Source organism: Tenrec ecaudatus, chromosome X (assembly GCF_050624435.1).
Source record: "Tenrec ecaudatus isolate mTenEca1 chromosome X, mTenEca1.hap1, whole genome shotgun sequence".
Taxonomy (NCBI): domain Eukaryota; kingdom Metazoa; phylum Chordata; class Mammalia; order Afrosoricida; family Tenrecidae; genus Tenrec; species Tenrec ecaudatus.
This window is the reverse complement of record NC_134548.1, coordinates 136,005,706-136,271,746: the sequence shown is the minus strand read 5'-3', so window position 1 is coordinate 136,271,746 and position 266,041 is coordinate 136,005,706. Positions and strand designations below refer to the sequence as shown.

The 266,041-nt window shown below is 41.2% G+C and overlaps 2 protein-coding genes, 1 long non-coding RNA gene, 4 other non-coding genes and 6 pseudogenes across 15 annotated transcripts; 6 read left to right on the top strand and 7 right to left on the bottom strand.

The window, feature by feature from the left end:
* Positions 1-13,247: 13,247 nt before the first annotated feature.
* Positions 13,248-13,354, top strand: LOC142435255 (U6 spliceosomal RNA). The gene has a single exon (XR_012781351.1). It is a non-coding gene; the product is annotated as a U6 spliceosomal RNA (small nuclear RNA).
* Positions 13,355-35,938: 22,584 nt separating this feature from the next.
* LOC142433741 (eukaryotic translation initiation factor 3 subunit E pseudogene) lies at positions 35,939-39,086 on the bottom strand (annotated as a pseudogene).
* A 6,335-nt stretch (positions 39,087-45,421) lies between these two features.
* On the top strand, positions 45,422-45,482 carry LOC142435273 (U7 small nuclear RNA). Its single transcript, XR_012781365.1, has one exon. It is a non-coding gene; the product is annotated as a U7 small nuclear RNA (small nuclear RNA).
* Positions 45,483-70,158: 24,676 nt separating this feature from the next.
* Positions 70,159-70,590, bottom strand: LOC142434341 (small ribosomal subunit protein uS10-like). The gene has a single exon (XM_075539056.1). The coding sequence runs from the start codon at positions 70,531-70,533 to the stop codon at positions 70,174-70,176; it is 360 nt and encodes a 119-aa protein (XP_075395171.1). The 5' UTR covers positions 70,534-70,590; the 3' UTR covers positions 70,159-70,173.
* A 1,659-nt stretch (positions 70,591-72,249) lies between these two features.
* On the bottom strand, positions 72,250-76,555 carry LOC142434524 (alpha-enolase pseudogene; annotated as a pseudogene).
* Positions 76,556-77,031: 476 nt separating this feature from the next.
* On the bottom strand, positions 77,032-95,484 carry LOC142433991 (uncharacterized). The gene is made up of 3 exons (XR_012781105.1): positions 95,032-95,484; positions 94,193-94,345; positions 77,032-80,358 (listed from the first exon to the last, which is right to left on the bottom strand). It is a non-coding gene; the product is annotated as an uncharacterized LOC142433991 (long non-coding RNA).
* Positions 94,185-94,348, top strand: LOC142435191 (U1 spliceosomal RNA). The gene has a single exon (XR_012781296.1). It is a non-coding gene; the product is annotated as a U1 spliceosomal RNA (small nuclear RNA).
* A 38,687-nt stretch (positions 95,485-134,171) lies between the features above and the next one.
* On the top strand, positions 134,172-244,916 carry THOC2 (THO complex subunit 2). Of its 9 annotated transcripts, none has more exons than XM_075539317.1 (40): positions 134,172-134,310; positions 147,495-147,553; positions 150,631-150,722; positions 152,880-152,931; positions 159,198-159,268; positions 160,298-160,419; positions 160,940-161,073; positions 177,216-177,382; positions 183,943-184,035; positions 187,816-187,971; positions 188,485-188,657; positions 188,996-189,191; positions 203,993-204,034; positions 205,007-205,137; positions 205,239-205,340; positions 207,723-207,807; positions 208,943-209,036; positions 209,697-209,777; positions 211,435-211,531; positions 213,952-214,069; positions 217,244-217,423; positions 218,200-218,364; positions 221,466-221,741; positions 222,435-222,576; positions 223,027-223,184; positions 224,059-224,187; positions 224,544-224,675; positions 224,767-224,951; positions 225,462-225,682; positions 225,924-226,026; positions 226,715-227,142; positions 227,539-227,597; positions 229,086-229,121; positions 231,919-231,957; positions 233,397-233,534; positions 233,866-233,935; positions 234,018-234,175; positions 236,270-236,346; positions 236,787-236,832; positions 242,216-244,916. In XM_075539317.1, exons 1-39 carry the CDS (start codon positions 134,240-134,242, stop codon positions 236,812-236,814), a joined length of 4,860 nt encoding a protein of 1,619 aa, XP_075395432.1. In that variant the 5' UTR covers positions 134,172-134,239; the 3' UTR covers positions 236,815-236,832; positions 242,216-244,916. The 9 variants fall into 9 exon arrangements, with proteins under 9 accessions (XP_075395432.1, XP_075395428.1, XP_075395425.1 ...); XM_075539313.1 differs by having other exon boundaries at positions 229,005-229,121; positions 236,793-236,832; XM_075539310.1 differs by having other exon boundaries at positions 229,005-229,121.
* Positions 153,794-153,934, top strand: LOC142435127 (U1 spliceosomal RNA; annotated as a pseudogene).
* Positions 186,572-186,713, bottom strand: LOC142435365 (small nucleolar RNA SNORA4). The gene has a single exon (XR_012781433.1). It is a non-coding gene; the product is annotated as a small nucleolar RNA SNORA4 (small nucleolar RNA).
* On the top strand, positions 212,759-213,309 carry LOC142434835 (transcription initiation factor IIA subunit 2 pseudogene; annotated as a pseudogene).
* LOC142433740 (tyrosine-protein kinase Fer pseudogene) lies at positions 242,065-247,340 on the bottom strand (annotated as a pseudogene).
* A 10,774-nt stretch (positions 247,341-258,114) lies between these two features.
* LOC142434056 (mitochondrial import inner membrane translocase subunit Tim17-A pseudogene) lies at positions 258,115-258,588 on the bottom strand (annotated as a pseudogene).
* Between the last annotated feature and the right edge of the window lie 7,453 nt (positions 258,589-266,041).

Genomic DNA, 266,041 nt, shown 5'->3' with positions numbered 1-266,041 from the left:
AAGAAAAGAAAAAGAAAGCTGGAAGGGGAACAAAGGAAGCGTGACTATGGAATACACTGACCACACCCCAGTTTCAATTCAAACATACTGTGGGATTGTCAGACCAACTTGTGACGTTTTGTTTCAGGAACTTAGACTCTCTGACAGGCTGGCGTACTGAGACGGCCATCAGTTCTGAAGGAGACAATTTCATTTCAAGGGAAAGACCCTAAGTATCATCAGCATCCTCAGATGCCTTAATGAAAAGGGAACTTGGAGGGAGAGAAGGAATGCCTGTCCTTTTCGGTTCTTTGGCTTTGGCTGCAGTTGGGTTTTACGCAGGGTTTTTCACCCACTGTCGCAGCTCGGGCAACCTCATATCAGATTAATTGCAACCACAGTCATTGTGAGCAAATGTTGCTCATTATAATCTGATGACATATTTAGCTAACAATCTTTCTTCCCATTTTACAGATGATAAAACTGGGGAGAAATACAGTGTGAGCAGAAGACGGAGCAGTGATTTCAACCTAGATCTAATTACAGGTGTGTCTGACAATTAGCAGTCTCCTAATTGACTGCTTTGTCCATACACAGAGTGCCCCCGTCCAGCCTGTGCAAAGCTGTGTAGGTTAAGATCTTCAGTACTTCTCTCCCTACGATAATGATGAAACTCCTCAGCCTCCTGTTCGCTCTCCCAGTCGAAAGCCTGCCTGCCGTATGTTGCAACAAAGCCGAATCGCTGTGCCCTGCCCATCCCCACCTCTCCTGCCTTCCATGACTTTGTCCTAACTGCTCACTCTGCCTAGTTGAAAACCTTGTCCTCTCACAAAGGCTTCTCTGATTCCTTGTTGAGCTGAAGATCATCTCTGGTTTTCCCCCTATATTCTCCTAGCACTTGAATTTGTGCCTCTATTCTGGAGCATAACGCTTCGTGCCATGTGGTATAGTTACTTGTATGCAGGACTACTCTCTCCTTCAGAATAAGCTCATTCATGGCAAGATCTATGCCTGACTTGTTTTCGTAAGTTCCCCCCAAATCCTTGGAGTCATCTCCAATTCCTCTTTCTCATGTTCCAACATCTAGTCCAGAAGATCACCAGTTTTCATCAACTCTACCAAGATGGCCCTCTTCATCTGGTTTTTGGATGACTAATAGTCTTCTCACAGGTCTCCCAGCTTACCCTCTTGCCGCTCTCCAGTCTGTTACCCAGCTGCCAGTTAATCAAACAAGTCAGATGGCTGTCATTTCTGTGCTTGAAGCCTTTCAATGAGTCTCCGTTTCACTCAACATAAAAGTCACAGGTTGTTAAGGCTTTTAAAAAAGCTGTAAGGAACCCTGGTGGTATACTAGGTTAAGCTTTGGGCTGCTAACTTCAAGGTTGGCAGTTCAAATTTACCAGCTGCTCTGGAAAAGAAAGATAAAGTTGCCTGCTTCCTTAAAGATTTAGTCTCCCCAGAACAAAAAAAAAGATCATACCAATGGAAATGAGAGGCAGTGCGGACTGAAGACCCATAGTCCATCTGTAGACAATTGGACATCCCCTCACAGGGAAGAGACAAACCAGTCAGGGTGCAGTTTAGCACGATGAAGCATACAACTTTACTCTAGTTCTTTATTTTATTCTACTCTAGTTCTTTAATGCCTCCCCTGCCCCACTATCATGATCCCAATTCTACCTTACAAATCCGGTTAGACCAGAGCATGTACGCAGGTACAGATAAGAGCTGGAAACACAGGGAATCTAGGACAGATAAACCCGTCAGGACCAATAATGAGAGTAGCAATACCAGGAGGGTAAGGGGGACGGTGAGGGTAGAAAAGGGGAACTGATCACAATGATCTACATATAACCCCCTCCCAGGGGGATGGACAACACAAAAATGGGTGAAGGGAGACATCGGTCAGTATAAGGCATGAAAACTCATAATTTTTAAGTTTTCAAGGGCTCGTGCGGGAGGGAGGGAAAAATGAGCTGATGCCAAGGGCTCAGGTAAAAAATGTTTGGAAAATGATGATGTCAACAAATGTACAAATGCGCTTCACACAATGGATGGATGGATTGTGATGAGCCCCCCCATAAAATGATTTTTTAAAAACAGTCTCAATAAACCAATTGGGCATTTCGTTCTACTCTATCATATAAGGTGGCTATGAGTCAGAGACCACTCAGTGGCAGTGGGTTATAAAGGTTGTAGTAGCCAGTCATCAAGATGAAGCCAAGTGATTTTCACTCTTTCTTCTTACCCCCTAGGGTAGGTGTCTTCCATGTTGAACCAAGGCTGCCCTTTGTGACCAATAGAACAAAGTGGAAGTGATGGTGTGTGACTTACAATGCTAAGTCATAAAACGCCATTGTTCCTACTGCCTTGCTTTCTAGGAGTGCTTGCTTTGGAGGAAATCCTTGTTAAGTCAGGAGGATACTCAAAAAGTGAGTGACGAGGCCCACCCAAGGAGAAAAAGAGCCCTCTCCTCTCTTCCCTCCCCCACTGACTCTAAGTTGCCGACTAGGTGACTGAAAAGAAGATCCTATAACTTCAGGCTTCAGACGACTACAAACTGGATAGCCTATGTCAGAACCACTCAGCGAAGGCATGCTTGACGTCCTGTGTATTTGTCACCAACTTTTAGGTCACTTTGTTACACAGTAGTATATAACTCCGACAAAGGCCCTATACTATTGGGTTCCTATTGCCACTGTGCTCTCGGCTCCTTCCTTCCTCTAGTGTTCCTAACTTGGGCCTTTTGCATTTGCTATTCTCATTGAAACGTTCCTGCCCAAATTTCTCCATGACTTCTTCAACAAGGAGTCCTGTTGACGCCGTGGGTTACAAGTTAGGCTGCTAACTCCTGCGGGGTTCTTCTGTAATGATTCAAAACCTTGGGACCCCAAAGGGGCAGTTCTACTCTGCCCTGTAGGGTCACTCTGAGTCAGAATTGACTCGATGGCAGTGAGTTGGGTTTGGTTTGTCCTTAATATCACCTTCCAGGCTGTATTCAAATCTCATCTTCTCAATAAGGCCACTTTCCACCCTTATTTAAAATGACACTATCCCTTCCCAGCATTTCCAATCACTAGAGGTGTCTGTTTCCATAGCATCTCTCACTGTCTAACATACCAGATGATTAACTATTTATTTGTTTCTTGGTTGCCTGTATCCTCCATCCCATCCTTGTTCGACTATAAACTCCACTGATCTAGGACAAGTGCTCAGAACAGTGTCGTACGTAGAGACTTGTTGAAAGAATGAATAAAAATTTCAAAGCTATGCCAGATCACTGATAAATGCTTGTTGGGGACTTGTCAATTGGGAGATAGGGATAATAACAAAGGCAGATATATCCGGGAAGGGTGTAAATAAGTGTCACATGCAGGGGCATATACAGGCAAACACCATCTATGGAGAATTTATTGTTTGTTTGCTTTGTGTAAGTGTGTTTTGTAAATCTTTTGGGTTGAGGAGAGGGAACATTTAGACAGGGAAATAATGAAGATATATAAGATTGAACCTTAGTAAACTGTCAGTGTTCTAAGCAGCAGTTTCATATAGCTCATCTTAATAGGAGAAAGAAAAAATTAATGGCATAAAGACTCAGCGGAAATGAGAAAGCGATGGAAACAAACCTAAGTAGAGGCATTAGCATTGAACAGGCAAGAGGAAACATCCTCCCAGACTACAGGACACATGAACTGTAGATTAAGTAGAGGGGAATTTCGAGGGGGGCAGCTGCAAAGTAAGATATGGAAGGGAAGAAGGGAAAACAACAGTAATAAACCCAGAAAGATCTGCTAAGGGAAACAGCAAAGATTTTAAAATAATCGGTTTCAAGCATTTCCTCAAGAACCAGAAAACATCTTTGCAAAAGCAGGATTAAGTTAAACCTCAAGTAAATAAAATAGATTAAAAAGCAAAACAAAACAACTGCTTTGAATGAAGGAGGTGGGGTGAGCTCCCTTCTCTCCAGGCCTTGCCCTTGGAACCATCAGGCTCAAGTCCCCTTCTTCCGGCAGGAAAGGGGGCACACCACCGCATTACACTGGACTCCCTTGTCAGCCAAAGCACAGCCTTTGATCATTCACTTCTGTCCAAGACGAGACTATCAGACTATCGGGACCACCTGCCCTCAGGCTTGTGCTCTGGCATCTTGATCTCAAACTTTTCCTTTGGTGCTAGAAGGATTGCAACTGTAATTTCCTCTCTTGGAGCACTCACAGCGATGTGTGCCTTATCTTGGCTAGGTAAGACCAGCATTTCCTGCCAGCCGCCTATTCCCCTCTCTACCTCTATCCTCCAGAAACCTAGCCATACGACAGGGGCTCCCTACTTGAGTGGTGTGGGACAGAGGCTCGAGTACACTGTCATCTCAAGCACAGTGGAAAATTCCACCTCACCTACCAAGAGGCGAAGCTATTCCTATGGCTCTGCCCAATCTATTCCCTCTGCAGAAATCCACCTATAATGGTCCAACAATGTCCAAATGTATCTGTGGTAGGATAGAGGTGAAAGCTACTGGGATTGAGGTTCAAAAGAGAGGTGAGCATGTTGGAGAGGCTGTCACCCAGGCTGGAGTGACAGGTGTTTTTACACGTGGGATATAAAGAAATGTCCAGAATATTGATAATAATCGTTATCATTTATTGCATGTTTCCCACATGCTAGGCATTGTCTTAAGTGCTTTGTACATCTTGTGTCTTGCAACCCTCTTAGTAACCCTATGAGGCAATGTGAAGTAAAAGTGCGCGGCATGGCAGACCTATCCCTTTTTGACTGTCACTCAATGACTGGATGGGAACATGCAAATGAGGTGTAAGTAGAGGACTCTTTCTTTGGGATTGGTCCATTTTGCCATTCCTCGGGGCAGAAGAGAAACATTTCAGAAGTATGAACAGAGAATTCCATGGTCATCACAAAAGGAGAGCCGCCAGGGGTACATGTGAGACCCGTGTCTGACGTGGTAAAGGAAGCAGAGGTCCTGCTATGCTGAGACCATGACACAGAGCACAGGAGCCACACTGAAAGCATGATGCTGAACAGAGGTACAGCACCGAGACTGAAGCAGAACAGCCAACACCACAGAACAACACAGAGGCCAAAGAACTGTAGCCAAGAAGCTGAGAACCAGAAAGAGATGTAGCTGCTGAACTGAGAAGGGATGCTGTTTCTGATCTGGACATAGGGTAGCCTACTCACTACTGTAATAAACCCCTATAATTATGGGTATTGTCTGTGAATTCCGTGTAGTCATTGCAATGAATTATTAAACCCATCAGAGAAGTAGAGTGAGTGTCATGGGAAGACTGGTTGGTGTCAGAGGAGGATACAGGTGGAGGCCTGCCTGACCTCTGCCTTATGACAGTTGGCCTTGGGCTGGTGTGGAGTTGGACTCTCCTTCTCTCTACTGAAGTCAGAGGAGGTCAGATGTGACTCCTGTGCCATTTCCCCAGGTAAACATCCATTTTATTTTGTTTTGCTCCAGAATGTAGAACAGTGCCTGTCACATAAGGTACTCATGCCAGATCAGATTCCTCCTCCACCGAAACCCCTGTTATGACTTCTCACTTGCTAGAGATTAGCACAGGATGCTGCAGAATTAGAGATGAGGGTCCCAGGATCCATAATACTGTGGAACGAGTGGATCAGAGAAGGCTCCACCAGGACTTCAATCTTGAAGGACAACAAGAATTACTTAGCTAAAGCAATGGGAGAAAGACATTGTAAGTAGACATTAATATGGGTCAAGACATGGACATGTCAAACAATATCATGCATTTGATGAACAATTGATATTGTTACTATAAACATGCATTCAATGTTTTTTACGTTCACACACTGTTAAATGCGTTACGTAATTATAGATCGTCATATTTGAACCTTGTGCAACCTTCTAAGGGAGGTATTATGATCCTTATTTCACAGAAAAGAAAACTAGAAAATAACGATGTATAAATTACCAAGGGCATATGAGGGAGGGGGGAATGGGGAGGGAGGGGGAAAAAAAAGAGGACCTGATGCAAGGGGCTTAAGTGGAGAGCAAATGCCTTGAGAATGATTGGGGCAGGGAATGTATGGATGTGCTTTATACAATTGATGTATGTATATGTATGGATTGTGGTAAGAGTTGTATGAGTCCCTAATAAAATGTAAAAGAAGAAAAGAGAAAAAAATGATTAGGGCAAAGACTGTACAGATGTGCATTATACAATTGATGTATGTATATGTATGAACTGTGAAAAGAATTGTATGAGCCCCAATAAATTGTAAAAAAATAAATAAAAATAAATTAAAAAAAATAATGATAATAATAAAAAAGAAAACTAGATGACAGAAAAGAAAAGGAAAAGACAAAAATGGATCTCAGAAGAGACTCTGAAACTTGTTCTTCAGTGCAGACGTGTTAAAGCAAGAGGAGCAATGCGGACGAGAGCTGAACAGGTTGTTAAGGGTGGCGCGAGGAGAAAAAGGGAAGAATCACACCGACTCTGCAAAGGCCTGGAGTCGGGAAGTCAAAGGGACGATATACTCAGCATTTCTCGATCTGAGTTAACTGAAGCAAGGAAACCCATTTTTTTGAAACCTTGAGCTGCAATATTGAAGTAGCCCATGGGCAAAAGACCACAGAAGAATCTATGCATTTGAATTATTTGAATTATGCAAAGAAATATTGAAAGTACCTTGGACTGCCAGATAAAAGAAATCTGTCTTAGAAGAAGTACAGCTAGAAGACTCTCGATGAGATGGCTGACTTTACACAGTGGCCTCATATATAACCCTTCTGAGGTTGGCCCAGGACTGGCAGGCTTTCGTTCTGTTGTGCACAGGGTCCCGATGAGTCGGATCTGACTTGAGCTTACATAACAACAAACCCCAAACAACCAAACGCACTGCCATGGAGTCATTGGTGACTCATAGGGATCCCCTGGAGGTTTTTGAGACTCTAGCTGTTTGTGGGAGTAGAAAGCCCCGTCTTTCTCCTTTGGAGTTGCTGGTGGTTTCAAACTGACGACCATGAGGATTGCAGCCCAATGCAAAACCACTACACTACCAGGTCTCCTAACCCAACAACATGGGCAACATATTGAGCGATGTGGGAAATATCAAAAGAAAATGAAGGTCCCGGCGTGGAGTAGGGAACCAGTGGAGAGGTCTGGGAGGCTGGCCCCAGCACCAAAAATTAAGTGGATTCCTGCCCCTCCCCCAAAAAGAATTTGTTTCAAAGGACAACATTGATTCTGCAGCTCCAGGAGATGGACATATCTGATCAGAGCACACGGGAGCAGATGAAGAGGCAGGAGGAGACAGTGGAACACAGCCTGGCCCACCAGGGCGTGGTGCCCCAACAGACTGGACTGGAAAACGCTCCTAAGGGCCAACAAACGATCCTTGAACGAACTACAAGCTTTTCTTTTGTGAAAAAAAAAAAAGAAAGAAAATGGAAGGAATACGCAGAGCCACTGTTCTCAGACTGGTTGGTTGGCTGAGCTACTTTAGGAAGTAGCACGTGATTGGGAACTGATGGGACTGAAAGAAGAAGGCCAAGCTGCAGTGAAGGCATTAGCTGAAAAGCAGGTCTCCAGGAACTGATGGAACACCAACTAGCAAATTGATGCCATGCTGGACATGCTAACTTGTTGATGTCAAGAACTTTAGAAGGCAGCTACCTGACCAAACAACTGGGGATTCTGGGAATTCCAGAATGCTAAATTGTGGTCATGAACCTAATATTGTTGCTTGAAGAGGTAGTCATCTGAATAGAACAAAACCATGCGACAGGAACAGGCAGGGTTCTGTTCTATTTTTAGGGCTGCTATGAGACAGCATCAGGGCCAGGGCAAGGTGGCAGCCAACAACAACAACACTTACTCTGTCCTACAAGATCACTATGAGTCGGGATTGACTTGACAGCAGTGGAGTTTAATAAGCTGTTCCACACAACAATATTCGTGGATAGGAAAACTCGGTATCATAAATATTTCCAACAAATAAATAACTAATAATAAATACACCTGTGCAATTTCAATTACAATCTCAGCAGTGAATTTAATAGAATTTGGCATGCTAGCTACAAAATTCGCATGTACGATCAGTCAAGAATAATCAAGGTTATTCAAAGAAGATTTAAGAAAAAAAGACTTGCCCCTCTGAATATCAGTACTCACTATAAAGGTTATAGTGATTAAGACAATGTGATGTGGTTGGTAATAGACAAATAGGATAGGGAAACAGAGCAACCCCAAATATGATGCACATATATATGGAAAATTGACATATGACTGAGGTGACTGCCCTACTTACATAATGCTGCTATGCATAACAAAAGTATCACAAATGGAAAGCAAAGAGAAATTTACTTTCTCGTGGTTTAAGAGGCTAGAAGTTCAAATTCAGAACTCTGGCTGTAGGAGAAAGTTTTCTTTCTCTGTCAGGAGGAAGGCCCTTGTCAATTCACCTTCTGCTTCTGCTTCCTCATTTCCTAGTGATCTCCACATGCCTGGCATATATCTTACCCCATTTACCTCTCTGCTCCTTCGCTTCATCTTGTTTTATATCTCAAAAGAGATGGACTCAAATACATTCTACACCGTTGTTGCTAGGTGCCATTGAGTTGGTTCTGACTCACAGTGACCCGATATATAACAGAACAAAACATCACCCGGTTCAGTATCATCCTCACAGTTGTTCTGGTGTTTGAGCCCATTGTTGCAGCCACTGTGTGAATCCATCTTGTCAAGGGCCTTCCTCTTTTTCACTGCCCTTCCACTTAACCAAGCAGGATGTTCTTCTCCAGGGACTGATCTCTCCTGATGACATGGTCAAAGCACGTGAGGCGAAGCCTTACCATCTCTGTCTCTATTTTTTCCAAGACATATTTGTTTGTTCTTTTGGCAGCCAATGGAACTTTCAATGTTCTTCATCAATACCACAGTTTATATGCGTTGATTTTTCTTCGGTCTTCCTTATTCAATATTGAACTTTTGCATGCATATGAGGCAATTGAAAATAACATGGCTTGGGTCAGGCGTACCTTGATCCTCAGAGTAGTATCCTTGCTCTTCAACACTTTAAAAAGAGCTTGTGCGTCAGATTTACTGAATGCAATGAGTCTTTTGATCTCGACTGCTTGCTTTCATGATCATTGATTGTGGATCCAAGCAAGACCAAATCCTTGACAACTTCTATCTCTTCTCAGTTTGTCATGATGTTACCTATTGGTCCAGTTGTGAGGATCGGAGTTTTCATTACAATGAGTTGTAATTCAGACTGAAGGCTGCAATCCTATCTTCATCAGCAAGTGCTTCAACAAGCAGAGTGGTGTCATAGAAGAGGTTGTTAATAAGCCTTCCTCCAATCTGGATGCCACACTCTTCTTCATATAATCCAGCTTCTCTGATGACTTGCTCAGCATACAGATTGAATACAGTATGGTGAGAGAATCCCACCCTGATGCACAACTTTCCTGATTTTAAACGATGCACTATTTCCTTGTTCTGTTCGCACAACTGCTTCTTGATCCAAGTACACGTTCTGTGTGAGCACAACGAAGTGTTCCAGAATTCCCATTTTTATCAAGGTGATCCACAGTTTATTATGATCCACACAGTTGAATGTCTTTGCATAGTCAATGAAATACAAGTAAACATCTTTCTGATGTTCTCTGATGTCAGCAACGAGGTAAGGACGATTTATGCTTGTAGGAAAATCTCTTCTCTTACTCCCCCCATCCCTCTTTCAGCATGGCAGAAAGACGGCTTCTGTGGAGCTGTAGCCCCCACTCCAGCTGACCTACAGCTCACTTCTGCATTAAGAAAGTTCCGGACCTCTGGCTGTGAAGGAAATGGCACCTGTCTTCCTGGCAGAGTCTACAGGGTGTATGTTCTGAACAGTTTGGGTAACGCCTGAAGGGCTAGGACCTCAGTCTGGCCTGAATCAGAGCCTCACAGAATGGAGAAGGGAGAGGTGAACAAGGGCAGAAGGTTGTGACTAGCTCAGGACATGTTGATCAGTGTGTGTTTTCTACTCAGTGTGGGAGCTGCTGAAGGACTGAACCCTGAATCAGCTTTCAGCAGAGAGCCAAAGGGCTGAGGGAGAGAACAATGGGCAATATCTGAAGAATGTCCTCACCTAGGAATTTGTTGCAGGAATTAGCACTTTCCAAAGTGTCTTGTATACAGGGGATTGAGAAAGAAAATGCACTGTAATATTTAAATGCCCTGGGTTTCAATTTTTAAAATAACAAAGCACACAAAGGAACTGGAAATGATAGCCCATTTAAAAGAACAAGGCGGAGGGAGAGAATTTGTCTCTATGGAAACCTGGATACTGAACAGATTGGAAGACTGTAGTACAATATTAAAGGAGCTCAAAGAACTGAAGGAAATCAGGAAAAATGAAGCATGAATAAAATGAGAATATAAAGAGATAGACACTATACAAATAAACCAAACAGACATACTGGAATCAAAAGATATAATGGAAACAAAAAAACTCATCGAGAGGAATTCACAGCAGATTTGAGTTATCTGAAGAAGAAAATCCACAAACTAGTGGAAAAGGTCATTGAAATTATGGAATCTTTTTAAATTTTAATCATTTTATTGGGGGCCCCATACATCTCTTACCACAGTCCATCCACCCATCAATTGCGTCAGGCACTTTGGTGCATTTGTTGCCATCATCATTCTCAAAACATTTTTTTCCACCTGAGACCTTGGTATCAGCTCATTTTATCTCCTCCCTCCCTCATGAACCCTTGATAATTTATAAATGATTATTATTTTTTCAGGTCTTACACTGTCCGATGTCTCCCTTCACCTACTTCTCTTTTGCCTGTCCCCCTAGGAGGGGGTTATATGTAGATCATTGTGATCAGTTCTCCCTTTGTCCCCCACCTCCCCCTCCCCCTCCTGATATCACTAATCTCATTATTGGTCCTGAGGGGTTTATCTGTCCTGGATTCCCTGTGTTTCTAGCTCTTATCTGTACCTGTGTACATGCTCTGGTATAGCCATATTTGGAAGGCAGAATCAGGATCGTGAGAGTAGGGGTTGGGGGAAAAATCATTTAAGAACTAGAGGAAAGTGCTTCTTCCATGTGGGCTTTGTTGCTTCTCACACCTCCTCATTCACAATGAGGAAATTATGAAATCTTAAGAGCACCAAGAGAGAAGGCTGAAGAGTGCTTAGTATAGCTTAATAGGAACGTGGAAAGCATCAAACGAGTCAACACGCTCATCATGAGACTCTCAGAAGAAGATGGGAAAGAGAAGGGGACAAAAACTATATTTAAAGAATGGCAGGAGACTTTCCCAATCTGAGAAATGATATGAATCAGTAAATTGAAGAAGTTCAGCAAACTGCAAGGAGGATAACCCCCAACGATCCACACCACAGACCTATCAAGCTCTCCAAAATTGAAAATCAAAAGAAAACCCTAAGTGCTGCAGGAGAGAAGCAAATGTCTTCTCAGAAACCTTGGCAGAAACTGGCATTCTATGATGCCAACCTTCCCGACACAACCGCTGAGACAAAGCAGGTGCATAAGCAAATGTGGTGACGAGAACTGATGGTCCCCGGCTATCAAAAGATATAGCGTCTGGGGTCTTAAAGGTTTGAAGGTAAACAAGTGGCCATCTAGCTGGGAAGCAACAAAACCCACTTGGAAGAAACACACCAGCCTGTGCGATCACAAGGTGTTGAAGGGATCAGGTATCAATCATCATCAGAACAAAAATATCTTACCATAGTGAATGAGAGGGGGGAGTGCAGAGTGGAGACCCAAAGCCCATTTGTAGGCCATTTACAGAAGGGTATTGGGGAAGAGATGAGCCAGTCAGGGTGCAGTGTAGCAACGATGAAACATACAACCTTCCTCTAGTTCCTAAATGCTTTCTCCCTCCACCCCCACTATCATGATCCCAATTCTACCTTACAAATCTGGCCAGACCAGAGGATGTACACTGGTACAGATAGGAACTGGAAACACAGGGAATACAAATAGACTAAATGCTCCAACCAAAAGATAGAGTGACAGAATAAAAATTTTAAAAGGTGATTCAATTGTATGGGTTTCTTATAGACTCATTTTAGATCCAAATGTCCAAATTGGTTGGAAGTGAAAGGATAAGAAATTATTCCTCACAAATTGTAGCCAGAACAGGACGAGGGTGGTGAGTTGAATATCATCCAAAATGAACTTTAAGTCAAATCAGTTATAAGAGACAAGGATCAATCGATTAAGACGCTATAACAGTTTGAACCCACTACCTGCTCCGAGGGAGCAAGGCGAGAGTTTCTACTCTCATGAAGAGTTTCAGTCTCGGACACCCACAGGGGCAGCTCCACCTTGTCCTGCAGGGTCACCACGAGTCGGGACGGACTCATGGCAGTGACTTCTGGCATCAGATTTCCAAATTGTAGAAAACAAACAGCGACAGAATTAATCAGAGGAGTAGATCGTTCTACAATTAGACTTGGAGACTTCAACACACCACTTTCTTTTTTTTCCCTCTTCCCCACACCACTTTCAATAATGGCTAGGGCATGTACAAAGAAGTTCAGTAAAGAAATGGAAAGTTTTAATAATGCCATAATCCAACTAGATCTAATAGACTTGCATATGAGAGAGTTCACTTCAAGAGTTCACCAAAAAGTCTATTATCTTTCTCTTCCATTTTTCACAAATGATTAGTACACTCAACTCAGTGACAGCACAACATAAACTCTTCTCTGGGTACATAGATCATTCCCCAGGATAAACCACAGGTTATGCAAAATGCAAATACCAATATCTATTAAAACATTAAAATAATGCCAAGTGTGTGGAAATGAAACAGCACACTGCTGAACAACGGGTGGGCGAAGAAAATAGCATAAGGGCCATGTCTGACCTCCTCCGACTTCAGGAGAGGGAAGGAAAATGCAACTCCACACCAGCCCAAGGCCAAGTGAAACAAGGCTGACGTTCGACATGTCTTTCGACTCCATCCAACTGCATGCTAACACCAAACGTCCCTCTAATGCAGCGGTTCTCAACCTGTGGGTTGCGACCCCTTTGAGGGTTGAACGACCCTTTCACAGGGCTCGCCCGATTCATAACAGTAGCAAATGACAGTGATGAAGGAGCAACGAAAATAATTTTATGGTTGGGGGTCACCACAACATGAGGAATTGTATGAAAGGGTCATGGCATTAGGGTTCAATATCAGAAAGAAAAGTAAGGATATTACAACTGACCTTACAGAAATGAAGCAGTAGCATAAACAATTACTATGGTTCTCACTTTAGCCACCTATATACTAAAAATTGGAACGATACAGAGATTGGTGTGGCCCCTGCATAAAATTGTCATGCAAATTTGTGAACAATTTCATAGTTTTGAATACGTAATCAATTTGCCAGTTTTGGACACAATTACATAATAATATTTTATTTTATTGCTAATAAAAAGAAAATGTGATGAACAATAAATGAGATAACCTAGATAAAATGGGCAAATACCTAGAAACACATAAATTCAAGGGGAAATAGAAAAATCTCTGCAGTCCTATAACAAAGGAAGAGATTGAATCAGTACTCAAATATGATAAGTGAATTTATGAAAAATTCACAGCTAACATACTCAAAGGAAAACTAAAATGAAGACTAAGACTAAGATGTACTGAAAGTCCTAAACCGAGCAATTAAGAAAAGAAAAAGGGAAGGAAAGGTAGAGTGTCTAAATTAGGAAGGAAGAAGTAAAACTATCTTTTTGCAGATGATATAAGCCTATATAGAGAGAACCCTACAGAATCTACAAGAAAGCTCACCTAGAGTTAATAAATGAATTCAGCAAAGTGACAGGGTATAAGGTCAACGCACGAAAATCAATTGGGAGAACAACAAGAGCAGTCCCTGGAAAAGAACGCCCTCTTAAGCATAAGAAGACTCTCAATGAGACGGATTGAATGGGAAATACGTCATTCTGTGTGTACAACAACACACTGTTCTTTTTTTTCTCATTTTATTAGGGGCTCATACAACTCTTATCACAATCCATACATATACATACATCAATTGTATAAAGCACATCCGTACATTCTTTGCCCGAATCATTTTCAAAGCATTTGCTCTCCACTTAAGCCCTTTCCTCTTTTTTCCCCTCCCTCCCCGCTCCCCACTCCCTCATGAGCCCTTGATAATTTATAGATTGTTATTTTGTCATATCTTGCCCTATCCGGAGTCTCCCTTCCCCCCCTTCTCTGCCGTCCATCTCCGAGGGAGGAGGTCACATGTGGATCCTTGTAATCAGTTCCCCCTTTCCAACCCACTCACCCTCCACTCTCCCAGCATCGTCCCTCACACCCCTGGCCCTGAAGGTATCATCCACCCTGGATTCCCTGTGCCTCCAGCTCCCATATGCACCAGTGTACAACCTCTGCCCTATCCAGTCCTGCAAGGTAGAATTTGGATCATGGTAGTTGGGGGGAGGAAGCATCCAGGATCTGGGGGAAAGCTGTGTTCTTCATCGGTACTACCTCGCACCCTGACTGACCCATCTCCTCTCCTATACCCCTCTGTGAGGGGATCTCCAGTGGCCGACAAATGGGCCTTGGGTCTCCACTCTGCACTTCCCCCTTCATTCACTATGGTGTGTGTGTGTGTGTGTATATATATATATATATATATAATTTTTTTTGCATTTTTGCATGATGCCTTATACCTGGTCCCTTTGGCACCTCATGATCGCACAGGTTGGTGTGCTTCTTCCATGTGGGCTTTATTGCTTCTAAGCTAGATGGCCTCTTGTTCACCTTCAAGCCTTTAAGACCCCAGACACTATCTCTTTCGATAGCCGGGCACCATGAGCTTTCTTCACCACATTTGCTTATGTACCCGTTTGTCTTTGGCGATCGTATCATGGAGGTATGCAGCCAATGATATGATTTTTTTGTTCTTTGATGCCTGATAACTGATCCCTTCGGGACCACGTGATCACATAGGCTAGTGTGTTCTTCCATGTGGGCATTGTTGCTTCTGAGCTAGATGGCCGCTTGTTTATCTTCAAGCCTTTACGACCCCAGTCACTATTTCTTTTGATAGGCGGGCACCATCAGCTTTCTTCTCCACATTTACTTGTTCACCCGCTTTGGCTTCAGCAGTTGTGTTGGGAGGGTGAGCATCGTAGAGTGCCAATTTAATAGAAGAAAGTATTCATGCATTGAGGGAGTGCTTGAGTAGAGGCGCAAGGTCCTTCCGCCACCTTAATACTAATCCTATAAATATAGACACATAGATCTATTTCCCCATCCATATATATATATATATATATATATATATATATATATATATATATATATATTTGCATGTACATGTCTTTGTCTAGACCTCCATAAATGCCCCTTGACTCTTAGCTCTTTCCTCCATATCCCTTGACTTTCCTCCTGCCCCACTACCATACTCCGTCCCCACCTGGGCTACAGCTATACCTCTTCTCTACGCAAACTTACCCTTGATCATTCCCCACCAGGCCTGCCACTCCCCCCTCACTACCATTTTGGGTCCCCTGTTTTCCCTTGTCCCTGTGTTTGTTAACACCACTTCCTTACCTCCCTACCTCCCCCCACCCCAAGTCCCCCTGGAACTGTCGGTCCCATTCTTTTTCCTCCAGATAGTTCATGCAGACTGTCTATTCAGACAGACCTGTGGAGACACTAACATGCACGAAAACAAGACAGAGGAAAACAAAGCAACAGTATACAACCAGACAACAAAACAACAAAAACAAACCACTGACAAAGAACAAAACAAAACACTTCACGAAAGGATAGCTTGTAGTTAGTTCAAGGATCGTTTGCTGGCCCTTAGGAGTGTTTTCCAGTCCAGTCTGTTGGGGCACCCCGCCTTGGCCCCAAAGTCCACTTTCAGCATTCCCTGGGGACCTTGCCACTCCATTCCCTTGCTGTTCCACTGCACTCCCCCAGTGCTTTGCCTCGGTGTGGTGGGATCAGGTCAGGTGCAATTCCCACACAGTGTCTCCGGTGCTGTCCCCTGTATCGCCCTTAGTCACTGAGGGGCATCCTGTCTCATAGTGGGGCCAGCCATGTTGTTATCTCTGTGGACTGGCTGCTCTACTTAGGAACATCATTCTCAAGGCCTGGTGGGCCAGGCTGCAACACACTGTTCTTAAAAGAGCTTAATGTGCAAGACAGAGGTTTTACTTACTGATTTTAAGATAGATAAATTAAGAGGATAGCTTTGGTTTAAGGTTTCAAGATCATCTCAATATAGTAGTTACAGAAAGCCTAGGATTCTTCTGTAGAATCTTTGATCAAAATGTTCAGTGATGGTACTTGGGCACCATTCAATTCTCCTGGTCTCATGGCAAGAGGAAATTAGCCAGCCACATATCCTCCTTCAATTACTGATTCATTTATCTATGTATTTTAATGGCTGATCCTTTACACCTTCATATCTAAGCATAACAAATGTAGATATACTCCTAAATTTCTGGAATCAAGTAATTATTTACAGAACATTATACTGGCTGATGAGGAAGAACTAACTGGAAAAGAGAAACCTGTAATTCTTTTTTTTGAAACCTCTTACTCTTGATGTTTTGGAATCCAATGAGAAAGTCTTTCCATCATTTTTTACATATGTCATCATCTTAGAGAATTAGAGGGGAAGGTAAGAGTTCTAATCAACTAACACTACTAAATCTACATTGGTTCACCAGAAGGGTGGAGGGAAGTTGAGGGAGAAAGGGGGAACAGATTTCAAGGATCTACATACATTTAACCTCCTCCCTGGGGGATGGGTGAAGGGAGACATTGGATGGTATAAGATATGACAAAATAATAATAATTTATAAATTATCAAGGGTTCATGGGGAAGGGGAGAGGGGAAGGGAGGGGAAAAATGAGGAGCTGATACCAAAGACTCAAGTAGAAATCAAATGCTTTCAGAATGATGAAGGAAACAAATGTACAAAAGTGCTTGACACAATGGATGGATGGATGGATTGTGATAAGAGTTGTATGAGCCCCCAATAAAATGACTTTTAAAAATCATTTGGATTTCTATGTCAATAGTGACTATTTTAAAAGGGGAATTAAGGAAGCATTTCCACAAATAGTAACATCTAAAAGAAGAAAATACGTAGTATTTTGGACTGGGTTCTCTAGAGAACTGAAGCCATAATTTCCAATTCTCTAAGTCGATAGAGAAAGAAATTTATATCAAGAAAATAGCTCATGCAGTTGTCAGATTGGTCAAGTCCAAGCCTGGGCAGGTGCCAAGTCCATGGATCAGATGTTAGACTGAAGACTTCTCCTTAGTCACATAAGTGTGGGAGTTGATGAATCCAAGAGTGGTAGGAAGCCAATAGGCTGGTGACTGCAGAGGCGAATGAATCCGAGGTCAGCAGATCAGACAAATGAAGATTCCCAGGGTGGGCAGGCAAGATGGGAGGCTGTTGGCTCAAGTCCTAAGAACTAGAGGATGATGAGCTGATTCCAGATCCAGATCCAGCAAGAACTAAACAAGCTTTTTCCGCAGTGTCTTCTATTGTTATAGGAAACAGACTATACCAGTAAGTAAAACTTTTGATCGCAGCAGGCTTGTGACATAGGAGGTTGCACTCCGCTCTAATCTTACAGCTGCTTGACTGCTCACTGCACATCCTATCATGGAGTTGCTTACGTTGTATTGGGTCACATCATGGGAGCTTGTTGTGGTCGGGACCGTGAGTCAGTTCTGACTCATAGCAACCCGAGGCCCACCAGGAGGAACCCTTGCAGTTAGCAGCCCAACAGGCAACCACTGCTCTCCTTCCTGCAAACCTAGTGCCCAGACTTGAAGCTTGAAGTGCATACCCAATCCCTTGTTTCAAGTCGATTCCAACTGCTGGGTGACCCTGTGGTACAGAGTAGAACTGCCTCCAATGAGCTTCCAACACTGCATTTTTATTAAAGCACACTACCACATCTTTCTCCCACAGAGGAGTGGGTAGGTTTGAAAGGGACACCTTTTGGCTAGGAGCCAAGTGCTTAGCCATTGCACTACCAGGGTTAGGATTTACAATATATTTTGGGGGTTAGGGTATACAGTTCATATTTTGTAAGTAACAAATATCTATAAAAAGTTTATAATAATGTGCTTTATACAATTGATGTATGTATATGTATGAACTGTGATAAGAATTGTATGAGTCCCTAATAAATTGTTAAAATTAAAAAAAAAAGTTTATAATGTGCTACATTGTAATATATTGTTTCTGTATCTTCATGTAGAAAATGTTGATGCATACATAAAAATGATACAACCAGTGTATGAGGGTTTGGGGTGAGGGAAAGAGAGAAATGGGGTGAGGGGGGAAAATGAGGAGCTGATGCCAGGGGCTTAGGTGGATAGCAAATGTTTTGAGAATGATGAGGGCAATGAATGTACAAATGGGCTTTACACAATTGATGTATGTATGGATTGTGATAAGAGTTGTATGAGCCCCTAATAAAATGATTAAACAAACAAATTAAAAAAACCCTCGTGTTTCTAAAAAAGAAAAAGAAAGAAAGAGGGAAATGTGGTGGAGAAGAGATGTCACATGACTAAAAAAAAAACTATAATGTTCAGGGCACTAAGCCACCCAAGGGGAGGGTTTTGTTTATATCTCCACAGGGAAAGAGGGACCAGACTGCAAGCCAGTGCTCCACGATGTAAACACAATATGCTGCCATGGAGTAGGGAACCAGTGGAGAGGTCTGAGGGGCCAGCCCCAATCCCAACTACATGGACACCTGCCCCTCTCCCAAGAAGAATTTATTTCAGAGGACAGCACTGAATCTGCAGCTCACGGAGAGGGACATGTCTGATCAGAGCACATGGGAGCAAATGAAGGGTGAGGAAGAGAGAGTGGAGCACATGCTGGCCCACCAAATCTTGAGGACGATATTCCCACTCAGACCAGCCAATCCTCAGAGAAGACCATATGGCCGGCCCCAGTACGAGACACGACATCCCTCACTGACCCATAGCCCTACAGGGGACAACACTGGAGACACAGTGTGGGAATTCCACCTGATTTGATCCCACTACACCAAGGCAAAACACTAAGGACGTGGAACAGAACAGCAAGGGGAACAGAGCAACAAAGTCCCCAGGGAGTACCAAAAATAGACTTTGGGGCCAGGGCTTGGCACCCCATCAAACTCGACCAGAAAACACTCCTACAGGCCAACAAACACTCCTTGAACTAACTACAGGCTTTTCTTTGTTGTTGTTTTGTCATTGACTTTTGTTGTTGGTATTTTTTCTTTTGTTGCTTGGTTTTGCTCTGTCTTGTTTTTGTGCATGTTATTAACTCCGCAGGTCTGTCTAAATAAGATAGGCTGGATGAACAATCTGGAGGAGAAAACAACCAGAGGGACAGATCTGGGGGATATGGTAGAGGAGGAGGTGGGGGCAAAGGAAGTGGTATCAACAAACCCAGGAACAAGGGAACCACAAGTGATCCAAAATCAGTGGCAAGGAGGGTGTAAAAGACCTGGTAGGCATTGATCAAGGGCAATGTAACTGAGAGGAATAACTAAAACCCAAATGAAGGCTGAGCATGATAGTGGTACAAGAGGAAAGTCAAAGAAAATAGAGGAAAGAGCTAGGAGGCAAAGAGCATTTGTAGAGGTCTAAATAAAGGCATGTACTTAGGTAAATATATTTACATATGAGGATGAGGAAGTAGATCTATGTGCATATATTTGTAGGTTTAGTATTAAGGTAGCAGATGAACATTGGGCCTCCACTCAAGTACCCCCTCAATGCAAGAATACTTTGTTTTATTAAACTGGCATTCCATGATGCTCACCTTCCCGACACAATCGCTGAAGACAAAGCAGGTGTATAAGCAAACACAGTGAAGAAAGCTGATGGTGCCCAGCTATCAAAAGATATAGCGTCTAGGGTCTTAAAAACTTGAAGGTAAACAAGCAGCCATCTACCTCAGAAGCAATAAAGCCCACATGGAAGAAGCACACCAGCCTGTGACCACGAGGTGCCGAAGGGATCAGTTAGCAGGCATCAAAGAACAAAAAATCATGGCATTGTGAATGAGGGGGAGTGTGGAGTGGAAACCCAAAGGCCATTTGTAGGCCACTGGACATCCCCTTACAGAAGGGTCCCAGGGAGGAGATGAGCCAGTCAGCATGCAGGGTAGCAACGATGAAACATACAACGTTCCTCTAGTTCCTAAATGCTTCCTCCCCACCCCACTATCATGATCCCAGTTCTACCTTACAAATCTGGCTAGACCAGAGAATGTACACTGGTGCAGATAGGAACTGGAGACACAGGGAATCCAGGACAGATGATCCCTTCAGTGCTGACAGTGGCGATGCCGGAGGGTGGAGGGAAGGTGGGATGGAAAGGGGGAACTGATTACAAGGATGTACATATCACCTCCTCCCTGGGGCATCGACAACAGAAAAGTGGGTGAAGGGAGACTTCGGACAGTGTAAGATATGACAAAATAATAATAATTTTTAAATTATCAAGGGTTCATGAGGGAGCGGAGAGGGAGGGAAAAATGAGGTGCTGATACCAAGGGTTCAAGCAGAAAGCTAATGTTTTGAGAATGATGATGGCAACAAATGTACAAATGTGCGTGGCACAATGGATGGATGGATGGATTGTGATAAGAGTTGTACGAGCCCCCAATAAAATTATTTTAAAAAGAAAGAAAACAGTCAAACAGACATATTTTTAGGATTCAAAGCAATGTTAGACTGCATGCAAATGTCCATAGCAACCCTCTCTCTCCCTCCTTCCCTCCCTCCCTCTTATCAAGTCAATTCAGTCTCATAGAGACCCTACAGGCAGGGTAGAATTGCTCCTGTGTTTCTGAGACTATGACTCATTATGGGGATAGACAGCCCTGTCTTTCTCCCATGCAAAGGCTGGTGGTTCGGAACTGTTCACCTTGAGGATTGCAGTCCACTGTGTCACCACTACACCACCAGGGCTCCTCAGCAACTTTATAAATGATAGCAAAACTCTAGAAACAGCCCAACTATCGTCAGGGGAATGGACAAAGTGTGGCACAAGCATTTAATGGAATGTCGACTCACCTGGGCAAGCCGAGCTGCATGAGTCTTACAAGCTGAATGGTGAGCAAAACAAGGCGTACACTGAAGGCTATGAATTATCATGGCCTTTATATGAGGTATTTGAAAATGGGAATATTTTTTAAAGTGGTTGCTTCTCTGGAGGGATGTACTTTTTGGGAGTGATGGAAAATAGTTTTTGTCTTGATGGGGATGGGGATTCCCTGGGTGAATATACAAGAGGGGTTCAAAAAGCTTGTGGGAAAATTCCATTCTTTTAATTCCATTATCCATGAACGATTATTTTCCGTGAACTCTTCTATTTGTGAAAAAAATCATCAAGTGGTACACTTGAAATCTGTACTTTTAATTTTATGTAAATTGGACTTCAATTTACATAATTTCAGGGAAAAATGCTGGAAATAACTTATTGCATCTCAAAGTTAATTGTAGCTAAGTGTGCAGAAGAGGAACACAATCATTTCTAGGCCCCTCCCCTGACCCCTTCCTGAGAGTTGGACACAGCAATAATCTCCAGTGTATGGAGGGACTCAGACCTTGGTCAATGGCATTAGCTGTGACCTCAATTGATCATGCTTTGGACGTAATCATAGCTTGGTTGTGTGGAATGGGTCACATAAAATAACGCAATGACTGATATAGCTGATAAAGAAAGATACAATGAGCCACTTTTAGATTTAGATTCTTGATTACTTACATAGTCAGCAAAGAGATGATCCTTGTCCCGTCCTCGTGGCTGCCCCCTTTCCCTCCCCCCCCCCTAATAAGATGCTATGGAAATAGACCTTGGGAGGCCATGAGAAACTGTTTCAGGACAGCCTCCTCCTGGAGATAGGGGTAGCCTTGTAGTGGCTCTAGACAGGCCTCTCACGTGTCTCAGGAGAATCACGAGGCATTCTGCCAAGCTATAGACAGGCTGAAGTTCAAGCCTTCGCCTACGTGGATAGGGGCAAGGTCGCCATGGCTGTTTCTCTTCTGACAATGGGTAAAACCACTCGCAGCCACAGCTTTAGATTTACGGAAGGACTTAGGTCCCTCTTGATTGATTTGGCAATGACCTGAATTGCGTATGATTTGGAGGAAATCTCATGTTCAGATTGTTCAAGGAAAAGCGTCCTAAGATTCTTCCTGTGGCCCTACAAATGGATTCCCTTCCCTTTGTCATGCCTTGTTGAGGGAAAAGAGGAATTAGTGGTAGTTCATGCGTGGCAATAGGCTTTAAATTTTTATATTTTTCCTTCCAGTGTATAGGTTGGGATTTCCACCCCCCCCCCTCCAACGACTCCTGGTTCTCTTTAGAAAATCCTGACTAAAGATCTCTTTCTGTGTTAAGGAAAGAGCTTTGAAAGGGTGGTCGGGCCTCACAGTTCCTGCCTGGGTCAGCTGAGAACAAGCCACCTAAATCAACACTCCTGTTCAGCCTTCAGCGTGGCGTCTGAACAAGACCGCCTCCTATTCGGGGATGCCACATGGCACACGGCATTAGGAAAAACTAAGTCCATAACCCACAGGAAGCCTGTGGACTGTTTTAAAAATACCTTATTGGAAGCCTGAGAAAATGTATGCCAACGATGAAAATACTAGGCTCTAGGGAAATAAAATACGCCGCTTCAGTTAACTGGCAAAGTCAAAGGGGCTATTGTAAGGGAGAAAAGGGCTTCTTTCCAAAAATTGGAAATATGGTTACTAACGAGGAGAACAGGGAAGTCTGGAAAATATGGGAACTCAGATCCAAAGTAGAAATTACATGGGCTAAAAAAGAATGATGCGGTCTTTGCCAGGGACGCTAAAGCTCCTCTCTGAAATATATCCGAGAGAAAGCCAGCTAGAGAATCAATGGGATTACAAGGATTAAAAGGAGATTTGACCTGTGGCGGTAGCCTGGGAGGTGGGGGTTTCAGGTTGCTGGTGGCTTAAATGAGAGGGCTTTGGCAAAGCTGTGAGCGAGGCCCTAGAGAGGTGGCCCAGTAGAAATTTTATCTTTCCATCCATCAGTCTTTTCTTGCCACTCCCTAGTTCATGATCTCCCTGTTCTTTTCCCGAATGGTCCGTGCCCTGTTCCTCTTTCTGTGGAATGCCTTCTTTCGGTTTATCTTGTTTATTTCCAAACTGGACTTCCTTGAGAGACATCATAGCAAGCTTTGAACTGGGTTTACTCTGTAGGCAAGCAAGTTCCCAGTTTTTGCAGCTACTCGGCTCTGACCAGAAGGGTTGCTCTTGGGTGTTGTCCAGGCACTTCTGCCCACTAGCAACTCGATGTAGGATGGAATGAAACACCGCCTGGCCTTCCTCCATCCTTATAATCCATGCTATGCTTGAGCCCATTCTTGCTGCCACTGTGTCATTCCCGATGTTCTTTTGATTCACTGGCCCCTCCAGATAACATGTCAAAAACAGAGAACCCCACCACCTTCGAGTCCATTCCAATTCTGGGTGGGTTTCTGAGACTGTCGATCATCTTTCCTGAAGTAGAACGCCTCACCTTTTTTACTGATAACATGTTCAAAGTATGTGAAACAAAAGTCTTGCCATCGTCCTCCTGACACGAATTCTGGTTATAATTCTCTCGAGACAGATTTGTTCATTTCTTTTGTCAGTCCATGGAATATTTAGTGTGCTTTGCCAGCACTGTAATTCAAATGCATCAATCCTCTGATCTTCCTTATTCATTATCCAGCTTTCACCATAGGAGGCAATTGAAAATATTAAGGCTTGGGTCAGGTACATCTTAGATTTCAAAGGAGCATCATTGCTATTTTAACACTTGAATGAGGTCTTTTGTAGCAGATTTACTCAATGCAATACAGTGTTTGACTTCTTGGCTTACTGCTTCCATTGATGGTGGTTGTGGATTCAAATAAAATGAAGACCCTCGATAACTTCAAGCTCACTGCCTTTTAGCATGATATTGCTTATTGGCCCAGTTCGTAAGATTTTGTTTTCTTTATGCTGAGGTGTAATCCGTACTGAGGAGGCTGTAGTCTTTGATTTTCTTCAGGAAGGCCTTCAGGTCCTCTTCACTTTCAGCAAACAAGGGAGTGTCAGCTGCACATTGTATGTTTTTAATTGACTTTCCTCCAATCTGGATGCTACATAGTCCAGCTTCTCCAATGATTTGCTCAGTGGGCATACTTAATACGTAAAGTGGAAGGCTATGACGTCGATGTACACCCTTCCTGATTTTAAACCATGCAGTATCCACTGGTTCTGTTTGGACGACTGCCACTTGGTCTATGTACAGGTTCCTCATAAGAACAATGATGTGTTCTGGGATCTCCATTTTTCACAATGTTGAATGTCTTTGCATAGTCAGGAGCAGAGAAGGGCAAATAGTAGCAGTAATGTCCTTGGCTCCTTCCAGTGTTGGAAAGCAGATGGCAAAGCAAAGGGGGATAGACAACCTTTGGCCTAGTAGGAGTTAGCGAGTTGAGGCTGACACCTGGTGGTCACACTGGGGAGGTGCACAAGTATTCATAACCACGTCGTCACCATTTTTGCATGAATTATCTCATTTAACTCACGATTAACTACTAAAGGGAACATTATTATTTACTTTTACAGAGAAATTATTTGTATTATATATTATATATATAAACTGATTTAAGCAATAGGATAAGAGCTTTCTTAAAAAAGATCATTTTATTGGGGGCTCTTATAACAAGCCCACACATCAGTTATATCAAGCATATTTGTACATATGTTGCCATCATCATTTTCTAAATATTTACCTTCTACTTCAGCCCTTGGGACCAGCTCCTTTTTCATCCTCCAGAGATAAGAGCTTTTGGGAGCTACCTGAACCTACCGTAATATGTTCGTAGGTGCCTAATAAGTAGATATTGAAGTAATGAATATAGACTGCCAGAAGAAAGCATAAATTTTCCTTGACGTACAAGTATAGCCAGCATGCTGCTTAGGAGCAAGGATAGTGATAGTTTGTTTCATGTACTTGAACGTGTTAGAAGGTGGCAGAGCGGATTACATTTGGGGCTGCTAACTGCAAGGTCATCAGTCGGAAACCACCAGCTGCTCCACAGGAGTTTGGCTTGGCTTTGGTTTATAAGGAAACATGAAAAGAACTACATGCTTGGTAAAATAAGGTCAATAAAGAAAAGGGAGTCCCTCAATGAGATAGACTGACACGGCACCTGCAACAAGTGTGCTCAAATAGAGCAATGATTGGGAAGATGATGCCGGACTGGGCAGTATTCATTCTGGGGTCTATGGGGTTGCTCTCAGGTAGAACCAACCTGCTGACACCCAGCATGGTTTTTCCTTACTTTCATGGAGTCTGCATACAGAACGTATTCACTTGTCATCCCTTTGAAATATACCTGATTTAAATCAAGTGCTACCAACCGGATCAACCTAGATCTAGCTTATTGCAACTGGTCCTTATTTCTCAAACAATCTCTCCTCCATCTCAGATACTTGGAAACTACATCTGCTTCGAAAATGAATCAAATCTACTGAAATTCTACCAACTGTAACCATCCAAAACCATTTATCCTGGACACCACAAAGTCTGAGTCTTTGTTCAAATACAGTCATTTCGTGTTGAGAAATCACCAGGAAAACACAAGATTGTTCATAGGCTTCTATCTCAGACTCTCCTATCTGGAAATGAGGTGTTCAAGATGGATGGCTAGTTGACAAGAACACTGGAGTCACCTGAGATGATAGCTAACTTCTAGAGGAAGACTCTTGGGTTAGGTAACAACATACTGTATTCACTGGATGAACAAGAGAAGCTGGATGCCATGAGTCTCTCAGAAGCAAAATAAAAAGCATTCTAGCTTGGAAGACATGGTGAGGTTGTAGATGACTGTCCATCCCACAGCTGGCTCCTCTCATGTGTAGAACGTGAACAGATGATCAGACACCATTGAAGGGAAATCGCAGGGGGGTGGTGAGGTTTTGAGAGGAACTCCTTTCTTGGAAATGCAGAAAGGTGGGTGTTTTCATGGAGGAATACCAAATGAAAGAGACTCTGTCTAGTTTTGAATGAGAACTGCCTGGGGCCCAAGCAGAAATGTCTGCGGAGAGCCTCCTGAGCTGCTCAGGATAACCAATGGGCAACTTGAGCCAATCACTGGCAGCAGACCTGGTGAGAGGCAGCCTCCTCGCTTTCTGAGGGGCAGCCCAATGTATCTGGGAGGTGTGGCCCTCAGCCTGCCCCCAAGCTCCAGAAAACCAGGAGGCCACTAGCAAAAGGGAACAAATAATTTATATGATTGCACCCCACGAATCACAGCCTTCGGATCACAGCCTGAGCCCACGTTAAACTGAAACAGCAAACTCACAGCCCTCGAGTCCGCCCCGATTCCTGGCGACCCTAGAAGATGGAGTAAAACTGTCCCTGTGGATTTCTGACACTGGGAATTGTTACAGGAGTAGACAGCCTCATTTTTTTTCACGAGGAGCACCTAGTGATTTCGAACTACTGACCTGACAGCCGGTTAGCAGCCCAAGGCATAGCCCACTTGAGCTTTCATTACCGCCAGCAGCGTGCGGATAGCATGCCCAATTGGGAAAGTTCCAAACGGAGCAGCTCCCCCTGGTTCAAAAGCTGTCCAGGTGTACCTGGGTGACAACGCTCCCATGCATACCCACCATGAGATCTGGGCGAGGGACTTCCATAGCACAGGAAAAGGGCCTGCAAGTCCCCTGTGGCTTCTGGGAGCTGTCCTGGTGGATACAGAGGACCCTTCTATGCAAGCCTTCCTCTGGCCATCGTGGATGAGGCACAACATGGAAGCCGACTATTTTCTAGTCTCCCCTGGCCAGGCAGGGCCAGGTAGAAGGCTGTAAGTTTAATGCTATGTATGGCCCCCTAGCACAGTGGCCAAGGAGACAGAGGAAAATCCTGACACTGGTACTCCCAGCCTGTGACCCAGCGATCCTTTGTATGAACCTTCCTTCCTGACTATGCGGGAAGGGGCGAGGTAGGGTGGGGGTAGATTGCTCAATCTACGTGCCTAACCTGGAATTGTATCGCTTATGACTCTGCTGACTTTGTGATGGACCATTAGGCTTTAGGTCAGTGGTTGTCAACCTTCCTAATGCCGCGACCTTTTAATACAGTTCCTCATGTTGTGGTGACCCCCAACCAGAAAATTATTTTCGTTGCTACTGCATCACTGTCATTTTGCTACTGTTATGAATTGTCATATACATATCTGATATGCAGGATATATTTTCTTTTCTTTTTTTAATCATTTTATTAGGGGCTCATACAACTCTTATCACAATCCATAAGTACATCAATTGTGTAAAACACATTTGTACATTCATTGCCCTCATCATTTACTCATCAAAATATTTGCTCTCCACTTAAACCCCTGGCATCAGATCCTCATTTTTCTCCTCCTTCCCCGCTCTCCTCTCCCTCATGAACCCTTGATAATTTATAAATGATTATTTTTGTCATATCTTACACTGTCCAACTTCTCCCTTCACCCACTTTTCTGTTGTCTGTCCCCAAGGGAGGAGGTTATATGTAGATCCTTGTAATCAGTTCCTCCTTTCCACCCCACCCTCTATATTTTCATTGTTACAAATTGAACATAATTAAACATAATTAAGCATAGTGATTAATCCCAAAACAATATGTAATTATGTCTTGTGAAATATTTACGTGTTTTCCCATGGTCTTAGGCAACCCCTGTGAAAAGGTCGTTCAATCCCCAAAGGGGCCGCAACCCCACAGGTTGAGAAGTGCTGCTGCTTTAGGGGAAGGAAGTTGTGATGGTTTGTTCCTGAAACTCAAAGATGCTTAGTGGGAAGGAATCAGGGACCACCAGGCTTGTCCCAAGGCCTGCCCCATCGTGCTGGAGTCAGTACTGACTTGAACCCTTTCTCTTCATTGACTCCTTTTCTACCAATTCTGTCCCTAACACCCTCCTTATAACCTGCGCCACCATTTTCATCCTAAAAACAAACTCAATGCTGGACCCTGAATATATAGGGATACCTCGATAGTCAAATTCAAATCATTCCAAATTTGTGTTCAAGAACTGAATATATTTTTCCTCATGAGAAATGGAAAACCAAATAATTAGTCCTTTTTTTTCTAAAAATAATCATTTCATTGGGAGTTTTTACAGATAACATAACATTCCATAGTTCCATCACATCAAGCAGTACTTTATGATTGCTACCAAAATCAGTTTCAAACTATTATCTTCCTTCTTGCACTCCTTCGTATAAGTTCCCCTTTATCCCCTCTCTCCCCTCCCCTCCCCCAGGAACTATTGTTATTATTATTTTGCCATACCTTACACCATGCAATACATCCATTCATATATAATCCTGTTGTTTGTTCCCCTTAAGTGGGGTTATGCAGTCAGCGATGCTCTCAGCTCTCTATTCCAGCCCTCTCTTCCTGTATCCCCCTCAAACAATTGGTTCTGAGGTCACCAAATTACACTTAAAATTTAATTTTTCCAGGACTTTAAATCACTATGGAGGCATTTGGCCTTCTCCCACATCACTGCCTGGGAAATGCCATCACCATTAAATTGTTTCTGATTTATCCAAAAGCACAGTCACTTTTCATGGCCTGGGGTCTTTGTTTTGTGGTTAACGATTTCACACCTTTGGCTACAGTGGCTGCTTTAATCACTTTTTCCCCTTCTAAAAATGGTTGATAATATCAACTTAGCCATTTTGTATTCAGCCACGAAATCAGACAAATGGCAACCTGATTCAAATCGCACAATGATTTCTTTCTTTTACTCTATCATGGTTCTTACAGTTTTCCTCTTAGCTTTACTGCTAGTATCTGTTTGGGCTGGTCTGGACCATGCAGCCACTCTACCCAGCTCTCCTGGAAGATGGCCTGCTGCACTGTGCCCCCCCCCCCCCACCTCTCAAGGTCAGAGCTGGACTGTGCAGTCCCTGCCTCCAACATTCCAAGGAGCTTATCTCTCCGGGCCGGGTCTGTACAACCCCTTCCCTCAGTGTTCCGGGATGATTTACTCACAGACCACATCCTGACTCAGACCCTGCAACTGCAGCGCCAGAAGGCCTTCCTTCCCCTTATCAGAACATCCGTCCTTGGTCCCATTGCCTCAATGCCAGGCACGATTTTCCTGACATAACTCATTGGGTCAAGATGCCCCCGTCCTTCTCTGCTCTCCCATTCCCTCCCCCGAGTTCTTTCCCTGCCTCAATAAAATCTTTCCCAACTTCACATTCCTGGCTGAATTCTATCTCTTTTCCACACCTCTTTCTCCAACCTCTCATCTTGGTACCGAAAGACCCGGGACCGACAGGAGGGGCTTCTGTGCTGCCCCAGCCTTCCTCTGGCCGGTGTGCAGCCCCAGCCTCCGTCTTCAACCTCTCGGTATCACTAACTTCCTTTGGAGCCATGGTGACTGTATTTTACTCAAATAAAGAGCACCCCCCCCCCCGCAAGAAACCCCAACATAATCACGAAAGTTTCAATGCACTCTGTTGTCTGAGCAAGCGCAGTGCTTGGACTGAAGCATCACCGTTTGGTGTCCGTGAAGAGACACGGCCCGTGACTCCCTCTAGACCTGTACAGGCTTGTTCAAGTCCGTTCCTGGGATTGGATTCTCATGCAAAGTTATGAACACCAAGCAGCTTTTTATTTTTTGAACTTAGCTGTTCGGGTTGTGGAAAGCTTGGAGATATCACTGTATTCATTTCGATTCATGTCAGAGTCATGTTGCTGAAGAGCAGTCTGTAGCGGCCTTCAACCTCTTCACTTCCAGCTCTCCTCTGTCCCTTGTAGGCTGGCCTTTGCTCTGGTGGCTTGACTGTGACACTCTTCTAGAGTCCGGATCACAAGTTGCCGCATCAAAGGGCGCTTTCCCAGTCCTCACACTCTGGACCTGGTAGAGACATCGGACATAGGAGTCCTATCGTCCTCCTTGAAATGCAGTCCTCCTTCAGGTCCGCCGACTCTGCTCTTGCCTTGTGGGACACAGAACCTGGAATAGAGTGTGTGCGGACAAACGCTCCATATTCTTATGTTAAGGAATCTGGGAGGCTGAAACTCCCACGAAGGGAACCTTCATGTTCATGGGTTGGAGTTGCGTCCCACTCACATTCTCCCAAGTACAAGTTATTCCCCACCATGTCCCCCATAATGGTGCCAATTGTAAGGTGCTGCTTGCCAGCACGTGGCTGCTACTATGCTTGAAGGTCAACTTCTGGAAGACTGTCTGCCTTGAGGTTGTCTGCCATCAAAAGCAATCAGACCCTATTGTCTAAGGAGGGCCCACTCCCTTCCAGTAGGGTCATAGATTGTTTCTCCTGGAGAACAGCTCAGACACCTAAGGTCAAGGCCACTCAGGGACAAGTGAGGTTAGCCTGCCATCTTGACTCTAGAGCCCCCCCCCCCATCTTGTTATGGGTGTACCTTCCTGTCACAAAGTTACATGTATACCTCTAGTTGCAACCCCTTCCTATTGTGTGCATACCCCTAACTTGTCCCCCTCATGTTACATGTATGCCTCTAATACAACTTCTTCCTGTTCCCTATGTGACTTTCATGCCCCACTTATAAGCTCCCGAAAGAACACATTACTCCGCTCAGACCTGGTTCCTGAAGCTATGGCGGGGTGGTGAGCCCGTGCAGGCTCCAGCTTGTCTGAGTCTCTTCCATTTACCCCTCAATTACACAACCGCCCTCTTGGACCCATTGGACCCATTTGATTGTAGAGGCTGGTTTGATCGCCTCGGCCTACCTGTCTGCACACTCCTCCAGTGATCGCAGACCCCAGTGGATGCTGTTTCCTGGGCCCTGGCAGGCCTCCCCCAAAGCCTCCGGCTTCACACAGCGCCCAGCTGACCTGCACGCTCCACTCAGGACTTCCCTCCCCAAAACCTTTGCTGAACGCACCCCCACCCCTGGCCTTGCCTCCCTCACAGGGGAGGCTGTGCCCTCTCCCCGCCCCCTTATAGGCAGGGCGCCCCTGCCCTCAACAAGCAATGCCAGTGGCCCTGGAGCTCCAGAGCTGGGCAGGTGGCAGCCAGGGGTGGCCAGGGCCGCCCACTGCCCGCCCCTGGGATTCCCCACGCCCTGAGCAGCAGGAGACAGGAGGCTGCAGGCTGCTGGCTGCTTTGGGAGTAGCTGCCCCAGAAGGCCTGAGAGGCTCTGAGCAAGTGGCAGTGAGGGCCACCTTTAATAGGCCCCCGCAAGGGTTCCGTCACCGCGTTGTGCTGGCTCAGCCGAGAGGCGTCTGCGCAGCCTTAGCCATCCTGAGCGGCATGAAGGGCCCTCGAAGTCCTGCTCTTAGTAAAGATAATTCGTGGAGCAGAAGCCAGGGAGGTTGCACCAGAGGCTTCCAGGGAAAAGCGTCCAGCGGCAGCACAATGGGAGGTGGAGGGGCACAATGATGATGTCAGGCCAAGGGCTGGGCCAGGGTGGCTTCTGGGCACCCAGGGGCACCAGGCACCCATCTACCCCCAGCCCTCCTTCCTCGGGCTCCCTGCTCAAGCCAGCTGTCATGAGACTGGGTGGCTTCAGGGTGACCAACTGTCCTGGTTTGCCCGAGATGGAGGCATTTCCTGTTGCAAACCCAAAGAAACCAGGACAGTTGACCAGCCCAGGTGGTGTGGGAGGGGACCCGTCAGTCTCAAATGGAGCTCCCTTCTGCTGTTTAGAACAGAGGAAGGTGGGGGGAGGGCTCTGGTCTGTCTGGCAGCCCTGTCTGGGTGCTCCCAGCATCCAATTCTGAGTGCAGGAGGCCCGCTGGGGTCCCTCTTTCTAGAGGCGTTGCCCTGAGGCATGCCCAGCAGGAGTTTGGTCTCAACGATACTTTGGGGACACTGGCACCGTACTTCGTATTTGGCAGGTGAGCTGTGCAGAGCAATTCCAGTATGTCTGCAATTAGCCTGAGTTAATTTGCCACAATTCTAGACTGGCACTGGTCCCTGGCTAAAGCAGGAAACATTATTAGTGTGGGCCCAAGGAGTTTCAGGGTAGTATATATTTGAATGTCCCTTTTTAAAAAAATAGTATTTGATGTTGTTTTAAACCGGGAATAAATTCACATAAGATTAAGATGAACTTCACTGTTGTAAAAATTTAATATAAATTCATGGGGTTGTGTCACCAATACCACCATCAAATTCCAGGATATTTACATCACTTCAACCAGAAAATAGCACCCCTCTCCCCAAGCAGCTGTCAACCACTAATCTACTTTCTGTCTGTCAGGAGTTGCCTCTTTGGAACATTGCATGTAAATGGAAGAAGAACCAAGCCTCGCTCTCACATACTTTGGGCATATTATCAGGAGGGACAGTTCTTCCCTGAGGAAGAATATCTTTATTTTATGTGTAAGAGAGAACTGTATATCAAGAAGTAATTATACATCAATAAAATAGGCCCATCCATGCGTTCTGATACTGGCCCATAAGTCCAATATTAGGCCTGTGAATTCCTCTTCAGACTCACTAAGCACATGCAATGATGCCAAATGTAGGATGATCAAAGGCTGGTGAGTGGAAAGTCCTGTGGATACAATGGTGGTGGACGAATCTCCAGTGATCTGGCTGCCATCCACGTGGCTCCCTGTGGCTCTTCAATAGGAACGAGTAGCAGAGAGAGAAACAGTGTGGTGGCAGAATCCAGAGAGAGTCAAGGAAGAACATCTTGTTGGGTCAAGAAGATGGTGAAGAAAAAGACGTAGACCCTCTACTTGATCAATCAACACAATAGCTGCCACCCGGGGCTCAAACAGCCAGGGTTGTGAGGACGGTGGGTGCAGGACAGGGCAGTGTTTGGTTCAGTCGGAATCAGAGTCACCTTGATGGCACCCAACAACCATGCGAAGTGCGTGAGAGGATCCCTAGCGGGGTCTTGCGTAAGCATGCAGATGCTACTCAAAAGGTCAGATGTTCAAACCTACCAGTTGCTAATCAATGGTTCTCAACCTTTCATAGAGTTCCTCATATTGTGGTGACCCCCTACCATAACATTATTTTTTTCCAACCATACCAGTATTGTTGTTGCTACTTCATAGCTGTAATTTTGCTACTGTTATGAATCGTCATGGACATATTTGATATGCAGGATGTATTTTCATTGTTACAAATTGAACATAATTAAAACATAGTGATTAATCAGAAAAACAATGTCATTATATATTGCAAAATATTTATTTCTAATGGAAAATAAATGAAATTTTGTCTTGAAGCATGGTGTAGCATGGGTAACAGTCTTAAAATAACCAAAGTAAACGACATTGCTACATTTTCCAACAGTCTTGTGGGAAGGTTGAGATAGCTCCTTTTTCACCAGATCAGCATATCTGCATGTGCGCAGATCCACCAGAGACAGATAGAGGAGCGGTGTCTCGGTTCCTAAGACCATCAGGACCCACAGGTTGAGAGGTTGAGAACCACTGTGCTATATGGAAGAAAAGGCACAGTGAGCTATCTTGCTCCTGTAAAGTTTACAGGCCAGGAAACCTGGAGGGGGGGGCAGTTCTATTCTATCCTTTAGAGTCACTATTAGTCAAAACCAACTCCAGGAAATAAAACAACCACAGTGGAGATGAAGTAGTCACTCGATTTGATTTTTATTTGCATTTTTCTCAGGACTAGTTATGCTGAGCATTTGGGGGGGGCGGTTTGACTCGTGATTTTTGGTCATTTGTATAGGAGGATAAGCGAAAATGTGTATTGCTACAATGTCCTAGAACTTTTGATCAAAATCTGAAACTATTGTTTTGGGACATATCCTCCCCTTAGGTTTGTCCACTTCTGAGGACGATGTTTCCAGCTCTTGAACTCTTCCCCAGGGAATCATATACTCGTCAATGAACACCACGTTGAAGCAGCTTGGACATCCTTGCGCCACTCCCATCATGCCCTTCTTCGCTGTTCTTTGGGTTTTGTGAATAAAAAGAATCCTGACGGAGTAAGATTAGGGCTGTGGGGTGGATGGTGCAAGGCTTCCCACACACTTCTTGGAGGGCAGCCCTTGCCACTCCGTAAGAGCGGACAAGTGTGGGGTGGTGGGAAGAAACTCCACAGGGCAACTTTTCCTGGATGTTTTTGGTGTTTCTCCTCAGCAATGCAGTCTTTTATATTCTTAACACTTCTTCTTAATAAGCTCCTGTGGCTATCCTGTGTCCTTTGAGAAAGATCTCCCAAGATTATCCTTTTGGATAACAAAACAACAGCTGACCTTGAATTTCACCAGTCGAGCAGATTCCCTCAGAAGCCACCCTTTTTTTTTTATTAAAAAACATTTTATTAGGGGCTCATACAACTCTTATCACAATTCATACATATACATACATCAATTGTATAAAACACATCTATACATTCTTTGCCCTAATCATTTTCTTTTTTTTTTAATCTTTTTTTTTAATTTTTAAAAAATTTTAACAATTTATTAGGGGCTCATACAATTCTTATCACAGTTCATACATATACATACATCAATTGTATAAAGCACATCTGTACAGTCCCTGCCCTAATCATTTTTTTCTCCTCTTTTCTTTTTTTACATTTTATTAGGGACCCATACAACTCTTATCACCATCCATACATATACATACATCAATTGTATAAAGCACATCCATACATTCCCTGCCCCAATCATTCTCAAAGCATTTGCTCTCCACTTAAGCCCCTTGCATCAGGTCCTCTTTTTTTTTCCCCTCCCTCCCCTTTTCCCCCTCCCTCATGTGCCCTTGGTAATTTATACCTCGTTATTTTGTCGTATCTTGCCCTATCCGGAGTCTCCCTTCCCCCCTTCTCTGCTGTCCCTCTCCCAGGGAAGAGGTCACATGTGGATCCTTGTAATCAGTTCCCCCCTTCCAACCCACTCACCCTCCACTCTCCCAGCATCGCCCCTCACACCCTTGGTCCTGAAGGTATCATCCACCCTGGATTCCCTGTACCTCCAGCCCTCATATGTACCAGTGTACAGCCTCTGCCCTATCCAGTCCTGCAAGGTAGAATTCGGATCATGGTAGTTTTGGGGGGAGGAAGCATCCAGGATCTGGGGGAAAGCTGTGTTCTTCATCGGTATTACCTCGCACCCTAATTAACCCATCTCCTCTCCTAAATCCCTCTATGAGGGGATCTCCATTGGCCGACACTTGGGCCTTGGGTCTCCACTCTGCACTTCCCCCTTCATTTAATATGGTATATATATACATATACATATACACATATATACACACACTTATATCGTTGTTGTTTTTTTTTGCATGATGCCTTATACCTGGTCCCTTGGCACCTCGTGATCGCACTGGCCGGTGTGCTTCTTCCATGTGGGCTTATTTGCTTCTGAGCTAGATGGCCGCTTGTTCACCTTCAAGCCTTTAAGACCCCAGACACTATCTCTTTTGATAGCCGGGCACCATCAGCTTTCTTCACCACATTTGCTTATGCACCCATTTGTCTTCAGCGATCCTATCATGGAGGTGTGCAGTCAATGATATGATTTTTTGTTCTTTGATACCTGGTAACTGATCCCTTTGGGACCACTCGATCACACAGGCTGGTGTGTTCTTCCATGTGGACTTTGTTGAGAAGCCACTCTTTTGATTGGAGCTTTGCTTTGAAGGAACCCCGAGATGAAGACAAGTGTATTTTGAAAGAATTTGTCTGCCACCATCTACTGATCACAGAGACATGGTTAAACATGTTGTGTGTGGAATAAACATGTACATGTATGAGAACACTCCTGAAACCGGGAGCAGGACCATACCAGGCCCCTCGAGCCTGGAGTTCTGTTCCCCGCCAAGTGTTGAGGTATTTGGTGGAGCCAAAGACACAGGTCTTAAGAAAACAGGCAAATCGAAATCTTAAGGAGGGCTGTAAGAGATATTTATTTTTTCCTTAAAAAAAAGACACATGGGATCAGGTATCAAGCATCACAGAACAAAAATCACATCATTGTGAATTAGGGGGAGTGTAGAGTGGAGACACAAAGGCCATTTGTGGGCAACTGAACATCCCTTTACAGAAGGGTCACAGGGAGGAAATGAGCTGGTCAAGGTGCAGTATAGCACCAATGAAACATACAACTTTACTCTAGTTTTTAAATGCTTCCTCCACAAACTATCATGATCCCAATTCTACCTTACAAATCCCGCTGGACTGGAAGATGTACACTGATACAGATGGGAACTGGAAACACAGGGAATTGAGGACAGATGAATCTCTCAGGCCCAGTGGTGAGAGTGGTGATACCGGGAGGATGGAGGGAAGGTGGGGTAGAAAGGGAGAACTGATTACAAGGAAGTACATTTAACCTCCTCACTGGGGGACAGACAACAGAAAAGTGGGTGAAGGGAGATGTTGGACAGTGCAAAATAAGACAAAATAATAATGACTTGTAAATTATCAAGGGTTCATAAGGGAGGGGGAAATGGGGAGGGAGAGGAAAAATTGAGGAGCTCGAGTGGAAAGCAAATGCTTTGAGAATGATGATGGCAACAAATGTGCTTGACACAATGGATGGACGTATGCATTGTGATAACCGTTGTACGAGCCCCCAATAAAATGATTTTTTTCTTTTTAGAAATCATTTTATTGGGACCTAATCCAAACATCATATATATCAGTAAGTGTTGTCTATCACTACCCCGATACATTTTATAACCTATTCTTCCTTCTTGTACTCCTTGTTATTAGCTCGCTACTCCCCCCAATCTCCCTGCCTGAGGAACTCTTTTTTTTAAATTAATAAATCTTTTTATTGGGGCTCATACAACTCTTACCACAATCCATACATACATCAGTTGAGTAAAGCACCCTTATACATTCGTAGCACTCGTCCCCCGCTCCCTGCTTAAAATGATTAAAAAAAAAAGACACAGCCCATTTTATTAAAATTCTCCAAAATGTATACTTCATTTTGTCGTTTCCAAAATGCCTGTCTCAGTTTAAATACTGGCTTTGTTGTTGCATCTGTATTTTCTCATCCTTTTAAGAACAGCCCTCAGTAGAAGCCAGAGTCCCATCCTGAACTGCCCAGTTAAGGGCCTCTGATGTCCTTTTCTGATGAACTTTCTTCTCAATATTCATGCCCAATGGCTGCCTTCTAAATGAAAGACTCTCGGACTTTAAAATCACTGGTTTTGCATTTTTAATCATAACCTCAATCCACCATTCAGTGTCTTCTGGGGCCCGGTTCACTTTATCTGCCAGTGTTAGGCAGATACACTGACGGATGCAACACAAAGTCTCAACTACGAAGAGATAGGCATTTACAATGAGATCCTCAAGACAAACCACCAGGAAGGACTCGTTCATAAACACTGATTCACATGGTCTCAGTCTTTTCTGTGCCCCATCAAAGTCCAAGTTTGCATCCACGTAGTCAGCCAACTCTCTAAATGGGTCCTTGTATGTGTAAGATGCCTGGCGAATAACCTTGACGCGGTCTGCTAGCACCTGTCGATGCTTTCGAACACCTTTGTTTGGTATGACTGCGGTAGTCAAGGAGGGGAGACTACATGGGCCCGCTGTCTGAATTGCATTAAGATAGTGGGATTGAAAAAAAAAAAAGAGGACCTGATGCAAAGGGCTTAAGTGGAGAGCAAATGCTTTGAGAATGACTGGGGCAGGGAATGTATGGATGTGCTTTATACAATTGATGTATGTATATGTATGGATTGTGATAAGAGTTGTATGAGTCCCTAATAAAATGTAAAAAAAGAAAAGAAAATGATTAGGGCAAAGAATGTACAGATGTGCTTTATACAATTGATGTATGTATATGTATGGATTGTGATAAGAGTTGTATGAGCCCCTAATAAAACATTTAAAAAAAAAGAAAAGTAGTGTTCCTGCAATTTTAAGGCATGCAAGTTTAAAATTCCTTGTCAAGCCGTATGAGCCCGATAAAAAGATTAAAAAAAAAAAAGAAACAACAGTAATAAATTAAATAATATATTATTGCATTCGGTAAATCTGCTGTAGAAGCCATCTTGAGAAGAAAATGTTCTAAAATTGATTGTGGTGATGATTGTACAACTCTGTTTAATATGGCTGAACTATTGAATTGTATGATATGCAAACTATATGCCAATAAACTTGTTTAAAAAAAAAAAGATAGTGGGATTGGTAAAGGAAGAGATGGATGAACACAGTGAAGGCGTCGTGTTGGCTGGTGAAGAGACTGGAGGGGAGAACTCGCAGGTCTATGACGTGTGGGCGCTTTCCACCTTGTCGTGGCTGCATCCCATTGCTGCGTTAAGATTCCAGAGGCCCGTTTTCCCCAAAGGGAACTCCCGAGCATTCCTGTCCGTTGCTGGAACCAGCACCCTTAAAAATCCCTAAGGCCTTCTGCTGCTCCTGAGTCCCGCATTCACATCGGAATGTGGCATATCTGCAGAGCGCGTTTCAAGAAGCCTCCCCACACCATGCTTTTCTGGCAGAGAGCCAGACCCTCCGCCCCATGCTTAGTGGACTGCGGTTGCCTGGGAGTTTCGGGAGCTTCAGCCCCCTTCCCAGTTGGTTCTGTTTCTGCTCGGAGTGGTTTTAGTAGTGCAAGCCAGGTGGTTCTTCTTTCCCGCACAGCCTGGGAGCGATCTTCGGAATGCAGGTTGTCGTCTACATCCACGGCAAAGGCTACCATGTTGGCATCACTAAGAAGATCCAATTCCCATTGCAATCATTCTTTCTCGTTATTTATCTCTTGGGCAGAGAGAAACTCCAGCAGTGGAAAGAGTAGATGCCTCTCCCCAAAAATCTGCCATGTGGAAAAAACAAACAAACATGATGTGAGTAGTCAAGTTGTCCTCTACCATCTGCTCAAGGAAAAGGGAGTCCATGCTGTTCTTTCCTCCAAGACTGGAACTTCGGGGGAAACCAGGGAGATGGCCAAAATAGTACAGAATTGCTCTCCACTGACTAGTTGTATCTCAGGGGGACACCGGCAGTCTGAATCCCGATCTCACAGGCATGCACCATTGTACCGGAGTCCCAGATAATAATGTCAAGATGTCAATTTAGCCTTTACTCCGGCGGTGTGAGCTTTGAGTGTTGCCTTTGGGCCTGGCAATGGCCCCATATTGTTCCCAAGCCAGCTGTATGGCATCCTATGTGACCTTGTGGAATGACAGCAATCATCTAAGAAGATAACGATTGCGGGCCTCCTGGTTTTTGTTCATTGTTCCCACGGCTGGAATTCAGCCGTGTCTGAGCAGGTCTAATGAGTTGGAGGGGCAGGCAACTCAAAGACATTTATCTGCCTGAGTGTCACATTGTACATGGCACCTGTGTAAAGGAACTTGGCGTGGCCATCTAGAGAGAGATGAAAATGAAGACGGTGGCACCTTATTTTTCCTGAGCATTGATTTCCCTGCCCAGCCTCGGAGACAGCTGATGGGGAACTGTCAAAAATTCAAGCCAGATTTTGAAGATGCCAGTGAACAAGGAATATAATTTCGGAAATCAGAAAGATCTTGGCTGAAAGCAGAGACTACCAGAAAGATGTTTACCTGTGTTTTATGAACTATGCAAAGGCATTTACTGTGTGGATCATAACAATTTGTGGTTAACATTGGGAATAATGGGAATTCCAAAACATTTATTTTATTGTGCTCATCCAGAGCCTGTACATAGACCAGAAGCAGTCCTTTGACCAGAACAAGGGTGCTACTGCATGGCTTAAAATCTGAAAAGGTGTACTTCAGTTACATAGCCTTTCTTCATCCTCCAGCTGTGGGCTGGACTACATGAAGAACATGCATCAGGACTGGAGAAAGGGTCATTAACTACTTGTGATATGTAGATGACACAACCTTGCTTGCTGAAAGTGAAGAAGAGTTGAAGCACTTATTGTTGAAGATGAAAGCCTTCAGGCTTCAATACAGATTATTGCTCAACATAAAGAAAATAAAACACAAACACCTCCTTACAATTGATCCAATAAGCAACATCACAATAAACAGAGAAATGATCGAAGTTGTCAAAATTTTAATTTTACTTGGCTCCACAGTCAACACTCATGGAAGCAGCAAAGAAGTCAAGAAATCAAAGGACACAATGCATTGAGCAAATCTGCTGCAAAATACCTTAGAATGTTCAAAAGCAAAGATGTCACATTGAAGATTAAGGTGCATTTGACCCAAGCCAATCATCTCATAAGCATGTGGGAGCTGGACAATGAATAAGGAAGACCAAAGAAGCATTGAGGGTATTCATAAAGAATACTAACGATATCACGGAGTTCTACAAGAATAAACAAATCTGTGTTAGAAGAAGTATAGCCAGAATGTTCCTTAGAGGCAAGGATGGTGAGAATTTGTCTCAAGTACTCTGGATGTCATCAGGAAGGATCAGTTCCTGGAGAAATACATCATGCTTTGTAAAGTAGAGGGTTAATAGAAAACAGGAAGGCCCTCATCGAGACAGACCGACACAGTGACTGCAACAACGGGCTCAAGTATAGCAAAGATTGTGAGAATGGGGCAGGACCAGGCCATATTTCATTCTGCTGTACGTACTGTCACTATGAGTCAGAAAAAACTAGCTAAACCTCAAACCATGCCAATTCCACGGAAAAGAGGCTAACAGCAGAAGCCGGTGGATCTGGCTCCCAGCTGTACTGTGTTAGTACAAAGGGGAGCACTCCTCTGACATCTCAAGAATTTGCAAGGTCAGCAATCTCTGAAGGCCATGCCCTTCACACAAGTGTTTTTTGGTAAGGAAAAAATATTTAAAGTTTGAAAATGTGTCATATTGGAGGACTATCTATTTGTACACATATGGCTTCTTATATGAATCCCAGGGATTATTTCATTCTCTATGGAAATGCCTTTCATTTGCCTTACTATTTACTAAGGCCTAGTCTCTATGAAGTTACATGTTAACTTGCAGACTTGTGTATATAGAGAGGCAAATGATTTCATTCAAGTAGAAAGATAGGCTCCAGTCTAAATACAGGCATGTACATATGTAAACATATTTGTATATGACAATGGGGAAATAGATCTATGTGCACATATTTATAGGTTGTGCTAGTCTGGGTACTTTAGAGAAACAGATCCACAGAAACTCATGTATAAAGAGAATTCTACATAAAGGTTAAGTACACATCAAGGAAACATCCCAACCCAATGCTGTCCAAGCCCACAAGTCCAACATTAACCCATTAACCCATATGTCCAACACAAATGCACAAAGTCCTCCATCTCACAAAACAGATGTAATGATACCAACTGCAGGAGGAAAGCCGAGTCAGTGAATGTGTAAGCATCTCAGCGCTGGCAGGGGTCTCCATACGGGTGTTCCAGCACCTAGGGCTGCACCAGGGTTGGTCCATGTGGCTTCTCCTCACGGACATCTTGCAGAAAGTGAGCCTTGCCAGCTAAAGTAGGGAACTGGCTATGACAGCTGCACTCTGGTCCGACCATCAGAAAGCAAGAGACACAAAAACTAGAAAGACGAGGCTCGTCAAGCCATTTATCTCCCCGCCTTTCAATTACCCCCACATGTGTTCAACAGCTAGGTTGCCACAGTAAGCAAACTACCTCATAGGTTTAGGATTAAGGTAGCAGATGGACTTTGGGCCTCCACTCAAGTACTCCCTCAAAGCAAGAACACTTTGTTTTATTAAACTGGCATTCCATGATTCTCACCTTCCTGACATGATCACCAAAGACAAAGGGGGTGCATAAGCAAATGTGGTGAAAAAAATTGATGGTGCCCGGCTATCAAAATATATAGTGCCTATCAAAAGATATAGAGTCTTAAAGACTTGAAGATAAACAAGCAGCCATCTAGCTGAGAAGCAACAAAGCCCACATGGAAGAAGCACACCAGCCTGTGTGATCACGAGGTGTGGATAGGATCAGGTATTAGGCATCAAAGAACAAAAAAAATCATATTGTGAGGGGGAGAGCGGAGTGGAGACCCAAAGTCCACCTCTAGGCAACTGGACATCCCCTTACAGAAGGGTCATGGAGAGGAGATGAGCCAGTCAGGGTGCAGTATAGCATTGATGAAACACACAACTTTCTTCTACTTCTGTAATGCTTCCCCCCGCCACTATCATGATCTCAATTCTACCTTACAAATCTGGTTAGACCAGAGGTTGTACACAGGTACAGATAAGAACTGGAAACACAGGGAATCCAGGACAGATAAACCCCTCAGGACCAATAATGAGAGTAGCCATACCAGGAGGGAAAGGGAAAGGTGGGCGGGGGGAGAAAAGGGGAACCAATCACAATGACTACATATAACTCCCTCCCTGGGGGACGGGCAACAGAAAAGTGGATGAAGGGAGACATTGGCCAGCATAAAACATGAGAAAATAACAACAATTTATACATTGTCAAGGGTTCATGAGAGAGGGAGAGCAGAGTTGGGGGTATGAGGAGCTGATACTAAGGGCTCAAATAGAAACAAAATGATTTGAAACTGAGGGCAACAAATGTTCAAATATGCTTGACACAATGGATGCATGTATGGATTGTGAAAGAGCTGTATGAGCCCCCAACAAAATGATTAAAATTAAAGAAAGATAGCCTCCAAAATAAGTCTTATTTCTCTATACAATAGTAGCTAGTTTTGTATTTAATTTGATTCTAGAATTCTTTATTTTAGTGCCCGTATGCATTGTCTTTTTGAATCACCTTTGAGCCAACTTGCCAGACTGCTGTTTCCTCAAATGGGTTAAGTGATTTTTGATAGGTGCTTACTTTATATTTTGTCTGGGTCCTATTTTAAACACTCTAGAGAGTACACAATGACAGTGGACCCTAGCGGCTGTAGCAAGGGAAAGGCACTCTCAAGTCTTTTATGAAGCAATGAACATCAATAAGGAAAACGACAGAGCTGACAGGTTCGTGAAGACATCAGAAACATGCAAGGACTCCCAAATAAACTTTAATGAAACACATATTTTACCCAAAGTTCTTGGGTTTGTCTTGGTTGTGATGGCTAAAGAAAGGAGACGGCCTATGTTTCACTACATCAATTTTTCCAAAACCTTATCACAACTCCTTCCAATTTGGATGTGTATGTTTGCCAATCTTAATTCCACATGTCCAAATCGGATCATTTTATTTTCCTCTTCAAATTTATTCCTTCCATGCCCAGTCTCCCAAGCCAGAAACCTGAAGCCATCTTGGGCTCCTTCCTCTTCTCCATTCTCTGCGTAGTATCAGTACCCAAGTCTTAATCATTCCATCTCATAAAAATGTGTACCCTCCTGCTCAACCTGCTAGGTGCTATCTTCTAAATTTCTGTCTTTATTAGAGCCCAATTTCCTTACCTACTTCTGGTGTTGCCATTTCCATCACCCCGTCCAACTACTCTGATTTAGATGTTGCCAGTTTCCCCTCATTCAGACAAAACTCTAATCATGTTACTTTGACTGAGTAAAGCGCTGCAAGGGAGTCATGGGGGGAATGGAATTAGTGGAATGAGATGATGGAGTGGAAAAAGCAATCAGGAGTGTGAGGACAGTCATCTAAGGTGCAACTATTGATCTCTCCCTGTCCAGAGGAAAAAAGAGAGATGCAAATCGAGGACATCCACATATAAACAGTTACTCCAATGGACTGATGGACCACAGGCACATCGTCTTTACAAAACTGCCCCCGGGAGGACTAGAGCAGCGTTTCCAACGTGGTGATGCCGCGCCCTCGAGGACACCGGGGCAGGTACTTACACTTTATCCTGGGTTATGGGCTAGCGTACCAAAGTTTTAAATTGCCTCGTGGGGTATGGAGTAAATGTTTTTATTTCTGAAAAGGAGGCAGTGTGCCAAGTATGTTTGGAAAACTCTGGCCTAGATAGTGCCTGGCTACCAGTCCTTACCACTCTGAAAAGGATCCCATTAGAAGACTCCGGATGTGGTGGTTTTCTTGGTATGTTTTCCTGTGTATGAAATCCAGGCTAGGTGACGCTATAGGACAGTGGCTGCACTAACGGCTTCTTGGCTGGTCCTGAAGGAGAGGTTGGGTGGCAATGGGGAGCGAACGACAATGAGTACAAGAAAGAAGAAACCGTTCTAACACATTGTGGTGATGGTTGTACAGCTCTTTTAATACGATAGAATTATCGAATTTATGATATGTGAATTACATGGCAATAAAATTATATGAAAATAAAACTGTTTAAAAAATAAAACAAAGAAATCCTTCATAGAGTGGGAGAAAAACATTGAACACAGCTCAAACCAAAGAGGAAACGTGTATAGGAGGAACAATAACACTGGAGAGTTACCCATCTTAGACTACTGAATCATTTGGAATCAAAAGGGCAGCATTTGCCCAAGGATAAAGTCGAGAAGTCAAGGGTTGGAAGAGGAAGAATGGAAACAGCAAACAGGATGGGAAAGTGAGATGACTGGTGCTATATTATGGCAGTTGCAATGAATGCCACGCAATGAAATGTGTATGAATTGTTAAGAACAACTGATCTGCTCTGTAATTCTTCACCCAATTCACAATAGAAAGTAAAGAAATATATGTGTGGCATTATGGAAAAGGCAAAATGACAGTTACAGTGAATGCATGTGTGATTATCAGGGATTTGAAGGGGAGAGATGCAATTGGTAAAGCACCAAGGACGTTAGCAGGGGTCAGACCTATTCTGTGCCATCAGCATGGCAGAAGCACTGCGTTCAGCAGTTCATTACTCAAGTGCATAGAACTCCCCAGTGCAGAGTGCACATTAGGACTGCAGGTGCAAAAACACATGCTAGCAATATAATAGATTAAGGGTCTCAGGATGGGAGGCAGACTGTAGAGAAATGAATGACCAGTGAATGAACCGACTCATGGAAAAGGGGTGTGAGGACAGGGCCAACCTAAGAAAAGCTGAAAATGCAGAGAGTCTGTACAACTAAAGGCAAAAGAAACTCATTGCACACGAGCACTGTCCCTTAGGTGGTAAAGTGACTCCCCATGCGTATGTGGGCTAATAATTATGAGTCCACTTACTGTACATAAGTACTGGGAATAAACAGTTGAGTAAATAGATGAACGGCATATGGTGCGAGCCCATCTGAAAAACACTCTCAGTGGCTAAAGAAGCTGGAAAATTTTGTACACCAAATAAAGAGCAGAGTACTGGATTATAACACAAATTATAAAATCAATACCCATGTGTTTACACTGTGGTTATATAAATGATGGAGTTAAAACTTCCTCTCAAACGTGAGGGGGGTCGACATACCGTATAGAAGAATTCCAAATGATGTGTGTAGATATGCCCAACATCAAAAGTATGAAGATTAACTCCTCACCCGTTCTTTGCATGTGCTCTGCACTTAGCAGAAATATTCTGCATCACTATGAATTTGATGATGAGTGTTTTTTATTTAACACTGAAAATAAGCATTACCAACACACAACTTATCGATCAATTAGATTCCATGAAAATAATTATCAGTGTTACAGCTCTTTTAGAATTTGTCTAGCAGGTTTTCTGGTTTTCCCGGAACTCCCCCCCACAAAAAAGAAAAGAATTCTCTTTTCTCCTGTCAAAAATATTGTTAATGGCACACACACACAATTAAACAAACAAAGAGTGAGGGAAAATCTTCAAGGGTTTCTAAATTCCTAGAGAATAAAGTTTTGGCTCTTGGTACATAAGACAATTTAGGGAAAAGAGGAGGAGGAGGAGGAGGGGAAAAAGAGCATTTGGAACCTGGTCTCAGCCTGCTTTCCCAGCTTCATCGCCAGGCCCTCCCCAACAAGCGTCTCATAACTTTCGTTGCACTAATACATCTCACCACATTTTTTTTCATTGCTTCGTGCCTTTGTACATGTTGTTCCTTTTGTTAGGAATCACTTTCTCTTCTCTCCACATCTGTCAACTCCTCCAGGAAAGACTCACTAGAGTCTCCTTAAACGAGTCACCCGAGGTCCCTCCCTCACCTCACCCTAGTCCTGGTCCCGAGAGCACTTTCAACTACTCCCAGTGTGGTGCTGTGCGTATTCACAACAGCAGCAGCAACAACAATTATAAAATAAAATATCCTCAACAGGTAGCATTAAATGAAAAAGGAAAAGTGTGTGTGTGTGTGTGTGTGTGTGTGTGTGTGTGTAGAGTAAATATAGTAGGCTGTCGTTTGTTCAGAAAAGAAAGCAAAGTAAGAAAACACATATCCATGCTTATTTTTACAAATTGAAACATTTGACAAATGAAACTGAAAAACCGACATTGATTACCTACAAGGGGCTGGAGGGGGAAAGAGAGAGGACACCGAAAGGCGCTGGAAAGGTGATACTTCTGAGTGTGCGCTACTGTATAGCTTTGACGGTGGTGCACATGTTATTAATATTCTACCTAGTCAGAAATAAAACTAAACATGGCAAGAGGAAAAAATTAAATGGAAACCAATGAACCCATTGTATTGCAAATTAGCCCAGGGTCTCACTTGATAGGAGAGGAAGGAAGAATTTATGACTAGCTAATCTTCGGGGGAGGAAGTTGTGAGGAAGAACTGCAAGCAAATCCTGATCTCTTTTTAGTTGGTGGGTTCCTTGGTTTAGTTTAGTTGGTCTTTGCGAATGGTATGGCAAACCAATTCTGAGACGACTGGAGGGGTACTTTATAGGCATGAGCAAATATGTTGATGTAGTTTAGAGTGCAAGTTTTCACTCTGGGAGAAAGGGCATGCAATTGGGAGGTCGTGGGGGCAAGCAATTCCTCTGGGAATTCATTGGAAATGGAAGTATTAGCGTGAATGTGAATGTGGGGTTTCTGATTATACATGCAGACTAGCGTACATACCTGTTTTAAGGGCTTGGATGGAGCAATGGTTAAGTATCCCGCTGCTGAACGAAAGGTCAGCTTTTCAAACCTGCCAGTCACTCTGAGTAAACACTTGGCAATCTGCTCCCGCCAAAAGATCCGCCCTAGGAAACCCTATTGGGCAGTTCTACTCTGCTCTAAACCAATAGGGATGGGAAGGGGTTGGTATTAGGCAAATTCGACTTAACACACACACAACCACAAGGTCTGCCTGTTTCTCATAACAATGCATGCATATTTATGTGGTTGTATAGATATGTGTGTGTCCATGCATACAGATATGTCCTAGCTATGTCTGCTGAGGGGCTAAAAGTCAAAGACGCCGCAGGAACAGTGAGCACAAACATCTAGGCCCTAGATTGTGGTCTTCAATGTAGTTTCCCCATTAAAAACCATCAAAAGGGGTTCCACAGGGTGCTAGAACTCAGGCAGGGGAGGGGCAAAATAAACCTGGAACATCTTGGTATTTCAGTAAGGAAGCGTGCTTTCAAAAAAAGGGGGGACGGATCTTAAGTATACAAGAGCAAAATTAAAGGTGTTCTCATTAACCAAGTTCCGGAATATTTGAGCACCAAAATAATTAAATATGGTCATTACCACATTTAATTATTTCAATGAATGAGGAATGAATGCTTGAAAAATGAATGACTGAAACCACACCCAAGAGTTCCATTGAAAACCGACAAACACAGCGGGAGGAGCGATGTGGTTTGAGGCCGGTTGTCCATGGAGTAGCGTGAACGCTGCAGCAGGAAGACCGGTGTTTAGCCACTTTCTTAGTGAAGATTGCATCCGGCAAGAATCTGAAAAAGAAAGTCCATCCTGGGGGATCTAAAGAAAATGATGTGATGATTTTATTTTCGGTTTTCAGTTTAGATTTGGAACTCACTCCCTTGGCCCCCCTTTACACTTAGAATGAAAAGTTCCACGTGTCCACTAAACATGTGCAAGGGAGCACTTGATTTTACAAAATTCTTTTTTTTCCGCTTTTTTAAAAAGTCATTTATTGGGGGCTCTTACAGCTCTTATAACATTCCATACATTAATTGTATCAAGGATACTTGTACATACGTTGCCATAATCATTTCCAAAACATTTTCTACTTGAGCTCTTGGTATCAGCTCCTCTTTTTCCCCCTCCCTCCCCCATCCTCCCACCTTCATGACTCCTTGATCAATTACATATTGGTATTATTACTTCGTATCTTACACTGTCCATTGTTTCCCTTCACCCACATTTCTGGTTTTTGTCCCTTTGAAGGTGGGGGCGCTATATATGCAACCTTGTGATGGGTTTGCCCTCTCTCCCCCTTCCCTCTCTTCAATCATGCCCCTACCCTCATGATATCACTATTCCCACTACTGTTCCTGAGGGGTTTATCTTTCCTGAATTCCATGTGTGTCAAGAGCTCTTATCTTCATCAATGTGTTCTCTGGTCTAGCCAGATTTATAAGGTAGAACTGGGTCACGGTAGTGGGGGAGGAGGAAGTGTTCAGAAACAAGAGGAATGATGCGTGTTTTGTCGATGCTATACTACACCTTGGTTAAATCATCCCTTCCTTATAACCCTTCTGTGGGGGCATAGCCTACAGATGCAAAATTCTTTAGGGTGGGTGGTTCATGAGTAAGACATTTTAAGGCCACTGGTTTTAGAGTTTACACTAATATTTTCTAAGAATGTTTCCACAAATGTTAACTGAAGAATTAAACTAATTATATCTGGGATTAATTAAAATTTCCCCACACCATTTTTTGGGGGAATGGGTTTGCAGTATGGGGTACAACTAAAGGAAAAAAACTATACATCTGTTATGTATCTGAGTAATTGTGTTATATTTTTACATATGGAGATACTTACATAGTTTCTATGTAAATTATGGACACAGGAAAGTTCTTCTTGCTTTCATCCAACAAATGACTTACGTCCATCCTTGTGGTTTCCATTACTCCAGTCTCATATGCTTTTTTTAAAAAAAATCATTTTATTGGGGGCTCTTACAACATTCCATACATCAATTGTATCAACCATATTCATACATATGTTGCCGTCATCAGTTTGTAAACATTTACTTTGTATTGGAGCCTTTGGTATCAGCTCCTCTTTTTTCCCTCCTTGATAAATTATCATGTCTCATTGATCAATTATAAATTATTATTGTTTTCATATCTTACATTGACCGTTGTCTCCCTTCACTCACGTTTCTGTTGTTCGTCCCCCTGAATGTGGTGGTGGTGGTGGTGGTGGGGTTATGGTATCGGTACTCCCATTAATGTTCCTGAGGGGTTTATCTGACTTAGCTTCTGTGTGTCCTGAGTGCTTATCTGTTCCAGTGTGCTTGCCCCAGTCTAGTCCTCAGTGAAAGGCAGGATTGGGGTCATGATAGTGAGGGGTGAGAAAATCTCAAGGATCCAGAGAAATATTGTGTGTTTCATTGGTACTATACTGAGCCCTGACTGACTCATCCCTTCCTTGTGACCCTTCTGTGAAGGGATGTCCTATTGTCTACAGTTGGGTTTTGGGTCTCAGCTCTGACCCCTCTTGTTCTCAACAATATGTTTTGTTTGTTTGTTTTGTTTTGGGTCTTCTAATATGCTTGTTGCATATTGCTTCAGACAAAAAAGTTTATAAGGAAGAAAGAAAATTGGGCAATATAGGAAAACATAATCTGTTTATAAAATGAATTGAAATGCATCTTCCCTCTCATCAATACATTCCAAGATGTCTAATTTTTGCAAAGGAATTGAACATGAAAATGCGTTATCAAAGGTCTCTGTAATCCCCAGGGTCTTTATTTTATAGGTTTCTCTTACTTTCCACCATTATGCTATAGCTGTTAACATTATTACATCTATGGACATGAACAACCTCACTAATGTAATAGCTTTGGCTTTCAAGAACCATACATATTTTAAAGAAATTAAGGTATAAAGCAATCTCTCCTATGTTCCCAGATAATTATCATTTCTGTTGTTCTTCCTTTATTCCTACAGTATCCCTCTGTTATTTCTCCACAGCCAGAAGAATTTCCTTTAACACTTCTTTTTGAGCAAGTCCGCTGGTGACAAAGTCTATTTTTTCCTTCATGTGTGAATGACTTTATTTCACTGTCATTCCTGCTAGCTCCTTTCACTAGACAGAGTTTGGAGTTGACAATTCTTTTTCTTTTAGTTCCTTAAAGATGGCACTGCACTGTCTGTAGGTCTTCATGGTTTTTGACCAAAACAAAATCAGCACTCAAATGGTTGTAGCCCTGTCTGTGAAGTGTCATGATTTTTCCTAGTGCTATTTTTGAGATCTTCACCCCACCTATCTTCGATGTTCATTAGTTTAATGTGTCTGGGTATGTTTCTCCTTGCATTTATCCTATTTGGGGTCCTCTGAGCTTCTTGAATTTGTGAATTTATGGTTTTCATCAACTGGCCCATTATTTCATATAGTCTTTCTTCACCAACTTATTGCTCCTCTTTGATGACATGAATGTTACATTATTTTTTCATATCTTTTCATTCCCCTTCTCTCTGTTTTCAGATTGCATGATTTCGACAAGTCTATCTTCAATTTCATGGACATGAAGCAGCCTCCCACTAGGAGGCATCGTGGCGGCATACTGGCTATTGGGCTGTTATACAAGAGGTTAGCAGTGCTTTCACCGGAGAAAGACAAGGCTTGCTACTTCTGTAAACAGTTACCGTCTTCAAAACTCAGAGGGGTACTTCTTTCTTGTCCTATAGAATCATTATAAGTCGGCATCAACTTGATGGCAGTGAGAAAGAACGGAGCCCATGAGGAACTCTGGTGGTGTAATGATTATGTGTTGGGCTACTAACCAAAAGGTCAGCAGTTCAAAACCACCAGCTGCTCCACTGGAGACAGAGGGAGTTTTCTAGTCCAGTAAGGAGTGACAGTCTTGAAAACTCACAGGGACAGCTCTATCCAGCCCTATAGGGTCACTCTGAGTCAGCATAGACTTGATGGCAGTGAGATTGACCTTAGACTATAATAGCTGCTTTGTTGTTCAATGTCTTTTAATGAATTCCAATTCCCAGACACCCTTATGCTTAGGGTTCCTGGGCTGTAATCTTTATAGGAGCAGGTCACCAGGTCTTTTCCTCTATGGATGTGAACCCCGGCCTCTTTGCTAACAACCAGTTCTCTCACCACTGTGTCACATGGGCTCCCTATAGCTGCTTTAGTCTTGGATATTTTTAACATCAGACACATCTCAGAGTTGGTATCCTTTGGTTTTCTTTTCCTTTGAGAACTGGTCATAGTTTTTGTATGTCATATCCTGGACACTTTGAGTATTATGATGTGAATCTCTTGGTTACTTGTTACAATTCTTGGGAAGATCTTGGGCTTTTGTGTTGCTTTGTTTGTCTTTTTTGTCTTCGCTAGCAATCAACTTCCCTAGATGTAGCCTGTAAGTTCTCGGCTTCCTTATATCTTCATTCCATTTTCAAAGCCTTTCAATGTTGCTCTCAAGTCAGTTCCATGCATGTGTGGACAGGGCTTGGTTGAAGAAGGGGACAGTTCACACTTGTGGCACCCAGAGAGCTCTTTTCCCAGTCTTCAGGACAAAAGGATGAGTCCCATCCCCTTTGGAGGGGTTTGCAGCTTGTCCTGGGGAAATTTTTATAAGAAGCGGGGGATCTTTTCTGTGTCATAAAGTATCAACTGAGACAATTTTTCATGGTTTCTATGCAAAGGGATAAAGAGGGGGGCGCTGCCCAAATGAATGAACACAGTGGCTGCTACAATGGGCTCCCACATAAGAAGCATGGAGGGGGTTGGCACCGCACCGGGCAGGCTTTTGTTTGGCTGTATGCCGGGTGGCTATGAGATGCCAGGAGGCTATGAGACTAGAGGCTCGAGGCCCCTTAGCAGCACGCACAGGGACCGACAAATAGTCAACACGCAGCAACAAAACCTGACAATTCCTTGACCAGGTGATCAAAAGGAACCGCACCAATGAAGGACAGAAGAACATTGTATGCTTCAGTGTTACCCAGAGAAGGACACATCACTTATGGGAGATTCTTGTCAACAATTCATAACCGGAGGGAGGGAAAAAAAAAAAGAGGACCTGATGCAAAGGGCTTAAGTGGAGAGCAAATGCTTTGAGAATGATTGGGGCAGAGAATGTATGGATGTGCTTTATACAATTGATGTATGTATATGTATGGATTGTGATAAGAGTTGTATGAGTCCCTAATAAAATGTAAAAAAAGAAAAGAGGAGAAAAAACATGATTAGGGCAAAGAATGTACAGATGTCCTTTATACAATTGATGTATATATATGTATGGACTGTGATAAGAGTTGTATGAACCCCTAATAAATTGTTTTAAAAATTCATAACCTCAGTCTCATCATGATGAAATATTAGAAAAACACAACGAAACTTTTTATTTTTAAGGAAGAAATGAGGCCTTCAAATATGTCAGTGTCCTAAAACTCAGGGAAAGCCTGTGGAAATGTCCTGATCCATGGGAACTAGAGAGACATGGGGAAACTCTGCTGGCATGGGCATATTGGTTGGGCTACTAATGGCAAAGAGGTCAACAATTGGAAACCATCAGCAGCTCTAGGGAAGAAAGATGAGGCTTTCTACCTCTGTAAAGACGTACAGGTCCTGAAACCCACAGGAGCGGTTGTGCTCTGTCCTAAAGAGTCGCTATGGACACATGGCCCTGCAGTGGACAGCACCGGAGACACAGCGAGGGAATTGCATCCGACCTGATTCCACCACACCGAGGCATAGCACTGGGGGAGTGCAGCGGAACAGCAAGGGAATGGAGTGGCAAGGTCCCCAGGGAATGCTGAAAGTAGACTTTGGGGCCAGGGCGGGGTGCCCCAACAGACTAGACTGGAAAACACTCCTAAAGGCCAACAAACGATCCCTGAACTAAATACAAGCTTTTCTTTCTTTTTTTTTTCTTCTTTTACATTTTATTAGGGACTCATACAACTCTTACCACAATCCATACATATACATAGATCAATTGTATAAAGCACATCCATACATTCCCTGCCCCAATCATTCTCAAGGCATTTGCTCTCCACTTAAGCCCCTTGCATCAGGTCCTCTTTTTTTCCCCCCTCCCTCCCCAGTACCCCCTCCCTCATATGCCCTTGGTAATTTATACATCGTTATTTTGTCATATCTTGCCCTATCCGGAGTCTCCCTTCCCCCCTTCTCTGCTGTCCCTCTCCCAGGGAAGAGGTCACATGTGGATCCTTGTAATCAGTTCCCCCTTTCCAACCCACTCACCCTCCACTCTCCCAGCATCGTCCCTCACACCCTTGGTCCTGAAGGTATCATCCACCCTGGATTCCCTGTACCTCCAACCCTCATATGCACCAGTGTACAGCCTCTGTCCTATCCAGCCCTGCAAGGTAGAATTCGGATCATGGTAGTTGGGGGGAGGAAGCATCCAGGATCTGGGGGAAAGCTGTGTTTTTCATCGATACTACCTCACACCCTAATTAACCCATCTCCTCTCCTAAACCCCTCTGTGAGGGGATCTCCATTGGTCGACACTTGGGCCTTGGGTCTCCACTCTGCACTTCCCCCTTCATTTAATATGATATATATATATACATATATACACATACATATACACATACATACACACACTTATATCTTTTTTTTTTGTTTTTGCATGATGCCTTATACCTGGTCCCTTTGGCACCTCGTGATCGCACTGGCCGGTGTGCTTCTTCCATGTGGGCTTATTTGCTTCTGAGCTAGATGGCCGCTTGTTCACCTTCAAGCCTTTAAGACCCCAGACACTATCTCTTTTGATAGCCAGGCACCATCAGCTTTCTTCACCACATTTGCTTATGCACCCATTTGTTTTCAGCGATCCTATCATGGAGGCGTGCAGTCAATGATATGATTTTTTGTTCTTTGATGTCTGTTAACTGATCCCTTTGGGACCACTCGATCACACAAGCTTTTCTTTTTTGATGTGTTTTGTTCTTTGTCAGTGGTTTGTTGTTGTTGTTTTGTTGTATGCTGTTGATTTGTTTTCCTCTGTCTTGTTTTTGTGCATGTTATTATCCCCACAGGTCTGTCTAAATAAGATAGGCTGGATGAACTACCTGGAGGAAAAACAACGGGACCAACAGTTCCGGGGGGACTTGGGATAGGGGGAGGTGGAGGGGGGGTAAGGAAATGGTGTTAACAAACCCAGGGACAAGGGAACAGCAAGGTACCCAAATTGGTGGTGAGGTGGGAGTGGCAGGCCTGGTAGGGAATGATCAAGGGTAAGGTAACGAAGAGGTATAGCTGTAAACCAGGTGGGGACGGAGCATGATAGTGGCGCAGGAGGAAAGTCAAGGGAAATAGAGCAAAGAGCTAGGAGGCAAAGGCCACTTATAGAGGTCTAGACAAAGACATGTACATATGCAAATATATATATGAGGATGGGGAAATAGATGTATGTGCCTATATTTATAGGTTTAGTATTAAGCTGGCAGAAGGACCTTGGGCTAAAATTTTTTAGCATTTTATTAGGGGCTCATACAACTCTTATCACAATCCATACACCCTCCACTCTCCCAGTATTGCCCTCACACCCCTGGTCCTGAAGGTATCATCCACCCTGGATTCCCTGTGCCTCCAGCTCCCATATGCACCAGTGTAAAACCTCTGCTCTATCCAGCCCTGCAAGGTAGACTTCAGATCACAGTAGTGGGGGCGGGGAGGAAGCATTTAGGAACTGGAGGAAAGCTGTATTCTTTATCGGAGCTATGTCGTACCCTGACTGACTCATCTCCTCCCCTAGACCCCTCTGTGAGGGGATCTCCAGTGGCCGACAAATGGGCTTTGGGCCTCCACTCTGCACTTCCCTGTTCATTTACTATGGTAAGATTTTTTTGTTCTGATGATGCCTTATACCTGATCCCTTTGACACCTCGTGATCACAGAGGCTGGTGTGCTTCTTCCATGTGGGCTTTGTTGCTTCTGAGCTAGATGACCACTTGTTCACCTTCAAGCCTTTAAGACCCCAGACACTATCTCTTTTGATAGCTGGGCACCATCAGCTTTCTTCGCCACATTTGCTTATGCACCATTTGTCCTCAGCGATCGTATCATGGAGGTGTGCACCCAATGATATGATTTTTTGTTCTTTGATGCCTGATAACTGATCCCTTCGGAACCATGTGATCACAGAGGCTGGTGTGTTCTTCTGAGCTAGATGGCCGCTTGTTTATCTTCAAGCCTTTAAGACCCCAGACGCTATCTCTTTTGATAGCCGGGCACCATCAGCTTTCTTCACCACATTTACTTGTTCACCTGCTTTGGCTTCAGCAGTTGTGTTGGGAGAGTCAGCATCATAGAATGCCAATTTAATAGAAGAAAGTATTCATGCGTTGAGGGAGTGCTTGAGTAGAGGCGCAAGGTCCTTCCGCCACCTTAATACTAAACCTATAAATATAGGCACATAGATCTATTTCCCCATCCTCATATATATATTTGCATGTACATGTGTTTGTCTAGACCTCTATAAATACCCTTTGCCTCCTAGCTCTTTCCTCCGGTTCCCTTGACTTTGCTCCTGCCCCACTACCATGCTCCGTCCCCACCTGGGTTCCAGCTATACCTCTTCGTTACGTTACCTTACCCTTGATTATTCCCCACCAGGCCTGCCACTCCCACCTCACCACCAATTTGGATCCCATGTTGTTCCCTTGTCCCTGGGTTAGTTAACACCACTTCCTTACCCCCCACCTCCCCGTGTCCCAAGTCCCCTGGAACTGTCAGTCCTGTTGTTTTTCCTCCAGATAGTTCACCCAGCCTATCTTATTAAACAGACCTGTGGAGATAATAACATGCACAAAAACAAGACCGAGGAAAACAAAGCAACAGCATACTATAAAACAACAACAACAAACCACTGACAAAGAGCAAAACAAAACACATCAAGAAAGAAAAGCTTGTATTTTGTTCAAGGATCGTTTGTTGGCCTTTAGGAGTGTTTTCCAGTCCAGTCTGTTGGGGCACCACGCCCTGGCTCCAAAGTCCACTTTCAGAATTCACTGGGGACCTTGCCACTCCATTCCCTTGCTGTTCCGCTGCACTCCCCCAGGGCTTTGCCTCGGTGTGGTGGGATCAGGTCAGGTGCAATTCCCTCACTGTGTCTCCGGTGCTGTCCCCTGTAGTGCCTTTGGTCACTGAGGGCATCATGTCTCATAGTGGGGCCAGCCATGTTGTCCTCTCTGTGGACTGGCTGCTCTGTATATTGATTTTTAAAAAGGAAAAAAGACTCCTCCTAGAGTAGAAAGATAATGTACAGAATGGGAAATGTTTTTGGCAATGACTCATCTGACAAGGGATTAATATCTGAAATTTACAGAAAACTTCAATACCTCAACAGCAAAAAGACAAACAATCCAAATTTAAGATGGATAAAGAACATGAATAGACATTTTTCTGAAGAGGACAGGCAGCCAGCAAATTCACGAAGCGATGCTCACCACCACTAGCCATTAGAGATAAAAAATCAAAGCAATGAGATATTATCTCACCCTGGCAAATAATGGTAACGATTTTTAAAACTACAACAATAAATGCTGATAAGAGTGTGAGGAAATTGCAACTCGCGCACACTGCTGGATTGTAAAATGTTACAATTACTGTAACCAAAAATGGGATGATGTTTCCTTAAAAAGTTAGAAATGGAGCTACCATTATGATCTAGTAATCTCGCTGCTAAAGAAAGCAGAGCCATAACATGAAGAAATACATGCACATCCACGTTCACAGCACCTTTATTCATAACAGCAAGACAATGAAAACAACAGATGAATGGATAAAACCCCTATGTCAATGTACACAATGGAATCCTATGCAACGTTACAGAGTAACACTGAGTCAAGAAATCAGCATGGATGAACCTGGGGGACATTATGCTGAGTCGCACCAAAGGACACATATTGATTGTATTAGACCAATATTATACAAGGTAAAGTAAGGTGTATGCACAGAAAAACAAAATTCTTTGATGGTTACCAGTAATGGGAGTGGAGCAAAGAAAATTCACTAACTAGATAGTAGGTTTGCATTAACTTGGGGAAGGGAAAGGGAATACAGAAAAAGGGGAAGGTCAGCACCATGCGACTAAGGCAAAGGAAGACACCAAGAGGCACACAAGATTAAAAGGCAACAACAGTATACACTGTTACATATGCAATGATGCAATTATAGTAAGAACCAGCACTAAATTACAAGTGATTACATAGCTGAACAGATATGGGATGGCACACGGGAGTATATCCACAAACATTTATAGAGTTGACAGAGGATATTTTTATGTACATATTTGTTTGTGCTACAAATATATCCAGGTATGTTGTAGAGCATATAGGAGGCAAATTAGGCAAATGTCCCAGCCATAACCAAACACTTCGAGGGACTGAGTCTTGAGGACTTAGTGCCATAGTCTCGGGGGCCATCTAAGTCAATTGGCATAACGTAGTCCCTAAAGACCATCTAAGGTCCAATTACTTGTCTCTTACCATCTGGAGCACAGACAAGTGAAGAAACAATTCGTCCCAAGGACTGACGGACTAAACAGATCACACCACTACCAACTGCTCTCAGTGGGATCACAATGGAGGGGAGAAAATGTACAACACAATCCCTATTTGTCAAAAGGGCCAAACTTGCTGGCCTGACAGACAGACACTGGTGGGACCCTCAAGACTATGGCCTTTGACATCCTTCAAGAATGAAGTTCAGAAGCCAGCGTTGTGTAAGGGGAAGTGAATTTGCTCAGTAACCAGTCACCCAAACCGCAATGGCAGTGTGAAGAAACAGAATGTCTTGGGTACAGTAGTCATTATACTGTGATTGTGGCTCCACTAATCTGTGAGCATCACAAATATGGACTCTGTCTTTTAAATATTCCCAAATGAATGCCCTTCAAAGAGTGTACTTCTGATAGTTATTTCCTGGATAAAGGTGCTAGTCAGAGGTTCAAGCAAGTTACAGAACCTCTGCTGATGTTATCTTCAATGGCCTCTTCTCTTCAGGGACTGGTTTGATTTTATAGACACCTCCGCAAAGTGCGTGCAATGAATTCCTGAGCTCTGAATATGGGTAAGGCTTTCCTAAAGTAAAGCCCAAACAATTTTGCGCAGGCTATGTTGAAATTTACCATCTCCTTTTATCTCTATAATTGAGTAGACACCCTGAAAATTTTGTCAACACTCCCACACCTCCTTCACAGAAAGATATGATTGTAAGTCACAAAGAGGTCATATGATTCACAGAGAAAAATATCCAAGCACGTGTCTGCCTCTAATTAAGAGAATGATTCATCAGGAACCCATGACAATTAATTTTTTCACTATTGCATTTGACTTTTTTCAAGGGACCATTATTCACTTATTCATTAAATTAAACAAATTTCTATCTACTCTTTGAGGTTTGGTCATGGAAGATGCCACAGTGAGCAAAGCAGGTTTGGCCTTGTGCTCGTGGAATTTGTAGCTTAGTAGGTGAGTCAGACATTAGACAAGCATCGTAGAGCTTACCTTTGAAAATTCAATATTTCAAAAAATATACAATATTTTTGAGCTTAAGACTCAGTAGTCCTGAATATCATTTCCTTAGGATGTTTGGGTGTACGCATTTTGTGGTTTTACAAAATTATTCATTAGAGAGGCTTTCTATAAATTTTATCTTTAGATGGGAACTTAATGCTATTGGCTTATCCTTAATAGAAGTGCGCCTTCAGGAACTTTCTCAGTGATTTGTAATACAAGAATGAGCCCGAATCAATTAATGTCCAGTAGGAACAGATGGTACACTTCAGTTTTTTAATGGAGCATTTAATAAAGCAACTACATTCAAAATGTGGGTCGGAGTAGAGAATCCACAGCAGTATCGCAGAACCCAGGGTGAGTAACCCTTGGCTTGACACAGCAAAGGGAGAGAGTTGGGGGAGGGGGCAAGTGCTGTATGGGAAGGGCTCCCTAAAAGAAAGAACTGGGACTTCAGCTGAGGGCAAAGATCTTCGAGACACCCCTCAAGGGTAAAACAAAAACAGAGAAACAACCACTGAAATTCTTCTATCACTCCAGTATCTTTTCAGTTCTTCCAAGTGGCCAAACCCAACTGGATGCCCAAGGCTCAGATCAGCCTCCCAAAGTAGAGAATGTACTGGAAGCTACATCTAAACCCAACTCCTAGCTCCCCTCTCTGGGCTTTCTGAGACGGCAAGTCATTGCAGGAGCAGAAACAGCAGTCTTCTCATCACACTCTGTGTCTCCAGTCCTTTGACTCATGCTATCTTTTTGTTGCTGTTTATTCCCTGACAAGTTTCTGACCTTACTCCCCCTTAATTACGCACCCATTTTAAAAAATGTAAAACAGAAAATGATCCTGGGAAAATAATGGCTGTCATTGCTGCGCAACCCTTATTAAGCTACTGTTGAAATGATGGTTGTTACCTGTTGTTCAGCTGGCCCTGACATGGTGAAGCCATGCAAAACAGGGAAAGACTGCCTGGTCCTCAACCACCTCTATCCTCAGTTTCACATCAGAGTATTGGCACCCTCTGGCGAATTTTTAGAAGTAAATCATCAGGCCTTTCTTCCTAGTCCATTTTGGTTTGGAAGCTCCATCGAAACCTGCCATTGGTTCTTACTTATTATGACTTTTGTCTTCATTCTTCTTCCCTCATTCCTGTGACCATGATGTTTTTATGTTTTCTCTTCTTTCTGACCATGATGTTTTTCATCTGCTCTACCTAACCTTGTCTGGTTCAGGATGTACTCTGGAACACTATTTTCACAAAGACCTTCGTACCAAGTGTCCTTGCTATAATTGGTTTGGCCCTGTGAGCTAATGCGACAAAGTGAGCTGGAAAGCACTTGTGTGTGGCAGGCCAACAACGCAGTCATCACTCCAGTTCTGTTTACCTCCACTCCTTCCCTTGCCTGACAACCGTGCCCAGATTAGCATCACTGGACTTCTAACAACCAGGTTCAAAGAACACCTCCTCAGAAGAGAGATGAACATAATGGGGAAGCTTTATGAGCCTGAAGAACTAGTAGTTCTTGCTCATGCTGGTTGATGAAATAAAACAAAACAATAGTACTGGTATGTGTGGAACAGAGAAAATGCAGTAGTTATCTCTGGAGCTGGAAGGAAAGGAGAAACCAGAGAGGTACAAAGAGGACTAGAACTGGGTTGCTATTTTATTTAGTAACCAAAGAAATGTTGAAGCAAATATAAGGAAATGCCAGAGGTAACATAGCGAGTGGTAGGGTGTTACTGAAGAACCGTGGGAGTGAAATGATTTGAGCGCATGACTGCTAGCTCAGAGGTTGGCAGTTTGAGCTTAGCAGACAGCCAGGCAGTTTGCGTCTGCTCCTGTAAAGATTACAACCTAGAAAATTTTATGGGGCAGTTCTACTGGGTCACATGGTGTTGAAATGAGTCAAAGTTGGCTAGAAGGCACACAAGAATAACAAACCGGATATAACGTATGCAATTCCTTGTACTTTCCACATACGCAGAGCATAGATGATGACAGGAGACTGGAGAGGTGACCATTACACCTGTGACCAAGGGAAAGAGACAGGAGGTAGAGGGCAGTGATCTGTCTTCAAGGATCCAGGTGGTGCTTCAGGAGAATGTTGCTTCAGTCCAGCCTCAGGCTGAGAGCTCAAGGGCTCTGGATTCAGCACGATATCAGCAGCTTGGAGGTCCTACAGGATTTGCGTTCCTCCTCTGCTCTCCAAAGGAGGCAGGCTCTGTGGTACTTAAGAGCCAATCTGTCGAGCTGGCCTGTCTGGGGTCCAATCTTGCTTTGTGTGATTACTTGGCTGTGTGACCTGTCCCAAGTTACTGCATTTCTCTGTGTCTTCATCTGAAAAATGTGAATGACACCAAGAGTATTCGTGCCAAGGATTGTTTTGAGGCCACCAACTACTGTACAGAGAAATTAACCATAAAAAACCCAACTGCCATTTACTTTATTCCAACTCCATAGTATTCTTGAAGGACAAAATAGAATTGTCTTTGTGGGTTCCCAAGGCTGGGAATCTTTATGGGGGGAGAAAGCATTCACTTTCTTCCTCGGAGTAGCTGGTGGAATGGAGTAGCCGACCTCGCGGTGAGCAGCCCAACGTGTAACACACTATGCCACCAGGGCTCCTTGTAGTTAGCCATGGACAATGCATACACCCATGTGGCTGTTTCCCAATAACTTTGATGTGTATTTCTTTATTTTAAAATGAACAGCTTTATTGCCACATAATTCGCATATCACACAAGTCAATAGTTGGATCGTGTTAAGAAGAGTTGTGCAATCATCACCACAACATTTTAGAACATTTTCTTTTCTGTAGCCCTTGCTAGTAGCTCCCTATTTCCCCCCAGCTCCCCTGTCACATCTGTAAGAAACCATGACTCCAGTTCCTGTCTTTATAAATTTATCTATCCTGGATTACATACACAGAAACACCCCCAAACCCCCAAACACAGCAACCACCAAGAAAAACCGAGAACCACCTCAATCTAAAAGAAAGCAGAAAATATTAAAAAGTAGAACAAATTTAAAAATGGGTCCAAAGAGAGATCAAATGATAAAGTGTTAAATTTTGACCTAATTGCATCAGCGATACTCCACTTTCTGTTGCACTCTGCGTGCTAGCCAGCCTATTCACACCCCTGGCCTATGAGTAGAGGCCAATAAAAATGTATTACTAAAGAGTGGCAACAGACCCATAGACTGTAGTGTGCCCACTTTTGCTCTAGTATTCCAGATGTTTGGACACTCCTCGTACCTCTCCGAACCGAAGTGATTTGGGGTATGTGGCACACTTCCCTAGACCCTGTGCCTCTCTTGAAAGAAAGAGAAATTTTGAGTCCTTAGCACAAGCTGGGGATCACATACCCTGCCCATCCATTGCTATTCGCCCTAAACCACAGGCAGACTCCTGTGACCATCCAAGTGCATTACCCCAAGCAGAATTTCAGACTTGGGACTTGCTCCACAGTCTGTGCTTAAAACAGTCTCTCTTATCCAAACCATTGCTGCTTAAGAAAAGCCACCATCCATGTTGAGGAAGCACAGGCAATCTGTAACCTGGGTACTCAGAACCTGCCCAGATTTCAGGGTGCATAGCGCACACAAATTCTACCATAGGTAGCATCATGAGTCAGCCACTAGCTAGGGAAAGGCCAGCCTTGCACTATTAGGAGGTTCAGTTCAGCATACTTTGCCTAGGGGACAGCCACATTTTCTATCATTAGCATCTACTTCAGAAGACGCATCACTGCAGTGGACTTCGGCATGCAGCACCTCCCAAAGCAGCCAGTGCCCAGGCCAGGCTGAATGATTAACCTGGACACGTTGTTCATGCTTCAACAAATGGGGTAGCCTTTGCTGAGTGTGGACACCATCTCACGAAACCCAAGGGATTGTGGCTCCACACAGGCAGGAGCACACACCCATGCATACGTCAGCTCACAGGGATTGGTACTCCTCAAGAGAGATTCGGGCCACGCATGGATCCCAGCTCAAAATAGTCTTAGCCTAGTCTAAGGACCAGGTCTACACCACCAAAAAAAAAAAAAGTGTCCCCACCGGGCTGGGCATCTCATTAGACTTGATCAGAAAACATACATAAGGGTCAGTAGACAGACCTGGAACTATCTATAAGTGTGTGTGGTATTTTTTCTTGTTCTGTTTGTTTTATTCGTTTTCTTTTTCTTTTTTCTTATGTCTAGCTATATAAGATAGGCAGGATGAACAATCCTGAGGAGAAATAATGGGACCAGTGGGTCTGGGGGGACATGGGAGAAGAAGGGATGGGGAGGAGGAGTGGGGAGCCAACGAACTCAGATAAGGGAACAACAAGAGATCTAAAATGGATGGTGAGGAGGGCGTATAGTGCCGGGTGGAGCTTGATCAAGAGCAGTGTATCCGAGAGGAAATACTGAGAGCCAAATGGAGGGTGAGCGTGATGGTGGGATAGGAAGAAGATGAAAGGAAACAGAGGAAAGTAATATAAGGCAAAAGCTATTTCTCGAGGTATAGCTATAGACATGTATATATGTAAATATGTTAATTTATAATGAAAGGGATAGAGGTCAACGAACATATGTTAAGTATTAAGATAGCAGATGGACTTTGGGCCTCTACTCAAGGACTCCCTTAACTCAAGAACACTTTGTACTGATAGCCTGACACTCTTTGATGCTCACTTTCCCAACATGGTCACTGAAGAAAAGATGGGTGCATAAACAAATGTGATGAAGAGAGAGGATGGTGCCTGGTTATCAAAAGATATAGCATCTGGGGTCTTAAAGGCTTGAAGTCAAACAAGCAGCCACCTAGCAGGGAAGCAAATAAGCCACATGGAAGAAGCACACCAGCCTGTGTGATCATGAAGTGTCACCGGGATCAGGTATCAAAAGATCCAAAACAAACAAAGCCCATCTGTGGATAATTGGATATCCACCCAGAGAAGTGGTATAAGGAAGGGATGATTCAACCAAGGTGTAGTATAGCACCGACAAATCACACATCATTCCTCTAGTTCCTGAATACTTCCTCCCCACACAACCATGACCCAGTTCTAACTTACAAATCTGGCTAGACCGGAGAATACATATTGGTAGATAAGAGCTCTGGACAAGTGGAATTCAGGACAGATAAAGCCCTCAGAAACAGTAGTGGGACTATCAGTATCATGAGGGTAGGCTGAGGGTCAGGGAGGGGAAGGGTGACACAGGAGGAACCCATCACAAGATTGGATATATAGCCACCCCTGCCCCAAAGAGGACCAATGATCGAAATGTGGGTGAAGGGAGACAATGGACACTGTAAGATATGAATAGCAATCACAATATATAGTTGATCAAGGATACACGAGGGTGGGAGGGTAGGGCAGGGAGGGGGAAAAAGAGGACCTGATACCAAGGGCTCAAGTAGAAAATGTTTTGGAAACGATAATGGTAATATATGTACAAATATGTGTGATACAGCATATCAACATATGGATGTATGGAATGTTATAAGAGTCATAAAAGCCCCCAATAAAATGCTTTAAAATTGTCCCCAAAGCATAGTTGAGACTAACCTGCTGGGTGTGTCTGAGGGCAACTCCTCCAGAAAGCAGGCACCCCCCAGGCCTCTTCTAGCAGAACTGGATACAGCCCCACGCCTCATGGGGAGCACCCAGACAGGGCTGCCAGACAGACCAGAGCCCTCCCCCCACCTTCCTCTGTTCTAAACAGCAGAAGGGAGCTCCATTTGAGACTGACGGGTCCCCTCCCACACCACCTGGGCTGGTCAACTGTCCTGGTTTCTTTGGGTTTGCAACGGGAAATGCCTCCTTCTCGGGCAAACCAGGACAGTTGGCCACCCTGAAGCCACCCAGTCTCATGACAGCTGGCTTGAGCAGGGAGCCCAAGGAAGGAGGGCTGGGGGTAGATGGGTGCCTGGTGCCCCTGGGTGCCCAGAAGCCACCCTGGCCCAGCCCTTGGCCTGACATCATCATTGTGCCCCTCCACCTCCCATTGTGCTGCCGCTGGACGCTTTTCCCTGGAAGCCTCTGGTGCAACCTCCCTGGCTTCTGCTCCACGAATTATCTTTACTAAGAGCAGGACTTCGAGGGCCCTTCATGCCGCTCAGGATGGCTAAGGCTGCGCAGACGCCTCTCGGCTGAGCCAGCACAACACGGTGACGGAGCCCTTGCGGGGGCCTATTAGAGGTGGCCCTCACTGCCACTTGCTCAGAGCCTCTCAGGCCTTCTGGGGCAGCTACTCCCAAAGCAGCCTGCAGCCTCCTGTCTCCTGCTGCTCAGGGCGTGGGGAATCCCAGGGGTGGGCAGTGGGCGGCCCTGGCCACCCCTGGCTGCCACCTGCCCAGCTCTGGAGCTCCAGGGCCATTGGCATTGCTTGTTAAGGGCAGGGGTGCCCTGCCTATAAGGACCTAAGACCTGGGGTCGGGGTGCATTCAGCAAAGGTTTTGGGGAGGGAAGTCCTGAGTGGAACGTGCAGGTCAGCTGGGCGCTGTGTGAAGCCGGAGGCTTTGGGGGAGGCCTGCCAGGGCCCAGGAAACAGCATCCACTGGGGTCTGCGACTGGAGGAGTGTGCAGACAGGTAGGCCGAGGCAGGAGCAGAGTCAAGGGAGGTAGGGGAGGCCTGCATTTCAAGGAGGATGATGTCTCTACCAGGTCCAGAGTGTGAGGACTGCGAAAGCGCCCTTTGGTGTTAATAGTGGGTGTTACCAAGGCCCTGATCAGCCTGCGGACTTCGTACATGATCATGAAGGCTTGGAGTGGGAGCCTCTGTCAACATGGGTGTGACCTTGTTTTCTACTTATCCTGGGCCTGCACTGGGCCTGTTTTCTAGCAGGTGCTGCATTTGGGCATGCTGTGCAATGTGTTGCGTACACATGTCTCTTCTCCACAGGTCATCATGTGGTTTGCATGTGCGAGCAAAGGGGTGGGTTCAAGTCTCAGGCCGGACTCTGCTACAGCACGCTATCATTTACAAAGGCATGGCCCAGCAGGTGTAGGCACTGTCTGTCTCCTGAAGTTGCTTCTTGTGCTGGCCCTGATGTTGCTTGTGCCTGGATCTTCTGTACTGAGCTATGAGGTGTATATAGGAGCTGGGGATTCGGCATTGGGCTGTTTGACCGTAAGATCGGTGGTTGAAAGCCACCAATCACTCCATGGGAGAAAATTGAGCTGCCTGCTCTGGTAACGAGTTAGAGTCTTGGGAACCCTCCATTGGCCCCTTCTATGTGAGAATCAACTCAGCAGCAGTGGGTTTCAGTTTTGCTGTGAGTCTGGGCTTTAGCCTTGTGTTCTGAGCAATTCTGTGGATATAGGCTCAGGCCCGCATGGGAACTGGCTCCTGACTCACGGAGCGATGTGTGTGCAAACCTACTGTAGGCATAATTGGCATGTTAGTTGGCTGTAGAGGTATCAAGCCTCATTTGAGAGTTCCCCTCTAGTTTGTTGAATGCTTGTATATCATAAAGGCTCTCTGGGAAGCAGGAGCGAGATGTGTTTGACTTTTAGGTGCTTTGGGGTGGGACAAAAAGAACAGATTTTAAATAGGGCTAGAAGTATGGTATTATTTCTCCATATTCGACAACGGGACAAAACCCACACTTCCCACCTTGTATTTCCCAGGAAAAACTGGGACTGGGAGCAATCCATGGACAAGCAGTGGAAGCCTGAAAGGCTGATATTCTAGAACTTAAGAAGGGATTGAGGAAGCAGACATTCATCATTCTGTGGGGACAGTGTGCAGGGCTGAAGGTGTGTGAGGGGAGCTGGAAGGGGAACGAAGGAGAAAGTTTGGGAAGAACTTCCCAAATTGGTTGTCACTTACAGCGTGGCTCCTGGGTAATAGAGGGCCTCCATCCTCAGGTCTTGGCACGGTAGTGTCCCAGGAACGATCGTCTCTGGCTATGAGCAGCCTGGCCATTTCCCACAGTGTGCCCTAAAAGGGCCATTTTCTTTTTTTTGCTATTGAAATCATTTTATTGGGGGCTCGCACAATTCTTATCACAATCCATACATCCATCCATTGTGGCAAGAACATATGTACATTTGTTCCCATCATCATTTTCAAAACATTTGCCTTCTACTTGAGCCCTTAATATCTGCTGCTCATTTTCCCCCCTCCCTCCCCACTCCCCCCATCCCATGAACCCTTCATCATTCATATATTATTATTTTGTCATATATTACACTGCGTGACGTCTCCCCCTGCCCTCTTCTCTGCTGTAATCTCTGATAAAAGGGTCATTTTCAATTCGTACCATGGAGAGCAAAGAGATGGACACACCAAACTAGAGACTCCGGGCCCAAGGCGCCACTGTGGATCCTCCCACCAGTGTGACTTTGTCCACCTTCGAAACACGTGCCTGAACCCTAAAATCAAAAACTGCTCAAGGCACCTGTTAGGTTAGAATTGTGCCCTGCCCCCTCCCAAATATGTGTTGTGAAGCCTAACCCATCTAACCCTGAGGTTATAATCTATTTAAGAATGGATTATATTTATTTTGTTCATGAGAGAGTTTTATGAAAGGGTGTGCTTTATATAAAATTCCTTTGAAATATAAAAAAGATGAACCAAGTCAGCAAACAATCAGACGCCACATCATGTGAAGATCACCAAGGAGCCCAAGAAGACAACATGAAGAGACATGGACCTTCCCGAGAGCTGATAGAGCCAGGAAGTCTTCTCCTACAGCTGGCGTCCTGAATTCCGATTGCTGGCCCCCGAAAGTGTAAGAAGAGAAGTGCCGGTTTGTTAAAGCCACACCCACGTGGGGTAGTTTTGTTACAGCAGCACAGGATTACTAAGACAATCTTTCATCACGTAAAGGCAGACCAAGCCGTTCAGATCAACTATACTTTTAAAGACATGTTTTAAAAAATGTAGAAAATGCATATGAAAAAGTGCTTCTTATATCCATCAAAGAACGACTAACATCATGAGCGATTTGTTGGAGATCATCAGATATAAGGGGATATTCTAGTCAACTATGTTAAACATTATTCACATTTAAATAAAAGGAATACATTCCTTAAAAACAAACCTGAAACTGACACAGGAAAAGCAATAGAAAACAGATCATATTAAAGCTTTGGGCCCAGATGGCTTAACAGTTAAATTCCACTAAACTTATGAAGAAAAACTAGCTCTGCTTTCTTCCAGAAACTAGAAATTGATGGGATAGTCCCTAATTCATTGTTAGAGGCTCCTAAAACCTTGGTAACAGAATCCAAGAAAGATACTCTGAAAAAGGCAAGTGACAGATGAATCTCATTCATGAGTATAGACGCAAAAATCTTCAACCACATTTCAGCGTGCCAAATCCAGCAATATATGCAAAGGAAAACATGCCCTGAGCAAGCTGGACTTATCTCCAGGAATGCCAAGATGTTTTAACATTAGAGAATCCATTTTAATTGGTCATATTAACTGGCTTAGGCTGGGTCCTCTAGAGAAGCAAAACCAGTTATGTTTGTGTCTGTGTGCATGTGAGTATACTAATAACAAGAAAACGGCTCATACAGTAACAGAAGTAGGCCAGCCCAAATCCAGGCAGGTTCCAAATTCTTGACTCTGATGTGAAGCTGGAGGTTCCTCCTGGCTCAAACAGCTTTGAGGGCCGTTTAACCCAAGATTGGTAGGAAGACCACAGGCTGATGGCTGCTGAGGTGGATCAATCCAAAATTAGCAAACCAGGATTGTGACTGGAGAGGCAAATGAATCTAAGGTTGACAAGTCACAGAGCAGGCTCCTGAAGTCATCAGGCAATATGGTAGGTAGTTGGCCAGAGTCTAAAGAACCAGAGGTCGATGAACCAGATGCAGGATTCAGACCCAGAAAAAAGCAACCTTTCCCACAGCATTCATTTGTAGAAGTTGGCCATACCCCCAAGGGACCTTTCTTTCAATTGTACCAGAGCTGTGACCTGAGTGCGAGGATTCCATTCTACTGTAATCTTCTTGGCTGATCACAGCAGATCATGTTATGGAACTGATTACATTGTGTTGTCACATCATGTGGGATTGCTAGGCCTTGACTGTCAAACCACTGAGAAACCTGGACATGTCAAATCGAAACAAAACCTATAATATTAACATACAGAAAAACATGTGGCAATCTCAGGCGATGCAAGAAATTAAAAAAAATAAATTCAATGTCCATTCTTGATTAAAATGCCTAGCAAAAAAAGAGATAGTAAAAACTGCTCTTAATTTGATAAAAATATTGAAAAAAGCTCACAGTCATCATCATATTTAATGATAAATATTTGAAAACTTTTCCCCCAACGGTTTTATTGGCAAACAATTTATATATCATGCAATTCTATAATTTAATTGTTCAATCATATGAAGAATAATTGTACAATCATTACCATAAAAATTTTGTAACATTACTCCCCATGGTTAAATTGCCTTTAAAGTGAGTTGTGCACTCACAATCAGTTCTAGTGTTCCCTCCCCCACTCCCACCTTCATTATTTACTCCCCAAATCCTCTTTCCTTCCCTATCCCCCTACCCCCACTTCTACATCCCCTCTAAGCCCTTGTGTCAGTTATTATCACTAAGCATCTACTCCTGTGCTTCACAAACTGGAAAACCAAAATAAACAATAAAAAACAAAATAAAAATAAGGTGGTAAGGATAAAATAAAAATACTATAAATTTAAAAATGCAAATAATGAGTAAGAAAGAAAAAAATACCCATCAATATTTTAAAAGACAGGGAAGACATTTTTATGTCATGGAACAAGTAAGAGATACTTGTACCTAGAACAAATTCAGGTTAGGTCTTGAGGGAGGTCAACCAGCCAAGTATCAAGTTTGATCCAGCAAGATAAGATTACTGTGGTCTCTGCTAGATAATAAAGGCTGTTGGAGACCCTTGACTGTGGCTAGAGGAGATCTGCCAGTGGCTTAGTCTGACTAGATATTCTGCAGATGGATTTTGGGCTCCCACTGTCCTCAATAGCCTTCTACAAGTTGGGTGCTCATAATTGTAGCTCTGATACTTTTTCCTTCGCCATATTTGCATTTTATAATTATCATCACACAAACTGGTTTGCTTCTTCCATGTGGACTTAATTGATTCCTCACTTAGATGCCTGCTTGTTTGAATACAAGCTTTTAAGACCCCAGCCACTATTTTGATTGATAGCCGGGCACCATCTGCTTTCTTCACCACACTCTGCTGTAGCACTCTTCTCTTCAGTGATCATTCTATGAAGGTGAGCATCAAGTAAGGGCCATGTTATCAGAACTAACTGATCTTGAAGAAAATTTTTCCTATCCAGTGTACCATGGCAAAAAGTAAAATTTGATAAAATAATCCTGAATTGTTATTATTCACATATGACATGACTATATATGTAAACATTCCAAAAGTATATACAGATCAATGATTAGAATTAATAAGACTCTTCAATAAGGATGCTGGATAGAAGATCTATATTCAAAATTTAACTTTATTTCTACATACCAGCAACTACTAGAAAGATGGATCTATTTATTTTAAAAGATACCACATATTAGTGTTGGTGCTTAGATGCTGTTGAATCAGTTGCAGCTCATGGTGGTCCTATGTACAACCTAATGAAACACTGCCTGATCCTACATCATCCTCAAATGCATTGCCGGTTTGAGTCCATTTTTACAGCCACTGTCTCAATCCATCTTGCTGAAGGTCTTCCTCTTTTTCCATGACTATCTACCAAACATGGTGTCCTTTTTTCCAGGAATGGTCACACCTGATAACATGTCCACAGTATGTGAGAGGAAATCTCCCCATCGTCACTTTTTTTTTTACCAACAGATAAATCAATTTATTAAAATAGTTGATTTAAGCATCTGCAATAGTGACTTCAACCTCCACTCCAGGCTCAATACTGATGGAAGTGATCTGCTTCACTATCTCAGATGGACTGTGCAAGTCAATGAGACGCTTGTGGATCCTCATCTGGAATCGATCCCAGGTCTTAGAGCCTTCCCCACAGGGAGTTTTCCTGGTCGTGATTCTCAGAGTCTTGGTAGGCATCCTAACTGGTCCCTTCACTTTCAGGTTCTTCTCCTTAGCCCCTCTGATCAAGTCAGCACACACTTTCTCCAAGGATTTCACGTTGCGGCTGGTCAGAGTAATTCTAATTCGGTGAATGGCCACCTCTGGTTCCACAGATGTCTTTCCGGTGTCCTTAAATGCCATGGCGGCGGGGCGCTTCCTGACCGACTTGTTCCTCGGCGAGAGCAAACAGCGGTGAGTCAGAACGGGGACGGAGCATGGCGGGACGACAGCCGCGTCTTCCTCAAAGAGCCCCATCGTCACTTTTAAGGAACATTCTGATTGTTCTTCTGGCGGTCCCAGGTACTTTCAATAGTTTTGTCAAAATTCAAATTCATCAATTATTCTATGGTCTTCCTTATCTTATTCAGTGTCCAACTTTCACATGTTTCATATGGTCGCTTGAGAATATCATGACGGGTCAGGTGCATCTTAGTTTTCAAAGTGACATCCTTGCTTTTCAACAATTCTTTTTGGTTGGTATTTATTTATTTATAACAGTTTTGTTGGCATATAATTCACATATCATGCAATTCAATAGTTCAATCACATCAATAGGAGTTTTACATGGGGCATTCGGAAGGGAGAGGATGTGGTCGCCCTGGCACTGTGGAAGTGATGGTCATTGGAACTTGGGGAGAACCCCCGGCTCCAGGAGTATACAATGGAAAGGGACCCAGAATTACTATATATTTATTTAGTATCTCGATGCCCCTCTCACAGAGACATGATAGGTTTTGACCTGTTGGGTAGGGATCTGTACTTGGAAGGACTGATCCAGGAAGTTTGCCCTGGCAATAAGTCCCACACTTAGGGTAACCAGCTCAGCAGAATGGGAGATAGAGCTGTGTAGGGCAACAGCACATGGGCTGCTGCAGCTCAGTGTGGATATGTACTCGCACAGACCAATGGTGTCCAGAGTGCTGTGTCATTGGAAAAATTTATGATATCATCAGTGCGATCACCTTATTCCCCAGGGGGGATGATGGACAATGCTGTACTTTTCTGTTTATATTGGCTGTTTTCCTGCCTTTAGCTCCTCCCCCCTTGGTTGTTTTTTTTTTTATTGTTTTGTTGTTGGCTGGTTGGTTTGTTCCTGGTATTGGTGTTGTTGGCCCTATGGGGGTTTGATTTTTTTCTTTTTAAAATCATTTTATTGGGGGCTTGTACAACTCTTATCACAATCCATCCATGCATCCATTGTGTCAAGCACATTTGTACATTTGTTGCCATCATCATTCTCAAAGCATTTGCTTTCTACTGGAGCCCTTGGTATCAGCTCCTCATTCCCCCCTCCCTACCTGCTCCCCTTTCCCTCATGAACCTTTGATCATTTATAAATTATTATTATTTTGTCATATCTTACACTGTCCGACGTCTCCCTCATGTGAAGGTAATTTAGAGATTAGATTTTTCGTACAGCTTTATTGATGTACCAATTACCATTTAATACACTGCACACAAAGTGAATCATTTATTAAGCTCAGGCATATGCATACACCTGTGAAACGAACACCACCCTCCAGGAATGAATACCCTCCTGATGCCCCTGTGATTGCCCCCTCACGCCCTCTCTGTGACCGCCCCCATTCTAACGTGAACACTCAGCTGGCTCTCTCCTAGGAGTGAACTTTTGTCATTTTGTGGAGTCTTTTTAAAATCATTTTATTAGGGGTTCATACAACTCTTTTCATAGTCCATACATACATCAGTTGTATAAAGCACCTTTGTACATTCGTTACGTTCATCATTCTCAAAACATTTGCTTTCTACTTGAGCCCTTGGTATCAGCTCCTCATTTTCCCCCTCCCTCCCTGCTCCCCCTTCTCTCATGGGTTTGATTTCTTCTTCATATGACGACTGCCAAAGTAAACCTTAGTCGTGCATATTCCATGGACAACCAGATGGATTCTGGCCTCCTATATAACTTACCTTCATGAAGTGATCACTGAACGTAAGGGAGCTACAGCAAAGTGTGGTGAAGAGAGCAGATGATACCCAGCTATCAATCGGAATAGTGTCTGGGATCTTAAAGACTGTACTCAAACAAGCAGCCATTTAAACGAGGAGTCAAGTAAGTCCACAGGGACGAAGCACACCAGCTTGTGTGACACAAAGATGACAATAACAAAATTCAAATAGGACGAAGGGAAAAGTATCAGAATTACAATTATGGACTTGTGGATGGCTGTGGAGGACAGTGGGAGCCCCAAACCCACCTGTAGAGTATCCAGTCAGATTAAGCCACTGGCAGAACTCCTTAGCCACAGGCAAAGGTCTGGAACAGTCTTACTATCAAACATGGATCATTGCAATCCTGCTTTTGTTGAACCCAGCTTCATAGTGGGTCTGTTGGCCTCCCTCTGGACCCAACCTGAATTTGGTCTAGGTGCAAGTATCCCTTGCTAGTTCCATGACAAAAATGTCTTCCCTGGCTTTTAAAATATTGATGGATGCCTTTTCTTTCTTTCTTCTTTTAAAAGCATTTTATTAGGGATTCATAACAACTCTTATCACAATCCATACATACATCAATTGTGTAAAGCACATCTGTACATTCTTTGCCCTCATTATTTTCAAAGCATTTGCTCTCCACTAAGCCCTTTGCATCAGGTCCTCTTTTTTCCCCTCCCTCCTCTCTCCTCCCTCCCTCATGAGCCCTTGATAATTTATAAATTATTATTTTGTCATATCTTGCCCTGTCCGACGTCTCCCTGCACCCCCTTTTCTGTTGTCCATCCCCCAGGGAGGAGGTCACATGTCGATCCTTGTAATCGGTTCCCATCTTTTCTTTCTTTCTTTCTTTCTTTCTTTCCAGGGGTCACTGATGTTTATTTTGCAAACAAAACCACTGGGGATGTTGCCTGTTGACACCTCGGGATGACACTGGGACACTGAGAAGGGCGAGGAGTTGGGCTGTCACGGGATCACAAAGCTGGGGTTCCAGCTGGTGTTCAGCTGGTCTGGCTTGGCTGCGGGGGCAGCTCTAAGGAAGCGGTGAGAACGCCAACAGGCTCGGGGAGGGGCTACTAGAGGTCTGTCTGCCTAGCTTATTTGGCGAGGGGATTTCTGAACTTCCGGCCAGCACACTTGGCCTTGCCACCCAGCTCCTCTTCAATTCTGAGGATCTGGTTGTACTTGGCCAGGCGCTCAGATCGGCATGACGCCCCAGTCTTGATCTGTCCAGGGCAGAGTCCCACCACCAGGTCAGCCATGAAAATATCCTCGGTCTCCCCAGAACGAGGAGACACCAGGACGTCCCACCCATTGGGCTGGGCCAGCTTGCATGCCTGCAAAGACTCGGTCACAGAGCCGATCTGGTTCACTTTGAGCAGGAGGCAGTTGCACGACTTCTCGACCACGGCCTTGGCAATTCGCTTCGGGTTGGTCACTGTGAGATCATCCCCTACCACCTGGATCCCTGTACTAGCAGTGAACTTTGCCCAAGCATCCCAGTCATCCTGGTTTAAGGGGTCTTTGATGGACACCATTGGATAGTTCATTAGGCACCATTGGGTAGGACTTGTACAGGTCTGCCAGTTGGTCAGGTGAGATGTACCTGCTGGGGCCATCAGGAGACTTGAAGTCAAGGTCGTATTTCCCAGACCTGAAGAACTCGGAGGTAGCTATGTCCATGCCAATCACCACCTTGTTGGTGTAACCAGCTTTCCCAATAGCATTCATCAGCAGCTCCAGGGCTTCTTAGTTCTCCAACATGTTGGGGGCAAATCCGCCTTCATCCCTGACATGGGTGGCATCCTCGCCGTACTTCTATTTGATGACGTTCTTCAGGTTGTGGTACACCTCGGCCCCGATGCGCATGGCCTCCTTGAAGTAGGCTGCTCCGACGGGGAGGATCATGAACTCCTGCATGGCCAGCTTGTTGCCGGCGTGGGAGCCGCCGTTGATCACACTGAGAGCAGGAACGGGCAGTATAGCTTCGGAATTGCCAGCCAAGTCAGCAATGTGACGGTATAGGTATATGGGGACTCCCTTCTCAACAGCTCCGGCCTTGCACACAGCGAGGGACACACCCAGAATGGCATTTGCACCAAATTTTGATGTATTCTCAGTTCCCTCCACCTCAATCATCCGCTTGTCGATCTTTTCCTGTTCAGTAACGTTCAGCTTCTTGCTAACCGGGGCAGGTGCAATTGTTTTATTGATGTGCTCAACAGCCTCTGAGACACCTTTGCCCAGATACCGGGTCTTATCATTGTCCCGGAGCTCCAGGGCCCCATAGATCCCAGTCAGTCGAGGTACCACTGGGCACGGCAGCTCTGAAGAGCCCTTTGGCGGTGTACAGATCAACCTCAAAGGTGGGATTTCCACGGGAGTCGAAGCTCTCTCTGGCGTGAATCTTGAGGATAGACATGGTGGATTTCTGGCTGCTGGTTCTCGTCGCCCAGGAAGGAAGTGGAGGAGGCTGAAGACACGGAGACAGGTGTTGGGTCAGCGAAGCGAGGATGCTGCGACTCACCGAGAAACTCCTGTCTTTTCTTTCTTGCTTGTTGTATTTTTATCATTATATTACTATTGTTTTATTCTTACCACATTATTTCATTTTTGTTCTTTATATTTTTGGTTGTGTTTACCAGTTTGGGAGCACAGCAAGAGTGGATGTATAGAGATAATTACTGATGCAAGGGTTTGTAGTGGATGTAGGGGGTGTGTGTGGGGGTAAATGGGAGGGTGAGGTGATTTGGGGAGTAAACAATGAAGTTGGGAAGGGGAGGCAGCAACAGAACCGAATGTCATTACACAACTCATTTTAAAGGTGATTTAATGATGGAGGAAAAAACAAAAGAAAATATTCTAAAATTGATTGTGGTAATGATTGTACAATACTTAATAATTTGATTGAACAATTGAATTGCACGATATGTGGATTATGTGTCAATAAAGCTGTAAAGAAGAAGAGTTGTACAATCATTACCACACTCAGTTTCAGAACATTTTCTTGTACTTGCCGCTCTTAGCTCCCCATTGCCCTCCAACTTCCCCCGCCATACAGATTTGTCCAGTGCAATACAATGTTTGGTTTCTTAGCTACTGCTTTGTGGGAAACTGAAAACCGGGAAGAGAGTGTATGAGGACCAATTCTCTAAGCTCCTATTTTAAGGAGCCTGGGAAACTGAGACTCCCATGGAGGGAGGAGGCCTTCATGTTCGTGGGTGAAGATGCATCCCAGTCGTATTCTCCTAACTAAAGTGTTTCCCCACGATACCTCCTCTTAATCATGCCCATTTTAAGCACACAGTTGCTTCCTATACTCTTGAAGGTTAACTGTTGGAAGGCAATCTGCCTAAAGGGTATCTGCCATCAAAAGCAGTCAGAATATCTAACCCTAAATACAGCCCACTCCCTTCTGATAAGGATCATAAATGTTTAAGGTCAAGCCATCTCAGAAACGACCAAGGTTAAATGTTACATATGTGCCTTCCTGTCACAGATATGCCCTTAATACCTCCTTTTCCTGTCACATTATACCTTTGCTATGTTCCCTTCCTGTTACGTGTATGCCTCTAATCCAACCCCTTCCTGTTATATATATGAATGGCGTGGCTTGCATGCCCGAAATTTGATAAGCCTGTGAGAGAATACATTCGTCCATTCTCTCCGGTTCTGGTCTTCATGGGAGAGGTGAGCCCTTGCATGCCTTGTCTGATGTTTCTTTAATTTACCTTTCAATTACACAACTGCCCTTTAGGACCCCACACTGCTTTCATGAGCATTGATTGAGAATCCAAGCAAAACGAAATTCTTGACAATTTCAATCTTTTCTCTGTTCATCATGATGTTGTCTAAGGATTTGCAAGGTATGTGCTACCATATATTAGGAGCATCACTAAATCAAGCCCAACATCCTAGCATAGCATGCTGAAAAATTTAGGAGTGAGTGTCCCGCTGTCTGTAATTTACTTTGAATATATAAAAATATACCCCAAATAAAATGGACTAATGGATGAATAGAGAGATGGACGCAACTACTACTCACTGTTGTCCAGTTGATTCTGACTCATAACTGCCCCTGTGAGTTTGCAAGATTGTATCGCTTTATGGGAGTAGACAGTCCCGTCTTTCCCCATGGAGTGGCTAGTGGTTTCAAACTACTCACCTTGTGGATCACAGCTCAAATGTGTAACCACTATGCCACCAGGGCCCTAGAGAGATGAATGGATATGTGATAATGTAAGTATAGTAAATAGTTAATGGCAAAATCTATGTGAAACTTTTGCATCTTTTCTGTATGTTTGAGAATTACATAATAAGTTATTGGAAAAATCTTGAAACACATTGTACACTATGGTTAAAAATAAAAAATTCATTGAGAGACTAAAGATGTAATTGAGAGAAACACTGTGTTCATTAATTGGGAAAATCAAATTACTTTCCAAAGGTAAAAAAGAAAAGTTATATCCTCCCCCCTAATATGCAGATTTAGGTTAATTATAATTAGAAGCTGAAAAGGTTTTCTTTGTGGAACTTTGCAAACTGATTACAAATATATTTATGAAAATTCATAGGGTAAAGGCTAACCAAGACACTTTTGAAGAACAAGATGAGAGGAATTGCTCTACCAGATAGCAAGCCTATTGTAAAGCAATAGTGATAAATTCAGTATGCTGCTAATGCCAGGAAAGAGAAATAATCCAGTGGGAGAGAATAGAAGGGCCAGAAATGAACTGTAATAAATATGGACAATTTATAATAAGGATGGCAATAGAAAGCAGTGAGGGAAAAGATGATCTTTTACAAACTGATGCTGGTGGTCATCTAGATGAGAATCAACAAAGCCCACATGGAAGAAGCATACCAGCCTGTGTGATCATGAGGTATTGATGGGATCAGGTTTCAGGCATCAAAGACTCAGAACAAAAAATCTTATCAATGTGAATGAGGGGGAGTTCAGAGTGGAGACACTAAGCCTATCTGCAGACAATTTGGACATCCCCTTACAGAAGGGCCACAAGGAAAATACGAGTCAGTCAGGTGCAGTGTAGCGCTGATGAAACACACAACTTTCCTCTAGTTCTTTAATGCCCCCTACGCCCACTATCTCAACCCCAATTCTACCTTACAAATCTGACTATATCAGAGGATGTACAGTGGTACAGATAAGAGCTAGCAACCTAGGGAATCCAGCTCAGGTAAATCCCTCAGGACCAACAATGAGAGCAGCAATACCAGGAGGTAAGGGGAAGGTGGAGGGAGAACGGGGGAACCAATCACAGTGGTCTACATATAATCCCCTCCCAGGGGGATGGGCAACAGAGAAGACATCAATCTGTGTAAGACATGAAAAAAATTTATAAATTATCAATGGTTTATGAGGGAGGGATGGAAAATGAGGAGCTGATATCAAGGGCTCAAGTAGAAAGAAATTGTTTTGAAAATGAAAAAAAAAAGAAAATTATGATGGCAACATATGTACAAATGTGCTTGGCATGATGGATGGATGTATGGATTGTGATAAGAGCTACACGAGCCCCCGCAAAATTTTAATATATATATATATATACATATACATATACACACACACACACAATCCTGCAAAGTTGTGCATTAATTATGACCAGGCAGAATACATTCCAGAAATGTGAAGGTGATTTCATTTGGTAAAATATATTAATATCAAATATATATTAACATTCATTATATTAATAGTGAAAACTGAAAGACTATATGACCCTTTGGATGTATGTCACAAAGACATCTGAGATAATTTTTAAAATAATTTTGTTGGGGGCTTGTACAATTCTTATCACAATCCATACATACATCCATTGTGTCAAGGACATTTGTACATCTGTTGCCCTCATTTTCAAAATATTTGCTCTCCACTTGATCTGAGACAATTTTACATTTATGATAAACATTTTTAAAAACCTTAGTAGAACAGGGAAAAATAGTACTGCCTTAACATGAATATCTATATTTATATATTTTTTCCTTCTGATATACCTCTTAGCTGCTCTTCTTTGGCTTGAACACAAGCAATTGAGTCAGCCACAAAACAAACTGTTATGGCCTAGAGTATAAAAACCAATGAACAAAAACTAGCAAACAGGTAATCTTTACATTTCAGCAATCTTCTAACGTGGAGAAGAACCTTTCCATTTCTAGTTCTGGCTGAAGACAGGGAGGCCACCCCAGCATCAAATGTGGTGTATATTTCTGGTCTTGGAAGCCCTTTGGTGGGTTGAAGAAGAACAGGGTTCCTTGCATAGAGTTGGGGCAGCTGGTGCAGTAAGAAGATAAAGTAGTCCTTGACTGTGGGCTGAGAATGTGGGAAGTTTGCCATAAGATTATAAAACATTGAGTGGAAAAGGTGTTGTGTAATGGTCACTGCTGGCAACAGTGTGTGTGTGTGTGTGTGTGTGTGTGTGTGTGTGTGTGTGAGAGAGAGAGAGGGAGGGAGGGAGAGAGAGAGAGAGAGAGAGAAAGAGGAGCTGTCTCATAGACGTATCACATAAGTATGGGGATTATATAATACTCATGTGTGAAATATTCAAAAGATAACTGAACAACTGATACAACGCATCAAGGATGGAGTGGTGATAATGGATTAGATAAGGAATTTAGCTTTTAGTCTTAATTTTTCCTACTTGGCTTCCTAAAATTTGGTGTACTAATTTAAACATTTCTTTCTTTCCTTTCTCTTCTTTTTTTTGGGAGGGGGCGTGATTTGGGTGAGAGTTTACAGACTGAAGTGTTTTTCTATTCAACAGTTCATACACATTTTGATTCGTGACACTGATTTCAGTCCCCACTCTGTAATAGCACTCTTCCCTCTCCCTCCCTGCGTTTCCCACTTCCGAGCCTCCTCCTTTTTATCTCTTCCTGCTTTCAGGGGTGCTTTCCCTGAGCAAATGAAGTAAGCTTGGTTGTTCTACGGAGTGCAGATCTCCCAGATGTTATTGTTCAGCGTAGAGACCTCTCTGTTGTTGTCTAACCTTGGAGCCATAGCTGAGAGCTCCCTTCCAGACTGGAGTGCTTAAGGGCCATAGTCTTGGGGTTCAATAGTACTCCTCGACTACCACCTGTGACTTATGCATTGAGCTTATTCTGTTTCCTTCCCTTTTCCTCCCATTATCTAGTTATTTCTACTTTGTTGGATAATACATAGATGGCTCTCCTACTATCTTTTGCATTTCCATCCCCCTCCCTTTTCTTCATTGTGTTTCCAATCATATCCGTCCTCTCTTGGGTCCCGTATAGTCCTTATCTCCTGAGAGGATTTTGTCAGCCCTCATTTCACATTCTAGTATTTGGTTTCTATTTTGAGTTGCTGGCTTTGACTCATTGTACCTTTCCATATCTGTAATTGCATGTATAATTATATTTAATTCGTGTGTTTTTCCCCTCTGATTCATATGTATGCTGTGTTCTTTCTTCTAGCCATTAGAAATTGTGTTGGATTTTCCTAGTTCAAAAGTGATTCTATATAAATGGGTTTGGAGGCTTTATTTGGCTTCTTGGTTCAAGAGCACCCTCTTCTGTTGATACAATGAAATACAGCTTTGCATTAGTCTTGGTAGGCTAGAGAAACAAATCCATGCACACACATATTTGCATAAGAAAGGGATTGATATACAAGAGCAATTCATCCCAGCCCAGTCCAGATCAAGTCCACAAGTCTGATATTAGTCCATATGTTCGATACCAATCTATAAAATCCTCTTCAGACTCACGAAACACATGCAATGATGCTGAATGTAGAAGATCATAGGCCAGTGGGTAGGAAGTCTTTGGATCCAGTGACATTGGAAACATTTCAGCGCTGGCAGGAGTTTCTGCATGTCTTCTCCAGCACCCAGGGCTGCATCAGGATGGGTCCATGTTAGCTGCCATGTCTCCCAGGGTGTGAGCAGAGAGCTCCTCTAGAGCTCATGTGGAGTTGGCTTTGCAGAAACCCAAGGGAGCAAGAGTGGGGATGGGGGCTTCATAAGGAGCATCAGGGGGGTCCTGGGTCACAAGAAAGATGTGTCAGTTAACCCACCTGCTATAACAGCAGTCGTGGTGGCATAGTGGATTATAAGATGGGCTGCTAACCATAAAACCAGCAGTTCAAAGCGACCAGCTGCTCTGTGGGAGAAAGATGAGGCTTTTTCCTCCCATAACTATTTACACTCTTGGAAATCCACAGGGATAATTTTCTATCCCATAGGGTCTTTATGAGTTGGAATTGACATGATGGCAGTGATTTTTGTTTTATACCTGCTGTATAAACCCAAACATGCCAGTGGCTTATTTTTCACCCCCCTTGATGGCATCTTTTGACTTTCTTGATGCTGACCTTTGCTGCACAAAAACCATAGATGTTGATAAACTCTGACTTATTTTTTAAGGGCTACTTTAGATTTAAGTGTCCTATCTAAGAAACCATTCTCTAATCAGAGGTCACAAAGATTTACTTATATAGAGGGGAGTGCCAACAAACCAAGGGACAAGGGAACAACAAGTGATCTAAAATTGAGGATGATGAGGGTATAGGACACCTGGTAGGGCTTGATCAAATGCAATGTAGCCAAGAGGAATTAATGGAAGTCAAAGGAAGGAAGGCTGAACATGATAGCAGGACAAGAGGAAAGTTAAAGGAAATAGAGGAAAGAACTTGGGGGCAAACGGCATTTATAGAGGCATGTACATATGTATATAACATATACATATAATATATAACAATAGGGAAATAAATCAATGTACATTTTTATATGTTAAATATGAAGGTAGCAGGTGGACTTTGGGCCTCTATTCAAGTACTCCCTCAACGCAAGAACACTTTGGTCTAATAATCTGGCATTCTGTGATGCTCACCTTCCCGACATGATTGCTGAAGACAAAATGGTTGCATAAGCAAATATGGTGAAGAAAGCTGATGAGGCCTGGTTATCAAAAGATATAGGGTGTGGGTTCTTAAAGGCTTAAAGATAAACAAGTGACCATCTAGCTGAGAAGTAACAAAGCCCACATTGTAGCCTGTGTGATCATGAGGTGTCGATGGGATCAGGTGTCAGACATCAAAGACCTAAAACAAAAAATCATATCAATGTGAATGAGTGGGAGAGCAGAGTGGAGAGCCAAAGCCCATCTGTAGACAATTGGATATCTCCTCACAGAAAGGTTACAAGGAATCGATGAGACAGGCAGGGTGCGGTATAACACTGATGAAACAAACAACTCTCCTCTAGTTCTTTAATGCTTGCTCTGCTTCCACTATCATAACTCCACTTTGACCTTACCAATCCGGCTAGACCAGAGCATGTATACTGGTACAGATAAGAGCTTGTAACACAAGGAATCCAGGACAGATAAATCCCTCAGGAACAATAATGAGAGTAGCGATACCAGGAGGGGAAGGGGAAGGTGGTGGGGAGAAAGAGGAAACTGATCATAATGATTGACATATAACCCCCTCCCAGGGGGACCAACAACAGAGAAGTGGGTGAATGGAGACAGTGGTCAGTGTAAGACATGAAAAAAAATTAATTATCAAGGGTTCATGAGGTATGGAGGAGGAGGGGGGGAAATGAGCTGATACCAAGGCCTCAAGTAGTAATAAAATGTTTTGAAAATGATGATGGCAACATATGTACAAACGTACTTGACACAATAAATCTGTGTGTGGATTGTGATCAAAGCTGTAAGAGCCCCAATAAAATGATTTAAAAACAGGATTTACTTCCATAATAATTGTATATCTTATTTTTCAATAATAATTAGTACATAGAAACCTTACTAAATTCTTTTAAGAATTCTAATAACTTTCTTTTACTTTATATATACATGAATATATCATTGATAAATAATAAAAGTTTTCATTTTTTTGTTCCAGTCTTTAAATCCTTTGTTTCTTTTTATTTTTCTATCCTTTGTTTCTTATTTTTGCTTTCTGTCCAATATACTACTGAAAAGCATTAGTGGATATAATTGTTTAATAACTGTTCTGTAAAGGAAAACTTTCAATATTTATTTTATTCTCCTTTAGGTTTGAAACTATAGGGTTTTTTTTACAGATATACTTCATAGATTACAGAAGTCCCATTTCCTTATTATTTTGCTCACAATTTTTAAATTCATGAGTGATTTTTTAATTTTAAATTTGTCAATGGTTATTTCTGCACCTACAGCCATGGTCATGTAATTATCCTCCTTTCAATAGTTTGTGACAAATTACACAGGTGATTAAATTTCTATTGTAGTAAATATGAATAAGACACTTGTCATTTTATGACCATTTTCAAGTGTATAGTTGGCTCAGTGGCATTAATTGCATTGATAATGTTGTACAACCATCACTACTATATTCATTTGCAATGTTTTGTATTACTCTTAAAAGAAGTTCAGTGACCTCTAAGCTATTTCTTCTTCTCTTCTGCTCCCTCCTATCTCCAGTAATCAGGAACACATTTTGCTTTTCTTTGCATTAGTCTATATTTTAAATTTAATCATCTTATTGGGGCTCGTACAACTCTTATCACAATCCATACATACATTTTTTGTGTGTGTCAAACACCTTTGTACATATGTTGCCATCATCATTTTCAAAGCATTTTATCTCTGCTTAAGCCCTTGGTATCAGCTCCTCATTTTCCCCCTCCCTCCCGCTCTCCCCTCCCTCATGAACCCTTGATAACTTATATTCTTATTTATTCATATCTTACACTGTCTGATGTCTCCCTTCACCCAATTTTCTGTTGTGCATCCCCCAGGGAGGAGGTTATATGTAGATCCTTGTAATCAGTTTCCCCTTCCCACCCCACCCTCCCTCCACCCTCCCGACATAGCCACTCTCATCACTGGTCCTGAAGGGATCCTCTGTCCTGGATTCCCTGTGTTTCCAGTTCCTATCTGTGCCAATGTACATCCTCTGGTCTAGCCAGATTTGTAAGGTAGAATTGGGATCATGATAGTGGGCATGGGTGGGGGGGTGGAGGCATTTAGGAACTAGAGGAAAGCTGTATATTTCATCGTTGCTACACTGCACCCTGCATTGGTCTATTTTAGATATAACATGTAAGGGAATAAAAATTGATTGATTTTTAATGTTAATTCAGATTTATAATCTTGGGATAATTCCAGCTTGTTGTTGCTAGGTGCTTTTAGTCAGTTCCTACTCATAATGATTCTATTTCCAAGAGAATGAATCCTCAAAATTTCAGCTTAATCTCTCTCTATATATATAAATAGATATAGCTATATGTGATATAGATAAATAGAAATGATGTGTCTTAGAAGAAATATGGCCAGAGGACTTAGAGGCAAGGATGGCAAGACTTCATTCTACACACTTGGGAAATATTATCAGGAGAGACAAGTTCCTGGAGAAGGGCATCATGTTTGTTAAAGTGAAGGGGGTAGTTGAAAAGACGAAGGCCCTTGGGGAGATGGATGGACACAGTGGCTGCAGCATGGATGCCAGAGGACCAGGCAGTGTTGCATTCTGTTGTCATAGGGTCCTTTGGGTTGGAACTGACTCAACGGCACCTAACAAGGGCAACAATGGAGGGTATACTTGATTCATAAAATGAATTAGGGAGGATACCTTTTTTGGGTATTCTCTGGAAGACTACACAAATTAGAAGGGTTTATTCATTGAACGTTTGGTAGAACTTACCTGTGAGGCTATCTGGGCTTGAAGCTTCCTTATACAGTTTTTTTAAAAAACTGATTTCACTGGTTTAATAAGTATTTGGAGCCTTAGAAGGTCTGGTTCTGTGGCTTGTGATCTTGTTCATTCTTGCTTATGCTGTGCTCTCTCTCACTGTGTGCATTTTTCATCCATTGTTTTCTGGGACATTATATTTGAAAATGTATTTATAAAGGAATTTGAAAGCTGGAACGAAATTGTTTGTCTTCCACAAAGGATTTGTTTGCTCCTCACCAGGTGCTTGGATACGCTAAGAAGTGGTGATTGCCTTAATCCAACTTTATTTAAACCCTGATATTTTATAGACATTCCAAATGGCAAAGCTGAACAATAGACTTCATAATGACTGATTGACTTTGGGTTCTTCTTTATTCCTAGGGTGTAGCTCTCTAGTTTCTTAGCCCAAAGCAGGGGGTAGTTATGATAGATTCCAATTTTTGTCCCTCTAGCCCCATGAGGCCAGCCAGTAAAAAGAGCAACTCAGCCTTTCAGCTAGATCTTTGAAATGGGCATGCATCCTTAGATCTGGGTACCTTAAGATAAAAGTGTCTCTTCGTGTTCTACTAAGCTTTCTGGGTTTTTAGACTCTCAACCATAAACTCAGTAATGGTTTATCTAAAGACATTATTGGTCTTGGAGCAAAAAGTGAGGATTTTATTGGCTCCCCCTACCATTCCCAGAAGAGGATGTATGTTGTCCTATGCATGCCCTTTTGGCTGATACTCATCTCCAACTGTTCTCTTTCAGATTCTGGTGCTCACCACACCTTTTTATTTACTAGCTGCTTCCTGGGGTGGGCATCCTGGTACAAGGCTATAGCAGAATCATGGTGGGGTGTGTGGTGCTTCACTTCTCAGCTGATGAGTATAGCTGTGCCAAATGCCTCCAGTTTACTTCTTTATGTTCTGACCACTTTAAAAAATGGTCAGAGGGTGGATGGCATGTGACCTCCTCTTGAGTTCACAAGGGGAAAGAAGAATCACACTCAACATCAATCCAAGGCCAATCTCTATGACATCAACCATCCCTCTCAAAGAACAATATTTCTCTGTGGAGTTTGATCATATGTTGTAATGGCCATACAGAACTCATAGACATTATTAATGATTATGGGTGTATTAACGAAGTTAATTAGTTACAACTGAGGATCAGAAATGCTCAGGATACAGTTCTTTAGTTGGGACCCCTCTCCCATAAAGAATATTGCAGGTGAGGTGCTTGGTAGAACTGCCAAAGATGGAAAGGTGAGGATAGAAGGCAGAAATAGGTCAGCTTGTATTCCCATTGTCAAATATAGAAAAGGTGCTCGTGTTTCCAAGGTAACCATAGCCTTGGGACTCCACTTTCTTTCTTTGACCCTCTAGTCAAGGGGTCGTAGTAGCTACTGCTTTAGTTAATCTCTGGGCTGCTCCTGTTAAGCCTGGGTCATACATTTCCTATATTATCATATTCCTTCTATTGTAAATACCAAGAGAATGTTTTGTTCTTCTGGTTGGACTCTGACTGATACAGTTACAAAGGAAAGTAAGTTAAACTAGAATTAGACTTTTCACTTGCAAATCAGAAAGCTCCAAAAGTGTAGGGTATCATCTACTGGAAGAAAAATACTATGAGTTAAAGGTTCTATACTCTAATGATTTATAAATTATCAAGAGTTCATGAGGTAAGAGAGAGCGGGGAGGGTGGGGGGAAAAGTGAGGAGCTGATGCCAGGGGCTTACGTGGAGAGCAAATGTTTTGAGAATGATGAGGGTAACAAATGTACAAATGTGCTTTATACAATTGATGTATGTATAGATTTGATAAGAGTTGTATGAGCCCCCAATAAAATGATTTTTAAAAACATTCTACACTAAACTGTGGGAGGCTGTTTTTAAAATGACTCCCAATGAGACTCATCTCCTGGGATTGACTAACTTGAATAATCCTCTCCCCTTACATGAGTGTGTGTTGGACTTGGTACCTTGACGCTAACAAATGGATTATGGCAAAAAAAAGTGATATGTCCCCAGTTAATTGATTTAATAATGTGTTTAATGCTTCTGTTCTACCTCGTAGTCCATTGTGTGATGGACTATGGTCTTTTTAAAAATTTGTTTTATTGGGGGCTCATACAACTCTCATCACAATCCATACACACATCAATTGTGCAAAGCACATCTGTACATTCATTGCCCTCATCATGCTCAAAACATTTGCTCTCCACTTAAGCCCTTGGCATCAGGTCCTCACTTTTTCACCTCCCTCCCAACTCCCTCTCCCTCATGATCCCTTGATAATTTATAAGTTATTATTTTGTCATATCTTGCCCTGTCCGACGTCTCCTTTCACCCACTTTTCTGTGGTCCGCCTCCCAGGGAGGAGGTCACATGTAGATCCTTTTAATCAGTTCCCTCTTTCCAACCCACTCTCCCTCTACCCTCCCAGTATCGCCACTGACATTGTTGGTCCTGAAGGTATCAACCGCCCTGGATTCCCTGTGTTTCCAGTTGCTATCTGTACCAGTGTACATCCTCTGGTCTAGCCTGACTTGAAAGGTAGAATTCGGATCATGATAGTGGGGAGGGGAGGAAGCATTTAGGAACTAGAGGAAAGTTGTATTTTTCATTGGTTCTACATCTCACCTTGACTGGCTCGTCTCTTCCCCTAGAGCCCTCTGCAAAGGGATCTCCAGTGGCCTACAAATGGGCTTTCGGTCTCCACTTTGCACTCCCCACCTCATTCACTTTGGTAAATTTTTTTTTGTTCTGATGATGCCTTATACCTGATCCCTTAGACATCTCGTGATCACACAGGCTGGTGTGCTTCTTCCATGTGGGCTTTGTTGCTTCTGAGCTAGATGGCCGCTTGTTTACCTTCAAGCTGTTAAGACCCAGATGCTATACTTTTTGATAGCTGGGCACCATCATCTTTCATCGCCACATTTGCTTATGTACCCATTTGTGCTCAGCAATCGTTTCATGGAGGTGTGCACCCAATCAGATGATTTTTTTTTCTTTGATGCCTGGTAACTGATCCCTTTGGCATCTCGTGATCACACAGGCTAGTGTGTTCTTCCATGTGGGCTTTGTTGCTTCTGAGCTAGATGGCCGCTTGTTTACTCTCAAGCTTTTAAGACCCCAGACGCTATATCTTTTTTTCCCCAGATGCTATATCTTTTGATAGCCGGGCACCATCAGCTCTCTTCACCATATTTGCTTATTCACTCACTTTGTCTTCAGCGGTTGTGTAGGGAAGGTGAGCATCATAGATTGCCAATTGAATAGAAGAAAGTATTCTTGCATTGAGGGAGTACTTGAGTGGAGGCCCAATGTCCTGCTGCTGCTTTAATACTAAACCTATAAAGATAGACACATAGATCGAGTTCCCCATCCTCATATATAAACATATTTGCATATGTACACATCTTTATCTAGACCTCTATAAATGCCCTTTGTCTCCCAGCTCTTTCCTCTATTTCCCTTGACTTTCCTCCTGTCCCACTATCATGCTCAGTCCCCACCAGGGTTTCAGCTATATCTCCTGGTTACATTACCCTTGATCATGCCCTACCAGGCCTCCCACACCCACCTCACCACCAATTTGAATCACTTGTGGTTCCCTTGTCCCTGGGTTTGTTAACACCACTTCCTTTACCACCACCTCCCCCTATCCCCTGTCCCCCAGAACTGTCGGTTCCATTGTTTTCTCCTCCAGATTGTTGATCCAGCCTATCTTATTTAGACAGACCTGCAGAGATAACAACATGCACAAAAACAAGACAGAGCAAAACCAAGCAACAATGTACAACAAAACAACAACAAACCACTGGCAAAGAACAAAACAAAACACAACAAGAAAAAAAAGCTTGTGGTTAGTTCAAGGATCGTTTGTTGGACTACGATCTTAACAGCTTGCAAGCAACCATCCAAGCCACAACAAATGGAACAACAGAGGAAGGCTCATCAGATCTATGAGACGGATGGAGGACATGTGGCCGATTGCCTCCACTGACAACTCTCTCCATGGTCTCGAGACAAGAAAACCCGGATGGTGCATGGCTACCATGACTAAACATTTTCATAAAAGAGTCTATCGAAGAATTCTGCTTAAAAAAGAGAAACATGAAAAACAGAATTTCAAATTTCAACGGACTCTAGACTTTCTGGAGTCATGGAGGTTGAAGGAATCCCTGAAACTATTGTCCTGAGATAATCTTTAAACCTTATACCAAAAAAAATTTTTTTAAATGTCTGCCTTGAGTATTACCCTCTTAAAAGAATTATTTTGTGTCAAACTGACAATAATAACTCTAAAGATTAGATAGGAACCTAACCACGAAAAGAAAGAAAGAAACCAAACTTGACCAATGGTTACCGTAGGTGAAGGAGAAAGAATTGTTGCATAGGGGACATTGAGTTTATGTCAATGGTGATAGAATAATTTGTAAAAGGATATAAATCATGGCAGTACAGCATGAAGAGTATAATGGATGACACTGGATTACACAAGTGGAATTGGAGAATGTTCTGTTGCTTATATTTTTGCCACAGTGATTAACAATGACTACAAAGAAAAGGTTCTAGAATTGAATATGATGACAATTACAGAACTCTTCTTGATAAGATTGAATTACTGAATTGAATGACACATGAATAAAGTGTTAATAATCTGTTTAAAATAAAAGGGCCTTTATAGAGGTCTAAATACAGGTATGTACATATGTAAATATATTTATATATGATAATGGGGAAATAGATCTACGTGCATATATTTATAGGTTTAGAATTAAGGCAGCAGATGGACATTGGGTCTCCACTCAAGTACTTCATCAATGCAAGAAGACTTTCTTCTATTGAATTGGCATTCCATGGTGCACATCTTCCCGACACTCACTGAAGACAAAAGTGTGCATAAGCAAATGTGTTGAAGAAAACTGATGGTGCCTGGCTATCAAAAGACATAGCATCTGGGGTCTTATAGACTTGAAGGTCACCACCACCACCACCACCACCACCACCAAAAAATAAAAATAAATTAAAAAAAGACTTGAAGGTAAACAAGTGGCCATCTAGCTCAGAAGCAACAAAGCCCACATGGAAGAAGCACACCAGCCTGTGAGATCACGAGGTGTTGATGGGGTCAGGTATCAGGCATCAAAGAACAAAAACTCATATTGTAAATGGGGGGAATGCAGATTGGGGACCCAAAGCCCATATGTAGGTAATGGGACATCCCCTTACAGAAGGGTTGCAGGGAGGAGATGAGCCAGTCAGGGTACGATGTAGCAACGATGAAACATAAAACTTTCCTCTAGTTCCTAAATGCTTCCTCCCCCGCCCCACTATCATGATCCCACAAATCTGGCTAGACCAGAGGATGTACACTGATACAGGTAGGAACCAGAAACACAGGGAATCCAGGGCAGATGATCCCTTCAGGACCAGTGGTGAGAGTGGTGATACCAGAGGGTCCAGGGAAGGTGGGGTAAAAAGGGGGAACCAATTACAAGGATCTACATATAACCTCCTCCCTGAGGAATGGACAACAAAAAAGTGGGTGAAGGGAGACAACAAAAAAGTGGGTGAAGGGACAGTGTAAGACATGACAAAATAATAATAATTTATAAGTTATCAAGGGTTCATGAGGAAGGGAAGAATGGGGAGGGAGGGAGAAATGAGGAGCTGATACTAAAGGCTTACATGGAGAGAAAATGTTTTGAGAATGATCAGGGAAATGAATGTACAAATGTGTGTGACACAATGGATGGATGTATGGATTGTGATAAGAGTTGTATGAGCCCCCAATAAACTGATTTTTAAACGTTTAAAATAGATTAAATAGGAGACTTAGGAGATGGTGAATTTATATTAATGCTATGAAAGTATAATATATGCACAAGTCTGCACAGATTGATTATTTAGGATGTGTTAAAGGATATATGAAGGAACAATAAGTAGCATTCAAAGGACTGTCTGTTTTAAACTTGTTTTCAAAACCATTTTATTGGGAGTTAATACAGATATCCTGTCATTCCATAGTTCGACCACATCAAGCAGGATTGTACAATTGTTACCACAATCAGTTTGCAAATATTCTCTTTCTTCTTGATCTCCTTGACATCAGCTCTCCTTTATTCCCCACCCTTTCTCACTGTACCTTTCAGGAACACATATTCTATTTGCTGTCTCTATAGGTTCCTCAATCCTGGGTTTCATATAACAAAAGCCAGAAAAACATATAAAAAACATTCAAGAGGCTACTCCCAATGACAAAATATATCAGAGTTAAATTGCTATATGAAACACACACACATGTTGAAAACCAGATCAGGCCCAACATGTATCAGACAGGGGATCAACTCAAGGTTTTAACGGTTCAAGTCAGGTTTATCATTTTGACCTTCTATAGGCATCTCTCCATGTACTCTGCTTGATTATCTGCTTCTTCCTATCCCTCCATTATAGATAGAGGGAAATCAGTGGAGGCTTATTTCCTGTGTAGATCTCACAAATGCATCTTGGGTTTCCATTGTCACCCACAGACTTCTGCATAGCAGAATCTCATAATTTAAGCTCTGATACTATTCTCTCCTTCAGCTTTGGATTATACAATTTACAATCCTGTGTGTTAGGCAGGGTTCTCTAGAGACACAAAACCAGCACACTTATGATTTTATATATATAGAGACAGATTTATACAACAAGAAGGAATATAATGTCTAATTAGTCCACACAGCAGTACAGAGGGCTCAGTTCAACTCACTTTCTCAGAACAGTTAATATAGTGAAAGTCCTTCAATTCAAGGGGCTGCCAGTCCAAGGTCAATGAAGCAGAAAGCAAAGTTTGCCTTCAGGAAAGACAGGCAAAATCAGCCCACAGGCAGCAGACAGCAGGGTGGACAGCAACACTCAGTAGTTCTGGAGCTTAACTATAGGGATATAGGTCTTGAGACATACGCACAGCAACACAATATATCAGCCTCTGGTTCAAGTGATGTACGCACCAGCAGCATGGCAAAATAGGTCTCAATGGACACAGCAAGGCAAGGCGATAAGATCCACAGATTGGTTCGGCCCATAGTAGCACAGCACATGGTTGAGGCAAAGAACTAGCTCAGGCAGCAGCGATCATCAGGGAGAAAGAGAGAAGACCTTGGAAAGTCATTGATCTCGTCGCCCTCCAATCAAGCTGAAACCTGATCAAACTCTGCCCACATGTTCCTAATGAAGGGCTAGCTGGCACAATAAGCCTAAGTATAACATTCTATCACTGGCATTGGTGTGCTTCTTCCAAGTGACTTAGTTGACATCTCACTTAGACAGTTGCTTCTTGGAAACAAGCCTTTAAGACCCCAGACACTATTTGATCTGATAGTTGGGCACCATCTAATTGCTTCACCACACTTTGCTATAGCATCCATATAATCTATGTTCCCTTCCTGAGGGTGAGTAACGAGCAGGGCCATGATGTAAAAACTAATTGTCCTTAAACTGGAGCTAGGATTTAGTGCAAGCCTAAAACCCATTTCTGGATTTTTTTACCTGCCTTTAGTCCCTTTAGTGACTTCCTTGTTAATTTATGGTAGAGTCTTATTGATCATCTCCCTGGAAAATAAAAATCTTCCGTCCCGCCAGAGTCACCAAAAAATAAATAAATAAATAAATAAAAATCTTCCATAAATATTGTCATTGATTAGCCCCTGGTACGAATTTTTAAAACACTGTTCAGAGAGGGACATTGGGCCAATGTAGGCCGAGTACACATCACCATACCTGAATTATTCACATTGTACAAAATAAATCCTTTCGTGGCTGGATGCTCTTTACACAAACAATGGGAGTTGGTTGTCAGGGAAATTTACAACAATATTCACTGACAATGCCAGTCACAGGATTGCTGAACATATATATATATATATATATATATATATATATATATATATATCTTAATACAGCATATAGGTATTGATGTAGTAAATCAATGATTCCCTGCCTACCAACAGTTCAATACTTTTGTTACAGATGCTTTATGCTTCTTCAAACATCAAGAATTTTCAGTCTTCAGTCCTCAGGTTACAAATGTGTCTGAGGTAGAGTTCAGTTCGCCCAGTGGAGTTTCTGAATCGGATCTCTCTCGTGCAGCCTTTTGAGAATGTTGTGCACCTTGAAAATCCAGGATTCAATGCCCCAGTGTTCTATGGCACTTGCTCTGGATCCTTCCAGGGTGTGTGTCATAGACTTTTATATCCCTCATCTTTCCTGATCAAAATATTTTTAGGCCAGCCTTTTCCCACTGCTCTAAATGAAGAAGCAATTTTCAATGACTTAACATTAAAAAAGTGTTACTTCTCTTAGAAAACAAAATAATATGCTGTTTGAGGGGGTTGTGTCACCCAAGATCAGGTGGGGAATCTGTGAGTGGACACATATTTAAATGCTGAACCATCAATCAAAAGGCTGCTGGTTCAAACCCAGCCAGAGGCACTTCAGAATCAAGGCCTAGTGGTTTGTGTACAAAAGGCCACAGCCTTGAAAACTCGATGGGACCTGTGTATATTTGGAGTCACCACGAGTGAGTTCAAATCAACTAAGTGGCAAACAACAACAACAAAATCAATGAGAGTATCGGGCTGGGGCCAGGGTGGGACCTGAGATACAGAAACATCTCGTAAGGTCCAGAGGTCTATTGGAACCAAGAATTTCCAGCTGCCAACTCATTGAACTTCTCCGACAACTTGTATACGATTTGACTGGGCATGGGCCAAAAAAGGGAAAAAACTCACATCCATCCCAACCTTCTGCACCTCTTTGATAAGCATTCAACAACACCCAGTGGGGTATAGTCCATATTTTGCATCAGGGTATTTCTTTAAGTAACTGCTAAAAATATATGGAGTCCTATTATTTCTAGGTTAGATTCTAGGTAAGTCAATAGATATAGAGATTTCTGCCAGATTAATCAGACTGTTTGGAATCTTTGATCTTGTTATAGATTGAATTGACACCCCCTCTCCTCCAAATATGTGTTGTAAATGTTACTCCATATGCTTGTAGATATAATCCCATTTGGGGAAAAACATGTTTTCTTTTTTTTTTACGTTAATGAGGCCATATTAAAGTACCAAACTCACTGCCATTGAGCCAATTCCGATTCGTAGTGACCCTAAAGGACAGAGAAGAACTGCCCTGTGAGTTGCAGAGACTGCATATATGTGAGAAACTAGCTCATATGTTACAAAAGAGATCTGTTTAAATATGGCTCACTATTAGTTTTCCTACTTTTATAACCACTCAGACCACTGTGTAGCTCTGATAGGTAAGGAATCTGGAAGGCTTTTAAGGCTGTGGGCCTTAAAGACATTTAGAAATATTTTAAGTCTATTATTTCCCCACTTTTATTTGTGGAATACAACACATACAAAGAAAACCCTACTATATGTAGCTGCACAGCCCACAGCACCAGAAGAGTGACAGTATCCCAGTAACATGCCCTCCTCCTGTGTCTACGGCTCTTTCTTGTATGTATGCATGTACGTATTTTCCTACCCAACCTTCCTCCCCTCTTCCTTGACATCTTCACAGTCTTTTTCTTTTGTCTGTTCCTTTACAATAATGGTGTTGTGAAATATTTAACCTTTGAGATTGTATAACTTTGCTGAGAGATTGTAAACCTTAATGGGAGTAAGAACACCTCATCTTTCTCCTGAGAAGCCACTGGTGGTTTCAAACTGCTGACCTTGCAGTTAGCAGCCCAACAGGTAACCACTTACACCACCAGGGCACCTTATTATTAAAGTGGGGTGTGTTTTAAACCAATCACTTTGGAGACGTAAAAGAGCATACAAGGCACATCAGCAAGGTATCACAGATGGGGAAAACCCAATGCCACACCACAAGAAGATCACCAAGGAACTGAGAAACTGAAGCTGACAGGAGACAAGGACTTTCTCCCAGAGCCAATAAAAAGAAAAAGCCTTTCCCTTCAGCTGGCTCCCTGACTTTTATTTCTAGGCAGGAATCTGCAGAAACTATGCTGTCCAATGTGGTGGCTACTAGCACCTGCGGCTATTGAGCACTTGAAATATGACTCATGGTACTGAAATGTGCCTGAAGTGTAAATACACACAAGATTACAAAGATGTAACACGGGAAAATATAATGTACATACTTACCTGGCAGGGGAGATACCATGATCACGAAGGTGGTTTTCCCAGGGCGAGGCTTATCCATTGCACTCCGGATGTGCTGACCCCTGCGATTTCCCCAAATGTGGGAAACTCGACTGCATAATTTGTGGTAGTGGGGGTCTGCGTTCGCGCTCTCCCCTGGAAAAAAAAAAGAAAAAGAAAATATAATGTACAGTATTAATAATTTTTATATTGATTATATGCTGAATTGTATGCACTGTATGGGAATAAATGTAATAAGATGAATTTCTCTTCCTTCTCTGGCCATTTTGAATGTGGCTAACATTTGAAATTATGCAGGCAGTAACAGTAGCTGGGCACCATCCAGTTCTTCTGGTCTCAGGGCAAGGGAGGCTGTTGTTCTCTAGAGGAATTCTGATCAAAAGGGGAGATACGCAGAACAGAATTTCAGATTCTCTTAGATTCCAGATTTTCTGGAGCTATGGAAGTTGCATGAGTCCCTGAAACTATTGCCTGGAGATCATCTTCCAAACTTAAACCAAAAAATATCCTCTGCAGTCTTCTTAAATCTGAACAACAGAGTTTCACTTAACAAGTAAAGAAAATCGGCCCTGAGCATTATGCTCTTTTAAGAAGTAACTGTATGGGATCAAACTGAGGACAGCGCCTAGATAGATTCGAAGGGGACCTTAGGGGTTCATGAATGTCTGTTGACCCAAGAGGAGCAACATAACATCCATCGGCACATAGGAAGGTGCCAATGGTAACGTAACTCAGAGAACGCAGTCAGAATCACTGAATTATCCGTGTAGAAAGCGCTGACTTGGAGTGTGTTCTGGATAACACAAAATTTTAAATGTCACCTAGTACACGCGCAGCTCGCATTTGTGGCGCCTGGTTTCCACCGCACCACACATTCACAAGCACACTTGCTGTAAGGCCGTGGTTCCAACCACGACACGGTGGCACAGGAAAGCCACTCTGGCTTGCCATGGCTTTCACAGTCCAAGGCCAAGGCATTTGCGCAGGTCCACCTGCCTTCGGCGTCCGTGGATTGTACAGAGGCGTCCCCGCTGGAGCCACAGTGGCATCCGCTGATGGGCAGGCCACCGCAAGGGCACGACAAAACCCACAGACAGCCGTCCACCCTGCCTGGGGCGCCACCCTGGCCCAGGCGAGTCTCCCGCCGGCCTTCTCGGGGCAAGCCCACCTCCCAGCCGGGAGCCCTTGGGTGCCGCCGGAGCGCTCGCGGGCCCCCTGGTGCTCGGAGGAAGCGCGCGCGCGGCGGTGGCAGCCGCGGCTCCCGGAGGAAGCCGGCTCCGCGAGCTCAGCGGGGAGAAGGAAGAGGCGGGGACAAAAGAGAAGGAAGTGGCATCCGGGGCGGCCACCCCGGAAATGAGGGCCCCGGTCGTTCCCGTAGACCCGAAAATCTCGGGTTCTGGCTCCCGGAGCTGCGGCGGGTCCGGCTGGGAAGCGCCCCCGACCGCCGCTCTCCGCTCGGGTGGCTGCCCGTGAGCCCCGGGTATCCGACCCCCCCCCCCCTCCCCGCACACACACAACACAACGTCCCCTCCTTTCCCCCGCCCCCTCACCACTAAAGGACCAATGAAAGAAATCAGCTCCTGGCGTTCGCAAGGTCCAAAGGGGAGCCGTCCTAGAGGAAGAGAGCGCGGAAGGAGGAGAACTGGTGAAGAGCGAGAGACGGACAGACACGCAGAGAGAACAGCCTGGCGAGCGGCTCGAAAACGAGGAGGCCGCTCTCCTCTTGCTTGGGGTCGCCACGAAGTGGAACCATCTCCATAGCAACGAATTGGCCTTTGTTTTTGTCCGGTGCATCAAACTGGACTCTAGAGGAGTTGGTTGTTTCCTGGTAACGGATGTTGTTTTTGAGTGCCATCCGTGGATTCTTACTCATAGCGACCCCATGCGACAGGGTAGACCTGCTACCGAGGGTTTTCTGGGCTGTCTTTATGGAAGCCCAGGGTCCCGGCTTTCTCCTACTGAGATGCTGGAGGGATTCGAACACCAACCTAACCATCAGCAGCTGAGTGCTTCACCATTGACATAACTGATCCAGATTGGCCCCCAAAAGCAGAAACCCGAAGAAAGCAACAACCAGAGGTGAAAATGGAAAATGACTAGAGCCAGTTGGTTTTACAGCTAAGTTTTCATTCACTCACTCAGATTCCGGCTTAGTGACAGACCATCTGGAACAGAGTAGAACTGCTCTGTGTATTGCTCATGGTGTAACTCCATAGGAGCAGACAGCCTTAACTTTCCCTCTCCGCGTGGCTGGCGACTTCAAACTACTGACTTTGTGGTTAGCAGCCTATTGCATATCCACCTCGCCACCAGGGCCCCTGGTTAGCTAAGCTATCGTTAATGTAAAACAAAACAAAACAAGGACTTTCTGAACGAGCATTTTTCAAAGGATCTGTAGTGAACGCACAAGTTTTATTTTGTGGATGTCCGCAGTCATGATGGACATATGCTTTTGGAACATTCAGTAAAAATTACCAGGAAAAAATAAAACCATTGACATAAAATGCAATCTAGTTGCATTCAATTGAATGAATAGAATTTTTAGGTTCATCAGCATTAGAATTGTAATTCATGAAATGCAATCAAAACAAATTTGACAGCCGGGCAAAATAATTACAAAAGCAGATTACATTATTTTTTGATGACTCCATTGCTCACTACTTGGATGTCATACCCATGTAAAATTTCTATAAAGGTTTCTAAATGCTTTCAATTTCTGGATCTCACTGTGGATTGGTAATGGACATGTCAGAGGCTGCCACCAATCCTCAGTTCACACTTTACATGACAAACCATAGAAAAAGATGGAAAGATCCCAAATTACTTTTTTTTGTAAGGAGCAGTTTTTTAATAGCAATTTTCAGAGGGCAAGTGAACAAAGTACAGCAGAGAAATACAGTTCAAACATGCAGATTGCACTATGTATGTATTTGTGGGGTGAGGCAGAGAGAATAGAAGGACAATTTATGGTCATACATGAATTAATTAATTGAATGACCAGATATTTCTTGACTGTTGAATTTTAATCACACTATAGAGGACATTTCCCTAGCGTTATGAAAAGAGAATGTTTTTCAAAGAAACAACCAATAAACTACTTAATGGCCTCATGACTCAAGCCCTGCATTTAATTCTGAGCACCAGGTCTGTTGAAGGGTAAAAGTGAAAGCCTAAAGTCCACTTGGAGAGCCCCCATTTGGGTTAAACCTTCATGGAATTCCTTCCAGCCAGTAACCAGAAATGTGAACAGTCTAGTTCTCAAGCCAGTGCATTAGACAGTGCATTACCACCATTCTCCTCACAAGCCCAGGGAGGGGCAGTCTCTCTTAGGAGCTTGCCTGGGTATGTTCTTAATGGATATTGGGGTGCTCGGGTTCCATAGTTATGTATCATGCTTTATTGCCTTCATGGGAAATCCCCAGGCCAATATTGTAAGCTCTTATAAGCTCATATCCCAACCATGGTCTCATCCCACTTCTGTCGTCCCATCTATAACTGTGATGTATTGATCTGCTGCCAATTATGCTTTGTGAAAGTTTCCTTTGCCTGCCCATGTCCTTTCCCCCCAATTTCTTATTTTACTTTAATATTCTCTTTCCAAATATTTCTCTTTTCTTCTTAAAATTTTTGTATATTTTATTTGGGGCTCTTACAGCTCTTATAACAATCTATACATCAATTGCACCAAATACATTTGGACATATATTTTTATATAATAATCTTTATGGTGTTTTAATTTTTATGTATTTTTTTAAATTTTATTTTTATTAGGGACTCATACACCTCCGATCCCAATCCATACATACATCAATTGTGTAAAACAAATTTGTACATTCGTTGCCCTCATCATTCGCAAAACATTTGCTCTCCACCCAAGCCCCTGGCATCAGGTCCTCATTTTTCCCCCTCCCTCATGAACCCCTGATAATTTATAAATTATTATTTTGGCATATTTTGCTCCGTCCCACGTCTCCCTTCCCCCACTTTTCTTTTGTATGTCCCCCAGGAAGGAGGTCACATGCAGATCCTTGAAATAGGTTCCCCCTTTCCAACCCACCTTCCCTATACCCTCCCAGTATTGCCACTCACACCACTGGTCCTGAGGGGATCATCCACCCTGGATTCCCTGTGTTTCTAGTTCCCATCTGTACCAGTGTACTTACTTCCTCTGGTCTAGTCAGGCTTGCAAGGTAGGATTCAGATCATGGCAGTGGGAGAGGGGGAAAGGAAGCATTTAGGAACTAGAGGAAAGTTGTATTTTTGATCGTAACTAGGTCGCACCCTGACTGTCTCGTCTCCTCCCCAAGACCCTTGTAAGGGGATGTCCAGTGGCCTACAAATGGGCTTTGGGTTTCCACTCTGCACTCCCCCGCTTATTCGCTATGGTAAGATTTTTGTTCTGATGATGCCTAATACCTGATCCCTTGACACCGCTTATTCACTATGGTAAGATTTTTGTTCTGATGATGCCTAATACCTGATCCCTTGACACCTTGTGATCTCACAGGCTGGTGTGCTTCTTCCATGTGGGCTTTGTTGCTTCTGAGCTAGATGGACGCTTGTTTACCGTCAAGCCTTTAAGACCCCAGACCCTATCTCTTTTGATAGCCAGGCACCATCAGCTTTCTTCACCACATTTGCTTATGCACCCATTTGTCTTCAGAGATCATATCAGGAGGTGAGCACAATATGATATGATTTTTTTGTTCTTTGATGCCTGATAACTGATCCCTTCAGCACCTCGTGGTCACACAGGCTGGTGTGCTTCTTCCATGTGAGCTTTATTGCTTCTGAGCCAGATGGCCGCTTGTTTACCTTCAAGCCTTTAAGACCCCCAGATGCTATCTCTTTTGATAACCAGGCACCATCAGCTTTCTTCACCACATTTAGTTGTTCACCCACTTTGTCTTCAGCTGTTGTGTCGGGAAGGTGAGCATCATAGAATGCCAATTTAATAGAAGAAAGTATTCTTGCATTGAGGGAGTACTTGAGTGGAGGCCCAATGTCCCTCTGCTACATTAATACTAACCTTACAAATATATGCACACAGATATATTCCCCCATCCTCATGTATAAATATATTTGCATATGTACATGTCTTTATCTAGACCTCTATAAGTGCTCTCTGCCTCCCCTCTCTTTCCTCTATTTCCTTTGACTTCCCTCCTGTCCCACTATCATGCTCAGTCCCCACCAGGGTTTCAGCAATTCCTCTTAGTTACATTGCCCTTGATCATGCCCAACCAGACCTCCCACACCCCTCTCACCACCAATTTGGATCGTTTGTTGTTCCCTTGTCCCTGAGTTTATTATCACCACTACTTTCCCCGCCACCCCCACCTCCCCATCTCCCATGTCCCCACGGAACTATCGGTCCTGTTGTTTTCATCTCCAATTGTTCATCCAGCCTGTCTTATTTAGACAGACCTGCGAAGATAGTAACATGCACAGAAACAAGACAGAGCACAACCAAGCAACAATATACAACAAAACAACAACAAACCAATGATAAAAACAAAACACAACAAGAAAGAAAAGCTTGTAGTTAGTTCAAGGATTGTTTGTTGGCCTTTAGGAGTGTTTTCCAGTCCAGTCTGTTGGGGCACCATGCCCTGGACCCAAAGTCCACCTTCAGCTTTCCCTGGGGACCTCACCACTCCATTCTCTTGCTGTTCTGTTGTACCCCCTTGATGTTCTGCCTCGGTGTGGCGGATCTGAATGGGTGCAATTCCCTCACTGTGTCTCTGGTGTTGTCGCCTGTAGGGCTATGGGTCGGTCTGTGAGGGACGTCATGTCTCATAGTGGGCCTGGCCATGTGGTCCTCTCTGTCAACTGGCTGCTCTAATTGGGAACATGAACCTCCTGGCCTGGTGGGCTATGATGTGCTCCACTCTCTCCTCCTCCCCCTTCATCTGCTCCCGTGTGCTCAGATCAGATATGTCCTTCTTCCGGAGCTGTAGATTCAATGCTGTCCTTTGAAATAAATTTTTCTGAGGGGAGGGGCAGGTATCCACTTAGTAGTTGGGGTTGGGGCCGGCCCCCCAGACCTCTCCACTGGTTTCCTACTCCACGCTGACATGTTGCATTCACATCTTGAAGCATCGAGTTGAAGTCTGGTCCCTCTTTCCCTGTGGAGACACAAACAGTACCCTCCCCTTGGGTGTTTTAGTGCCCTGTGCCCCCTCTACTGTTTTCTTTATTATTATTATTTTCCTTTCCCCACCTCCTTTTTTAGTTGCATACCGTGTGTGTCCCTGTATTTGGTCTGGTCCCCACCACACCACCTGGTCCTTACCCCAGGAATATTTATATACTGTAGCTTTTTCCTTATGCCCCATTTGCTTTTTTTTTTTTTAAAGCTTACCTCAGCAGCCTTTGAAGTCTTTCTATATGTACGTCAATGCTATCTTTAGGTCTGTTTTCTCTTTTTCGCCCTCTGGGTGAGGTTGTTCTATGTGGTGGTTTCTTATTTATGCTTAGTGAGTGTTGTTCTTCTGACCATACTGGGTCAGGAAGGATCTTTTGTAGGACTGGGTTTCTTCTAATGTATTCTTTGAGTTTTTCCTTGTCTGGGAAGACTCTTACTTCTCCATCTATCTTGATTGATAATTTGGCTGGGTAGAGTATTCTTGGGTTTGCATTGTTTTCCTTCAATTTTTTGAATATGTTACTCCACTCTGACCTCTTCTTCATAGTTTCTGCTGATAGGTCTGAGCATATTCTTATTTGGGAACCTTTATATGTGATTGCTTGTTTTACCCTAGCTGCTCTCATGATTTTCTCCTTTTCCACAAAGTTGGATAATTTAACTATTATGTGCCTTGGTGACTTCTTCTTGGGGTCCTGTTTTACTGGGGTTCTTTCAGCCTCCTGAATGGTTGCCTGGTTTTCATTCACTAAGCTGGGGAAGCTTCCCTCCAAGAATTCTCTCACTATTGTTGCAGATGACTTGTTGTATCTTCCTCCGGTAAGCCTATAATTCTAATGTTGTTCCGCTTCATAGCATCAGACATAGCTCTTAAGTTTTCTTCAGCTTCTCTGATGATCGTATTAGATTTTTGTTCACGTTTCTTAAAGTCTGCTTGGCTGCCCTCCAAGTCACTGATGCGGTTCTCTGATTCCTAAGTCGCTTCTCGAGCTCCATGAGTGTGCTACTGGTTTTTGTTATCTCCTCCCTAAGCCCCTGTATTTCTCTTTGATTTATGGCTTTTACGTCTTCTATCATTTCATCTTTTTTTTTTTCTGTATTGTTTCCCTCATATCCTCTATGACTCCAAAGTAGCATTCTGACAATTTCTTTCTGTGGCAGCTCAATGTCTGCTTCCTCTATGCATGTCATTATGTTCAGGACATCTTCTGGCATTGCCTTCTGTTTCTCCCGTTTTTTTCGTTGAGGTCGTTGGGGCTGATGGCTGTTTGCGTTGTGTTGTTTTAGAGGAGCCAGGTGCCATTTTCCTGGGAGCCGAAGAGCACTGGCTCTCTCTGGGAGACTTGTAGGAGTGCTTCTTTGAACTGCGTATAGCTTATTTCACTATGGAATTAACCTATCACTTTATCCTCCTGTGGCTTCCCTCTCAGGGGAGTGACCCAGAAGGGTTGCCTGCTTTGGTGTTGCGGAGGTTGGACAGAGGTTGGACAGAGGTTCCTGCAGGAGTGTTGGCTGGCTGAGCTGCCTTATGCCCCCAGGCACACAGGCAGGAATTGCCCAGTAAGAAGTTGAGCAGAGTATCCCCTGGGGGGAGCCAGCAGGGCTGTTCCTAGCCTATCTAGCTACACAGGGTGGAGCTCACCTAGCTGGGTGTGGCGCAGGTGTAAATGTCCTAGGCAAAGGGGAGTGGTCTGGAGGTTAGCAGTAGAATGTGAGAGACCAAGAAAGGGGCAAAGAGGAGACAAAAAAGTTAAAAATCAAGCCCGTAGAGCCTGAGGATTTTATTTTTTTTATCTCCCTGGCCAGCTAGAGTATACTCAAATGTAATTGTCTCTCACAGTCACTGGGCTGCAGCTCCCTGCTGTTTAAAGCTGACTCTTGCTACAGCGGGTCTTTGTTATGCTAAAAGCCGCCAGGCCCCGTAGTGGAGTTCTGGCATTCCTTAGCTAGGTTGTTTCTTATGCTGATTTATGTTAAGGGACTCCGCCTATGTGCTTCTAGGAGCTGAGCAACCAGACTTGGGTTTAAGTTTTAAACCAATAATATATATTTCACCCCCTTTGCTTTGCCTGTGATGTGCTCTGATTTGGGGGCTGTTAGGCTGGCCCCCAGAGGGGGAAATCCAGCTTATTATGGGGGTTATTTCCTTCTCGTCCAACTGGAACAACATTTGCTCCATGGACTCCCAACTTTCCGCTTATATTCTCCCACACCGCGATCTTCCTAAGGTAATACAATATTTTTTTTAACTCTAAATTATGGCTACCCGCCACCACTCCCCTGCCCGTGGGCTCAAGGCAGCCAACCACGCAGAGAGCTCCGGAGAGAGGTTCCCCTGGTGTCTGGGATTCTGTCCCCTCTCCGCGTCTGCCTGCAGAGATCCCTGCTCCTGGCAAGGGCACAGCAGGCGCCTGCGGTCTCGCCAAAGCTAGGGCGCTTCAAAGCATTCTTGGTTTGCTTTGTTAGTGGAAATGCCACACAAAAAGGGGTTCAGGAGAAACCCTGGTACCCTAGTTCTAATTTCAGGACTCCACCTCCCCATTTCTTTCGCCTTACTTCACGATTTTCTAGTCTGGCAGCAGGAGCTCCAGAGGGATGAGCCCTATCTGGTCGCCATTTTCTCCCTTTTCCTCCCCCAAATTACTTTTCTAAAGCTAGATAATGACAATATAATAGGCTACTAAGTATTAAGCTTCAAATATGAGAATGTTTGTATGAAATACAGAAATTCAAAACCAAATCCACTATCATTGGGTTGGTTCTGACTCAGAGTGCTCTTGTATAAGGTTTCCCAAATTGTAAAATTTACAGGCTAGCTGTTCAAAGAGGTTGACAGTTCAAACCCACTAGTGGCTCTGCCAGGAGAAAGCTGAGGTTGCCTGCTTCAGTAAAGCTTTATGGCCCCGGAAACCTAGTAGCGTTAATATGAGGCGGAACGGACTTGATGGCAGTGGGTTAAAAGCTTTATGAGGTGCAGCTAGCCTAGCCTCGTTTTCTCTCACACAGCAACTGGTGCGTTTAAACTCCCAGCCTTGGGATTAACTGCCAACAGTGCCACCAGGACGCCATGTATGAAATATGCATGCAGAAATTCTTTTAAGAAAATCATTTTATTGGGGGCTTGTACAACTCTTATCACAATCCATACATCCATCTATTGTGTCAAGCACATTTGTACATTTGTTACCATCATCATTCTCAAAACATTTGCTTTCTAATTGAGCCCTTGGTATCAGCTCATTTCCCCCTCCCTCCCAGTCCCCCCTCCCTCATGAACCCTTGATAGTTTATAAATTATTATTTTGTCATGTCTTACACTGTCTGATATCTCCCTTCACCCACTTTTCTGTGGTCCATCCCCCAGGGAGGAGGTTATATGTAGATCCTTGTAATCAGTATGTAGATCCTTTCTACCCCACTTTTCCTACACCTTCCCAGTATAGCCACTCTCACCATTGGACCTGAGGGGTTCATCTGTCTTGGATTCCCTGTGTTTCCAGTTCCTATCTGTACCAGTGTACATCCTCTGGTCTAGCCGGATTTGCAAGATAGAATTGGGATCATAATAATTGGGGGGGAGGAAGCATTTAGGAACTGGAGCAAAGTTGTATGTTTGATCGTTGCTGCACTGCATCCAGACTGGCTCGTCTCCTCCCTGGGACTCTTCCATAAGGGGATGTCCAGTTGCCTACAAATGATCTTTGGGTCTCCATGCTGCACTCCCCCTCATTCACAATGATATAATTTTTTTTCTTTGATGCATGATACCTGATTCCTTCGACATCTCGTGATCACACAGGCTGGTGTGCTTCTTCCATATGGGCTTTGTTGCTTCTGAGCTAGATGGCCACTTGTTTATCTTCAAGCCTTTAAGACCCCAGATGCTATGCCTTTTGATAGCTGGGTACCATCAGCTTTCTTCACCACATTTTTTTTAACAATTTATTGGGGCTGATACAATTCTTTTCACAGTTCATACATATACATACATCAATTGTATAAAGCACATCTGTACAGTCTTTGCCCTAATCATTTTTTTCTCTTTTCTTCTTTTACATTTTATTAGGGACTCAAACAACTCTTACCACAATCCATACATATACATACATCAATTGTATAAAGCACATCTTCACCACATTTTTTTATGCATCCATTTGTCTTCAGTGATCACATCAGGGAGGTCAGCACACAATGATATTATTTTTCATTCTTTCACACCTGATACCTCGTCCCTTTGACACCTTGTGATCACACAGGTTGGTGTGCTTCTCCGGTGTGGGCTTTGTTGCTTCTGAGTTAGATGGCCACTTGTTTACTTTCAAGTGCCTTTAAGACCCCTGACATATCTTTTGAAAGCCGGGCATCATCAGTTTTCCTCATCACATTTGCTTATGCAGCTGCTTTGTCTTCAGCGATCGTGTCAGGAAGGTGAGAATCATTGCAATGCCAGTTTAATACAACAACGTGTTCTTATATTGAGAGAGTACTTGAGTGGAAGCCCAATGTCCATCTGCATGCAGAAATTCTAAATAAATTCCTAATAGACGATGGCGACCAGGTAGAGTGATCTGCCCAATTCTCCTGTTTTTAGACCAGAAAATTAAGAGGCATGGTCGCAAACCCGAGGAGAAAGTAAAAGGGACTTGGGGGGAGGAGGAGGTCGGGGAAGATAACAGTAAGCAAAAACCCCACCATAGACAGGGGCACAACTAGGAAATCAACAACTAAGAGGATGTAGAGGTCCCATTGCTGTTGGAGCAACAGCAAGCTAACTGAGAGGAATTACTAAGAGGCAGAAGAAGGGCAAGCGTGATGGTCGGGGAGGAAGAAGTTAAAAGGAAACAAAGGAAAGATTGAGGAAGCAAAGCTATGGACAGAGGTATAAACATAGGTGTGCACTTACGTAAATATATTACTTCATTAAAATGGAGATATTGGCCTATGTACATATATTTATATGACAATACATTCAGGAAGTGGACAGAGTTTGGGCCTCTGCTCAAGCCCTCTCTCAACGCAAGAACACTTAGTTCTAACAACCTGGCATTCTGTGTGCCTGGTTTTCAAAAGATATAGCGTCCGGGCGTCTTAAAGACTTGAGGCTAAACAAGTGGCCATCTAGCAGAGAAGCAACAAACTCACTTGGAAGAAGCACAGCTGCCTGTGTGGTCATGAGGTGTCAACAGGATCAGGTAACAGGTATCAGAAGACTGCAAACAAACAAACAAAAAATATTATTGAGAATGAGGGCACTTGGAGCAGAGACCCCAAACTCATCTGTAGACAATAGGACATTCCCTTACAGAATGGTCACAAGGGAGGGATGAGTCAACCAGGGCGCAGTAGAGCACCTATGCAACACACAATATTCCTCTGGTTCTTTGAGGCTTCCTGACTGCCTTTCAGCTCTGGCTAGATCAGAGCACGCACATGGATACAGATAAGAGTCCACGCCACACGGAACCCAGGTCCACATAAACCTGTCAGGAGCAGAAATGGCAGTAGTGATACCCGGAGGATAGGGGTAAGGTGGGGTGAGCAGGGGAGGAAGGGGGTACTGATTGCAATGATCGGCAGATAACCCCCTCCCGCAGGGGGATGAACAACAGAAACGTGGGTGCAGGCAGACAGCAGTCAATGTAAGATATGAAAATAATAATAATTGATAATTTATCAAGGGGTCACCAGGGTGGGAGAGTGGGGGAAGGAGGGGAAAAAGATGAGCTGATACCAAGGGCTCAAATAGAATGAAAATGTTTTGAAAATGATGATGGCAACATATGTACAAATATGCTTGTTGCAATCAATGTATGGATTGTTATAAGAGCGGTAAGGGCCCCAATAAAATGATCTTTAAACAAAGTGACAGTCTTGGAAACCCACAGGATCAATTCTACCCTGTTCAGTAGGGTCCCTATGAGTCAGAATGGACTGGATTGCAGTGAGTTGTTTGGTGGTTTTTTTGGGGGGACGGGGGAGTTATTCAAAACCCAAAACCACACACCTTGACAAAGTAAAGTTTAAGAACACAAATGAATAAATCACCATTCTAAAGTCTATCAGCATAATTCATGATGTGAAGTAATTATAATGGGTTTGTTGTTTTGATTTATTAATCAGCTAATGTTCCCAGAGCTTAAAAAACGACTTACATATGATAAACATTGCTTACTAAACCTTCAGAGAAAACATTGTACAATATTATAAAATACTATCATCAACTCTAGCCCTTAGAAAAAGTCATCAGAGAGCCAATCAACAATGCCTTAGCAAAAGACATGTTCTCTGAGGCCTCTCAGAGGCCTAGTTAGCTTGTGTATTTTGTGGTCTTATGTAAGAAAATCATTCTAAGTTTTCCACCTCTCTGTGCCTTTTGCTTTTTACCTCTATACTCTCTCAAGGCAGTTCCAATAACTCCATTTTATTTACTGTCTGAAACATTGTTTCCAAGCTTTAAGGAGCCATTCCAACCGCCTATTAGAGCTGGCTCCAAGTGTCTTTGCCAGATCTTAAAATCTTGAGTCATGGGAGAATGTTCCAATATCAATAAATTCTCCAATACCCAACTTTATATTAATTTTTCACCGGCTCAGTGCCCTTTAATTCTTACCAATACATATTAGTCAAGTCCTACAACTACTTCAAGAGCCCTGACTTTCTACTCCCACAAAGATTTACAGCCTTGGAAACCCACAAGGATAGCTCTACTCTGTCCTATAGGGTCATTATGAGTAAGAATAGACCTTATGGCAATGAGTTTGGTTTTGGGTTTGTGTGATGCAGTAGGAGTCCTGGTAGTATCGTGGTTAAAGTGCTTGGATACTAACTAAGAGCTTGGATCTTTGAACACGGCAGCAGTTCTGCTTCCGTAAAGATTATGGTCTCGGAAACCCTATGGGTCGGTTACACGCTGTCATATAGGGTCATTGTGAGTTAGGATGGACTCAACGGCAATGGGTTGCATCTATTTCAGTGAATCATCTCTTTTCTCTTGCAGTAGGAGGACAACTTCTCTGCTTGGATCATCCTAATAATTACCTCTGGTTATTTGCCTCTAGAGCTTGAGGAAGACAAGCATCCTCCTATTGTAAGTTGACCACTCTCACAGTTAAATTGGGGACCTGCTTTTCAGGTGCCACCTCTTTTATTATTTTTTTTAAGAGATGGCAATTCCTATGAAGGTCCCCAACTTCTGCATTGTTTCTGGAGTTAATGGTTGGCTGACCAAACCACTTCAGCTCTTCCTCCAGGGTTTCCATGGCCATTGATAACAGGAAACCAAACCCGTTACCTCCTATATTTCTTGTGCTAGAATGATTTTATAAAATGCATCTCCTTCCATTTGTACTCAACCAGTTAGAGGTGAGATGCTACAACATGCCAGGGATTAACCCCACCTCATTTAATGAGCGAAGAGGCTTCTGTCATATGGTATACAGCTGGTCTCGTTCCTGTCCTGAGGGTCTTTCTCAAAGGATCATTTATTTCCTGTACAACCTTTCTCTAAGTAAAACAACCATGAGATTAATATTTCTTAGGAAGCAAGGCAGGAAATATGGACATGGGTATGGAAGGGATGAAAAACAATGCAAGGTCTGCTAATGAGAAAGTTAGTCCTGTGAGCACCTGGACCCCGGTGAGAAGATGAGGTAGAACATGCCTCAGAGTCTTCCCACCCAGGAAATTAAGGAACTGGGGCATTTCCATCATAATGGAGCATTGCTTTTATGGGTGTTAACTTCCTGTCACTTTGGGCCTGCTTTGCTCAGGGGCTGTTGTTAGAAAGTGCTCAGAGGCACAGGGGGTTACTAAGAAGTAATTGACCTCTACAGAAATGATAAGGGCCTAGAGGATATTGGGAGGAATATCAACAGAGTCGGATGGAAAGGGTGAGGGGAAATTATTAATTTATCCTCTTTCTCCACCCTCTGCTATTTTGTCCAACTGTGGTGGCTAGCATGGTGTCATGATGCTGCAAGCTCTGTCACTGGTCTTTCAAATGGCAACAGGGTCACCCATGATGAACAAGTTTGAGTAGAGCTTCTAGGAAGAACTATCTGATAATCTGTGTGCCCAAATTAGCCAATGTAAGCCCTATGGATCACAGAATGTCCTGTGATGTCATGTCAGTGGGGACATGCCAGGAGTTTGGAGGATGGCACCAGACTGGGAAACACTTCACTGGGTTATACAGGGGGTGTTGCCATGTTGGGTGCTTTTGTGCCTATGCTTTGGACACCAAGGGATGAGAGACGATGTTCCTTTAGGGCCTAAAGTAACATTTCAAATGATAGGGTTGTTCAGCTAACTACTGACTGGGGAATACAGACTGAGAAATTTGTCCTGAAGGAAAAATGAAATTGTATGTTGGACAGAAAAAAGTCCACCACATAAAACTTTCTTTTTTTTTTTCCACATAAAACTTTCATACCCAGATCAGATATACTTTCCTAGCTCCGGTAGTGTTGTGGGTTATATGTTGGTCAGCAGTTCAACTCTATCAGCTGTTCTTTGGGTGAAAGATGAGGCTCTCTTCCCCTGTCAAAATGTACAGCCATGGAAATCCTAGGGAGCAGTTCTACTCTGCTCTCGAGATGATTATGAATCAGAATTGTCTCAATAGGAGTTGGTTTAAGCTTTTACTTAAAAAAAAATTAAGATCATTGTATTGGGGGCTCTGACAGCTCTTAAAACAATCCACACATCAATTGTATCAATCACATTTGTACATATGTTGCCATAATTACTTTCTAAACACTTACATTCTATTTGAGCCCTTGGTATCAGCTCCTCTTTTTACCCTCCCTCCCTCCCTCCCCTTTTGTGAGCCACAATAAATTATTATTATAAATTATAAATTATTATTATTTTCATGACTGCTGTCTCCCCCTTCATCTGAAGTTTCTTCCCCACTCCTATCCCCACCTTCTCCCTGACCTCCTGATATCACCACTCCCATTTCTGTTGCTGAGGAGCTGATGTGACCTGAATTCCATGTGTCCTGAGCTATTTTTTTAAAATCATTTTATTGGGGGCTCAGACAGCTCTTATCACAATCCATACAAACATCCATTGTGTCCAGCCCATTTGTACATTTGTGTCTATTACCATTTTCAAAATATTTTCTTTCTACTTGAGCCCTTGGTATCGGCTCCTCATTTTTCCCCTCTTTCCCCCACCCTCCCTCCTTCACGAACCCTTGATAATTAATAGATTGTTATTATTTTTTTCATGTCTTATACTGACCGATATCTTCCATCACCCACTTTTCTATTGTCCATGCCCCAGGGAGGGGATTATATGTAGATCATTGTGATCAGTTCTCCCTTTCTACCCCACCTTCCCCTTCCCCTCCTGGTATCACTACTCTCATTATTGGTCCTGAGGAGTTTATCTGTCCTGGATTCCCTGTGTTGCATGCTGTTATCTGTACCCATGCACATGCCCTGGCCTAACAGGATTTGTAAGGTAGAATTGGGGTCATGATAGTGGGGGTTGGGAGGGAAGAAGGAAGCATTCAAGAACTAGAGGAAAGATGTAGCTTCCATTAGTGCTATACTCCACCCTGACTGGCTTGTCTGTTCCTTGTGACCCTTCTGTAAGGGGATGTCTAATTGTCTACAGATAGGTTTTGGGTCTCCACTCTGTACTACCCCTCAGTCACATTGAAATGATTTTTTGTTCCGGGTCTTTGATGTCTCATACCTGATCCCATTGACACCTCATGATCACACAAGCTGGTGTGCTTCTTCCATGTGGAGTTTACTGCTTCTCAGCTAGAAAGCCACTTGTTTATCTTCAAACATTTAAGACCCCAGATGCTATATCTTTTGATAGCCGAGCACGATCAGCTTTCTTCACCATATTTACTTATGTACCCACTTTGTCTTCAGCAAACACACCAGGAAGGTGAGCATCATGGAATGCCAGGTTACTAGAACAAAGCATTTTTGAGTACTTGAGTAGCAGCCCACTGTCTGTCTGCTACCTTGATAAGTAACATATAAATATATGAACATATATCTATTTCCCTATCTCTATATATAATATATTTACATAAGTACATGCCTGTATTTAGACATGTATAAATGCCCCTTGCCTCCTAGTTCTTTCCTCTATTTCCTTTTACATTCCTCTTGTTCCACTATTATGTTTGGCCTTCATTCGGGTTTCAGTAATTCCTCTCAGTTACACTGCCCTTGACCAAGCCCTATCAGGCATCCTACACCCTCCTCGCCATCAATTTTAGATCACTTGTGCCCTTGTCCCTTGGTTTGTTAACACCCACTTCCTTTCCCCACCTTCCCTCTCCCATGTCCCCCCTTAACTGTTGGTCCCGTGTTCTCTCCTCTGGATTGTTTATCCCACCTGTTTCTGGTTTTAGCTTCTCAAGGAGCCCTGGTGGTGATGTTGAGTATGCAATGGACTGTTAACTCTAAGACTGGCAGTTCAAACCCACCAACCTCTCTAAAGAAGAAAGTTGAGACTAGCTGCCTCTGTAAAAACCTACAGCCTCAGAAATCCTATGTAGCATCTCTTTGAGTTGGAATCAACTGGATCACAGTAGGATTTTTGTTTTGCTCCTTATATTATATCTTCTTATCACCTAGAATGCTTTTATCTGCAAGTAACAGGCTCTTCAACTGTCCAAACTGTCAAATGTGGGTTTAGAGACTTATTTTTATTGCAGAACCAGAAGGTTGTTGATGAGGGCCTGCTGTCATAGGTAAAACAACTCAACAGTAGCAGGTTTGATGGCTTTGTAGTTCTCTTAGCCTTGCCTTCATTGTCAGTTGATGACATCTATAATTCCACATTCAAGGCAAGAGTAATGAAGAAAGGACACAAAACGTTTTCATGAAAGACCCATATGTTTGTTTCTTATGGCATTTGTAACAAATTACCTCAAACACTGTGGTCTGAAACCTTATAAATCTATGATCTTGTAGTTCTAGAGGGCAGATGTCTGAAAAGGATGTCAATAAGCTAACGACAGTGTCAGCAGGGCTGTGTTCCCTGTGGAGACTGTAGGGAGGAATCTGCCTTTTCAGCTCCTGGAGGCTGTCTGGCTTCCTTGGCTGGTGGTCCCCTATCATCTTCCCAGCAAGCAACCACAGCAGTCTGCCCTCCGCTTCCATTGGCATATTTCCTTTTCTGGCTTGGATTCTTCAGCTTTTTTCTTTTCTTTTTTAAAAAATCGTTTTTATTAGGGGCTCATACAACTCTTATCACAATCCATACATACATCAATTGTGCAAAGCACATCTGTACATTCTTTGCCCTCATCATTCTCAAAACATTTGCTCTCCACTTAAGCCCTTGGCATCAGGTCCTCATTTTCCCCCCTCCCTTCCTACTCCCCACTCCCTCATGAACCCTTGATAATTGATAAATTATTATTTTGTCATATCTTGCCCTGTCCGGTCTCCCTTCACCCACTTTTGGATAAATTCCCCAAACCAAACACGCTGCCATGGAGTCGATGGCAAGTCATAGCAACCCTAGAGGACGGGGGAGAACTGTCCCTTTAGAGGAACAGAAAACCTCATCTTTGTTCTGCAGAGAGTCTTGTGGGTTCTAGCCTTTGCCCTTGTTGTTAGCAGCCCAATGCATACCACACTGTGCTGCCAGGGCTTCTTGTGTGATAGAACTAATGGATGCTTACTACACATAAGAAGGAAGAGCACAAGGAAGCAGAAAGAACAAAGAGTCGAATTACTGGCTTTGAGTTATTCCACATCAAACACATTCCTGTCTCGTGGCTGTTTTCCTGATGGTTCTTTCTGCCTGGAGTACTCTTCCTTCAGAGACTCACCTGTTCTCTTTTCTTTCTCTGCCACCTGGTCTCCTTAGATTGTCACCAATTCCAATTGTAGTTACAACCGAAGTGCAATAATTATTTATGAACGATGTGGCGAGGGTTAACTGCCATCCACAGAAAACAGGACAAATGGAAAGCCTTGCATGCACGCCTTATGCCAGCATTGGACCTGATCCTCCTGGAACTAAAGGTCAGTCGTGCCTGGCGATTACACTCAGGGACTGACTATACATGTTGTTGAAGTGAAGCATCAATGGACACTTATAGCCTTGCCAAGACCCTTATCCGAAGTTAAGAATACTCCTGGGGACCCCACTACCAGAACCCCAATTCCATCTTACAAATCTGGCTAGACCACAACATGTACACTAGTACAGATAACAGTTAGCAACACAGGGAATCCAGAACAGATAAACCCCTCAGGACCAATAAGGGGAGCAGCGATACTAGGAGGGTAAGGGTGAGGGGGAACCAATCACAATGATCAACACATGGCCCCCATCCCAGGGGGACAAACAGCAGAAAACTGAGTGAAGTGAGACAGCAGTTGGTGTAAGACATGAAAAAAGAAATAATTTATAAGTTATCAAGAGTTCATGAGGGCAGGAGTGATGGGGAAGGAGGGGAAAAATGAGAAGCTGAATCCAAGGGCTCAAGTAGAAAGAAAATGTTTTGAAAATGATGATGGCAACAAGTGTGCAAATGTGCTTGACACAATGGATGGATGGTGATAAGAGTTATATGAGCCCCCAATTAAATGAATTTTTAAAAGGGTTTTAAGATAGGAATTAAAAATTAAATCATACTTGTATGGATTGTGGTAAGAGTTGTATGAGCCCCTAATAAAATGCTTTAAAAACTTACATCATCCTTGACAAAAAAAGAAACTCTTTTGAAAAAGATGATAACAACATACATACAGATGTGTTTGACAAAATGGATGGATACATGTATGGATTGTGATAAGAGCGAGAAGAGCCCCCAATAAAATGATTTTTAAAAATACTCCTGGGGAAAGAATAAGGGCCCTCAGATATGGAATGGAACTATTTGGGCATGAGCGCAGTTGGTCAAGAAAATTTTAACTTCAAAATCCCTCACAACATTGGAAATCCCCCTCAACATCAGAAGAAACCCTTCAGCCCTTATCTAAATGAGTCAGATGTCCAATGCTTAAAATCCTTTCGGTGACCTGACCTGGGCATTTGCGCTCTGAGGACTGCTGATTCTTCTCAGGACTGGGTACCAATACACCACATTGCCTCCTTTGCCATAAGAATTGGTAGCCCATGGCTGCCATACATATCCCTGGATTGGGTCTGGCCCCTGCCATAGTACCTGGACCTCACCCCAGGAATGTTTGGATATAGCAGCTTTTCTACTATGCCCCTTTTATATTTTTAAAGCTTACCTCAGTGGGCTCATGTTGTACTTGTCCTTTTGTGCTTGTCTTACTTTGCTTAGCATGATTTCTTCCAGTTCTTCCCATGCGGCGATGTGCTTCATACATTGATCACTGCTTTTAGGGATGTGTAGTACTTCCAGGGGGACAGACAATAGAAAAGTGGGTGAAGGGAGACATTGGTCAGTGTAAGATAGGAACAAAATTAATAAATTATCAAGGGTTCATAAGAGAGGAAGGGTGGGTGAGGGGGAAATGGGCTGATACCAAGGGCTCAAGTAGAAAATGTTTTGAAGATGATGATGGCAACATATGTACAAATGTGCTTGACACAATGGATGAATGGGTGGACTGTGATAAGAGCTGTATGAGGCCCCAGTAAAATGATTTAAGAAAGGAAGAAAGAATTGTTAGCATCCAGAACACTCCAGATGCCTAAATGCCCAAGGCGGGTGAAGATGCTGAAATGGATCCATGATTTAGTACATGCTCAGTATCTGTTCCCAACTACATGCTTAGGAATACTGGGCAATATGTGACCAACAAGTATAGTTTGCCCAGAACTGCAGAATTTCCTAGGTCATGGTATTTTCAGTTGTAAAATTGGGACAGTCCTAGGACAAGTGGGACAAGTTGGTCACTGTACTGGAAGCAAGGACAGCCTCTTGACTAAAAAAGGAAGAAAGAATACATTGATGAGAGGAGCACCCCCATTTTTAAAAGGCCCTTGTACTATCCCCTGTAGAGCAGAAAGTGGTCGAGATGCTGCAGTGAAATTGCGCTACCTGATTGGAGTGCGGGAGTGAAGGGCTGCAACCAATGCAGGTTAACACACTCTGGTTCTCCTTCTGTCCCTGTTTTTTTCATGCTAACTGAACCCACCTTACTTCTAATGATTAAATTCCATCACTTGGTCACTATTTCTTTAAGCCTAAACTAAACCCATCGCCCTGGAGTCATGCTGAATCCGATGTGACAAAGTAGACCTGGCCCAAGGCTGAAATTTCTGTGGGAGCAGACTGTCTCGTCTTTTTCTCTCAGGGCAGCTGGTGGGCTTAAACTGCCAACATTTTTGTTAGCAGTTGAGCAAGACTCTTTCTCTAGGAATCCTTCACCTTTCAAAAAGAAAAAAAAAATTTCACGGCCACAGAGTTGTTTCTGATTCATGATGACCCCAGAGGACAGGGAAGAACTGTCCTGTGGATTTCTGAGACTGTCATTCTTTATGGGAGTAGAAAGCCTCCTCCTTCTTCCACTGAGCAGCCTGTGATTTCATACTGCCGACCTTTAGGATTTTAACCCAACATGGACGCCACCAGGATTCTTTCCTTCTTTCCCAAAACCAAATTCACTGCCATCAAGTCAGTGCTGACTCATAGTGACCCCCTGTGGGTTTCTGAGGAGTAGACAGCCCAATCCTTCTCTCGGGAGCTGCTGGTGGTTTTGAACTACCCACCAGGTGGATCGCAGCCCAACACTTAACTACCACACCACCAGGGCTCCCTCTCCTTCTTCTTCATATACCATTATTCCGACTGAAATCAGACAGCCTGATTCTACTGCAGCATCTCAATTTCACTGCCAGCGTTTCTATTGTCATCTCTGGTCTACAGGAGATAATTGATAGCTTTTAAAAAGGGGCAGGGGGCGCTCCTCTCCCCAAGGTATTCTTTCTTTTAAAAAGTAATAGATGTCAAAAAAAAAAAAGTAATAGATGTCTTAGTGTGATGTTTTAGTGAAGGGAGTGACCTTCCTGATTGTCCTAAGACTCTCCTAACGTGAGCAATGCAAGTGTGGTGACATTTGTTCCTGGCCAGTGGGAACAGCCAGATGTATTTCAGAGAGTGATTATGGACGACTTTTAATTCAAGGAAGTGGGTAGTGATGCCAGCCACCACTGTGGTTCCCAATGTGGTGTTTTTACTGGAGCAAATCAGCACAGCCTCTGGCATCTATTGCCCTAGCAAGTATAATTAGCAAAGATAATCAGAACCTAGTTTGTCCTCAGTGTGGCATCTCAGGGCTATCTTAAATTATGCTATTTTCTGTCAGAATCTAGTTCAGGGGGAACTTGATGGTCTTTGCATCCCACACACATAAAACTGGTCCATTTTATTGAAGACATGCGGATGAAACTGGTGAGCAGGATTAATCATGCCTTAAGGACAGAGGACAGCCCTGGTAGCATAGTGGTTACCCAGTGGGCTAGATCCACAAGGTCAGCAGTTTGAAACCACCAGCCGCTCTTTGGGAGAAAGACAGGGCTTTCTACTCTGGTAAAGAGTTACAGTCTGGGAAACTCACAGGAACAGTTCTCCCTTGTCTTACATGGTCCCTATGAATTGGCATAAACTCAAGGGCAGTAAGGTGTTTGTTTATTTTTGGGGTGGGGAGTGGTGGGAAGGACAGAGAATAGGAGATAAAAACATGGATGACATTTCTCGGTGCCCTGATGGCGTTGATGGTAACTGCCGGACTGCAAACCTTCAGTTCAAATCTCCCCAGCCCCTCCACAGGAGAACGATGAGGCTGTCTGCTCCTGTAAATATTTAAAAAGCCTCAGAAACCTTTTATAGGATCACTATGAGTTGGAAACTACTTGATCTGAGTGGGTTTGGAGATCTGAGGTATCTATCTCTCCAATAGAAATAGTAATGAAAATGGAAAGACATATGTAAACCCTTAGTCCAGTGGACTAATGGACCATGAAAACATTGTATAGATACAGGTGGGACTCCCCAAGCCTATGACCCTTAGTCACCCTTTAGATTTGGCACTAAACTCGTTCCTGTGCTACAATAGTCAGCCACTTAAGATCAAAGGAGCAGCATTTATACCAGGACAAAATTCAGAGTTTTGAGAAAGAAGGAACGGAAATAGGAAACGTGATGAGGAAATGGGATAAGTAATGGTGATACATTGAGGGGAATGGCAATGGATGAGTTGAAACATAATATGTGAGTTAGTTAAAGTTTATTGTGCCAACCTGGCCGATAAACACATGTGGGGTTAATTGAAGGGTGGAGAGAGAAATGGCTCAGTGAGCCTCGCCTTTCTAGTTCTCTGTTCTCTTGCTTTGCTATGGTCAGACCAGGGTACAGTTGCCTTAGCCAGTCCCCTGCTTCAGCTGGCAAGGCTCACTTCCTGTAAGACATCCCTGAGGAGAAGCCACATGGAACTAGCCCAATGGAGCCCTGGGTGCTGGAGCAGCTGTGTGGAGACCCCTGCCAGTGCTGAGATGCTTACACATTCACTGATTCGGCTTTCCTCCTGCAGTCGGCGTCATTGTGTGGGTTTTGTGGGATGGAGGAGGACTTTCTGGATTGGTGTTGGACATATGGGCTAATGTTGGACTTGTGGGCTTGGGCATCACTGGGTATGGATGTTTACTTGATGTGCACTCACCCTTTATATAAAACTCTCTTATACATGTGGGTTTCTGTGGATTTGTTTCTCTAATGTACCCAGAATAACACAATATGTTTGAATTGTTGATTGTAAAACTGAATGATCTGCTCTAGAAAATGTCACCTAACACACACACACACTCTCACATTCACCCGCCCCAAAAGATACCTCCTCCCAAGAAAGACCTAAGATGTTTTTGTCTTGGACCACTTGCCACAAAGAACACATACTTTGTGGGCCTCTGGATTTCCAAGCCCAATTCCCTGCCAAGGACTCAATTCTGACTTATAGCAGCCCTCTAGGACAGTGCAGAACTGCGCCTGTGAGCTCCCAATAATGCAACTCTTTATAAGGGTAGAAAGCCTCATCTTTCCACCGAGGAGCAGCTGGAAAATTCAGAATGCTGACCTTGTGCTGAGCAGACCAACAGGTCACCATCTATGCTACCGGCACTTTTTTTCTGGATTTAGGAGACAACATATGCCATGTCAGGTCATGTTGCTGTGAGCTATTTGCTTCACAGGACCTGAACCAAGGAAAGGCTTTAAAGAAAATCTGAGCTGCAGTGCATGCTATTCTGTCACATGGGCGTTATGACCCAATAGACACACTGGTTTGGAAGAAAGAATGTGTTGCATGAAGCCTCGCAGCCCAGACCCTTAGGGGGTTGAAGTAAGGTCATGTTTTTCTTGTTTGACCACTATTCTAAATTTGAAAGGCCATTCCTGGCTTGCTACCACGCCAAAATCCAACAATACCAAAGGCACTGCCACTGAATTGACCCAAACTCCTATAAGATAGAGTAGAACTGCCACAGAGAGTTTCCATGGCTATAAGTCTTTAGTGAAGTAGACTGTCACATTTTTTCCACTGAGAGGCTGGCTAGTAGTGGGTTCAAACCTCCAACCTTGGGTTAGCAGCTAAATGCTTTAACCACGGTGCTACCAGGGCTCGTTAGAATGCTATTTGTTGTTGTTAGGTACCATCAAGTTGGTTCTGCCTTATAGTGATCCTATGTGCTACCAAATAAAACACCATTTCTGAATTCGGGACCATGGGACACCAAGAGAAAATGCAGTCTGAACTGCCCCCATGAACTGGGCTATATCTGATCAACTAAATGGAACTTGCATATAAAATCAGGTTGTCAAAAAAAAAAATCAGGTTGTCTTGGTTACCTAGTACTATCCTGACAGAAATACCACAAATGAACAGGTTTAAAGAACGGAAATGTTTCCCTCCCCCTCCACAGTTCTAAAGACTAAAAGTTTAATTCTGAATCTTGGATATGCTGATTTTTATGCCTCGCTTCCTTAACTATAGTATCTGCCTGTGATCCTTGTGTACTAGAGCTTAAATTCTGAGCACGCTGCCTGCGTGAAAGCCCAAAATTAATTTGCAGAGTCCCCTTGTAGATAAAGTCTCCATCAGATTCCGCCTGATCATTAAAAATGGATGTCGACGGTCTTGCCCTCAGACAGAGTGCATTGTGAGTTGCTTACCTCCACCCTTCTCCAGCAAGCCCAGGGATGAATAATATCTCTTGGGGGCTTGCCTGAGTGCGTCCTTGATGAAGATCACATTCCTCGCGGCAGGACTGGGGACTGTATAGTCATGAATGGTGCTGCTATCAGTCACGTCCTGACTACCTTGGTTGGAAGGCCCTGGACCAATCTTGTAAGCTCTTCTAATATAATGTAACATGAAGCAATCCTGGTCCTGTTCCCACATCTACAGTCCCACCTATAACTGTGATATATTGATCTGCCACAAATCATGAATTTTTGACAGTTTCATTTATGCCATAATTTATTTAGCCAGTGTCCTGACTATGAGTTTCCATTTGCCATTGTGGCCGCAGGCTCATGGCTCTCCTTTTTAGACTTAATAAAGGTCCTCCTTAAATTATATTGGAGATTGGGATCTGGTACCCTAAAACACTTGACATTCCTTTGCTTGTAGATGATCCTTTAACGCTCTCTCTTCATACCCACCCATTTTCTGTGTGTGTGTGTCTATGCAAAACTTTTCATAAATCAAAAGTGATTATGGAGGGTCCAGAGTGGCATTGACATTGGACATCTAGACTCCAGGAACAAGAAAATATTAAATAAGAAGAACTTGAAAAGAAAACAGAAAATCAAATCAAAAGTGAAGACAAGAAACAAGGTAAAGCTGCTCGTAGTTAATACGAAATAAGGACTTTTTCGTACAGTAATATGATTAAAAATACTAAGACTAAGAACATGTATAAAAAAAAAATAAAAAAAAAAGACAAAAGAATCAAAGCAAAAAAAAAATAAATAAATAAACAGAACATGTAGACAGACTTGAACGTGAATGGATATATTAGATTGCGCAAGATATGTTAATAAAACTATTAAAAGAAAAAAAGAAGAAGAAGATGTGAGACTTCCGGGAAGATGGTGCCAAGTCAGCCCCTCTTCTCCTCGTCCTTCTCCCGGCTCTCCAGACAAGACCTTGAATCTCGGAGACATCTCCAAACTCTACCAGCCCAATGAGCAAGAAATGTATACTATCATGTAACACTCTGAATTACTCCCTGCAGCTCTGCTATTTACCCAACCCTCTCACCCTGCCAACCTGATAAAAATGTAACTGCTGGCCCGAGATCCGCAGCAGAGCTCTTGTCTTTCCTTGGCTGTGGATTCCGAGCTAAGTCAGTTTCCGAGGACACCCTGTGCCTACGACGGCAGTAGCGTGGACAAGCTGCTCGCCCTCGCATCCCCTTGCAACCCCAGACATCAGAAATACAGCCAGCGTGACCCCAAACAAAAAGAATCATGTACAAATTGTTTATAAGTTCTCTGTTCTGATCCTCAAAACCAATAAAATAACCAGTTGCCAAAATAATAATAATTTAAAAATTTTATGTGATTAGGTTTAGGAACCACCCTACTTTGATAAACCTCAAAGGATTCATGGAATACATTTTATTGGATTGCATTCTGGGAGATGTTTGCATTACTTTGTATTCGGAATCCCTGGGTGGTACAAACGCCCTATACTAGGTTGGCAGTGCAAATCCGCCAAGAGGTACATTAGAATGAAGGCCTGCGAATCTGTGGGAAAGGCTTCAGTCTGAAAAACTCAATGGAGCAACCCTACTCTGTATACATCGGATCACCCTTAGCTGGGATCGACTCACCACAACATGGGATTGCATTCCAGAAGCTCCTCTGTTCCCCCCAAAGCCAGGGGACTCAATCACCTGTAACTGTGCCACGGCGGTAAAGAGGTCAGTATCCATCACACGTGGTTCTTTTTAGGTGCTTTTGACTCAGAGTGATTCTATGTGTAAGAGTACACTGTCCGGTTCTGTGCCATCTTCTCAGTTGTTCGGACTCATTGTTTCAGCCCTTGGGCCAACCTGTCTTGTTGAAGGCAAGGCCTTTCTCTACTGTATCAAGGACGATGTCCTTTTCCAGGGACTGGACTCTCCTAATAACATGCCCAAAGTACATGAGACAAATTCTCGCCATCTTTGCTTCTACGGAGAACTCTGGCTGTAATTGTTCTAAGACTGATTTGCTTGTTCTTCTGGCTTCATACAAAAGCAAAACAAAACAAAAACAAGCAACCAAAACCCTGCAACTCGCTGCTGAGTCCATTTCAATGCATAGTGAACCTGTGGGACAAAACAGATTTTCCAAGGCCGTGCACCTTCACAAGGGTGGACAATGTTCATTTTGGCCCGAGAAGGAGCTCACTGGGAAATTGGAAGTTTCCTGTTTCCAGCCTATTGGGAAGGTAAAAATACCTGCAGGAGTCAGTGGCTCAGACACTTATGGCCCTTGCTTCTACTATCATCACTCCCTTGCCATCGGCCCGCACATACGGACTCCAAGAGTGTTCTCTTTGACCATTGAACAGAGCAAGTAAATGCAGATCTAGTTCATGGTCTCCATGGTAGGCTAACACCAGGCAGCAGTGGATGGCAGACCCGCTCAGGATGGATCCTAAAGATAACAGTGATGGAAAACCTTCCCAAGCAGTGCATCTGATGGTGTACTTTGCTGGAAGGAGAAATGGCCTGACCTTCGGCTCTATATCGATTCACTGACAGGTCAGTGAGTTGGCTGATTGTTGAGGAGCCTACAGTGTACAAGACAGTGCTTTGGGGATAACGAGGCCAAGGGGAGAAGTATATGCGTGCCTCTGTTGGAATGAGCCAGAGGATGAAGATATTTGTCTTCTACCTACACAGAAGGCAGGTTTTCACTGACCAAGTGGTATAGTAGCTTTCTAGGGTTGTCATAACAAATTACCCATTTCATTGTTGAGAGCAAACACAGCAAAAACAAGCACCAATGCTATGGTTTCTCCGTGTATCTCTGAGTGACGTCAATTCCTTCATCTCGTTGTGTAACCATTTTCACCTTCCTCTGCTGAGCCATTCCTCCCCCACTGACATAAATTCACTGCCCCCTAAGGCGTCTTAACTAATCTGTTACGTTGCTGCCATCCAATTCATCCCAAATTCAGGCATACTTTGCTTTATTGCACTTTATTTGTCCCTGTGTTTTCATTTTTGTTTTTACAAATTGAAGGTTTGTCGCCACTCAGCCTCTAGCAAGTGTGCCCGCCCCATTTTTCCAACGGCATGTGCTCACTCTGTGTCACATTTTGGTAATTCCCAGACTCCCTCAAACTTTTCATTGATATTTCACACTTAACAGCCGACCATGTGGTGCAGATTGAACTCTTACCTTCATTGGGAAACAACAAAACCAGGCTGTGTGTTTCTCTTTATCGCTACCGTCACTTTATTGCGCGGGTCTGGAACCACCTCCTCCCCCTCTGTAGTACGCGCGGCTCAAAGCAGCCACGTTTTACTAGTTGAGCTAAGCTGTCACTCAGTTTTACAAAAACTTCAGGGAATATATGTTAACTTAAAGTTTAAAGATGCTCTCAAGGCAATAGTTTCAGGGGTTTATCCAAGCGTCTGAAATTGGTTCGAAGTTATTTGCCAATAGATCTTATCATTTTCCTTTTAGCCAGATTGTATGGGTTCAGAATCTAAGGGGGTGGAAGTTGGAATGATCCCTCTGACAGCAAAGACTATTTGTTTCTATCCCAACATCAAGAGGATAGGAGATCTAGTACCCAAAAGTCAAATGCTCCCCCCAGGAAACATAGCCATGATTGTGATATCTTGAAAATGGAAACGGTCCCCTAGCCATTTTATGCCCCTCAGGCTGTTGAACTAATAGGCAGACTAAGAGTCACTATACAGAAGAAGCCCTAGTGGCAGTGTTGGTTAAGCAGTGCTGGTTAAAAGTATCTTTTGTGCCATCTCAGTACAAGGTCGGTGGTTTGAATCCACTACATGCTCCGAGGGAGAAAGATGAGGCTACCTGCTCCTGTGAGTATTTAAAGCTTCAATCACCCTACATAGGACTGACAAGAGTTGGAATCCACTCAGTGGCACTGAGCTTTGGGGACAGACCAGGCTTATCTGTTCAGACTAGGTTGCTACTAGATGACGGCTCCAAGGAGGACGATGTCCAGTGCTGAAAGGCTTCATTGGGATGTTTCTTAAAAAGTCTCTTCTCAATAGTATTGGTCAATGAAAATCTATGAGAAAATCAATATAGGAGGATAATGACTTACAGCCTGTGGGACAGAGGGCTTAGTGATCTCACTTACTTTCAGCTACACAGGCAAGGACAGTAGGAGTTAGATTTAAGTTTAATTGCACCCTCATTTCCCTTCTACTTGATATGAAAAGCACTAGCTCTGGTGGTGGCTAATGTTTTAAGGTTTGTGCGGGAGTATGGATTCATTCCAACACCATCTGTCAGTTTGCTGCACTGCGGTGGCTCTGGTGTTTCCGTGATGCCGGAAGCTCTGTCCCCAGTATTTCAAAAACCAGCAGGGTTACCCTGGAAAAGGTCATGTTTAGTCAAGTGGAAGGGCAGTGAAAAAAGAGGAAGACCCTCGACGAGATGGATTGGTACAGGAACTGCAACAATGGGCTGGCTCAACATGGGAGCCATGGTGAGGCTGGCACAGGACCGGGCCATGTTTCCTTCTCTTGTGCACAGTGTCACTATGAGTTGGTATCTATTCGATGGCGCCTAACAACCACGAACACATTGACACCTTGCATCGATGGGTCTTTGAACTTCCTTTTTTTGAAAAGGAAATAATTTATCTCATTCTTTGTTTGTACGTGTTTTTACACAACAGTTCTATGGGGTAAAATATACATAACAGAAGCTTGCTGCTTGGACTACGTGAAGGTGTAGAACTCAATGACATGAATTGCATTCATCATGCTGTGCTACGTGCACCAATGGTACCAGCGTTCCACACAGAAACAGTGTCCTTAAGTAGAAGCTTCCGTTCTCTCCTTTTCCTCACATCGCTTGGTAACCAGTAATAAAATCCTACCTCTATGTCTTTGCCTGCTCTTGCTATTTTATAGAAGTGGGATTATACAATATTTGTCCTTTCGTGTCCGATTTCTTTCACTCAGCATAATGTTTTCAAGGCTCGTCCACCCAGAGTCTGTATCCACTCGCCATTGATCGTGATGGCTGAGGACTATTCCACGGTATAGGAGTATACTAGCGTTAGTGTCTACCTTTCATCAATTGATGGACACTCCTCAGATCGTTTCTTCCTTTTCTTCATTGCGATGCGTGCTGTAATGAACCCTGTCGTCTCTTGGATCCATACCTAGAAGTGGGACTACTTTTTGACTACATCCTTTTGACTTTCTGATGGATGGCTACATCGCTTTCCTTAGAGTGATATAATTTTACATTCCCACCAGCAGAGAATGAAGGTTCCACCTTTCCGCACCCTTATTAATACTTGTGAGAGTATCTTTTGTGCCATCTTCAGAGACTAGCCATGCTAGTGGGCTTGAGGTGATATCATGATTTCGAAAAGTGACTTATGCCATTGTGCGTTGTTTTGCATGTGCTTCTTGGGGAGATGGAGTAAATTCTCGTCCTCAAGGAGCCATGCATGCCATGCTCTGTGCCCTGACCTCTGGGAACTGCATTAGCAAGGCAGGTTCCCTTGTCTTATCTCTTAGCCTACAGCCAAGGAATGCTATCACCAAAGGATCAGATAGTAGGAGGAAAGAACAGTCCAGAACTTGCTCTTCCTACTTTCTCCCTGCTGCATTCTGTGCTGGCAGTGGCTGCATTTCTATGCAGAAGACCAGTTACTTAGAGCTACTAATACAGCTCAAGTCAGGCTTTGGTAACCACTCCCTCTCCTGGCTGCTTTAGCCTTAGTGGTGCTAATGACATAGGCTGTTCCTTTCTCTCATAGTATTGCTTGGGCTTATCCCTATTTGCAGTCCTTTTCCCTACACTCTTACCAGTTTCTCCTGGGAGCGCTTCCCTAATAAACTTACTTACACACACATCCTTATCTCGGGGTCTGCTTTTGTGGCTTCAGACCTCAAACAGACCCTAGGCATATAACTGAGCCGAGCCCACTCAAAAAGTCGAACCCAAGCAAGGGGCTTAGAATAAATCCTAGCCCAACCATCTCTGCACAGCACACATAGGGAAAGCCCCTATTAAATGTGGGTCCATATCTAAAGTGGTGAGGAACATCCCATTAGATCAGCGGTTCTCAGCCGGTGGGTCGTGACCCATTTGGAGGTTAAACCACCCTTTCACAGGGGTGAAACACATTTCTGATGGTCTTAGGAACCACGACACTGCTCCTCTATCCATCTCCAGGAGGGTCTGACCACGTACAGATTTGCCCATATACGAGTACTAGCGTCAAGACTGTTACCCAGGCTACACCATGTTTCACGACAAAATTTCATTGATTTGTCATTAGAAATCAACATTTCACAATATGTATTTACATACTGCTTATGTGATTAATCACTATGTTTTAATTGTGTTCAATTTGTAAAACTGAAGATACATCCTGCATGTCAGATATTTACATGACGATTCATAGCAGAAGCAAAATTCCAGTTATGAGTAGCAATAAAAATAATGTTATGGTTGGGGTCACCACAACATGAGGAACTGTATTAAAGGATCGCAGCATTAGGAAGGTTGAGAACCACTGCACTAGATGCTACTCATGATTATCAGGACCCACACAAATAGCAACAAATCAATATTTATTGAGTTTTTACTATGTGCTGGATACCCTTCGAAGTATGAATTACCACCTATCATCTCATTTTATCTTCACAATTGCCCTAGGAAATAGGTTCCATTAAGAGGAGAATGAATATGCTTTCCTATTCCTGATATATCCTTTTTGGTGAGGGTGCCCCCTTTTGATTTCTATTCCCCTAGACACAAGTGAATACCACTTTACCCACGAGTCTATTGCTTCATCCTAGAATTGCCGCCCCCCCCCCCGACTTTTGTAACCATCAAAATCTGTTTCCCTTGGGTGTGCTCTATAGAGTAATACTACTGGTCTCTCATTCCGTGTCTTGATTCTGCCTCCTTAATTTCTCCCCCTTCTGTCTAGTTCCCATCTTTTAGCAACCATCAGGCTACGCCTAACCTTTACCTTTCTCCTTCCTGGCAGAAAGAGAATAAAGTTTTTGTTCAACTCTATGACGCTGTAATTTTTTAAGCTGATTTTTTTCTGGTGATTTAGGCAGGGGTTTATATTTCAGATCATCCATTTAGCATTCAACAACTTAAACATCTTATCAAACTCCCTAATAGCTTGCCCTGCCACCAGCTGATTTCACTTCCCCCTCTTGCAGACTACTAGTGTTTCCTATTCTGTCCCTTTCCCTCTCTTCCATTGATAAGCACCAACACATGTTTCTTTTGGTATAAAACTCTATGGCCTCAGTTTCTCTTTAGAAGAGTTGTCTCATATTTGTCTTTTTTGTGATTGACTAAACCCACTCAACATAATATCCTCCAGGTCCATGCTTGCCGTGAGGCGCTTCAGATTCACCATTATTTTTTTGGTGATGCATAATTTTCCATGGTGTGTATTTACTGAAGTGTTTTTTTTTAATTTAGCCTTCTACTGCTAGGCATTTAGATGAGTTCTATTCTGCAATTGTAAACAGTATCTGGACATGCTTCCAAGTTGTGCATAAGATTGATCAGTGTTTTCTTCTTCCAAAGTGAGGAGCTAAGTCCTTCTTCATTCTCTGTTCTTAGTCTGGAAGCTCTACTGAAACCTGTTCTTTTTGGGTGACCCTGCTGGCATTTGAAATACCAGTGATATAACTTCCAGCATCACAGCAACACACAAACCACCACAGTAAGACATTGACAGACTTTGAGGACAAAGGTGCACCTGACCCAAGCCATGGCATTCTCCCTTGCACCATATGCATGTGAAAGTTGAACGTTGAATAAAGAAGACCTGGAAGAATTGGTGTATTTGAATTGTGGTGCTGGAGAAGAATATTGAAAGTACCATGGACTGCTAAAATGACAAACTGATTGGTATTGGAAGAACTAAGGCCAGAATGATCCTTAGAGGCAAGGATGGCAAAACTTTGTCTTACATATTTTGGACACATTATTAGGAGAGACCAGTTCTTGGGAGCAGGACATCATGCCTGGTAAAGTGGTAGGGAGGTGAACAAGAGGAAGGCCTTCAAGGAAATGGATTGACACAGTGGCTCCAACAACGAGCTCAGACATAGGAACAATTGTGAGCATGGTACAGGACCATGCAGTGCTTTGTTTGGTTGTGCATAGGGTTGCTCTGGATCGGAGCCCACTCGATGATACCCAACAATGACAATATTGTAAACAGTGTTTCCATTATCATGGGTGTGTGCATATGTCTGTTTGTGTTATGGCTATTACTTCTTTAGGGTATATATGGAGTAGAGAGATTGTTGGGTCATATCTATTCCAAATTGTTCGAGGCAGCACCATACTGCTTTCTGTATGCTGCCAAGTTTTACAAAGGCAATCTCTGTCCCTATATATTTGGGAAGGAGGCTTGCCCTGGTTTAGTGCTGCATGTGACTGAGTGAGTCAGTTTAATTCTGGAGTTTAGTATTAGGAGGCTCCACTAAGAAAGGAGCAAAGTGAGTAAATCCCATCCTTGTCATCAACTGTACTTAAGGGCTAATCCTGTCATCATAGCCAATTGTGTTGTAAGGATCAGCATGACTATCCTACTCACTCATCACAAGTTAGATGGACACCATCTTTCATCTTAGCTATCCTGTGAGTCTAGTCACTTGGAGTTGGGTTGGAGCTTACAAATTTAAGGGGCATCACCCTTTAGATTAGGAACCCTGGTGGCATAGTGGTTACAAATTTGACTGCTAACCATAAGATCAGAATTTCAAAACCTCCAGGAGCTCCACAGGAGAAAGACAAGGCTTTCTAGTCCTATAAAGAGTTACAGTCTTAAAAAAAAAAGTTACTGTCTCAGAAACTCACAGGGGCAATTGTATCCCGTCTTACAGGCTCCCACTACGAGTTGGCATGGACTTGATGGTAGTGAGTTTGGTGAGACTCTTTGGATTGCAAAACAAGCCACTGTTGGCTTTCTTTCTTTCTTTTTATTTAATAATTATATTGGGGGCTCATACAACTCTTATCACAATCCATACATATATCCATTGTGTCAAGCACATTTGTACATTTGTTGCCCTCATCATTCTCAAAACATTTGCTTTCTTTTTTTCCCTTTACATTTGCTTTCTCAACAAAGCCCACCAGCCTGTATGATTATGAGGTGCCGAAGGGATCAGTTATCAGGCATCAAAGAACAAAAAATCATATCATTGTGTTCTCATCTCCATGATATGATTGCTGAAGACAAATGGGTGCATAAACGAATGTGGTGAAGAAAGTTGATGGTGCCCGACTATCAAAAGATATAGTATCTGGGGTCTTAAAGGCTTAAAGGTAAACAAGCGGCCATTTAGCTCAGAAGCAACTAAGCCCACATGGAAGAAGCACGCCAGCCTGTGCAACCATGAGGTGTTGAAGAGATCAGGTATCAGGCATCATCAGAACAACAAAAAAAATCTTATCATAGTGAATGAGCAGGGAAGTGCGGAGTGGAGACCCAAAGCCCATTTGTAGACCACTGGACATCCCCTTCCAGAAGGGTATTGGGGAGGAGATTAGCCAGTCAGGGTGTGATGTAGGATTCCCTGTGTTCCCAGTTCCTATATGTACCAGTGTACATCCTCTGGACTAGCCACATTTGTGAGGTAGAATTGAGATGATAGTGGGGCGGGGGAGGAGGGGAGGAAGCATTTAGGAACTAGAGGAAAGTTGTATGTTTCATTAGTTACACTGCTCCGACTGGCTCGTCTCCTCCCTGAGACCCTTCTGTAAGGGGATATTCAGTTGCCTACTTGGGTAGGTCTTGGGTTCCCAATCTGCACCCCCCCCCCCGTCATCCCATCATTCACAATGATTTGATTTTTTTGATCTTTGTTGCCTGATACCTGATCCTTTCGACACCTTGTGATCACATGGGCTATTCTTCCATATGGGTTTTGTTGCTTCTGAGATAGATGGCCGCTTGTTTACCTTCAAGTCTTTAAGACCCCAGGCCCTATATCTTTTGATAGCCGGGCTCCATCAGCTTTTTTCACCACATTTGCTTTATGTACCTGCTTTGTCTTCAGCGATCATGTCGGGAAAGTGTGCATCATGGAATGCCAGTTTAATAGAATAAAGTAATCTTGCATGGTGGGAGTACTTGAATGGAGGCCCAATGTCCATCTGCTACCTGAGTCCTAAACCTATAAAGTATGCACATAAATCTAATTCCCCCCAATACTCATATATAAATATATTTACTTATATACATGCCTTTATTTAGACCTCTATAAATGTCCTTTGCCTCCTAATTTTTTCCTCTATTTCCTTTTATTTTCCTCTTGTCCAACTATCATGCTCAGCCTTCATTTGGATTTCAGTAGCTCCATGTGTCTTGTCAGCTGCAATGTCTCCCAGGGAGTGAGCAGAGAGAGTCTCCTGCCTCCAAGGAGGAAGCCAGGAGTTCCCAGAATCCTCAGTAGAAGGCCATGCCGACACGGAGGCCTTATTGGCTGTGACCTGATTGACAGGCTAGACTCCACCCCTTCACTCTCAATCCTCAAATTTACACCAGATTATGTAAGTACCACAGTGAGCATCACAAAATGCCAGGTTACTAGAACAAAGTGCTCTTGGGTTGAGGGAGGTCTTGAGTAGAGGCCCAATGTCCACCTGCTACCTTGATACTTAACATATAAATATATGAAAAAAGACCCATATCCCTATTATTATATATTAATATATTTACATACATACATGCCTATATTTCTACCTCTATAAACGTTTTTGCCTCTTACTTCTTTCCTCTATTTCCTTTTACTTTCCTCCTGTCCTGCTATCAAGTTCGACCTTCATTCAGCTTCCAGTAATTCCTCTTGTCTACATTGCACTTGATCAAACCCCACCAGGCTTTCTAGACCCTAGTTGCCATGTACTTCACATCTTTTGTTGTTCCTTTCTCCCTGGGTTTGCTGGCTCCCCCCGACCCTTTCCCCCTCTTCCCTGTCCCCCTACAACTGTCATTTCCATTGTTTTCTCCTTGGAATTGTTTATCTTGCCCATCTTATAAAGATAGCCATATAAATCTTTATAGTAGCAAAAAGCCTCATCCATGTCGTGGAGTTCTTAGTGGGTTTGAAATGCTGACCTTGTGGTTATTTTTTTTATTAAAATTTTTTTTGACCTTGTGGTTATAAGCCCTATGCTTAACCTACTATTCCACCAGTGCTCCCATCTGCATATGGCAGGTTGCTAATGAGTCTTCCTCCGATCTTGATGAATTCATCTTCATTCTTCATATGGTCCAGCATCTCAGATAATTTCACCTTGAGTAAGTTAAGCATCGTGAACAAAAGACATGAACCCAACACACACCTTTGCTGACTTAAACCTTGCAGAACTCCCTTGCTCTGTTTAAATGATTGCCTCACATATCTCCCAAGGAGTGGCTAGAGGGTTTGAACCAACAACCTTGAGATTTGCAACCCAATAGGGTACCAATCACAGACCAACAGGGCTCCTGAATGTAGTGTGGACCTTAATAATAAGGTCCATCATTTGCTGATGTGGCATAGCTCAAAGTTAGGAGAAAAACTGAGAACATCCACTGGACGTATGCAACGTATTAATTTAAGAGAATTGTGAGTTATGAAAAATGAAGATTTGCAGTCTTGGAAACCCTATAGAAGATCACTAGGTTGGGATTAAGTTGATAGCTATGGGTGTGGCTCCTTTCTGGAGGCAGCTCTTCCCCAGTTGCATTTTGAGTGCCTTTGACCTGAGGGACTCATTTTCTGGCACTATGTCTGACAATGGCTAATTTTGCAGAAATGGACTGTCTCTTCTCTCTTCCTCATCTGACTTGGTCTGGAGCTCTTCTGAGAACTGTCCACCACGAGGGATGCTGTGAAATGCTGGTGGCACACACTTTGCACTATCACAGCAACACACAAGCTACCACCAAATGACAGATGAATGGTGGAGCTGAGCTGTAACTGGTGAAAAATAGCATAAAGCAATAGAACATTTTCTTAGAAGTCATCCTAATATCTCCTAGATTTTTTAGTGCAAATGAACCTGGCCATTTGGACAAATGTTGCCAATTTGAGAAGATACTCATACTAGTTCTAAAGTAAATGGAGTCCTGCTGACAAATGAGATAAACATTGAGATGCCAACATAAAGGTCCATGGTTTGAACCCACCAGCCAATCCAGGGAACTAAGATCAGGCAGTCTAGTTCTGTAAAGGTTTATAGCCTCAGAAATCCTACTGCGCAGTTCTACTCTGTCCTATAGGGCTGGAGCCAATTCATCAGCAGCGGGAGATTATAATTCTAAAGAACATATGGTAATATATGTGTGGTAGAATTTTGTCTTTGGTTTGTTTATATTTCATACATGTTCTGCCAAATGTATATATATGTAGACATATTCGCTTTTTATTTAGAAGGAATATAATAATATAAATATATGGAATACATGTATATTCATTTTTAATAAATCATATTATATAGATTTTAGTATTAAACATTTAGGTATTTTTTTAAACAATTTATTGGGGCTCATACAATTCTTATCACAGTTCATACTAATACATACATCAATTGTATAAAGCACATCTGTACAGTCTTTGCCCTAATCATTTTTTTCTCCTCTTTTCTTTTTTTACATTTTATTAGGGACTCACAACTCTTATCACCATCCATACATATACATACATCAGTTGTATAAAGCACATCCATACATTCCCTGCCCCAATCATTCTCAAGGCATTTGCTCTCCACTTAAGCCCCTTGCATCAGGTCCTCTTTTTTTCCCCCCTCCCTCCCCTTTCCCCCCTCCCTCATGTGCCCTTGGTAATTTATACATCGTTATTTTGTCATATCTTGCCCTATCCGGAGTCTCCCTTCCCCCCTTCTCTGCTGTCCCTCTCCCAGGGAAGAGGTCACATGTGGATCCCTGTAATCAGTTCCCCCTTTCCAACCCACTCACCCTCCACTCTCCCAGCATCGTCCCTCACACCCTTGGTCCTGAAGGTATCCACCCTGGATTCCCTGAACCTCCAGACCTCATATGTACCAGTGTACAACCTCTGCCTTATCCAGCCCTGCAAGGTAGAATTCGGATCATGGTAGTTGGGGGGAGGAAGCATCCAGGATCTGGGGGAAAGCTGTGTTCTTCATCGGTACTACCTCGCACCCTAATTAACCCATCTCCTCTCCTAAACCCCTCTATGAGGGGATCTCCATTGGGCTCATAAGGCTCTTATCACAGTCTGTACATACATCAATTGAGCAAAGCACCCTTGTACATTCATTGCACTCGTCATTCTCATAATTCACCTTCCACTTGGGTTCCTGGAATCAGCTCGGTTTAGGTTTTATATTTTAGAAATTGAATAGGATCTAACTCAATATAATCTACATCAAATGGTTATTTACACAGTATGGTTTATATAGTAAAATATTTATAAATTCTATATAATCAGAAATTTGATAATTTAATAAAAAAGGCACTCCTTATCCATGGGTTCTGCATGTAAAGATTCAACCAATCATGAAGTGAAAATATACTTGGCTGGGGTGTAATTAAATGGTCAAAGCAATTCCTTGCAGGCTGAGAGAGAACTTAAAGTGCTATTTACATAGCTTCTACATTTTGTTTACTATTATACGTACCGGTAATCTAGACATGATTTGAAGTATAAGGAAGGATGGATATAGACTGTATGTAAAATCTATGCCTTTTTAATGGATTTTGGTATGGTATGGGTTCTGGAACCAATCTCTCATAGGTACTTAGAGACAGCTGCATACCTATCCACCCCCTGCCTCTCAGTATTTGTTCTGTGTGATTTGCATGTTGTTATGACATCGGAAGCTAGGTCACCAATACTTCAAATGCCAGCAGAGTCTTCCATCATGGACAAGTTTCAACAGAGTTCTCAGCAAAAAGGCTAGAAAAAAGGCCTGGTAATTTGCTTCCCCCAACTAGCTAACGAAAACTCTATGTATCATAAAACATAGTGCCGGCAGAGTCAAGATCATTCGTTTGAATGACCATGAAGATGGTACAGGACCAGACAAGGTTTATAGTTAACGTTGCCACGAGTCGGGACGATTTGAAGGTCACTAATAATGTACACAAAATTGACTTGGTGGCAGTGAGTTTGAGTTTGAATCACATAGTGGAGCCCTGGTGGTGCTGTTAGGTAAGTGGTGGGCTGCTAACCACTAAGTTGGTACTTAGCTACTCTGGGAATGAGGCTATTTAGTTACATCCTTAGAATCTCTACATAGGGTCTCACTATAAGTCAGAATTGACTAGATGGCAGTGGGCTTGGTGGAAACAATATCTGTACCTATGTAAAATATTTTATTTGAAATAAATCTGGACATAATGTGGAGGTAGAAAACCCCATCTGTCGCCTGCAGAGTGGTTTATAACTGCCAACCTCGCAGTTAGCAGCTCACCGGTTACCACCACTGCCCCAAACCCACTGCCACTGTCTGTTCTGATTCATATAAACCTTATACAACATATTTACGGGAGCAGACAGCCTTTTTTTTCCCCCCTTAAACACCTGGTAGATTTGAACTGCTGACCTTAACCCTTAACCCTCGGGGCATACAACCACAGTGTACTAAGTTAAGGACAACAGAAAGTGGAATCATTGTTACGATTGACTCCATTACCTAGTTTACAGATATTCAAATTTGGACCATTAAATGTTAGTTTTTCTGGCCCGGACCACTGGGGATATCTCTTTTGTTTCCATTCCCCTGCAAGAATTCCTCCCCATGCCTTGTTTTTCGTGACCATGACCATTTGAAAAAGTACATGCAAATTATTTTGTAACTGGTTCCTCTGAGTCTGTCTGAGGTTTCCTGAGGATCCGGCTGAAGTTTGGGCAGGATTACTTCAGAACAGATTCGTGTTTTTCTTAGCACCTCATGAAGAGGCATATGATGTCCATTGTCTCAAAATGAAGCTGATTTTCATTTTACATAGTTAGAATAGCGCTCGCCATGTCCTTCCACTCTAAAGCTTCTTTTCGCCCATTGAAATAATAAGTATCACTTGAGTGTATCCGTTGAAACTAAGTAAATATTGAGGTTTGGGTCAAGGTGGCATCTCTGAAGTTTTCCCAATGCTCACAGCAGAGTTCGGCACAGCAGGCTTGCAGAACACATTGCTCCAGTGCTTGCCGGAGCCGATTTCCCTCAATTAGCATAATGCCGCCACGCAGTGAATGGCCACCCCCTTCCCGAGTAGTTTCTTTTATTTCAGACGCGGGCAGAGTGCGAGTTATCTGCTTGTGTCTTTAACAAAACTTGTGAGCTCACCTAGGGGAGGGAGGGGTGGGTTCTTGTTTTTCCTCACCAATAAAAGCTAGGCCTTGGCGATTGAAAACAGACGAAGTTACAGTTGCATTTGCATGCCTCCTCGGCCATTGCTGTTCCGGAACGTAGGGGCGGCGAGGCAGGCCGGGGCCGCCTTCTCCCCCGTTCTGAGGGCGCCCGGAGTGGCGGCGGACGCCGCTGGCCCGGCTACCTCGCGAAGGGCGACACGGTTGGCGGCCGGCGCTCGCGCTGCCGCGAGGTTAGGAAGAAGGTGGGGCGGGAATTCGAAAAGCGAACTCTCAGCTCCCGGCATTCCCCGTGGGCGGTGCTCCCCTTTGACCCTTCGCTCGCGTGCTACACATCCGGGCCTCTGTTACTAGTGAGGGGGAAGATGGCGGCCGCAACTGTGGTGGTTCCCGCAGAGTGGATAAAGAACTGGGAGAAATCAGGGAGAGGCGAATTGTGAGTGTCCGAGCCGGTGACAGGGGCTGATCTCGGCCGGGGCCGGGTGGCGGCCGCCGTCTCCAGTGTGGGGGGAGGCGACGGGGGGGGAAGATGCGCCCCCTCCCCCATCTGGGTGGCGGGCGTGGAGGGTTGGCTAGGAGTTTAGAACTCATTGAGGACAGGAGCTCCTAACCGCCGCCAACCACCTTCCTCCCTGCTCCCGACAGTCCTGCTGCCTATGGTAGCCCGTCTTCCTCCAGCCTCTTCGTAGAACTGTCTTGCCCTGCGAGTCCCCTAGCTCCTGCTCGATTTTGTTTTGTAGGGGGGGTCCCCCTTGTCCCTTGAGCTCACTTGGTTCCTTTCTCTTTTCCGGGCTGCCGGGGCTGTTCAAACTCTCCACCTCTCTCGCCCCCATATCTTCACTGCCACCGGTACGAGCCCGCAGCGGGGAGCCCGGAGCCGCCTCTGCCTGAAGTCCCACCAGGGTGAACCGTCCCGGACTCCTCACTGCCCGCCGCCGCGAAGCCTTGGGCATCGCGAAGAGCCCTGCTCGGTCCTCCGGGGCCGGCGGGGGGGAGCGGGGGGCGGCTTTTCTGACTGTCGCGGTGCTGCGGGCCGTGGCGACGTGTGGCAGGGATTCCCGCTGCCCTGGACGATCGGCCAGCATTTCTTTTGCTCCATCTTTTCACCTAGGAGCCTTTTCGGGTTGGATTCAACTTTCGTCATTCAGTGTTTCCTAAACCCCATTTTGTCCTGGGACTGCAACTCATGTTGGCAACTTTCCAAGCTTCTTGAGTTCCTAGGATAACATATTTCTTTGAAGCCATAAAACGTAGCACCCCCCCCCCCCACCTTATCAACACAGAAAGCAGTAATTTGCCCTACCTGTGGTTTCCTTACGCACAAGTCCAGCTCGCTAGCTCTCTTCTCTGTGTGACACTCCCCCCCCCCGGAGGGGAGACATTTTAAACAGTCAAAAGAAACCACGGGTTCTTAAAACGAGTTACTGAGTTTTAATGGTCATCGCTGAATTAATTGCCTTTAGAAGCTAAAACTAAACCCTGTATGAGCTTACCTCCAGTTAGCCAGTTTTTGTTTTTTGGTCGTAATTGTCCCGTCCCCCGCCTCCCCGGGCTTGTAGCCTCTTGAAGGTTGCTAGTGAGAAAGATCTTTGAAACTTTGTTGCCTGGAAGGAGATGCGGCGAAAGCTGGATCTTGTGCTTGAGATACAGGCCCTCAGCCCCGCCTCCCCGCCCTGGGCGTCCCTGAGTCTTGCCCCGGGAGCCCTAGGCTGGGATTGCTGGAGGGAGCCACTTAACTGGTTGAGTGACCTTGGTTCAGTTCCTTAACCACTTTGACTTTCCCCCTTGAGTAAATTGGGAATAATAGTACTCTATTCAGAAGAGTACTGAGAAGACCAAATGATAATCCTTGTAAAGCACTTGGCATATAGTAAGTGCTCTAGTGATAGCTATTAATAGTAATATTATTACTCCAACCTATAGTTGGTTAAACTTATCAGGACAGCTCTTGCACTTAAAGGCTATAGCACTCAGGTTCGCAATTACCAATTGGTCTTTGACTCGTTCATGTGTATTTACTTCGGTTCTCTAATGATTTGAGAGGCCCTTGAAGAGTAGGGAGTATGTCTCATATTTTGATTGGGCCCCGCCCCTCCTGCTCTGCCCCTCTAGCCTATGCTGAGTGCTTATTGGCTTAGTAAGGATAGAACTCTCTCTGACACAAATTCATTTTTAACTGCCATGAACATTTTTCTAAATTCGTAGAACAAGTAGCCAGCAATTAGCTGTTAAGTCCCCTGCGCGCAGGGAAGACGGGATGGATGTTACAAACGAAACCACCATCAGTTATGTTACACTAGGATAACCCAAAAGACTGGCGAATTACTTCCTGGTTTTGTTTACTCTTAAAGGCACCTCAGCTTTTTGGGGACTGCCATCTTTAGAGATGGTTTAGTTTTCTCCTGCCTGGTAATGGTTTGGACAGTTGTACTGTACTTGCTCCCACCTTCCACTTGAGTGGTAATTAGCAATAGGAGTTGGAAACTCAATTTACTGGTTATGTCTTGCTGGCAGCGGTTGGGGAAAGAACAGATTGATATTTGGAGGATGAAATACCCCCAAAATGGAATTTTGATCTCACTTTATGTATATTTACATGATCCATGGTCCTTGCCATTAGTTTCTGAGTTTTAAGAGCTTATTAAAAACTGTTGTTATGACTTTTCTTGTAGGGCTTATGAATCCAAGTGATAGCAAATCCAAATCTAGTCAGTTATATGATTGCATTCTGTTACAGAGTTTCAATGTGTTACTTGTGTAACATGGAATATTATAGTCAGGCTTTTTACCATCTAGTACTTGGTTTTCATGGTTTCCCTCTGAAACGTTGGTTGCATGTAGCTGAATTTATGAGTGTTTGTCATCTTGCTAAAGATAGATGGTTAGCATTTTCATTTCAATTTTACACCCCAGGCCGAAGGGACCAGATTTCAAGCAACAAAGGCGGGAAAAAAAATCATATCATCATGAATGAGGGGAGTGTGTGATGGGGACCCAATGCCCATCTGTAGACAACTGGACATCCCTTGCAGAGGGGTAGTGGGGAAGAGATGAGTCACTGAGGGTTCAGTGTAGCAACAATGAAACTCAAAACCTTCCTCTAGTTCGTAAATGCTTCTCTCCCCCCCCCCCCCAATTATCATGATCCCAATTCTACCTTGCAAACCTGGTTAGAGCAGAGGATGCACAGTGGTACAGTTGGGATCTGGAAACACAGGGAATCTAGGACAGATGAAACCCCTCAGGACCAATGGTGAGTGGCGACACCGGGAGGGAAGGGGGTGTAGAAAGGGGGAACTGATCTCAGGAATTTGTGTAACCTCCTCTCTGGGGGATGGGCAATGGGAAAGTGGGTGAAGGGAGATGCCGGACAGTGTAAGATAAGATAAAATAATAATTTATAAATTATTAAGGGTTCATGAGGGAGGGGGGAGCTGGGAGGGAGGGGAAGGGAAAAAAGGAAAATGAGCTTATTCCAGGAACCCAAGTGGAAGGCGAATTTTTAGAATGATGAGGGTAATGAATGTATAAGGGTGCTTTACTCAATTGATGTATGTATGGATTATGATAAGAGTTGTATGAGCCTCAATAAAATTATAAAGAACTCCAAAATTTAATAAATTAGATCACTATTAAAAAAATCTATTACAAAAAATCTATTGTACCCCCAAATCCTTTCCTTTGGCTGAAAACAGCATTTTTGAAGAGTAAAACAGCAAATGGAAATGTTAAAAATGAAGGTTATATGTCATTAAATTGTGAATGAGTTCATTTTTAGTTTTGACTTTTAGATACAATATTTAAAGTATCTACAGTGGATCTTCCTTTTTAAGGAGCTACATTAGCAGATATGCTTTAACTGGAATGAAAATGACCTTTTGTTTTTTATTTATTTTTGGGAAAATGACCATTTAAAACGATCTACATGTGACCTCCTCCCTGGGGGATGGACAACAGAAAAGTGGGTGAAGGGAGACATTGGACAGGTCAAGATATGACAAAATAATAATTTGTAAATTATCAAGGGTTCATGAGGGAGGAGGGAGTGGGGAAGGAGGGGCAAAAATGAGGACCTGATGCCAGGGGCTTAGGTGGAGAGCAAATGTTTTGAGAATGATGAGGGCAATGAATGTACCACAGTGCTTTACCCAGTTGATGTATGTATGGATTGTGATAAGAGTTGTATTAGAAAAAGAAAGATAGCAAAACAATAATACATTAATATACTAAATACAATAAACAATTGCTTAGTTATGAAAAAAATAAAACTATGATATAGCTGGTGATAGTGTTTATTTCTTGTCTGTCACCATCATATGTCTGTATTCTGGGGGTTGTAGTTAATTCCTAAAGCATTATGTTAAAAGTACCACACGAGATGGCATTTAGAAATTCACAGAGCACAAATTCCTAACTGTGCCCATGGAAAGGTCTTGGTTTTAAAAAGTAAGTTTTGATAAGTACTTAAGAGAATTAAAACCGTATTTTGCCCAACTGTATAGACCATCACATACTTGTTTCTCCAGAGGTGCTGTTTTTTTAAAAAATGATTTTATTGGGGGCTCTTACGCCTTTGTACATAGGTTGCCACCATCATTTCAAAACATTTTCTTTCTACTTGAGCCCTTGGTATCAACTCTTTTTTTCTCCTTGCACCCCTCGTGAACCCTTGATAAATTATAAAGTATTTTAATATCTTAAACTGCTGTCTCCCTTCACATTTGTTTTTTGATTGGTTTCCCCTTTCTCCCACTTTCCCCCCTCACCTTCAGCCTACCTTCATTGTATTGCTACTCCCATCAATAAATTACAGAACTCTTAACACGGTCTTTTTCCAGTGGTTGCAAAAATGCAAAGTCGACCTCCCCCAAAGTAATTGTTAGATCTACTCTTAGAAGTTTCACAGTGCAAACCCTTTCAAATTTTGCAGCGTACGCACAATATGGATTTAATCACAGTAATTTTGAAGCTAAGAGTCTTCATGTGTATGTTTTTCTGCTAACCTTGATTAATGAAATGAACTTGTTGGGAAAAAAAAGAGGACCTGATGCAAAGGGCTTAAGTGGAGAGCAAATGCCTTGAGAATGATTGGGGCAGGGAATGTATGGATGTGCTTTATACAATTGATGTATGTATATGTATGGATTGTGATAAGAGTTGTATGAGTCCCTAATAAAATGTAAAAAAAGAAAAAAAAAGAGTTGTACAAGTCCCAATAAAGTGATTTAAATAATAAAAAAAGAAAAAAAAAGAAATGAACTTGCATGTATTGGTAGATGCAGTAGCAGTCAGCTCAACACTTCTCTCTCATAGGCAACCTTACAGGAAGGTTCTGTTTCAAGCTTTTAAGCTGAAGATGCTCACCTCATGCAAATGCCTTAGTTCTGCTTTGAAACACATATATTTGTTGAGTATCATCCATTTGGCTGAAGAACTATTTTCTTCTAAAAAATCTACATATCCCTCCACACACACCTCTGGGGAAGAGCAACAGAAACCATAGGGGAAGGGAGACCGGTCCCTGTGAGATGTGAAAATAATAATAATTTATAGTCTATCCAGAGGTCACGAGGGTAGGGGGAGGGAGGGAAAAAAGAGGAGCTGATACCAAGGGCTCAATAGAAAGTAAATGTCTAGAAAAGAATGATGACAACATATGTACAAATATGCCTGATACAATTGATGTATGGATTGTGAGAAGAGTTGTAAGAACCCCCAATAAGATCTTTTAATAATAAAAAATAATAAATAGAATGCCTCAGAGCATAAAGAAGAAAAGTACATATCCCAATGAAATATTTTTGGTAGGCCCCAATTATCAGTAGTTCTAAATAAAGATAAGTTGCTAAATGTTTCGGTCTGCTAAATGTTTCTTCATCTATTCCATAATTTTTCTTTTTCAACAAGGCTGCAGAGGTCAGACATACCTCCTCTTGTCATCCTTCATTTATTCTATTCTTTCCCCCCTTATTTAATTGGGGGCTCATAACAATCCATGCATCAAGCACATTTAACCATATATTACCATCATAGTTTTCAAAGCATTTTCTTTCTACTTGAGCCCTTGGTAACAGCTCTTCTTTTTTCCCTCCCCCCCCCTAAATAATTTTTAAACTTTTTAGAACTTCTCTAAGTATATGTGGATATGCAATAAATGTCTGACAAGTTTTTGAAGGGAAGTATATTATTATTTATTTAAAATCATTTTATGGCGAGCTCTAACAGCTCTTATAACAATTGTATCAAGCACATTTGTACATACGTTGTCATCATTTTCAAAGCCTTTTCTTTCTACTTGAGCCCTTGGTTACAGCTACTCTTCACTCCTTTCCTCCCTCACCCTCCCACCCTAAATAATTAAAATATATATTTAGAACTTATCTAAATATATGTAGATATGCAATAAATGCCTGACCTGAAGTTTTTGGAGGGAAGTATATTATTATATTATATATTTTTAAGTATGTTTTATATATTTTCTGACTGCAGGTATAATGTGCTAAATGTGGCCTAAACTTCACTAGAAACCTTTGGTTGATGTCTTAGTCTTCAGACACCTGGCTTTTACTTATCTTGGCATTTAATTTCTCATTTGGAACTATAGTCACAAATGAAGTATAAGTCTTAGTCTGAGAAATGCATTCTACAGAAAATGTTGAAGCCATCTCAGGAGATTATCTAGGCTTTTACTTTGCTCAAAAATTTAAAATATTGTATAGTGCTTAAACATCTAAGGTATTGAGAGTGCTGTTGATGTGTTTGTGTCTTTTCCCACTCTTAAATACAGGAATTTCTCCCTTTTCCCATAAATGCGTGTTTTCTCAAGATAATGCTGCTTTGTCCCGGTGCTAATTCTTGTTGGTTATGCCTATGTTCTTACACTTAAAATAGAGGAAACACTTTGCTTAGCCAAATTTAGTCTTTTTATTTGTTTTTGAAGAAGCAAATGGACATCAGCCTTCTAAATGTGTAGCTAGCTTCAAAATGTTAAGCCTAATCAAGTAGTTGAAGCTTACGCGGTATTTCCTTTTTGTTGGAAAATGGGAGCAAGTAAGGTGGAATGCTAAAGACCCATGATAAGTATTCCCAAAATACTTCTGAAGGCCTTGGGAAGACTGCAGTCAGTCCTTTTATTTAGTTTTCAGTTTCACAGTTCTTTGACAAAAGAGATTCTGGCCTTGTTCTGAGGCACCTAGCACAGCATCCCCACAACACCACTGAAATGTTTTAAAAGTGGAAAAATGGTAAACTTAACTATTAATTGGAGGTTAGCAAGGGACTAAAATAATCCTTTGATTTTGAACTAAGGAGGAAGATATGGCTATATTTCGAGTCACATTAAAATGGTGGCAACCTGTTGGTGGTAATTTTGTTTGTTCTTTCTCTGTAATTTAGGCTAGGATACGAAAATGGTTTGATAAGGAAAATAGTAGCATTCAGAAATATGATTTCTTTAATATTTGATCTGTAGATTAGGGAGCAGAACACTGATAAATCCATTGATTGGAGGAAAACTCTTAGTGATTGGTTTTAGTTCCGTACCACTGAAGGAGAATGTTTTACACTAGATATAAGTATCTGTTATGCAAGTGAATTGCCTGATCTTAATAAGCCATCAGTGATTCCTTACATAATTTCAAAAAATCTTTGAGATGCAAATGAATAGCTCATGATGACATTATCGTCTGCATAGTAATGAATTTGTTTGTGGCCTTGTGACTGATAAGATAGATCTTTCAATTATTTCTTAAAATTATATAGCAATGGCTGTGCCATTAGATTGAGTTGGGCTGGAAATACTGATACACTAAGTTCGAAGGTTTATATCAAAAGATGTGTGCATTAAACTTATTAAAACAAATAGAAAAAGGAAGTTACTGGAACAGAGGAGGAAGCAAATAACATTCATCATAAGAAGGAATGGCTGGGTAACCTGGGTACATAAGACAAAGATGGAGTCGTTACTTGGTTCTGGTAAATTCTTCTCTCAAAGACAGTCTCTTGCTACTATGTTCTAAGGGGAAATGAACCTCGGGTCAGGAGGACCACAAAGTGCGGGAACTCTTCCAAACTTTTATTTTGAAAATGGACAGTCTTGATAGAGATGTTTACTCTCAAAAAGGAGCTAGGTAACATTTTAAAAAAAGCAGGTGTTTATATTCTTTAATGTTAGTATGAAGGAGATGATATTTCTATGTTGCCTATTAAAGGATAACTGATTTTAGTTTGCATCCTAGATGTGACTGAAAGGTCTGATGTGTTTTGAGGAATTAGAAATCTAATGAATGCTTAACCCATTGGAAAGCATACCATGTTCTCCAAGGAAGTAAGTGAAAGCACATGGGAATCAAACTTAAACCAATTTATTTTTACCATTTGAAAATTGCTCTCTGAAGAATTTTTCTTTTTTTTAAAAAATGAATTGGTCAAAAACCAATACTTGAAAAATGAGGTTTTAAAATGATTTAGGTTTAACTTAGTATTAACTCTCTGTTGGCAAGACCATTTTATTTCCTTGGTTTGGGAAATAGTGTTGTGAGACCTGCAAGTGAATTGTTGACGAGGAAAGTATCCCTTATTGACTTTTAACATCTTGTGGAGCATTGAAAATAAAAAGATACAGGTGAAATCCAGGGGCAGTGATAACCTGAAAAGTAAATATGTAACCTCTGTGGATGATTGTAATGTGGCAAAATATTCAGTCTCAGATGAGATATGTTATCAAATTCTATTACATCTTAAAATGATGTGCTTCTTTGACCATAGAAACGTGATGGCTATGCATAAAAGTTAAGGTATGTAAATAAATCCATTGGTCATTGTCTCATTTAATTTTCTTTAAGGACTTGTACAACTTGTAAGATTATTTTTTTATTGTGAAATTTAACCAAAAAAATACAGAAAAGTGCTCAGAGCTCAAATTGTGACATTCTAGTATGCAAAAGGCTATGGATGGTGATGGAAGCCCAAAATACATTTGTATGATCTCCACAGGACATACAGCTCCAGTGGTTTCCCTCTATCCATAATTGAGGGATGGAAATAGCCTGGTTATCAGAGAGCCTTGGAGAGATGACTATAGTAGATTAAAATGATAAATCTGATTTAAAAAAATACAGAAAAGTATGTAGAGCTCAAAGAATTTTGATTGTAAAATGCACAACCTTGTAACTTATCCAGGTCAACAAGCTAGACTAGTACCGTTGAATCCCCCATATGCCCTGCTTCCCCCCATCTCCCTAACCATTATCCCGGGTAACTATCAAATAATAGAATATGTATTCTATTGTATCTGGCTGCTTTTTTGTTCAACATTATGTCTTTAGGATCTATCTATCGCTTCACATACTTTTAGGTCTTTAATTTTCATAGAGACAAACTATGCCATTGTCTGTATCTTATGTTGATGAACTTTTTGAACGCCCTCTCCCAGTACTTTGAAATTGTTTAACTTCAGCTCCACTAGATACTGCCAAACTATTGCAATACCTACTCCCACCAGAAGTGTATGGAGAGTTCATCTTGTTCCACATCCTGACAAACTTGTGATAATGTCAGATTTAAAGGTTTTTGGCCTTAATTTGATAGGTCTGTTATAATACGTTATTGTGGTTATACTCATATTTTCATGAGCATCTTTCATATTATTGGCCATGTGGATTTCTAATTTCTTCGACTGTAAGGCCTCTTTATAGCTTTGGCAAGGCTGGGCAGCCATTCCTTCCATTATACATTGGGTTGCCATGAGTTGGGCCGATTCCTTGGCAGTTAATAGCTAGCTGTGTTGTCTGTATGGGAGCCCCTTGTTATACTAAACTAATTGCTGTACTATATCCAATTATCTTTTGGTATTTGACTTGCCTTTCCACTCTTGTAATAGTGACTTTTAAGGAACAAAATTACTTATTTGAATATAGTCAAATCAGTATTTTGATTTATTGCGAGTACTTTTGTGTTTAAGCCATCTTTCCCAATTTTAAGGCAACGAAGCTGTTGTCTTAAAATCTTCTGTAAATCATTCTTTTGCTTTTGAATCTTATGTCTTAGCTACTTGGTATTGATCTTTGTGTAGACTGTGAATTAAGGGTTTGCAATTTAAAGGGGCTTCATAAAGTTCATGGAAAAGTAAAAGATGAAATTTTTCCACGAACTTTTTGAGGCCCCTCGTGTTGTGGTTGAAATATTTGAAGATTTAGTCCCACACAGATAAAGCTAGTTGGCAAAGGGAGAATAATTATAGCATTTTAGATAATTGTGGGTATTGGCCTTTGATATCCCACCGACTTCAGTAAGTGGTTCTTAGTTTGCTGTGATGTTGGATCTGCAACCATATCAGTAGACTTGTTAAATTAAATTCCATTTGTCTCTCTCACACTTTGAATGGATTTCTTACAAAACCATGCATCATATTGGAATGGCATATACTGATGAGTTGGAAAATTGGCTCACTGACTTCTGTAGCTTCTTCCAAATACAGTTGCCCCTGTGTGTGGTGGTGGTGGTGGGGTGCGGGTGGGAGTGGGTGTGGGGCATTAGTTCCAAGTCCCCCATGGATACTAGAATCTGCAGATGCTCAAGTCCATTATATAAAATGACCTAGTATTTGTATATACATATATACATCCTTCTGTATACTTTAAGTCATCTCTAGGTTATATAATATAGAATATAATATAAATGTTTTATAAATAACACTTTATACTCCCTTTTAGCCTCCTTCCCCTAATAGTTTTGGTCCATAATTGGATGATACAGGACTCATGGATATAGAGCCAACTCTCTTGGCATATACTTCACAGGATATTAAAAACCACATTTTAAAATACCACCAAACTAATCAGGAAAATCTATGACTTGGGAAATAGGCCCATTGTAGCAGATATAAATTTTCCAAAATTTTAATTTTTGCTTGAAAGCTTAAAATTTATCATTGGCTTCCTTGAAATGGCAGACTCACTTGGTTCAATTTTGAGAAGATTTCTGTCAGACACCTGTTTGTCAATTGTTCTTTCAAGTGATAATGGTATTCCATGAAAAAATGATTAGTCCAGCGCACAGTTGCAAGTGGCACAAATTCTATTCCTGGAGATGACCATAGTATTTTGGTGTGTGATAGGAATACTTTGTGTGTACTTTGCTTTCATCACACACGAAAAAAGACCTGTTCTTTATTTTATTTTATTAAAAAAATTTTTTTTAAGACCTGTTCTTTAAAAGAAAGTTCTCAATAAGGCTCAGAATTTAGTAGTTTTTACTGCTTCGTCAAGGGCATTCTTGCTTGAGAGTAGCTTTTGTTTACTGAGAGTACATGGCCATGATTCAGTTTAGTGACATCTGCAGTGAGATTCGCTTTTATTTTTGAGTTCCTGGTTGTGAAGAGTAGAATAAGATATTGGGTGCTATTGCATTGATACATGCTGACTGTCAGCAGTTTGACCTTCCTTTGCTTTTGCACTATGTGTGCAAACGTCACTACAGTGAAAAGGGCAAGTGAAGTCTCAGTGTTACTCTGTATAAATCTAGTTTTGACCTTGCAGATCCTTTGAAAGAATCTCAGGGACCAAGGGTTTTTAAATTTTTTATTTTGGGGGGACCAAGGGTTTTTGAACTACAAACTAGAAGCCTTTAAAAAAACTTGTATATTTTCTCTTTCCTTTTCCTACTTGGGGAGATTTGGCTTTGTGTTCGAGGATCTTTTTGTGGTCTTTGTCCAGTTTAGCCTAGCGAGAGCCACCTTGATGGGGCGATTGCCCTCAAGGACAGTTGTGCTGTTACCTTTATCTCGCTGCACCTGTTCTGTGTAGATGACCCATTTCTTCCTGTAAACCTGGATCACGTTGCCAATTTGCTGACCTTTGTAGTGTCCTCGCACAACCTGAACTTTATCATTCTTATGGATCAAACATCGTATTTCTGCCGTAGTTCCTTGGAAAGAGGGGAAAGCATAATCTTCCTGTAAACATGGCAAGGTATAGCCAAAGTGCCTCTTCGGTTTTTGTGCCGGTCCAAAACCACAAAGGGATTGAACTTCATTTTGGCTGCTTGCCGCTTCAGCGATGGCTCCCAAAGGGGCTCCCAAAGGGAACTTCTTTATTGAAGATGTTCTGTAAGCATTTATTTTGGTGTTTGTTGGTGGAGAACTCTCAAATTTTGTCTGGGTGGAATTCATTCTTATGCTTTTTCTTGGAGCTATTTTGTTTGAGTATATTTTTAGATCAGCATTCTTGATTTCAGCATCTTGCATGCATCTTTCAGCCATCTCTGGAAGTCAGAGTCCTTGTTGAGAAGTCATAGGATCTCTGAAGCCAATCTTATCTTATTTTTGAAGGGTTTTGTTTTTCATTTTCTGTAGCTTAACCCAGAGGTTCCCAGATAAGGATTTAACTTCAGTTCTGGAAAAAGATACTTGGCCATTATGTCTGCAAATACTGCTTTTGTCCTGTTCTTTTTTTGTAATTCCAGTTAAGCATCTATCTTTTCACTGCATGCTTTTTTTGCTGTATTAATCTCATGAAGGAATACAGGAATGTGTTACCTACTATTGCACTTTTTGATTTGGATATTATGTATGCACTATTAAAACCTTACGTGAACCTACTCATTTTGGGAAAAAAATCACGATAACATGAAAAAGTAGAATAGTTTCCCATTGAAATCATCACCTAGCTTCAAATGTTAGCAACTCTTGGGTAATCTGGCTTTAACTTTAATCCTATCCATTTCTTAATCCTTTGTATTCCTCCCTCCATGAATTATTGTAAAAACTAAATTTTAGATACTTAGTATTTCATCTGTGACCCTTTGAGTATATCTTTCAAAGATAAAATATTCCAATTGTTGTCTGGTGAATTAGATTTTTAAGTAGTTTCTGGTCTGGAAACAAAGATCCAAATAAAGATCCATACATGCTGACTGATATGTCTCTTAGGCCTCTTTAACCTGGGGATCCCTCCCCTGGACTATCCTTTGTTTTCACTTGCTGGGAATTTTGTCCTGTAGAGTGCCATAGCCCGGATTTTGCAGCCTGCATCTCCATGCCATCATCTAATACTGTTCATCTGTCTTTTATATTTTCTGTAAATTATTGAAGCTCTCAATGACTTTATCAGATTAGATTCTGTTTTTTTAAGTAACCAACTTCATAGGTGGGTAGTGTGTGCTTTCATTAGAATCAAGAGGCACATAAAGTGTGTCTCTTGTGATACGGATAGCTATGATCAGTGCCTAATTGATTCTTTAATTCATTAGAAATCTTAAGATGGTGACATTCTAATTATTATTTATCAGTTGACATACTTATCAGTAGATAAGGAAATTTCTTATCTACTCTTAGAGCTACCTAGCAGTATAGTTCATCTGCAAAAGGCACAACAGATGCTTGGGTTTTCTCTCTTGTTTCCCCCCATTTACTTACCATTTTAAAAGTAATAATTTGATTTACCAGGTTCTTTCATTTTTGACCAATTAAGGCTTTTGGGTTTGTTTTAGTGTCATTATAAATGAATGGATTTAAATTATTTGATACATTTCCAAGTACTCTTTAATTGATATAATTGCTTTATAAGAATCATCTATTGTTACAATCAGCAGTTAATATAGGTTATTTCTGTTTTATTCTAGTTTGCATTTATGTCGAGTTTTCAGTGAAAATAAAAGCCACGATAGTTCAACTTATAGAGGTAAGCTATTATTTGTAACTCAACTGAAAATTAATAGATATCTTGTTACCCATTTGTTAGAATCGAAAAGAAAAGCTATGGTTCATAATATGTAAAGCTTTAAAATGTGTGTACTACTGTCAGAGTTAAAACTATAGTCATAGTAAGACCATACATCTCTGTATACAGATATTATTTAACCTGCTTTGTAGCTAATATTGCTTGATTTTTATAATTGACAATGAATATTTAGTTGAATTTCACCAGTTGTAAGAATGTATTAAAAATTGCATAGCTTAGCTATCAATCGTAAATGGAAAAGAAAAGCTAGCACGGAAAGAAAACTACCCTGATCTTGTTTGCACTAGAACATTTTCCAGAAACCAAGGTTCGGTGTTTTTCCTAAAGCTGGTTATGTTTAGTTGGTATCTGGGGATCTTATTAAAGAAGTTGTCATGGAAAATGTTAAAAGCAAGGCAGTTGTTTACTGCATATCACAAATACAGTTTATTAAGTAAAATGTTATAATTAAACAGCATCTAAACTTCCACTTATTCTAGTTTTAAAGAATTTTAACACTTAACTTCCATTAGTTTAAAATGAAGTAGACGAATTGAGAACAGGGAGGTTGAAAATCAAGAGCAGTCATGTGTAAAGCTTTTCCATGTGAGGTGGCTCTCATTGGGCGTAGAACTCATACCTTTGTTTGGTCTGGAAAGTAGACTTTTGTAACCAGTACTCTAATTTAAACCAAACATCATTAGCTATAACTTATTACAATTATTAAAATTAGACCTTTGTGAATAGAAGATTAATTACAGGAGTTTTATTCTGTAGCTAAGTTTCTTTTTGTTTTATTAAACATTGCATATTGCTTTACCTATGAGAGGTTATTTTACTCTTTTTAAAGATCATTTGGATATTTGGGTCTAAAGCATTTTTTAGCAAAAAAAAGTTTGTTCTGACTTTTGTGTAAGACTCAAGGTTAACAGCCACCTGCTCCCAAAGAGAAATTCCTTACAAATCCAGCTTACAGAATTGTGTGATCATTTATAAGGATTTCTGAGAGTGCTGTAATTGAATAAGTCCGAGGACTGTTACATGTAACAAAATACTCACTTGTAAAAAGACTTGGATAGTTTGTTACTTTGTTTTCCCTTTCCATGTTTACAATATGTTCTTAACTCCCAAGTTAACTTTGATATTGTTAGCTATTGAAATCTTTAAGTGGCGTGGCTCAAGTAAGAAAAAGAAATCTCCAAAAATTTAGTGGCAGAACAGTGGACAATTCCTTTCGTTTTACATACTGTTGTGTGGGTCTGAGGTTATTATTAATTTGGCTTCATTGGCAGAATTGTTCTCCTTCTCTTGCCCCCCACCTGCTTCCTTTACACATGATTTTTGCCAACAATCGAGCTTTGATCTGAGAGCCCAGTTGATAATCCATGGCAGGAAATTGAACTGAATGTCATTTTTTCCCGAATCTTCTTTATTTTACTTTAAGGTTGAGTTTGGTTAGTATTTCTTGTGTCCTTTACCTTTTTGCTCAAATAAGCTCAGTTCATTTCAGACCAGCAGTTTCCCTATTTCTGTAGATTAAGTGTTTGTTTCTAGGAGTTCTTAACCCCAGACTTGGACATTTAACGCACTTGTAAAATCAGGACTGTATTTTGCTACTTTGTGGATTACAATGTGACTGTATTGTATATCACCTTAGTGTCAGCAAAATGAGCCTGGCTAGTTGTTCTCTATTTTAATCGCCTTCTGTGCTTAAGATTAGAATTCCCTCAGCCCCAATGAGCACTAGAGGACATATTCTTATGGGAATTTAGGTTATGCTGATCCACTGTTTTTTTCCTTATGAAATTTATTGCTTTTAAAATACAACAAAAAAAAATACAACCTTAGGTATCTGGATAATTTAAATAAGTATTATTATAAAGTATTTCATTAATAGAAAGTGTGAAGTTAATCTTGTATTCTTTTATACCCAAAAGTAGAACTTCTTCCTTTGCATTTTAGTTTTTATATGTATTTTAATTTATAAGCTTAATGAAGGCATCGCTGTGAGAAATGCAGAATATAATAAGGAATTGAGATAATACGATCTTTTTAGCAAGTGATATATATTAGACAAGTAGATTTCACTGTCAATTTTTTTTCTTTTTCAAAATATTATTTTCCTTGGTTAGAGGGGATTGATAACATTTTGATTTCTATTCTGTTCTCTTTAGTGACTAATTGTTAAACCATGGTAGATTTTGAAATATTTTACCCTCAGAGATTTTTTATTCCCTCAAAAAGGTAATTATAGATAGACTTTGTTTTATGATAGTGACTTTTGAGCTACTTGTTTTCCCACCTTTAGTGGGAAGAACCCTGTAACATTTTTAGTTTTGGGGGTGCTAAAGTTCAAGATGGCTGGAAGGAGGTGTTCATCTGGTCATTAACCCCTTTCTCCAAGTTCCTCTCCAGGGGATGAGGTACAATTAATAGTACCTGTGGCCACTTGTAGTTAATCAGTTTTATAGAACTGCCAATTGGTATTTTTTTAGTTTGAATGTTGATGGACAAAGAGATTTCAATTCGGAAAATTTCTCTGATAGTATATAGAGAAAACACTGCGTTACATTATCATTGTAGCCCTGAGAGTGTATTAACTAAAATCTAAATGTGTAATTTTGGAAAAGAAATTTGTGAAATCTCCTGGTAACAGAAATGGTGAATTCAATTTGTATCCACTTGCTGGACTTCTATGCAGTTATTAAAAATAATTATGGAGAATTTGGCTCTATGAAGAAAAATGCTTTTAAAAGTGGAGGAAATCAGACTACCAAATGATGCACAACTGTGAATGCAAACCTGTAGCCACGGAAAGGAATGCTTTGGGTGACAGCAGTGGAATCATGGTTGACTTCTTATCATTTAGGGTTGTGTTTTTGTGAATATAAGAGAGAGGACTATGTTAGAAGGAAGCATTAACAGTATAAATATATGTATTTTTAATCATTTGATGTTTATAATAACTCAGAGAAATGGGGAATACATAGATTTTTCCATAAAGAGCCTGTCTTTCAATTATTTTTTATTCTCAACAGATTTCCAGCAAGCTCTCTATGAGTTATCATATCACGTCATTAAGGGAAATCTAAAACATGAACAAGCATCTAATGTTCTTAATGACATTAGTGTAAGTATCTGTCTTATATACACATAAATATATAAATGTCACATCTTTTTGGTCTTGATGTAGTGTGCATATCATTCTCATTTCACTTTATTAATAATTACAATAGTGAATACTTTAAGGCAATATTGGTAAATCATTTTGAGTAGATAGAAATGAAGATATTTTTGCTTTTTTGTCAAGTTGTGAGCAAAGCAAAAAAAATAGTAGGTAAGCTGGGGCTGGGGAACCTTCATTGTAATGACATCAAGGGTAGTCTTAATAAAACATTTTCACCCTGAAAAAGAAATTAGCTGGAACATTTTTCTCCCACAATAGCATATTTAAAGATCATTTTATTGGGCACTCTTAAAGTTTATATAACAATCCATACATCAGTTGTATCAAGCATATTTGTACATATGTTGCCATCATTTTCTAAACATTTACTTTCTATTTGAACCTTGGCATCAGCTCACGATAGCATATTGAAGTAACTTTTATTTGTGCTTATGTTTGGAAATTAAATACATTTAAAAAATTGAGATTTGAATAATTTTGAATTAACGTTTCACTGCGTATAACATCCATTTTCTGCTAGTTTTCATCCTTTTGCTCTTTGTCCTAGAAATAACTTAGGTTTTTCACAATCTGAATTAGATGGTGGGCTCCACAAGTCAGTGGTTGTTTATTGTAAATCGGCAGTTAAATGGAATTTACAGTGGTTACGTGTTGGGCTGCTATCTGCGTGGTCGGTCTTTCAAAATCACCCACAAATCTGTGGGAGAAAGACTATAAACAATTACAGTGTTCGAAACCCACAGGAGGCACTATGAATTAGCATTTATTCCACGGGAGTGAGGTTGGTTTTTTGGTGCTTTAAGAAACAAAACAAAGCACATTTGAATCTATTAGTAGTCAGGGCTTTCTATATTTATATTTTTAAAAATTCTGCTTACTGGAGAGCAGCTTTTATAATCACTACAATTGAGGTGCAGCGTGGGGCTTGAAACTGAAATCTGATCGCCAATTACGGTTCTTTCATTCTGTAAATTGGTTGTCAATATAGGTTTCAGCTTATTTATAGAATCTAATTCTTTGTCATTTACCAAAAATGTAAAGTCCAGATAAACTTTTATGGTTGCCTATTCACTTCTTAAACTTTCACTTTTTAAAATTGTTTTTGAAGTCCTTGGTGCTGTGTTTATACGTATCTCTGCAGCCAAGTACCTTGGTCATGACTTTCTCATAAACTCCCCAAACCAAACTCTCTCCCATGGAGCCAATGCTGACTCATTGTGGCCCCCTGTGAGCTTCTGAGATTGTAACTGTTAACAGGAATAGAGAGCCCAGTTTTTTTCCTCCGAGGTTTTGAACTGCCGACCATGCGGAATGCAGCCCAATGCATAACCACTACACTTCCAGGGCTCCACATAGTACTATATACTGTCCTGTATTTTAGCCACAGAAGCTTATCATGTATGGTATCTTGTAGCTGCTGTTTTTTTCCTTCAGAATTATACTTCTTTTAGTCTCTGAAAATAGGTTAATTTGGCGTTTGGCATAGTGTCTGAAAGCTACTAATTTCTATAATTGAACTATGTTCCTTCCTAATGGAAAGTGAGTTTACAATTGGGGACGGAGGTGGGAAGCCTGGAGGAAAGTCTTGAATAAATGCTGGGTCAGCATCTTCAATGACTGTAAGCATTAATGAATTAAAAAATATATTTTTTATGGGACATTTATAACTTGTATTTTTTAGATCTTTTTCTTTCATAGATCATTGTTTAGGCATGAGCATAACTTTTTAGGATTGAGATGGAAAAATAGGCCATTTTTAACAGTCTAGCTTTAGGTATGAGGTGCTCTAAAATCTAGTGGTTTCTAATATAAAACTTTACTGGAAAACTATTTACTTGTACTTTTTAATATTTCTTGTGATACTTAATTTAGGTTTATGTTTTTCATCAGGTTTTTCCTGGTAGATAGTTAACCATGTTATCTCAACATCTAGCTCGATTTTTCTCTGGTATGAAGCTTCCGTCAAAGAATTTTAAGAATGATGTTGGGCTTTTGTTTATTTTAAGTTTTACTGAAAAGTGGTATTTTGAAACCATAATACTTGCTTGGTATACTACTCTGCTATTAACCATGAATTTTTCATAATATTTTTAAAACTAGGAGATTCGTGATGATATGCCCTCCATTCTTGCTGATGTATTCTGCATATTAGGTAGGTATTAGCCTTATTTTACATGTTAAAGAGTTATTTGATAAACTAACACTTCCTTTTAAACTAAGATTTTTCTGCAAATTGAAGAATATACATATGCATAAATATTTTACTTCATAGAGAATATAGTATTGTAAATAGAAGGTCAGTACTAGTCACTTTATTTAACTTCATATTGTAATTCAAGTGGTTTGGGATTTTAACAAAATATGTAAAACTGAGCTAAATTAAATACTTTCACTTAAAGAAGACTGTCTCTTTGGTGCTGAGTTAGCCTATGTTATTGAGATTAGAGTAACAAAATATTCAGTGCAGCTTATCAGTGAAGTGTCATAATCTTAAATCTAGGAAATTCAAGAGATAACCACAGTTATCATTTGACTTAGAACAAAAGGTAGACTTAATAAAAAGCACAGATTTTTAAAAATTATATTGCAAATTTCTTTATTTTTAGGTCTGGATTAAAATAACTGTAAGCATAGTTTTTCCCATCAGTGTTGTACTTTCTGTAACGTTGAGTCTAATAGAAACATAGTGACATTATAATATTTACTTTAGAATAAGATTTAACCTGAGTGTCTATTGAGCTGAAATAAATCTTAGCTCATTAAACATATTTCTTTTTTTAAAACATATTTCTTAAAATTGCATAGATTACTTAAATATTTTGCTGAGAGTCTAGATTTTGATCCCAGTAAAAACTTGATCCTTGAAGGTGTTTCAAATTTAGACCAGCAGTAATGTTCGAAATAATTCAAATTGTATGTGGGCAGACTGATAAAGGAAAGGATAGTCGATGGGGTGACCATATGTCCCAGTTTGTCCTGTTTTCCGTGGTATAATCATTAAAGGTGCCCCTCTCATACTTTCCTTTAAGGTGGTTTTCCCAGGACGAGGCTCCCCCCATTGCATTCCGGGTGTGTTGACCCCTTCGGTTTCCCCAAATGTGGGAAACTCGACTGCATAATTTGTGGTAGTGGGGGACTGCGTTCGCACTCTCCCATGTTAAAAAAAAGTGCCCCTCTCACTATCAAAACTGAACACTATCTGTTAGATTGATGAATTTTGATGGCAAAAAAATGAAAACTCTTTAATTCCTTTGAACACTTTCTCAACAGTTTTGGCATATAATTCACACACCATACAACTCAATGGCTCCGTGACAGCCAGAAGAGTTGTGCAGTCAGCACCACAGTCAGTTTGTGAGCATTTTCTTGTTTCTTGCCCTCATCGTTATTAGCTCTCTATTTCCCCCCAACCTCCTCTGCCATACCCTCAAGCAACCACTAATCCAATTACTGTCTCTTGGATTTCATATATTGAAAACCATTAAAAACAAAACATAAATTAACAACAATAACAAAGTCAAAGAAAAGCCTCCATCAAAAAAAGGAAAATATTAAAAAGGACAAATTTAAATGAATCGTAAGAGATCATATGATAGATTTTAATCTGACTTTGCGTGCATTCTACATAATAGCAAGGCTACTTAATATCCTTGGTCCAGGGTCAGAGGGGTTCACTAGGGACTGAATCCAGGTATATTTCCCCTTTGCTTATAAAAAACCAACTACTTTAAAAACTGAAACACTTGAAAACTGGTCAGAAGGGAAATAATTTATGTGAACATTTTATTGTGGCTTGGATGGAAGTTTACAGAGCGAATTTTCTTCCCAATCAATAATTTCTACCCGTTTTGTGACAGTTTTATCCTCCTCAATGTAACAATACTGCGTTTCCTCCCTGAACGTCCTATTCTCTTCACCCATCCTTTCTGTTCCTTCCTGCCCTCTGTACTTTGTTTTCAGGCAAATGCTGCCTTTTTGTTCTATTGTGGTTGATTGTTCTGAGGAACACCTTCCGCAGAGTTGTTTTGGTTTACTTCACAGACTTGTTTATTGTTCTTCTGAAATGTGGTCTCTGGAAATGGGTTCAGTTCCAGACTTGAAGTGTTTCAAAGGGCCATAATCTCGGGAGTTTCTACTAGTCTCTATCAGGCCAAGAAATTTGGGCTTTTTGGGGTGGCTTTGAGTTACATTGTATTCAACATATGTACTCCCACTCTGTCCAGCAACTTCTATTGTGATCCTGATCAGAGTGTTCCATAGTGGGGCCTGTAATTTGTGTGGTCTATTAGCTCTGTAGACCGACTGCTTCTTTGAATCTTGGGTTTTCTTCACTCTTCTTTGCTCTAGAAGGGAAGAGACCAATAATTATATCTTAGCTTTTAAGATCCCAATCACTATTCACTGAAGTAGGATACAGGTAGAACATTTGCCTTCATGGCTGTGGTATGATTGTCAATTGACTTACATGTCCTCTGATGATCCCAAGCCTTTCGTCCCAGTGACAGTCCCTCAAAGTGTTAGATTGTGGCTAAGAAGCTTGTATAACTTTGCCTCCAGTATGCTCCATTGTATACCTGGATATTTTTGCAGCACCTACAAATAAGTATGTAGAAATATTCTCTGCCAAATCTGTGTATGCTTGTAGTAAAATGACTGGATTAGGGTGAATTATTTTCATAAGTCATTGCTTTTTACTAGTAACATAAATTCCTGAGGATGCTGTTTGGTTGCTCTTGGATACTTTCTTTTAGCCTATCTTAGTCCATGTTTACAAGCAAGATTAGGACGAAAACCTGGAAAGAGAATTTCTCTCACTCCTGCCTCCTCACTCATCTAACCTTACCCTTGGCAGAAAAAAAATGATCCAAGAGTAACCCCAGACCAAGGCAGGGCAATAGGAGTAAGAAGATGAGCTATATATAATAATGGTGATAATAATGATAATGTTGGTTCTGTTTTGGGAGCAGCTTCTCTTCTAGGCATTATGTTCACCATTTAATTTCATAACTGTGTAAAATTCATTTTGTTGAACCTATATACAACAAAGCATGTACTAATTTAACAGTTTCAACTGGTACTAGGTAACGACCTTCATGACATTCGAGTTGTGCACCCTTTCTCACCTTCCTTTTCTGAGTTGAGCGCCTCCATTAACAGAAACTCACTGACGCCTAAGTTTCCTGTCTCATCTTCCAAGTTGCTGTGTCATTGTGATCTCGTATAGCTCTTTAAAGAACTTAAAAGTTTAAAGATGATCTGAGGCCAATTGCTTCAGTGGTTCATCTAACCTTCATGGTTCCGGGAAGCCTGGAGTCCATGAGACCATGAAATTCTGATCTCCATTTCCTTTTTTTTCCTCTGGATTCTTCTCTAGAATCTTTGATTAAAATGGTTAAGTAATGCTAAATGTCCTCACCCAGCTCTTCTGGTCTCACAACAGAGGGGGCAGTTGTTCTTGGAGGCAATTAGTGACACAGCCAATGCCCTTCTTTGACCTTTGATTCCTCCTTCCTCCAGGCCCTGCACAGGAGGCTCTTAGTGGGTAGAACAGAGGCATTAAATGCAGTACTAGGCCAATTAACGGGATGTTCCTTGGAACCACAACCATAGGTCTCCCCATTCAGAAACCAGTTCCCAAGAGGTTTGGGTTGTACAAAAGAAGCATTAAATTAAAAATTTAATCCTCACAGCAGTTTCTATGAGGTAGGTCAGAAAAAGGAAGTTCAGAGAATTAGTGGTTTTTAGTACAAGATTATCTGTAAGCCAGGATCTGAACCTGGGCCTCCTTGTTTGCAAAATCCCAGATCTTATTTGCTACATCATATCTTTTCCATAATGTTTTAAGCTATAAGGAAAATAAGTTCTGTACTTTTTAAGTTAAGATAATTTTTGTAAAAGACTACCTAGGAGACCCTAGAGCTAAATGATTCCGAAAGAGGAACTGGATAAAACTTGATGGCCTGGCGGGACTTCTGGACCTAGTTATGTTGTTGGTGATACTGATGATTAGAATCGGAATGGCAGAGAGTTTTCTAGATAAATTTTTTAGCAGAAAGTAGAAAGAACTTCCTAGTTGTTGAGTCAGAGTAGAGAAGACAGGATTAATGAGTGAGTCTGTTAGAAGAGTTCTATTAGATAAAAAAAGAATAAAAACAATAGGAAAATCACAGGGTAATAAGATTTTCTGTTAATGGTTGAGATGGTAAACTCTTACAAATTTTGATGCAGCTAAGAAATTTACTGAGGTCTTCTCAACCATTTTCTGAATTCAGTGATGGGTAACTTAATCTGATCATGTGACTGCTATAAGAAGAGCAGGCTTGACTTGAAGCAGTAGTGGATGCACCCTGGTATGTAGGCCCCCTGACCTGGGAGGTAGATCTCAGGGTTTAGGGCCCTGGAGAATGCATAGATGTTGCCTAAGTAAATTGCACAGTTTAGCCCTGACCCGAGGATTAAGTATCCTTGATGTTGCAGCCTGAGGGGAGACCAGAGAGTAGATCACAGAGTGATAATAGGAATCTACAGAAGGGATTGATTGAGTACAGATAAAATTCCTTAAGCAATTGAGATTATACCACACTTTACATTGCATATATTTATATCCCTAAACTTCCTTAATACACTTGAGCTGACTGTGCTCTAGCTACAGCAGCCAGGATATGGGGAAATGGCACTGTCCAAGAGGGAAGATTAGGGCCAGGGAAACACATGGACCCGTTTGAAGAGAAATCATCTTCTGTTGCATCTTAGTGATAGCAGTAGACAGACAACTGAAGCCAAGCAGTAGGAGGACATCTTTTGGGTTGAGGGGCGGCTCTGGGTGGGTGGGTGAGGTGGGGCAATTCTGGTCACCTCAATGAGTACTTTTCCTATTGAGAAAACAAAATCCATACTGTTGCCCTCGAGTTGATTCCAACTTAGATGACCCCATGTGTTAAGAATCCACATGATTTTCATGGCTATAATTGTTACAGAAGAAGATCGCCAGGTCATTTTTCTCTGTTGCTACTGGGTTGACAAACCATTTATGCCACCTTGAGACCTCTTCAGGTGTGGTAGTTTTGTGCCATTGAGTTGATTTGCACTCCTAGACACTATATGGCAGAGTAGAACTGCCCTATAGGGTTTCTGAGGCTATAAATTTTACAGGAACAGATTGTCTCATCTTTTCTCCCATGGAGCAATCTGGTGAGTTCCAACCAACAACCTTTCCTATACCCTGAGCTCTTAACCACCAGGTGACGATTTAAGTAGGATAATAGTGTGTAATCATTGGGAGTAATAATCTGGAGCTCTGCCCTGTGATCCTGGTTACAATTTCTGATGCTTGACATCGAGAGCTGATTGATCTCCTTCACATTTCAGATCAGAAAATTGTTTGGGAAACTTGCTGAATAATTTACTGAGTCTCAAGGAGATCTTGGTTTGTTTGTTTTTAACATTTCTTTAGGAAGAAAAAGAAAATCCTGAATAAATTTGTTTGCTGAAGAGAATTGTAAGGCAAAATTAGATATCAAAATCTCTTCATACTGTTTTTTTCCATTGAATTGTGGCCAAGGAGCCCTGGTGACATAGTGGATTACTTGTTAGGCTGCTAACTCCAAGGTTAGCAATTTGAAACCACCAGCCATTCAATGGGGGAAAGAGGAGGCTTTCCACTCCTGTAAAGATTGCAGGGGTCCTCACACTTTTTAAACAGGGGGCCAGTTCACTGTCCTTCAGACCCATTGGAGGGCCGGACTATAGTTTAAAAAAAACTATGAACAAATTCCTATGCGCACTGCACATATCTTATTTTGAAGTAAAAAAAAACAAATGGGGCAAAAACACCTGGTGGGCCAGATAAATGTCCTCGGTGGGTCGCAGTTTGAGGACGTCTGATTTACAGTCTCATAAATCCCATAGGGATTTCTGTCTTATATGGTTGCTGTGGATTGGAATCAACTCAGTGGCAGTGAGTTTGCGTTTTTGTGGCCAAGTAACTTGGTTAGAACATGGCATTTGGAACCAAGATGGTCAAGGCTAAGCGTTTGATGTTCCTAAGTCTGAAGATCTTTAGAATTAAAGAGCCTTGTCACCCAGTTTAACTTTTTTACCCAAGGAAAGAAACTCTTCAGCATCTCTTGACTAGTGGTCATCTAAACTTTGCTTGAAATTTCCATTTTTAGAAGCTTTGGGGGCCAATGCAGCTATTTTTTATATAATTGACATGGATATGTCACAAGTGACGGAGCTCCCTTAGAGAGCATTGCCAAGGGCAACCCATTCTAAGCATATGAAAGACATTGCTTTTTAAATAAACATTTTGAGTGAGACATTTTTAAAAATGACCTAATTTGAAAGAAAACAGGTGACTTCTTATAGTGCTAACAAGAGTTTAGAGAGAAAAAACGCTGTTCTTTTTCTGTCATATAGATATTGAGACAAATTGTCTAGAAGAAAAAAGTAAGAGAGACAATTTTACACAGTTGGTGTTAGCATGTTTGGTAAGTAAAAAACTTTTCCTTAAGCTTTGCATTGAACAGTGTCACCTCAATCAGTGGTATTAATGGAGGAGGATGTTGGCATTCATTTGACGATTTGTGCCAGGGTGAGGTTTGGGTTTTGAGCAGGATTATTTGGCCAACGTACATATAATAATTATTTCCGTGAAATAGGAATCTGTATGATATTCCTTAAACGATTTCTTACATACCGTATAAACTCGAGTATAAACTGACCCAAATATCAGCTGATACCTAATTTTACCACAAATGCTGCATAAAAATATGCTGAAAAACTCAGCTTATATATGCGTATACACAGAATATGACTTGGTGATAATCTTTTGGTTAGTATTTTAGTAAGCAGTTAACTAAGTAGAAGGTAAGTACCTATAAAGTGAACAGGAAAGATTTGGACAGCTTTTAAGCTCAGATTTTTTTTCAGAATTTCTTTATTAGGCAAAGGGAAAAATAATAGAAGTAGGTTAAAAATAATAAATTCTAGAACTTGTCAGAATCAGTATTTAGAGAGCCATTCTTCTCAGTCGTAGAAGAATGCCCTTCTCTGCTGTGCTAGAGTTTGAATTGCAGTAGAAACTAAAGGCTGTGTTGTGTTACCCTATGTGAAAATTCAATCAAGACAGTTTGTTTTAATCAGGTTTTCAGATGTATTTCTTTCCATTTATGGCTTATATCTATCTACATAAAAGTGGGTTGCTTGCATATAGTTATTTTAGTGAGATTTTTATAAAAGAACCCTATGCTTTACCTTTCAGTATTTGGAGAGTCAGTCATATTTGTGAAAATGAAGTTCAGGTCTTGCTATAAATTTGAAGTTTGGTGATAATATGCTCCTTCAAACAGTTCATTGAAAAATAGAAGTAAAAAATAATGGAATTTTTCCATGAACTTTTCGAAGTCTCCATGTAGATAGAATGATTTTTGTGGTTTTGTTTGGGAGCATTATTTTAAGGTTGTGGATGCACAATTGGAATGCTGAGGAATAATTGGCTTCTAATTTTTTAAATACAGTATTTAGTTTCAGACACAGTTCTAAAGGAACGCCTGGATCCAGAGACATTGGAATCATTGGGGCTTATCAAACAATCACAACAATTCAATCAAAAGTCAGTTAAAATCAAGACAAAACTTTTGTAAGTATATGTACATTTATGTTGCAGATCTATCAGTTGAATATTTTTCTGGTTCTCATTTTGAATACTAGCGGTTTCTAAAGGCAAGCTGAAAGAGATTTTACTTTTGTCGCTGTTAATATATCTTGTAGCCTAAGATTATTGCATCACCTGCACACTTTACCTTTGTGTAACGGATATCAATCTTACCCATATTGGAAATTAAAATAGTGATTCAATAATTTATAATACAAAATGTTAACATAACTAAACCTATACTCTTGAATATCTTCTTTGTCAGTGATAGAAATAAGTGGTGTGGTATTATTCCTTGGTATTGTAACTTCTCTTACTGTGTTTACTAATTTTCTCATGTAATTTCGAGGTATTTCTATGAACCACAAGGAAGTAAACTTTCAATACCTATTCTTGTGATTGCTGTAAGTTAGATAAGAAAATTCAATGACTAGACTATATGACTATTATCCAAGACTGTTAATTGAAATTAATTTTATCCGCTTTAATGCTTATCTAATTTCAGTTATAAGCAGCAAAAATTCAATTTGCTCAGAGAAGAGAATGAAGGTTATGCCAAGCTGATTGCTGAATTGGGACAAGATCTATCTGGAAATATTACTAGTGATTTAATCTTAGAAAATATTAAATCTTTAATAGGTAAGACATATATGTGTGCTGTTATTAAGTTGCTTTATACTATTGGAGAATATCCTTAAAGACAAAATAAGTGCATTTAATGTCTTTAAAATTAAGAAATGTGAGAAGTTTGTAGCTTGTATAAGATTTTATCAGCAATACCAATGATGTAATTTATCACAGATCTTCTTGTCACTGTTATCTATGTTTGTATTTTTGCTCTCGTGTTTTATTCTCTAGTTTTTTTAGTATGTCTCAGTCATTTTATAGAGGGCAGAAAATAAGCAAATATGAGCATTTTAATAAAATTATGAAATATTGAAATTTGGAGATACATAGTTCTTTGGAACTGGATTTTAATAATACTTATTACAGGGATTTTGTTACACATTTTATCTTTCTAGTTCTGTAAGTATAGCAGATGTAAAAGGGTATAGGTGATCAAAAGCAAAACCAGATTTATTCTCATTGAATTGATTCTTATTCATAGGGCTTCTGAGACTGTAAATCTTTATAGCAGTAAACAGCCTCTTCATTCTCCAGTGGAATGAACTGCTGACTTTGTTAGAAGCCCAATGCTTATGCCATACCACCACCGGAGCTCCTTCTCTGATGGGTGGCAAAGTGTTATTCCACTTGCTGTAAAAGAGAATTTCTTTAGCATTTTTGTCTTTTTATTTGTATCGGGCATTTGAGATCTATAGAAAGTAGGAATTACTGTAGAAAAAGTAATCCTAATTGTTCAATGACGGGACAAGTTTGGCTGTTTTTGTCAGATGTTATTCCATCCTAAAAGAGTGGATTTCACATTGGGCTGTTAAACCCGAAGGTCGGTGATTCGAACCCATCAGCCCCTTCATGGGAGAAAGACATGCTAGTCTTCTTCTATTAAGGTTACAGCCACAGAAACTCGAAAGGGCAGCTCTACTCTGTCCTGTAGTATCTTTCTGAGTCAGAACTGACTCTGTGGGAAGGGATTTTTTCGGTTGCTATTCTAGAGAATGATTTCTATTACCTAAGTGTCTTAGGTTTTGATACCTGTCTTAAAAGTCATATTCCCTGCCTCACTGATTACATTTTAGGAGTTGCCTATGCCATTTTCTCAGTTCTGGCTCTGTTTTTGAAGTTTATATATGACTAAGGAAGAGAGCTAGTGATCCAGTCTTTATCCCTTTTCTCCAATTTTTTCTATAGTGTCTATAATAAACTATATTTACTATAGTCATCCTACTTTTAGCTTAGAATTTTGGTGACCTACACATATGGAAAGTAAGGAGATTTAGTTTAGATTTTACTCTATGCAGTAAGCTTAATTTTAATTGTCGCTCCATTTTCTGCTACTTCTTCCTGTTGCAGTTCAACCTCAGGAGTAGTACACCTACTAGGACTGCAGGGCCCTTGCTTGCTTATATAGCAGTGACCCATTTTTCAGCCTCTACTTTGAAGTTCTTGTCCGTTATTTGCAGGGTAGGCTCTACATGTTTTCCTACAGCACTGGGTCTAATTTGAGAAACATACTGCTTTGCTGTATGAAAGGGGAAAAAAACAGCAAAACAGAAAAAAAAAGTTCAGCTGGGCGGAGCTTCTGTAACACGAATTTTTCCCTCTAGATGAGCATTGAGCAAATTGCTCTAATTTAGTGCACCCAGTGGCAGTGCCTGGGAAGGTTCTGGTCACAGTGAATTTTTTCTTTTTCTTTTTTTTAAAACATTTTATTAGGGGCTCATACAACTCTTATCACAATCCATACATATACATACATCAGTTATATAAAGCACATCTGTACATTCTTTGCCTTAATCATTTTCAAAGCATTTGCTCTCTACTTAAGCCCTTTGCATCAGGTCCTCTTTTTCCCCCTCCCTCCCCGCTCCCCCCAGATTTTTTCTTAAAAGCAGTTTCACTTGAGCCTCCTCTTTGGTGATGACTGATTTAAGAGAACAGCATATGCAGCTGAGAAAATTTATTTCCTGCTTGGGAAATGTTGCAGAAACTGCTGTGATGTTGGACATAGCTTACCAGGACAGCGCTATGGGAGAAACTCAAGTGTATGAGTGGTTTTCTCATTTCAAAAACAGGGTGAAATGTTGATTGATGACAAACCTCATTTTGGGTTTCTGTCAACTTCCCGAATGGACGAAAATGTTGACTCTTAGTGCATATGCATTTCATAGCACCTGATAAGTCTATAACTTCCTCTTCAGACTCATGAAACACATGCAGTGATGCTGTGTGTCACAAGATCACAGACCCATGGGTGGAAAGTCCTGTGGATCCAGTGGCAGTGGAAGCATCTCAGTGCTTGGTATGGGTCTCCACATGGCTCCTTTTGCTTCAGGCTTGTGGTTTCCTCCGCATAGCTCCATGTGGCTTGTCAACAGACTGTCAAGAAGAGAGAGTTTTCCACCTTCGGGGAGGAGGACAGGGACTCCCAGAATGCTCAGGAAAAAGCCATGCCCACACAGAGACATGATTGGCTGTGACCTGATTGACAGGCTAGCCTCCTCCCCTTTGCTCAAATTGACAGATTTTGTAACTGCCATATAGAGTAAGTTAGCATGGTGTTCCTCAAATACTGTTCTAAGCGATGTAGATGTTATGTGACTGGTTTGTCATTCTATTTAAGAAAAGCCAGCCATGGCTATAAAAGTCAGTACTTTGACACTCAATTCTTAGAATAGAGGAGCCCTTTAGGTGACAAAGAAACCCTTATTAGTATTACACCAAATGTACTGTGTGTGTAGTGGGGAGCCCCTTAACTGCTGGAGTTTCCCCAGGTTTCCACCTGAGGAAGCCCTAGTAGGGAGCCCTAGTCTCCTATGAATTGTACCTTACTAAGAAACTTATGAAGACAAACTAGCGATATAAAGTAAAAATTAACAAAAGAAAAACCAAGAGAGCAGCTTACATGGCATAGACTTTTTCCCTTAAACTACTGAAAGTTTAGCTGCAGTAGTTTTAGATTGACGCGGCTCACTGGGTGCACAGAATCTGCTTCTATTCTTGCCCTGTTTCTGATACTCAAATGCCATGGCTCTGGGGATTTGCTCACCTCTAGCACTGGGCTTACAGCAGGAATTGCAAACTTATTTTTCACAAAGGGCCAAATAGTAAATATTATGGAATTTCTAGACCATAGGTTACATGAGCTCTGTTCCAGCTGTTTAGTTCCGCCACTGCATTAGTAACTCAGCCACAGACAATACCTAAACAAATAACTGTGCACTGACATTTTTATCAGTGGGCACATTTGAATTTCATAGAATTTTCATGTGTCATAAAATATTCTTTCAATGTCATTTTCAGCCTTTACAAATGTAAAATCCACTTTTAGCTAATAGCCACCCGAAACAGGCAGCAGGGCATATTTGGTCTGTGGGTTGTAGTTTGCTAACGCCTGGTCTTTGTGCTAGCTGGCATGATGGCAGTCTCAGCTAGAGATGTGGAACATTTGGATGGAGGTGGAGCAAGTAATGAAGTCATCGTCAGCTTAAGATAATACCGACTTGATTCTTCCCTTTGCCTGAGCGTGATTTCTATATATTTTTTAAATTCATGAAAATGGCTCTTCTAATGAAGAAATCATAGAAAGGCAAGCCTCATTCACAATTTATGATTAGCTTAACATTTTGTTGGTAACATAGTCCCTTTATCATATTCTTACCAAGTAGTACATGAGCATAGTCAAATTAGACTGTATTAAAGGATTTAAAATATTAAAAATGATAGATACCTTATTCCTGTTTTTTAGAGAAATCCAACTTTTCAACTCTTCTCTTTCCTCATGGCATTTATTGCTACAACTCCAAAGGACATGCCTTTTTGTGCTTGTTTTCAACTTTCCTTGTGGTTATTCTTTGTTTTTAAACAGTTTTATTGGTATATAGTTCATATACCTTGCAAGTCAGTGGTTTAAATATATTAAAAAGAGTTGTATAATCATCACCAGGATCAACTTTAGAACATTTTTGACATTCTTGTGCTCGCTGTTATTAGCTCTCCATTACCCACCAATCTCCTCCACCATAACCCAAAGGAACTATTAATCTAGTTACCGTCTGTATGGATTTACCTATATTGTTTAATGCTTTAGTTTTAAATGCCATCTATTGACTTCCAACTTTGTGCCTTACCAGAATTTCTCCCTTAGACGATCTCCCCCCTTACTTTCCCCCCTTTCCATTCTTTCACCCTGTTGATAGTCACGTTGAGATGTTTATAATAAATTAGTGCTTCATGTTTATATATATTTTGTGTATTTTTAAAATTTTTATTAAATCATTTTATTGGGGGCTCTTACAGCTCTTATAACATCAATTTATCAAGCACATTTGTACATGTTGCCATCATCATTTCCAAAACATTTTCTTCTATTTGAGCCCTTGGTATCAGCTCCTCTTTTTGCCCCTTTCCCCCACCCACCCTTGTGAACCCTTGATAATTTAAAAATTACTCTTATTCATGTTTATATTTTATAGCTATATAATACAGATGAGCTACATAGTTTTTGAGACATTTCCTTTTTTTGTATCTATTTTTTGTTTCTCCTGGATTAAAAAAAAATTGTTCCTGTTAAATCTATTTCCTAATTCTGATTTTAGTGTATGTGCTGCCGAAGCGAGCACATATTTCCTAATTCTGGTCAGTACATCAGTTCCATTTTCCCGCCTTGGCAATCTTGCCCCTGCATCATCCTCATCCTTAACCTGCGTGAGCTCAGTGGCTGGGGAAATCGTTTGTTCTTTCCTCTGTTGGATCTCATTTTTGCTGAATCATGCTTTCCTATTTCTTTGTTTTACTTTTTTCATTCGTAGCAAGTACCTGCCAGTAGCTTTCAGAGAATGGGTGGGTGGCAAGTACTGATTTGATACCTAATACCTTTGAAACTATCTCTATTGTACCCTTTCACTCCCATAGTACTTTGACTAGTATAATTTTCTTTCAGAATTTTTAAAAGACATTACTCAGTTTTTGGTTGCCAGTGTTGTTGAGCAGCGAGGGGACATTTTGGTTAGTTCTTGGTCCTTTGTAAGTGGCCTGTTTTTGTCCTTGGGGTTTAATATATATATATGTATATATATATATGTATATATGTATGTATGTATGTATGTATTTTATTTGACCCTGGCTTTCTTGAATGATATACTTTGGTGGCGGTCTTTTCTGACATGTTTGAGTCCTCTCATTTGAGAATGCATTTCAGTTCTGAGTGGTTTTCTTGAGTTGGGGAGAAATAGCTGTCTAAAAACACAGGCAGGGGGTAGATCTGGGATGGCCCACCCAACAGTTCTCAATTTGATTATTATTATTTTGTCTTTTTTTGTGTTCCTGTTGAGGGTCCCGTAGGGCTTTTATTCATGTATGTTATGAACTCCCTTTTATCCCACATAGGAATTTTTCTTTTAAATCAGGAATTTTTCATTGACATGAAAATTTGTGCTTAAGATTTAAAATCTAGTAAGTGGTTTTTTTTTTCAGTTTTAGAATCTACTGTATTCCTTCTCTGTGCAAACTCCAAGCAGTCCTTGTCTTGTTGGAACAGAACAACTCACTGACACAGCATCCTAGTTTTTCCCTCATGCTCTGTATTTTGTTAGTGCTTCATACAAAACTACCTCGGGTCTGATAACCTTCACATTTTGTCAGAACTCATATCTATTTTGGGAGCTATACATTTCACCTACATTTTATTCAAGTATACTTGGTCGTACCAGGAAAATATCTTTATCATCCTTTAGTTACATGATAGTCACGTGCTTCCTAAAATATTCTATCAAATCTAAATATTTAATTTTTGTTAGGCAGTCTGGGACTATTTACTGCCTCAGTAAACAAGGAATTAGAACTATGAATTTTCTCTTTGGCCCTGGTTTTCTTAGATGCTATGTGTTGGTGTGTGTGTGGGAGGTTATTTCTTACATTATGGTTGACTCAGTGAGTCCTCTCAATCTGCTAACAAATGCTTTTCAGTTCTGGATACTGTTCTTGGCTTGAGGAAGAATAGCTGTCTAGAAACACAGACAGGGATCTATCTGTGTATGATGGTCAATGTAACAGTTCTCAACCTAGGAATAGAGTTGCTGAGTTGTATCGTAAGTTTACATTTAACCTTTAAAGAAACTGGCAATTGACTTTACAAAGTGTCTGTGCCATTTTACATTCCTGCCAGTAATGTTTGAGGACTAAGTTTCCAGTTTTAAACTGGATTGGTTTGATTAGGTTTCAGAATGCATGAAACTCAGGGAGTGGACATTAGTGGGGGAAGCTAAGATGCTTGCCTTCACATAGGCACACATTGCTGCTAGGCATGTGCAGGATCTTTGTTGTTACTGTTTTGAAAATTTTGTTGTGGAGAATATGCACAGCCAAAGACCCACTAATTCAACTGTTGCGTCATATACAGTTCAGTGACTGATTGATTACATTCTTGCAATTGCTCAGCCATTCTCACCTTTTCTGAGTTGTTCCTTCCCCATTAATATAAACTCGTTAGGTTCTTATCCAGTATTTCAAACTGTTTGCGTGAACTCTATGAAATATGTGTGTGTGTGTGTGTGTGCGCGCGCGCGCGCACGTGTGTGTAGTGATGTAGCTTGTGCTAGAATGGTAATTTTTTTTGTGTCCCTCCCAAGGTCATATGATTCTTGGGCTGGAACCAGGCCTTGCTGAGATGCTTGAGCACAAGAGTGCTTGTGATCTACCACAGCTGCCATTAGGAAAAAAATGTTTTTGGACTTTAATGTTTACTTATTATCTCATTGCATATGAGATAATTTAGCTAATCCCTGAAGTTTTCAAAGTAATTTTACAGACTTTCCTTTTGTTACTTTGTGACACATTTAGTCATTCTAATGGATTGGGCTAATTATATAGCACCTGAGATACTTAACCAACAAGCCAGATTTTCTTTTGTTATTTTTAAATCATTTTATTAAGGATTCATACACCATCCATCTCGATCCATACATACATCAAATGTGTAAAGCACATTTGTACATTCGTTGCCCTCCTCATTCTCAAAACTTTTGCTCTCCACCCAAGCCCCTGGCATCAGGGCCTCATTTTTTTCCCCTCCCTCCCCACTGCCCCCTCTATCATGAATCCCTGATAATTTATAAATTGTTCTTCGGTCATATCTGGTTCTGTCGCATGTCTCCCTTCCCCCATTTTTCTGTAGTATGTCCCCCAGGGAGGAGGTCAAATGCAGGTCCTTGAAGTAGGTACCCCCTTTCCAACCCATCCTCCCTATGCCCTCCCAGTATCGCCACTCACTCCACTGGTCCCAAGGGGATCATCTGCCTTGGCTTCCCTGTTTTCCAGTTCTCATCTGTACCAGTGTACCTCCTCTGGTCTAGTCAGCCTTGCAAGGTAGGATTCGATCATGACAGTGGGGGGGGGGGGGAAGGAAGCATTTAGGAACTAGAGGAAAGTTGTATTTTTGATCGTTGCTATGTTGCACCCTGTCTTGTCTTCCCAAGACCCTTCTGTAAGGGGATGTCCAGTGGTCTTTGGGTCTCCACTCCACACTCCCCCGCTCATTCACTATGGTAAGATTTTTGTTCTGATGATGCCTGATACCTGATCCCTTGACACCTTGTGATCACACAGGCTGGTGTGCTTCTTCCATGTGGGCTTTGTTGCTTCTGAGCTAGATGGCCGCTTGTTTACCTTCAAGCCTTTAAGACCCCAGACGCTTTATCTTTTGATAGCTGGGCACCATCAGCTTTCTTCACCACATTTGCTTATGCATCCATTTGTCTTCAGCGATTATATCAGGGAGGTCAGTGCAAAATGATACAATTTTTTGTTCTTTGATGCCTGATAACTGATCACTTCAGCACCCTTTGGCCACACAGGCTGGTGCGCTTCTTCCACATGGGCTTTATTGCTTCTGTCCCAAATGGTCGCTTGTTTACCTTCAAGCCTTTAAGACCCCAGATGCTATCTCTTTTGATAGCCGGACACCATCAGCTTTCTTCACCACATTTAGTTGTTCACCCACTTTGTCTTCAGCGGTTGTGTTGGGAAGGTGAGCATCATAGAATGCCAATTTAATAGAAGAAAGTATTCTTGCGTTGAGGGAGTACTTGAGTGGAGACCCAATGTCCATCTGCTATCTTAATACTAAACCTATAAATACTTGCACATAGATCTATTTTGACATCCTCATATATAAATATATTTACATTTGTACATGCCTTTATGCAGACCTCTATAAATGCCCTTTACCTCCTAGCTCTTTCCTCTATTTCCTTTGACTTTCCTCTTGTCCCACCATCATTTGGCATTTACTTGGGTTTCAGTAATACCTCTTGGTTAAATTACCCTTGATCACCTCCTACCAGGCCTCCTACACCCTCCTCATCACCGATTTGGATCACTTGTTGTTCCCTTGTCCTTGGGTTTGTTAACACAAAATAACATTGTTTTATAATTATTTTTAGTTTCTGCTAATATTACCTGTTCACACATTTCTGACTGTGGTTACTATTAATTTGTTTCCTTTTTTCTTAATGTCAGTTTTTCTCAATCATTTAAAAACAGACAACTTCAGGGTTCATCGATTCTCTTTATGGTTCTTCTTTTCTCTTTACCTTGTGCCTGCTCCTTCCTTTTGGTTGTTTTGGGCCTCATTTGCTTTTCATATTTTAGTTTTTCTGGGTACTGATTGGTGCTCTCCTCTGATAATGTATGCATAGAATTCCCTCTGAAACTGCCTTTGAGGTGTGCTATAGGTTATAACATGTTGTGCTTTCATGTTCATAAATCTCTTAAGCATTTTCTGTTTTTCTTTAGGAGTTTTTTTCTTTGAACCAGTTTTCCTTTTAGTATTAATTTAGTTTTATTTAGAGAAAATACATAATTGAAATTTTCAATTATTATTGTAGAATTATTTATTTTCCCCTTCACTTCTGTCAGTGTTTAATATATGCTCTGTTGTTGAGTTCATATATATTTTAATGATTATCTCTTGATGAATTGAGAGTTTTATTGTTATATATTGCCCATTGTTGTCTATTATAACAGTTTTTGACATCAAGTCTGTTTCATCTGATATTAATAAAGCCACCCAACTCAATTTTGGTTTTTGTTCATGTGTAATTGTGCTTTCCCCACCCACCCTTTGCTTTCCATCTGTGTGTCAATTGATTTAAAAACATTTTTTTTTTTAGTGTCAATTGATTTTAAATGGATGTCTTATAGCCAACATAAAATTGAATTGTGTCATCTTACCCATTCTACCAATCTGTAACTTTTGATTGGAAAGTTCAAATAATTCACACGGAAAGTAATAACCCTTAAAGACTTATTTCTTCCATTTTACGATTTATTTTCTTTGTGTCTGGAGCCTTCTTTATTCCCTTGAATTTTCCCCCATTTTGTAATTTTAGTTAATATTTCTATGGTAAGTATTTAAAGACATTTTCTTAGTGTGTTACTTGTAGCATCCCAAATTAACAACTTGGTTTACGTTCATACCCATCTAATTTCAATATCATAAGCTTGAAAGAGACAGATTAGGGACTTCTGCCCTGTGTGTTAAAGGGAGGCACAAAGATCCCTGTCATACAAGTGAGGAACAAAGGACTTTGTGGGAACTGGCTTGGTCAACACCTTCACTTTGAAGCCCTGCCCAGTAACATTCTGGCACTGGACTGCACTTGAAGGTAATTCTGAGACATGCAGGCCCAAAGTGGTAGCCCAGATTAAAGCGAAAGAAGCGATCCATGAGCCTCAAGGACAAATTGAGTTAATAATTAGAAAGTTACTGTCCATCTGCAGAGCTGCAACCCCTGCCCTTTGAAAGTGCCATAGAAAAATTAGAAGCATTAGAATTAGAAGCATTCCCCTCATCTCAATTCTGGAGGGTGTTTGCGTGTGACCTACTTTGCTCCTCCAGCAAAGTGTGTATCTTATCTATGCTTACGATCTCCTCCTCAACTTTCTCTGTGCGAGTAGGGGGATGTGGAGCTTCTTGGTCTGTCATTGTGATACTAGTGTCTTAACGATTTCTTATTTTCCCATTGTCATCTTAATATTTAGTAAATGTGGGTTAAGTGATCAGGTTGGAGCGTTTACTAGATCTTTTCAGAGGCTGTTGTATCAAACCACAGATTCAAGGTCTTTTACTAGCTTTGTTGCGGTTCAGCTGATACAAAAGTAAACTGCACATATTTGAAGTTTACAGCTTGCGTTTTAAAAATTTAAATATACCTATGAAAACATCACCATAATAAAAATAATGCCCGCCTCAATTGTTTCTTGTAACTTTGAAATTCATCTTCCCTCATTTCGTTCTCCCTCTGCAACCACTGATGTGTTATTTTTAGTTTGCCGTCTCTCAAATCTTTTTAATATACGGAGCCATACAATGTGTAACTTTTGGTCTAGCTTATTTTATTTAGCATAATTTTAAATTAAAAGATCAGTGTATTATATCACGTGTATCAAGCATATTTGTACATATGCTACCATCATCATTTTCTAAACATTTACTTTCTATTGAGTCTTGGTATCAGCTCCCTCCCTCATTGATAAATTAGTATTATTTTCATATCTTACACCGACCGCTATCTCTCTTCCCCCGTGGTGTCTAATTTGTGATTCTTCCATGCTATTTTATGTACATGGGGGTATCTCCCCCAGATAAGGGATTATTTTTTTAAAGCTATGTATTTATATATTTTTTACAAAACAACCTCATCACCTTCAAAGTACTCTCCATTACACTTAAAAAACATTTGTCAACATGGAAGAAGCACATCAGCCAGTGTGATCATGAGGTGTCAATGGGATCAGGCATCTAAGACCAAGAACAAAATCATACCCAGTGCAAATGGGGGGGGGCATGGAGTAGAGACCCATGTCTATCTGTAGACAATTGGGCATCCCCTAAAAGAGGTGTGAGAGGGAAGAGATGAGCCAGTCAGGGTGCAGTATAGCACCGATGAAACACACCACTTTCCTGTAGTTCTTTGGTGCTTCTTCCCCCTCCCCCCCACTATCATGACCTCAATTCTGCCTTACACATCGGATTAGAGCAGAGTTTGCACGCTGTTAGATAAGAGCCCGCAGCACAGGGAATCCAGGATAGATAACCCCCTCAGGGCCAACAAGAAGTGTAGAGAGACCAGGAGGATTAGGAGAGGGCAGGGGGAGAAAGGGGGAATCGTTTACAAGGATCAACCCAAAACCCCCTCCCAGGGGGACAAACAACAAAAGTGGTTGAGGGGCAGCAGAGGACGTAAGATATGAAAGTAATAATCTATAACTTATCAAAGGTTTGTGAGGGAGGGGGAAGAAATGGGTAGCTGATATCCGGCTAAAGTGGGAAGGGAATGCTTTGAAAATGATGGCAGCATATATGCAAATATACTTGACAATGGATGAATGTATGGCTTGTGATAAGAGACGTAAGAGCCCCAATAAAAGTATTTTTTTAATTTTAAAAATTGTCCTACCTGCTATTCCATTCTTGGAAACATGTTTCAAACTCATCTGTTTGGATAGCTGACAGCACCTCCTTCATTTCTTTCTTCACCTTTTCTGCATCATCAAATTATTGTCATTTCATGCCCTTCTTCATTCACTTACACAGCGAGGTCAGGTGAGTCAGGTGTGTGGGGCAAGAGAGGCATGCTGTATTTGCCAAAAATTGGCACACTGAGATAGCTGCCTGAGCAGAGGTATTGTGGCAAAACCAGATCCCTGTCGCCAAAAATCAGGCATTTTTGGTGCACACTGTTATCCAATCATTTTAGAATCTCTAAATAGAAAGCTCAATTAACAGTCTGATCTGGTGGAACGAACTCCAAATGCACTATCCCCCTCACATCAAAAAAACAAAAATGTGCATCTTCTTGTCATTTCATGCCCTTCTTCATTCACTTACACAGCGAGGTCAGGTGAGTCAGGTGTGTGGGGCAAGAGAGGCATGCTGTATTTGCCAAAAATTGGCACACTGAGATAGCTGCCTGAGCAGAGGTATTGTGGCAAAACCAGATCCCTGTCGCCAAAAATCAGGCATTTTTGGTGCACACTGTTATCCAATCATTTTAGAATCTCTAAATAGAAAGCTCAATTAACAGTCTGATCTGGTGGAACGAACTCCAAATGCACTATCCCCCTCACATCAAAAAAACAAAAATGTGCATCTTCTTGATCTTTGATTTCACTTAATGAGTTTTTTTGGGGGGAGGTGAGGTGATGATGGCATCTTTCACTGGCTTGATTGATGTTTGCTTTCTGGGTAGTAAGAATAGCACCATGTAATTTAGTGGAGAGAATTACTGAAACCTGAATGAAGGCTGAATATGATAGTGGGACAAGAGGAAAGGAAAAGGAAATAGAGGAAAGAACTAGAAGGCAAAGGTTATTTATATAGACCTAAAAACAGACATGTACATATGTAAATATATCTAACTATAGGGAAATAGATCTGTGTACACATATTTAAATGCTAAGTATTAAGGTAGCAAACAGACATTGGGCTTCTACTCAAGTACTTTCTCAGCGCAAGAACACTTTGTTCTTATAACTTGGCATTCCATGATGCTCACCTTCCCGGCATGATTGCTGAAGATGGGTGCATAAGCAAATGTGGCAAAGAATACCAGGTTATCAAAAGATACAGCATCTGGGATCTTAAAGGCTTGAAGATAAACAAGCGGCCATCTAGCTCAGAAGCAGTAAGACCTACATGGAAAAGGGACACCAGCATGTGTGATCATGAGGTGTCCATGGGATCAGGTATCAGGTGTCAGACCCAGAACAAAAACTCATATCATTGTGAATGAGGGGAAGTGCAGAGTGAAGACCCAAAGCCCTTCTGTAGACAATTGGACACCCCTTTACAGAATGGTCACAAGGAGGAGAAGAGTCAGTCAGGGTGCAGTATAACACTGATGAAACATACAAATTTCCTCTAGTTCTTTAATGCTTTCTTTCCCCTCTATCATGATCCCAATTCTACCTTACAAATCCAGTTAGGTAGAGCATGTCCACGGGTACAGACAGATAAGAGCTGAAAACACGGAATCCAGGACAGATAAACCCCTCATGGCCAATAATGAGATTAGTGATACCAGGTGGCAGAGGGGGTTGGGAGAGGGAAATGGGCTAGCCTATCACAATGATCTATCTATAAACCCCTCCTAGGGGGATGGACAGTAGAAAAGTGGGTGAAGGGAGACAGCAGTCAGTGTAAGACATGAAGACATAATCTATAAATTATCAAGGGTTCATGAGGGGGTGGGGGCAGGAATGAGCTGATAACATGTCTCAAAGAGAAAATGTTTTGAAAATGATACTGCAACACATGTACAAATATGCTTGACATGATGGATATATGGATTGTGATAGCTGTACGAGCCTCCAATAAAATGATTTAAATTTAACAACAAAAAAAGACGAATAGCACCATGTCTCCTCACCAGTAGTCACATTGGAGCTGTTCTTTCAAAACAAGACACGTTTCCAGTCGGTGCTCTTATTCCTGGTCAGTCACAACCAAGGGAAACATTTCGCAGTGACCCTGTTCGTTCTCAAATCTTGCGTTAAAATTCCCTGAACCAAGCTCCAAGATAGTCCAGATCACTTCCCATCCCTTCAGTGGTCTGTCGCTGATCTTCCAGCTCAAGTTGCACAGACTTTGTCCAGTATTTTCAACCGGTCTCAACGTTGATAGACATTCATAACGAGGTTTGTCATCAACATTTCACCATTTTGGAAACAAGGAAACCATTTGTACACTTGATTTTTTTCCCCTGTAGTGCTGTCGTAAACTGTGTTCAACATCAGGACAGTTTCTGCACCACTTTTCCCAAGCATGAAACAAAATTTCAAGGCTGCACACTATTCTCTTAAATCAGCCATCACAAAATATGAGGTCTGAGCAAAACTGCTTTTATGAAAAAATTCACTGTGACCAGCTGTGTCCCTGGGTGCACTAACACCGTGAGTTGCTGGATGTTCTCCTAGCGGGAAAAAGACGTCCTGTGAAAGCTCCGCCTAGTGGAGTACTTTTCTGTTTTTTGGGGGAAACCCTTCATAGTTATAGTTTCTTCCTATTGTTGAATTGTATTCCATGGCATATCCTACAATTACAATTTGTTGGTCCATTTCCTTGGTGATGAACATACGTGGGTTTACCTGATTAGCAATAAAACTGCTATGACTTTGTATATAGAACAAGTCTTTCTTACTGAGTGGTTTTGTCATGGTTAGTGTATATTTCATTTTTCAAGAGCCTGCCAGCTTGGCAAGGGGATCGCCCATTTTAAAATTCCATCGGCTGCACGTGAAAGTTCCAGTTGCCATTTTGGAGTCACTTTACATTGATAGATGATCATACTGGTAATTTATTTTTGCAGGTGCAGTAGGCAGGGCGTGCACAAAATATTTAGGTTATTTTTTCCCAGAACTTTAGGGAAATAATATTTTTGGAGAATTTATGAAAATTTGGAGCATATTTTAGTAAGACGCGATCACTGTTTTAGTCCATTTCTTTTTCCTCATAGTATGAGAAATGGAGAAAATGCATTAAATTTTGATTTCATAAAAAGAGGAAAACAATACTTCTGTATTGGGAGTTTGATTTTCTATGTGATGACTATGATATTGTGACTCAGGCAGAGTTAATAGCTGCAACTCTCGAGAAAGGGTAAGGTTACAGATCGTTTTCTTGATAAATTTGTTTGCAAAATCCTCTAAAGTCATTCATAGGGTACCAAACATCTCTCATGTTTAACACAACTTCTTGCAAACTTAGAGGAAATCTGAATTCATTTGCCTACTCCAGTACAGTAGTTAACTTGCATATAAGGGCTATGGCTAATGAAAAATAATTTAGACTGTTAGAATCCCATTCAGCTTGATGTGAGGCATGTAGGAACTGACATACCGTATAGACTCGACTATTAGCTGACCCGAGTATAACCCGAGGTACCTAATTATTAACTGGGAAACCAGAAAAACTCATTGACTCGAGTATAAGCCTTGGGTAGGAAATGCAGGATGTGAATTAACACAGAGACCGGAGGGGAGAGACGGAGCGCAGCCACAGACATATCCTTAACAGTTCAGCTGTGGGTATAAGTGAATCACTAAGGGTGCTTCTGGGACTTGGAGCCTTAGGACAGCTCTGATTGGTTAGATGTGAGTAAACAAACATTCAAAGCCCTGCAGTGTCATTGGGGCTTTGAATGAACAGAGGAGGAAAGGCAATCACCCGAGAGATGTTACACCTCGCTTGGGTACCACTGACACGTGTGTAAGGTGAACCCCACTTATACACGAGTATATACGGTAAATTGAGGGAAAAGGAGATTCATATCTTATGGTCATTCTGGGTCATAAACATGTGCTTCATTGAGCTGAATAGTGGGGTGGAATTGCTTGTTTTATTTTTATTTGTTCCTCTCATCTCTTTGAATTTTTTGAATTCTCTTAAGTTAAATGTATATTTGCTGTGATTTGCAGTGTAAGGAAATTATAACAGCTGAAGCCAAATGCATTTAACAACAATAACAATAATAATATAATATTAAAAGGCTGACGGATAGAAATGTCTATCAAATATGTGCCTGTCAGCCCTTCTTCGCTAACCCTAGCCCATTAGCAAGGATAAGTAAGTATCCATACTTAGCGCTTCTTTGCACTCTTTCTTTCCTTGAAGTACTGAATTGGCTACTTTCTTCTCTTGTGCCATCTACCTTCCTTTGTTGAACCCCCAACTCCCCTGGTATCTTATTTCACCAGTATCGTTACTTTGTTTTCCCTCTTTGGAATGTTATAAAATCATACATAGACATAGAAATCAATAGTGAAATTATATTTTGTAGCTCTTTTATATATGTAAGATAAACCGACTAAAAATTGTGGTCTACTTTCATGAACCTGAACTTCTAACTATTGATTAGAATTCCAAATAATATGACATAAAAATTGAATCAATGAGTTAATATCTATAATGCATTGTTTGAATTAATAATGTGATTCCCTTTCACTAACTTGAGTAAGAACTGATGAGACATTATGGCACAGAAGAACGATTATTAGTGTTTCATCTTGTTTTATAAGTTATGCTTGAAAGTTAATGACTTTACTAGAAATGATGTATACGTACTCCCCTTTTGATTTTGTGTATATCTCATCTGTTGCAGGATGTTTTAATCTGGATCCCAATAGAGTTTTGGATGTCATTTTAGAAGTATTTGAATGCAGGCCAGAATACGATGACTTCTTTATACCATTATTAGAATCTTACATGAGTATGTGTGAACCGCAAACATTGTGTCATATTCTTGGGTTCAAATTCAAGTTTTATCAGGTAATAAAAACCAAAACCATATATATATATGTGTGTGTGCATATACACAGGTTAATCTCATGATTTTATATGTGCAATTCTGAATTTTTGTGGGGGATTAGCATCAAGCTGGGTTCGAACTGAGGCGTGGGGATGAAGGGAAAAGAAAGAGCTATGTACAAAGCATGGGATCGGGAGGACTCCAATGTGATGGACTGAAGTCTCTAGTATATTTGAAGCTTGGTTTTTATACTCTTCTTACACAAGGGAATTGGTTACAAAACAAACATCAAAGAACTTAAACATTCCTAAACTTTTATCTATGCAAATATTACTTAACTAGTCACAGTTTCTTAATCTTAGAATAATAAAAGCACTAGGTTCAAAGACAATCACATGGATATGCAAGATTCAAGAGAGCCTCAAAGAGATCATAAATAACTGAGTTATCCCTCAATGCTTTTAGCAGCAAAGTCACAAATAACAGTCATTTTGCAATGCTTTTGTCTGCAGAGACACAGAGGCACAGGGGACTAACTAGTCACCCATCAGTAAACACCTTCATCAGCAGGATGCTTCCTACAGATTTTATTTTATTTATTTTCAGTTTCAGTTTATTCTTGCAGAGAGAGATGCACTGTTAGCTAACAATACAGTGTAATAAGTAGTAGCAGTAGAAGAAATTGATATGCAAGCCCAGAGGGAAGCATGATTAATTTTCGTCCTGGGAGAGAGAGGGATTATTTTACAGGCATGCCTTTCTATAACTTGGTCCTTGAAGGATGAGTAAGAGTTTGTTGAGAGCTTTCTCTTCAGAAGTAACAATGTGAGAGAACACATGGTTGTGTGAATGTACATACATGTTGAATGTATGATACGGTTGAATTGTAAGATGTGGGTGCAAGAAGGGGCAGGAATTGAAGCTAAATAGGTAGGCTCACTTTAGATCATTAAGAGACTCAATATATATGTAGAGTTAGAACTTTATTGTAGTGATAGTAGACATTAGAATTGTTCCTATATGTGAATAATACATACTTATGCCATATTTTACATAGTTTTTTCCCATTTAAACCACTATAATAGACATGTCAAATCTCCATACCTCATTATTTTTCCTTCAGTCCATCATCTATTCATTCTATTGCTGCTGTTGCTTTTAAAAAGAGATCCAATTGAGGCCCTTCACTGCGCAAACTCTTTTGCCTTTGTGATGATTTAAAACTCCTGAATGAAAAAAACAAACAAACAAACAAACAACAAAAAAAACCTCCTGAATGTAAAAAAAACAAAACAAAACAAAACAAAAATAAAAAAAAAGTTTCTTCATAGTGTAGCCTTGAACTTTTCTTTCCAGGCTGATCTTTAATTGTAAATCTGATATTCTAGTCCTGTCAGATGCCTAGCCATTCCCCGCACTTATGTCTAGGCATTCCTGTGTACTTGTGTTTATGTAGTTCCTTATAACTAAGAATTTATCCTTACCCAGTCCTCTCACCTCTCTTTTGTTCATCTTGTGAATTCATACTTATTTCTGAAGATCAAGTGGTACTTGCTCTGTAAAGTCATGCCTGACATGATGCCCCTGCAAATATGTTCTCAAAAGACTCGATACATACTTCGAATACTATCATCTGTTATGTAAACGATGCCTTATCTCCTCCATCAAATGTGTGCAACTTAGATTCTGCTTTCGTAATTTTCAAGGATTAGTTTACTGCTTTGCCTATAATAGAGCTTATTGAATGTAAGTGAATGGATTCTGTGTTAGAAACATGATTTTCTAGTTAGCAGATAGTTTGGAAGATTTTAATGTGTCCTTCACTGTCCTTTTGTCTATTTGCTTGGAATGATCAATTAGCCAGGAATACACATTTATAGTGTGTTTTACTATATGCTCTTGCTTTGCTAGACATGGAGCATGTTCAAATGAAGAATTCCTGTCCTGCTGGAGTTTGAATTACAGTTTGTTTGAAGATTTTTTTGAATTCTCAAGTTATATATCACTGCTTATATATATATATTATATTGCATATATAATATGTTAATTTTTAATTTTCTGGCGTGTGTCAGAAGACAGAAAGCAGAGCTAAAAGTATATAATACTTTGAGCCCAAACAAAGCATGTGAATAGGTTTTAGAGCCAATTTCTTATACCTTCATATTTGTTTAAAAATTCATTATGGCAACTGCTCCTTTTCTTAATAATAAGCCAAGGAGCATACTCTTAATACAGGGGAAAAGAAATTCAAGTATCCCATCAGTTTTTCAGATGTTCCATGGGAACATGAAGCCAACTGCTGACGTGACAAGATAGCTGAAATTCGCCTTGGACATGAGGAATTAGGATGTCACCAAAGAATAGAAATGTGAACCAAGAATTGAGCCCTGGGATACTCCACAGTGAGGGAGTGTGGGAGAAGGGGAGGAACCAGGAAAGGAAGTTGAGAAGGAACAACATAGGGAAGCTTAATGGAGAAAAAAAAAAAGGACCAACTGTTAAATGCCTTTGGTGGTCCATATTCAATGAGGACTGGACATTATATTGACCATTGGATATATGAGCAAGGAGATTAAGGCTAGCCATTTTGGTGGTTATGGTAGTATGTGACTGTGGGAAGAGCAGATTTGGAAATTGACAAGCTCTTTTGAGGAATTTTTACACAGGAGGAGAGAAATGGGCTGGTAGCTAGGAGGGAAAGTTTGGTCACAAGAAATAGGATTGTTTGAAAACATGGGAGAGAGAACACTTGTATGCTAATGGAAATAATTGAGTGGAAAACTGGTACTAGAGGAGAGAGGGGAAAGTGGTACTAGAGGAGAGAGGGGAAAGTGATCAGAGCATCAACGGTGAGTAGGGTAGAGAATAGTCTTCATTGGAGGGGGATTGGCTAGGGGGAGAGAGAAATCACCTACAGTAATAGGTGTTAAGGCAATCAGTACTGTGTACAGTTTTTTGTAGGCGAGTAGATGTGCTGGTAATTTGTAGAAGTCCTAATGATGGTTTTATTTTTTTCACTGGATAAAGAATATTAGAATTAGAAATCGTTGTGACAGAGAGTTAATGAACCTGAGAAATAGGACTTTGCCCGTAGCTTTTTCGGCCTCTTGAGTTGTTGGATACATGAAATCAGCATTTTGTAGAGATTGTATCAATTGGTAATGGGAAAGGGAATGATACGGAGGGAGTAGTTGAGATAGGTGGAGAAGCAGATATTTGGAAGAGTGAATTTCAAGGAACAGAGAAGCCAGTATAATGGGAGGATTACCAACATGTAGTATTTGAAAATCTTCCAAAATGAAGTAGAGTGGAGACAGGGATAGTGAATTAGAAGCTAAAATCTTGGCAAATTAAGGTCAGTGACTCAGGTCTCCATAGATGGCAGGATTCTCTCCCTCCATAAAAAGCAATTTATATTAAGGATTCATGAGGGAGGAAGAAAAATGAGCTGATACCAAGGGCTCAAGTAGAAAGAAAATATTTTGAGAATGAGGATGTCAAGAAATGTACTTGATTAATGAATGTATGTATGGATTGTGATAAAGAGTTGTATTAGCCCCCAAAATGATTTTTAAAACAGCAATTTATATGCTGGCAAAAACTATCAGAACCAACTTTTGCAGAACTCTGGAATCTAGTAAAACAATGTTCAACAGGCAGAGGAAAATCTGACAGAGAAGTTATTATTCTGTGGTAAGAGAACACGTGTTCCTAACTCCTTGCCTGCCATCCTTCACTCACTCATTACATTAGCAGCCCTTTTGTGTGGGTTGTCAGTGTCAGCTGGAGCACAGAGTGCTTGTGCTTGTGGCCCTATGACTGCTCTGTAAAGGACTGGTGAAAAGGCTTACCCTTTTGGCATCTTGAATAGCTTTTGTCAAAAGCATTTAAAGGTGTTAAGTATTGGTCAGAGCAACCTGGGACAAAGGACAACAGTTGGGCCAGACAATATGGAGAGAATGAAGAGTCTGGGAAGGAGGAAGTTGGGGATGGTTTTTGGGGAAATAAGGAGCTTTCAAAACCACATATACCGAGGAATTGAAAAGGTCAACCACATATCCACTGCTGGGGGCATGCTCAGTAAGGGCGTGAGATGCCCCTAAGCTTTCATGTCTGTTAGTAGGAAGTTAGGTGCCTGGCTAGGTTCCGAACACCGTTCTAATCTGCAAAGACTGGGAGAGTAGCCTTTTCCCTTTCTCATTTGTGTTGCTCAGGGTGTTTAAGAAATAACTATCAGTTAGGTGTTGGGCAGCTAACTGCAAGCTCTGCAGTTCATAATCACCTATTTTTCTGCGGGAGAAAGACAGGACTTTCTCAGAAACTCACTGAGGACAGTTTTCTCGTCCTATAGGGTCATGAGTTGGCATCGACTCAGTAGCAGTGAGTGAATGAGTGACAGCAATATATCATATGACCATTAACGTAGAACACAGACTTCAGTGTCCTTACATGACAAAGAATGTACTGTATAACTTAGTTTATATCAGATTTCTAATTAAAAGGCAGAGTTTGGCAGAAGGATACATCAACATGCTGCCTGTAAAATATTTAGGTCCTAAACCAGACATAGGTTGAAAATGAAAGGATAGGAAAAGAGATTCCATATAACTAGTAAAATAAAAAAAAGTTAGGGTGGCTATACTCATAACATACAAAATAGATTGCAAAGAAAAGTTTTACAAGGGAGAAGGGAAGGTTTTATATTGATAAAAGGTTAATTCATCTGGATGTAGCAATTGTAAACCTACCCATAGCAAACCACAGCGCCACCCAATAGATGTACTTTATAATTGTTGGGCATTTCCTGTATCCCACTCAGTATTGGGTAGAGAAACTAGACAAAAGTTCAATAAGAAATAGTACAATACAAATGGGCTTGACACAATGGATGTATGTCTGGATTGTGATAAGAGCTGTATGAGCCCCAACACAATGATTTTTAAAAGATGATAAAGTACAATACTACAGACCACTTAGACCTGCCACTGTTAAGCAGCATTCCACTCAGCACCTGCAGAGCGTATATTCTCCAGGTCTCAAGGTTGCAGAGCATACAAGCTGTCTTTGAATTCAAAGGAAAGTTTAGTAGAATGAAACTAGCTGTCAGCCACAGTGGGAATTAAGAGACTGATGCGAGATGCAAATCTTAGAGGGCTTTCGGAAGAGTACAGGGAGCCTAGAGACAATACTAAAATGCAAAGAAAACTACCCAACCTCAAGGTTCATTAGTGTATGTGTGTGGGGTGTGTATTGGTGGTTGTCTCTAGACACCATCTGACTGGGTTATAGTGAGCGTGATATACTTGAAGGAGAGCCAGATTTCTGTTGCACGGTTTTGGTAATTGTGGGTCCTGAACTGCAGTGGTCACTGTGGCAGAGCTTCAAGAAAGGAGGAAAGGACAGAACCCTGTGACCCAGGAATCTGGGAGTTCTTGTGATTCATTTCACTAGGGCTAAAAAGATTAATGAGAGTACTTCTGGTGCGTTAAAGTAAGGGGTTAATCAGATTCTGTGCTTTTGGTCTGGTACCCTGACTATCATTTCTTGTTTACTTAACTGTAACAAACACTTGAGGACTACCTGTTAAAAAACTGAAGTGAAGCAGAATGTCTTATTAGTTTGGTTTAATGTATAGCATAGTCATCACAGTTGGAGGAGGGCATCACACACAATGGTCTCATTTTCAGTAGAGTTACAATTCGAGTGTTATGTCACCGTTTGCTCTTTATTTGCATTTGCCTTCTTAGTATTTGCCAGTAGTTGTCACTTAACCTATCTGTTCACCTGAACCCCAGTAGTTTTAAAATCCAAGAAAACATTCCTAAAATTGATAGCATTCCAAAGAGCTTGTATTTTTTTTGTACAGGGTTCTCAGGGCTAGCCTGGAATTGACTTTGTCATTCTTGATTCTAAAATGTTGTAATATGTGTAGGAGCCCTGATGTTGACAACTGTTAAGCTCACCGAAAAGTTGGTGGCTGGAACCCACCCAGTAGCTCCTGGTGATCTGCCTCCTGTAAAGCTTACTGACTAGAAAACTCTACGGGGTAGATCCACTCTGTCACATGGGATGACTGTGAATCAAAAAAGTGATTCAGTGGCCCTAACAACAATTGTTTAAAGGAAAAGTTATTGGATAAGCAGATACACTAAAGATACAACTCAAGAAATCAAAGTAGACAAAGTATAGAGCAAACACAGGGTTCTGCATTTCCGCATTTGTTAGTCGCATCCATTTGCTCTCCCCTGAGAACTCCTTGTAAAAGTGAGTTAAGAAAACTCATACACAAACAGAAACCCAGACTGAATATTATGTAGTAAAAAGCCACTTATTCATTCAAATGGGAGCATGCACCCTAAACTCCGTCCATTCTCAAAATGTTTCCTTGTGCTCATCAGGACTTTGTCCCAGTGTGGAAAGGGATGGTGACATCCTAATCTTTTTCTGCATTCCGATATGAAGGAGAACAGAGAGAGCAATGAAGTATATTCTTGGCCAAGAGACTTTTAACTTATGAAAGATTGATTTCATTTGCATTTTATGTGCTAAATAGAAATATTTTCCTTTTATTTTTTTAAAGGAACCAAGTGGAGAGACTCCGTCGTCTTTATACAGAGTCGCAGCTGTACTTCTACAGTTCAATCTTATTGATTTAGATGATCTCTATGTACATGTAAGTCAAATGGTCTGCTAAGAGTATTTGGTTGTCTATTTATAGAAAACTATGGAGGACAGTGAGAGCCTCTCATCCATCTGCAAGGTACCTATTCAAATCAAGCTTCTGACAGATCCCCTCTGGCCATAGTTGAGGAACTCACAGCTTTAATATCATGCAGAGATTATTATAAACTTGATTATGGTTGATGGTGCTATGGTATGATACCCGGTCAGTTGACCTCTCTCTTGACCCATCCTGAATTTGCTCTAGGTTAAAATATTTCTCACTTGTTCCAAGACAGATTCCCCACCCCCCCTGTGGTTTATCTTAATATTGCTGATGGTCTGTTTTTTTAATAAATCATTTTATTGGGGGCTCTTACATTTGCCCGTGGTTTTCTCCCTCTTTCTTTGCAGTTTTACTTTTGTTATTTATTGTTTCTGCTATATTGCCCAGTTTATGAAACACAGAAAGAGTAGATGCATAGAGACATTGACTGATGTAATAGTTTTATCGGGGAAGGGGGTAAGGTTGAGGGGAATTGGGCAAATAAAATGAATACTGGAGGGAGGAAGGTGCACTATAGAACTGATTGCAACTATGTATATGCAACTCTTTAAAAGTAACAACTATGTGAATTTTATATCAATTAAAGTATTGAGGTATAACTGAGAGGGAAATGATATACAATGTTAACATCTTAAACAGGAAACTTATTAAATAAATTTTGGCTTATGCATACAATAAATTACTATGTAGCCATTAACAACAAAGTAGAAAAAGCATGTAATAATGTAATATGTTGCAGAATGAAATAAAACCTAAGTTGGGGAAGAAAAAAGAAGGATTGAGGGGGGGGGGGAGGAGTATTTGTCTGTCCCAGGGGAAGGGAGGAGAGGAGTAGGCATCATATGGCTCCCACATCAGTCCTTGAAGCGTTCATGTCACTACTTTGTGCTGATTTGATGGAAGACATGAATGTAAGGTTTTTGTCTTTGACAGTATAGAAATCAAATACTTTATGGTCTCCCTTACAGAGTTTGAGGTTGGAAGTGAAGTTCAAGTTCTTAATCGTTATCGAGGCCTTGAGGAGAGAAGCTAAGATCTAACCATATGGTTTGGGCTTCTCTGTATAATAAAGTTTTATGGGAAGCATGGGATACTTCTCTCAAAAATTGTTTACGCATCAGGCTGAATGGGAAACTGTTAGTCTATTTAAATGATATTCCTTGTGTGGATAGTGACTTAACACTTAAACTAAAAATTTTTTAATGGCTGGACCGTGATCTAGAAAATTGTGTATTTGATTATAACAGAGGACTTACAGCCCAACCTATCATTTTGTAAAATCTAAGTTTGTAGTATAAAAATTCCAATTTGGCACTAGGATATCATTGAACATAAACCTGTCTTACATTTTCTGCACTGCCTTTAAAATTATTTTCTGACTATTCTTATTTATTTACTTATTTATTTATGGACTATTCTTAGTTAGTTACTGTGGCTTTAAAACCCACTACTATTGAGTCGATTCCAACTCAATAGTACATATTACGCACTTGTACATAGTTTTGTATACAGTTTTTAATAGCACTTGTACATAGTTTTGGAGGCTGTACATCTTTATGGGAGAAGATAGCCTCATCTTGCACTAGCTGAATGGCTTGTGGCCTTTGGTTAGCAGTCCAACTACAAAGTTCAATGAAACCTAGTCACGATCTTGGAAGCTGTCATAGTACAGCAAAGGAGATAAACAGTGCTGGAGGTATGCACAAAATGCCGTGGAATCTAAGAGATAGTATCTCTGCTTATGAGGAATTTGGAAAGAATTTTACCCATTAGAGATGAGTAGGTATTGGCTGGGCTTAAATGGTGAGATTCTAGAAGGGGAAGAGTTTAAAGGCAGAAAATTTGAAAAAGGCTTCATTGTCTCTGTGGGTCATTGGTACCTAAGGCATGTAGGGGAGACCTTGATGGAGGAGTGAGCGAGCTGGGCTTGCATTGTGAAGGGTCTTCCATGCTCTCGTAAGGAATTTGGATTATTTTTCTCAGGAGAAGAAAGTCATTCAGGATTTAAAGCGATGTGCAGACAGAATATAGAGAAGGGGGAATTTGGAGATTTGCGCATGAATTTAGAGGCCGGGCAGGTCTACTCTGCCTTGTAGGGTTGCTGTGAGTTGGAATCAACAACTTGATAGCAGTGAGCTTGGGCTTGGGGGTTGGTAGGCTACCAGGACTAAAAGAAAGCACAAAGATAAAGATTTATTTAGAAATGTTTGAGTTTAATATTTTACGACATTGCCTTTATTGCTTACTGGTTATTTCCTTTACATTAGCCTTACATACTAACATAGAGTGCACATTTCTAGAGGGTGGGAACTCTTTTACAATCCACTATAGCCTAACCCCTAAATAATGGTTCATTGGCTATATTTTTTCTTTGTGTTGGGATTATTTTATGAAGTTTGAATATTTACCATCTTCCTCTTGAGCCTTTGTCATGATGGAGTGGTGACTGAATACATACTACATTTTTTTTTCTTTTAATAAAAATGTAGGCCCCAAAATAGTAGCGAACTATACTAAGTGGTATAGCCCACCGTGGAGTGTGGTCTTCTCGTTATTCTCCCAAACAGCCCAAACTGGTAAAGGTTATTAAAAAACCCTTGCCTTCAAAAATCAACTTTTGGTAGACATACTATTTTTTTTTCTTGACATACTATTTTTAAATGAGAATTTTTTCATTTAGCGGAGTCAAGTTTACTCCTTTACATGATTTCGTAACTCACCTCTCCCGAATTCAGCGTTTCTCAACGTGTGGGTCGCAACCCCTGTGGGGATCAAACGACCCTCTTTCACAGAATTCACCCGATTCATAATAGTAGCAAAATTACAGTTATCAAGTAGCAACAAAAATAATTTTCTGGTTGGGGTCACCACAACATGAGGAACTGTATTAAAAGGTCACGGCATTAGTAAGGTTGAGAACCACTGCCCTAATTGGAATGACGTAATACTTCGTGTACCTTGGAATTTGGCCGTAAAGAGGAAAGCTGTGGTATTTTTAACAGAACAGGTGCACTTTTCCGTGGCAAACATCACTGGTGTCACGCTAACTTTAGGACCAGGACCTCTAGCAGACAGAAGATAAGAAATTTCAAAATGCACAGGGAATCTAGGGTGGATGATAACTTCAGGACCAGGGGTGTGAGGGGCGATACTGGGAGGGTAGAGGGTGAGTGGGTTGAAAAGAGGGAACCGATTACAAGGATCTACATGTGACCTCCTCCCTGGGGGATGGACAATAGAAAAGGGGGTGAAGGGAGATGTCAGACAGGGCAAGATATGAGAAAATAATAATTTATAAATTATCAAGGGCTCACGAGGGAGGGGGTAGTGGGGAGGGAGGGGGAAAAAAGAGGACCTGATTCAAAGGGCTTACTTAAGTGGAGAGCAAATGCTTTGAGAATGATGAGGGCAAAGAATGTACAGATGTGCTTTACACAATTGATGTATGTATGGATTGTGATGAGAGTTGTATGAATCCCCAATAAAATGTTAAAAAAAGAAAGAAATTTCAAAATGCTGTGGGATCTTAAAAGGTGCCCCAAATTAACCCTGTCAAACCATAATAAAAATTACTTTGAAATTTACAAGATAAACTTACTTAGAAGTGAAACCATGGTTATGAATAAACTAGATTGCTTATTTACACATTTATTGAGAGTAGACAGTGTCTTTATGTGAGCAAGTTAATATTGGTTGCAATATGAACTTGTGATGAATCATTTTTAGCTTCTTCCAGCTGATAGCTGCATTATGGATGAACACAAACAAGAAATAATAGAAGCTAAGCAAATTGTTAGAAAACTTACAATGGTTGTGTTGTCTTCTGACAAACTTGATGAACGAGAAAAAGAAAAGGAAAAGGAAGATGAGAAAGTAGAAAAGGTATGTAATTTATTGTTATAAAATTGAAATTGTCTTCTGAACTTAGAATTATGAAATTTTAATTTTAATAGCTAATCAACTTGTGGAATCAGCACTTGTTAAACGATTTTGATGATGAAGAAGCCTGGTTTTAGGTTTACTAATTTACAAATTGCAGTTTGTTTTTAATCTGACAGTTTCCCACAAGAGGCCGCCGTTTTTTCTTATATTTAATTGCAAAACTCATTCTGAGTAAAATCACAAAATGGATCAATTTCTCCAACTTGTTCTTTATCTGCTATTGCTTCTCTGGACTTAAAAAGATCCTTCAAATAAAAATCAGTGAGTTCTAGTTTCCTGTGGCAAACTTTAATATAAAGATCTTAGTTTAATTGCAGCCTATAGGTTGTCGTTCCTAGTGTCTGCCAAATGTATTTTCTTTTCAGGAAAATAAATATTCTTGAATTTTCCATGGATAATATTAAGATTTCTTACTGTTTCCTAAATGTCTCTGCTGTGATTGTTCATTTTCAGCTACCTGACAACCAAAAACTTGGCTTGTTGGAAGCCTTGTTAAAGATCGGTGATTGGCAGCATGCACAGAACATTATGGACCAGATGCCTCCATACTATGCAGCTTCGCATAAGCTAATAGCTCTCGCTATTTGCAAGCTCATTCACATAATTATAGAACCTCTCTACCGAAGGTATGTTGTGGGATGCTTCAAAAATTATTCTAGTAGAAAAAGTTCAGGCTTCAAAAAAGGTGGCGATACTTATCCTGTCTGCTCAAATTTGTATCAAGAGATAAACATTAGAGAGCATGTCAGTTTGATATAATCAGTGACTTGTCTCCTAAAATCGATACCAGGTGTTGTAAAAGCTGTGCTTTGGTGCATTTTCCACTGGCTAAGAATTATCTGGTCATGTCAGGGGAGGTAGAATTGAAACATAGGAAGTCAGTATGAACCAGAGAAGTTTTATGTCTTGTACTGATGAAGAGGACGGTGCGAACAGTATGTGTAAATTTGACTTCTTGTTGTAGAGTTGGCGTTCCGAAAGGCGCAAAAGGCTCCCCGATTGTCGCTTTGCAAAACAAGAAAGCGCCCAGGCCAGCAGAGACTTTCGAAGACCTGAGGAGAGATGTGTTCCACATGTTCTGTTACCTTGGTCCTCATCTTTCTCACGATCCCATTTTATTTGCAAAAGTGGTTCGCATAGGGAAATCATTTATGAAGGAGGTTAGTAAAACTTTTTTTCAAGTGGAAAACTAAATTTCACAATAGGAATGTTCTGCGTGTAGTTGTGATGTATGTCTAGTTGTTGCCTAATGTCCGCAAATGCTATATTGATGAAGGTTTGGGGACACTCTGTTGTATATTAACTGAAAATTTCCACTCAAATACAGCACATAAGCTAGCCGGTCAGGCCATTTTGTGACAACTGACCTTTCTTTGGACAAGTGATCCCTTTTTTCAAACCCCTTATGAGTAGTAGCTTCGTGGTCTTTGAGGTCCCGTTTTGTTTTATCAATTACTTTTACTTTGGTTGCAATTTTGAATCGTTACCATTATTTAGAGGAAGTCCCTTCAACCACAGAATATTGAGCATCCATTCTTTTATATTGTAAAGTCAACTTTTCATTGCAAGAAAACATATACAGAGAACAGTACACAACTCGTAAGTATACAGCTCAGCGCCTTTCCCCGCTACCCAGATCCGGAAATAAGGGAACCGCCTGCTCGCCCGAGTCACTCTTGCCCTTCCTTGCAGTGCCTACCACCAACGAAGGGCAGCCATCTATCTGGGATTTGTTGTGGTTTGAATCTGCTTTGAGGAGGTGTAATTTACAATAAATGCTAGCAATGTTAAATGTCGTTGGATTAATGTTGACCATATGTCCGCAGTAAGTTATTTGGTGTCCCTTTGCAGTTAATTCCTTGCCTCCATTCCTGTTACCCAGCAATCACTGATAACATTTTCTATCACTACAGTTTTGCTTTTTTGGTAACTTCATAGAAATGAAATTGCATAGGTACGCTACGATATTCTTTGGCGTCTGAATTCTTCCAGTTAATAGAATGTCTTTGAGATTCATCCAAGTTGCTTGCGTCAACAGTTTCTTTTCATTGCTGAGTATTGCTTCATTCACATGTGATGGGGTGGGCATTTGGCTTGTTTCTAATTGGAGCCATAAGCTATAAGTAAAACTGCTATACATTTTATGTACAAGTCTTTTGGTAGTAAGCATGGATTTTTGGTTTACTCAGAGTTCCATTGCTGGCTCATATGGATGGTGTTTTCCTTATGTAAGGAATTGCTACAATGTTCCCAAGTGTGTGCCAGTTTGCATTTCTAGGAGTGCATCCAGTTATTCCACATCCTTAACAACACTTGATAGAATTTTAAAATTTCAGTCATTCTAGTGAATGTATATAATGTATATAATTCATATTTCCCTCATGACGTGATGTCGAGCATCTTTTCATCTGCTTATTACCACATATAACCTTTTTTAGTGATGTATTAAACTCTTGCTCAGTTTCTAATTGGGTTATTTCGTTTTTGTCATTGATTTGTAAGGTTCTTTTTATATTCTGGATCTAAAACCTTTAATCAAAGACATAATTTGCAAAATTTTTTCACTCTGATTTAATGTATCATTTTGTAGCCTATCTTTCTAAAAGCAAAAGAAAATTGTTTTATTAATTGATTTACCAGTATTTTTCTTTCATGCTTTTGTGTGTTCTAAGTTATCTTTGCTTGCATGTCTTAGTTAGCCAGTGCTGCTATCATACAAATCCCACAGTGGCTGCCTGTAGCAGAAATTTCTCACACTTGGAGGCTAGAAGGCCAAATTCATAGAGGTAGCTCATGAGGAAGATTTTCTCTTTCTGCTGGCCCACAGTTTAGGAGGAAAATGCTTGTCCCCCTTCAGCATCCGTCCACTCAGTATTCCCTGGAGATCTTTGGGTGTATTGGCATCTAGGAGGCTTCTAGTGCAAAGACTGAGGGTCAAAGGATGGACTCTACTTCAGCTCTTTTCTTAGTGGGAATAGTCCCCACTGAGCTCTGCTTCCTGCTTGCTCTTCTCTCTTCTTTTACCTCTTATCAGTGGTATTACAGGTCTCGTATTTCAGGGAAACTCTCCTTATATCTAACTAAATTTGTGATGGGATTAAGGGTGTGGCATCCTACCCTTAACCCTTTTACGCCAATATTGGTTTATCACCTCATAAACCAAGAGTGATATTACATAACTGCCCAACCAGAGTCATGACCCAGCCTCAGACCTGCTGTTGAGTCGATTCAGACTCAATAGTGACCGTATAGGAGAGAGGAGAACTTCTCCGTAGGGTGTCCAAGAAGGGAAGGAACTACAGTGTTTATTTTGATTCCTTGGACCAGTATGGGAAGAACTCTGACTTTCTCACTGTTAAGGCTTTGGTAGGAAAAGGTAATCTTTTCAGTGATTCAATTTAGAATTTTGGTTCATTTTTGCTTATAAAATAATTCACTCTGGCACACCACTTCTTTTTTGTTTACAGGTTTAAAATGACTTTTGTGTTTAGGAATTAAACAGGTTTGTAAGATTGCTTCTAATGGGGAAAAATCTCCATTCCAAATTGATTTACAGTTAAACATCTGTAACAAATCTCTTAAATTTGCATTTGCTTCTAGAGTACATCTGAATAATTCATATTTTTAAAAAGTAGATTATATACTTATTTTGAGAACACTTTACAGAAGTTTTCCAGACTAAGTTATTTTGAATAATTCATTTCTCTGACACACACACACACTTATTAAATTTGAAGACACTCTGGTGGCACTGTTGGGTAAATACTGGACTGCTAGCTGCAAAATTGGTGATTCAAAACCATCAGCCCCTCAGTGGGAGAAAGATCAGACTGTCTGCTCTTGTAACAGTTTGTAGCTTTGGAAACTTTACGTGGTCACTGTGAGTTAGAATTGCCTCGAAGGCTTTGGATTTGTTTTGCTTTTTGATTTGAGGTATGTAGTCCAGTGATCTTGGAAGTTATATCACTGACATTTTTCAAATACCAGCAAGATCACCCAAAGTGAATAGGTTTCACTGGAGCTTCCAGACTTAAGGAAAGACTATGAAGAAGGAGTAGGCTGTCTAATAGGAATTAGCCACTGAAAACCTTGTCAGAAGCCGCAACAATGGGCTCAGACATAAGAACAATTGTGAGCATGGCGCAGGACCAGGCAGTGCTTTGTTCTGATGGACATAGGGTCACTATGAGCGGGGCGCCCACTGACGGCGCCCAACAACAGTACAGTGAGTTTCAAACTTTAACGGCACCAGAATCACTTTAAAACACCGATGATTGACTCTAAGCTCAGATTTTGTGATCCAGCAGGTCTGGAGTAAAAGCCTTGGTTGCATAGTGATTACACTTGGGCTGCAATCCGCAAGATCAGCAGTTTGATCTTGATCCGCAAGATCAGCTCCTTGGGAGGAAAAATGGGGTTTTCTACTCCAGGAAACGGTTACAGACTCTGAAAGTCACAGGGGGCAGTTATACCCCTGTCCTATTGGGTCGCTATGAGTCAGCATTGACTTGATGTCAGTGAGGGAGGTCTGGACTAGGGTCTAAAAATGTGCACTTCTAGCTAGTTCCTGGTGAAACGATTCTAGTATATTAAGTTTTGTGGCCGCCCCCCAGGCTTTAGAGGGCTCAGTAGGCCACTTCTGTGGGGGCAGAGAACATTTTGTTACCTCTAACACTTGCTTTGGCTTGAACATGCTCGGCTGACATATGTAAATATTTTTGATAGCACCTGTATGCTCTAGGGCTCATACAGATGTAGCATATCTGAAATTTTGCAGTTCTGTGAATGCTGCGCTATTTCAAATTTTGTCTATAGTACTTTTGTGCTTTCCTCTCACCTTACTATATTTATCTCACCCTTTTGCTTTTTGTTTTGAAATCATTCGTAATTTTTCCAGTCGCTTCAGCTGTGCCTCTGTACTTTATGTATAGTGTACTTCATTGGACTTTATATGCTTTTCCTCCTTCCCTCCTTTTTTGGGGGGCTGGGGAACATTTCTGATTCCATGGTTGACACATTTCTTTTCTTAGTGGACATGTCTGTTGAGATCTTTCGTTCTCTCTGATAGCATGGGAGGGAATACTTACACCCTACTCACCTTATTAGGAGCCTTGGTGGGCGGAGTAAGTTACAAGTTGGGCAGCTAGCTGCAGGGTCAGTAGTTTGAAACCACCAGCTGCCCCATGGGAGAAAGGGAAAGTCTTTCTATTCCCATCAAATATTTAGTTTTAGAACCCCATCGGGGTATTCCCACCTTCTCTATCAGTTGGAATTAACTTGGTGGCAGCGAGTTTGAGATTTTGGGGTCCCACCTTATTTATGACCAGACCATCCCCACCAGTTTACAGTTGAGTTGGGTGGCTCTCTGCTTTTCAGTCTTTTCCAGTGCAGGAGCTCAGTTGAAGTAGCTGATGTATGAGCCTCAGTTCTCTTTTCTGAATCATAATGTGGGCTCACCCAGCTCTCTCTCTGTGTGTGTGTGTGTGTGTGTGTGTGTGTGTGCGCGCGCGCGCGCGCGTATGTGTATATATTCAGCGCGTGTCTGTGTATATATTCAGCTATCTTCTCAGCACAGTACCTTGAAAGACAGCCAGCCTCCTCAGCTAGTTCTGCCTTTGTCAGTGCCCTCCTGGGCTGCTTCTGAGCGTTTTTCTCAGGCTGCCTCATTAACCCTATAAACTATGTTGCCTGAATGGAAGGCATCCATGAGAAAATATATCAGGATTTTTTTCATCTAGCTCTTTGTCTAGTACCACTTCTGGGGATTGGGCAGGAGCCTACACCACAAAGGCACACCACAATGAACCAGAATCCTGTATTTATGCCATGTGTGATCAGTACTTTTAAAAAGTTTGTGTGTTTTCAGTTTAGTTCCGCAGACAGTTCCATTCAGCAATTTCTGCACAAATTGTTCAGTGACTGCTATGTTCTTCATAATGTATCTACATTCCCCTAGTTCCCTTACAGTCTCATCTTTGTTTTACAGTAATTGTTTGGTTTCATGTAGGGTGTTTTTGTGTGTTCGTTTTTTTCTCATTGTAATTTTGGTGTAAGTTTACGCAGCAAATTTTTCATTTACAATTTTCTCTGTATGTCATGGCATGGGTTTCAGCTTTTACAGTGTGTCAGCATTCTCATGGTGCCCATTCTAGTTGCTGTGTTCCACGCATCTACTTTCGTAGTCCCCACTTACTCCTCCTCCCCTCCAACTTTGGTCTAGTGTAAATGTAGACTGTTTGGTCTCATACAGATGATTCATTAGAAGAAGAACCGTACTCACAGGTGATATTTTTGAGTTTTTCCTTTGCGTTCACTCTAATGTCTTTCTCTGTATACTTGAAATGCACACACGCCCTGCTCAATAATCTGTGGATGCTGTTTATTTTGTAAACCGATCTATTCTTTGGCTGAGTGGGTTCAGTTCCAAATGTAAAGAGTATCTGGAGGCTCCTCTGGTCTCCACTAGCCCGCTAGGTCTGGCCTTTTTGTTTAGGAATTTGAGCTTTGTCCTACATGTTTTCTCCCATTCTATCCAGGATCAAGAATTTTGTGTGCCGGGGTGACTGTTGTTAGTGGTAGCTGGGGAACCATCTCATTCTTCTGGTGGCAAGATAGATGAGACCATGGTTCCTTTCAGCTAGTAGTCCTGTTGACTGCTTTCTCATCTTTAGTTAATCTTCTTTCTGTTTCAGACCAGTCAAGGCGAATAGTTGTATCTTGAACGTCCATTTGCAAGCTTTTAATACCCTAGAGTCTACTCCACAAACGAAGGATGTAAGACAGTATCGTTATGAACGTTTATTACAGTTGTCATAGTTACAACTTTCTGAAGCAAATGGCATAGGTTTCCTCTTGCTTTGTTGTCGATGGTGAGTGTGAGGCATTAAAACAAAACGAAAACACATCTCTCCTTCAGTTGTTAATGCAGCGAACAAAGTTGCGGTTTTAATGTCATCTTAACTCAGTTGTCTGATAGCTTCTTTATATGGCTGTTTATTCTTTTTAAATTTAAAAAATCATTTTATTAGGGGCTCATACAACTCTTATCAATCCATACATACATCGATTGTGCAAAGCACATTTGTACATTCATTGCCCTCATCATTCTCAAAACATTTGCTCTCCACTTAAGCCCCTGGCATCTGAGTCCTCATTTTTCCCCACCTCCTCGCTCCCCCTCCCTCATGAACCCTTGATAATTTATAAATTATTATTTTGTCATATCTTGCCTCGTCCAATGTCTCCCTTCACCCACTTTTCTGTTCTCCGTCCCCCAGGGAGGAGGTTATATGTAGATCCTTGTAATCGGTTCCCTCTTTCCAACTCACCCTCCCTCTACGTTCCCAGTATGGCCACTCGCACCACTGGTCCTGAAGGGATCATTCGCCCTGGATTCCCTGTGTTTCTGGTTCCTATCTGTACCAGTGTACATCCTCTGGTCTAGCCAGACTTGCAGATTAAAATTCGAATCATGATAGTGGGGGGGAAGCATTTAGGAACTAGAGGAAAGTTTTCATCATTGCTACATCACACCCTGTCTTGCTTGTATCCTCCCCGAGACCCCTCTGCAAGGGGATCTCCGGCTGTTTATTATTCTTATTGTGTAGTATTTTTCTGCGTGTGTGTGTGTGTGCATATAAAACTGCATTTGTCATTTCAGCCAGTTTTACTCTTCCACTTAAGTGAGATGAATTGCATTCATCAGGCACAGCAGCCTGGTCACTATACATGGCTGCTTCATGTATTGACCTTGGCCAAGTCAGAGTGCTCTACATTGATCCACAGTTAAAGCTCAGAAAACATGGAGTCAGAATGTCAAAACTTTTCTTAAACTGACGGTATTAAGAAATAGAGATGATAATGATATTGTGGTAACATAGAATAATATCTTTATTCTCAAGAAATGCATACATACTAAATTATTTTGCGGTCAATTGTCATGTCTGCATTTTCTTTCTTTTTTTTAAAATCCAGAGAGGGGAAAAGGCAAAGTTTCCGTTGTTGAATTTGGAAGGTAGATATTAAGTTGTTTAGTGTATTGTCTTTTCAACTCTTAAGAAGAGTTGGGATATTTTCATATTGAAATACTTGGATGGTCAGGAGGAAAGTGTACCTTAGATTACGTGTTAGAGAACTCCAGCTTATGAACCATCTGTGTTAGAGTTTGGGAGCCGATGGCTACTACTTGTCATTTCTTACCAGTTCTCGGAGCAGAGTCTGTGATCCTGCTTCATTCCATTTGTCTCAGCACTCAGTATGTATGTCTAAAGAGGAAGGGTCACATTAGAGGCTATTTTTCTCCTTCAGTTTGGTTCAGTTTTTCCACCACACTGGTTGTGAGTGTAGTGTTTGGTTAATGTGTTTTCTGTACACTGTATGCGCAATTCAAGGGATTTCCAGGGGTAATTGTGAGTATATAATTTTCATTTTAGTGCTGACTTTAGAACCTTACATTCCCATAAAGAATCTCCATTTAAGGCTGCCCTCCAAACAAAGTAATTAGAAGATTAGCAACCAATCATTATGCTAACTAGCTTAATTCCCAGAAGCTGCTAGCCAATTTTTACCTATGTGATCTTAAACCAGTCACTTTTCTAAGCCAGATACGGATCATATTATTCTTGGGCTTTAATTGTTCCTGGAGTTGCAAGGAGCTCTGGTAGAGTAATGGTGTAGTGGTTTACATGTTGGGCTACTAACCATAAGGTCAGCAGTTCGAACCCATCATCAGCTCCTCAAAAGAAAGTTAATGCTGTCTGCTCTCAAAATGATTTATAGCCTCAGATTTGTAGTCCTTATAGGATCACTGTGAGTTGGAATCCATGCAGGGGCAGTGTGTTTTTTATTTTTGTTTCGGGGTTGCCTTGGGCTATAGCGAAACGCTAATTAGGTTCCTATAGATAAGGGAAGGGGAAGTCATCATGAAATCTTAAGATCAAAATGAGTTTTTACTTTACTAAGGTAAACTTTTGTTGATTTATTTTTAAAATATTAATATAACTTCTGACTATTGTGACGGATACTTACCTTTTTGATCCCCACTTTTGTGGTCTTGTCTGATGTGTATAGTAGTCCGATAATACATCTGTTTGTTGAGCCACGCTGCCATAGTCCTCTATCACTTTCAGCACTCCTTGTGGAGCTTTTGGGGTTTTCAGTATAAAAAATCATATCATCCACACGTAATGATAATTTCACCTCTTCTTTCCCAAGATGAATTCCTTTAATATCTTTCCTTTGCCTTATGTTGTTATCTAGGGCTTCCAGTATGACGTTGAGTAAGAGAGGGGACTAGGGGCATCCTTGTCTGGTCCCCTTTTGTAGTGGGAATGATTTTGTCTTTTCTCCATTGATTACTACATTGGCTGTTGGTTTTTCATATATGGCTTGTATTGTATCGAGGAATTTTCCTTCCATTCCTACCATCTTGTGTGTCTTAAATAGGAATGGATGTTGGGTGTTTAGAATGCTTTTTCTGCATCTTATCAATATTATCATGTAGTTCGTATCCTTTTCTTGTCAATGTGGCAAATTTTATGTTGCTGGCCTTTCGGATGTTAAACCATTCTCCCATCCCTTGAATGAATCCCACTTGGTCATGCTGAGTTATTCATTTTATATACCTTTGTATTCAATTGGCCGATATTTTGTTAAGGATTTTTGCATTGGTGTTCGTTAAAGATATCGGTCTGCAGTTCTCAATTCTTTGGGGATCCTTATGTGCTTTGGGTATCAGTGTTATACTAGCTTCATAGAAAGAGTTTGGGATTTTACCCTCCCTTTCTATGCTCTGGAAGAGTTTGTATAGGATTGGTGTCATTTCTTCCCCGAATGCTTGGGTAAAATTCTCTGAGACAGATACTATTGTTGGCATTATTTGTTGAGCTCCCGTTTATTAGATAATTATAGCTAATGCTACTATAAAAAATAACACAAGTGGGTGGATTTAACAAACAAATTTATTCTCTTAAAGTTTAAGAAGGTGAAAGTCCAAATCTGGAGTGCTGGCTCTAGGGAAAGGCTTTTTCTCTCAAGCTGGGCTCTGGGGAAAGATCTTTGTCCCCTTTCAGTATCTGGGCCCAACAGTCCTTGGAGACCTCCACGTGTGTTGGCGCCAATCTTGGCCTGAATCTAGCTGAGGAGCTCTGCAGTGCCAGACCCCAGATGTAAAGGGCACACAGCACTCCTGGCCCTTCGTTTTTGGTGGTCCAAAAACCTTCCTGCTATCTAGTTGATTCCAACCCTTAGCGACCCTCTAGGACTAGGGAGAACTGCACCAGCGGGTATTCAGAGACTGAATGTTTACGGGGGTAGAAAGCCTCTCTCCCTAGGAGCAACTGGTTGGTTTTAAATGCATAGCTGCTGTCACGCTGTCTGACAGCATGGCGGGCGGCAAGGCACACACCATGCAGTCGTTGACATTCTTCATGTATGTTCCAAAGCAAATGAGCTCTAAGCTTGGGGACCAAGTTTAATCTATAATAAGCCTGCTATGCAGTAAGCCTTAGCAGGGAACAACTAAGTATTAGGGCACTTATATTTGCACTTGTATTTTATCCTATCATAATTAGTTAGGACATGGTCACCTCTAGCTAGTACTGAATATCTTCATAATCTAATCAAAGTTATGGAATCATAGATAGGGCAATCAATTACAAATAAGACCTTACTTACCATTTTTCTTGCCAGAGATGATTTTTTAATAGCTTCAGATATAAATATATAGATTTTCAATCTTGTTAGGCAAATGTAGACTTGAAGTACAAATATAATTTTAAAAGTACATTTTATAGGAGGGGAGGAAGGGGGAACTGATCATGATGATCTCATAATCACATTCCCTCTCCCTCCCCTCCCCTCCCCAAGGGGATGAACAACAGAAACGTGGCTAAAGGGAGACAGTGGTCAGTGTAAGATACGAAAATAATAATAATTTATAATTTATCAAAGGGTCATGAGGGTGGAGATGGGGAGGGAAGGAAAAAAGAGGAGCTGGTACTAAGGGCTCAATAGAAAGTAAATGTCTAGAAAATAATGATGGCAACATATGTGCAAATATACTTGAAACAATTGATGTATGGATTATTATAAGAGTGGTAAGAGCCCCCCCCCCCATGAAATGATCTTTTAATAAAAAGTACATTTTATACAAGAAAGAAAAGTAGGGTGCAATTTTTGTGTGGATGAAATTCACACTACAAAAAAAAATTGAAGCCTTTTGCCTTGGATAGAGCCTGGAAACAAGGTGAGTTACCAGCAGCTCTACTGGAGCCACCCGTGAAAATTCAGCCAGGGTTCCTGTTCTTGCCGTGTGTGCTCAAACCGGCACGGTCTGATCTGGAAATAAAACCTCAATATGTGCCGTCAGTGTTTCCATCAGTACGCGAAGGATAGCGGCTTCATCAAGTTATCTTTGGATGGCTACCCAAGACAGCTACCCACCAGAAGAAACAATGCCAACCATTTGTAAATAAAATTTAAAAAAATCAAGCCTGAAAAAAAATTGATCAATTCCCCTATTCTTCCAAAGGCTTTGTTTTCTATAATGGAAACTCAAAGTTCAGTTTCAGGAAAAAGAAAAAAAAAAACTCAAAGTCTGAAAAACAGCATTTGAAAACAATTGCTAAAATGCCCCCCTCTTAGAAATATGTCTATTTGTCTATGAAGTGGAGCGCAGGGACTGTTAGTGTCCAGTGGAATCTCTGGCCTCTTCTAAGGAACTTAACCATTTCAGTGTGTGCCAGCCCAATTTCTAAGTGCTCGTAGTTGCAATCATTAGGCTTTACCCGGACCTTGGATTTTATTGGGAATAGCGCTGAGATGAGCGTGGGTGTGCATATATCTGTGTAACGGCTCTTCCTACTAGTGTGCATACCGACTAGATGCATTGCTGGGTTAGCCGGCATTTTGAGGACGCACCGTCCTCTTGGTCACAGTTCTCGATTTTACAGTTCCGCAAGCAGCAAGGGTTCCAGTCTCTAGACCCTGGCCAGTATTTGATTTCTATTTTACGAACTTTATTATTAATGTAGAGATGAGATGATATTGTATCGATTTGCTTTTCTCTCCTGCTTGTGATCGTGAATATTTGTTTGTTTATTGTCCACCTCTTGTTCTGTTCAAACGACTGCTTCTCTGTGGATATCCAGTACCACATGTGCACAGTTTACGTATTCTGGAATTTCCATTTTTCACATGACTCATAGTTTGCTATGTTCCACACAACAGAAGACCTTTACATAGTCAGTAATACAACAATAAGCTGTCTGCTATGCTCTGTTTTCATCCACAATGCATCTGATGCCAGCATTGTTATCCCTCGATACTTGTTCTCTTTTGAATCCATCTGGGATTTCTAGCAGCTCCTGTTGATGTACTGCTGCAACCCCCTTTGAACTATATTCAGTAAGATTTTGCTTCTATGTGATATCATGATACTGTTTGATAATTTCTGCATTCTGTGGAGCTACTTTTCTTTGTACTGGGCACAGATAGGGATCTCTTCCGGTCTTTGCCTAAGTAGCCGTGCCCCAAATATCGTGGCCTACTAGAGTAAGGCTGCCATTAGCTTTTTTGAAATATTTTAATGTCTATTTGTTTTCTTTCCTGGAGAACTGGATTTTGCCAGTGCATTTGGGTGCAGCTTGGTCTGCTTCTTTAAGTACCATCGTTTCCCGATCGTGAGCTACCTCTTGAAAGGGCTGAATTTCAACTAATTCATTTTTGTACAGCGACTGCATTCGTTCCATCTTTTGATGCTCCCTACATTGTTCAATATTTTGCTTTTAGAATATTTAAGTATTGCCACTCAGAGCTTCTGTTTTTTCTTTAATTTTTTTAGCTTTGAGAAAGGCTGAATATATTCTCCCCTAACTCCCAAGTGTTTGTACATTTCATTATAATACTTTGTCTTCTTTAGATCTCTTGGAAATTTCTGTTTGTTTTACTTCACCAATTTAAAAAATAATTTTATTGGGGCTCCTAGAGCTTTTTTAAACAATTCACACATCAATTGTATCAAACACATTTGTACATATGTTGCCATCTTCATTTCAAAAACATTTTCTTTCTGACTGAACCCTTGGTATCCGCTCCTCTGATTTCTCTTCACACTCTCCCCCACCCTCCCATCCCATCCCCTCCTCTTGAACCCTTGACCATTTATAAATTATTTTTATTTTCCTATTTTACACTGTTGGCTGTCTCCCTTTAACCACGGTTCTGTTGTTCGTCCCCCTTTTGGGGGTGGTGGTGTACATCGATCATTGCGATCAGTTCCCCCTTTCTATCCCTTCTCCCCCAACACTCCTGGTACTGCTACTCTCATTAGTGGTTCTGAGGGGTCTATCTGTCCCAGATAGTTTGTGTCCAGAGCTCTTACCTGTTCCAGTGTACATGCTCTGGCCTAGCCAAATTTGTTGGGTCGAACTGGGGTCGTGATAGTCGGGGTGCTGGTACATGAAAGAACTAGAGGAACGTGGTGTGTTTTGTTGGTGCTATATGTACTGCACCCTGGCTGGCTCGCTTCTTTCTTGTGACCCTTCTGTGCTTCACCTTTTTATAATGGTATTAGCCTCATTTTGTTTTTGTATGATGTTATTGGTGCCATCCCACACTTAATCATGTTTCATTTTTACAGATTTTGAGTTTTTTTAGATTTATACTTCATACATTCCATATCCCAATTATTAATAGATATTTGCATCTGTTTCTTCTCTTTTGAGTCTTGCACAGTCTATGTCATTAAAAATGACTTTGCTTTACGGAGGTGCCTCTTGTCATTTGAGTGCTTTTTCCAACCTGTAGGACTCAATAGTCTTGCACTTTATCAGCTCTGCTGTTCGGAAGGTTTTAAGTCAGTAATTTTTTGGAAGTGGTCTGCCTGCTTCTTTTTCTCTGTCATGGGTTAGAGACACTAAACGTAGATCATTAGTCTTAAAGTAGTATTTTACCTAGCCGTAGTAACAACTTTTCTCCAAGTTTATTCTTCAACTTCCGCAAAGGTCGCTCCTCCTCTTGACTGACCCAGTAGTGTTAATGCAGCTCAATCAATTGATTCTTTATGGAGCAAGTTTGGAATTTGATTTGTGACATGCAGCTAATTACCCAATTTAGGCATAATTGTGAGCAACCGATTTCTAACGATTATAATTTTTATTTTTGGTAACCTCTGTCCGGTTCCTCTTTGACTTCCCAATGTTTGATATCTAATCACTAAATGGACGAAACTGAGCTTGTGTCCCTTCTTACCTTATGCCATTGTTTCCTCCATTTCTTCCTGCTTTGAGTTTTGAACCATTGGAAAAGAGAGTTTTAGTTATTTATTCTGAATTTAAAAGCAAATTAAAAACACAAAAAACATCAAGTGAGTACAAGGTCTTCATCATCTTACCAAGCGAAAGAAAATTGCTTTTATTGATGTGTACCTCTTGATTAGAAAAAAAAATTCATCTTTGCAGTAATGAGCCCCTTCATAAAGGTTTCTTATTGCTGTTTTTATATGGCTTCCTTTTGTTTTGCATCGTTCTTTTCAAATCTTCCCGCTTTTGAAATATAAATAATTGACATGTAGACCTTAGAACCTCATGCAAGAACCTTAAGGGACTAAGGATAGGGTAGTTGCTTAGAAAAAACAGCGCACAGTGGCCTTCGTTTTACTTGAATCATAGTGTGCCTGGGAAGGAGCAGCTTCAGTGCCATTATCTTCACAGTGGGGTTCCTAGTCATCCATATCATCCTATTTTAGGCTGCACACCTCCCACCCTACTCCCCTCCACCCTCCTACCAAGGAAAAACCACAAAACAAACTTACTGAGTGTTTTCCTGTCAGGCCCCTTTTGGCCTTACCTTAGTTAATGATTGTTTCTGTCAAAGGAAACCTTACCTTTTTAGCTTGCTAATTAAAACAATGTATTTTTCCCATCCACCTAACATTATTAGACTCAAGAGGTAGAACTTTCGACCTGATGCAAGGGGCTTAAGTGGAGAGCAAATGCCTTGAGAATGATTGGGGCAGGGAATGTATGGATGTGCTTTATACAATTGATGTATGTATATGTATGAACTGTGAAAAGAATTGTATCAGCCCCAATAAATTGTTAAAAAAAAAAGAACCACAAAAAAAATTATCAATACATGAAAAAAAAAAGAGGTAGAACTTTCTTCTGAATGAGGCTTAAGTGAAATGTCATACAGAAGTTAAACTTCCCATAAGGCAACACTCATTAAAGTACTCAATCATGAAAAGCCATGCAGAATAGGCTCCTTCGTTCCCATAAAAAGTATATCACTTCCTTTACTTGGTATGGAGCTAAATCCTCCTTAGGAATCTAGAGAGGCCCTTGCTGTCAATGTTTCAGTTGTCGTTTTGTCCTGTGTGCAACCCACCCTGCCTGTACACACAACCATTATGGTTTCATTTGAAATGAATATACTTTTTAAAGTCTAGCATCTTGGGGGGGGGCCTGTGAGTCCAAGATATTGTGTGGCCCTATGCCCTTTCATTCAATTTGTGCAAGTGAGACAATGACTTTATCTTTGTCAGCAATGTTGTTAAATATTTTGAACTAGTTTTTTTCAGTGAAGACCTCTGTAGTTGTCAGTTAAATCTGTAAGTGTGTTTACTTAGTAATGTTTCGCTTTTGTTGCCTTAATATTCCGATTGTTTAATTCTGTAAGGACAAAACTCTGTTTTAGGGTGCCTTGGTTTTGAGATAATGAGGGTTAAGGAAAGAATTTATTTGTAAAGTTCAAATTTAAAAATTTGTGGGCGTCAAGAGTGATCTGGAGATTAGAAATATAGATGAAATAAAAAAAATTAAACTGGCAATACTGCATTTAAAGCCCCGTGTGTATGTAAAAATAAGGGAACGATTCAAAAACACTTGCAACTGAAATGAAATTTTGACAGTATGAACTTAACTTTTTGTGTTTTATTTATAATACATTTTTAAAATTTCAGTTTCAGTCTGATGGAAGCAAACAAGAAGACAAAGAAAAAACGGTGAGTCTAGAAAAATGTAGTGTATGTCTAATGTTTGTCTAGATTTGGCACAGAGCAGATTTCGTATAAGTTTTTTCCTCCACCTTCCTTGTCTTTATTTTTTTAAAAAAACATTTGATTGGGAACATTTACAGATTTTGTAGCAATTTTCATTGAGATCAAGCATAGTTTTACAAATGCTGCCACCATCGGTTACAACACATTTTCTTTCTTCTTGAGTTCCTTGATATCAGCTCCTCTTTATCCCCTCCTCCCCCCACCCTACCCCTCAGTAACCCTTATTATTATATGTTATTCTTATGACTTTATACAAAAATATAAATTTTGCTGTGTCTGACACCATCTAATGGATCTGTTCCCCTACAATTCTGTTGCTCATTCCCCTCGAGTAAATAAGCTGTAATCAAGTGGGAAGAATAATTTTATTCTTTACATAATGGACCATACTTTCTAGTACATTGTACAAAGCTCTCATAAGATTTAATTACCTCCCTTTTATTAGGATGAACATGTTGGAAAAGGAAAAGTATAAAAGTCTTTTTATTCTCTTTCTACCTCTTTCCATTCTCTACCTCATTTGCTATCTAAACAAAACCAAAACAAATCCATGGCTGTCATATTGACCCTATAGGACAGAGTAAAACTGCCCCATAGAGTTTCCAAAGATGTAAATATTTACTACAGCAGACTGCTACATCTTTCTCCCTCAGAACGACTGGTAGGTTTGGGCTGGCGACCTCTCTGTTAACCATTGAATGCTTCAACCACTGTGCCACCAGTGCTCCTTAGAGAAACATGAACAAGAATTGTGAAAAGGCCAATGATAGGGTGGAGATGGGGATTTGGCATTATGTAGTTTGAGAACATGAAATGGCAGGTTTTCCAATGTTATCATTAATTCATGTTGATTGGTAGGGGTGGGGGTGGATTAATGTGCTTCTTAATTAAGTAACTTTTTCCCCTCCTTCTTAGGAAGTCATCCTCAGCTGTTTACTTAGCATTACTGACCAGGTACTACTACCATCTCTCTCTTTGATGGACTGCAATGCCTGTATGTCTGAGGAACTATGGGGAATGTTTAAAACATTTCCCTATCAGCATAGGTAAATACTTACTTTCAAATTTTTAACTACTGCTAGCTCTGATCTAGTAACTTTCACTTGTTTAACACTTTTTCTAATTCTTTATCATCTCCTTTTTAAAGATATCACCTATATGGCCAGTGGAAGAATGAAACTTATAACAGTCACCCACTTTTAGTAAAAGTTAAGGCTCAAACAATAGACAGAGCCAAATATATCATGAAGTAAGTTTTCATTTGTTTTTCTACATATTAACATAAATTACATCTGGATCTAATTTCCTCTCTTACAGCTACCTTAAGTACTGAGCCTCAGTTTTGAGGAAGTCCGTGAATGTGGTAATTGGTTATATGCTATAGGTTGTCATTGTTAGGTGGTTTCATCGCTATTAATAGTTGTCATGTTTATTTGGGTATAAAACCTACAAATATTCATTAATATATACATGTATTACGTTTGCTCAGTTTGCATAATAGTTTGTGCAGGTTAGTGTTTGAGGAATTTCTGCTGATGGAAGTTTATTTTAGTAAAGCTGTCTTGTCTTTTAGGAAGATCGAATGGAAGTATGTACAGCTATCTCGCCAAGGACACATCCCCCCCACCCTTTTTTTTTATTAAGAAAAACAATTTTTCTTTCATTTTTGTGTTTTATGTTTCAATGCTATCCAAAAATAAGAGTCATGTTAGTTTTTCTTTTTTTGGTTGATTCTTCCTAATTACATTTTGAAAATTTTTTTACTTTAGGTTAGTATCACAGGAGCCTTGATGGCGTAATGGTTATGCGTTGGGCTGCGATCTGCAAGATTGGTAGTTGGAAACCACCAGCTTCCCTGCAGGAGAAAGACAGGGCTTTCTACTTCCGTAAGCAGTTACAGTCTTGGAAATGCAAAGGGGGCAGTTCTCCCTCACCCTGTAGGGTCTCTATGAGTTGGCATCGGCTCGATGACAGTGAGTTTTTTGAGTTTAGGGTTAGTATCAGTTTCGATAGACTCTCTTTTTACCCATCTGCTTAGTACCTCCAAGGGAAAATAGTCAGCACTGTGTAGTATTGTGTATATTCTTCTACATATTTTTCATGTATATAGAGTTTAATACTACCATTGTAGCTCCCTTTTTATGCTATTGATAGCACATGATAACTACAACATTGTGATTTACGATTTTTACTTAATGTAAGCAAAACACCAAACTCAACTGCCATCGAATTGATTCTGACTCATCGTGGCCCTATAGGACAAAGTAGAACTACCCCTATGGGTTTCTGAGATTGTAAGTTTTTATGGCTGTAGAGAGCCTTGTCTTTCTGTTGTCACTTTTAATATAGGAAAAATTTAAAGTGCTTTTAAGTATGTTTTACTAGCTGGTGAGCGCTTGAGAGCAGGAGTTGTTACTCATCCTATTTCTTGTATAATTTTGCAAGCTTTGCTTAACGTTTACAATGTGAATTGGCTAGTGGTATTTAAAATGAGAATTTGCAACTGGGCATTCAGTAATTTATTCCATGAACCCTCATCACGATATTTCATGTATCAGAGACCGCACTCGGGTGGTAGGAAGGCACCATTAACAAATTATTCCTTTTTTTAATTTTATTTTTTCCAGTTGGTTTTCCCTCTGGGGTTAGCCTTGGCAAGTAGAAAGGATATGTGAAATAGGGTTGGGAGTGCGGAGAGGTGGTGGTAAGTTTAAAGATGGACCAGAATATAAACAGTTTAAAGACTGATGGTCTCTCTTCTCTGCGGAAAAAGAAGATGGGCCAATGAGAATGGCAATTCAGATTTTGCTCTATTCAATTTTCAATCTAGAAAGTGTCCTTTCTGTTACTTGTAACCTTTTCAAGTTTTTTTTTTCTCTTTTCTTCTTTTACATTTTATTAGGGACTCATACAACTCTTACCACAATCCATACATATACATACCTCAATTGTATAAAGCACATCCATACATTCCCTGCCCCAATCATTCTCAAGGCATTTGCTCTCCACTTACCTTTTCAAGTTTTAAGGTTTGAGGTTTATCACGTAAATAGATTCATCAGAAGAGTTTAAGATTACGTGTAATAGTTTTGAATGATAAGCATTTCACTGACATGTATTTACAGAAATGATAACTAAAGAACATTGAGCAGAGGAAAGGAACGGATAGATGTCTAAAACGTTTACATTGTGCACAAGACCTTTGTATATCAAGGAGCACAAAATTAACTTTGCTTGTGTTAGGGTTAGTGAGCCAGATAGCACGAGGTATTTTATTACAGCAATGCTACTTAGATATTTTAATCCTTGACCTGATAAAGAGTGATTCTTTTGATTTGTTATGATAAAGACTTGCATTCAAAGAGTTTCAGTGCTTGTTACAATATTATGAAATGAGATTGTGTATTTTACAAGTAATTAGGCATTTTATATAAAATCTCAATTACCCTCTGGAAGAATGCCTAACCAGACTAGATTAAGTCGAGCTGTAAACAATATGATGAATGTGGTTTATATTTCTCTATTTTAGATCTATAGGAAAGAATCCCCCCCCCCATCATCTATAAAATCTGTAGCCATTAGGAGGGAAGTTATGTAAGATGACCTCTGCAATGTGTTTCCCCTCGTGCAGGCGCCTAACCAAGGAGAATGTGAAGCCTTCGGGAAGACAGATTGGGAAGCTGAGCCACAGCAATCCAACTATTCTGTTTGATTACGTATGTTTCCAGATGATGTAATCTTAGGGATGTATGTTTCCAGATGTAATCTTAGGGACGTATGTTTCCAGATGATGTAATCTTAGGGACATATGTTTCCAGATGATGTAATCTTAGGGATGTATGTTTCCAGATGAATGTGATCTTAGGGACGTATGTTTCAAGATGACTAATCTTAGGGACGTATGTTTCCAGTAGAATGTAATCTTAGGGACGTATGTTTCCAGATGATGTAATCTTAGGGACGTATGTTTCAAGATGAATGTAATCTTAGGGACGTATGTTTCCAGATGAATGTGATCTTACGGACGTATGTTTCAAGATGAATGTAATCTTAGGGACGTATGTTTCCAGATGAATGTGATCTTAGGGACGTATGTTTCAAGATGAATGTAATCTTAGGGACGTATGTTTCCAGATGAATATGATCTTAGGGACGTATGTTTCAAGATGAATGTGATCTTAGGGACGTATGTTTCAAGATGAATGTGATCTTAGGGACGTATGTTTCAAGATGACTAATCTTAGGGACGTATGTTTCCAGTTGAATGTAATCTTAGGGACGTCTGTTTCAAGATGAATGTAATCTTACGGATGTTTCCTTTTGCCTTGGTTAGCAATCAGAAAGGAATGGGAGCCCTTCAAAATTTTTGGTGATATATTTGGAGGGAGGAGGGGCTTTAACAAATGCAACATCGTACAATTAAGCTAAAGATACACGCTACATTTTAATATGCTATTTTGATTTTCCAGTACTGTGTAACAGTGCTGGTTAAACAGTATTGGTTTGTTGACAACATTTTAATAATAAGATCGATTGTTTAGAAACATTCAACAGCATTTCATTGTGGCTCAGTTGTAGCACTATTACTTTCATTTTAGAAAGACTTCTAAAACAGTTCTCATAAAACTAGCCTTTTATATATACGTCAGAAGTTCAACCTTAGACTTTTGGAATTATTTCCTTACTGAATAATGTAACTTTAGAAAACAACCTCCGAGTCAGTGATAGAACAGTTGGTTTTATATGAATGCAAAATGAATGGAAACCATTAATAAGTATTATTTTGAAAAATGCAGACATTATTTAATTGGGGCAGTACCATTTTTATCAATACCATCTATTCTCTTCCAGATCTTGTCACAAATACAGAAGTATGATAACTTAATAACACCTGTAGTAGATTCATTGAAATACCTCACTTCATTGAATTATGATGTCTTGGCCTGTATCCTTTTAAAGTAATACATAGATTTCACATTGATCTGAGAGGTGGACATTTTTATTTTAGTAATCATTTGAGGTAGATTCAAGTGGCTTATCTGAAGTATAACCAGTCATCCTTTTCTTTCAAAAGGGAGTAAGGGAGTATGTGTGTGTGTCTTTGTATATAGTGAGAGACATAGGTTTGCCAAATATCTTAATATAGTGTACAATCTACCTTGCTTGCTGAAGGATGGATGGGAAAATGGTTAAAGAAGAAAAAATTACTAAAATGAGTGTATTTTTCAATAACTTGTAACAGAACACAGCAGACTATTGTTCTAAACATGTGGCATGAGGATCTTCCCCTTTTTCCTGACCTACTAACATGATGTCCTTCCCCAGCGACTGATCCCAAAGTACATGAGCTGAAGTCTCCCCATCCTTGCTTCTAAGGGGCATTCTGGCTATCCTTTCTTTCAAGATAGATTTATTTGTTCTTCTGCCAGTCTGTGGTACATCGAATAGTCTTTGCCAACATGACCACTCAAAGGCATCACTTTTCTGGTCTTCCTTATTTATTGTCTGCCTTTCACATGTGTCTGAGGTGATTGAAAATACTATGGCTTGAAGTAGGTTATGCTAGAGACATAGTGGCTTCACTGTTTTTCTTAATGATCGGAAGATTGCATCATTGAAGCTTTAGCTAATCCAGAGAAGGAGAGGATGAAACATGATGACACCACGATCTCCAGCTGGCTTCAGAGTAAGTATTTCTATTTTTCCAAAGGTCACATGAATGTCTCTGGAAACTACCACACTATATATTTCACTCTTTATACTAAGAACCTGTTTGTCAACTGTCGAAAAGATGTTGTCACTCAGAGTATCGGCGCTCTGGGCATATGAGCCGGTTTATGTAATAGTTATCATTCCAACTAGTGAGGCAAGCACAGCTGCTGAGATAGAGCTCCTTTTGATCTTAAAGGAACTATTCTCCCATCTCTCCTGATCTTCTCAAGGTTCTAGTCCTCTTGAAAAAGACAAAATCCTTAACAAAAAAACCCCTAGATTTATTTACTTTTATTTCTTGTACTTTTGTTTATAGCCGTTTTCTTAAAAATCTATCCTGTCTGAGATCCAAATGTTTCAGTGTCTCCCATTGCCCTTTAAAGTTTGAAATCTTGAGGAAGTCGTTCGAGTATGTTACTTTGGAAATCAGGGCTCCACTGATCTTTTCCTTCTTCCTCAATATTCTAGGTTCCAACAATACTGCTTATATATTTTCCGGCCCTTTGCACTTGCCATTCCTTCTTTGTGAAATACCCTTTCCTGCCACTCATCCCTACCCCTGCTGCCCTAATCCCATTTTCTACTCATTCAGTAGATTCCAGCTTAGAAGTCAGCGTTCCCTGGTACGCTCCCACCCACAAGTTTGAATTCAGTTGCTCTCCTCTGTATTCCCAAGAAGCTTTATACTCACAGGTTTTCCATTGTACATTCCCAGTATTTTCCTCTAAGAAGGTCAGCAGATCGAACTCACCAGGCTACTCTGCTAGAGAACAACGAGGCTTTCTGCTTCTTTAAAGAATTAAAGCCTTGGAAACTCAGAGTCAGTTCTACTCTGTTCATAGGGTTGCTATGAATTGGAATCGACATTATGGCAATGAGTTTTTGGTAATCCCCACTGGCCTCTAAATTCCTGGAGGGCAGGACTTGAGCAAGATATGGATCCCTTGACTTTACTGGCATCCCTTCCTCTTGTCTGACCGGGGGCTTTCCTCCCTATTGAAGAACTATTGGTTAAAATCGGTCTTCTGTTTTCCCTTGGCCTGGTGATCTTTACTTGTCTTCTTGCCCCTTTACTCACGCATGGTCCTAGATAAAAAGAAACTTTCTTTTTTTGGCTTAAGCATTTGGGGTGAAGTGTTGTTCATTTAACTTTGTTACCGAATTGGGTAAGAGTTTGTTTTGTCTTAATCTAATGTCATGGGTTTTGGAGTTAAGCTGCATAGATTTAAATCACTATTCTATCTCCTTACTTGGCATGTGTCCTTGAGAATCTGATTTGTCTTACCTATGGACCCTAAGGTGATGGTTTTAAGGGTTTAATAAGATAGCGTATATACTCGTGTGTAAGCCAAGGTTTCCAGTACATTTTAAATGCAATTTTTGTGGTAAAATTAGGTGCCTCAGCTGGTTTGGCTTATACTCGGGTATGTACGGTAATCAGTGTAAAATGCTCAGTATAATAAATATTCACTATTATTATTGATTAGCAAACTACTCCACGGTATGAGCAATATGTAATTATTCATCCCCACCTTCATGTGTCGTCTAAATTGAATTTGTTGAAAACTGATATTAACTGACAGTTGATGTTGTGAACTCTTAGTGATCCTGTTTTTTTTCACACCATATAGGTTTGGCTAGTTTCTGTGGGGCAGTTTTTCGTAAATACCCAATTGATCTTGCTGGTCTTCTTCAATATGTTGCCAATCAGCTAAAGGCAGGCAAAAGGTAATTATAGTGAAATATAATTGAATAATTAGAATACATCTGGTGGTACTGAGAGATTAAGATAACTGTTACCTTGAAAGGCTACTTTGTTGGCTCAAGTAGAATATTCACTTATTTAGATATCATTCTTTAGTTAAAAGAAATTAACATTTTATAGACTCCTTGAAATATACTTAAACACCTAAAAAAACCAAATTTACTATTGGGCTACATTTGTAAGCCAGTAGAAAGACACTTATTTTGAAAATCTGATACATAAGTAAATGGGCAATCCTTTTAAAGAGGAATCTTATATGTTCTCTTTTGATAGGATATATTGCATTGTTGATTTTGTTACTGGATAATTTAAGTTAAATATTTGGTAGGAAAATGTTTATTAATTTTGAAGATATGTATGGTATTTATAAGACAGTTAATTTTTAAACTTGACCATCGGAAGATGCAAACTTTTGGATCACACCCACTTTATGATTGTTGGATTTTATTATTCTGGGCCAGTATCAGTGCTTAATGTATGAATAACTATGTATATTAAAATGTCATCACCAGTAACCTGATCGAATCAAATAACAAAAAAATTATGTTTAACAGTTTTCTGGTAAAAATAGAAACTAAAACTGTTAAGTGTTCAAAGTAAGCATTATCTATGTAAGTCTTGACATGCTTATGTTAGTTTTGGGAAAACTTTAAAAATAATAATTAGACTCAGAATTTTATCAACATGTCACCATTATGTTGTTATTTCCTTTGTAGTAAATGGCTTTTTTGAGAGGGGCCTCTATATTATCAAAAAGATTGGCCACCATGCACTGGAGTGGAAAGAATGCTACTAGGAAGGACACAATTGGGTCAACTGATAAGACTGAAATTGGAGCAGTAGCTTAGCTATGAATCTTGTGTCGGTGTTAGATATACTAAAGGAGCTAGCTGCTGTGGTATGTAAGAAAATAACCGTTTTCTTAGGAGATTCATATGGAAGTTTTTAGGGATGACAGGCAATTATCTATCTATACAGTGTGCCCTCAAATGGTTGAAGAAGTTTGTGTGTCTGTGTGTATACACACGGCGCACACACACAGACAGAATGTGCAAATAATAAGCAGATGGCAGTGAAATGACACTTAATATCTCATGAGGCTAGGACAAAAAGTCTATCGGCATAAAGATTTATAGTCAAGTTTCTGTGGCTGCTGAGGAGGTGCTCTGTCGGGAAGTGGGCATCTCCGCTGGGCTTCTGTCCGCTCCGCGGTGGGAAGCGCCTTCCCTACCGGACATCAATGCAAGCCTGAGTAAGAAAAACGACATCTTCCACTTAAGCCATGGCTTATCAGTTATACAGAAACACCACTCTGGGAAACAGTCTTCAGGAGAGGCTAGATGAGCTCATACAGTCTCAACAGATCACCCCTCAACTCACCCTTCAAGTTCTTCAGTTTGATAAGGCTATCAATTCAGCCTTGGCTCAGAGGGTCAGGAACAGAGTCAATTTCAGGGGCTCTCTAAATACGTACCGATTCTGCGAGAATGTGTGGACTTTGTTTTGAATGATGTTGAATTCAGAGAGGTGACAGAGCTTATTAAAGTGTACAAAGTGAAAATTGTAGCCTGTGATGGTCAAAATCCCGGCTCCAGCACTACAGAATGAATAAAGAAAACGGGCTTGGTCTGGCCGTCTTCTCTCGTTTGTCGCTTTTTGCGGAGAAGCATAGAAGAGACTTTTAAAATTTATTCTAGCAGTGCAGAAATGACTACGCTGTGCTGCACTGGCCTAGACTCCCCCTAGAAAGAAGCTTAGAGCTGTAGCCTCTTACCTTTACCAGACAGCATGGAAACACTGAGCGTTTTTTAATGACAAATCAGAAGTTGTTGCCTTCCTACAAGTGTTCTGTAATAAACTCATTTTAAAATGTGAAAAAAAAAAGATTTATAGTCAGGGAAACACCCTGTACAGCAGGGCTGGGGAACTTATTCTCAGTCAAGGACCATTTGGATATTTACTGCACCGATTTTGGGCCATACTGGTCAAACATTTAATTAACTCACTCCTAATGTAATGGCTGGGGCCTCTCTCTTTGGTGAGGCGTGCGATGGTAGCTAAGGCTGATGATTTTGCCGGCAGTCTGGATGTTCCCCTCCCTACTGCTTAGGTTTCTGTGAATCCCAGTTGACTCAATGGCAGTGGTTTTGCTTCTAGCTAGGCTTGAAATGATTCTCAAATAAAAGTTAACATCCACACGTGCCAGATAACTTGGGGACTCATTCTAGGAGTGCAGCTTTCCCTTCGTTCCCCCATAAAGCTCTCTTCAGCTGCTCCCCCCATTTATATATAAATAATACAAGAATTGTCACTATCTAATTAAATATGTTGCGACTTTTACATTTGACATTGCTGCTACAAGCTGTTTTTCTTTTTAAAATAGTTTTGACCTGCTAATATTGAAAGAAGTGGTACAAAAAATGGCAGGAATAGAAATAACTGAAGAAATGACAATGGAGCAATTAGAAGCCATGACTGGTGGAGAGCAGCTAAAAGCTGAAGTGAGTATTAGCGCTTCTGTTTCTTGCCTTTTAAAATGTTAAAGGTGCGCAGTATGACCAGGCTTACTGGTGGAACCCAGACTGTGACCGTTAGTCATCTTTCAGGTCTGCAAATGAACTGACTCTGCCGCCCACACACACCCCTTCACATACCCCATGGTTCAATTTCCAGCCAATCAACAGGTCTAATAAGGGGAGCTACACACCTGAGAATAAACAGTTAACCACTTCACATCTAAAGTGCAGCATTTACCCCTGTTCAATGTTCATGAGGGTTAAGAAAGGAGGAAGAGAGAACAACATGGCTGGCCCCACTATGAGAAATGATGCCCCTCAGTGACTAAGGGCGATACGGGGGACAGCACCAGAGACACAGTGTGGGAATTGCACCTGACCTGATCCCACCACACCGAGGCAAAGCACTGGGGGAGTGCAGCGGAACAGCAAGGGAATGGAGTGGCAAGGTCCCCAGGGAATGCTGAAAGTGGACTTTGGGGCCAGGGCGTGGTGCCCCAACAGACTAGACTGGAAAACGCTCCTAAGGGCCAGCAAACGATCCCTGAACGAACTACAAGCGTTTCTCATGTGAACTGTTTTGTTCTGTTCTTTGTCAGTGGTTTGTTTTTGTTGTTTTGTTGCCTGGTTGTATACTGTTGCTTTGTTTTCCTCTGTCATGTTTTCATGCATGTTAGTATCTCCACAGGTCTATCTGAATAGGAAAGGCTGGATGAACTATCTGGAGGAAAAACAACGGGACCGACAGTTCCGGGGGGAATTGGGGTGGGGGGTAAGGGGGTAAGGAAGTGGTGTTAACAAACACAGGGACAAGGGAAAAACATGGGACCCCAAATGGTAGAGAGGGGGGAGTGGCAGACCTGGTGGGAAATGATCAAGGGTAAGGTTGCTTAGAGAAGAGGTATACTCTAGCCCAGGTGGCGACGAAGCATGGTAGTAGGGCAGGAGGAAAGTCAAGGGAGATGGAGGAAAGAGCTAGGAGTCAAAGGGCATTTATGGAGGTCTAGACAAAGACATGTACATGCAAATATATATACGAGGATGGGGAAATAGATTTATGTGTCTATATTTATAGGTTAAGTATTAAGGTGGAGGAAGGACCTTGGGCCTCTACTTGAACACTCCCTCAATGCATGAATACTTTCATTAAATTGGAACTCTATGATGCTCACTCTCCCGACACAACTGCTGGAGCCAAAGTGGGTAAACAGGTAAATGTGGTGAAGAAAGCTGATGGTGCCCAGCTATCAAAAGAGATAGTGACTGGGGTCTTAAAGGCTTGAAGATAAACAAGCGGCCATCTAGCTCAGAAGCAACAAAGTCCACATAGAAGTACACACAGTCTGTGTGATCGAGTGGTCCCTAAGGGATCAGTTACCAGGCATCAAAGAACAAAAAATCATATCATTGACTGCACACCTCCATGATAGGATCGCTGAAGACAAATGGGTGCATAAGCAAATGTGGTGAAGAAAGCTGATGGTGCCCGGCTATCAAAAGAGATAGTGTCTGGGATCTTAAAGGCTTGAAGGTGAACAAGTGGCCATCTAGCTCAGAAGCAAAAAAGCCCACATGGAAGAAGCACACCGGCCAGTGCGATCACGAGGTGCCAAGGGACCAGGTATAAGGCATCATGCAAAAAAAAGATATATGTGTGTATGTATATATATGTGTGTGTGTATATGTATATATATGTGTGTATATATGTATGTGTGTGTGTATATATATATATATATATATACACACACACATACCATATTAAATGAAGGGGGAAGTGCGGAGTGGAGACCCAAGGCCCAAGTGTCGGCCAATGGAAATCCCCTCATAGAGGGGTTTAGGAGAGGAGATGGGTTAATTAGGGTGCGAGGTAGTACCGATGAAAGAACACAGCTTTCCCCCAGATTCTTGATGCTTCCTCCCCCCAACTACCATGATCTGAATTCTACCTTTCAGGGCTGGATAGGGCAGAGGCACAGGGAATCCAGGGTGGATGATACCTTCAGGACCAAGGGTGTGAGGGGCGATGCTGGGAGAGTGGAGGGTGAGTGGGTTGGAAGGGGGGAACTGATTACAAGGATCCACATGTGACCTCTTCCCTGGGAGAGGGACAGCAGAGAAGGGGGGGAAGGGAGACTCCGGATAGGGCAAGATATGACAAAATAACTATGTATAAATTACCAAGGACACATGAGGGAGGGGGGAGAGGGGAGGGAGAGGAAAAAAAAGAGGACCTGATGCAAAGGGCTTAAGTGGAGTGCAAATGCTTTGAAAATGATTGGGGCAGGGAATGTATGGATGTACTTTATACAATTGATGTATGTATATGTATGGATGGTGATAAGAGTTGTATGGGTCCCTAATAAAATGTTAAAAAAGAAAAGAGGAGAAAAAAATGATTAGGGCAGGGACTGTACAGATGTGCTTTATACAATTGATGTATGTATATGTATGGACTGTGATAAGAGTTGTATGAGCCCCTAATAAATTGTTTAAAAAAAAGAATGAAAACGAAATAAAATTATAATAAAGAAAGGAGGAAGACTCGAAACAGGAAGAACACGCAAGATGTGGGGCAAGTGATGTTAAATTATCAAGATTACCATTAATAAGATGCAACAAAATATGTGTGAATTATTGAAACTGACCTGCTGTGTAAACCTTCACTTATTTCACAGTGAAATGTTCAAAGAAAATGTGCACACCCATAGTAAAGATCCCAAACAACACAGAAGTACATGAAGCCATACCTGTTCTTCACAAACACATCGTCCTTTTTTCAAATTGAGATATAGTAAATAATGTGACAGTTTTGTAAACACACAAATTCTATCTCCTGTGGTCTTTGATATAAATGAAACCTGAAGGTAGTTACTTTCTTGTTAAGCCTTTCACACTGAGCACAAAAATAATCTTTTATTAGGGACTGCAGTGTGGACAAAGAATATATGCAGTAGTTTAGACAATTGACGGCCATTTATAAGCCAATAACAGTCGTAAAAAACAGTGTCACTAAAATACATTTGTGAAGAATAAGGAAGGCTACGGAATGCAGAATGTATGGGTTTTATTTTAAAGATGTAACTCAAGTTTTGCTTTTTCAAATTGGCTGGCATATATATTGTACTATACACCGATAAATTTGTCCCTTCTCTTGTACAGGGTGGCTATTTTGGCCAGATCAGAAACACTAAGAAATCCTCTCAGAGGCTAAAAGATGCACTGTTAGACCACGATCTTGCACTTCCTCTTTGTTTGCTTATGGCTCAACAGCGAAATGGCGTGATCTTTCAGGAAGGTGGAGAGAAACATTTAAAACTTGTGGGAAAACTGTACGATCAGGCAAGTGAAAGTGATTTCTGTGTTTATGTACATTTTATTTTAATGTGAATAACAGAAAATGTAGACTGCTGTAATTTGCACAGCATCCCCCATGCTGAACATGCCGGTGCACTAATGGTAACTAGACACTGGGGAAATTGGGCCCTTTTCCTGACTTCGGCAATGGATGCCAATTAGGATATTTAGGAGGTGACTCTAGGAGAGCTTTTATAGTATGGACAGTCTTCAATTAAATAGATACCCTGGCGTCATTATATTTCTTCAACTGCAAGTTATTCTCTTAATTTTCCTGATTTCTGGAAGTCTGGAATCTCTCCCCCCACCCGATCCCCAGTAATATAGTTGGTGATAGTTGAATACATTTTGTAGTCTAGATATACATTTTCATGTTTAATATTTAAAAATATATTTTATAACTTTCTATCTTTCAATGGTGAAAGTGTTTCCTTTTGTTGCCAGTGCATATTGTTTGATGTGCTTCACTTAAAATGCAGTCTGCTTTTTAAAGAGCTGAATAGTAACTTGAAACTTCAGGAGATGTTTTGACTATTAAAGCCCTGGATGAGACAACCTATCAAGGCCTCAGTGTCTTATGCAATATGTTTAAGTGATTATGCTTATAAATGATCTCTAAAGTCCTATGATATTCTGAAATTTTAATCTTAATTTTGTTAGAATACTGTTCAAATAACATCTTAATTAATTCAGAAAATATTTATATTGGTTCCGTAGAATGGTAGCCCATGTATGTTTTTTGTCTTGTATTTTGAATTTAGTGTCATGATACCTTGGTACAGTTTGGTGGGTTTTTGGCATCTAATCTAAGCACAGAAGATTATATAAAGCGAGTACCTTCAATTGATGTGCTCTGTAATGAATTTCATACGCCTCACGATGCAGCATTTTTCCTGTCTCGGCCAATGTATGCACACCATATTTCCGTAAGTACAACTATCCCTGCTGCCATTTAAGAGGGATTCCAAATTGTTTCTTAATGGCTTTGTTTTTAAATGCATTTTAGTTTAACAATGGACATGCATTTGTGTGCGTGTATATGTATGTATATATCTTAACTTAGTTGTATAATTTTTCCTGTTACAACTTTACCAGTTTTCTAGTTAGACATTTTACTGGCCCTAATGAACTGTAGTTCTCAAAACATTAGTGAAGATGAAAACCATCAGGCAAGCATTTCAAAAACTCCGAATTCACGAATTCGTGTTTGGTAACTTGACTAGGGGCTGAGGATTTCAGGGTTTTTATTTTTGTTTGTTTGCTTGTTTGTTTTAAGCACTAGATGGTTCTGATTCAGGCCAAGTTGGGTACCTCCCTCTTAGAAACAGAGTCCTCTTTCTTCCATGGTAGTATCCTTACTTCATGGTTGACTTGTTAGTGTCCCTACTGCCTTGAAAAAGATAGATGTAACCACTCCCAATCATTTAGAAATCCAGTCAGTCTTTGTTGGGTAACTTTTGGAAGGATGTGTTCATATTTCTTGTTTTATTTCTCTTCACCTTAATGAAACAACACCCCCCCACCCCCTCACACACACAGCCCCTAAATAAGCCATATACTTTTGAGGCAAGGCATCCCAGTAGTGAATAGGTTGGTAGTACCTCTCCCCTTCTCTATTTGCCACCTGGACTGAGTTACCCCCTTCTCTGAGGACCATGGACAATCCTCACTCTGGAAGCCTGGTACTTCCCTACGCTGATGGGAACTCCCGGCGTCTTCATTTTTCTACAGACCTGGATTCTGTCTCTTTGTTTAGGCTACCTGTACAGATTTGGAGGGAAGGTCTTAGTCCTTTCTCAAACTAAGATTCCTTCTCTGTTCCCAGCAAGGCAATAGAGTTATGTAGCCGACTGTAAAAAAAGATGCTGAAAAGTTGAGGTCTAAATGATCACTTAATTGACCATCAGCTGTTAGTGTTTACATATCAACTGCTGAAGTGTCTCACCTCTAACAACTAACTAAATGTTCCTTGACTTAATTACCTGAATCATCTCTCTTAGTTACTGTGCTATTAGCTCTAGAGGGGAAAAGGTTGTAAGGGAGATCGGGTAGGCCTCTTCTTCCCCTTTAGACCCAATCTAGAAAATTGTATGCTCTGTAAGTGGTTGTTGGCTCAGCCCACAGTTGGTCAGTCTCAGTTGTACAACAGGGGTCCAGATTTCTTGACAAACTGGGGGAAATAATTGCTTCATCGCAGGAATTATGTCCTGTCCTGTGCTGTAGTGAAAAGTGAGCACACTAATCAGTCATTTCAAACGTTCACAAACAGGAACCCATGGTTCTGACCAACTCACTTTTGGACCTGGATTTTTTGGGGCTTGGAGTTCTCTGAAGGACTGGGGGACTTAAAACTAAGGGATATAAGACACTAACAGCTCAGTAGTTCGTGATTTTGTTCTTTGTTTCTTGGAATAAACTCGGAGCTAAATTGTAGACCCCTCTACTATCCTGAAGGATCTCTAGTGGCCCAGCTTTGAGAGGTGGGTAGCTTGCACCCACCAGTAACCCTTCAGGTGGAAGACTAGGCAATATGCTTGGGTAAAGATTCACCGCTTTGGGAACCAGAGGGAACACTTCTATTTCTGTCCTAGAAGGCTGGTATGAGTTGGAATTGACTCAATGGCAGTGGGTTTTGGTTTCTGTTTTCCTGGAGTACCCGTGGCTATCATAGTGTGATGCTAATCAGTAGGTCAGAGGCTTGAGTCTACCAAGAGGCATCTAGGTGGCAGAGTGGATGAGTTGACCTGCTACCTGCATGAAGAATTTACACTCTCAGATTTCCAAAGTGGCAGTTCTACACTGTCCTATAGGGTCCCTATGAGTCACAGTGAGTTTTTTGAGAGGCAACTTGAAAGGAAGATCTGGTGTTTTCACTTCTGGAAAAATCAACCTTTAAAACCCCTATGGAACACAGTGCCGTGGCATACAGAGTGTGGCCGTAAGTCAGACTCTATTCTACAGCAAACCCTCCCCAACCCCACTCCCATTGTCTTAACCTATTGCCACTGAGTGAATTCTGACTCACATCAGCCCAATAGGACAGAGTAGAACTGCTCCTATGGGTTTCCATCCATGACTGTTAACTCTTACTGGAAGCAAACAGCCTTGTGTTTCTCCTGTGGGTTTGACCTGCAGCCTTCCTGTTAGCAGCCCATCATTTCACCCACTGAAAACACCAGGACCCCTTCGACTTTGTTCTAGCAGGTTATTGTTCTCATACAATAGAGTGGGATCTTTTTCTGGTTCACTGCACCTCCTCTGAATTAGAGAAGCCATTCAGGCCAAAGATGCTTTAGCTTCCGTTTCCACACATGTGAGACTGTAATGCAGTTTAACTAAAGCTGTTCACTAATAACAGTCTCATTTGGCGTAGTATTCTGGTGACCAAATGGTCTTGGTTTGCCTGGGGATTTCCTAGGTTTCATTGGAAAGTCTTATGTCTTGGGGAACCCCTCAGTCATAGGCAAACCTTGGAGATTGATCATCCTACTTAGTAGTCTTGGCAGTAACTTTCCCATAACCTTTTGTGTGTTCATTGGGCCTCCTAACTGACAAGTTACGAAAGCTGGATAGGACTTCATGTGGCAATGCTGTTATATTCTGTCCTGGCTGGCTCTTACTAGTTCCATGCGTCCTCAACTCGTATTAAAAGCTTTGAATTGGTTCCTTTGACTGTCTCAAAAGTAGGCATGGAAGCTCTCCCTAACTGTCAGGTGCAGCACGGGATTCAGCAGGCAGATGGAGTGGGTTGGGGTTGATGGGCAGGAGGGCATACATACCTCATTTACTCACTGAGCAGGTCAGATTCCATAAGCATCTGCTAACACACTCCTTCCAGGTCAGCACGTGCAACTAGAGATTGGAACAGCTGCTGGAGATGATGTATTTATCGTAAAATAAGTGCTGGTAAGAAACCAGAATTCCTCTCAGTCTTGACATGGGCAATCTTCTGATTCTTGAAAGGGTAATAATAAATACCTTGGGAACGAATGCTATAAATTGTGTTTGTTTGACCTTTTATCTCCAGTCAAAATATGATGAACTTAAGAAATCAGAAAAGGGAAGTAAACAGCAGCATAAAGTTCATAAATATATCACATCATGTGAGATTGTGATGGCTCCCGTCCATGAAGCAGTGGTTTCCTTGCACATTTCCAAAGTCTGGGATGACATCAGCCCTCAATTCTATGCCACATTCTGGTCATTGACAATGTATGACCTTGCAGTTCCACAAACCAGCTATGAAAGAGAAGTGAACAAGCTTAAAATACAGATGAAAGCAATTGATGACAATCAGGAAATGGTAGGTTTCTGTTTTAACAGCTCAAGTACAATAACTTTATAGCGCACTGTTACTCTTGGAAAATATTTTAGCTTCGATTTGTTAAAGCTCTGTTGTTGCTATACAATAGTTCTGTAAGTCGAGGATGACCTTTGCAGTGGGCTGAGGCTGGGAGGCTTGGAAAAGGCAGGGAAATTTTGATTAGTGAAAAGGTATTTGAATTTGCTTTTCGACGGAATAGTTAGCAAAATGACGCAATCACTGTGACTCCAGTTGCAAGAGCAAGAGTTACACTTTCAGAGAAAACTTTATAGAACAGGTGGTTTTTGAGCAAAATAGGTGTGTGTGGGTGGGGCACTCTAAGGCTCCGGCAAAGTGTGACTCACTCTAGGGTTCCTGGAGACCTTTTTTACTGGGAAGAATAAGATTAGTGGTAAATTTGAATAGTTAGCACAGGGCTGAGTTACTTAGGGCATCGAAAATCTGATATAAAAGCAGACTGGCTAATATTGAGAGTTATTTTAAGTCTCTTAGCGGGGGAAGATATAATGATTTTTAAAAGGGGGGCACTAAGACTTTGTCTCGAACGGTGGTGAAAGCACATCCAGGTAGGACCTGTGTACCCATGTTAATGTAATTGTCCATTTTAAGCATCTATGAGAATGTTGTGGGAGACACTTGCACATAGTTAGAAAAGATTCTTTCACTTTGTAGCCTCCGAATAAAAAGAAAAAAGAGAAGGAGCGTTGTACTGCCCTTCAGGACAAACTTCTTGAAGAAGAAAAGAAACAGATGGAACATGTACAGCGAGTTCTACAAAGGCTCAAACTGGAAAAGGACAACTGGCTTTTAGCAAGTATGTTTTTCGAATTGTTGCAATCCTGCTGCTGCTAAATTACAAAAGAACGGCTATAAAACTTTGCAGGTGTTGAAGTGTATTGTGTTTGTATTTCAACTTGGGGTTCATTCTCCCTTACTTTGGTTATTCAGTAATGCAGCATCAGCTTCACATGCTCACTCACGGACCGATTAGTTTGCTGGTGAAATAATTTGTAACTATAATATTGGCAGCTTGTCATTCAGCTCTTCTGTATAAAATCATTTTTCTGGAGACATTATCAATAGTAGATTGCCCACTGACTAATAAATTGAAGACAGTCTCCCAGGCATGCTCTTTGGGTACCAACTGTACATAGTTTGTGGTCGTATAGTACTTTTTACCCTAAAGTTAATATATTGTCATGTGTAGTGGCCTTGAGAGTTGAGGAAGAAGTTTACCACTTATATATTCTTCCCTTATTTTTAGAATCTACCAAAAATGAGACCATCACAAAATTTCTACAGCTGTGTATTTTTCCTCGATGTATTTTTTCAGCAATTGATGCTGTTTACTGTGCTCGTTTTGTTGAATTGGTACATCAACAGAAAACTCCAAATTTTTCCACACTTCTTTGCTATGATCGAGTAAGTTCTTTTTCTTACAACCCTTGTTAAAAAAAAGTCTCACACAATGATAGCTAAACATAATCATCTCTAGAGATACAACTGTGTATGTGGTTGGAGGCATGAACTCAAGAGTCAAATGCCTGAATTGGAATCTTAGTTCTTCCACTTCCTACCTGTGTGATTTTGGGCAAGTTATTTAACCTCTGTGTCTCATTTTTCTTGTCTGCAAAATGTGGTAGTAATGTCTGCTTCGGAGGGTCTTTGATAGGATTAAATGAGTAGCTAAACATAAAAAACACTTTAGATAATAAGCCGTCATGATTAAGCTATTAACTCTACATTTGGGTTTGCATGTTATAGGTAGAATCCTCTTCTCCACTCTAAATTCCCATCTCCTCAAAAGAAACAACAAAATGCCTGCACCTTCACGCTCCCAGAAACACGCCGATGCTTTTCAATATGGTTACATTAGCAGATTTTTACAACGGAGGTTTTTTTAATAACGTATTGGATTTTGTGGTTTACAAACATACTTTCTTGTTTCAGCGTGGTAGCTGCCAATTCTTAGTTTTTCTTCTCACCTCTGCCTACCCTGGCTAAATGTTTGATAACGAAGTTACAGTATTATCTAAAAATGATGGCAGATGTTTCATCTGTTATTGTAAATCAGCGTTCCATATAAAGCTTGCCGTTTTGTCCAGTTGTCATATCAACGTGTGCTGTTTTCCCAAAAATGGTCTCTGCAAGTATGAACGGAAAAGGAGAAAACTAACTAATACGTACTAAGTTGACCTTTTAACTTATTGTGATATGTGTACAATACGATCTTTTTAGTTTGTGACTAATTTTGATCTTGATTGGGTTTTATTGTACAACCTTTTTATTCCTGTAGGTTTTCTCTGATATAATTTACACTGTTGCAAGCTGTACGGAAAATGAAGCTAGTCGATATGGCAGATTCCTTTGCTGTATGTTAGAGACGGTGACTAGGTGGCACAGTGATAGAGCCACATACGAAAAGGTATAGTTCATAAATTCTGATATGGTTTACCTGTGGTCTTGAGTATTCCCAGTCATTTTCTGGATTGTTTCATTTTTTTAAAGCTGGGCTTTTAAGATTCACCTGTCAAGCAGTATTTTTAAGAGTGCTATATTTCTAAGTCCCGTCTTGAAATGATGTTCCAATTAATATCCCTAAATTTTAGGTGGTAAATATATGCTACCCAAACATACATCATATGTTTACACAAAACCTTTAATCTTAATTACTTAAAATTCAGACCCTGTTATTGTATAGGCCTGGGTTTTTCTTGAAAAGACATTCTTTCTTCCTCTCTTTTCTTTTCTCTTTTTACATTTTTCTCTTATTAAACAAAGGAATGTGGGAACTATCCAGGATTCCTTACTATATTACGAGCAACTGGATTTGACGGTGGGAATAAAGCTGATCAATTAGACTATGAAAATTTTCGACATGTTGTGCATAAATGGCATTACAAACTAACCAAGGTAAGAAAAGAACTAGGTTTTTCAAAGGTGTAGATTTTCTTTCTTTATGCTGACATAGAAATAACGGATCTTAATGTTTTTGTTGTCGTAGGCATCAGTACATTGCCTCGAAACCGGAGAATATACGCACATAAGAAATATCCTGATTGTGCTAACAAAAATACTTCCTTGGTACCCGAAAGTTTTGAATCTGGGCCAGGCTTTGGAACGAAGAGTGCAAAAAATCTACGAAGAAGAAAAAGAGAAGAGGCCTGATCTATATGCATTGGCTATGGGGTAACACAATCTTACTTTAATGTGATTTATGAGACTAGATAACAAAAAGGATTCTGAAGACTTGAAAATGTTTTAAAGTGTTGAAGTTTATCCTCTGCCTTATTTCAGGAGATTATGGGAGATTATGCGATCATGTTCCCACAGGCTGGTGAGAGTTGCCACTTCTGATTATCAACTTCCGGTCTATACTGGATGATAATTTCAAAAGTCATACTTAATAAGTCTTGGTTGAGATGTAGCTTTAATTTCATTATCAGTTGAGTATTCAGATATTTAATAGTGACAAGCAAAAAAAGGGTCAGCTTGAGTGCTAGCTTATATTGAGATTTTATATTTAACAAGGCATCTAGGTCTCTCGAAAGACGTCCACAAACTTAGTTAAAAATTAATATTTTTATTCTCTGGAACCTCTTAGCCAGGTGACTAACTTGCTAACTTTATTCTTTTAAACCCCATGTTTGTACTTTCTGATTTGTGCGTGTATATTTAAACACTTTGTGCGACTTTCAGCTACTCTGGGCAGTTGAAAAGTAGAAAGTCATACATGATTCCTGAAAATGAGTTTCATCACAAAGACCCCCCTCCGAGGAATGCAGTTGCCAGTGTACAAAATGGGCCTGGTGGTGGGCCTTCTTCCTCTACTTCTTCTTCTTCATCATCATCATCGTCGTCGTCGTCATCATCGATAGGAAGTACATCTAAATCGGATGAGAGCAGTACTGAGGAGACTGGTATGCTCATTTGTAGAAATTTTAAAGTAATATATTTTGCTTCAGGAAATGGAAATGTTTTGTATTATTGTAAGTTGGAGCTGATTTAGTGCTACCTTTTAAATTTCCCTGGTAGGAGTATGTAAGTGTCAAGGAAATAAGCAGCCTGCTGTTTGTAATGAATTGCTCATCCTTTTGCTGTGAAATTGTGTTTTTGCTTACATTTAGGGATTTGTCAAATAAAGCCTTGCCTTTATTTCAGATAAATCCAGGGAGAGATCGCAGTGTGGTCTGAAAGCTGTTAACAAAGCTTCTAGTGCCGCACCCAAAGGGAATGCCAACAATGGAAATGGTGGCTCGAATAGGTAAGAACACCGCTCCGGGGGAAAATTCAAAATCGTTTCAGTTGGCCATGAGTGGGAGGGGATGGTAGTTAGTTAATATGTAATCAGTTATAGTTGACTTTGAAATTTGGTAGATATCCTCATTTTGATGATGCATTTACCCTCCTGAGTATATGCTGAGACTTAGTTTTCCTTGCTAGGATAGGACACACAGGAGAAAGTAAGGCAGCGAAGGAAAAAAATGAAGCAAACATAAACACTTTAGGATTAAATGATGGTTGTAGAGCATTTGGATAAAAAGAATTACTTAAGAAAAGGCCTATGCTAATTAAGATATCTGTCTAGCCAAGTAATTCATTTTTTGATGGTAGTACCGTATGTGAGGAACCCTGGACTACTTATTGGGCTGCTCAGCTTTCTACACTTGTATAGAGTTAAAGTGTAGGCATTCCATTACCTTGCTGCCCTTAAAGGTTATGGATGTATACCCCCCCACCTTCAAAAAGCCTCACCAAGTTAATTAGTCTTTTAAATCTGTCATTTGGGAATCTGTTTATTTACTACCTACTGGATAAAAATGTGCTTTTTATTTGTTTGAAAGATGTCTTAATTTTAGAATTTCACAAGTCAGTAGAGCTCCTTTATGATTTTAAACATGGACTGTGTGGTAGGATTTTTTATTTCAAAGTCTCAAATTTTTATTCTTCAGCAAAACCATTAAAGAAAATGACAAAGAAAAAGGGAAAGAAAAAGAGAAAGAGAAAAAGGAAAAAACTCCAGCTGCTACTCCAGAGGCCAGGGTACTTGGTAAAGATGGTAAAGAAAAACCAAAAGAAGAGCGAACAAATAAAGAGGAAAAAGCAAGAGAGACCAAGGAACGAACACCAAAATCGGACAAAGAAAAAGAAAAACTCAAGAAGGAAGAAAAGCCTAAAGATGAAAAATTCAAGCCCGCTGTCCCCAATGTAGAATCAAAATCAACTCAAGAAAAGGAAAGGGAGAAGGAGCCATCTAGAGAAAGAGAGATAGCAAAGGAGGTGAAATCCAAGGAAAACAATAAAGGAGGAGAAAAACCAGCTGTTTCTGGGCCAATGAAATCGCCCGTTCCCCGATCAGATATTGCAGAGCCTGACAGGGGCAAGTTCACCCTTATCTTCCTTTCCCTTTTGCTGATTTAATGGGTAGTTGTTTCTTTGCTCCTTGAGGAGCCTTGGCGGCACAGTGGTGGTTCCACGTTGTCAGCGCTTTGAATCCACCAGCTGGTCTGGGGGAGAAACTTGAGACTCTCCACTCTACTCCTGTGAATTTCCAGTCTCGGAAACCCACGGGGCAGTTGTACTATGTTCAGAATATAAGGTCGCTCTGACTTGATGGCAGTGGGTTTTATTTTGGCAAGTTACCTAGGTTTTTTGCTGGTGAACCTAGTATTTGATAACCTTAAAAGCTGGTTATTTTGGGGGGCTTGTAAGAAGTGGAAAGTTGAGAAGTGATACCTTTTGCTGACTATTTCTTGTTTTTGTTTTGTCCTAACAGAACAAAAACGTCGCAAACTTGATTCTCATCCTTCTCCATCGCATTCCTCAACAGTAAAGGTTAGTATAGCCTGAGGAAGGCAGCGTCCATGTTAGGCGCACCTGTTTGGAATACCAGTGTCCTGACTTCCTTCAAGTCTTGTGCCAAGTATTCACTGGAGCCACTGGCAGTTTTATAATGCATTAGAAAACGAATTTTTTCTATATTGGTGGACTCATGTTTTTTCACTATTGAGTATTTTTACGTTAAAAAATACAACTTCAAGGACTTAGCACTAATTTTGTAAATAATGTTTCCAAGTGCAAGAGAAATTTTACCCAGAAGTGCCTCACTGTCATTTTTGGAGTGCAATGGTAGCTACAAGCAAATCTTTTCGGCAGAATGAAGCCTCTTTTTCTGCATAAATATTGAAGAGTAAATAGCACTGAAGACTTCCTGGATGATGCAGGATCACAAGATACCTCGGAATTCATCAAGCTTCTTGATGAGCTTCATACCACGATGTGTGCCTTCTAAGGAGGAGTCTTGAAAAGAGTTCCGTTTTAAAGTCTCCTTGGTGATGAGTTCTCCTGTAGTGTGTATATTCATTGAGCATGCAGCTTCTGTTGTGTCTTCCTTTGGAGGTTTGTTTATACCCATTGGGTTCCCAACACTTGAACCTTGCGTTACGCTAAAAGCAGATGTGGCCTCCAGCCCTACCACCCAGCCAAGAGAAACCCCAGGCATTCAACTGCAGCACAAAATCGTGGGTGTAGCCTTCTTGAAGACTCAGGGTAGCCATTCCTTGCTCCACATTAAATTTTATTTCTAAAGTCATCTTATGTCATGGAATCTTTGAACTTTTACAAACTGTAAGTTATTAATTCTTCATCAAGAGCACTGGTGGAATACTGTAATTTATTTCTTTTTCTTTCTTTTCCTTTAAATGCCTTTTTTCCCCTCCATGGGAGGTATGAAATTTACTTCATAGGCACTTTGCAATAATAATAATAATAATAATAATAATAATAATAATAATAATAATAATAAAATTAATAAAAGCCATTGCTTTTCAATAGAATACATTTTGATTTCTTAGCTGTTCTCTAGCTAAGGTTTTTTTTTTTAAAGTGCATATTTATTTTAAAGTTTGAAGTAAAATTTGGAGCCTCCCAATTAAAGAAAAAAATTAAAATATAAGACAATGTTGTTTTTCTGCAGTAATCTCCACTATTTTTGTGGAGAGAAAAATGTTTTGCTTTTGTAAATGTCTTAACTTTGCCTATAACTTAATTTATGGAAAATGTGGCATTGATTTCTAAATTCTGAGCAGAAAAAGTTTTTTGTTATATTGAGTATGTACCTTTGTTCAACATTACAATTTCATTACATGGTTTTGCTTTTGTTTTTATTTTTGTTGTTGATATTCATGTGATAATGCCATCACAAGATTTATCCTCACAAGAAGTAGCTGGTTTTATTTCCAGGTTACAGCCACACCTCCCAATGTTCCTCTGGGTTCTGAGAACTATGCCAGCTCACCTGTCATCTCCATTCATTTTGTACAGGACAGTCTCATCGAACTCAAGGAGTCTTCAGCAAAGGTTTGAATCTTTTAAAATCATCATGCCTAAGTAAATAAACCAAAACATTCTCTCTTTTTAATTAAGTAGATCTCCCGTAGCCCTGATTAAATCATTAGGCCATGGTCCGTGGAAAAAAATACTTTGCTTGCTTAGGAATAGCTTCAAAAATGCTTATCACAAACGAATGCAATGGAGGACATTGGTCTCATTTACAGAAATGTTTATGAAATGTGTGTAATCTGGCCATAATCTATCCTTGTTTGTTATGTTAGACACTCTCCCTTTCAGACTTCAAAAATCTGCAAATAAGTTTGAGGTTTGGACACGAAATTGTTTAGGGGAATATGCTTAATTTCTCAAAACAAATCTGCCAAGCTATTTTCCCACTGTTGTTTAGATAGTGCAAAACAGCAAACATCAAGTTTTATGTGTTCACATAACTGTTCTAACAGCAACCTATCTCAATCCATGAAATTCCTTGTCTTCTCTGCTGAGCTGCCTTTTTAGTAGTTGTAGCGTAATACCAATTCCTGTAATCGTGGCTATGGAGGAGAATTATCAACTCGGTGATTGTGTTTACATTGTTAGTATTGATTCTTAGGTATTACTATACATTCCTTAGTATTTTGTTATTGAGATATTATACAGTTTGTGTGCCTTAAGGCACTCACCTGGAACTTAACACTACAACGGGCACTGAAATTACACTGAGTTGAAACAATAATTCGTGGAAAAGGTTGGGTTCTTAGCACGTTAGGTGTGGAGGTTTCGTTGTAAAGGTGTAGCGCCCCTTCCAGTCTGCCTGCCCACCTTGGTTTTCAATGGTGGTTTCGGTGCATAGTTAACATTCCATTGCTTTCTTGCTGTTTGTCCAGAAAATTCAGGATCGCATATGTCTAAAATTTAATTTGAATATACCACTTTTTAGATCCTTAGTGCTTTGCATAATATCTGGCAATATGGTTAAATGTTCAATAATGTTTGAAATGAACTCTTTAAGTCTTTGGACTTTGGAAAAGCATCCAAAGTACTGGTTTGCATAATAGCTTATGTTAAAGCTTACAAGTCTAAGAAAATTTAATAACCTTAGAGAATACGTACACTTTACTTGAATTTGAATGGTCTATAAACTTGATGGCCTGTAACCTCAATGTTTTGGGGATAGCTTATCACTTGTTTCTTTCAAATTCTTACCCTGTTTTAGTTTGGTGGTGCTTTTTTGTTGGTTTGTTTTATTGTGCTTGGTTCCCAGGAGTCTCTATGAAGCTATTATTTTCACTTTGTGGTCCAGGGGTGGGAACGTTTTTAATTTACTCACCCCTGACGTGTCGGCTGGAAATGTTTCTTTTTGGTGAGGCCGGTGGTTTTAACTGGTATTGATGATTTCGAGCTAGCTGGATGTTTCTCCTACAATTCTCCAAAACCAAACCAAACTCAACTTGCCACCAAGCCGATTCCGAGTCATTAGCAACCCTATAGAACAGCCCCTGTAGGTTTCTGAGGTGGTAACTCTCGATGGGAGTAGAAACCTTCATTTTTCTCCTGTGGAGCAGCTGGTAGTTTCAAACTGCTGGGGTGGGGGGTGGGGTTGTGGTGGTGGTGGTGTGTGTGTGTATGTGTGTGTGTATACACACACGCAGCGTGCATGTGCGCAGAGTCAGTTCACCTCCTACCACCAATTTCCAGTGGATGTAGTTATAGTTAGAATCCCCCTGCCCACAATGTGTACATTTTTTTATTTCCAGAATTCCCCTTTCTTAATACACCACCCCTTCGTATTGTCTTGTTTTTATTTGTTCGGTATTTTTGAGCATTGTATTATGGTTTGGGTGAAGGCTGACGGAGCAAGTAAGTTTCTCATTCAACAATATATACACATTTTTCCTGATTTTAGTTGTAATCCCTTCAAAGTAGCATCACTCTTCCCATTTCCTCCCTGGGGTTCAGTTATATGTTCATCTGCTAATCTTAGTGGCTGCAATTGATGAGGAAGTTTTTACAACATGTTCTTCTAACCAACCCTCTCTCTGAAATGTAGGAGGACAGCATCTTAAGAGTTCAGCTTTTAATGTTACCACCTCAAACTAAGGATTTTATAAGCCCGATAAACTGAGTCTAATCTTATATATTACAACCACAATGACGCCAGTGTTACAGTACTCTCTTAAATAGATTTTGAAAATTAGTCCACTTCTTTTTGAGCTTAATGATTCCAGTCTTGAGAATAAAAGAAAATCAAGAACAAAATTCAATACTGCTATGAATATGCATGAGTTTAATAAATCATTTATTGTACTTGGCAAACATGTACCAAACTATGTATAAAAGTGGAAAAGACCCTTGACTTCCTCTACCATGCCAAAAACTGTGTCATGGACAAAAATGGCATCAAAATTTATAGAGACTACCTGCCACAATAAAGATAGTTGTAGAATAATATGAGAGTTCGCAGGAAAAGGAGTTGCAGGCATGAGGGAAGACTGCATGCAGGTGGTTTTGTGAACTGTGAAGGATTTCAGAAGGTGAAGAAAACTGGGAAAGGCATGGCTGCATTCGAGAGCATTGGTGGGCACAGCACAGAGTACATTGGGCTACTGTGTATAAGAAATTATGGGAAAAAATGGGAAGAGTGGGAGCCCCAAACTAAAGAGCATATATTTTATTGAATAGATAATGAGAAGGCTGTATGTTTATCTGGAGAATATTGCCATTAGATGTGTTCATAGAAGAGTGTACAAAATAGGGAAAAATATTGGGGATATTTCTAAACTAAGAATTTGTGTTTGTGTATTAATTGAGCTATTTAACTCTTTAGGCCAAGAATGAAGTATTTATTGGAACATTAATACCAGAAGTAAGTCCTAGAAAAGGTTTTTCACTTACTTGCGATACATAATTCAAATTAACTAGTTAAAAACTTCATTCTTACAGAATTGTGTGTATGTATTTGTAACCACAAACCTTTATTTTTCTACTTGGGAAAAGTTAAGCAATACTTTGCTTAGAGAAAACGTCTTTAAATATTACAATAACATATCATTTCTTTTGTTTTATCAGTTTCAAGTTAACATACTAAGCTGGCATGAATAAACTACACTATTAGGACTATTGATGTGTGGTTTACAGCATATCCAACAAGAGTACATTTTGGACACGCACTTATGACTATGGCGCAATCTCGTGCTCTCTATAATTAAGTACTTTGTGTATTTAATTTGATCGTCAACCTTTCAACTTTGACGTTTTAAAGAATGTTCGATGGTGTTGAACAAATAAGTGTTTCGGAATTCTCAAACTGATTGACTTTTTCCCATGAGATGCTAAAGAGTTTCTTTGTGTACAGCTGTTTGACCTGATTCATTATTGTATTTATTCCTAAGGTATATCTAGAATTGTCTAGTCATATATTGAGTTCTATTCTATGTACCTGCCTCCTAGTGCTTGTAGCACAGTTTAAAATGTCATATGGTTAGGTGTTTGATTATTTCCCGATGCTTCCCAAGTATTTTCTATTATGGATTTCCAGATTTGTACCTTTTATATAGGTACAGTCATTTCTCAGTTCTTTCGGACTAGACTATCCAGGCCTGTTGAGTTTTGACTGCTTTTTGCCCATGGGCCTATTGGCAGCAATACAATAGACAAAGAACCACATTGGTTCTTCATTTTCAGTCTTTGATTTGTTTCATCATCATTAAACGAGGTGGTTTTCTGAGCTATTTAGAACCATTAAAACAACTTAAGTGAGTTGAAGCAGAGAAGCCGCTGCCTTTTTTACCTTTGGAAAAACAATCCATGCATGGTTTATGCTGAGGGCAGAGTAAGACCTTCACTAAAGCCTTGGGCTAACTTCTGTTTTATCTTTTACTCACTGTCAGCATTGGGTGCTTGCGAGTGAAACGTAAGACTGGTTAAACATTTCTCTGATGGTTTAGAGATGTGTACCTTTTTTACAGTTGAGAAACTTCTGTCACTGAGTTTCACACCTGGATTTTCCTAATGAGGGTTACAGAACCTCGAGATAGAATAATATGGAGAACTCTAGCTTCTGAATTTACTCAGTCTCGGTTGAGGCAGTAAGTAATGATCCAATTGAGTTTAGCTGATTTGCAAATGGAGAAACGTGGAAGCCTTGTATAATTTGGGTTGGCTTTTTTCTTTTAACTCTTGTAATCCAGACAGCTGACCCTTTGTGCCTTTGAGTCTAACTACCAATTGTCTTTCATTAAATAAACAAAAAATGCCAATATTGAAAAACTAATAATCTTTAGTAATATTGCCTTAATTTAACAGCTCTACACTAATCATACTCCTACACCACTATCCAAGAGTAAGGAGAGAGAAATGGACAAGAAAGATTTGGACAAGTCAAGGGAAAGATCCAGAGAGAGAGAGAGAAAAGATGAAAAGGACAGGAAGGAACGGAAAAGGGTTTGTAACCTTTTATAAACCGGCTTGGAACACTCAACTATCACATGTCTTTCACCTTTGTTTTTAATACTGGTTTTCCTATAGCAGCCTCTTATTTAGTATTTTGGAGTATTTTAGCCCTAAAGTGTGTTGTGTTTACAACTTCTGCAGTAACAAGGATCCTCAGTCTAGTAATCTCTTCCAGCTCTGCTTGCCTTTCATGCCATTTAACCAAGTATGTGAAACTACTGCGAACATTCTGCAGTACTAGTTAGCTGAGCTCTTCTAGTGCAAAGTAGTACCTTAAAAGCAAAAACCCTTGATCACTGTAGTTCACAATTCTTGGTTCTAGGATCATTCAAACAATGACCGCGAAGTGCCACCGGACTTAACCAAGAGGCGTAAAGAGGAAAATGGAACAAGTAGGTAGATTTGTAAATACCGTCGACACAGTGGTCAACCTGAACTGGGAAAGGCTTTCATGATTTTCCTTTGTCATTTTAGTGGGAGTTTCAAAACATAAAAGTGAAAGTCCATGTGAGTCTCCTTATGCTAATGAGAAAGACAAGGAAAAAAATAAGTCAAAGTCTTCAGGCAAAGAAAAAGGTGGTGATTCATTTAAATCTGAAAAGATGGATAAAATCTCCTCTGGTGGCAAAAAGGTAAATTAAGAAAACCGAAGGAACCATATATTTTGTTTTTTAAAAGGGAATATATTTTTTCTCACCAGACTATTGATTATTCATAGAGCAACCTACTGAAGAATGTTATTTCCCCAAACAGTATTCTGGTTATCATGTGGGGGTGGGGGGATCAACTTGGAAAGACATAGCATATCTCAAACATTTTCCCAGTCACACAGTCTTTTGTCACTGCTGTGGGTGTGGGGACACAGATAGTAAACGGGGCAGCCTCTCCGTTTCAGGGACTGTGCAGGTCAGTCCCAGGTGACCAATGGGCTAGAGCTTACTTCAAAGTCCTTTCCTCTCCATTCCACTCCCCACCTTCATCTTCGCATTTCCCTTTTCTCCACCAATTTTTTACTCTTAGTGTCTCTTCATTTGTGCATCAAAATATGGCCATGTGTGTTCCCTTTGAACATTGCAGCGTCATGAATTTTCATGAATCATCATTTTGAATGTATTTTTCGCATATTTCCTAATCGGCAGATGTGTTTGCTACCTGTCTTAAAATTTAACTGTAATGTGCATTCTCTTAGATACTAAGGTACCATATCACTTGGCTAGGTCTCAGATAACTGTTTACAGTAAACAAATCATTACACACATGTAAATTATACTGGTGAATAAAGCATTACCATAGAACACAAAAGATGTGTCATATGTTTACAGCTAGTGAACATGGTTTTAGAAAACAATTAGGTGAAAGTTTGAAAATCTCCCTTATACGGCTCTCCCGCCCAGAAAGAGAAGGCTCCTACCCTGAAAGAGAGAGCTGCGGGTCAGAAGGCTGGGCCTTTAAACTCCAGCCCCAAAGGCAATTGGCCACAAAAAGCATAAAATGCTGTTATACAAAAGTTTCTGTGTGCCAAGCAGAAAAAATTTTTTCCTTACACTTTACAAGAGACTGATCCTTGGAAATGTGTTTATTTTTCATTGAGGGAGAATTTTACATAACAGAAAACTAACTTTAACATGGAAAGTGGCACAATTTAGTAGCATTTTAGTACATTCAGAACATGGTGTGAATAGCCACTCTGTCTAGTTGCAAAACTTCTTTAGCACCCCAAAGGGAAACCCTGTCCCTCCTTCCTCTCAGCTCCTGACAGCCTCTAGTCTGCTTTCTGTCTCTGTGGTTTTACCTGGATAGTCCATTTAATGGAACCATGTAAAATGTGTGCCTTTTGTGTCTGGCTTCTTTCACTAAATATTTTGATTTATCCATCTTGTAGCATGTAGTGTAGTACTTCATTGTTTTTTGTGGCTGAATAATAATCCATTTGTGTGTGTGTGTGTGTGTGTAGATAGATACCACCATTTATCCATTCAACTGTTGCTGTACACTTGGCTCGCTGCCACCTTTTGGCTACTGTGAACATTCCTGTGCAACAGTTTATTTGGATGTCCGTTTGCAGTTCTTTGGGGCATATACCTATGGGTAGAATTGCTCGATCATTATAGTAATTGTATGTGTAACTCCTTGAGAAGCCACCAAACTTTTCTACAGTGGTTGCATCATTTTTACATTCCCGACAGCAGTGTATGGGGGTGCTGATTTCTCCCCAGTCTTATCCATACTTATTTTCTGTTGTGTTTCTTGTTTCAAACAATAGCCATTTTAATGGAAATGAATGGTGGGGTTTGATTTGCATTTCCCTAATGACTAATGATGCTGAGCATTATTAAATGTGCTTGTCGATCATTTGTATGTCCTTGGAGAAATGTCTGTTCAAGTCCTTCACTCAAGCGATTATTTGTGCTTGCTGCCTTTTTGGTGTTGACTTGTAAGTGTGCTATATATATTTTGGATGTTAGAATACGCAGTTGACAAATATTTTCTCCCATTATCCAGGTTGTCTTTTAATTTTTTTGATAGTGTCCTTTGATGCATGAAAGTTGTTAATTTTGATGAAGTCCCCTTTGTCTATTTTTTTACTTTTGCTGTTTGTACTTTTGGGTGGCGTATAAAATACACTATTATGGAAACATTTTGACAGGTGGGTGCTGAAATGGATTTTTGAGCTGATTTTGATACTTGGTTTTTCCTTCCCCACCTAATCCTACCATCCGTTATAGGAATCCAGGCATGATAAAGAAAAGATAGAGAAGAAAGAAAAACGGGATAGTTCAGGAGGAAAGGAAGAGAAGAAACAATATCCTTTTCATTGAAATGTTTCAGTCAGTGAAATGGGAAGCTTCGATACTGGTCATGTTTCAGGATTGTACTCTTGTATGTGGTTTAAATGCTCAAGTGCTTGTTTGCGTCGAAATGGTCTCTAGCACAAATGTACGATAGCAGGACGGAGTAGGAGATTTGATGTCTTGGAGTAACTTCTGCGATGGCTGAGGCTGTTTCATGTTGCCAAGGGATTGAGAGGCGCTCTGTATTCACACTGACAGGAAGTTGAGATGAGTGATTTCTTGAGCTGGAGGGAGGCATGGGGAGTAGAAGGCCAGCATAATGCAGCGGAGAAGCAGAGCTGGTAGGGTTTGTTGTTTTGAGCCAATTCGACCTGCAGGCCCAGAGATTGTACTAAAAGGTGACTAGGTGTTGGCTTTCCCAAAAGTTGTTTTCCCTTAATTTGTCATCTACTCATAAGTCCTCAGATAAGCACAGATAATGAAGACTTTCTGTCAAGGTGAGTGTTCTCTCACTTCCTTATTCTTTCCCAAAGGCAGGAAAATAAAGTCAGGTTTGGCAATGATAACGAAACTCAGTCCATTTTGTGAGATACAGCTACTTGAATTTTGTACCACAGCATAATGACCAAGTCTTTGAATAGGGATATGACACAAGATTCATGTCCCTTAAGAAGAGTGTTTTTTCATTTGAAGCTTGCTGGTTAACACCACGCTTTATTTTTAAGCACCAAGGTGTATTTTGAAACATTAGACTTCCTCTTTCCTGCTTGTTCTCATTTTCTTCTCTAGACAATCGATTTCCCTCTTTAAAAAGTAAACCCATTGCTGCTTAGTTGACTCCAACTCCCATTGACCCTTTAAGGCTGTGCAGAAAGGCCCCATCAGGTTTCAGAGTCTGAACCTCCCACCAGTTGTCCTGTTAGCTGCAGAGCATCTAACCACTCTACCACCGAGGCTCCTTTCAGGGCACCCAGAGCCCCTTTTGTTTTGTTGGGCATCTCATGTTGACATGCTAGCCAAAGAGCCTTTTTGCCAGGTGTTTGGTACCACTTTTCCTATGGCTGCCCACATTTTTGCTCAAACCGGTCAGCTGAGCTTTTACTTCTGGAATTTATAATCTATGACTGTTTTCAAGCTAAGTTATTTCTGCCTTATATGAAACTTAACAGGTAAAAGAAGCTGGCTGTTATAAATACCAAAGTGATTTATTAAAAAAATTAAAATAACATTAAAGAAATTACATGTTTCCTTAGTGGGCAGAGTGTCCTAAACCTTTTTTGAACACTTTAAGGTCATTCTCTGGATAGCTATCTTTGCTTGGTTTTGGCTGTTTTGCTTTTGTTTTTAATCGCCCATTTTCCCCTTCCCATGCTAGCTGTCACTAATGATGAGTCTACTTGCCGTCTGCTGCTGTTGATAGTTTGTTATCAAGTCACTTGCAACTCATGTCCCTCAACCACTAATATTTCCTGCTTGTAGTCTTTTGTGAAACCAGTTAGGTAACCATGACTCTTACAGGTATTTGAGTGAGAAATGTGAGAGAATCCAATCTCTACAAGGGAATGAGCTTTAGGGTATTTATTTGGGCTGCAAACATGGCACTTTAAGTTGCCAGATATATAACCTCCTAATACGTAGTACTTTTCTCTGCTTATAAGAGTTGGTCGCATATTTTTATTTTTCTTCCTTTTTCTCTAGGGCTCTCATTACTTCTCATCTGCACCATCTACCTATGTTGTTGTTGTTTTTGTTGGTATGTGCCCTGGAGTCTGTTATGACCTTCAGCGACCTTGCGCACAACAGAACGAAACACGGCCCAGTGCTGTGCCGTCCTCCCAGTTGTTCCTGTGCTTGAACCCATGGTTGCAGCCACTGTGTCAGCCTACCACCTTGAGGGCCTACTATTTTTTCGCTGTCCCTCTACTTTACCAAACACGATGTCCTTCTCCAGGGACTGGTCTCTCCTGACAACACGTCCAAAGGGCATGAGACGAGTCTCACCATCCTGGCCTCTAAGGAGCTCTCTAGCCATACTTCATCCAAGACAGATTGGTTTGTCCTTTTAGCAGTCCGTGGTCTTTTCAGAACTCTTCTCCGCCACCACATGGATTCTTCTTCGGTCTTCCGTCGGCAGTGTCCAGTGTCAGTACCCAAGCCATAATAGTTTTCGGTTGCCTCATGTGCACGTGACCTCTACCTGTGGGCTACTTCTAAATCTGATGCCCCCTTCCTGTTTTATGTAGTTTTCATTTTCTAGAACAGAGCGTATACATATTTCATACTTCTGTGATTCAGAGATGTCATTACTCCTCATAGTCATTACAGGTTTTGAGAACATTTTTTGTGGGAAGGGTGGCTAGAGAAAGAACTGATTTCAGAGTCATTAAAATGATTATATCAGAACTAAGAAAAGACAGTATATAAATGTGGCTTGGGTGAAATTACTTGCAGTCTTATTTTTGCCATATTTCATATTTTTAGTTGCAAGATCATTTTTGCTTGTCCTCGGCGTCTTCTGTTAGTGGCTAGACTGAAAGGTTCAGCTCGATCCCCTCAGCCTCCTTGGCGCTGTCTCCTGACGACCGCCAGCAGATTTGCCTTGAACCTTTCCTCTCCTTCTACTCTTCGTAAACGTTCCCGCCTCTAAAAACTGTCCCCCATTCCATTTTTAAAAAGAGTTTCATTGGCACTTTGTCCACATCTCCCATTTTCTGTAAAAAAAAATTTTCCCCAACAATTTTATTGACAAGTAATTTACATATTATAATTAATATTTCAGTCCTATCACAGAAAGTTCTACATTCACCCCCACATCAGTTTTAGAGCAAACTCCCCTCCCTCATGGTGGAATCACCCTCTAGACAATTGATGCAATCCCAGTCCATTCTCGGGCTCCCTCCTGTGCGCATTACACATCTCCAGTGTCTCTTGATGCGTATGGTCCACAACTCTGGCTCACCTTTGAATGTTGAGTTCAGCAGCCTTTTTGAGCATTTTTGGTTTGTTTATGGTTTAAGCGGCTTAAGCGTTCTCTTACTTTCATACCTTGAGAGGCTCAACCTCTTTGCTCTGCCTTATTTTTATGACTTTGATCTTGAAGAGCAATAGTAGTTAGCCCTTGTTTACTCAACTGTATCATCTGTCTTTTTAGGCTGCTGCATTCTTATTCTAAACCTCTACACCAGTCGTGTTTGATTGGCCATCTTCTCCCTTCAGTTTCTTTCTCTCTCTCTCTCTCTCTCTCTCTCTCTCTCTCTCTCTCTCTCTCTCTCACACACACACACACACACACACACACACACACACACTAAATCCGTATGTGTGTGTAACCTACAAGTTTTACCCTCTAAACTCTAGGTTGCCATTTTTTTATCTGCCTTTGGGTAGAATGTAGCTTTTTAGATGTACCTTGTTGGTTTTGTACAATGCTTTCAGAGTATTAAAATTCTGTTACCTTTTAAAAAAATCATGAGAAACGACAGCAATCCAAATTTCAGTGCTTCCTGAGGTTTAGCAGCATCTGGCCCCATTGTGTCCAGTTACCTGTAGGGCAATAATCAGCCAGACCTGCCTGGGTGCTTGCTCCCCTTTTATAGGGTGAACTTTGTACAGTTTGCCACAGCCAATTCCAACCTAGCTTACAACTGATTTTGCAACTCCTGCTCTAAGGACGTTTTCCTTCCAGTCCATACGTGGAACCTGAGGCACAGTCCTAGCTATTGGTAAGAGCAGACAATGCGTGATTGTTTCTGTCTCGCCAGCCTCCGATTGCTTACATGTGGGCATGTCTGTGGAGTCCGAGCCACTGCTTCCTGTGCATATATGAATCTGAATTAAGATTTCATTGGGGTCTGTTTTGAAGGCATCTCTTCCTTCCTCCGTCAGCTGGCTGTCTTTTCTGCTATGTTTCAGACACTCTGTTAGCTTTAGAAAGAGAGCTCTCTCCAGAGGTCTGAACTGTGTCTCCTTGGCATCTTGTGTGAACATTTATGAGGGAAAATGGAGCCTGTCATTCAAAGGCGGTTCAGTGTAGCCCCAACATTTGTTAAAGGATGAAGCCAGTGAAGCTGCTTGAGGGCTCCACCATATTTGCTGAGGGCAAGTTTTATTATACTTTCATTGTGGTCTGAATGTAGTAATCATTAATGTACTGTGTTTGAAACTTCTGTTAGGAGATTGGAAAGGTAGGCACAAACCATTTCTCTCTCTTACCATCTTTCCTTTTCTTTGAAAGTATTCGGAATAGGTGCTGTGCCCTGATAGTCCAGTCAGGAAGCATTTCTGTTTCTTTACCCTTTCACCTATTTTTAGAACGTGGACACGAGCAGTTCTAAAATGCTTTCCTGCCACAGTTACCCCGAGTGAGACAGAAGTTTCCCTATATACAAGGGGAAACTTTACCAAATGGGATGACAAGATAACGGAAGTTTTCCTTGAATTTTTTGAAGCCCCCTCATACACATTGATTCCTAGATGTAGTTAAGATGAAGCTCATCAGAATCTCAGGTTCAACTCCTTTTTACACTTCATTCACTTGGAACAAATTCTCAGGTAGCAATATCAGGATGAAAACAGGAGTCGAGTGGAAATAGGATAACTGTCTCTGTCTTTCTCATAATTTCTTTCTTCCTGTCTCATAAATGTCATTTGACTTCTTAACTGTCAACTTCATCCATCTCGGCCTTGCTCTTTGGTTGTGTGTGTGCATGTGCATGATTGTCTGATTTTAGGCACACAACTATGTTTGTGAACTGGGAACATGGTATCCTGACCATTCCAGACACTGGCACAAGTGAAGTGGGTTGTGTCATAAATTTCAGGGGCCCCTTTGAGGGGCTAATCGCCTATTTGAGGCACTTAGCATAGAGTAAGCTGTTATTTCTATGAGCTTATGTTTTATATTTATTCCAAAATGTTTTTTTGTTGTCATTAAGAGGGCTCTTTTATAAGGAATCTGTGAACTTCTGATTCCACCTAATTCCTGCTTTCATGTAGGGTCTTTTTGCTAAATTTGTCCACAAAATGAGAAATTCTGTGTTTATAATGGCCTCTGGAAAGAAGGCCAGGTTGAAGTATTTTCCCCCATTCTACTTTGATCTCTGCTCCAGCCTCTAGACGAGCTTCCTTTCAGATTCCCTTCTTGCTGTTGTAGCCACTGCGATATGGGAAAGCCGCTGAACTCCACTCGTACCGGGATACGCTTGGAGGGAATTCCGCGCCTAGTTTTCCCGCCTCCCCCCTTGAGGACTTGATAAAGGAGGTGGTGACTTGGGTAAAACATAGGGAAATGACAGCTCTACCGATAGAATAAAAAGCAAGTAGGCCCAGACCATGCCCCATTAGAGAAAGAAATGATGCTTAGAAGTATAATCTTGTCTTTTAGTAGCGGGCCACCGTTGTTGGAACATTGGCCGCAAACAGGATTGTACCAGTACAATTTTCCACCACCCCAGCAGGTGTGCTTTAGGAGGACTGCAGATATGTAGGAAACCTTTAAGAAACATCAACGGCCCTTGGCGTGGTACAGAACCTGTGCTTTCTTTTCCACGCCGGTTTAGAGAATTGTTAATAAAAAAATAAACCTTAGAAGAATGTTGAGGCAATGTGTCGTAGTATGAGCGGAGTGAAGAAAACTGGCAGTCTGCTGGAATGGAGGCGGGCCCCCGTGACCTGAGTTTTGGACCCTGTTGCATCACGGTGTGACTTTCTTCTGGGTAGCATCCACCTCTTTATGAAAGCGCACTGACTTTGGGGTGGTTTTTAAGTTGGTGATCCCAACACTCGAGTATTATTTTATAAATATGCTCTGGATGCTGTTGGTAGTTGACACCCAGTATCCCTTTTCCACTTGCTCTTTTGCCTGCTGATTTGTCATTCCAGGGTATGGACAGACCCCTAAGCTGAAGGTCTCCCAGAGGAGGATGCCAAAGCTCCATGCGCCACTCGCAGAATGATCTCTCTCATAATTAAGAGCTTCTGGTGCTGTCCATTTAATGGGAATCTGCTTTAAGCCAGAAGATGAGTACACACCATCATCCTCTTGACGAGACATTCCAAAGTCACTAATTTTCAGAACACTTCCACCTCCAGACAGTTTCTTGCAGCAAGGTCCCTGTGTATGCAGTTTGTAATTGAGATCCGCCCTACCAGAAGCAGCATCTCCTGAAAATTTCACTAACTGAACTTTAGCTCATCCTTCTTTCTCAGAAGAGAGAGGAAACCGCCTCCTGGAAGCAATTATGAATGATGTAGATAGAGACTGTCTTTGTGTGCGAACTCTTACTCGTCTGACAATATTGAGATGATGACATTGCTTGAGGATTTTGGCTTCTTGTTAAAAGAACAAACCTTTTTTTTTCTTCCCTGTTCCCAGGAAAGCACTTCTTTTCATATTTTAACAGCATCAGCAATTTTATTCATCAATGTGCCCTTAAATACTTCACCAAAATTTCCCTTGCCCACTAATTCTCCCAATCTGAGACTGATTTCTTACCCTCCTAGTTAATGATCATACTGATATGTCATGTTGCTCTTGATTGGAACATTCGCCTTTATTTTTCCAATTGCCCTATTGAAATAACATTCACAACAGAATCACCATTTAAAGCGACACAAGGAGATCTTGTATGCCTTTGCAGTACTTCCCAGTTCTCCTCTCTGACCCCTGGAAATCACTAATGTGCTTCCTTTTCCCCCGATGATTTTGGTCTAGTTTGGACATTTCATATAAATGGAATCATGGAATATGTGATCTTTTGTTTCTGGTTTCTATCACTTAGCATCATGTTTTCAAGGCTCTCCTATGAGGTAGCATGTATCATTCCTTTTTATGGCTGAATATCCCATTGTATGAAGGTGTACCACATTTTAATATATTCATCAACGATGAATAGAAATGATTTTTAAGTATTAAAGTTATAAGTTCAGAATTAGTGTATCCACAATTATAATTGGTAATGTTAAGATTACTCACCATGTGAACAGAATGTTTGTGTAGAGACTATGTAAATTATGTGTCAGCATTTCATGGAAGTGCACTGATTTTTTTTTTTAAGGCCCCTTGTAGCTCTGGTTTTGTCAATTATGTGAATGTAGTATTTTCTTCAATAAAAGTTAATGCGTTATGCATTAGTTTAAAAATTGAATGAGAACAATGTTAGGCAGATAGGAAATTATTTGCCACATGTTGTAATGATCGTTTTGAATTTATTTCAATATGCAGTATTTGAAAAAAATGTCAATACATAAAAGGAAACGAGTATAAATCGAGTCGATATATTTTTAAAGCAATTTTTATAATTTAGCAGACATTGCATCTTAATATAAGTTACTATTAAAATCATGTCCTTATAATAATGTGATATCATTTCTCTGTTTTATTTTGTTGGATGTTGATCATATGAAATCAGTTCCTTTTCATTGCTACTGCTTTCCCCTGTGGATATTTTATTTGTTCCTATTTTTTCTCCACTCCTTTCTCTCTGCCTCTGCCTCTGCCTATGCGCGTTGCGCGCCCCCCCGCCCTCACAGGCACATGCGTGCGCGCCCCCCCCTCACAGGCACATGCGCACGCACAAATGCACACTCACAATGTTCAGCGTTTTTATTGTCATAATGTTCCAACAAGAAATACTTAGAACGTTTTCTCCCTTTCTGGGGACTTAATTCAGATGCTTATGAAAGATGGAACTCATTGACTTCCTTCAGTCAATTCATCTCCTGCTTCCCTCCCTGCTTCCTGTCTCTCCCTTCTTGTTCCTTCCTTCCTGGCATCCACCCATCAACATAGTAACTGTTTCTTTCAGGTGAGATTGGAATAAAATTGTTCAGCTGTGACAGAAGTTTATTTTCCTGAATAGATTGCCAAGCAATTATGAATGACGAGGGCCCATTTCATCTTAAATTATTCAGTTATTTACTTTATTGCTCCATGCTGAAAATTAATGAATTGTGCATTACTGTATTTTAACTTGTTGTTTAATTTCTACATGTTTATTTTCAGTAAATGACTGAAAGTGTTCACTTCCATATTTTTGGCACAATGTGCTGCATACAGTTCCCAACAAGCAAATAAGGTTACATGTATATAGAATTTTCCCTTAATTAAAAGTTGCCTGGGGTTTAGTTGTTGTTTTTAATCTGAAATGCTTTCTTTTTATTGGTTGAAACTGAAAATAAACTGTTATTGAACCATTTGAATTTACCTCATTTTAAAATGCAATTTTAATCGATTATTTGGCTGTTTTTTAATATTAGCCACTAAAAGCAAAGCAGAAGCAGTGTCTTCTGCAACGCGTAGGGATCCTTTTATATGGTTTGTGTGTAGAACATTAAAAACCTGTCTAAGCAAGAAGACAAGTACCAGCACTTGCCGCTGGCCTTGTTTTTTCTTGTAATTATGTTAATCAAATCTTGGGGAGAGGGGGCTTCTGAAGTTAATTGTCTTTTAATTCTACAGCATCGGAAGCTTTGTATTGCTGAACATTCGTCTGGAAAAGTTTCACGGTGACATTTTTAAAGCGAATTTTTTTATCTACTGAATTCTACCAGTGTAACCTTTTTTCTAAATAAACCATAGTTTTCTCAATTGATTGTAAATCGTGGTGTGTGTTATTTATTAAAAATATAATAATAAAGATAATTAAAAATATTTTGGGGGGCCTCCTACAGCTCTTATAACAATCCATATATCAATTGTATCACGCACATTTGTACCCATTCTTTTTCTTTTTAAAAACATTTTATTGCGGGCTCATGCAACTCTCTCTTATCACAATCCATACATCCATCCATTGGGGCAAGCACATTTGTGCATTTGTTGCCATCATCATTCTCAAAACATTGGCTTTCTACTTGAGCCCTTGGTATCAGTTCCTCCTCTTTTCCCTACCCTCCCCGCTCCCTCACGACCCTTGATAATTTATAAATTATTATTTTGTCATATCTTACCCTGTCTGATGTCTCCCTTCACCCACTTTTCTGTGGTCCATCCCCCAGGAAGGAGGTTACATGTAGATCCTTGTAATCTGTTCTCCCTTTCTACCCCACCTTCCCTCCACCCTCCTGGTGTCGCCACTCTTCATCACTGGTCCTGAAAGAATCGTCTGTCCTGGATTCCCTGTGTTTCCAGTTCCTATCTGTACCAGTGTACATTGTCTGGTCTAGCCGGATTTGTAAGGTAGAATTGGGGTTATAATAGTGGGGGAGGAAGCATTTAAAAAGTAGAGGAAAGTTGGACGTTTCATTGTTGCTACCCGGCACCCTGAGTGGCTCGTCTGTTTTGCTTTCTTTTTTAATAAATAGTTTTATTTGGGACTCCTAACGATCTACATCATCAAAAACATTTGTACATATGTTGCCATCATCATTTTCAAAGATAAGTTGTAAGCTTCCTAGCCTTGTCTTCATGATTCTTAGTTCACAAACTGCAACAATATCCCTACTCACTGCCTTTGAGTTGGAATCGATTCCTAAATAGGTCTCAGGCTGTAAATCTTCATGGGAGCACATAGCTGCGTCTTTCTCCCTTAGAGTCCCGTGGGCTTAACTTTAACCCTTGAAGTTTGCTGTCTGCAGCTTACCTGACAGCACCACTGGGATACCATATCCAGTAAGAGCAAATGTCCTCTTTGATCACCTCTGCTGTGCGGTAAACTGCCAAAACTAGGTCTAGAATAAAGTAGTCTTCCATTCTTTGAAACCAACGATACCTAGGCAAATAGGTATTCTAGAGAATAAGAAATTAAAAGGATGTAATTTTCAAAGACATGCTGTGCGCATTTTAGAATTGACAAAAGGTCATATCAATTCATGCCCCTTTTTCAGATGATCATAATTTGCAAAAATTATTTGAGAATTGAGAGCAACCCATTCAATGACAATTGAATACCCATGACTTGCTGGCATGGAGACAAATACATTGTTAGAGTGACTTTGGCATTGAGAAAATGACTGGTTCACTTCAGATTCCTGTATCTGACACTGGGAATAACTAAGGTTCCTACACTGATTTTGGATTTTTGTGGAAAGGTTGCATGACTGCATGTGAGCTAGAAAGTTTCCTACTACCGCGCATCAGCATCGTGTCTCCCTGCCCTCCTGATGATTGGACACAGGTCATCTGTGGTGGTGACTGCTAGAAACGGAACATCCAGCAAGTTAAACCTTGGGATTTCATTGTGCAGGAAATGTTGAAAATATATTTGTGCCCATGTCCCTAAGGTGGGTACATGGGATCTATCTGGAGAACAAGGCCAAATGAATGCTGTAGTGTGTCAGCAAACTTTCCTAAAGGGTCCAGATGCTTTGTGGGCTATCTAATCTCATGTAACTCCTTTGCATGAAAAAAGTCCATAAGTGACCCTGACGGATTTGCCCCTCGGTGTAGAGTGGCCAACCCCTGATACAGAGGGTAGAGAGTCCTAGAGGAGGTTCATTAAAAGAAACAAAACCCTGCGTACCTCATGCTCCAGAGGTGCAACCAGGAACAAAACAAAGCCCCTGCTCTTGAGAGCGCTTCCATTCTCAGTGGTGGAGGAAGACAGCAGTGCATAATGGTGATGGGAGAGGAGCTCTGGGAGACCCAGGAGGGGAGGCTGAGGCAGGATTTGCTGTTTTATGGGGAATGAGTCAAGGTTGGATATTTTGAGGCCAATTCTTCAGGCATGCCCGTTTTTCTAGAAGTCTTTAGGCTCATAAATGAGCCTGAAGGATATTTTTAGACCCCCAGAAATTGAATAGGATCCCCAGTGGCGGTGTGGTTCCACATAGGGCTGCTAACTGCAAGGTTGGCCGTTTGAAACCACCAGCCGCTCCATGGGAGGAAGACGCAGCTTCAGAAACTCACAGCGGCGGTTCTGCCCTGCCAAATAGGATTGCTAAGTGTTGGCAGCAACTTGAAGGCAATGCATCCGTCGGAACGGAATGCCAGTTGGTGATGAATGTAGTGTTCTGGAGCTTCCGCCTTTACCTGATCATCGAAGAGGGAGGAGCGCACTGGCTCCATAGGTCTACGGCAGAAACTTTTCTTGGTCTTTTTTCAAAGCATTCAAACCCCTGAATGGTCTTGCATATCTAGAATTAGTGAGAACTTGGAAGATAGTCACCTATCCATCGCCTTGGGATTAGACCTACATCCCAGCCGATTCCAGCTCCGGGCAACACGGTGTCCCAGGTAGCACTGGGCTCCAGAGGGTTTTCAAGGCTGTGTCCTCTCAGGTCACCAGGGTTGTCTTCCAAGGCTTCTCTGGCCTGGGTTTGGACTGCCGACCTTATGGTTAGTTGAGTGCTTTGTCAGTGGCACCACCCAGGGACTTCATACATTTGGAAAGTAGGGTGAAAGAAGAGCTCTGTCCTGGCAAATGAGCTCCAAGTGAATTTTGAGGTTTATTGGGACAATCACTGGCCTGTGTATGGTGCCTTTTCCTAATTCCAGGGAGCAGTTTAACCAGGTATCAGTGGAAATTCAAATAGTCTTATAACCGCCCCTCAATAATTATAATTGTTTTATTACCTCACAATGATCCCAAGACATGAGAAGACAGAAGATTTTATCTTACTTTTTAAATGAGGAAATATGGTTTCTGGTTAAAACTAACACTCAAGTTAATTCACCCCCCAAAATGTGTGTGTACTTGGGCCATAACAACTCTGTGTGGATGAACAATCGAGAAAACAATGGGACCGACGGTTCTGGGGAGACAGGGAAAGGTAGTGGTGTTAACAAACCCAGGGACAGGGAACAACAACTGATCCAAATCCGTGGTGAGGAGGGTGTAAGAGGCCTGGTAGGGCATGATCAAGGATAATGTAGCCAAGAGGAATTACTGAAACCCAAATGAAGACTGAGCATGATAGTGGGACAAGAGGAAGGTCAAAGGAAATAGAGGAAAGAGCTAGGGGGGAAAGGGCATTTATAGAGGTTAAAACAAAGGCATTTACATATGTAAATATGTTTGTATATGAGGATGGGGAAGATCTATGTGCATGTATTTATAGGTTTAGTATTAAGGTAGCAGAAGGACATTGGGCCTCCACTGAAGTACTCCCTTGATGCAAGAATACATTCTTCTACTAAATTGGCATTCTATGATGCTCACCTTCCTGACACAATTGCTGACGACAAAGCAGGTGAATAAACAAATGTGAAGAATGCATAGCGTCTGGGGTCTTAAAGGCTTAAAGGTAAACAAGAGGCCATCTAGCTCAGAAGCAACAAAGCCCACATGGAAGAAGCACACCAGCCTGTGCGATCATGAGGTGTCAAAGGGATCAGGTATCAGAACAAACAATCATTATGAATGAGGGAGGAAGTGCGGAGTGGAGACCCAAAGCTCATTTGTAGGCCACTGGACATCCCCTTACAGAAGGGTCTTGGGGAGGAGACGAGCCAATCAGGGTGCCATGTAGCACTGATGAAAAATACAACTTTCCTCTAGTTCCTAAATGCTTCCTCTGCCCCCCGCCCCCCCACCACTATCATGATTCCAATTCTACCTAACAAATATGGCTAGACCAGAGGATGTACACTGGTGCAGATAGAAACTGGAAACACAGGGAATACAGGGCGGATAATCCCTTCAGGACCAGTGGTGAGAGTGGTGATACTGGGAGGTTGGAGGGAGGCTGGGGTGGAAAGGGGGAACCGATTACATGGATCTACATATAACCTCCTCCCTGGGGGGCAGACAAAAGAAAAGTGGGTGAAGGGAGACATTGGACAGGGCAAGATATGACACAATTTTTAAATTATCAAGGGTTCATGGGGGAGTGGGGAGGGAGGGTGAAAATGAGCTGATGCCAGGGGCTTAGGTGGAGAGCAAATATCTTGAGAATGATGAGGGCAGTGAATGTACAAATGTGCTTTACACAAGTGATGTATGTATGGATTGTGATAAGAGTTGTATGAGCCCCTAATAAAACAATATAAAAACATACAAACAAACAAAATTTAGCTCTGTGATGCCAGGAGATCACAATGAAAGAAAAATTAATATGGTCAGTTGCAGACATTACAGTGTCTAAAAAGCCAGTTGTGGAGAATTCCATGTCTTGATACCAAGGTCTGAAAGAAACTTTCCCTTGGGATTATATAAAGAAGCTACCAGTCTTTTCCAGAAATAAAACCATGACATTGTATCTTGTATTGGCTCCGAATATTTGCTGATGGCGAGTCTCTCAATTGATTCTTATAATATTTCTAAAATGGCACCAAATTATGGTCACGGCCGCCTGGTCTCTGATGATTCAGTGCAGGGAAACTTTTTTTTTTCTCCCCATCCCCAGGAAAGCATTTTTGAATCTTTGAAATGAGGTTCTTACACTGAGCTTTGTGACATCCTTTTCTGTAGGCATGTTCCCATGACACATGTAATGTGAACCAACATGTCAGTGTAAAAGCCGTGTTTGATCTTTGCATCCTTATTCCCCGGTTTTATGGATCCCGATGTCCAGACTGCCTCTTAAAATGAACTCATTACAGCAGCTTAATAGTCTGTGTCATCAAGGATCAGAAGCATGGTTTAAATGTTTTACTACCCCTCTCCCCCAGTTCAACCTTTTATAGGTGTACAGCTCAGCTGTACAACCCCTGAGGTTGACATTTGCATCTCCATGAACCCCCATTTTCATGCTCTTGGAAGCCACGAATGAACGTTGTTCCCTACGCATGTGCTTTGTCCTGTCTTTTTCTGTAAGTGAGGTCATACAATATTTGACCTTTTGTGATTGAGTTATTTCCACTCAATCTAATGTTTAGCTGCATCTACATTGTACCATCGATCATGCTTTAATTTCTCCTACGGGCTGAGTAGTGGTAAACTGTATATATGCCCTGCACTTTGATTATGCATGTCTCCGTTGACGGGCATTTATATTGTTTTCACATTTTGGTTATTATGAGTGGTGCTGCAATGAGTCTGGATATTCTAGTGTCTTTGTAGTCTGCTTTCAAGAAGAGTGGAAGGAGCCTCGGCAGCACTGTGGTTACGTATTGGACTGCTAACCACAGTCAGCAGTTTGAAACCACTAGCCACCCTGTGGGAGAAAAATGAGGCTTTCTCCCAAAGAGTTACAGTCTTGGAAAACCCCTAGGGGCAGTTCTAACCTGTCCTATAAGTCAGAATTGACTCAGTGGCCGTGAGTTTGGTTTAGTTATCTGGGAGTGGAATTGCTGGGTCCTAAAAGCTTTAATTTTTTTTTTTTTGAGGAACTACCACATTATCTTTCCACAATGGCTATTGCCATTTTGCATCCCTATCAGCAAAGCACAGGGGTTTCCATTTCCTCATCTCTCATCAAATTTGTTATTTGTATTTTTTTTCATTCTTAAGCTTGCACATCCTAGTGGGAATGAAATAGTATTTCATTGTGGCTTTGATTTGCATCTCTGATCACTGATGAGACTGAGCATCTTTTCATGTGTTTGGTGTCCATTTGAATGTCCTCTTTGGTGAAACAGCTACTTAAATCCTTTTCCTATTTCATGGTTGGGGTATTTGTTGTCAAAATTTTATGGATATTTTGGTTATTAGATTCTTATCAGGTATATGATTTCTGAAGATACCCTCCCAATCAGGATTTTGTCTCTTCATATTTTTAATAAAGTCTTCTGATGAATGTAAGTTTGAAATTGTGTGATGTCCCATTTATTTATGTTGCCTTTTATTATTAGTGCTTTTGTTATTTTTATGTTAGATAATCCATTGTTAAAAGGTATAAATATTTAATTTTCTAAATTGAAATTATGTCTAGAGACTACATGTTAGGGGAAAAGAGATTCTCTAGAATGTCAAAGAGGAGCTGCTCAAAAGATGCTAATTCATGCTAATTGAAGACATTTTACTATGTAGACCATTGGTTCTCAGCCTTCCTAATGCGGTGACCGTTTAATACAGTTCCTCATGTTGTGGTAACACCCCAACCATAAAATTAATTTTGTTGCTACTTCATTACTGTCATTTTGCTACTGTTATGAATCGGGTGACCCCTGTGAAAGGGTCATTCAACCCCCAAAGGGGTCACGACCCACAGGTTGAGAACCACTATTGAAGACCAAAATAGACATGAATATAGAAAGAAAGGCTATAGGAAGTGGTGACTTGAGAGGAGATACTTTAAACAAGTAATTGCCTTTCTTTCCCGGTTTTTGGATACTGTTTTAAGCTGTTCAACTGAACAGCTGATGTGTTGCTAAGTGAAGACGGTGAATACAACAAAGGAGAAGATTCCGATTGGGTGCAGGGCACACAAATCTGTCATTTCAAATGAGAAACAGCTTTCACTGAAGACATAGGAGGTAGAAAATGACATCGTGCTTGACCTCTAGTTTAGTCTGACCCTTGGTTTTTGTCAAATCATAGCTAAATAGCCTTGAATTTGAGACTCAGAACATGCTGACCCTCCACCCACCGCACACCAATGTTCTTATACTTTGACTGGAATATTATACTATGAGGGGCTTCAAAAAGTTCATGGAAAAATGGGATGAAAATATAATGATATGTTTTCTATGCCCCTTTTTGAATTTTTTAAAACTTACCTCAGCAGACTCATGTTGTACTTGTCCTTTTGTGCTTGACAGATAAACCTATCAGGACCAATAATGAGAGTAGCGATACCAGGAGTGTAAGAGGAAGGTGGGGGAGACAGGGGAAACTGCTCACAAGGATCAACATATAATGCCCACCCCCAGGGGGATGGACAACAGAAAAGTGGGTGAAGGACACATCAGACAGTGTAAGACATGGAAAATAATAATTTATAAATTGTCAAGGGCTCATGAGGCGGGGGGCTTGGAGGGAAGGGGAAAAATGAGGAGCTGATACCAAGGGATCAAGTAGAAAGAAAATGTTTTGAGAATGCGGATGGCAACAGATATACAGATGTGCTTGACACCATGTATGTATGGATTGTGAGAAGAGTTGTATGAGCCCCAATAAAATGATTTTTAAAAAAAGAATGAAATCATTCATTTTGATGGTGTATACATTAAATAGGCTGCAAGAAGCGAAAAACTAGATAATTATATTTTTCCTTCAACTTTTTGAAGCCCTTTGGTTCAAACTACCTTTCCCTAATTAGGTCTGGGTAAGAAGGTTATGGATGATGCTGATAGGATTTTAGGATTCAGTTGAATGGTTGTTAAGGGATAATGGTGATTGTAAAAACTTGGAATTCTAATGTAAATGTGGGGATTCATCAATTTTACTATCCTGCTGGGTATAAGATTAGCCCTCTTAAGCAGTAGGAGGTATGATTTCATAACCATCAAGAAAGAAGGGTCAAGAACACTTCCCTTGGATCCCAAGATCTCTGTGCACTGAGCCTCCTAAATCCAGTAAATCTAGAAGACAGAGTTGTGACATCAGAGAAGAGACAACAGCACAGCCAGAACTTTAGAGAGAGTGGTGGGCTCCCCAGCCCATAGAGTAAGTAGAGGTGAGCGCCTTAGTGCAGGAGGCTTGCTTATGGAATGGAGTGGAGTGCCCTGTGGGAATTTATTAGCAGTCCTATAAGAGCTTTGTAATATTGTCCAGCTGGGCTGAGGCCAGGCCAAGGGGCCAAGAGCCAGAGGTTTATCTGGGGGCATAGCAAAGAAGAGGCTGTCCTGATGAAAGAATTGTATCCTGAAGAGTTCTGACCCTTAACTGTTACCTATTAACTTCCCTGATCAGCCTCATAATCAGGAGTCTGGTCGGTGAGTTATGTGTAGCCACTGCAATGAGTTATTGCATCCAGCAGAGATGTAGAGAGTGCTCTGGGAGGGACTGCTGTCACCAGAATTGGTAAGAAGGTTGGAGTGGCAAGTGACCCGATGGTGAAGTCAGATGTCACCCTCATGCAATTGTTTCATAAGCTCCCCCATAAGTTAAAGGCTTTAATGATCTTAATTATATACAGCACATGATGCTATTTTTCTCTTTATATCATCATCATTAAAGAAATTTATGATGTATAATTGATTATGACACAGTAGGTACTCTTCTCCAGGCACCTTCTGTGCATTCCAGGAGACTTAATCTAAGATATCAACCAAATAGAAGATAATACTTATAAGACATAAGCTGGAAATGAGATATAAAATGGATAAGATACTCATACCATATGTATCTGCGCTTTAGTTCAGACTAAGTGTTGTTTGGGAAATCTTGTTCTCAATAGGTTCTTCTGAGAAGGCATCAGGAAGGATTTGGAACTTTAGAAAGTCAGTCTAACCTAACCCAGAAGGTATGGATCTTTTGGGGGTCTGTTCTAATCCACAGTTGGCACTGAAGCAGGGAAAGTGTTGAAATTGGAACTCAGACCCATTTTTGTACAGGATGGAATCCTTGAAGCCAACTTATTTGATAAGCGTTGTAGCCTCAGATTGGATCAGTTTCGAGAGACAAGTGTTTCCTGCCCCTTTGGCTACAGTTCCAGGCTCCCCCAAACTTTTTCTCTTTTTTGACCTGTCTTCATGATGAAACCCATTCTTACCTTTTTGTGTCATCTGATTTTCCATATCTTGACAGGTAATTGAGAAGTTGTTGCCGCAGTGTGGAGATGCCTTTTCCTTGTCCATTTGTTTCAGCATTTGATGATTTCATGCTACAAACTTCCCTCTGACCACAGTGTTAGCTGTATCCCACAGCATTTGACATGGGGTGTTTTAATACAATTAGCTTGAACCCCCTTGTGTGATGTTTTCTCTTTGACCCATATGGCATGTGAAAATTGTTTCATTTTTAAGTATTGGCAATTTTTCAGATATCCTTCTGTTATTGATTCCACTGGGATTAATGAACAGACTTAAAAAAATCCTTTTCAATTTATGGAGATGTGTTTATAGCTAAGGGAGTGTTCCACGTGTACTTGGAAAAGAATGTGTACTCTATTCTTGGTTGGTGTGGTAGTCTACAGATGTCGATTAGGTCAAATTGATTGGTGGTGTTTCATGTCCTCTGTATTCTTGCTGATTTTCGGTCTGTTAGCTCTATCAATAGAACAATATAATTGATATCACATGCAAGTCAAATTTTGCTGAAAATCATCGGTGTTAGTCTGGGTGCATTAAAGAAACTCATATGGATAAGAGAAAGTTTTATATAAAGGGTAAGTGCACATCACGAAAACATCCCAACCCATTGCTGCCCAAGCCCGCAAGTTCCACAATAGCCCATTTGTCCTACTCCAATCCACAAAGTCCTACTCCATCTCACACAACGCATGCAATGATGCCGACTGCAGGAAGAAAACCAAGTCTGAATGTGTAAGCATCTCAGCGCGGGCAGGGGTCTCCACACGGTTGCTTTAGCACCTAGGGCTGCATCTGGGTAGGTCCATGTGGCTTCTCCTCAGGGATGTCTTCCAGGAAGTGAGCCTTGCCAGTTGAAGCAGGGAACTTACTAAGGCCTTCTGCACCCTGGTCCGACCATCAGAAAGTAAGAGACCCGAGAACTCGAAAGGGGAGTCTTATGGAGCCATTTAGCTCTCTGCCCTTCAATTAACCCCACATGTGTTTATCTGCCAAGTTGGCACAATAAACTATTTCAATCCACCCCTTGCCAACTTGGCACTAGTACACAATTCTTTAGCCTCACAAATGCAATTAAGTAACACCTTCACCTTAACCCTACAATCCCGTGAATTTGTTCCTCCACCTATGAAAGTTTGTAAGGCAACCACTTCATCCCTTTATCCCCTCAATTTTGGGAATCCAATTTATATACTGCCCACTTACATCAACCCAGTGTTCTGAGGAGACAATCATATTTTTGACATGAAGAATCTTCATTCCAGTTGGAACCTTGTGAAGTGTGCATCCATAAGCAAAGTCAAATCCGGACAGGCCATCCATAAAGTCAGCAACAATATGCACCAGTTCACAGACTCCAAATTCTCCATCTGGTCAAGTTCTGGTCAACTCAATATGGGCTGCCTCACTCAGCCTCCCCAGGTTGCCCATTGGCCGCCTTACCTTTAGACAATGGGCTCTCACAAATACTCAACAAGCCTAGCCCCCTCATGCTAGGTCATGAACTTTAGACCAGTCAACCCACTCTCATCTTCTCCTTTTTTCCTGTAAATGAGGTCCACGCATGTCAGTGGCCAAGCTCAACCCATCTCTTTGTGTGTGTGTGTGTGTGCGCTGCATTTCTCCTATTTCCACTCAACAAGGAGATCCAGGTGGTCACCTAGCAAGCATCTCAGCCTGCCCACAGGCTCCCTTTAACGTTCAGTCCCAGAGAGGAATTTTCATCATGGTTACAGATTTTTTCCAGCTTCTGACAAAGACCATTGTTTCCTGAGTGCTCCAGATCACTTGGTGGGGCATACCTTTTTTTAATTAAATTTTTAAAATCATTTTATTGGGGGCTCATACAACTCTTATCACAATCCATATATACATCAATTGTATAAAGCACATTTGTACATTCGTTACCCTCATCATTCTCAAAACATTTGCCTTTCACATAAGTCCCTGACATCAGCTCCTCATTTTTGCCCCCTGGGGCATATCTTTTCAAAGCTTTCTTTGCAGGCATGGCCTAAACCCATCTAAAGATCAAATTTTACTGGCTGAAAGCAAGTGGGCTTACAAACTTTCTATTTTCATACTTCCCATATTTCCCCCAGAAAACAACCGATTAAACTGTGGCTTTGTCTGACCTCTGGCTAGACAAAGAAGAAAAACTACCACGAGGGAGAGGTCAAACAAACATCTATTCTCCATCTTATGATTTGTTTCTCCAGTACCCCACTCCTGGTACCATAATGTGTTAGTCTGGGTACCTTAGAGAAACAAACCCACAGAAACTCATGTATAAGAGAGAGTTTTATATAAAGGTTAAGTGCGCATCAAGAAAACATCCCAACCCAGTGCTGTCCAAGCCCACAAGGCCAACATTAACCCGTATGTCTGACGCCAATCCACAAAGTCCTCCTCCTTCTCAGAAAACACACTATGATGCCTACTGCAGGAGGAAAACCGAGTCAGTGAATGTGTAAGCATCTCAGCGCTGGCAGGGGTCTCCACAGGGCTGCTTTAGCACACAGGACTGCAGTGGGGTAGGTCCATGTGGCTTCTCGGGGACGTCTTGCAGGAAATGAGCCTTGCCAGCTGAAACAGGGAACTGGCTAAGGCAGCTGCACCCTGGTCCAACAATCAGAAAGCAATAGACCTGAGAACTTAGGAGGCGAGCCTCACTGAGCCATTTATCTCTCTGCCCTTCAATTAACCGCACATGTGTTTACCGGCCAGGTTAGCACAATAAACTAACTCACTCTCCAAAAGGAAGAGTGAAGGGACCCCTTCCTCTATTCTGTTTATTGTAGCCTATTATTCTCAACACCCAGATTGCAGGCTCCTATCAGCAGACCCATGGTTATTGTTGATTTTATAATCTGTTGGCTTTTGTGAGCTCAGCTGGTAACCCTACCTTTTGCTCTTACAGAAAAAAAATATTTTTTGAGTTTCAAACAAAATTTAGAACACAACTTACTAATCAGTTGGAAATGACCAGTGGATTAATTCAGACATGCTTTTCCCAGAAGGGAGCACGGACTGTTGTTAAGTGTCATTGAGTTGACTTGGACTCATAGACATCTTATGTAAAACAGAATAAAAAGTGGCCTAGTCTTGCATCATCTTCATGATCATTCGTATGCTTGAGTGTGTTGTTTTCGTTGTCGTGCTAATCCAACTCATGAGGGTTTCACTTGTCTTCGCTGACCTACTTTGTCAAACATGATGGCCCCCTTTTTTATCACTTGGTCTTTCTTTCCTATTGCGCTAAGCATGGAGTGTCATGCTGGCCTCCATATCAGAACAGGCGCCACTCCCTATTCTAGCACTTTGGACAAAGAGTAAAGAAGCAAAATAGCAATATGTGAATGTGGGTTTGATAACAGAAGATGAGTTGGCTAAAGAAAAGACTTTCTGATTCTAGTTGTAGTAATTGATTTGGGAAAGATTTTAGTTCAGGATCAGGAAAACTTTTTTAAAATATTGCAATTTATTTATTTTTCCATTAAAACATTATTTCATTTTGAAGCACACAATAAACCCCAAATTTCTTCAGTGCCAAGAGTATCCTCTTAGTAATTCTCATACAGCATTGGGCATGATTGAGAATAATTGATTTCTGGTGACCATGTACCAAGACATAGAAGGCTTAACAAGAAAAGAGCGTTGGAGACAACATGCTAAAAGTCAAGGCAGAGCATATTTTACTTTCAAATTAAAGGATAAGCAATTTACCATACCCTTTGTTCATAAAGAGTTTTACTGTGGGGGGATTCACACTGATTCTGTCATTCTCACACAATTCGCTTCAAGTGGATGAAGGACTAATTATTAAACATGTAGTTTTAAATGCACCTTACATTATTTAAACCATTTGTGGGTGAAAAGTGGAACTCTACAAACTATCTTAAAAGAAAAAGCAAGTTCTAGGAGTGTTTCATTGTTTGAATAACAGAATACACAAAAACAGATAGAGAAGTCCCCAAGGAAATGATGGTCATGTTTGGTTCTTCATCTTCTAAGCACTTACTTATTTTTCTTTTGATGCTATTGAGCATTTCTTTTGATCACAAATGCAACCCAAATGTGAATAAATAAATATGTTTTATCTTTTCCTAGTTCCCCCACTTTCCTTTAAATATAAAAAAGGTGCTAAGTGTCTTCTATTTGGCCAACGTTGTCTCACTTCTTGTTTTAAAAATGGACTGTAACTTGATCTTTCCAAATCCTTCTTGGACAATAATAGCTCATTCTATTACATCTTGGGGCACCCATCCTACTGGTAGTGTTGAGAGTCTCCAAAAGTTGAAGATAGTCACTGGGTTGAAGGCAACTGTGAAGGATCTTCAGTAAACTGAGGAAATCTTGTCAATAAAATACCAACTCCTTCCATTACACACAGGAGAAATGCCATGCATGGCAGCTGACTCAACCATGGCCATTCGTCCATTACTTGCCAGTCTGGCTCCTGTTAAATCGCCTCTCTTGATGGAGTCACAGAGATCTTTGCCTCTGACTTGCACCATTTTGGCACTGTACTGGAAGCGTACAGTTAATCATGGAACAACCTCAAACCCACCTCCCCACTGTGATACCCTACTTTTAATTGCTGTCAACCCCCCTCATACTCTGTGGTTTATTCCCACTGGAGAATTTTTAAAACCTTTGGTTGCTTGGTGCCTATTGCAAAGGCCCCAGTGCAGACAGCCACCATTCTCCAAGCCCAAGGTTCTTGCACATACTCTTCCATATTGACTCTAGCAGTGCAAGCCACAGTTGAAATTATTTTTGAGATACACTTTTTTTTCTCTTGATAATTAACATAATAGCCATCTTGGTAATTTACATAACACATTCTCCCAAGGTTTCCATATTGGTTCAGTTATGTTGGTGAACATAAAATATAGATAGCTAATGTCTCAGGGTCAGGAATATGCTAACCTTTGAAGAAAGAACAGGCTAGGTAATAGAAGGTATTGGACAGAGGGACCTTCTAGGCAGTATTCTCCCCAGTCATTTTAGAGTTAGTATATTGAGAGATGAAGTCATTAGCAATTGTTCAAGGGCCATACTCTACTGCTCCCTGAGGGTTTCCCTCCAGCTGCTAGCCCAAAGCGAGTCTAAACTCTTCCTCAAAGTAATACACATACATAGCCAACATGCTTTCTCTGCCTCAGAAAAGCACTAAAGTCAGCGAGGTATGAAATACGTCATTGGATTATATGTTTAGTTAGAAAACTTCCTTAGGACAGTTTAAAATCATAGTTCAGTTAACAAAAAATCCAGTTATCCATTACATTTGGAGAACGGACTCAATGGCTTAAGTGAGAAACATGATAAAACTATGGTGACAAAAGGACTTTCTATTGAGTTTCGATTGTTTAGCTTAGTTGAATATGAGAATCATTAACGTTATATCCCTATTTGAGGACAGCTAGGAGAACACTTTGTTTCTGAGGGGAGGGGAGCCAGGGAAGAGAGAAAGTGAAGAGGACAAGGATTCTTCTAGGTGCTAAAATGGAGCATATAAATTGCATTTCATCTCTTGGCCCCCCCTTGTTTTTTTCATCTCAAAGCATTTCTGAACTGTAAAGTCAAGGGAGTTATTAGGCTTTAGAAGAACTTCCCTACCCTGAGGATACACAATAGATATGTTCCTGAAAAACTGAATGTTCATTTCAGCCTCTCTCTGATGCACGAATTCACACTTGGATTTGTCAGCAGATTTCCAAACTAACCCAGTCAAGTAATTAATAAGGGGCCTTGAGGCAGTTTGTGATACTATGGTGGCTTCTGTGTTACTAAAAGCAATGCCACCAGTATTTCAAATACCAGCAAGGTCACCTGAGGTGAACTTGGAGAAATTAGGAAGAAGTAGACCTGGCAATCTACTTCTGGAGAAAACTGGCCACTGAAAACCTTACGAATAGCAGCAGAACATTGGCTGACATAGTGCTGGAAGAAGAACCACTCCTATTGGAAGACACTCGAAACGCAGTGGGCTGCCTCCTCAACACAGAGTCCGTCTTGATTTCAGGCACTTCATTTGCTGATGTGGCATGACTCAAAATGAGATGAACGAACTGTACGCATCAATTAATAGTCAGAACTTGGGATGTATGATGTATGAATCCAGGGAGAAGGACATAATTAGAAATGAAATTAAACACAGAAAAATCAGTATCTCAGGCATTCATGAGCTGAAATGTTCAGGCGTTGGCCGTTTTGAATTGGTCTACTACGCCAGGAAAGAAAAATTCAAGAGGAGTGGTACCACATTCACCGTAAAAAAACAAACAAATTTCGAGATCTATCCTAAAGTACAGTGCTATCTGTCACAGGATATAATCGACCACGCATATCTACAAGGAAGACCCGTTAACATGACATTCAAATGTATGCAACCATCTAGTGTCATTGCTGCTACGCAAGACCGCTCTAGAATAGTGGAAAGCAAGTGTGCTTCTTTGAGGACTAAGGTGTGTCCTGACCCAAGTCATGGTATTTTCCATTGCTTCACATGCATGTGATAGGTGGACATTGAATAAGGAAGACTGAAGAATTGCTGTATTTGAATCGTGGTGCTGGAGAAGAATATTGAAAGTACCATGGACTGCTAAAAGGAAAATCAAATCTGTCTTGGAAGAACTATGGCCAGAGTGCTCTTTACAGGCAAGAATGGCAAGACTTTGGCTTACATACTTTTGACCTGTCAGGAGAGACCAGTACTTGAGGAAGGACATCATGCTTTTTAAGGTGAGAAAGAGGAAGCCCTGGATGAGCTGGATCGACACAGTGGCTACAACGATGGACTCACACATGAAAACATTGTGAGGATGGCACAGGACTGTGCAGGGTTCCATTCTGTGGGTTGGAACCCATTTGACAACACCAACCAACAACATCAATATTATGCTCATTAATATGAAAAAATGCTATATGATATCAAATATATGATCACCTAGAACCTTGTCTCTAATAATAAATATTTGAGTAGATATCTGTGTCCAATGATGATCGTTGGCATATCTGAATTGCCTTTTCATATTAAGAACTATCAATACACACTTTACTATTTAAAATAAAATCTATGATTCCTTTAAGTCTAACTGGATTTGGGAACAATTCCATAAATGTCAAAATCAATGAAGAAAATATCCTTTAGATTCTGTAGCTAGGACACTCTCCAAAACAAAACAAAAAGAACACTCTCAAAGGGCCATAGAATGTTCTAGAGAAACAGAACCAGTAAAATGATTGATTGACTGGTTTCCAAAATCCATAGGTAAGCACCAGGGAAACAATTCCTGCAATTTTGTGTCCCATAATATGCAGGACAAATGACAGGAGGAGATGAAGAGTTGTGGCAAGATGTTTCTTGGGAGGGGGGCCATGATATTCCTTAAGGAAACCCCCTTTTTAGGTCTTAAGGCCTTCAACTGATTGGAAGAGGTCCACCCACCGTATGGAGAGCAGTCTTTTACTTAAATCCAATGGACCAAATGTAATATTTTATAATGGATGTTTGACCCAACAACTCGGTTCCACAGCTTAGCCATATGTGCACGTGGTATCACAAACCAAAATGTTTGAGTTGATGAATTGTTGTGAGGTGCCGTCAAGTTGCTTCTGACTCATAGTGACCCAATGTGCAACAGAACAGAACACAGCCTGATCCTGTACGGTCCTTACAATTTTTGTTGTGCTTGAGCCCATGTTGTAGTCGCTTTGTCAATTCATCTTGTTGAGGATCTGCCTCTCTACCAACATGCTGTCCTTTTCCAGGGACCGGTCCCTCCTGATAACACGGCCAAATAAGTGAGAGGAATCTCGACATCTTCAATTCTAAGGAACTTTCTGGCTGTATTTCTTCCAAGTTATATGAAAAGGCCAGAAGAGGCAAAATACAGAGATGGAAAGTCAATTAATGGTCTAATTCTGGCAAGATGGAAGCTTTCAGGGTCATAGCTAAAGGAGATGAGATTTCTTCTTGGAATGATGAAAATGTTCCAAAATTGATTGTGGTTATGGTTGTGCAACTGTGCAAGTATAACAAAACCAAACAAATTGTGCACTTTAAATATGTGAGTTATGGGGTATGGGAAATATATCACTAAAAGTTGTTACCCCCAAAGCCTATTTTAGGCAGTCTTTGTGCATGTGAACATAACCACGGAGACATTAATATTCTCATATTAGTGTTATATTTTACCTGATTTATAAAAATGCCTTTTGGAACTGGAACATCTATTCTTCTACTTGGATGTTTTTCCCATATAGCGGGTTTGATGACAGCAAGCACTTATAATACTGACAATTTAAAACTATAAAAGAGACTTCTAGTAATTGTAATGAACTCTCTCACAGATAACACAGATATCACATGAACCCTCTCACAGATAATAAACAATCATAAACATTGATGAAAAAACTTATTAAAGATGCTGGAGTGTACACAAAACAGGAGAAAGAAAAGTAGAATGGGTTTCGGGGCGGGGTGGGGGTATAGTGGGGTGGTTGTAAGGTAAAAAGGAGACGCCAAGTTGTCCAGGAAGAAAAAGAATGTTTGGAAACTGTGATTGCAATTGTACAATTCTGCTTGATGTGCGTGAACTATTGAACGATATGTATGTATTAACTCCCAATTAATAATAAATTAAAAAAAAGAAAACTCTAATGGAATTGGTTATGAGTTATGAACCAGCAGAAAGGCAAGTGAACTTGTACAAAGAGCATTTTCAGAGTAGTGATTTGTAGTCTTTGACAAAAGAATGCTCAAATCAGATTTCTAAGTTAGATACATTGCCTTCCTGTGAGGCGATGAAAGTATAACCTTTGAGGTTATCATCTTTATTAGCCTTTCCCATCACATTTTCAAAATCTTTGTACGTTAATTTCTAATTGTACAGGACTGTGAAACATTTCTGTTCCACAGATAGTCAAATAAGATGGCAACCCATAAGAGACCTAAATATCAGGCAGATTTATTAAAAATATTATAGCATGCTATTAAAATCATGCAATGATTAATTTCTATATTTCCAAATTTGGGATAATTTCTTTTCTGTGTCTACCTGAATTGAGTTTTCAAGGTAAGGTATTCAGAAAAATGTGAAACTCCTTTAAGGTAGAAAGTAAATATGTGTGGGAAAGAGGGACCAGACTTCAACCCAGTGCCTCAAGGTGTTTATGCAACATTCCAGCGTGGAGTAGGGAACCAGTGGAGAGGTCTGGGAGGCTGGCCTCAGTACCAAATATTAGGTGGGTGCCTGCCCCTCCCCGCAGAATAATATGTTTCAAAGGAGGACATTGAATCTGCAGCTGCGAGAGAGGGACATATCTGATCTGAGCACATGGGAGCAGATGAAGGCGGAAGAGGAGAGACATCCCGGCCCTGAGGATTATAGCACCCAGTCCACAGAGAGCTCCACATGGCCAGCACCACTATGAGACATGATGTCCCTCACTGATCCATGGCCCTGCAGGGGACAGCACCAGAGACGCAGTTTGGGAATTGCGCCCAACCTGATCCCACCATACCGAGGCAAAGCACTGGGGGAGTGCAGCGGAACAGCAAGGGAATGGAGCAGCAAGGTCCCCAGGGAATGCTGAAAGTGGACTTTGGGGCCTGGTGTGGTGCCCCGACTGACTGGACTGGAAAACAGTTCTAAAGGCCAACAAACGGTCCTTGAACTAACGGCAAGCTTTTCTTTCTTGATGTGTTTTGTTTTGTTCTTTGTCAGTGGTTTGTTGTTGTTGTTTTGTTGTATACTGTTGCTTTGTTTTGCTCTGTCTTGTTTTTGTGCATGTTATTATCTCCGCAGGTCTGTCTAAATAAGATAGGCTGGATGAACTATCTGGAGGAAAAACAACGGGACCGACAGTTCCGGGGGGACATGGGATAGGGGGAGGTGGAGGGTAAGGAAGTGGGGTTAACAAACCCAGGGACAAGGGAACAACAAGGGATCCAAATTGGTAGTGAGGTGGGTGTGGCAGGCCTGGTAGGGAATGATCAAGGGTAAGGTAACGAAACTGCAACCCAGGTGGGGACAGAACATGATAGTGGGACAGGAGGAAATTCAAGGGAAATAGAGGAAAGAGCTAGGAGGCAAAGGCCATTTATAGAGGTCTAGACAAAGACATGTACATATGCAAATATATATGAGGATGGAAAATAGATCTATGTGCCAATATTTATAGGTTTAGTATTAAAGGTGGCGGAAGGACCTTGGGCCTCTACTCAAGCACTCCCTCAATGCATGAATAATTTTTTCTATTAAATTGGCATTCTATGATGCTCACCCTCCCGACACAACCGCTGAAGCCAAAGCAGGTGAACAAGCAAATGTGGTGAAGAAAGCTGATGGTGCCTGGCTATCAAAAGAGATAGGGTCTGGGGTCTTAAAGGCTTGAAGATAAACAAGCGGCCATTTAGCTCAGAAGCAACAAAGCCCACATGGAAGAACACACCAGCCTGTGATCACGTGGTTCCGAAGGGATCAGTTATCAGGCATCAAAGAACAAAAAATCATATCATTGGGTGCACACCTCCATGATTGGATCGCTGAGGACAAATGGGTGCATAAGCAAATGTGGCGAAGAAAGCTGATGGTGCCCGGCTATCAAAAGAGATAGTGTCTGGGGTCGTAAGGGATTGAAGGTAAACAAGCGGCCATCTAGCTCAGAAGCAACAAAGCCCACATAAAAGAAGCACACCAACCTGTGTGACCACTAGGTGTTGATCCAGGTATAAGCTATAAGGCATCATCAGAAAGAAAATCTTACCACAGGGAATGAAGGGGGAAGTGCAGAGTGGAAACCCAAAGCCCATTTGTTGGCCACTGGAGATCCCCTCGCAGAGGGGTCTAGGGGAGGAGATGAGTCAGTCAGGGTGTGATGTAGCACCGATGAAGAATACAGCTTTCCTCCAGTTCCTAAATGCTTCCTCCCCCCCTCCCAACTATCATGGTCAGAATTCTACCTTGCAAGTCTGGATGGAGCGGAGGATGTACACTGGTGAAGATAGGAGCTGGAGTCACAGGGAATCTAGGGTGGATGATAACTTCAGGACCAGGGATGTGAGGGGCGATACTCAGAGGGTAGAGAGTGAGTGGGTTGGAAAGAGGGAACCGATTACAAGGATCTACATGTGACCTCCTCACTGGGGGACGGACAATAGAAAAGGGGGTAAAGGGAGACGCCGGACAGGGCAAGATATGATGAAATAATAATTTATAAATTATCAAGGGCTCATGAGGGACGGGGGAAGCGGGGAGGGAGGGAAAAAAAGACCTGATGCAAAGGGCTTAAGTGGAGAGCAAAAGGGCTTAAGTGGAGAACAAATGTTTTGTAAATGATGAGGGCAAAGAATGTACAGATGTGCTTTACACAATTGATGTATGTATGGATTGTGATAAGAGTTGTGTGAGTCCCTAAGAAAATGTTTTATAAAAAAGGCACCCCAATCAGACTAAGACAAGTATTACTGAGATAACTGTCTACAGCTATCTACTACCCACAGAAGCACGTTTGCACAATTCTGGGGGCAGAAAAAGCTTGTACATGTATGAACCAGAACCACAGTAGCTATACTTTTTGACTTATATTGGTATTTGTCAAAATTAAATAGATAACTAAAACAATAAAAACGGAAGAAAAAAAAGAGTTGTACAATAAAATTATTTAATTATTTTTTTAAAAAAAGAAAGTGAATATGTGTAAACACCTTTAAGGAGACTCTAAAAATAAGGTTCCTTATGAACTCTGTGATTGTTTAAAAGGCTAGAGAGAGGTGAATCACTGGGGCTGGGGCTTATAAAGACAGAAGAGGATAGTTGGATGGTTCTCAGCCTGTTTTTGAACTTAGATTACAAATTCAGTCATTGAAAAGTTTAAAGTAGGAGTGTGATAGTCAGATTCTCATTTTAGAGAGCTCATTCCCGATAGCAAGGAGAGGGTTGAAGGCAGAGAGTTCTAATAGGATTGTATTTTCCCTTATTGGTCTGAGGTCAGGGGACCATTCTGGAACACCGCATGATAGGTTGAATTATGATGCTCTTTCATAAGTGGGTTGAATGCACATACTCTAGAAATAAACAAAGCCCCTTGGACTTGCCATTTCATAGTTTATACTTTTGTTAATGTGCTTTAAAATTTTAATTTCTAGGGATTAATCAAGGAAGTTTCCAATCTTTAGAGCATGT

Bases quoted from the DNA above. Each gene is read 5' to 3' on its own strand.
- LOC142434341 (XM_075539056.1), bottom strand. From the start codon at position 70,533: ATGGCATTTAAGGACACCGGAAAGACATCTGTGGAACCAGAGGTGGCC.
- THOC2 (XM_075539310.1), top strand. From the start codon at position 134,240: ATGGCGGCCGCAACTGTGGTGGTTCCCGCAGAGTGGATAAAGAACTGG. The intron at 152,932-159,197 runs GTAGGTATTAGC...TCTGTCATATAG, and splicing joins TGATGTATTCTGCATATTAG to ATATTGAGACAAATTGTCTA. The intron at 233,936-234,017 runs GTAGGTAGATTT...TTGTCATTTTAG, and splicing joins TAAAGAGGAAAATGGAACAA to TGGGAGTTTCAAAACATAAA.